At 43.9% G+C, this 288,358-nt stretch overlaps 3 protein-coding genes across 4 annotated transcripts; 1 reads left to right on the forward strand and 2 right to left on the reverse strand.

Moving 5' to 3' along the window:
• Window positions 1-1,643: 1,643 nt before the first annotated feature.
• Window positions 1,644-67,900, reverse strand: LOC138810645 (TBC1 domain family member 9). 2 transcript variants are annotated; one of them, XM_069997811.1, is made up of 21 exons: window positions 67,649-67,900; window positions 40,169-40,279; window positions 33,110-33,228; window positions 27,686-27,914; window positions 26,775-27,036; window positions 25,389-25,596; window positions 23,276-23,482; window positions 22,256-22,426; window positions 21,063-21,213; window positions 17,557-17,771; window positions 15,549-15,666; window positions 15,079-15,364; window positions 14,719-14,848; window positions 10,916-11,014; window positions 10,689-10,757; window positions 7,710-7,950; window positions 5,841-5,906; window positions 4,992-5,078; window positions 3,515-3,589; window positions 3,305-3,408; window positions 1,644-2,468 (listed from the first exon to the last, which is right to left on the reverse strand). In XM_069997811.1, the coding sequence occupies exons 1-21, from the start codon at window positions 67,776-67,778 to the stop codon at window positions 1,746-1,748; spliced, it is 3,801 nt and encodes a 1,266-aa protein (XP_069853912.1). In that variant the 5' UTR covers window positions 67,779-67,900; the 3' UTR covers window positions 1,644-1,745. The 2 variants fall into 2 exon arrangements, with proteins under 2 accessions (XP_069853912.1, XP_069853913.1); XM_069997812.1 differs by lacking the exon at window positions 67,649-67,900 and adding an exon at window positions 65,255-65,438.
• Window positions 67,901-97,989: 30,089 nt separating this feature from the next.
• On the reverse strand, window positions 97,990-237,910 carry LOC138810636 (RING finger protein 150-like). The gene is made up of 10 exons (XM_069997796.1): window positions 237,804-237,910; window positions 237,466-237,637; window positions 235,407-236,199; window positions 162,708-162,958; window positions 158,764-158,835; window positions 157,293-157,375; window positions 142,810-142,906; window positions 136,839-137,049; window positions 106,567-107,016; window positions 97,990-106,445 (listed from the first exon to the last, which is right to left on the reverse strand). The coding sequence occupies exons 1-9, from the start codon at window positions 237,908-237,910 to the stop codon at window positions 106,898-106,900; spliced, it is 1,905 nt and encodes a 634-aa protein (XP_069853897.1). The 3' UTR covers window positions 97,990-106,445; window positions 106,567-106,897.
• A 36,612-nt stretch (window positions 237,911-274,522) lies between these two features.
• Window positions 274,523-286,090, forward strand: LOC138810646 (zinc finger protein 330). The gene is made up of 10 exons (XM_069997814.1): window positions 274,523-274,719; window positions 276,254-276,375; window positions 278,347-278,366; window positions 278,464-278,534; window positions 280,139-280,218; window positions 281,316-281,442; window positions 282,134-282,238; window positions 283,291-283,337; window positions 284,278-284,395; window positions 285,369-286,090. Exons 2-10 carry the CDS (start codon window positions 276,256-276,258, stop codon window positions 285,650-285,652), a joined length of 972 nt encoding a protein of 323 aa, XP_069853915.1. The 5' UTR covers window positions 274,523-274,719; window positions 276,254-276,255; the 3' UTR covers window positions 285,653-286,090.
• Window positions 286,091-288,358: the final 2,268 nt, after the last annotated feature.

Here is a 288,358-nt window from a genome sequence, read left to right on the forward strand (position 1 = left end):
AGTCACAATGGTGATAAAACCTCCCCAGCAAAATTATTGTAGAAATGTGATTGCCTTAGACAGGAACTCAAGGACAAAGGTCAAAAGCCATATCTGAAGTACTTTATTTTGCTCACATTTATCCTACTTGAAGTTAACTCTACTTCGTTTGACAGTTTAAAAAAATCAACCCCTCGACAAAATAAAAAATTACAGCAGCAACAAAGTAAGAACACAATGGATAATAAAAGAATGTGGTGAAAGGAACATTCCAAACAAGCAAAACAAATGAGTGCTTGATTGTGACTTCAACAAGAAGGAAGAGAATGTCCAGTGTCTGCTCCAAACAAAACCACAGTAGTAATAATAATAATAATAATAAAGCCAAGTTCAAAGTGCAGGTGTGCTAGTTTTCATTTCCACATCCTTGGGGGAAGTAGACGGAACTATTCTTTTACATAAAGTGACAAGTTTTCTGTTGAAAACATCTTACTACGTTATCCTGCAGGATTTCTTTTCCATGTACAGGATCTTGACGTGGGTGGGTGGGAGGGAAGATGGTCTCACGTGGTACCTGCTGTGGTTTCTGGGCTCCATGGAGGGGGGAGTGGTAAAGGGGACTGTTTTACCCTTTGTGTATTGGCAGGGACTCACAAGCTGAAAATCCAGTTATCAGAAGCATCCCTATGTTTAGTCTTTTGGAAACAAAAGCTAAGCCTTATCCCAGCCCTCCACCCTCTTCCCGAACACCCTGAGAATCTCTAACTAAAGACCCCTTCACTTCCAGAGAATTCTGGTCTGCTGATATAAACCACCCGAGCCATTTGCTAATGCAAAATCCTAATGTTCAAACTGATCAATCTAAATTGATCACATATAAGCGTTATGCCAACATCACATCATGCTAAAACCACCGTTGCTTTTATAACAGCTTTGAACCCCAAATGTTGGCCCGCTCATCCTGAAAGGTACATGTATGGATTATGATTTCTGAATGGAGGACTTTGAGGAAATATATTTCAAAATCTTCAATAATAATTTTTAGGGTGTGTGTGTGTGTGTTTGCTGGTACTGGGGGTTTTGGACTCAAGGTGTTGAGCTCTTGCTTGGCTTTTTACTCAAGGGTGGTGCTCTGCCACTTGAGCCACAACTCTACTTTAAGCTTTTTGCTAGTTCATGGGAAGATAGGAGTCTCGCAGACTTTTTAGCTCAGGCTGGCTTTGAACCATGACCCTCAGATCTCAGCCTCCTGGGTCGTTAGGATGACAGGCATGAGCCACAAGCAACTGGTTCAATTTTTTTTTTTTTAATGTTTGCAAGTTTGGTAGAGGATTTGCCTGAGTGACGATGCCTTTTTCTTTCTAAGAACAGTTTTCTACTTGACACATTTGATTTCGCTTACAGCTCGCATTTAATTGAGAAGCCCAGATACACAGGCAACTGCTGCTTCAGTGAGAGTTAAACACGTCTGTCTTGAACCCATGGATACAGCTCAACAGAAGAGGAATAAGCTAGAATACACACATATCACTGACAGTCGACTTGGGGCGGGGGGAGGGGGTTCGTGGAATACGCTGTCCCCACATCCCCCAGCACTGAGGTGTTTCCATGTTGATCTCAACAGTTTTCAGAGTATTACATATATGAAAACACTAGGCTTTAAGCCAAGTACTAATAAATATTTAATTTAAAAGGAAAAAAAGAAACCCCGGCACAGAAGAACATAAAAAAGCCCCCTGGGCGCCCCCTCTCCCCGGGGGGCACGCTCAGCCCGACAGGGAGGAGATTTCGTAGTCACTGGCGGAGGGCAGCGGCTTGCCCATCAGCCGGATGTTCTTCGCGCTGGTGACCTTGGCCATCATGCACACGGGCTTGTCGAAGTACTTCACCAGCGCCGGCTCGGTCAGCAGGGAGGCCAGGAACTGCTCGAAGGTGATGGCCCAGTCCTGGTCCAGGCCGGTGCTGCCGGCCAGGGCCGGGGCGGCCTGGCCGCTGCGGACCAGCACCGTGTCCTCCCCGATGTCCTCGCAGTGCAGTTTGTCCTCCTCGTGCGAGCCGGCGCTGAGCACCGAGTAGGAGGACATGGAGCTGTCGTCCTTGGTGTCGTCGTCGGAGATGAGCATGGAGGAGCAGGCGCCATTGTCCCGGGGGGAGGAGTCCTCCAGCTTGATGTCCTCCATCTGCCCCCCCAGCGAGCGCTCCTCGCTGTCCGGGGCCAGCGTGGTTGGCAGGGGCTCCGTGGACTCCACCGCGAAGGGCTGGCCGGGCCCCTTCTTGGGGAAGAGCAGGCCGGGCATGGCCGGGGGGTAGGGGGGTGCGCCGCCCAGGCCCCCGGCCTCCTTGGCGGGCGGGGCGATGAAGAGCTTGCCCACCTCCCCGATCTCCAGCAGCAGGCTGGTGACGGCGGCCGTGGCGTGGTAGAGCTCCTGCTCGTGCGGGTCCTCGCTGAACAGGTTGTACATGGTCTTGCACAGCTCGATGAACTGGCCCTGCCAAGCGACACCAGCGTGACGGCGCAGGGGCCACCCCGGAACACCGACCCCACGCCCCCCACAAGCCCCCATGGAGGGAGTGGAGGCCGTGTCTCTAGTCTCTTGGTTGGGGTTTCCAACCTTTCCCCCCTTTAATTATTTGAAGACTTGAAACATTCGTGAAAATAGGAAGAACGGGAGAATAAATCTCATGACCACGTTCACCCTGAATCTCTTCCTTTCTTCTTTGCTTTTAGTCTGATTCCCCCCTGCCCCCACCCCATGATCAAAAGGAAATCCCATGCTCATTTCCTCCATCTACCCACTTTCACAGGCCTCCCATGTTCCTCTCTCCCGTGATGGAGCCCCTCTGCCCCCAGATGCAAGCAACACCTTCATGCCTCTCAGATGACCTTCATTCCCCTCAGATGACCTTCATTTCAATCAGGTGATTTCCTTACAGGAGTTACTTATAATTATGTAGGCTTTTAAAAAAAAACTCTCCCTCTTTCCTCTTCAGCTTTTTAAGGAAAACCCATGTCAGCTGCCTTTCTAGCCAGGCACAGTGATCGGAGCACCTGAGAGTACTTTTGGTGAGTGGCATAAGATGTCATAGATACTTAAAACTGAGTATTTTGTGACTCAAGTTTTCTCACAACTGGGCACACATCGAATTTTTAACAAATTTTTACTTAAAAGTAAATAATGTCTTTTTGATGCACAAAGAGAGATCCAAATAGATGAACGGAGAGTCCCTGAGTTACTCTGAGGAATATTTATCCTTCATTTATGAACAACAGCAAAAAATAGCTTCCAGGATAGAGCCCATGGGACCGGATGAGCATACTACTCACCTGGTTCAATTTGGGTAAATCTTTAGCGTTCTTCGACTTCGATTTAATTTCTGGGGTCCAGAGTCTCAGATAATTACGATTTTCTTGGGAGTTTGTTCTCTTCCCTAAAAGCCAAATGGCAAGAGGTGAGCGCCGGCAGGTGGAAGCATTCACGGGCTCAGCCGGCTCAGAGGGAATGGCGGGAGGGAGGCTCAGAGGGAATGGCGGTACCTTTGTCTGGCTTCAGACTCACTGCAACAAAGCCGTCATCCACACTGGGCTTGCTGCGACCACCTAGTCCAACCACTGGCAAAAGGCGTCAGGAGGAAAAGGGAACACGTTACTCCATGCATTGGTAGGAAAATCAGAAGAAGCTCTAGGCAGGGCAACCCGATTCAGCAAACAAAACACAAGCATACCCTGTTAAATCTGACTTTCAGACAAACTACACACATGCACCCATGCACGCACAGACAAGTATAGTCTGTTACATTTGAGTGTCAGATAAACTACATAGGTAGGTAGATATCATTTTGTTTTTGGTCAAAGTTTATCTCTACTATCTTATCTTTAACCAGCCAGACGCTGAAAGTAGAGTGTGGCCTAAGTGGAAGAGAGCCAGCCTTGCTGTGAGAGTGTGAAGCCCTGAGTTCAAGTTCCAGTGTGCACACGTGTGTACACACACACACACACACACACAAATTAAAGGGAGAAAGCCTTGTAGTCTTCAGATGTTGTAGAGCACGGCGTGTTCACCAGGCCAGCGTGCTCTCCTCCTGGCCCCTCTTCCAGCATTGTACAAAGAAGGAGGATTATTTTTGTCAAACCCTCAAAAAGAGGCCTTTCAGGAGTATTAAAATCTATGTTGACAGAATGGATGTGTTCACTGTAATGTTATATGCTATAAAGTTCTTCAAGATTCATAACTTAGCATTTCAAGAATCTGACTTGCTAATTGTCTTGCTATTGGTAAGTGCCCAGAGCCTTGGGCTAACTAGGCAAGGGTCTTAACAACTTGAGCCACGCCCCCTTGGCCCTTTTTGCTTTAGCCATCTTCCCAGTAGGGCCTCATGCCTCTTCCGGGGAGCACCTCACATCTTTTTGCCCAGGCCACCTGCATCAGAACCTTCCTACTATGCTTCCGGCTTCCCTGGGATGACTGCCGCAGTGTTATCAGGTGAGACGGGGTGTTGCTAGCATTTTTCCTGGGTGGACCTCCTCATCTGCTTCCTGAGTGGCGGGGTTCCAGATGTGAGCCACGTACATAAACCCCACATATGATCCTTAAAGAGCTCACTTATAACTAACTCCCTTTTCTTCTTCTTCACACCAGTTATTACAGGACACACGGGACTGCACAGGGCAGCGGAGCAACGTCCTCAGATTCCCCTGGAGTTTGTGAGCTCTAAGAGTGTGATCCAGAGTTCCATCGGCAACCCCAGCGGAAGCTAGTGTGCCAGACAGGGAGCCTTCCTTCTGTCCTGCAAACCAGCCCGGGCCATGTTAGCAGGGAACGACCCCCTACCGTTGTGCCACCAGGAAATTCCTCCCCTCGGGATGTGGAAAATGATTTAGGAAACCAAGGCAGTATCCAAAATAGCTAGAAAATTGGAAGGGTCAGCCATACTTGTGTGCTTGTTTGAGTAACCGACGGTGGAGGCGCTGGCTCCGGGGGAGACCTGGCCTGCCCAGCAGGGAAGTCACCTACCGTGAGTGCATTCTGGGGTGATGTCTTCAAAGAAGTACTGCGTGGCCTCAAAAGCAGAATCGGGCTCATCCGGATCTAAAGATGGCTCTGGAAAAGCAGGAAACAAGACTTCCATATCAATGAAACGGGGACTTAACTACGCGAGAAAGTGACCGGAAGAGGAAGACACAGTCAGAAATGCGTGCTGGCCACGCCAGAGTCCCCTGGTGGATATCAGCCTGAACCGAGTGGGGTCTCTCCTCCTCTTCTCCCCCGCTCCCTCTCTCCCCTCCATCCTCCTTTTGAACAACTCCACACCAAAGGGTCTCTTTTCTTTTTTCTTTCAATGCAGAGTTTCTGGAAACTTTTGGAATCATGCTTTGTAAGCCAGCTTTAGGGCCCGCATGCTGCAAAGACAACGTCCAAGTCTCCAGTTTGGCCATCTTGAAGTGCCGATCTCTCCTCACCTTTAGCACTGTTGTATTTGCTAGATCTAGCCCAGCCTTGCTTAAACCTAAGCTCAAACCCTCCCCGCGCTGCCCACTGGCTCCTCCAGGTGGAGACCAGCACCCCAAGACTCACACAGGGACTCCATCCGCCCTTCCTCTCCTAATTCCTGCAGCCCACACGTGACCAAATCATCCCCACGTCTCTCTAGCAGGTGCTGAGCTGTTGTCTCCCCACGCAACTCCTACCATAGAGAGGTGAGTGATCCGGGAGCACTCGGAGTCAGGCCCTCAGCCATACAACTATCCACACTCAACTTGTCCTTAGAGGTACAATCCCTGACCCGATCTGCCTACCCGCCAGCCAGAGAATTCAAGCCCCACCCTGGTTACGGCACTGTGCCCAGCTGCGCACTTTGCTTACCAGGCAGGACGTGCATTTTGTAGAGGAGTTTGAGTTTCTCGGTGAGGTCCCCATGACACGCAGCACCTAGGAGGACACAGGACATGTGACAGATGTGTCGCGAGTGTAGTTTGCTTTTTACCAATTACCAAGACATTGTCCTGCCTGGCCGTATTAGGGGTTCAGAGCTCGGTGGTGGAGAGGCTCAGCCAGCTACGCTCAGAGATTCCTCAATGCCATGGTGACTTAGCCTCTGTACCTCAGCGCCCCCACTGTAAGGTGAAATGATAATGGGAGGTTCTAGCATGATCTCAGCACCTGGGCCTCATGAGGCATGAGGAATACCGGTGTTAATACGTACCAAGTGCTTAGCTCGGAGCCAGGCACTTAAGATACTGAGTTCTTAAAGAGGAAGGTCATGTGGCTAGGCTCCTAGCCTACGTGAGAGTTCAGAATTAAAATCAAAGCACATTTTTGGAATCACATCAGGTTACTCTGGGCCTGGGTGCTGTCCCCGAGCTTTTGTGCTCATGGTTAGCACTCTACCATTTTGAGCCACGGCTCCACTTCTGGTTTCCTGGTGGTTAATGGGAGATGAGAGCCTCATAGACTTTCTTGTCTGGTGTGGCTTTGAATCATGATTCTCGGATCTCAGCTTCCCGAGAAGCTAGCATTACAGCCGTGAGCCACCAGTGCCTGACTGATTTTAATCTATTCTAACTTAGCCTCCATTACATGATCAGAGCGTCAGAAGAATCCTGTTATTTTTCCCCCCTTTAAATTCCATATTTATTCCTGAAATCTAAAAGTCCTTTGTAAGTATATATTCTCAGACTGCCTGATTAAAGATGAACCCAACTTGGAACAAGAAGAGAGAGTCACAAAGGTAGATTGGAAGGGGTAAGAGGGGGACATCTATATTGCTGAATTTTCCAACTTCCTGCCAGCCCTCATCTCTGATCTACGCCAGTGTTCTCGGACAGGGACCAGCTCTAAGCAGAGACATCCTCTCCCACTGAAAGCTCTTCTAGAAAGTCCAAGAAGTAAAATTCTGGGTTTACATGCATGTGTGCTTTCTGAGGAGAAAAGGTCTGTAGTAAGACTATTCCAGCTCTTAAAGAATCCGTGGCTTAGAAACGGCTGGGTGGCTCAGAGCTGCCTTCTATGTTGGATTCTTCAAAGGCAAACAGAACAGAACCAGCGCCTCCTCTAGGCCGGGGTGTTTGGTGGCTCATCCTTACAGAACGAGCTTTTCCAGAACCTTCTACATTCTCCTGTAACATAGTGGGTTTCTATCGTCTTCCCTTCTCTTATTCTGTCTGCCTTCTGTGTTAATTTCCAATCATTATATCTCTGGACAGGGTTCTAGAAGGAATCTCCCTTTAATATCTCAGAAGGGTAAGAAAAAAAGAGCAACTTTTGAGTCAGGCAGACAGACAGACAGACAGAATTCTTCGCCATCCTGGCTCCCACACAGACTCACTACGCCTCTCATTCAAGTCCACAGCAGAGTCTTAGTGACTGGCTCAAAATAATCGTCTGAGCAAGTGGCCACGACCCGGCGGCTTTCCCTTCAGCCCGTTTTACAGGGAGATGAAATAAGCAGGCGGCGTGGTGCTGCGGCATGAATGTCGGAGGTGTCTGCCAGCTCTACGTGGCCATCATCCCCGGGGAGGGGGAATTAGTGTTGGGGGGACCGGCGTCCGCACAGGGGTCTGAGGGAGCCGGATTATCTTTTCACCGAGTGAGAACGTGGCAGGAGCCCTCTATGAGGTGCAGGGGACCCCACAGAAATGGAGTGAGCAAACCTTGCCACCGGTGCAACCCCGAGGATCTGGGGGCGACTGCTCCCCACCCCTGGCCTGACTCATTGTGTAACAGGGCTCTTACTCAGGCCAGCCACAAACTCCCGGAAGTTAATGAGGGAATCCCCGTTCTCATCCAGTAACTGGAACAGACGGGAAGCCAGCACGTCTGAGTGAGCGCCGCAGGCCCAGGGGAAGAGCAGGGTGAACATGGCCTTGAACTGCTCCACGTCGATGCGGTACTGCTCCAAGTAGGGCAGGCTGGGGTCATGCCGGTCCAGTGCGTGGCTGCTCCCGCCCCAGTAGCAGCTGGTGAGGTGCTCTGCCTGCAAACCCACACACAGGACGGTTACCCCAGCTCCCCACGGCCCCATCCCCCAGAAGATCGCAGCACACAGCCTACATGCGTGTGCTCCTTTGACGTGTGTGTGCCGGTCCTGGGGCTTGAACTCAGGGCCTGTACTTTGTCCCTGAGCTTTTTATGCTCAAGGATAGTAGCTCTACCGCTTGAGCCACAGCGCCAGCTCCACCTTTTTGGTGGTTCATTGGAGCTAGGAGTCTCATGGACTTTCTTGCTGGGGCTGGCTCTGCACTGTGATTCTTAGATCTCAGCCTCCTGAGTTGCTAAGATTACAGGCCGGGGCCACTGGCATCAGGCCACCATCTTTCTGGTGGCTCATTGGAGGTAAGAATCTCACAAACTTTCCTGCCTGGGCTGGCTTCGAACCACAATCCTCAGATCTCAGCTTCTTGAGTTGCTGGGATTGCAGGTGCAATTACCAGCATCTTCCTACTTCACAAATCACTACACAGAGGAGCACAGGGAGCTGAGGTCAGCGGACAACCCCCCAGCCCATCCCTGGAGAGCAGCAGCCTCTTTACTCAGGAGTCATGTGACTGAGAGAGGCGCACACCCCGTCTCAGAAGCCTACAGAGACAGATGGAGAGGCAGAGAGGCCCGGATAGACGACCACCCCCACACAGGTATTTCCAGTATCTGTGGCAGGTGGGCAGAGCCCTGGCGAGCATGCAGCGTGGAAGTCAAATTCACACAGAGCAGGTAACTTCATAGGCTTTGCAGGTGTGGACACCTGTAGGTACTCTCTCTCTCTCTCTGTCTCTCTGTCTCTCTGTCTCTCTCTGTCTCTCTCTGTCTCTCTGTCTCTCTGTCTCTCTCTCTCTCTCTCTCTCTCTCTCTCTCTCACACACACACACACACACACGTGTGGATCTCAAGCTGCCACACAACAGAGATGTCCCAGAGGTGTGGAATGGAGGCTGGGCTGCTGTACTGCGCTCTGTGAGCACGGTGACCCTTCACACACAGCTAACGAGCCACAAAGCGGAGACTTGCGTCTGTTGGTCTCATCAGAAGGATGCAAGGCTCATACTGTATCTACCAATTTAATAAATACATGCTTTTGTCACACCTACCAGGAGAGAGAACTTAGCAGACACTAGTGAAACAGGAATATGGTCGTGGTGCCCTCTAGTGGCCGACAGGCCAAAAGCCTTGCCGCAGCCATCACTGCCACTGATGTCAGGCTTCAACCCTGACCTTGATGTTTCTTCCTGTTTGCCCTTACTATCTTTGCAGGGCTCCAAAGAGCCACATTCATTTCTGACAGGGAACTGCAGATTGTGGTGGAATTGGTGCTTGTATCAAAGGCAACTTTTAAATGGTTTTCCCCGACAGCTGCCAGCATTTTAACCTACAAGGTGGCTGACAGTTACAACAAGATATTCTTTTGCACAAAGAAACATACAGGAATTGTGTTACCAAAGTCCTCAGTTATAAAACAGACACTACAGAAACTTAACCAAGTTTGCTTTATTTCTAGTCTTCTCTATTCTTATACTAGCAACATGACCTTTTCTTTTCTTTTTGTGTGGATCCTGGGGCTGGCGCACAGGGTCTGAGTGCTGTCCTTGAGCTTCTTTTTGCTCAAGGACAGTGCTCTACCACTTGAGTTACAGCTCTACTTCTGGCTTTTTTGGGGGGGGGCAAGTAGTTTATTGAAGATAAAAGATTCTCATGGACTTGGCTTCCTGGGGTGGCTTTGAACTGTGATCCTCAGATCCTGAGCAGGTAGGGTTACAGGCATGAGACTCTGACGTCTGCATCATCTTAAGGGTCCTTTACAGCTTGTTATAGGAAATTAAAAGTTACAAGAAGCTGGGTACCAGTGGCTCACACCTGCAACCCTGGCTATTCAGGAGGCTGAGGTCTGAGGATCACAGCTCAAAGCCAGCCTGACTTTTCTGACAGAAAAGTCGATGAGACTCTTATCTCTAATTTAAAAAAAAAAGTCAGAAGGGCGCGCGCACACACACACACACACACACACACACACACACACACACACACACACACACACACACACACACACACACACACACACACACAGTCCCAAGAATTTCTGGAAGAATTTAAACTTGTCAACCATTGTTCTAATGAGCTTTACAAAGCAATAGCCACTTTTTTTCTTAAGTCCAAGAAAATAGCTACAATGTAGAGAGAAAGAGAGCTTAAATATTGACAACTTAGTGGTAAGAATTTGCTTATGTTCTGTGCTATGTACTGTGCTCTCCCTCTCTCTCTCTCCCTCTCCCTCTCTCTCTCTGTCTCTGTCTCTCTCTCGGTACTGAGGTTTGAATGTGGGACCTCAAGCTTGGTAGGCGAGCTTTTTATCTCCAGAGCCATGCCTCTAGCTCTATTATGCTCTATTTTCAAATAAGGGCTCACATTTTTTCCCAGAGGCTTGCCTTTGACCATAACCCTGCTACCCATAACTTCAATGAAGCTGGGATTACAGGAATGTAGCACCATGCTGGCCTTATACCACAATCCTCTCAGTCTCCCCCTGCTGACTGGCTGGGATTGTAGACATGCACCCTCATGCCTGGCCAAGGACTATAATTCTGCATTCCTACCTCTTACTAGTTACGCATGCAGGGATTCCTGCTCTCCCCGAGCAACCTCAAACAAAAACCAAGAACTCATCGACTAATGAATCAACACCTCCACTCCTTCGGGGAGACGTGGATTTACTCTGAAGCGCACCTTGAAGAGCGTGTAAAGTTCCTCCAGCTCGTCAATGGTGAAGGACGTTTCTGTCACAATGGTCCGTACCTACAGGAGGAGACCAATGAGCTGCACAACCTGCAGAGGCTCAGCATCCGGGGGGGGCCCGTCTCCCCGTCGCTGGGCTGGAGCAGGGCGGTGGGCGAGCAGGGCGGGAGGGGGAGCACGCGAAGCCCCGAGCTGACCGGAGGAAGGACTTTCCTCACCACGTTGCGCTTGGTGGTGTCCTCCAGGGTCTGGATCACTTTTAGCCGCTGCTTGAACCTCATCTGCTCGATCAAATCTGCCCGGATGGTTCCGAATTTCTGGAAGGAGCAAGGTTGGGACTTGGTGAGAGGAAAAGAAAAGTCTGCGAAAGCACCCAGCGCCGCGCGAGGACGCCGCTTGGCTGGCACCATCGGGGTGAGAGGTTCCTGGCACAGGAGGAAGGACGTCACATGACCACACGCTTCGTCTCACAGAATAAATAATCCGGAAGTCACCGTGTATCTCAGGGGCCGAGTGGAATTTCAAAGTCAAATATGGCTTCCTCCAGCCAATAGTTCATCAGGCAGGAGGAGGGTTACATTAGGCTGTTTGAGACAAAGAATAACAAGTTGGGTACTGGTGTCTCATGCTCAGGAGGCTGAGATTCACCTGTCATCCCAGCTACACAGGAGGTAAAGAAGAAACATTCCAGCCCAACTGCCCCCCACCCAATCCAAAAGCCAGACAGATGTGAAGGTGAACATATGTACCATCTACTTGGAAGGTGTAAATAGGTGGATCACAGTCCAAGGCCAGCCCTGGGCAAAAATGGGAGAGCTTGTCAGGAAAATAAAAAGTTACCAGCCTCTCCCTACTCACCCTTCTCAGACAACACCCATAGGGAACAGGTCCCTTGACCACAAAGAAACACCCAAGGCCACCACCTCTTGCCAAAGACAAAATCTGAGGGGCCCTCTGTGTGTGTGTGTGTGTGTGTGTGTGTGTGTGTGTGTGTGTGCATGTGTGTGGAGGAGGGATTCCTAGTCTAGACGTCACATTTGAAGGCTGACACTTAGTGGTTCTACTTCTGTGTAATTCTGACAGAAGTGCAAAGCTCCTCTCACAAGGCACACACAGAAGAAACCTGGAGCTTCATGAAGTGGGGTTCTCATCTCTCCATATGGTACCAGACCAAGCTCCATCGCCCTGGGAGGCCTGGGATGGACCAGAACTCCTCCCCCGTTCAGTCCCAGGGGTCGCCCTCCTGGAGCACAGGGAGACGGGTGGTGTGCGCCTTTGAACACGCAGGTGCCACACTTTGGCCTGGGCCAGGCTGCAAAGGCCTTGGGTTCCACCAGGTCAGTCCCCCTGAAGGGCAGTGAACCACAACCTCACTGCACATTTGCAATCTCAGGGGGAAATTAAAAAAAACAAAAAATCCTTAGACCTGGGCTTCCTGCCAGAGATTCAGATTTAATTGGTCTAAAATGGAGCCTGGGAATTCATTTTTTTTTTTAATACTTGGCTGTTTTTAGGATGCAGGCAGGGTGGAGACCACAAAGACCAGACGAGACCAGGTAAAGTAGCGCTACAGACAAGAGGCTGTCTTCCCTGGAAGGCAGAGGAAGGCCTTGCTGGTGTCTCCTGCCATGGAGGGCTTGGACAGGAAGCAGAGGAGAGCCGACCTCCATCTAGTCTCTCCCATGACAGATGGGCGAAGCTCCAGCCCCAGCCCAGGCTGGTCTGCCTGTGTCAAGAATAAAGCCGAGGCTGCATGTACAAAGCTGTATTACCTTGGCTCAGAATTCTCTTAACAAAAAAAAAGTTTCAAGAGATGTCTTTAGGAAAAGAATCCACAGATATCATTAACTACTTGCCTGCAATCTTACGGTTTTTGTTGTTGTTGTTACTGAAAGAAAATAAAATCACTGGCCATTTATGATAAGAGTTCTATCCAAATGTTTTTCAACATGCATAGAGATAATAAGCAGTGTTGAAGGCAGGGAGGCGAAGCTGACTTTCGTTTGCTTGTTCGTTCGTTTGTGTCTGGCTTTTGAGACTCAGTCTTGCTTTGTAGTTCAGAGGGGCTTGGGAATCGCAGCCCCGGCTCTTTCCAGTTCTCCTACTTCTACCTCCCAGGGACAGGGATTACAAACTCTGCCAACACGCTCAGCAGACCCGTGCTGCTTAATCTCTGAATATGGAAATAGAAACTTGGACAGTCTTTACAGAAACTGGACAGTGAGGACCACCAGCTTGGAGATCATGCATCAAATGCCCTTCTTCAATGGGGATGTGCTATGTGCATGCAAGGGTATCCCAGAGCTATACTGTAATAGAAATTTGAAAGAAACCAAATTAAATGGCCAAATAAAAATGGTACCAGTTAAATAGGCTTTGCTCACTCATTAAAAAGCATGCTACAAAAACATTTCCTAAAGTCATGCCTTTCAAATATTTAGTGTATTAGAGAATTTCTTGTGGTGTGGTTTAGAAGAAATACATGGTGTGTGACAGAGCAGTATTTAGTGAGATTTTTTTTTTAAGTGTATCCTGTAAAAGTAATACATAATTGATGAAAGTATTGTGAAATATTTGTAGGATGCAGTTCATTTTGTCTTTCAGATTTATCTAGAGTTTCTACAATGATTATAGATCATTTATATGACTCCTAGGTGGAAAGGAACCAAACAGGGTATCTCAATGAAAATTAAAAATGTAACCACTACTCTTTCCCCATGATGAGTTAAAGGCACACATTTCTGACTCTCTCTGTTGCTGTGTATGTGTGCAGCGTGTGCGTGTGTGTGTGTGTGTGTGTGTGTGTGTGTGTGTGTGTGTGTGTGTGTGTGTGTGTGTGTGTGTGTGTGTGGTCAGTACTGGGACATGAACTCAGGGCCTCTTGCCCTCATGTGGCTTTTTCACTTAAGGCTGATGCTCTACCAACTGAAGCCACACCTGTACTTGTAGCTTTTTGTAGTTTTATTAGACATAAGAATCTCACCGGTTAGCCAGGTGCTGGTGGCTCATGCTTGTAATCCTAGCTACTCAGGAGGCTGAGATCTGAGGATGGTCGTTTGAAGTTAGCCCTGGCAGAAAAGTCCCCGTGAGACTCCTAACTCCAAGTAAGCACTCAAAAATCAGAAGTGGTGCTGTGGTTCTAGTGGTAGAGCCCTAGCCTTGAGCACAAAGAGGTTCAGGGACAGTGCCTAGGCCCTGAGTTCAAGCCCCATAATTGATCAATTTAAAAAAAAAGAATGTCATGGGCTTTTCTGTGAACTTTATCCTCAAAGCTCAGTCCCCTTGATACTGGCTAGGATTACAGATGTGAGACACCAGTGCCTGGTGCTCTTTCAGCTCGAGAGCTACTTTCTGCCCTGCCCACTATCATGGCCACTATCATGGCCTCCAGAGTGCTGCTGAATCTCCAGTCTGAGAGCCCCCTACACCTGGAGAAAGTGTGACGGGCTTGGTAGCAAGCGCACGGTGATTTCTATAAGTCTACAGAGCTAAGTATCAAGAAGTAGGAAAGCAACAGGTGCCAGTGACTCATGACTGTGACTATAGCTCTGGGGAGGCTGAGATTGGGAGGATTAGAGTTAGAAGCCAGCCCAGGCATAAATGCTTACGAGACCTCTGCTCACTCGAGTTGGGCACAGCTACACAGAAAGCCTGAGCTGGTGGGGACCAGTTCTCACAATGTGAAAGGCAGCGGGTAAAACGATGCTTTGAGCATTTTTATCCCCTCCCCAACTTAGTCTCCAATGCAATAGTGTATGGAGGTGGGGCCTCTGGGGAGGGATTTAGATGCAGAGGGCTCTGACTTTGTGGAGTCTTTCTTCTGCTGCGTGAAGACATGGTCTTCCTCCCAAGGGCAACACGCAGGCATTCAGACGCCATCTTGGAGGGGGAAAGGCAGGAGTCTCCATCTGCTGGAGCCTTTAATCTCCCAACCATTAGAGGGCGGGCTAGCAAGGGCGGAGCGGCTGAACTCTCAGCAGCCTCAGGGAGCGGCACCACCCGGCCAGGGGGCCGGACCCACCTCGTAGGACGTCCCGATGAGTCTGAAGATGTCCACGGCGGGGTAGGGCTCCACGTCGTCGCTGAGCAGCGAGTGGAGGTGTGGGATGGGCGGCAGCGTGCTGTCCTTGTTGGTCACGCTGTCCAAGTACCTGAGGGGAGACGAACCGAACCGGGGGGATCACTGGAGATGGACCAGAGCTCCCCCCTGTCATTCTGCAAACGCTGCGCTTTAGAATGAAATCCCCTCGACTCGTGAGGACAAAGCAGTGAACCTGAGTCCTCAGGACGGAGGTTCCCATCGAGTCTGCGGGGACCGGCGCCCCGGAGGGGCGGGTGAGGAGGCCAGGGGGGGTCCTGCCAGGCGGGCGGGGCACCGTACCTTCCCAGCACCGTCATGGCCTCCCCATCATCCTTGCAACCCAACAGCTTGTCCACATTGGCGTCCAGCACCGCCAGGGCCAGCTGGAAGATCACTTTGATGCCTTCGTAGAAGAAGCAGTCCACCACCACCACGGCGCTCTCGAAGGGCATCACGCTGAGGAAGAGCGTGAGGAACCAGGACAAGGAGATGGTGGAGATGACGCCCAGGTCCTGCATGCAGTCGTACAGCTGCGGGACGTAGTCTCGCGCCAGCTCCTCGAAGACGCCCTGGTCCACCAGCGCACCTGCGGGCGCGCACAACCACACCGCCTCAGCCCCCGCCGCGGGCCCGAGGGCGGGACCACAGCCACCCCGTCTCCAATCTACTTCCTCTCTGCTCACTGTTCTCAGCCTCTGGGGGCCCCGTGGAGGCTGGAGGCTCCCATTCTAGAACCATCTTCCTGCCAAGACAGTCACCGCCCCGCCTACCTACGACTCTGGTGTTGTAGTAATCGGGCAGCATGCGCTCACACAAGGCCACCAGCAGCCAGAACGCTTCCTCCTCTTTGGCATAAAGCAGCAGCACGGAAGTGACGATGTTCATGGCCTAGGGGAACGAGGGAGAATTGAACTGCAGACCAGCGGCAACCTCGGAAGTCACTCCGTGGTTTTCGTCTGTGCTGGTGCCTTCGGGGCCGCGTGGCGCTGTCTGGGCCCCTGGGTTTGGTTTGGCTGATGACCCTTTAGAGCCATCGGCCACGACACGGCCTTGGCACCCACGCAGCTCTCAACATGCACAGGCAGAGCCCTGGCTTCAAAGAGCCTGCCCCACGGCTGCTTGGCCAAGCTCCCGCCCCGGTGCCACATCTCTCCATGGTCCTAATCCTTAACTCAGGGAGGTAACTATTTCCTTTACAACCTTCCAGGAATGCCTTCCATAACCAAGTACACAGGGCTCCAGGCTCTCTGCGGAGAACAAAGACGCTTTCAGAGCTGGAGGCCGCCCAGGAGCGCCCTCCAGGTAACAGCAGCCTGGGAAAGTAATGGCGATTTAAATTCTAAAGTAGCCTCACTTTATTAAAAGGTATTATCGAGTCCTTCAGAACTACTACTTAAAGAGTCCTCTTAATTAAAAAAGGAAGATCAAAAGATAAATATGAGTTCTGTTCTATTAGAAGGAGCTCTGTACTTGTCCTGATCTTCTAGAAAGCAGCAGTGGGCCCTTCAGATTTCTGCAATATCAGTTACAAAAAGAAAAAGAAAACAAGACCAAGCCAGGTCCCTTGGCCTCACAGAATCTTTCTTAAAAGCCTTAATACTTCTCTAAGAAAAATCATTATTAAAATTCCGATTAAGAAGGAGCCTGCTGATGCTAGTTTGTGATTAGGGTCACAGTCAAGTTCCTCAGGCTTTCAGTCAAGATAGGTGTTCCAAGGCTCCACGTGTGATAGGCTGGACTAGGGGGCAGGGGGGAGGGGACACGCAGGCAACAAACTCATGGGGCTTAATGCCGGCACCAGACAGAAAACAAAACGACACAAGGGTTAATCAATTGATCTGGGGGCATGGTTAGATTGAATACTATCAAAAAGATAGATAATAAGGTATCGAGAAGAGTGCGTGTACATGTGTGCATCACACATGTGTGTGAATATGTATATTTGTACATGTGTGCATGTGTATGGATGGGCATGTGTTTGTGTGTATGTGTGCATGTGTGTGTGGACATGCAGTGTGTTAAGTATATTATAGGTACGCATGTGTTTGTGTTTGTGTGTATGTGTGTACGCACATGCATAGATGTGCATGTGTTATAAGTGTATTGTGTGTGTGCATGTGTTTGTGTGCATGTGTGGACATTCATGTGTTATGTGTATATTATGTGTGTGCGTGTGTCTGTGTGTGTGCGTGCATGTGTGTGTGTGTATATAGGACTTAAGCTACCTTCAGCTTTTGTGGGAAGGTCAAGGAAGGTCTCTCTGATCATACGGAGTCTGAGGCTGTGCAGTTTTCCAAATTGCCAATAGAAGAACTGATTTTAGGTAGTATTGTTGAGGGACATTGCTTTGCCAGGCTGAGTTAAACATTTATTTTAATGTGTATTAAAATGTAACCTTGGCACAGAAACGCTGTGTGCTCAAGGACATCGCCGCTCAAGAGAACACAGAATAGGAATAGGAATCCAGCCCCTGTCCACAGAGGAAGGCCCTGTACTGGGCCTGTGGCCTCCAGCCCTGCCCTAAGTCAGTAATCGGGCAATGACAGGCCTGGAAAGGGAGCTGCACTCTGCTCTGTCATCGGCAGAGAAGTCTCAACCCAGGGAGAGGCTGCTTCTCAGGGGCCATCATGGTCTAGAGACGATGGCAAGCCACACAAGGGTATCAAAGGGCATCCTAGGGCTCTCTGGAGAGGCCTAGTCCACAATGCCCATGCCGCCGTCTAACAACATAGACTCCGATCTAATTTTCTTCACGCGTAAACTCTGCGTGCGGCTTACCTGACAATACCCTATGTTGGGGTTGCGGAAGGCGTACGCCGTGAGGACTCTCCTTAGAGCGGCTATCCCCATTTCATTCTGGAAGGCCGGGTGCTCGGGAAGCGAGCGGTGTAAGTCCCTCTCAATCTCCTCGGTGGCAAGGTTGTATTTCCCCATGGACTTTTCTACAAGGTCCTCATAGTATCCAGGGTGGGTGGCCTTCTCATTAATGGCACCTGAGAGGAACACAACAGATTCAACATTAACGGAGAAAAAAGTGGCAGCCAGGTTTGGTGAGGCCCTATGTCTAAAATACATTCAAACTTACAACTCAGTGACTAAAGCTAGCTAACAGTGAGCGGAGGTCTGAGGAGATATTCCTGTGCAGAAACACATGAAAACATTCTAAACATCAGTGCCTTTGAGGAAATTAAATCCAAAGCTACTTCACACCTGCCAGGATAAATCCAATAAAAGGGATAATAACACGATTTGGTGAAGGGAAGAGGGATTAAATCTCTTACTTCTTTGGTGGTGTAGCTGCTTCGAAAATCAGCCAGGAAGTATTACTAAAGGTTAAACATGGTAGAGCCAAAAACTCCACCCCATAGAAATGAACATATGTGTTCACCCCAAACTGTGTATGTGAAAGCTCCTGGCAGTGTGATAATCCTAGTACTCAAAAAGCAGAAACAACTTAAATGTTCAACTAGTACGTGGATAAACAAAAGCGTAAAGTATTCATACAATGGTGTAATTGCTGGCTATAAAATGAATGGATGTAGCCAGGCACTGATGGCTCACAACTGTAATCCTAGCTACTCAGGAGGCTGAGATCTGAGGATTGAGGTTTGAAGCCAGCCCAGGCAGAAAAGTCCCTGTGAGACTCTGATCTCCAATTGACTACCAGAAAACCGCAAGGGACACTATGGCTCAAAGTGGTAGAGTGATAGCCTTGAGCAAAGAGCTCAAGAAGAGCGCCTGGCCCAGAGTTCAAGCCCCAGGACTGACACAAAATATAAATAAGTAAAATGAATGGATGTGCTACAACAGAGTGAACGGTGAAGACCTCATTCTAAGTGAAAGAAGTTAGGCATGGGAATCATGCATCGTGTGATTTCACTGATACGTAGACAAATCTACAGAGAAAGTGGGTGAACAGTGGAGGAGAAAGAGCAAATGATGAGTAAGAAACATAACTGTTTGTGGTGCTGGCTGGCGACAATGTCTTAAAATTAATTGTGCCGAAACTGAAGTATTTTTTCTTCATTGTTGTTTTTGTTTTCTTTTCTTTTTGTCTTGTTTATCTGTCTTGGGGAGGGCAAGGGGGAGCACAGAAATGGGAGGGACAAAGGGTGAACAAACGCAGCAGTGGTACTCACAGCTGAAAGTGGGTGGGGGTGGGGGAGGAGCTGGGAGAGCGCGAGGGGAGGGGTGACGGTGGACAACATCCGAACCCCTCTGCGCATCACCTTTACAAGGATGATCAATGTTTCCAAAAGCTAATTGTGTTGATCACTGCATCGTTCCGTGAATCAACACTTTGGTGAACTGTGAGCTATTTTGAATACAGCTTTTATACAAAAGAATAAACAAAGGTGAGTGTCGTGCAGAATGGCAGGGTGGGCACTCGGGCTCCATCCTCTGGAAAGCCAAATGCCCCGCCCACGGGGCCGGCCCTGCGCTTGTCCCCAGCATTGATGGAGAACCAGCCTGACCAATCCTTGCCTGGCAGTCAGCACCAGACCGTTGGCTTTGGCTGGAGTCTCTCAGGGGTCTGCCACACTTCACCTCCGAGGGTACACTGAGTCCAGGCTGTAGAAGCAAGTGGGCTCCATTGTGGGCTCCCAACCAGGACCGAGGCTCTTCTGATGGACGAGCTGCTTTTGGTGTGAACCCCACTGCTGAGTAAATGGAAATGGGGCTCGGGCATCCGCCCAACAGAGGGCAGGGCGCAGCACGTGGGCTCGGGATGGCGCGCAGGCCCCCGCTGGGGAAGGGGCACTGGCTACCGCTGCGTGGGCCAGCCCTGGCAGCCGGGCGGTGGCGAGCCTCTGCGTCCCCGTCTCACTCTCATCCTGCCTGCAACCATGAATAACTTCTCCTTTGAGTCAGGAGGACGGAATGAACTTTTGCATTTACTGCCGGTGATGAGAATCTGGTTGTCAAGGTGACCGGCTCATCAAAGGAAGACAAGGGAAGACTTTGTAGACTAATGATCTGCCTGGGCTTGATTTGTAATTACAGATAATTTGACTCAGATTTGGGCTTCTAAATGAGGAGACTTGGCTGGTTGACTTGGGAAAATGAAAAACAGGATGAGTAAATGAAGAGAAATTAAATCAGGTCTACATGAAATAGGTAAAAACCATTATTTTTTTCAGATTTACCCCCCCCCAACATAATGAGATGTATAAAGATCTCATTACTGTCAACTTTACCATTTATATATACTTTTAGAAAAGAGCTGCCAAGGTTTTGTTTAAGGCTTCCTGATAAGCCTGGTAACTATTTTTCATCATTAATATCATTTTTAAGTAAAGGGATTTAAGAATGATTCCTGTGTTGGACTATTATTCACTTAAGCTTATTTAAAATGTTTACATTTTAGACCTCCAAGCAGGGCGTTCAGATGATTTATATGTTAAAGCCAAGCTGGCAATGTCCAGAGGGAAGCTGTGCTTTAGAGCATAAAAGGCCCTTGTGATACACTAGATGTTTTGGAATGGCCAAAAGTAGTGGTGGAATAGACTACAGGACTGAAATGCTATGATGGAAAATTCCAGAAATAAATAATTCAGACGTTTTAAATAACGATTACAGTATGTTGCTAGTAGTGTTTTACTATGAGTTATTGTTTGTTAGCCTCTTAGGATGTCTAATTTATAAGTTAAGCTCTATTGTAGTATTTATGAATGTTTAATAAAAACCTGCCAGGTACCAGTAGCTCATGCCTGTAATCCTAGCTACTCATTAGGCTGAGAGCTGTGGCTCATAGTTTGAGGCCAGCTCTGGGAAGGAAAGTCTGTAAGACCACTGACAAGCCAGATGTGGAACCATGGCTGAAGTAGTAGAGCTCTAGCCTTGAGTAAAAAAGCTAAAGGACAGTGCCTAGGTCTTGAGTTCAAGACCCAATGCTAGCATGCCTGCACCTGGAATCCTGACATATAAAGGGTTCAGTACTATCCGTGGTTTCAGGCACTTCATCTGAGGTGTAGGAATGGATCCACTAAGGTCAGGAGGAACTACTGTCCAAATGTTCAAGGGGTAACGGCATCTCCACCACTCCGGGGTTGACCAGAGACCTCAGACCAAAAAGCAACCATCGAGGACAAGGTTCTGTACCTCCATTTCCTCACATCTCCCCCGTCCAATGAAGACCGGCAATGGGCACTCAGTGAGGTCAACAATAAACTCCCCTGATGATAACGCACTGCGCTCTCTCTCTTACTCAGGCTCTGTCTGCAGAGCCTGGGACCCGCTGACCTTTGCTCCGAGTGTGTGGAGTGAAGGAAGCCGACTTATACCTGACAGCAGCAGCCACAGCTCCCCGCGCATGCTCTCTGGGATGCCCTTCAGCACCAGCTCCCGTGTTTTCTCTGTGCGGTACATGCAGATCCCCTGTCCATACTCTGCAAAGTGAATCTTCCAGGCCTGTTCTTTCAGAAACTCTTTGGCCTGCAAGACACAGTGAAACACAAGCAATGGGGACAGAAGGCCAGAACCACCTCCCTGGGGAAGGGAGAACAGGGCTCCGGACAGAATTCATGCGAACACAGAGTTCAGATTTCTCATGCTTATCGCCTGGGTCATGCAATGATGCTTACTGGAGATCAGACAGTCAAAGGCCAGTCAAATTTGTGGTTTATGTCCACAGCCCCAGGTAAGAGTGAAATAATGCTTCTGAAATGTGGGCTGAGAAATTCTGTCCTTACTAGTGGATTGATTTCTCAACTAGTTAAAACTTCAATAAAGACCAAGAAGTTACCCAAACCCCCTGTGTAACTCTTGTCCCCTTCCATAAAGTCATTCTAAAACCCAATAATCTACTTAGATAAAAATTACTTCCCCAAGCCCAGCCTGATGACTCACGCCTGTAATCCTAGCTACTCAGGAAGCTGAGATCTGAGGCTTGTGGTTCAAAGCCAGCCAGGGCTGCACAGTTTGTGAGATTCTTATCTCTAAGGAACCACCAGAAAACCAGAAGTGGCACTGTGGCTCCAAGTGGTAGAGTGCTAGCCTTGTGCAAAATAGGTCAGGAAGAGTACCCAAGCCCTGAGTTCAAGCCCCACGACCAACAAAATAAATAAATAAATAAACAAAATAAAATTACTTCCCTTTTTTAAGGAAATACATCTCCATCAGAAAAAACTTTTATAGCCATTCATGGATTTATTACTATTTAAATATTTTCAAAGCCGGGTACTGGAGACTCGGACTTACAATCCTCGCTACTCAGGAAGCTGAGAGCTGAGAATCGTGAGCTGAGATCTAAGGACCATGGCTAGCCTTGGCAGAAAAGTCCATGAGGCTCTTATCTCCATTTAACCAGCAAAAAAAAAAAGTCCAGAAGGAGAGATATGGCTCAAATGGTAAAGTGCCAGCCTTGAGCAGAAAAAGCCCCAGTTAGGTAACATAAATAAACAAATGAACAAATATTTGCACTCACATGGTTTTGTGCTACTATAGAAAACCTCAGGGAAGATCAAGAAGAACCCACCAGCTTGGGGTTGAACTCCTCAGGAGACCGGCGCCGGTACATGGTCATCAGCGTTTGTGTGGCTGTAGGGACGCTGTTGCCATTTAGGTTGAAAGGGCGCTCACCATCTGTGTCGGAGCTGGTGCTTCTCTGGGGGCTGGAGGACACGAGGCTGCGGGGCCGAGAGTACACCTGCGGGCACACAGGAGAGGCCGCCGTTTGGAAGAGTCTGGGCAACAGAACTCCACCCCTGGTGGCCAAGCACCATCCACAGCTCCCACTTGGTCTGGCAATGTGAAGGACCAGGAGAAGCACAGCTAGTTAGGAGCTGGAGACTATTGTCAGAGATGATTCGGCAGTGGTGTGGGCCACGGGCCCAGGTGACATTATTTTAATATTTAAAGTAGATTACTGTGGGTGCATTTCTGCAACAAAGTGGTTGGCTATTCGTCTCTGTGATTTGCGTATATGCAAAGCACGCCACTGCTGAATCAGGAACTCTTGGGACCGTCCAACTTCTCTAGTTTCTGCTGCCTTCAAAATGCTTGCCTACATGGACCAGGTGGCCCTTACGGGCCATCTTAAAGTATGCCATTTCGTGTCAGCGAGCTGTGCACCTTCTCAGTGCTCCCAGATTCCCGCATGCCCGTTCCAGGTTTGACTTAACAGGGACCTAATACGTATTTTATCATTGAAAACTCAACATTGCAGTGCTGGATCTGAAATTAGAGAGACGCTGCCAATGGCACTCTAGAGACCAGAGTCATCTGCTATATGGTCAGGACAAGTCATTTAATGATATCTTCAACTGTAAGACAGAGGCTTAGACCAGATGATCCCAAAGGTTCCCCTCACTCTATCATTTCAAATACAAACTCATTGAAATTTAAATGAGATTGTGTTGAGGTCCGGCTCTCCGGGCTTCAGGGGAATGGTTTATGCTCACTCAGCTGCAAAGCTTCACAAGCAAATCAAAGGACAAAGGGAAACGAACTCTCTGGGGAAGAGACTAAGACACGGTCACCACCGCCTTCCGCACACCTCGTCGTCGGAACTGTAGTAGCTTCCCACAAACTCTCTGTCCAAGTATATCCTGGACGTGGTCTGCTGCAGGAAATCTGAGATCCTCTGCACCAGGAAGTCTCTGTCTTTCAAGTTGGCGAAGAGGAAGGTCATCCTGTTCCTGGTGCTGATGGACAGCGGGCTGGGGAGCACACTGGAGCTGTCGGCCTTTTCCACGATGGTCACCTGAGACATGAGAGAGCCAGAGCGTGCGGGTCGGGAAGGAAGGGCCCAGGCGCAGCGCCGAGGGCGGACTCGGTGCTCTGGTCCCTCTGGGGGGACAGCCCGTATCTGACTCCGTTGGACAGAGACTCTTTGACTCTGTTCCCATAATATAAAACAGCTCACAACAAATCGAGCTCGACTTTGGGCCAGGAACTACCATTACCTTCTGGTCTTTTTCTCAATCAGTGGCTCTGTGCTGGGGGTGGCTCTGTCCCCAGTTTCAGTCCTGGAGAAATTCTGCAACGTCTGCATGTGTTTGGGGCTGTCACTATAACAGTCAAGGTGACAACCATGAAGCGGCTGAAGCCAGGAGGCTAGCTGTCCCAGAGGGCGCCGGACAGTCCCCAGCCAAAACCCCAGCCCCCAATATCGATAGTGCCCAGACCCGAAAACCCCCATAGGAGTTCTTTGCTTTTCGTTAATGTTTCATGGAGCCATAGAAGAGAAGACTCTGAGCTGCTATCTTACCCAGAAATAGAAAAATGATTCACGACGCTGGTTCCTTTAACTAAGCTTAATGTGAGCATGGCTTTCAAAATCCCACAATCTGTCCAGTATCTCACTTAGACTCCAGGGATTTTCCATCCAGAGTTTTCAAGGATCCGTTTTCCTGAGCAGACATGATGTGAGCCTGCAACCCTATCTGCACTAGCTCTGTGTGTGTGTGTGTGTGTGTGTGTGTGTGTGTGTGTGTGTGTGTGTGTGTGTGCGCGTGCGCACGTGCACGCGCACCAAATGAAGTCCATTGCAGTGGGAGTAAAGAAGAAAAGTAGCATCTGCTCTGAACTGGAGACAGATACGGATGGTTTATAAATAGGACTTTCATCAACGGAAGCAGCAAGGACCAATGCACTAAAACTATTTTTTTGCTTTCTCAAAGCAAGCATTACGCAGAACCTCCCACTCTCTGCTTGGTTGTCGCTCAGAGCCGGCACGCTACCATTTAAGCCACACTTCCAGCCCAGTTATTTTTATTGGTTACTTAGAGTTGGAGTCTTATAGATTTTTCTTTCTGCCAGGCTGGCCCTGAACTATGAGCTTCAGACCTCTGCCTCTTGACTGGCTGGGAGTACAGGCATGAACCACCAGCACCCAGTTTAACATGCTAAGTTCTGAAGACTGCTACATATTGGCCTTCTTCCCATTTATCTGAAAGATGACGGAATGGTCTCAGCCCTACCAGGAGAACACAGCGAGCAGACTGAGACTGGGAACCATCTGCCTCTCCATCCCCGAGGGCTCACTGAAGCAGACGCAGAGGCGGCGGGCAGCAGGGCCAGAAGGTTCTTCCTGAGTGGCTTGTCATGCCCTTTCCTCTTAGGTGCTGGGACACACAGTTCTCTCTCCAAAGCACTCAGCCCTGACCTTACGCCTCATAACTTCTGAGTACTAACACTGATAAGATGAAGAGGAGATGCTCCAAGTCTACAGTCATAGCTGTGAGGACAAACAAAAGGGCTGCTAGGGTTTATTGAGGAATCAATTCATTTCTGGGTAAAAACATGCCCAGTCCAGGCACAGATCATCTTAACTACTTGGGAGGCTGAGATCTGAGGATCACGGTTCAAAACCAATGTGGGCAGGAAAGTATGTGAGAATCTTATCTCCAATTAACCACCAGAAAACCAGAAGTGTAGTTGTAGCGGAAAGTAGTAGAGTACCAGCCTTGAGCAAAAAACAGCTCAAGGACCGCACCTAGTGCTCACACCCTGAGTTCAAGTCTCAGGATTGGAACAAAGAAACCAAACCAAACCAAACTAAACCAACAACAACCCCCTCCCCACCCCAAAAAACCCACACTCCTGATCCTCAAAGACAACTATTATGACTGGAACTCCACTACCGTCCATGGGGCTCCGAGACTCACCTCCCGGAGCGGGATGATAAGGCTGCACAGATTCTCCTCCTTGCTGGTGAAGCAGATGTAGTTTGTGGAGACGAACATCTGGCCCAGAATGTGCATTTTGTTAAACGGCGTCCAGAGGGTGCAGTCGGTGTGGCCGTCTAACTTCTCATCTTTGGGCAGCCGGAACAGGGCGCGGTACCGCTCACTCTTGGCCCGGGCATCCAGATCTCTGGAAGGCAGTGCTTATGATCTACCCACACAAGAAGAATACTGCGGTGCCTTCTACCCAGCCCACCATACCCTTCTCCATCTTTCTAGTCTCCTCTTTCTCCCCTGCTTAATTTACACTAGTGTTAACACCAACCTAAAAATCTGAAAGCACAGTGAGATGATTTTAATATATTTATGTCTGTTGTGTAGCTATTTTCCAATTAATATCTGCAACATGTATGATTCAAGACATTTCTGGTTAAAACACATTCCCAAAGCCGGGCACTGGTGGCTCACACCTATAATCCTCAGGAGGCTGAGATCTGAGGATTGTGGTCAAAGCAGGCCCACACAGGAAAGTCTGTGAGACTCTTATCTCCAATGAACCATCAGAAAACTGGAAGTGGCGCTGTGGCTCAAGTGGGAGAGCACTAGCCTTGAGCACAAAAGGAGCTCAGGGACAGCGTTCAGGCCCTGAATTCAAGCCCCATGAGTCACAATAAAACATTCCCAAGCCGGGTGCCAGTACCCCACCTGTAATTCTAGCACCCAGGAGGCTGAGGCCAGGAGGATCACGAGTTCAAGGCTAACCGGGGTGAGCAGAGAGGCTCTGCCTCAAAGCAAAGACAATGAGACAAGATGTACATACACACAGCGCATCTTGAGAAGACTAGACTCGGAACAAGGAAATGCATTATCTTCCTACGCACGCAATCAGTTCTAAAGAGGTTATTGCCTGTCCAGAGCCGCTCAGGGACCGAATGAGCAGGCAGCAGCCATGCCAGCCTGTCAGGTGTCACCTCCACCCTAAACAGATGACAAAAGTGCGTGAAGAGACCTGGAGCAGTCCACCGCTTAGACGACTCTGCTTTCCAGTAGCGTCTGGGTCTTCTGCGGACTTCAGTGCTTTTCCTGGGACTCTTCTTTTTCCCATTCACACCTCTCTTCACAGGCTTCACACAGCCCAGCCACGTGAGGGCTAGTCCCGGCTTCACTACTTATGAACCCATCACCGTCCTCACCAGCCTGCAACCACACATTGCAGGCTCCACAACACGTCGCCTTTTCTTATGATACCAACCTTCTATCTGTACCCAGGAAAGCTGGAGGCTGTTCAGATAAGCTTAGTGGGAATGCTCGCGTGGGTGGTGCCCTGCTCGTGGAAGGTGTGTAGGACGCCACGTCTCCGACACTCACCGTTTTAGCGCAGACACTTTCTTGGGAGACTTCTTCTTCAGCTTGGGCAGGGAGCGGTCCTGCTCAAAGCCCTCGTTGTCTAGGAGCTGCCTCATGGCTATGTTGGCAAGCTGCTCCATGAGCTTGAACGTCTCATTGATGTTGAGGAACACGGAGAAGAAGTGCTCGCTGGACCGGGTGCTCACCTTGATCACATCGGGCAGAAGCAGTGTGGCGTTCTTCTCCAGCTGTGTGATGTCCACCCACCGGACCACCAGCTTGGCTGAGCACAGGGAGAGGCTGGTGAGCACCTGGCTCCCAGAGACCTTTTAGATCCTTCCATCTCACCACCCAAGCCCCCAGTCCCAGCCAACTCCTCATGTGTCTGACCCCAGCTCTTCATTGGTTTCAAGAGCCAAAACTGCACTGCGTATTCAGTGATCAGAATGACTACAAGGCTACAGAGCTATTAAGTCAATTAAACCTTCAGTAAGTCTTTTCTCTTTTTCTTTTTGTTTAGATAATAGAGGCTTCAACTCAGGGTCTTATGCTCTCACTCAACTTTTTTGCTGGCACTCTACCACTTGAGTCACACCTCTACTTCCAGCTTTTTGGTGGTTAACTAGAGATCAGTGTCTCAACAGACTTGTCTGGTTTGACTAGCTTCAACCACAATCCTCAGGTCTCAGCCTCCTGAGTAGTGAGGATAATAGGCTTACTTTACCATCGGGAAAGCTGAATCTGAATAATCTTCCCTAGTGATCATTTTCTTTACAAATGCTGGACGAAATGCACTGGTTAAACAGTTAAAAAGTAGCAGGGACTCAGTTATACCTACAATGCATGGTTGATTGTTTTGATCTGGTTTAGGAATTTAGGGAAGGCCCAGGCAGACTTTACAAAGCCTCTCTTGGCAATTCTGGGTGGCTTACCTTCTCTTCCCATCAGGAAAGAATAGAAGCACAGGTGGTTAATGCTGAGATACATCCAGCCCTGCCGGGGGACCTTCCCCTTCCAGTAGCTGCAAGAGTAATAGTTGACAAGTTTCTCTTCTTCAGGCATCCCAAACAGCCGGTGGAATTTCACGATGGCTTCCTTAAACTTCTCCGTGTCATCGTCTTCCTTCACATCATTGATTTTGTTGTATTCTGCTATGATGCCCTAGTCAGGGATAAAATGCGATCACACAACTGTGTTAATAGGATCCGAGCTGTGCATATTGGAAAGAAAGCAATTATCTCTAAGGCCAGAAATTTGTAAATGACATGATGAATTCAGCCAGGCATGGGTGGCTCACACCTGTAATCCTAGCTACTCAGGAGGCTGAGAGCTGAAGATCTCAGTTCAAAGCCAGCCTGGGGCAAGGAAAGTCTGTGAAACTCTTATCTCCAATTGACCAACAGAAAACAGGAAGTGGTACTGTGGCTCAAAGAAGTACTGTAGAGTGCTTGCTTTGAGCTGAGGCGCTGAGGGACAGCACCCACGCCCAGAGTTCAAGCCCCACAACGGATTAAAAAAAAAAAATCCATGTGAGTTCTTACTTCTACCAGTCCAAGATTCTAGATCATGAATATTTTGGATCCAACCAACTCTGCCACCTTTGAACTACAGAGGACCATGGCCTGGGTGACGCCCTCTGAGCCTGTCATTTCTGAACTTTCCTACCTTTTGCCTGTGATCCTGCCACTTTGGAGGCTTAATATCTAGATGGAGAATTTTTTCTGTCTGAATACCAAGCCCCAACGTCTGTTTGAACTAATTCACACCTCCTTGTGAACCTTCTCCTAACCGTGCTCCTTTTCGCTGATTTTCCCCATTATGTCCTGAGACTATGTGCTGAATTTTCTCCCCCTGCCACACCTTCCTGTGTCACTGCCAGCAGTTGGGAAAATGAGGAGTGCCCTAACCCCCATCACGATTATTTGCTACTTAACACATAAAAATATGAACACCAGCTCTAAGGGCCCAGTGGAGTTGCTCTGTTCACACAAGCAGCCTTCATCCTACTCTCCTAGCCGGACACTCAGGCCTCTGCACGGCCCATCAATCATGGCAGCCACTTCCTGCTTGGCCTCCCATCAAGATTCTTTCCACACTCGGACCCTGTACAGCCCCTTTCTACAGCAGAGATCTGAGGACAGCATTCCCACTCAGCTCCCACAGACGAGCAGGGTCAAAGGAGCGCATGCCTCCTCTCCACGCAACCACATCAGCCTCTGCCTGCGACAATCAGCAGCCTCAATGAGCATCTGTACTTCCACGCTCTTATTTCTGTGCTGGTGGAAAATGTTGTGTATATGGCCTTCTACCCTCAAGCAAATTCCAGAAAATAGGACTCTGTGTGTGTGTGTGTGTGTGTGTGTGTGTGTGTATGCATGCGCGTGTGCATGTGCGCACACGTGTCTCAGTACTGGGGCTTGAACTCAGGTCTTCTTACTCCTCACGTGGATTTTTTTTCTCATGCTCTACTCCCTCGAGTCACGTCTCTGCTTCTGGCTTTCTTGCTGGCTAACTGGAGATGTGAGTCTCTTCAGAGCTGTCTGCCCAGGCTGACTTCAAATGGAGGTTCTCAGGTCTCAGCCTCCAGAGTAGCTGGGATTACAGACACGAGCCACGGGTGCCTGGCTCACGCTAGTGTCTTGAACATGTTTCAGTATCTAGCACCTAACAAGCATTCTCAGAGGGAAATTCGCCGTGCATCTAAAGGCCTGCGTTTCAGCTGGGGTCATGTGATTCAGAGTTGGGGATTTCCTTAAAAACCAACTGTTGACAGGGTTGGCAGTTCTCAGGAAGCTCAGTGGCAAGTTGTTGACTCCTGGTCTTCATGGCAAAGGATGGCAGTGCAGCTGTCCTGAGACACTGGGAGGCCCTGCCCTGGGAGACGTGAGATGAGGCCGCTGTCATCTGGTGATTTCCAACACCTCACCATGGAGGGGCTGGAGAGCCGCAGGGCCAGGCGACCAGCGCCGGGCCTGGGCAGTGCTCAGGAGGAGCCGACCAGCGTGGGGCCTGGGCAGTGCTCAGGAGGAGCAGCGCTGTGGTGGAGTGACGTCACAGACCAAACAAGCCGGGGAAATACCAGGGCCTCAGACCCCCCTGCAGGAGGCCCAGACACGTCGGTTCTGAAGGATCAAGGATCGAAAACTACTGTCTCAGTGCTATCTCAAAGATACCCCCAGCCTATGCAGCATCTCAGAACTGCTAGAGGAAGACAAATGCACACACACCCCTACAGACTCACTCACACACACATATGCACCCCCCCACACACACATATACAAATGGGAATACACAGAGGAACATGATGAAAGTCCACTAATATTCGGTAAGCAGTCTTAGTGGCCAGCAAACTCTGAAGAAGCCCCTGCCCGGGGCCGATACTGAGCCTCCATCCCCATGGCAGTAGCAGAGTTCTTACCGGGAGCCAAAGTAGGGAGAAGGTGAAGAATAATGTGTAACGACTCAATGATGCCCCCACCTTGGGTTTTAGTGGAAAAACATTGAAGTCCACACTCTTTGGTCAGACAAGCTACTAAATACCACATTTCCAGAATGCTCATTTAAAGGATAAAAGAAAGTGATCTTAAGCATGAGGAGGATATGGGTAGACACCAGTTGATATAAAACCACCTGGGCTCACGGACGAGGAGCGTGGGAACAGTGGCAGAGCCAGCCCAGGCCCTGAGTGCAGTGGAATAGTGAAGCAATATGGAGCTTGGTTGTTTGTTTTTTCTTCTAGTGAGACTGGAGTCTGAGTTCTGGGCTTGCTAGGCAGGCACTCAGCTGCTTAATCGACACTTCCAAGCCCTCGTTGTTCTGATTACTTTGAGGTCTTGCTTTTCGCTCTAGCTTGGGCCATGGGCCTCCTGCTGATGCTTCCTACATCACTGGGATAAAGGGTGTGTGCTGCCACACCCAGTTTTTCTGTCTAGCCAGGGTTCTGTGAACCCTTTTTGTCTGACTTGGCCTGGAACCACAATCCTCCCGATCTCTCCATTCCAGGGCAGTTGGGTTTACAGACATGGGCCACCACCCCAGCTCCAGGCCTCAGATTCAACCATCCACAGGCCGTCTAGTTTCAGCTTAAGGCTGATTAAAAGCCTCCACTGCCAACTTTCCCACCTGTAGGAAAAGTTCAGGTCCAGAACGCCAAATCTTATTAGCTTCTGCAATTCTCAGCCAGGAGGCAGGCTGATGCAACAAAGGGCGGAATGTCACCGTGCTCCGAGCTCCACAGGTTCTGCAGGACTCAGACTCTACAGGCAACGGTGCTCCTCAGCCATGGAGGAAGTAACGCAATCCAAATAAGTAGGCGGATAACATTCACTTCAATACCCACCAGGAGGTGGACTGGCAACTTATAAAGAGGAAAATTAACTCGGACAACATGAAAATACGTTCAGCTTCATCATCAGTCCAAGACAGAAAAGTGAAATAGTACGCCATTAAATTCTGAAGCCCTCTGAATATCGAGAACCTGAAAGAATGCCATGTATAACCACACAGGGATTCTGATGCACCCACAAGATCCATGAGAGCCCATTAGCTGTTTGTTGTCTTCTTGGTGGGGGCTCAGGGCTGCCTGCGTCTAACAGCAGCTAAACTGGAGGAAGAGATGAAACGCACAGTGGTTCAAGTCCAGCCTAGGAAAAAGTTCATGAGACCCTATCTCAAGAATCAAGCTGGGCATGGTACCTTATGCTTGTAATCCAAGCTAAAGGGAAGCCCTCCCTGGGCAAAAAGAACAAGATCTAATCTGCAGAAACCCAAAGGGCTGGAGGGGTGGCTCAAGTGGCAGAGCACTTAATGGAGAAGCCCTCAGTTCAAATCCTATTACTACGAAGGAAAAAACCCAAAAGGGAGGGTCATTAAAATATTTTGACTATTTAACCTATTAATATAGATTACATAACCTATCCCAAAGGGGATATATAACATGGGAAAAGTGATTTTGCACAAAAGTGGTCACTACTTTTGTTCGTGCCTAAGCCCTGCTCCGTGAGAGGCTTAGGTAACTTGTAGAAGAGAATAACGATAATTACAGAGTCATCCTCAGCTACTGAAATCACAACTAAAATCACACACTCGTATAGACAGTGCTGGCTGAGGCAGAAAAAAAGCAAAGTAACAAATTATATGTATTCAGGGGCCATTACTACAACCCATGTACAGAGACCTCTAGAAAGACGTATGGTATTTGAATTATGATTGCCTCAATAGTGAATGATTACATTTGTAATGTAGCACAGTTAATTAGAGCTCAAAACAAATAACCTTGTTGGTCTCTCCTAATTACCTGACAATCTATAAAGGCAGGAACTATTCATCTGTGCGTGAATGAAATACTTTCACCATAATTGCATTAATAGCAGTTCCTGCCTACTAACTGGCTTCAGGAGAATTAACCCAGACATGCTGGGTACAATACAAACAGCAAAAAAAAAAAAAAAAAAAAAAAGGTTCCTGGCCACTATTGTTCATTCACTCACTCACTCATTCATTCATTCATTTCACCCTTAAGCTTCAGATACTTCCTACAGATCTTCCTTTGTGACAGCAGCAGTTGAAGCAGAACGGTGAGAGTCAAGGAGAACACTCCACAAGCGCTGTCTGTGTCATCTGCTGCGTAACACTGTCTGGGGAAGTGGTTCCCTGTCAGTGTGACCGCCCGCCCCCCCCCCCATCCCCGCACAAGGGAATTATAAACCTTGGGACTGTCCACTTACATAGACACACGTGAGACCCTATAGGAAAGAATGACGTGGTGATGGGAAACCCATACCTGCGTATTTCCCCCAAAAAACGGAGCAGCAAGGACCAGCTGGGTAACAAGGGAGGCGATTTGCTCTGGGCCCTTAGAGAGGAATACGGCAGCAGAAATGCAAAAGGGAGAAACGCTTTTTTGTCTTCTGGAAGCAGGTTAATTTCTTCCATAGTTAAAAACTTAGCAGTGCTGAGAAGGAAAAGGACTCTTAAAGTGGACAGCCACCTCACAAGCCAGGCCAGACAGGCATAAGATGGACTGGGAACAAGCCATCATGTCCAGATGACCAGGTGCTCAGGAAACTGGGAGTACAGAATTGACACGGCGTTAGTTATGCTAAGGAACGCAACTGACAACTGTTGAGGGTTTTTGGTAGACTATCCCTATGCTTAGGAAATAGCGCTTTAGTATAGGGGAGGAAGTTTCTCTCCAGCAGAGTAAATGAACACAGAAATGAGGAGGTTGTTAACAGGCAGGTAAAGGGTGCACATGCCGGTCCCATACGGTTCTTGCTGTATAACGCTTCCGTGCACTGCGTCTATTGTAAACGGGAATCCTGTAAATGTGAGTTCTGTGAGTTCGAATACGCTACCTGTATTTTTCCCCTCACAAACGTCGTGATGTCATTCTCGTTTTCAAAGATGGAGAGCGTCTGCAGGAGGTTCTGCTCCAGCCATTCCCAGTGCTCCGTGATTTCCTTCCTGGACCCACCTGCAGGGAGGAGAAGCGTATCGTGAACGTCAGGTGTCATGGCGGGCTGTGTCAGCCATCAAGTGTCCTCACCAAAGACTGACATCACCAGAGAGACACTGAGTCACTGCAAAAGCTCCGGCTGTGTGCTGACACTCCTCCAGAGGAGACTCAGCAAGACGGGAAAGCCCAGGGAAACCCCACTGGTTCTGTTTGACTGAAGTGTGACTGCATTGAGAACTTCCAGGACCATAGTTCAGCCTGGAAGACGGCGACATGCCCGCGCTGTATGTATATGTATAGATGTAAAATAAACATGTGTATGCATGTGTGTGAAATATAATACTCTTCCCATTACAGAACATCACCATTTCATTCATCACCTTTTGGGCATCTCTTTAGATTTCCAAAGAAATCTTCCCATTACTTCCTCTAAGTGTCTTTTCTCTCTGTTCTTTGTCACCAATCATGCAAGGTTTCTCAGGATCTCACTCTGAGTCAAGAGGAAGAAAGGCAGGGGACATAGAGCATCTGCCTTGCTCACAGAACTGAAATCACACAGACGCCAGGTAAGCCTGAGGGGCGTCCCGAGAGGCGATCACAAGCAGGGCCAAGTTCACTTCCTCATATTTCAACCCTAAACACCAAAGCTCCCTGCAGAGGCTGGGGGCCTCAGACAGCAGCCATCTTGGCCCAACGTGCAAGGCCCGGGTTCCATCCCTGGCACTGCAACACACATGAACAGCATTTAAACAAGTGATGTCTGTCGCAGATACACAGCGGAGCTCTTGGCAGAGAGCGGCCCACGAAAACACTGAAGAACAGACTGACGCTCATCGAGGATATTTTCCACGGATCACTTGTTTGAGTCCTGGCCACTCATGTGTAAAAGCCACAGGAAGACCCTGTACCACAGTGCCACGGGGACATCTAGCCCTCAGAGCACCGGCAGCCCTCTTTCTGTCTCCCGCCAGCTGGCAGGATGACTTTTGACCTTTTGTTTAATCTCTCTCAAATTCTCTACACGTAAAGTGGACACAGAGCTGGGTGCACTGGCTTACACCTGTCACCCCAGCTACTTGTAAAGTGCACATTGGGAGGCATGGTGACACACACTTGCCGTCTTAGCTACCCAGGAGGCACAGGTAGAGGACTGTGGTCCAAGGCTGGTCCAGCGAAAAAGTGAGAGACCGTATGTGAAAAATAACTACAAGCAGGCAAGGACTGGTGGCATTAGCCGGCAGAGCACTCAGCGGGCAAGCGTGAGCCATGAGCTGGACCTCAGTACTGCCAAAATAATAAGAGGGGGAGGAGGAGAGGGAGGAGGAGAACCAGAAGAGGAAGAAATAAAATGGACACAAGTAAAAAGAAAAAAACCAGACCAATGTGACAAAAGGAAGGGTGTCTGCGAATATTTTGGAAGGTAGGAAATGCTCTTTGGAACAGGCATGGAATGAGTCACCTTGGAGAGTTTGACAGAGAACTTTGAAACATTCTTAAACGATACAAGTAAAACAGAAATTGGACATTTTTCTCTATAAAATTAAAAGGGGTGCCCTTCCTTGGCTGTAAGAGGTCACTTCCTCCCCGGGCTGGAGGACGGCGCAGACGCTGACAGCTCCGTCCAGAATGGGCACCGGCAGGTGTCTTCCCCCACCCGCGGCGCCATCTGCGCTGGCTGGCAGTGTCACAAAGCCTGAGCCTCAGGTCCCAGGCGCTCCTGCACCCTCTAGAATAAGTCCCCACCCTCTAGAATAAGTCCCCGCAGACCCTGGGCTTGAACTCAGGACCTTGAACCAGCGAGGCAAGCTGTCTCTCCACAGTAGCATCTTAATGTCTTAAACCATTAAACACTTTATGTTTGCAGTTCTGCTGACATGCATAAACCTCATGAATGCATGACAGCTGCCATAGGACTGAATACAGAGAGATAGGCTGCACAAGTTCGTAGCCTGGAAGCAGTGGACAGTGCCCTGTGGCCTAGGGGGTGGGCTGTATAGTAATGGACTATACCATGTAGGCTAGAAGGGTAAGCCCTACAGCAATGGACTGGACCATATAGCCTAGTGGTGTGGGCCCTTCAGCAGTGATCTGTGCCGTGTAGCCTAGTGCTACCCATACCATCTAGGTATGTGTAAGCACAGGTGTATGCTCACACGACAGAATTTCTGTATGCTCACACGACAGAATTTCCGAATACTCGTTGCATCCCCTCAGTAAGCGATGCCTGGCTGTGTTTGAAAACAGGAAAGGGAAGAGTGCCAGCCACAGGGACACTCATGGACTGCGATGCCAGGGAGGTGTAGCTGTTTGTTGATTAAATGCCTGTGAATACCATGTGTACACTGCAGATGTGTGTGTGTGTGTGTGTGTGTGTGTGCAGCACGTGCATGCACACCTGCATCCACTGAGGGTGGGCTGAGGTGGTAGTGCTGGATACTGCAGCTAGTGTCACAGGATCTAGGAGGGTAGAGGGCAGGGCACGCGGGGCCTTGTCAGGGCCAGCCATGACTCAGCCTCCACCAGGCACCTGTGTGATCGAGGTGGGCAGAGGCAGAGTAAGCGGCCAACGCTTTAGGGCCAAGGCCGCCTCTACCTGGACAGGGGAAGTGACTGACTCTCGAGGGCCCTTGGGCTTGAGACATTAAGCATACAGGAATGCTTTGACTCCATGTATCTACCTATATAAACTAATCCTAGGCCATAACTGAGGGGATAAGGGGATGCCCAGAGGTTGTGTTCAGAATCTTCGAGATGCAGAAGTGTCAGAGAATAAGAGCCCTTGATTTTTAATAACCACAGATTAAATGAATGATATTGTATACACAATAAAGTATTGTCTATTAAAACTGACATTAGAGGAATGAATTTTATTGATGTGGGAGGTACTTTCAATAAATTATTAAATATGTTTTTTATTTTCATTTGCTTCAAAATATAAAATGCAGCTGTAACTTACATATAGTCTATATAGCATATAGAAGCTATATATAATTATGTTTAAGTGCAAGTTTGGGAAGTATGTAATGTAATGAGTATCACACATACGAACATAGATATAATCTGATGATAGGAAATGGGTTTTCCATTTCTTACTCTTCTTTTTTTTTTTTTTTTTCCAGTCGTGGGGCCTGAACTCTGGGCCTGGGCGCTGTCCCTCAGCTCTTCAGCTCAAGGCTAGTGCTCTACCACTTGAGCCACAGCGCCACTTCCGGCTTTTTTCTTTTTGCTTATGTGGTGCTAAGGAATCGAACCCAGGGCCTCGAGCATGCAAGGCAAGCGCTCTACCACTGAGCCACCTTCCCAGCCCCATTTCTTACTCTTCTTACTTATTGATATATTCTAACTTTCACAATGAATGTTGTGTTTCTTTTATGCTGTTGAATTCCTCAGGTTGCTAGAATAATTCTTGAGGTTCACAGACCCAGAAAGAACAAGGAAAAATGCCCACCAACTTTCACATATATTTCTGTCTCCTGAAGAAGACAAGTAACTTACCCAGCATTTTCTGTGCACTGTAGGGGAACAGTAAGAGCAGACCAATTAGAAGTCTGTAATTATACAGTGGTTCTGATAGTTACTGACTGAAAGAATGGTTCATCATAAAACCAACACCGCTTCGCTTGAACAGCCTGGGATGGGACCAGAGCCTGGGAATGAATAGCTAGGATAGAATGTGAACTTGGAGAAATTCACTCTGCCTCCAGGCCCTACTAAAGTAAGAGACTGGTCAAGATGATGGTAGGTGTGTCTTCCAGCTTGAGAAGAGAATGGCCAGAGAGGCTAGATGAGATTATGGAATGGAAAAGAGAAGGAATAGCAAGTCAAGTCAAGGCACTGGTCAGGGCTGTGTTACCCTGGAGATGTCTATCAAGCAGTGAGGCCAGACTGTCCAGGACCAAGTGATTACCACAATGGCTGAAAACCACACAAGCCCCAAAGATTCTGCCTGCCTGGTGCCATGTGACCCAGATCTAAGGCAAATCGCTCAACTGGGACTTATAGCTAATATTCCTGCTGTCTACAGGGAATGTTTTACATCAACACTCAGATGATAATTACTGAATTAAAGCCTCTTTAATTTATATTCACTGACAATGTATCAGGTGTGTGATGCAGGATGAGTTTTTATAATCCTATGAATTCCACAGAGCAATGAGTTAGACTCACCTGTTTTGTTTTTTTTTTTACTAAAGTTCCTCTTTCAGCAAACATTTCTCAGAATTAACAAGCTTTCAACATAATTTCCTACAGAAAACTGACTTTATGGAAAAAATAACATTAACATTAGCAACAGAAAGGTCAACATATTGAAGAACTATTTTTTTATGGCAGTAGCTTCCGCGTTTAAAAATCTTTTCAGAAAGGGAGCTAGCAATTTAGATTTTAAACACAAATTGGAAATCATTAAGAATGAACAATTAATGGGTGACCGGGAGTATGTAATGGCTGTGACTTCCGCAGTCTCTTGTAAGGAAATTCTGGAGTTGTCTCTAGGAGTAATCAATGCTCACGAAAGCTAAAACCATTCTAAGTTTATTAGAATGAGATCATGCCGTTGAGCAGGCATTATTTATAGGAAAAATAAAAACACAACTCCTTGGGATATAGATCACACCATCCACAATTACAGTCTACTGTTAATCTTGGCTGGGTGGATACATGAAGAATATCCCAGCTTTGTAACTCTGGGTTTTACCCCACAAGAATATTTGTAGAAAGAACTGCTTGGCAGAATGGCAAAGCCCCCAGAAACGGACAGCACAATAAATGAGAAGCAATAAACAAGAAAGAGGCTGGTGATGAGGACGAAGAAATGTCAGAAAGGCACATACCATGCCATCAGCTGACCCAGGCGCCCAGGGGGCTAGAAAGCGAGACCTTGGACTCAGAGGAAGCAGTGGAACTGTGGGAGGTGAGTGAGAAGCGATGAGGGCACCAATCAAGCAAGCCAAGTGGTCAATCCTATCTCTCTAGGATTTCTCTCTCGCTCTTTTTTTTATTTGTCAAGGTGAGGTACAGGGGCTCACAGTACATAAGTAATGTAGTAAGTACATTTCTTTCTTTCTTCTTTTTACTTTTGTTGGTCATGGACAGCCTGGGAGCTGTCCCTGTGCTCTTCAGCTCAAGGCTAGCGCTCTACCGTGTTGAGACAGCACCACTTCCGGTTTTCTGGTGGCTAATTGGAGATAAGAATCTCTTGGGCTTTCTTGCCTGGCCTGGCTTTGAACCATGATCCTTAGCTCTCAGCCTCCTGAGTAGTCAGGATGACAGGCGTGAGCCACCGGAGCCCGGCTTGTAAGTACATTTCTTGTCAAACTTGTTACCCCTTCCCTCATTTTTCTCCTTACTTTCCCTTCTCCAGGATAATGGTCTTTGGTTTTGCTTCATTACTGACTGGCCATAGTGTCTGATTTCATACAATTCTAGACTAACCTGTCCATCTAGACTCACAGGTGTTCATCCTGCGTTATGATCTATTGCTATTCAGATGTGTTCCAATCAATCACCACCACAGACCATGTGACACTTCTCTCTCAACCCCCCCACCCCCACCCCTCTGCCCCTTGGAGAGTGAACCTGTAAGATGGCTGGAGTGCTACTTTCCGCGGGTTAGGACACATTGGTAAAGCCCTCTTCTTGACAGTGCCAGCTTCCCTGCTTATCATTCATCCCCTTCCTGCTGCCCAGTCCCCGACCGTCACTCTTGGTGATCCTAAAAGCCTAAAGCTACATCTTCTTCAACAGAAATATGGAAATGAAAAGAAATTCAGAATTGTTTCCCATGGGATTGCTTGCCTCTTAACCAGAATACTTTTAAAAGAGACACAGTTTACCATGCTAAATTTTCCAGTATTGCTAAGTCCTTGAGGGAATATAACTAGGTCACCTGAGCCTTCCAGAAGCCCGAAATCGCATCCAGCCACTTTCCTCATTAGCACCGAAGGCCTGCCTAGAATCCTGCACTCAGCCAGGAACTCTCCAGTGTCACAGACCCATACAATACACATGTGCAGTGGGCTGTAAATGACTGCATCCTTGTACCCTAGTGAGTCTCCAGTTCCTCAAGAGCAGGGAGCACATCTAACTGTCTTGCTGTCTTTGGATTCGAGCACCATGCTTCCATCAAACAGAGATCAGTGAAAAATGGAATGAAGTCAACTGAAAGAGTTTCCCCCCAAGGCCAAAAGCAGGGACAAGTTGAACAGTGAATCATAACACAGGACATGAAATAAATGTTTCTGAATCTATACTGGCATAAGTGATTGACTCCAGGGAGGAGAGACAAATCTAGCAAGCAGAAGAATTCCCAATACATCAGGAAGATAATCCATCCTGAAAGTAAGGAAGAAAGACACCCCATTCCCAAGGAAGAACCAGGGCCCTGTGGCTTTCTTCCAGAGAGTAGACTTCGAGAGGAGGAGGGGAAGTGACTTCACTTCCAGGCAATGCATGGGACCAGCTGTGGCCCATTGTGTTGCTAACAGGAAAATGTCACTGCATCTCTGTCATCTTCCTCATGAAACCCCTCACCAACCGGCTAATAAGGGAAACACCAGATGAAGCCAGGGGAGGAAGGGCCCACGATTCACCTGACCGGAGTCCTTGTAAACGGGCAAGGTCTTCCCAAACAAGGCAGCCTGGCAAACCCTTGCAGCCAAGGGGAGACTCAGATGGTTTGACAACAACCTGTAATGTGGTATACTGGAAGATTCTGGATAGAAAAATGGCACCAGTGAAGACCGAGGAAATGTGAAGAGATTCTGGACCTTCTTTCACAATAGTCCATTGGTACATATCCACGAATGTAATGCATATCCTGCACTAACAAACATACTGAGGGAACTGGGCAAGAGGTCTCTGAACATTCACTCCAATTTTCCTTTTTTTCTGTGATAATGGGGTTTGAACCCAGGGCCTAACACTTTAAGTTTACCCATCACGAAGTGCCAGAACTTACCACAGGCGATGGTCCAGTAGACCAGGGAGTCAGGAGTCTGGTACAGGATTCGGTAAGGCGCAACTCGGGCACTGGAGTCCAATACGACGTCAAGAGTACCCACCAGGAGGCCTGTTGATGTAGAGGGAAACAGGTAAAGATTCCCATAGTACTTTCCTGAACCCCCAGAGGTGAGGGCGTTGTACCCCTTCTGTTCCACCTCCCAACAGCTCTACCACCCCTGCCCCAGCCCTTCACAGTGCTTCTATCTCAGACAGCATGGCGTGTGTGCATGTGCGTGTGCGTGTGCGTGTGTGTGTGTGTGTGTGTGTGTGTGTGGCTATACTACTAGTTTCAGGAAGCTCTGAGAGAAACTGCACCAGAGAGAAAATGGAGGGTTTCAAAACTACATAATGCTAAGACAGTCACCAAATAATCCTGCATATGATGGTATTTATAAATCCCTGTTGATAAAAGTAAGTCCCAAGCACCGACAGGGTAGGGTTTCATGTACCCCATCTTAGGACTGATATGTATTATCATTATTTTCCTTTTAGACTACAAAATAAATTTAAGTGAACAATGTCACAGGAAGCAAGTAGGTACTTCTGATTCACTGTGCCAGCCTGATACCTAACGGGTAATTAATCTGCCCAGCTTTCATTAATTGTCCATTATGTGTAAGACACATCATGAAGCCCCTGGGCTTCGTCTTTCTCACAGGTAGAAGGCTGACCTCATTTGCGGAAGGCTCAGGCATCAGTGAGTGTAGTGGATGTCAGTAGGTTTCCCAAGGCCTGGTTAGCCTTGGATAAGGGAACCACTGAGGCTCCCATCCTCAAGAAGTCAGCTTCAGCCCACCAAATCTCCATGTCCTGACCCCAGCCTGCATCATCAGAGCACAAGTGAGCTCTAGTTACCTCTTGCAATGGTTAGTGACTGTGTCACAAATGGCAAAGAACCATTGTTGCAATGAAAGCCTGTTTCGCCTCCCTGGTTCATCTTCAATGCCAGCGCGACCTTGTTTCCCGAGGTTGCAGATGTGTGTGTGTGTGTGTGTGTGTGTGTGTGTGTGTGTGTGTGTGTGTGTGTGTGTGTGTGTGTGTGTGTGTGTGGTTCTTACTCTGTTTTGCACCTCAGGGTGGTGCCATTGGGAGTGGGGGGAATCTGAGGAGGCGGGGCCTAATGGGAAGTCCTTAGGTTATTGGGGGCATGCCCTTGTAGGGGATTGTGGGATCTCATCTCTCTTCTCTTCTTTGCATTGAGGGCGAGCAGTGCTATGAGGCACACCAACCAGAGACCCAGAGGGATGGGTCTGGCTGGTCATGGACCAGAAACTCTTAAGACTGTGAGCTGAACAAACCTTTTCTTTTATAAGCTGATTATGTCAGGTATTTTGTTACTTGAACAATTCCTACAAATTCAATGCCCATAATTAGTCTAGATCTTCACCGAACCCAGCTCAGCACCATGCTTAAACTCAGAAGGATCTTGGAAGGACTCAGACCAATTCAGTCATCTTAGGGTACAACTAGGTGTCCAAAGTCTTGGTTTTCTCAGTTGCAAAATGAACACTATGCCCGGTCATTGGACCGTTGCTTAGGGCTGAGGGAGCGGGCATGGCGGTGAGGCCGGCAACCTGATTAGAACCTGCAAAGCCTTGCCTTTCCTCCCACTTGCTTGTATTAGACTGTAGGCTTGTGAGGGTGGCTTTGAGTCACAATGATGTCAACGATGCTGGAGGAGGAGACTGCAGGCCATCGCTGCCCTGCAGCCACAGCCCCCAGGCACAGCCCTGCCCCGGGCAGGCTTTTCACCACGTTTTGTTGTGTTGGAAACCACAAGTTCTGCTGAAAATGTGAGCCACGAGGCCCTCCTTGCCCTCCCCTCTGAACCTCCCCTCCCAGCTCTCCCTCCCCCCCCCCCTCTTTCTCTAGTCTGGGTTTTGAACTCAAGAGCGCTGCCTCAGCCTCCTGAGTGCTGGGATTGCAAGGGTGGGCCACCTCACCCAGCTACATGCGTTATCTCTTGATGTGCCGTTTGGCAATCACAGACTGGAATTTGCACCTGCCATGGTGTTACCATACTGGGTGAGAGCGTGATAAGCACAATACTGCGGAAACATATTTCCTCCGGCTCTAGCACTCCTGGGTGTGTGAGAGAGAGCCATGTGTGGGCCAGTCAGTACGTGTTCAGAAATGCTTGGGTTCTGGGTCTAGCTCTGTCACGGCCAGTTGTGTGGAGTGGACAGGCCATTTCCCTTCTCAGTGCTTTGATTTTTCTCAGTCATGATCGCAATAGCACGTGTCTTCCTGAACTAGGCTTATTAATCAGCAGGCCTAAGTGAGGTAGACCACCACAGGGAAGTCCTAGTATTGTCCTTGGTTTTTGTGCAAGGGCAAAGCATCTATTTAGCTTACCTTTAAGCCACAGTGACCATTAGTTGACCTGAACATACCAGAACAAACAAACACATTTTTGCTAAAGTAGAAATGATTTCATTTTCCCTGGTCTATATGAAATATATTACAAATAAAGTGTATAGCAGTTACAGAGTTTTTCCAAGGTGACAAATTTCCACATAATGCCACGTGCATGTGAAATTTTTTTTGCTTGTTTTATTGTGACTCAGATTTTCAGTGAAGACATTTAATTACTTTGATTATCCACAGACAGAAGTGTATATTAATGGGAAAAGCAGAAAACAAATTTCCTCCTGCTAGAAATAAAATCCAAGTTCAGGAGAATGCAGACACATTCCTTAGGGAACATGAGTATTAGTAGTACTTCTTGCATCTTGGGTTAAAAGAAATAAAACGCCCACATGACTGCACATATCATCGAATGCTGGTTCTAGACACATGGATTTCAGTTGGTGTTAGGGAGCTGCATCCAGGATTAATCCATGTGGTTTCACAGGCCTCTCTAAAGGAATCATGACAGAGACTCCAAGGAGACTGAGGAAAGCAGTGGACAAAGAGGTCCTAGCTCTGTCATAGCCTCCAGAGCCTCAGTTTCTCCACCCTTTCTGGTTCACAAAACTTTTGTACCTCATGACACAGAAGACAGAAGGTCTCTGAAAAGATCCAACCCAATCCACATTAAAGTCCATCTCCATCATCATTATTCTAATTACTAATAGGCTGATCACTGTCCAGGTAAACACCAGGCAGGAAGTAAGGCTATATGTCTTAAAGATAATCAGTCCAAAACAGAGCTGGAGGTGTTGCTCAGTGGCACAGCACCTGTCTAGTGAGAGCAAGGGCCCTGAGTTCCAACCCCCAGTACCCTCTAAGAAAACTTCTGGGAAAGAGAAAATACTCCTGCTATATTGATCCTCTATCCACACTGAATACTAGAGGATGGAAAAATCTCCTAAAATCTTCCTAAATTCTAGAGAAAAAAAACAACCATTTTAAAGCAGCAATCAGGATTTTCTTAGAAGTCTTATTACTCACAGCCCTGGAAGAGTTGTCAAAACACCGAACCTTGTCCTCATTCTCCACACAAAGCGCTGTTTAAACAGCTGTTCTAGTCAGCTGTTTCTGGTGTTAAACAATCTTTGATCGCCTGAGAGAACGCAACCAAATTATGGCCCTCAAAATAACTCTTGTCTGCATCTATCTATTACATTCGCTCAGCAGCAGCAGCAGCAGCCTGCAAGGCTAAAATGCTGATTTCAAGGAGGCTCAGATAACACTGCAAAGCTAATCTCCCCACTTGGTGGGTCCTGGGTACTACAGGGCGTGTGGAGCCTGACTTGCCATCCCTACGGGGCACTGGCTGAGCCAGGGGCAGGCTGGAGCTCCGTGGTTGCAGGAAGAGCTCATCGGCCCTCTGAGGCAGGTGTGTGTCAGGAGACATGGGGACAAAGGAAGACGACTCGTGAAACCCAAGTCCATGCGCTGATCGCTTGCATGATGTCAGGTGTAGCTGGGCCCCTGGTCTCTCCCCTGTTCTTCAGGCACGGAGTCAGTGGGAGATGAGGTTGAAGGAGACAGTCCACGGCTGGCAGAGCCCAGTGCAGGGAAGATCTGAAGGGCCGTGTTGCAAGTACAGGGAGAAGAAAAGTAACCCTTGGCCTGGGTGTGGAGGGGAATAGAGCCGTCTGAGAACACTTTCCTTTGCCTAAGTAGCCTGTCTCCTCGCACTCCCTCAATCTCTTTAGGTAACTCCTTAGCCTCCCCTGAAAGGCTGCTATCTGCAGTCCAGCGACGATTCCGCCCCCTGGACTCCATGAGTTTCCTCTGACCCTCGAAGGGTGCTGCTTCATGGCGGGCAGGGAAAGCATGCAGCCAAGCCACGCTCAGGGGCCCACTGGTGGAAAAGGGCACGGGTGAGGGTCTGGCAGGGCCAAAAAGCACTGCTGGCTCTCTCCTCAGGATGATGCTTCTCCCCCTCCTTGCCAAGAATTGGTCTTCGCATGTTTCTAAGTCTCTGATCTGTTCCAAGTTCACACTTTTCTAAAATACACTGCATACCAAGTACTTAATGTCTACACACACACACATTCTGCATATAAAGTACTTAATGTCTACACACACACACACTCTGCATATAAAGTACTTAATGTATACACACACACACACACACACACACATACACTGCATACAAAGTACTTAATGTGTACACACACACACACACACATATTTATTTATTTTTTGGTTGGTTGTGGGACTTGAACTCTGTCCCTGAGCTCGTCAGTTCAAGGCTAGCACTCTACCACGTTGAGCCACAGCACCACTTCTGGTTTTCTGGTAGTTCATTGGAGATAAGAGTCTCACGGACTTTCCTGCTCAGGCTGGCTTTGAACCGTGCTCCTCAGACCTCAGCCTTCTGAGTAGCTAGGATGACAGACGTGAGCCACCAGCACCCAGCCACATATATTTTTAAAGACAAAAATACGAGCTCCCAATTTTTATGACTAGATTCAACAGAACAGCGCTGCAGATAGATGTGGAGATGCTGGGTCTCAAGGTGGCATGTTTTAAAGCCTATACTTTAAGTAGCACTGGGTGGGGAAGGGGGCTCCATGGCAGTGGTTTTCTCAACAGCCTAGTTATTAGAATCCTGTGGATTGATCCTTTTAAAGAGTCCACCCAATTCAATCTTACGACCTCTACTTTAAGGAAAACAATTATTTTCGCAGTGCACGGAAGTCAAAGTCAATGCAACTTTTCAACCGAAGGTGAGAATACATGAGCGCAGGAGTCAGGAGGCTCATGTGGTGCGTTTGTGGGGGCGGGGGGCCGGCTTCAGTGTTGTCAATGATGATGATGCTCGGATTGGGTGTGTGCCACCAGTGACACCTCCCCCCTCCCCCTCTTACAAGGCAGAGAGCAGCGCGGCAGCACGCAGAGACACAGAGCCTCTGTCCTGCAGCGTGGGGTCGCAGGTGGGCAGCACTCCTTCTTTCCAAGACCCCTCAAAGGGCAAGCACGGTGAGAGGCAAACCCAACTGTGACTTTCATAGTCTCTGCCTCAGGAGGTCAAGCACAGGTTGGTTTCTAAGGAAGGCTGAGATCTGGAGAGCGTTGGATCCGTTGGATCCGCAGGGCCTCTGTGAGACAGACAATTAGGTCCAGGCGGTTCCAATCTCCAGAGCACCTGAAAGGCCAACTCCTGCAGGAGCTGCTCCAATCCTCCAGGCAGGTCAAGCTCTTAAAGCCACACACGCCCCCCTCTCGTGCGGAAAGCAGCTGGGATGGGTTTTCCCTTCCCTTTGGGGAAGGACTTACTTAGAAGGACTTACTCAAGTACCTCTCTGCACTATACCTTGCTTGGTTCCTCAGTCAGGACCTGCTAATTCGCAGGGTCCAGTGCAACGTGAGAATCGGGTCCCTCCGTCTAAAACATCTTAAGAATTCCAGGATGGTTTCAACAGGACGTTAAAGCCAGCTTGGGACGCTTCTAAGCTCAGGTCCCTCCCTGCACACGGGCCTTGCACCAAGGAAGAGGCCCTGACCCCGGCTCTTGCTGGGATCGCCTCCCACAGAACATTTCTTCTGTCCTCAGACTTCCTCATTCTGCAAAGTACTCTGCTGTTCTCAGACTTCCTTCTGGGATTCAAGTCTGCCCAATGTAAACCAACAAGAACCTTAATGGAAAAATCTTGAGCCAACTGTGTGATCGGACTCCACAGCCCAAAGGAGGAGGCAGCTGCCGTTCCCCGCTGACATTTGCAGACAAAGTGGTCACCTTGTCTAGAGGCAGATCTGAGATCCAGGGCCAGCCACCATGAGACCAGAGAGACCGGAGACAGGAAGAGGGAGCTGAGGCGCTGGGGAGCCGTTCACCGCCAGGCAGCCTGCAGCCTGTTCTGTTCCCAAGAGCTGGGCCATCACCTGTGAGCCCTTCTCTCCAGTGTGCCATGCTGGAGACGTGGCGGCCTGCAAATCACTGTCAACTTTCTTCTCTCGTGAATCTAACAGCATAACTCAGTATAACTCTAGCCGGGTGGGGGTGATTCATGTCTGTAACTCTAGCTTCTCAGGAAGCTGATATCTGCGGACTGCAGTTAAAAGCCAGCCCAGGCAGGAAAGTCCATGAGACTCTTATCTCTAATTAACCACAAAAAAAGCTGGAAGTGAATCTGTGGTTCAAGTGGTAAAAAAGCCAGATAAGAGTGTAAGCCACTGAGTTCAAGCCCCAGTACTGGTACGCATGTGTACACACACACACACACACATACACACACCAATAACTACATAATAAACTCTTATGAAATAGAAATAATTATGAATTGGAGACTACATGTAGGTAATAGAGTATACATCTGAAGAAATTACAATACAGCTATATAATAAAGCCTTTAAAAATCACATCCTTTATGATAACTCATTGGCATGGTAAAATATAGCTAATGTGTTATTTTATAAAAGGCAGCAAAATGAATTTTTGTTTTGCATGACCCTAATTTGTCACAATAAAGTATAACTTCACCTCTGTTACAAATTTAATGCATATATTATTTTTAAAAATTACAACAAACGTTAAGGTCAGTGGGTGAGATGATCACCTTGCTTTATGCTGTCCTGTGCTTTCAAAAGTCTCTCAAGTGCACATCTAGTACTTGTATAATGAGAAAAACAAACATTTTGGATTTTCTTCCACGTTTATATGTTACTCAAACAAATATCATGACCTCAAGTGAAGTGGCAGTTACTATGCTTATAATAACTCTGGTCCTTATTAAAGATAACCATGAAGTAACCAAGAAATCTTGTTGATAAAACACAAGACCTAGGCATCAATATATACATGAGCAGGGGCCTTGATTTTAGAAAATTTTCGTGTGTGTGTGTGTGTGTGTGTGTGTGTGTGTGTGTGTGTGTGTGTGTGTGTGTGTGTGTGTGTGTGTGTGTGTGTGTGTGTGTGTGTGTGTGTGTGTGTGTGTGTGTGTGTGTACTGAGGACCTCCTGCTGTACCTCAGTTTTTTCCCACCCATGGCTGGTGCTCTATTGCTTGAGCCATTCTGGCTTTTTGCTAATTAACTAGCAGTAAGAGTCTCACAAACTTTTCTACGCAGGATACCTTTGGACTGAGGTCTTCTGAGTAACTAGGGTTGCACACATAAGCCACTGGTGCCCAGTACATTTTATAATCTCTAAGTTCATTTTAAACTCTGGTATACGAAGTCTATGGTTGCTCAAAATGGTGCAGATTCATAGACACAGCTCTGTATTGCTTAACTACTTGTAGACATTGGCTGTTTCAAAAATTTGCTCATTTCAACTCAAAAGCTATAAAAATTAAGAGAATCAAGTTAGTTTCGCCACCTCATCAATGAATGTTCATTCAATCCATAAGCTCTCTTGACATCTATAACTGAAGCAAACGTATAAATTAAGTGCTTATAGTGACTTAGGAGATACCTGGAAGGATTAGCTCTTAATACTGGCTAAATTTGGGGGAATTACATTTGATACAGGAGAAATCACAGACCTTTCTGATTATTAGAATTTCAAATTCAAAGTAATTATCATACTGCTGGGACTGTGTAAAACCTTGTGCTCATACTTATGCACAATCTTATGCATTCTACTAAAGCAATTTTTAAAAAGTGGGTTTAGAAAACAGTACAGTGGAAATCCTACCATAAAAGTTTATTAATGATCAAACTAACCAGTCATCTCCTGGTACTTTTTTACAAAGGCCACTGGCTCTGTAAGAATGGGTCACTCAGCACAATGGGAGATGAGGGCTACCTGGGAAGGTCAAAGGTAACATCGGGGCACAGTTTCCTTGGGCTGCCTTTGAGCACAGATTACAATTACGGAAATCAAGATAGTGAAAATGTAAGACAGGCCAGTCATGAAGCTTAAAGGGTTCAACACAGCCAGCAAGCTTATCAGACAGACAAAAGCAGACACCGAAGTAAACACAGAAAGAAGGTAAAGGCCGAGGAAGCCAGTCATCAGCAAGAAGGGAAAGGAAAGAGCAGATAGTGGACAGTGCCAACAAGCGGATCAGGTAGATAACGTCCCAGACAGCCAGAGTGCAAGAGTCGCTTCCGCCCTGTGGCCTTGCTTCTGGTCTGCCCTGCAGGCTGGGTTCCCAGTCAATGAACCTTGAGAACCAAATCCAAGAACCTGGACTCAAGACAGCTTGGGTCTCTGCTCCTTGTCATATGCAATGCTCGATCAAAGCGGTGATGAATTCCCTTGACTGGCTCTAGGTGGGCTGGGCATGTGCCTGTCCCCTTCCACACTATAGCTGGCCCAGGGTTCTAGAGCAAGGGACCAAGGCATGACTGCCGCACAGCCAGTATTCTAACACAGATGACAACAGTGGCTGCAGAAGGGTGGTGATTAAGACAATCGTGTGTGTGCTGGAGAGAGAGGCAGGGGGCGTGGCATGATGATGGGAGTCGGCTTCCTGCCCTCCCCAGAGGAATTCGGGCTCTGGCTCAGCCTCCAGTCCCCGACAAGGCTGAGGGATGCTTCACTGAGAGATGTCAGGTTGTGCTGGTAAGTGTTAAGGCATTAAGTGAGCGCCACCTGCATCAAAGGCCCAGAGAAAGCGCTAAAACGGAAACTGAGCAGAGAAGACCACAGAATAAATCCAGATTCCGGAACAAACAAGCAAACAGACAAACAAGAAAGCCCAGGTGCTTGGTCTTTGCAAAGCCAGATGGCAATGCCCGTATACACTCTTCCTTTGTGTCGAGTATAACATTATGTGTGTTCAGCATGGACCAATGACCTCATATGTAGGTGAGTCCCTTATGGAATATATTAGCTCTAATTGAGATTTCCTTAGAAGTAGTCCAAGGATGGCCTAGAAACAGCTTGTTAACTCTTTAAAAATATGTACAATAGATGGAAATTTCTTTCTATCTATCCCATCACCGGTAAAATCAAAAGCAACACACTAGATTGGGAAACATTTTTTGCAATATGATTTCACAATCATTTCCAAGAAACTTGCTTTGTTTTTTTCCTTAACTATAATCCTACCACCAACACAGAACAGTCTCATACTGGCATTACTCATGATACTCATGACCAGCATCTTTAATCAATGACAGACAAGCAACAAGGTAAGTTATTTCTTATATCACTGTTCTGTATATGAATTGGACATTTAAAGTAATGAAGTTGTGTTCTTTTTTTTTTTTTTTTTTTTTGCTGGTTGTGGGGGCTGAACTCTGGACCTGAGCACTGTCCCACAGTCCCACTTCTAGCTTTTTATGCTTATGTGGTACTGAAGAATCAAACCCAGGGCCTCATTTATGCAAGGCAGGCGCTCTACCACTGAGCCACCTTCCCAGCCCCGTTGTGTTCATTTTAATCCAGCTCCTTAAACTTTTACACACACACACACACACACACACACACACACACACACACACACACACACACACACACACACACAGAGTCATCCCTAAGTAGAGGACTTGTTCTAGGACTTTTCAAAGACACCAAAATCCACTGATGCTCACCTGTCTTATATCTAATTGTGCAACATTTGGATGCAAGCTACGTATATCTTTTTTAAAGAAGACAATCAACATGCTTTCTTTTCAACCAATATGGTCTTTGAACAAACATGAGTTTCACCATCTTCCTGGGTCACTGTGGCACTCTGGGTAAATGTTATATTCCCCAATCAGTATGTCCCTGAAGCAGACATTCAGACAAGATTCTGCCCACCTTTCCTTCCTGTCATTTGTATTGAGAGGGATGAGACAGACAGAAATAGACAGAGGTGTTCAAGGCCCCAATGGCTTATTTCTTGTTTGTAATTGCTGTTTGTTTAGAGGGTCCAGACTGGCTTTGAACTATGATCTTCCCCGAGGGCTGGGATTACAGGCACATACTACCATGCCCAGCTTGCTGTTTTTACATTTCATTTTAGATGCTGCATCAATATGTGCAGGCAAGCCTTCTACATGACAGCGACTTTGTGATAAAGAATTTATTTAAAAAAAAAAAGATTTCTTTACCCCCAGCACAAAGATAACGATAGTATAAAAAAAAAAAAAAGATAACGATAGTACCTTCCCAACAGGAGCTGTGGTAAGGATGAAAGATGATGTGCACACAACACATGGTGCTGGGCACCTGGCTCCTGATGAGTTCCATAAATGGTGCCATCTGTGGCTGCCAAGTGTGGCAAGGCGGCCCAGCATGGTGAGGGCACATGGGCGTACAACACACACAGTCCATGGCTCATCGGTGGAGAACGCTTTGGAAGGTGTGTGGCAGACATGGGCTGTGGCCAGCAGCACCCTGGGAAGTGTCTGGGTTTTACCAGCTGTGGTTTCTAGGCTAGGAGGTCACATGTGTGATGAATAGAAAGTCGTGTGATGAAGACAGGAGGGGAAACAGAGGCAGAGGACTGCTTCAAAATCGCCTTCAGAAACCCCTTCCTTTATAGCAGGAACTCACCACACCAGCCAAGTGAATATCCGCATCTCACAGATGACAGGAACGTGGAGCTGCCCATGCTGCCGGCCTGCCCCTACCGCGTCCCACACAAGGAGGGGAGGGACACCAGGCAGGAGGAGGTAAGCCAGCCCCACGAGGGCTGTGACTCTGGGAAGGGGCAAGCTCCCAGAGGAAGGCTTTGCATCGCACATGCTGGAGGAGGCCTGCTCACACTCACTGCTCCTCCATTGATCCGCAAGTTTCTAATGTCAGTGATAAGCTCCAGTCTCCATGGTTGGATATTTTTTCTCCCACGGGGAAGGTCGTGACCCTCGTACCTGGGACCACAGAACAGCTGTGGAGCCTGGGTCTAATCAGCCAGCAGAGCTCCTTTCCTATGTCCCTGAAGGTAGATGCTGCCCTCAACCAGCTAGTCTCTACAGGATGCCTCCAGACTTCACACGAGCACCGAGGAAGATGGTAGAAACCTCCAGAGTCTCTTGGGAGGAAGGGGGAATGGTCTGGAACACAGTTCTTATTTCTACTACAAGTTTTCTTTAATACTCATTGCCTTAGTTACAGAAAGGAGAACAAAAACCAAAATTAAAATATACTCTATATACTAAGCAAACAAATATTTAATTTGGCTCCTAAAACAACATTAAAATGTCAGCCGCAACCATAGCCATCCTGATCCTTTAAATGAATTTCTTTTTAAAGTTTTTATGCTAGTGCTGGGGCGTGAGCTCAGGGCCTAGGTGCTGTCCCTTAGCTTTTTTGCTCAAGGCTGGTGCTCCACCACTTGAGCCATAGCTCCACTTCTGGCTTTAGCTGGTTAATCACAGATAACAATCTCCAGGACTTTCCTGTCCTGGCTTTGAATCTTGACCCTCAGATCTCAGCCACCTGAGTAGCTAGGATTGCAGACATGAGCAATTAGGCACTGGGTTCATTTTCTTATTTGATCCTTACTATATTATCTCTGGACTCACATATTATCTCTGGAGGCTGGAAAAGGGTTTTGCAAGTTAGATCACAAATAAAGGGCTCATGCACCAAATACATAAACAGTTCTTGATGTTAAGAAAAAGTACAACCAACAAACACAAAGTGGGTGGGCAGAAAAATAACAGAGTTAACAAAAAAGGAAATATAAATAGCTGACACACATGAAAAAATGTTCAACATCACTTAAAAGAAAAATGCAAATTACAAATAACTGAGATGCCATTTTCTGTGTCAGAATGGCAAAAATCCAAGTGTGATAACACATGCTGTTTTGTAAGAATGGGAAACCAGACATTCCTCACACATTTGTGAGCCGGGAGCCTGGAAAAATTCACAGGGAAGGCCACGGGGAAAATCCATTTAAAAAATCCCTAATGCAAACATGCAACATCCCACAATTTCACTCAGGATTGATTCCATGTTCCATAACACTATCCAAATGACCTATCATACGCAGAGTCCCTTATCTTCTTTGTTTTGTGTTGGTACTGGGGCTCATCCTCAATGCTTCACATTCTTGCTTAGCTTTTTCACTCGAGGTTTTAGTTTTACTATTTGAACCGCGTCTCCAGTTTCAGCTTTGCTAGTTAATTAGAAATAAGACTCTCTCTGATTTGCCTGTCTGGGCTGGCTTCATCTGAGATCCTCAGATCTCAGCTTCTTGAGTAGATAGGATTTACAGGCATGAGTTCCTGGTGCCAGGAAGAGGTTATTTCTTGCAGCGTGACTGATAGTGTAAAAGTTTGGAAACCTCACAAACATCTGTTAACAGGGGAGAATTAAAGTGAATGAAGACAATGTCATATAACAGAAAACACACAGCCATAATAAAGCAAAATGGTAGCATTCTATGTTTTGATACGAGAAGATGTAATGTTCATTACAAATAAAACAACCATGATGCAGAAAAAAAATCTTTGTCGATAAAGGGTTGGGGTGGACTAGACCCACACTGCTTATCTGCTGTCATGTGCAGAAATCACCTGGGTGATGAAACACGTGTACAGAAGTGAACTAGAGTTGGGGATAAGTGAGTGGCTGGCTGAAAGAATTCAGGCGTTTTCCTCCTTAATCGATAGACATTCCACAACCTCATCTGATTTTGGAAGATTAGTAGGACTGGACTTGGTGATGGTTGGGTGAAAGGAATTTTGCTCCATATACCTTGTAATGTCTTTGGATGTTTGAACCAATTGACTGTACTATCACTCAGACTTTACAAAATGTGAGCCTAAAAGTTTGGCTACATTAGGCAAGCGCATGACAATGGAGCTACACTCTAGATCTTTAAAACCTTACAGTTATAACTCCAGCTGGGTGCTGGTGGCTCACACCTGTAATCCTAGCTACTCAGGAGGCTGAGATCCTGGATCCCAGTTCAAAGCCAGCACGAAAGTCCATGAGACCCCCTATCTCAATAAACCACACAGAAAACTGGAAGTGGCACTGTGGCTCATGTGGTAGAGCACTAGCCTTGAGCTGAAGAGCTGAGGGACAGCGTCCAAGCCCAGAGTTCAAGCCCCACGGCTGACAAAAAAAAAGTGACTGTCAAAGTGACTGTCTTTGTTGAAAATCATCAAATCCACCTCAAAAGTTGGGGCAGAGCTGTCAAGAACTGCTAAGGGTCATAATTTACATTTGAGCTACGAACCTTGGAGGTGGAAACATTCTCACCACCGCGTTTCCTAAAATGGTGTTAATTAGCAGCACACAAACACAAAAGCAACTTCTTTATGATCCAAGTTTCTATACAATGATCGAACCAAAACGTAATCAACAAGTGATATACAGCTAAACTAGAAAGCCAGTGTGAGTCTGACACAACCACATTAGTTTCTTGTGGAAGATGAAGTTGTGTTGCTGAGATTAAATGATCACCTGGATTAGGAATATTGTACGATGTAATTCATCCTGGAGTCCAAGTTTCCTGGGCTTCAGTACACTGCCTTTCGTTATGTGGAGCATTTACCCTACTAGTGCATTCTCTACTCAAATTCAGGAAATCCTTGTTCTATGTGCTGTAAAGTCATCTGCCATTCTTTGGGCCCTATATATCTTTTGCATTTCCAAGCTGCCCGTGCCATTTTCCAATGCTCATTACAAGCTCAATGGACCAGACACCACCATGAATCTATCTGTAGTGCCAAATCAAACACTCAAATTGGGTATCCAAAGGCAGTCAGCAGTCAGAAGGTAGCCATTGTGATAACCTAGAATAAACTTTGTGTTGCTATTTTGTTAGTAGTAGTAACATCCTAGGAAGTGGCACTGTGGCTCCAGTAATAGAGCACTAGCCTTGAGCACAAAGAGGCTCAGGGACAGCACTCAGGCCCTGAGTTCAAGCCTCTGGATGGCAAAAAAATAATCAGTACTATTAACATCTTAATAAAACTGAAAATACAAGGAACTTAGACTTGAAGCTGTGTACAGACCCTAGCTGTATATACTCACAGGTATACTCACAGGCTCTCCTATTTGCTGCTTCTGTGAAAGACTCCATGTCTTTAGCCTGTTGTTTAAGCCTCTGGGGGTCTGGCCCTATGTCTCCTGAGTTTACTTTCATCTCTAATTCTCTGTATCACTGCCCACGGTTGGGGGCAGCCCAGGCCCCTTTCCCTTGCCTGCTCCAGGACATAATCTCAAACCAACTACAAGGAGAATGTGGACCATCCTCATGACATAATCCCAAGTCAGCACAAATAACATCATGCACGGGGCTCATATACCTCAGTGCGCATTTCAAAGCCTCTTTTCACTAAATCTCAACAAAACCCAAGAAACTGGGTTCTTATTAAACATCTGTTCAGTCTTACCAAATTGAGTCTCTGCAGCATACATGTTTTGTATGCTCGGTGTCTTTCTGTGATTACCACCCAACATCTGTTTGATGGGTGAGAAAGTCAGTGAATGATGGGATGAATAAATGACGATGAATTATTAAAATTTAGAGCCTGTTAAAGTGATGCATGCTGGTAGACTTTGAACACTTGGTCTTTTTGCAGCATTTCTACCATCTCTCTTTAATTATGCTGAGCCAGGATTACCCTTTACTAATTAAAATCTTTCTCCACAGAAGATGTTCTTTAAAACCCTAGTTTAGGAGGAAACAAAGTGCTGAGTTTCCATGCATATTTATCTTGAAGCATTTGCAGGTGCAGTGTAGGGAGATATTTTGGTACCTGGCCAATTGCCAAGGCTAAAGTTAAAACAGGTTTCTGAAAGTGAATGAGGATGCAAGGTGGCGAACGCTGTTCCTCCAGTCAAGGAATACAACAAGTGCAAAGGTCACTGGTGTGTACTTCCCACGCGCTCGTCTGATACCATGTTCATCATCAGTCAGGAAGGTAGACCACAATCCAACACAAAGGGGAAAGAAGCAAGTTCTCTCTCAAGTTCAGACAATTTCCAATGGGAGAGACAACAGTCCTCACAAAGCTGTCAGCTCATCTCTGATAGCCTTCAGAAAGAGCAGAAGTCTACTTTCTGGAATGAAAATAAAACACAAAGAATGTAAACACATTTTCCCCCCACAGTATTCTGGGGCCCGTGGGAGCTCCTTGGGACTCTGTTTTACTTCCCTTTCTAGCCTTAATTCTTCTGGACTTCTGTCTGCCATGCAGTCTCCATTTGCCACAAGTGCATAATAAATGCTATTAATTGGTTATCCTCTCTCTCTCTCTCTCTCTCTCTGTCTCTCTCTCTCTCTCTCTCTCTCTCTCTTTAAGATTTCACATAACAGAATAAAGCCATTTCCCTGAATTTCAGAATGCAAGTAATGTGGGAAAGACATATACTAGTGAATCTGGTCTTTCAGAAATCTGATGCATGGTTTGCATAAATGTCCATAGTTCAAGGAGCTTTAACAAATGCCAAAAGATTGTGATGATATGCAAATGAGACGGCATTCAACCACAACTGCATTCCCCAAATTCCATCACAACAGCCAGGGGACCTCTGAAGGTACCAGGAAACTGCAGTCCAGTACGGCAGGCCACACCCTCCTTCCTCTTGGTTTGAAAAATGTAATTAAAAACAACAAAATAATGGGATTGTCACCCTTGGTAGAAATCTCTTTGAACAACAGTTCACTTGGATCTGAACAGGCACTCTGTTTCGAAGGGCTATCACAACCAATGCCCCCAGATATTTTGTGGGGGCCCCAAATGTCAACATATCCAGTACTATGTTTTCTCCACACAGAAGCCCAGAAAAACCATGCAGAAAAACGTTCTCGATCCACATGTCAGATTCCATTCCTTTGGTGAAGTATGTATGACTGGGGCCCTATCTGTGGGCGATGGTTTTAGAGATTTCAGACCAGGTCACTCAGCCCTGTTGGCTCTGGCCCTGTGATAAGGCTGCGCATCCTGGAGGGGCCACGGTACGGCCGCACATCATGGTGGGAACAATGGAGAGGGAATCATCTCACCTCATAGACTAGGAAGCAAAAGGTGAGAGAGAAAGCAGCCAGGATCCTTATATCATTTTCATGGGCAATCTCCCATTGGCCCAACTTCCTTCCACTTGGACCTATGTTTTAAAGATTCCACCACTTTCCACACTTCCCAGCACCACAGACATTTAAGACCAAGCCATTACAACCCATGTTGTTTCCTGCCTTCAATTTTTGATTCCCACTCTGATAAAGCACTGGAAAGTTTTTTTTCCCTAAGACTCCAGCCTTTTACATACTTAAGCCTTCATAGAAGCATCATGAGTAGCTTTTCCTATTCACCTCTTCCAACAACTAAGGCCTCTCCCCTAGCCTCTGGTCTTTTATTGGTAAATAGGAGACTAGGGGGACCTAGTCAGTAAAAGTCCTCTATTTCTAGTTGTTAGAATCAGAGCAAATCAGATGCTACCTAAAACTTCCAAAGACACCCTGACAAACAGAATCTAATAGCCCAGTGCCAGTGGCTCATGCCTGTAATTTGAACTCAGGAGGCTGAGATATTAAGATTGAAGTTTGAAGCCAACCTGTGCAGGAAAGTCCTTGAGACTCTTTTCTCTAATCAGCCACTAAAAAAGCCAGAAGTGGAACTGTGGCTCAAGTGGCAGAGTACTAGTCTTGAGCAGAAAAGCTCAGAAACAGATCAAGCTCCAAGGCCAGCATCTAAAACAAAACAAAACTAAGAATCTAATAGCAATGTCCACCTGTAAAATCAAGAGGACACATACCTGTGTGCACACCAATGCCACCATACGGCATGTATGACACCCAAACGTGCAATAATAAAGCACCACTGATGCACAGAAACCCCACAGGTAATGGATGCAAGTAATCAATACTCTCCACCCCAAATGGGACGCAAACAGACCTTCTTCCAATGGGAACAACCGGAGACCACCCCAAACATGCTTGGAGCTGCTGTTCTAAGCAATTCAACAATTTTTGCTCGCTTATTATCAATGAACTTGCATTTAATAACACCCACCATTTATCCAAAGATGACTAGCTACTGTCACACTCACACGACAGGCCATTTAACCTGGCCTGACTCTCCAGTTCCAGTTCCTGAACCTTCCAGTTCCCTGTATGGGGGGCAGTACGCAGGCCTTACAAGCGTTAAGACACCAGCACACACATGGCCACCTCACACAGTGGCTGCGTAGCTCCCCCTCTGCCACGGAGCGATCACGTGAGCACTGTTTATTGGAGCGGTGTGTGGGTCAAATGAGAGGGTACATGTATAATGTACTCAGCACGGTGCTGGGCTCTCAGGAAATGCCCAGCTAGTGATGCATACAATTAGGACGAGTAATTATTATGTGGAGTCTCACTGACAAAATTGGATTCACTACTCAGTAAAAAGAAAATCTGGAGCCATCAAAATGACTGATTCACAAAAGGGCAAATGTTTTCCAATCTGGTGCCTGTCTTGAACAATGAATATTTGGCTAAAATCCTCCACAGTAAAAGTTGAAACACACACACACACACACACACACACACACACACACACACACACACACACACACACACACACACACACACACACACACACACACACACACACACACACACACACACACACACACACACACACACACACACACACACACACACACACACCCCAATCCCAAAACATCAAAAGCCAGGCATGGTGGTACACATCTGTAATCCCAGAACTCTGGAGACTCAAAACCAGTTTGGGCTGCATGGTGAGACTATGTCTGTTTCAAGGAAATAATGATAGTAAAAACCAACCAAACAACAAGGAAACAAAAAGCTCACCAAATATTTGGAGAGTGCTTAATGTGTTCAGATTCATTGCTCATGTTATATTCATGTAAGTCCCAAGAAACACGTTTTTCTCACTTCATAACTATATGGGAAAACTGAAGCTGGCGGAGTTTGGTCTCAAAGCCAGATCTTCTCCACTCTCCACTCCTCTACTCTTCCTCTTCCCTCCACACTGCAGCTACTTGCTTTTCTTTCCTTGTCTTTTCTTTGTCCTAGTACTGGGGCTTGAACTCAGAGCCTCACACTTTTGCTTGGCTTTTTCACTCAAGGCTGGCTTTCTACCACTTGAGCCAGACCTCTATTTCCAATTTATTGGAGATAAGAGACTCACAGACTTGGCTGATTTTGAACCATGATCCTCAGATCTCCGCCTCGATCCTCAGACCTCGGCCTCCAGAGGAGCTAGGATTACAGGCATGAGCCACCGGTGCCCTCCTTCAGGCTTGTTTTCATCCTTATTTTACAGATAAGGAGACTGAGGCAGAGACACTCAATTCACTCACTCACACCAGTTTGGGATTAAAAAGATGGGTAGTGGTGAAATCTAGCCCGGGCTCTAGCTGGAGACTGAGCTTCCTGTGGCAAAACTCACACAACACCTTTTTCTGTGTATAAAGCTCTGGACAGCACGGGCTCAGGTCAGAGCCCTGAAACACAAGTCCACACTTGTTAACCGCTAGACTTCTGTCCCTTAGGACAGTTCTAGTAGAAAATACAAACTCAACAGCACGCATATATATATATATATATATATATATATATATATATAAATATATATATTTATATATATATATATATATATATTTATATATATATATAAATATATATATTTTATATATATATATATATAATATATATATATTTATATATATATATATATATAAATATATATATATATATTTATATATATATATATAAATAATGTATATTATGCAATGGACCGTGAGTTACTACAGAGAGTGGGTTTACAGGTGCAGGGTAGTGGTACCTTTAATCTTCCGCTGATTTCCGGGGAGCAAGTCTCCCGGGGCAGCTGTCAGTCCCCGTCACAGACCTGCCACCGTTGCAGATGTCTGCAAAGCTTATACAGTCCTGCCTTGATAGTCAGATACTCATGTAAGATCTCCCAAGAACTTCTGGGAAATCACGCCCCCTTTCTCAGCTAAAACATTGTTTCTGTTTAATCGCCAAGTACTGAGATGTTCAGTTCTCATCTCGGCAAGTTCTTCTTTGCTATCAGCAGAAATCACTATGCCCAGCCACACCCTTACCAACCAGCTGAAACCAGCTCACAAACAGAACTCACGTGGCCTGTCAGGAGAGGCAGCGGTCCGCCCACTCTTCACTGTTAGCAGGAAACCGGGTTTTCTGTGGCACGTGTGATTATTTGAATCAGGAATCGTTTAGGGCTAATTTCAGAGATACTGCGTGAATTGCATTCCTGATGATAGGATCCAGCCAACAGCGTACGGTTATTTGTAAATCATAATCACCTGGATCAGAATGGCCCTTCCCCTCTCCCCGTCCAGTACAACTGTTAGTGTAAACTGGCAGCTGCTTACAAACATCCCCAGGTTCCCAGGTTCCTGTCTACCTGGTGTTCTCCCTGTCATGGGAACCCAGTGGGTCTGTGTTTACCACCTGGATAAATAAGAATTCTTTTTTGAAACTCTTCATACTTAAAAATAATTCCAGATGAGGAGGAGCTTGGTTTTCAACAGAAGAGTGTGTACGATTCCCTCTCTGATCAACCAGCCAAAAAGCCAGATTGGAGGCATGGCTCAAGTGGTAGAGTATCAGTTTTGGGCAAGTAAGCCACTTGAGAGAATGAGGCCCTGAATTCACACTATAGTATGAGTACACACACACACACACACACAGCCACATCACATGCCTTAATCACAATCCAAGAAGTGGAGGAAGGAGGATAATGGTGTGTCTTGAGACCCCATGTGAAAAATAAAGAAAAGCAAGAAGAGCTGGGAGTCTGTGCCTAACAAATGTGAGGCCCTGAGTTCAAATCTTAGTACTGCCAGAAAAAAATTACAATCATTATTCATTGTGAATATCTATTAACTATAAAGCATGTCTCTATCAAGGATAGAAAAATAAAGGGTATCTTTCCACATACTTGGGAAAGGTCTTTTGTGTGCAATAAAAACAGTCCTAAGTGTTTAATTATTCGGAAAACTGACCTTTACAATAGAAGCAGCACCCTTCTCTCCTACAGTCTCTCCTTCCTCATTCCCTTTCCAAATGATTGTTTGATTTTTAAATGCCAGGAGTAATGAAATATCCTGGTTCTAATCCTTCCTTTATTTGGCTGGTGTCAGGTCCAGACTTGTCCAGGGAAAACAAATATTTTCAGTGAAATCTCTCAGATCCTTCAGGTTGGGGAAGCTTGCAAGTCTAACACCATTCGATCCCTGTTCGTTTCAACAAACAGGCATGATGAATGGTGTATACCACACCGTTCAACTCCACAGCACTCACTTCTCACGGCACCTGTTTGTACGCTTGCTTCTCTGGAGCCAGTGTCTGCCTGCTTGTGCCTGTCCAGGCTAGACGAACAGCCTCTAGATCACAGCCAGCAGCTTTCTCTCCACTTCCTGCTTTGATTGTCACAATGAAATCATGACGAAGGACATGGAGTGGAAAGGAACTGACATCTGGGGACAAGCCATGCTTTCCGTGTGGCCCTGTGTGTGATATAAAAATAATGCTCTTTTCTATTTCCAAAGAAAAGAATCCTTCTCTTTTTTTAGATTCATAAATAAAGCAATTGCCCTGGCAACTTACCATCCCAGATAGTTACTATAACCAACATTTTTAAAGCAATTGCCCTGGCAACTTACCATCCCAGATAGTTACTATAACCAACATTTTTTTCTCCCTTCCTCGTTCCTTTTCTCCCTCCTTCCTAAGGGCTGTCTGTCCCTGTATTTACACAATATTCATACAGGCCGCGTGCTGTCACCCAGCTGCTAGCTGCTTGGTGGGTTTGGGGCCCTGCCTCTGTCACTGTTGCTTTACATACAAGGACACATGATCAAAGAGAGTCCTGTCTGAGAACAGAGTCCCTCCTGCGAACACACCAGAGCTTCTTGCTTTCAAACCCTGCTAGCACCTTTCTTGACTCTCAAAATAAACCTGGGGGGGGAGGGTAGGAAGAACTCCCCACTTTCTGGAGGACACATTTTCTTTGAGAAGCAGTCTGAGCAGCACAGTCTGGGGGAGGGAGGTGAGTTGTGCCTGACTGGCTACTTTCATTCTAGAGAGATGGCAATGAAGACGGCCATCAGCACAAGTGATCAAACCACCGCACCACAACTTCAATCAACAGTGAAAGACCCACAGAGCACACGACCAGGCTCAGTCATAAATGATTTCAAGTAGGAGCACATGTTCTCCCCAACATTTCTTTTGTGTTTGCAGAATACGTCCAAGGTCCTTTCAAAGAAGATTGTCCTCTAGGAGACTGCCTACATTTATGATGCTTCTTGTAAGTGCCGTCCCCCATTAGCACAAGCATGGTAGGTCTAAAATGAAGAGTTAGTTGATATAAGTCAAGGAGAAAAAAAAAACCCTGGTCATCTATGAAATTCTAGGCTCATGTAAATTCAAAATGAGAGAAACAGAAAGAAAACTGCCTGTGGACGGGGGTGTTCAGAATGTTTCTCTAGTGGATGTGGCACCGCACAGGTCTCAGCAGAGCAGGGATCTCAGCAGATGTTAATCCTGCCTTGACCCCTCCCCCTCCCACTTTTAAAAGGAGATCGCACAGCAACAATGCTGCTTTGAAATTTAGCTTCAGATCGCATTGACAGTTTGAAAATGTACTACAAGGATGCGTCTAGAAATAAAGTATTTTACAATTTCCATTGGAGCAAGGCTATGTAAATGTCAGAAAATGAGATTAATGTGAGAGATTTAATGAATATGTGATTTCTTCTTTTGATGCTTCGGTTATGGTGTCCACACGAGTCTCTATTTTATTTTTCATTAAAATCCAGTTCCTAAGGCATGACAAAGATTTAAGAATTCATTTGTATGACTGAGTTTTCTTCATGAAGACATACTGGTTGGGGAATAGCACAGTGGCAGAGCACCTGCCTTGCCAACAGTACAAGGACCTGGTTCAATATCTAGCACCAAATAAAAAAGTTAATAATGGTAGCCAGCTGCAAGAGGCTCATGACTGCAGCTCTCTACAGCTCTCTGGAGGCTGAGGCAAAGGGACCGCTAGTTCCAGGACAACCTTGGCTACATAGAGAGGACCCTGTTGCAAGAAATAAAAAGGAAGTGGAGGTGTGGCTCAGGTGGTAGAGCACCAGCTGTGAGCAAAACAGCTAAGTGAAAGTTGAAGGTGCAAAATTCAAATCCTGGTACCTGTACATAAGTAAAGGAGGGAGGGAGGGAGGGAGGAAAGGAGGAAGGAAGGAAGGAAGGAAGGAAGGAAAGAAGGAAGGAAGGAAGGAAGGAAGGAAGGAAGGAAGAGAGGGAGGGAGGGAGGGAGGGAGGAAGGGAGAGAGGGAGGGAGGGAGGGAGGGAGGAAGGAAGGGAAGGAGGGAGGATGTTAAAGACAAACAAGCCACTAAAATAAACAAAGAGTTCACCTTTGTTTAAAGTATAAGCAGAGATCAGCCCTTACTTTCTCTCTCACCTTCACTCCAGCCAATTCCTGCCAGGCAAGTTTTAGAGAAATGGGACCGAGGAGAAGACCGGTCCATACATTGATCACCTCCTGAGATATTCACCTGGCTTTGTGCTCCTTGCATCCAAACATTGGAAAGAGTCACCTTCACCCACATGCAAATGTTTAATGGAGATCTGCACTGGAGAGCCAGGAGAAAGAGCAGATCTGAGGCGGTGTGGCTATGAGCTAAGCGGTGAATGGATACTGGCAGGTGTAAAGGTATAAGGAACCCAGTCTGAGCCAAAGCTGGATGCTGGTGGCTCACACCTATAATCCTAGTTCCTGGGGAGGCTGACATCTGAGAATCCCAATTCAAAGCCAGCCCAGGCAGTTAAACTGTGAGACATGTGCCTTCAGTTAACCACCCAAACCTAGAAACCAGAACTCAAGTAATACAGTGCTAGCCTTGAGCAAAAAAGCATAAGGGACATCCGCAGGCCCTGGGTCCACATCCTAGTACGGCACAAAAAATAAAATAAAATAGGAAAAGAAAAAAGACAACAAATAACAATATCGCTTTCTCCCTCTCTTCCCCACTCCCCCACTTCTGGGCGATCTTTAATTGTGTAGTTACCAAACACAAACTTTTCCTAGTTCTGGAATTCTCCATTGGGTATAAAAAGAAATTCCCAGCCAGGTCCATGTTCTAACTCAGATGAAACCACCCGCTCCCATGCTCACGGGTCTACAATCATGAGTTCATTCTACACTCGTAAATTCGACCCCCAGGTTGGGTCACTAGGTTAGTGATGGCCAGCAACAGAAATGTGTCTCTTCTCTCTTGCATCTCTGTGGAGTTCACACTCTAAACGCCATGGTATTCAAACACATTTCTAACATAACAACATTCTTTTCAAGTTGACATTTCAAAGTATGCTGAAATCTAACAGCATATGAAGAAAATCACACTTTGGATTTTGCACAAAATGCAAAAACAACTCCATCTTTGGTTGTGTCCTCTAACTATAAAGTTTCAAAAGATAATATAGAAGCAATCCTTAAAACCTTACAGTAGAGAAAAGACACTGCACAGGACAGTCAGACCCTGACATAGGGAAAACCAAATCTTATATAAAAGATTTGGGCCAGGCGCCAGTGGCTCACACCTAGAATCCTAGCTTCTCAGGAGGCTGAGATCTGAGGATCGTGGTTCAAAGCCAGCCTGGACAGGAAAGTTGGTGAGATTCTTATCTCTAATTGGCCACCAGAAAACTGGAAGTGGCACTGTGACTCAAAGTGCTAGAGCAATAGCCTTGAGCTAACGAGCTCAGGGATAGTGCTCAGGCCCAGAGTTCAAGCCCCACAACTGCCCCCCCTCAAATAGATTTGGATATTATTATTGTTGTTGTTGTTTTACATCTTCTCTTCTCAGTATGGGACTGAACAGGTGAGTGGGAGAATGAAGATCCTGCCACACATTTAACAAGGGACTCACCCAAAATACAAATCAACCTCACCTTGGATATTTCTATGATACCAGAGGCTAAACTTACAGATACTGACAACTCTGACAAAGGACATGGAGCAAGGCCAACTCCCATTTGCTTTGGTGGCTGTATTGGCACAACCACATCAGAAACCACTGGAGCTTAGGACCACAGCCACAGCACCCAGGATGCCCCAGATGGACAATCCAAAAGTTCACCAGGAAAGCAGAGGATCAACAGTCGGTCAGTACATTCCAGCATGCCCACAGATGATCTCTAGCACGAACGCAACGCTGTGCTAAAGAAGTCAGACAGCAAATGCACTCAATGATTCCATTTCATTCCTTCATCTAAAAAAGCAACAACACGTCAAAGCCAAGGTATTGTGTTGGGAGTATGTTCTTTGTGTGTGTGTGTGTGTGTGTGTGTGGGAAACACTGAAAGAAAAGCAAAGAAATGTTTACTGAATATCATCCAGGATAGTTTTTATCCTCTGAGGAACGTGTGTAGAAATTGGCTGAGTCCCCTGGGGCCTCGGGGAGTGGTAATATTGTATGATTTTTTTAAAAATCTGAGTGTGGGTTGCAAAGTGTTCATCTGTGATAATCATGGCAATCTGCACCTCATTTGATTCAACACACTTATCTGTGTGTATGAAATCTCAGTGAAAAGAGGTTAAACAAATCAAGGGCTTGACAACAGAATGCTCCATTGCTTCTGTACACAACATTGTTTCAAATCAAGAACAGCACGGCTTCTTTCTGCACTGTGCTCATTGTTTGGTACAGCTTCCGGCGTCCACACCCCACACCCAGCACCATGAAGACCATACACAGAGCTGGCCTCGGACAGGCATCTTACTTGTGGTCACCATCCTCTGCTGACTGGACACGGGTGGTCTTGGCCCACATATTGCACACTATTGAAAAATCCTGAGATCTTCCAGGCAATCTCCAACAACTGACACACAACACTTGCTCTTTCTTCTCTCTCATGGCCCGGCCTATCTATTTCTTCCTTTGCTTCTCAGTCATTTGTCACTTACTCAGGCCATGTTCCTGGGACCCCCAGGGCAAATCTGATCCCTATGCTGAGGCTCACAGCGAGTTTCTCCCCTGGCACTGGCCATTTCAGTGGCTGCACCTCCCAGATCCCTCCCTGGGAGGTGGGTCTTGAGGGACCACCTGACTAGGGCTCCCTGCCCACCTGACTAGGGCTCCCTGCCCACCTGGCTTCCTCTTGGGTTCTGTTGGTGGAAAAGTAATGGCAGAAGCTGGGAAGGCAGCAGAAGAGAAGCCAGAGAGCGCATGTCCAGCCCTTCCGCTGTGGAAACCCCAGAGGTGGCTGCTGCTTCCAGGCTCAGGCCCCTCCTCCTTGGCTCCACCTTTCTTGGATCCCAGTAACATCATGGTGATTTTCAGGTGTAGGTTAGTCTCATGGCTGTAACTTTCAGTACTCTGAGAATCCAGCCTCCGTCTTTCTAAGTGGTCTTTTCTCTAAACCTCCACATGCCCTAGGTAGGATTCTGGGTTTTGAGAGGACCCTAGAAAGCAGACGCTTGGTGCTCATTTATGTGACCGTTACATCCACATCTGTCCTCTGCTAGGCTTTACGACAGTGGCACTTTAAAAGTTACCAACAAATCTGTATTAATGAACTAGCAAGTTAGTGAGCAAAGAGATGAACTCTCACTAGACTTGGGATAAACTTAAACACAGCACAAGGCTTTCTAAAATGTTCCTGCCACATTGGACATGGTAGAAATCTATCAGACCAAATATTTTACCTCTGTTGGTTGAAAATAGCTTTTGTTGGTAGGAATATCTGCACTCACAGAGGTAATTCCAATTGTACTAGAAATAACAGGTGCAATCACTGTGATATAATTTTACCCATCTTACAAGTCATCAGTGACACGGATTCTAAGTGGGCTGTGAACAGTCAGAACTCTGAATCAAGAGGAAAATAGAAATGTGAGATAGGAAAAGGAGGCTTGGAAGCCCTGCTATCTCTGCCTCTTATTGCAGAGAGAGAGAGGAATGAATACTTAGTAGTTACTAGTATCAGAGGTTAACTACAACAGGATGTGTTGGTCACCATGACACTTTCCACTTTATACATTGTATTCAGTTTCAAGAAGGCCAAACTAGGTTGATCCCAATAGTGGAAATACAAGTTGCACTTTACAGCTAGACAATTTCTAAGAGAAAAGGAACAGGGAAATCCTCTAAAGATGTTTCCTTCTCTGGTAGAAGAGTATAAAAGAAAAAGTCAGCTAAATAACAGGTCACCCAATGCACTAAGAACACCTTTCTAACATGTCAGTCTATGCAGCGCTACATGACCCTTGATTTTTTAACCTGGAAAAGACTAGTTTGCACATACAATCACGAAGGAATGCAAGTCCACCCAGAGCGTTCACAGCGGGGGCTGGTGGAAACAGTTTGCCCAGCCGGGCACCCACCGCTCCTGGAGGCTGGCAGGGTTGAGTCTCGCCTCTGAAGAGGTCCAAAGCGCTCTCTCTCTCTCTCTCTTTTCCTGCCGCGTCTCTTCCTTAAGCTATTTCCGCTAACTTTTCTGCCTTCACAACTATTCCAGCTGTGTTCCTTTGAACGGACAGGGGCAAAGCCCCGGTCGGATTTCTCTCCTGCGGTGTGAGCCCGCGATCTGGTGGTGCAAGCTCGTTGGTTAATAAAGGAAGCCCTTTCCAATATGGTGCTCTGGAGACAAGGGTGTGATGGGTCTTCTTCAATCCGGAGTGACACAGGGCGTCTTGGCTACCGTTCAGTGATGAATGGAGACCCCCGGGGTGACCAGTTAACGTCGTTACACAGTCAAATCCTTTTCTTTACAGCCGGAACCAGACGGATACCTGGCGCGGCTTTAGGTCTAGCGCGGAGCCGCGGAGGATTCTTTTTTCCCCCCCTTATTCATTCCCTTTCCCGTCCTGACCGAGAAAGGAAATGACCGCACCGGGCTCCTCCTCGGCCCATTGCTTCCCTGGGAACAAAAGGCCTTCATGCCCAGCAAGGCGCGGAAGGGATCGAAGCCGCCCTCCCGGCTCCGCGGCCGGGCACAGCCGGGGAGGGCGCGCGGGGGGTCCGAGGGGACCGAGCCCCGCTCTGCCCCGCGCCCGTCTCCACGGAGCCCCGACCCCCGACCCCCGACCCCACGGCCAGACGCGGGCCGAGTGGGCGTGCGGGGTCCCCGGGGCCCCCGGGCCGGGCCCAGGCGGGGCCGCGCGCCGGTGCTCACCTGCCAGGCCGCCGCCGCCGCCGCCGTCGCCCGCGTGGCCCTTCCTCCGCTGCAGGATGAAGTAGGGGTTCGCCCGCTCGGTGACCCACAGCGCGTTGGCCAGCAGCACCTCCTCGGGGTTCACCCACATGGTCGCGGCCGCACAAAGGGGCCGCGGGGCCCGGTGGTCCCGCGCGCGCGCGCCTGGCGGGGCGCGCACCGCACCGCACCGCCGCGCACTTCCCGGCCGGGCGCACGCGCTCCGGGGCGGCCGCTTCACCGGGCGTCCCGGGCCGCCGCCGCGGAGCCCCGGAGGGCGGCGGGCGCGGGGGAGCGGGGCGCGGGCGCGGCCGGCAGCATCCTCCCCGCGGGACCGGCCTCGCCGCGCGCGCGCGCCAGCGATCAGCCCTGCGGCTCCGGCTCCGGCTCCGGCTCCGGCGGGGCCCGGCTCCCCGGGTCACCGCGCGCCGCGGCCCCGCGGCGAGGACGCCCCGGACACCCCGGGAGCGAGGCCGCCGCCGGCCCGCGCCAGCCTGGGGCGGTGGTGGGGGTGCTTACTCCCGACGCCCCCCTCGTCCCCGGAAGCCTGTGGGTCGAGGCGCCCGGACTCCGAGCCGCTGGGTGCCGGGTGGGAAGTGGACGCCGCCAAGGGTCGCGGATGTGTTTGTTTCCCGTGTCCCCGGGCCGGTCACGCGCCGCCCCTGCCGCGCCGCGCGGCCCCTCCCCGGCTCCGCTCCGCCGTGAGCCGCGGCCGGCCGAGCGCATTACATCATCGCCCGCCTCGACCGCGCGCGGGGCGGGAGCCGCGGCCGGGGGGGGGGGGGGGGTGCGGTCCGCGCCGCCGCCCGGCCTCCGTGGGGCGCTCGCGGCCGCGTGGAGCGCGGCGGAGCTCTAGGTGGCTTCTCCCGGGGTGGTCTTCACTCTCACCCGTGGACACAGCCCCCTGTGGACACAGCCCCCCGTGGGCACAGCCCCCCCGTGGGCACAGCCCCCCCGTGGGCACAGCCCCCCCGTGGACACAGCCCCTGGTAGACACAGCCCCCCGTGGGCACAGCCCCCCGTGGACACAGCCCCCCGTGGGCACAGCCCCTGGTAGACACAGCCCCTGGTAGACACAGCCCCCCGTGGGCACAGCCCCCCCGTGGACACAGCCCCCCGTGGGCACAGTCCCTCGTGGACACAGCCCCCCGTGGACACAGCCCCCCGTGGACACAGCCCCCCGTGGGCACAGCCCCCCGTGGACACAGCCCCCCGTGGGCACAGCCCCCCGTGGACACAGCCCCCCCATGGACACAGTCCCCCCGTGGACATCGTGCCCAGGAGAGACGACCATGCCGCTCATGCGGGCCAGGCCGCCACCGCCCCGAAAGGGCTCCCTTTAACCTCGCCACACGTGTTCTTCTATGAGCCTCGGTCTTATATGAGCCTCAGTCTTAATCTTGAGTCCAGGATGGTGTGAACCTGAGACCCTCCTGACTCATCCAGCCCATTTGCCTGTTTAGGAAACACTAGGCTTTGGGGGTATTTGCAGTCAGGCCACCTATTTAAGACAAACCAGGAAAACCACAGCACAGCGGCGTCTGTCATCAATTCTGCAAATAAACAACGAAGATATATAACTCTGGTATGTAAAATTGATGATCAGCACATGCACATAACTTCAGTATTTCTGAAGTGCTTCCACACTTCCAGGGGAAGGGACTGCTACACAACACGGCCACACTGTCATTTGGGGGTTCTTTTGTTTGTTTTTGTTGTTTGTTTTTTGTTGGTCGTGAGGCTTGAACTAGGGGCCTAGGCACTGTCCCTGAGCTCTTTGTTCAAGGCAAGCACACTACCACTTTGGGCCACAGGGTACTTCCAATCTTTTGGTGGTTAATTGGAGATGAGTCTCATGGACATTCCTGCGTGGGCTGGCTTTGAACCTTGATCCTCAGATCTCAGCCTCCTGAGTAGCTAGGATGACAGGTGTGAGCCACTGGTGCCTGGCCAATTTCAGGGCTCTTAACTGCTCACACTTGTGGCTTGGCACCAAATCCTCCACACTGGCTCTCCACAGTAAATTTAGCTCAACCTCTTTTGATCTGCTGATACCAAAATAGTGTTTTTTTGAGCAGTCCATGCATTTATTCATTCATTTATCCATTCATAAGGAAGGAAGGAAAAAGGAAGAAAGTAAGAAAGACAAAAAGAGTCATGTACCAGTGATTGAGGCTTCTAATTCTAGCTAATCATAAATCTAGAGGATCACAGTTCAAAGATAGCCTGGCATAAAAGTCCAAGCGACCCCATCTCTAAAATAACCAGCAAATATCCAGTCTAGTGGTATACCTTAAGTAGTAGAGCACCAGCAGAGCAAGCAAACCAGCCATTTGAATCTATTCAAAGGGTTCTCGTGGCCAGAGCCTGGGGTAGTGAATTGGTTTACTGCTTGCTGTTTGGGTCTGCTGAGGCCCGCTGGCTGGCAGTGTGTTTGTCTTTGGCAATTCTCATCTCGGGGATCCCTGGTTCAAGTATCCCCTAGTCCTCTCTCCGTGGGACTTGGCCCTCTTTTGGAAACGTTGGAGTCCTGCCTTATGCACCCTTCCCACCCCAATACTTCCTCGTGACCCAGTTCTAGAAGGAATAGAGTGCAGCCATGTCCCTCAACGGTTCCAGGAGCTCAGTGGCAGCAGAGAAACAAAGTGTGAGTACATCCCGGGGAGCCCTGTCCTCCCCCCGCACCTGCTAGCAAACACCAGGCTGGTCACTGCTCTGCTTCCTTGTCCAGCTTGGAAGCATGGCCACTTCACCAGGCTATTGGGAATTTCCCCCAGCTAGTGGCATTTCGGGGAGCCCATAGATATAGCAAGGAGTACTCACTCCTGTCTCCCTTTGAAGCGGATGAAACGCCCTGTGTTGAACTCCGAGATGCTCTGGAAACAAACACAAGAGAAAGAACGCAACAGTCTTTCTTTCCACATTGGGTCTTCTGTGTTCCTAGAAGAAACCGGGCTGTGTCACTGGGCAAAGCTGAATATGAAACGATTCCTTTCCAAATTAATTAGCTGTTATGAAAGAGGACACTTTAATGACTGGGGCAGAGTGAAGGCTCGGCTACAGTCAGTAGTGTGTCAGTGGACCTAGCATTGCGCGTGGCAATTCGTGGACGGTGACAACCATCCTTTCCACAGGCCTGCCACCCATGGGTCTGTCAGCACCTAAGAAGCAAGCATATACACAACTTCTGGATATCTAAACCGCAGTTAGGTTTCCAGATCTAGTGAGCACTGGGCTTCTCATTTTAAACACAAGAGTGTGAAAGCCCCGAAGAGCAAACAGACTGGACTAGGGGCACTTGGGCAGTGTTTCCTTCTTTCGGTCCATACTCTTCATCATATTCTTCCCAGAAATGCAAACAGATCCTGTAAATATAGTGCATCTGCAGTCATAACCTGTTGTGTTATGGATGTGAGACCCCCACTGATTGGCCAGACCTGGTCACGTGCCTGCGCCCTGGTCGGTGGTGGCGGAAGACTGGGGTCTGTGTAGGGGGAAATCCTTGGAGGAAAATCAGTGCACTACTAGAGTAACGGACAGGATGTGATGTCTTTATGAAAGAGATCTAGACAAGCTACTACTGACACCTTGTTTAGGTACTGCATCCTCTTGAGTATAATTGGATACTGCATAACTGTAACACGTTTTGCTTTATTTCCAGCAAGCAAACCTAGTGGATTGAACTCCTGTGATAAACAGATTCAGAGGTTGTTTACAGCAGGATCATTTGCTTCCAAGAGTTCAAGGCCAGCTTGTGCAACAGAGTAACCTGTCTCAAAGAATTATTATGGGAATTTGTATAGACTAGAACAGAAAGCCTTGGGAAGCTCAGTAGGTCCTTACCCCACCTATCTCCAGACCTTCTGTTTCTCTCCGTTTGTTCTTGTGTCTGTCTCCAGGGTCCAGCCTCTTTACAGCTTAGAGCTCAGCTTCTGTGCCCCTCTCATCTCAGAATGCGTATCACTGGGGTCTGTCTCCTGGCGGTGGCAGTCGAGCCATAGCAGCCACGATTAACTGTGAATTTTATCTGGAGAGTTCTTAAAGTTCCTGAGGTGAAGTGGTTCTCTCCGCAAGGAGCCAGGTGCTTCTCTGCGTGGTCAGGCCCACGGGGAATCTGGCCCTTGATACATTCTTGCTAAAGGCCCTTTTCTGCTAGGAAGTTGGCTATCCTGTGGCTATCCTTGTCCTTTACTTGGTCTTCAAATACTAAACCAACTGGACAATGCCCAACACTTCCCATATTTTATACAAGCCAATCAACCATAATTAAAGCAAGAAGTCTTCAATGTGCTTTACAGTTCTGGGTTCTGAGGATGGTAACCTAGCCGTCTCATTCCTCTTAGGTAGACAGTTGGTTTGTTTCACATTTATATAGTTCATTTTTACCAAGGACTCATTTATCCATTTTCTCTCTCATTATAAAAACAACAGAAGAATCTTTGGTTTCTATTTCCCACATAGAGAGTAGGAAATGTTTCTTTCTCCTTTTCTATTTCTCCCCATTTTAACCTAGTTATATGAAAATAAATCCTTGCTAAATCTTACACACACACACACACACACACACACACACACACACACACACACACACACACACACACACACACAGAGCCAGGCATGGTAGCTTATGGCTGAAATCCCAGCTACCCACACTCTTTCTTCAGGCACTGCCCACCGGCTTTTCTTTCACTGACTTGTTGTCTCAGCAATGTCTTTTACTTTTATTAAATTCAGACCCACATAGAAATTTCATCCTAACATTGAACTGGGGAAAATTTTGCTTTTTTTTGTCGCTGTAACTCACTAGGATGTGGAATGTGTTAAATTGCACTGATTTCTATGTCAATGAAAATTAGTTTGCTTTTTTTAAGCGGTGACTCAGTTAGATGGACGTTCTGTCCCTGAATGGAACTTTCGACAAGTAAACTTCTATCTTCCTTTATGCAGAGTCAATCTTCACTCACCCCCGAACCTCCAAGGGAAAGGCACACACTGGACCCCAAAACAATCATCCACCAAGTGCAGTCTGCTCTGTAGATCAGAGCCTTTGGAGTTTTAACCAGAAGCCCCAAGGAAGAAGCCTATTGAAAGCGGCACCCGGGCTCAGGCCTCTGATCCTATTTGGAAGGAAGAGATCTGGTTGAGGCCAGCCCTGGCAAAAAGAAGTTTGGGGGCCTCTATCTTGAAGTCATCGTGGAGTCCTCCCTAGTGACACGGAGAAGCACACGCGGGAAGATGGCAGTGCAGGTGGAGCCAGCACAAAGCGGGATTGAACCGCAGCGGTAGCCAGGGGTCGGGAGGTGTGGCTCAGGTGGAGAGCCGGCCCGCCAGCACGGCGCGCTGAGGTCAGTCCCTGGAGCACCACACAAATAAGGTCAACAAACAGACAATAAAAACTTGACATAGCATTTTGAGAGAAAGGAAAAAATAATTTTCAGATAGATCAAGAGAAAAAATTCTAGATGAAGATTGTTAAATCAGCAGTGCCCTGCTAGAGAACATATATGCATATGTAATTATATATAATTATATGTGATTGCATATATATATATATATATATATAAATTTTAAGTAGTTGTACAAGGGGTTTCAGTTCAGCGAGTCAGATTACACATACAGTGCATCTTGGTCAATGCCACACCTTCCTTCATTCTCCGCCATGTTTCCCGCTTCTATCCATACCCCCAAGTTGCGCAGGTTGACTTTTACATTGATTGCAATGACTGCATGTATCCACTCTTCTCCTCCCTACATTTTATCAAATAAAAGTCAATTCTAGGTAGGCATCGTTAGGCTGTAGTGAGATGTCTTGAAGCTTATGCCAGAACCAGAACCTGGAACAAATTACTTGTATTATAAAATCTAAGTGTGTGTATGTGTGTGTGTGTGTGAGTGTATGTGTGTGTGTGTGTTTTAAGCAAATAATGTTGGTTCCATAAAAGTCCAAAAATAAAAGTTTCTAAATTCACATAGGTGGTGTTTTTCTGTCCAGACAGAATTGTTTTCTTCATTTTAAATTGTTATAAAGGTGATGTACAGAGGGGTTACTGTTACATGAGTCAGGTAAAGAGTACATTTCTTTCTGGACAATGCCATCTTTTCCCTCGCTCTCCCCCAGCTTTTCCCTCCCATCCTCGCCCACAGGTTGTATATTCGCTTTCCACATCGTGTCTAGTGAGCGCCCCTGCTGGGTTTGTTCACCTTTGTTCCTCTACTTCTGTGCCTCCCCTTCATCCCGGAGACCGATAAACAAATGAGACAAAAAGAAAAGAAAAGAAAGCAAAAAACAGCAACAAAGAATAAACCACATGCTTCCATTTCCTGGAGGTCATTTTGATGACTATTATTTTGTATGATCAGATGCACAGAGGCATGGTGCCTTGTGTTCCCCTCCTAGCGTACCCTCCTTTGGTCCCACTGTGTCTAGACAGGAATTTTTACAGCCTCCTTTTATTCCACAACAATATTATGATTTTTTTGTCTTCACATACACACACACACACACACACACACACACACATGCACACACTCATTACTTATATTGGCTAGATACTAATTGCATGATATACCTCCTTTATTTAACTCATTTGCCAGGATGATTTACATCTTTACCACATCATAAAAAAATCTAAGATGAACATGGATAGCTACGTATCTTCATACATTTATTTATTTTCTGAGGTTGATGAAGACAAGTAGGAATTCTAGCGTAACTGGAACATATCTTCTTAATGCTTCTGATACACATTGTGTCGGATGATGTTCCAGAAAGTCATGCTAATTCTTTCCTCCAGGAACTAGAACAGCACTGATTTCCCCCCAAGGTCATCTAGTATAATTCATGAAAGTGTCCATCGCTGTTTTGAGGGTGCAACGCATTAATATAATTCTTCACTCTTATTACAGCTTAAGACTCTCCAAGTATCCAGTGATACTTTTAGGATTAAGGTCATTTTTGGAAGGCACATGATAGAAAGCATTTGTTGTTGTGGGAGTTAACTCAGCTCACCAAAGAATCCACACCTAAGCCTAGACCTTTCACCTCTTTGACGATGTCTTCTCAAGAGGGAGGTTTCTATGACTGAATTTCTTTCTGAGAGGAGCAAATTAACAATTTCATCATACTGTTACCTTGTAAAAATATTTTCTATAGCAAATTTTGAGAATTCAGACGTAGAAGGGAGATGTTTTTCAACATCTTGAAAGTACTGTCAAGTGTGATTCAAAGCGGCTGGGGATAGATAGCTCAGAGCAGAGTACTTGTAAGCACACACAACGCTCTGGGTTTGATCCTCAGCATGCAAAACAAAACCAAAAACTAACTTCATACCCCCACCCCCCTGGAAGGGACAGTCAGGTAAGAAAGGCTCTGAGAGGAAAACTGCAACCGAAGCAGAAAACTCCATTTTCAGCATGATAAGCATTTCCTGTTTTGTCTAAAAGATCAGATCAGATTTCTAATAAAGCTGAGAACTGAGAAATGCAAATACTGCTTCTCAAAGACGAGACTCCTTGTGTGGTTAGTGCTAAAATCTAGGGCAGGCTTTCTTCAAGAAACACAGGGCCTGGGTACTGTTCCTGAGCCTCTTTGTGCTCAAGGCTAGTGCTCTACCTCATGAGCCACAGCATCACTTTCAACTTTTTCTGACAAGAAGGTGTTAAGCCATGGTCGGATGGCCCCGTTATGTTGTGATGGATGATGAGCAGTGCACCTGCTGTGGGTCAGGGGGCCCGCAGATCTGCTCGCCTCCACGGCCTTTTTGCAAGAAGGACATCCTCAGAAGACAGCGGTAGAAGACAGAAGAAAGATGAGAGAATGGTGAAGAAGAGAACCATATGCTCTTTTCCTCCTGGAAAGACTCTGAGTTGCTAAAACATTTCAAAACATGTACCTAAAGTCCAGATAAACCAAAGATGCTGGAGTGATTTCCTCATGATTGTAAAGATGTCTCCATCACAGGGTAAGAAGAGGTCAAAGTCAGGCCATCCTCTTCCTCAGCACGTACAGTACAAGATTGCTCAAGGAGAAGGAAGCAGAAGGGTATTGTTGTCTTTCTAAAGATACAGCAGGTGATGGCCAGCCAGCTTCCTTCAGAGCCCAAACTTGAAGGATGGTAGTTAGAGCAAATGTAGGCCTTGCACAATGCAATGTTCAGTGTCTCACTGTGAGTGTGTGAGTAATCTCAGCACTGTTTGACACCAGGCAAATGATGCATCGTGACTAATGAGGGACACATTTCATCCTGGCAGCTTTAACTGAACAGAGCATGGCAAAGCCAAAGATAAGAGTCTAGTTTCTACCATTTTTTTAAGCCACATGCTTACATTCTATCCACCACATAAGCCTGACAAAGGCCGTATGAAGTGGAATGGAATGAGGCTCCTCTTTTCAAAGTTGATCATTATCTTAAATAAGGAAATGTTCCTGGGCCTTGGCTTGTTCCTCTGTGAGGGAAGGGAAGGGGAAGTGGGAGACAAGACAGACACGATTGAAGTGTTGATTCCATGCGAGTCTGTTCCCTGGCTCAGAGCTGTGGGAGGTATAGCGTTGGGGGGTTGAGCCCTATGGGGGGCCAGGTCAGATGCTCACTGCTGGGATTCTGAGCAGCCAGCAACTCTCCACAGACACTTACATTGCCTTGTCTGAGGCATTTTGCTCGCTTGCTCCTTTCTTCCTCCCTCCCTCCTTCCCTCCTTTCTTTCCTTCCTTCCTTCCTTTCATTCTTTCTGTCTGTCGTGGGGCTTGAACTCAGGACCTGAGTGCTGTCTCTGAGCATTTTCACTCAAGGCAAGCGCTCTACCACTTGAGCCACAGCTCCACTTCCAGTTTCCTGGGGGTTAATTGGAGACAAGAGCCTCACGACTTTTTTCCTGCCCAGGCTGGCTTTGAATCATGAGCCTCAGATCTCAGCCTCCTCAGTAGCTAGGATGACAGGCGTGAGCCACTGGCGCCTGGCTATTATTTCCTTTACTCTTCAAAATATCCTTATAAGTAAGGTATGTGTGTGCATTCTAGAGTAACACTAGCCCCTCCTTAGTGGTGTTACTTGAGAGAAATTGCCTCTCCTGACACTTCCCAGGTGGCATGCTTGGCAGGTAGGAAGAGTTCAGTCTACACCAGTGCCTGCTGGGACTCAGGAAGATGGCAAGTGTTCTAGCTGCCTGGTCGGGGTCCTCAGGGCAGGGGACATTTGCGGGGTCCTGAGACACTGATCTGCACTTACTAACTGTTCCGCATACAGAAGTGTCTGACGCTGGGTGTTTGGGGCTGTGCATGCTCCCGTCTGTCTGTCTGTCTGTCTGTTCCTCTTTCAGTTCTCCTTTGGTGAGGGTGGAGATAAACTGGAATAGGAAGGGCATGGCGCCTTTGTGATCTCTGTACAGAGACCAGAGACTGCCATCTGTGGGTAACCAGGACAGCTAACACACACCCACCAGTGCCTGATAAGGAACCGCCGTGACCTACAGCATATCCAACAGAAACGCATCTCTCACTTCTGTTTCTGGACTCCACCTCCATGCCCGGGAACTCTGACGCTCAGCGGCAGGACCCAGGCACTTCCGTGTTTAAATGCTTAGAGAGCTCTTTGACTACTTTGGGAAAATGGCAAAAAGTAGCGGGAAAAGATGAAACACTCATGAATGTAATGAAAAGTTGAAGTGTTTATGGATCCTAATAAAGTGAAGAGCTGCCTAAGCAAACGTGCTTAAGCTATTAATATTCTAATACCAATTTTTGTTGTATATGTATGTGTGTATATTTAAAACATACATATATTAATACATATATGAATGTACACCTAGAATATGTATATTATATAGTCTAAGCTGGCCTTGAATTCACAGTCCTTCTGCCTCAGCCTCCTGAGTCATGGATTACAGGTGTGTGGCCACTTAGCCTGCTATAATTTAATTATCAGGCCGCTAATGACTCATGAGAGCTAGGCAGTTATCTGGGACTTAGAGTTGGAATGTAAATAAATGCATTCTTGCCTCTCCTTATAAAATTCTATCCTTTCTAAGCCTCTTTAATCTTGAAGGGTTGTCTGTGCATGTTCAGCCACAAAGGGCCCTGGGATAGAGACCTCTTCTAGAACCAAATCAAATAACCATCAAGATACCATCTCTCTCCGGTGAGAATGGCCATCATCAACAATGCAGACTGAACTAACGCTGGCAGGAATGCAGGAGAAAAGAACCCTATTACACTGTCGGTGGGAAAGAAAACTGGTGCAACCACTATAAAAGTCACAGTATGTAGAATTCTCCAAAAGCAAAACACAGAACTTCCCTATGATCTAGCTCTACCACTCTTGGGCATCTATCCAGAGCATTACAAGTGAGGATACAGGAAAGACACTTGTCTAGCTATGTCCACTGTTGCAGTATTCACCATAGCCAAGTTATGGAAATAACCTAGATGCCCTACAGCAAACAAATACATGAAGAAAATGTGATGTGGTGTGCGTGTGTGTATGTGTGTATATGTATTCTTGAGAAATGTTTTCTGAAAAAAATCATAATCACCAAATAATAGCCCTCTGGGAACAAAACAGCTGGAGACAACACTCAATATCTATGCTTGGTTGTCTCCAGACCACTAATGATAGTAACTTGCTTTACCTTAGTGGCTCCTGCTCTAGGGCTGAACTTTTGCTCCTTCTGATGTAAATTTGGCCTGGTTACATAGAACCTTCTCCAAATGGATATCTTTAGACAGCCCACAAGGAAGCTCATCAATGCTAGTTGCTACTTCAAGGAGATATTAAAAATGCATAAGAACCACTAGGATGGAAATCATAGAGTGTTAGCACTAGGGCAGAACAGATGGAGTCTAATCGCTTGACCCCGCGGGGCTGCTTTTAGGGTGTACACTGGGGAAGCTCAGTCTGTAACAGCCCTGGGCTGTGCCGGAGTGGTGCACCTGCCCAGGGAACCATGGACCCTGCAGGCAATCATCTTGTGTGTTGGAACAGAGCTGAAAGGACTCTGGTCTAGAGCAGCAGCTGGCCCGAGAACTTCCCTTTTTTTTTTTTGTAGACTATCCATCCTACATCCCATTTTACTGCTTTTTGTTATCTAAGACAAACTATGTGTGATCTAACATAATTTCTGTATTACCTCACTTCACGACTCTCTTGATTATGTTCTATGAACACATACAAGCTGAAGTAACCAATTTGCTATTGCTAATTTGTGTTTTTTTAAGCATTTAAAAAGCAATGTAACTGAACATTTGTTGGCCCCTCTTCTAAGAGAGGGAGGGGCCCTGCCCCAGCCTTCCCAGGGCATCTTTTCCCCTTTGTTGTCTGCAAGTCAAAGATGAGACTTAGGCTGAGTACCACAATACAAAAAAAACTAAAACATCAAAAACATAGGAATCTGGCCCATGCATCAACTTCTCAGCCCCTCAGAATTGGGGAGATAATGATTATGGGGTAAAAGGGATGAGGGGTAGACTAATAAAAGAATAGCCTCACATTCCTATCTTTTCCTGGAGTAGGTGGATGTGTCCCAGAACTCAGACACTACCTTGTTTCATTCCTCTTATGAGCTTCTTGTCACTGTAGCCAACTAGTGTGCCACTTCATATGGAAATTAGATTACAATAAAATTTTAGGTTGTTTGGTAGACATCTTGGACCCAACTGGTTTGGGCGAGGCCAACTGAAGAAGAACTTCTGAACTTCTGTTCTGAAACTGAACTTTTGTTCTGAAAGACAAGTAAGAAAATACAGCAGGGTAGAAGTTCAGCTAGGTGATAGGCCAGTATGATGGGTGATTCTAACACCAGCCATGTAGCTAGCACCTTTGCTTTGGGTGTGTGTGGAGGGGAGGTTAGATTCATGTTTAATTTTGGATTTGTGGGACACACTCCGATGAATCTGATACAATCAGCCAATAGCAGGGTGAAGGATTCTGCATATTTTCTTTCTTAATTCCTTTAGGCTATGAGATTGATTTAGAGGCTTTCCAGTCTTCTTTTAAATTGTCTTATTTTTTAAAGGTCAAGCTTCCTGTTCCTCCTTTCCAAACTAAAATGAGTCTCTTTAATAATGAAAGATAAAGTCAAACAGGAACTGAATATTTCTGCCTTTTTTGTGACATTGACTTTATGTTGCCAAGGACAGCTTTCATTTGTCTGATACATAGGCAAAAGCAGGAAACAGATGTGTCATGTCCAGCGTTGATTTCTTTTGTCAGAACTAAAATAAAAAGTCCTAAATAATAAGTACTAAATAGAAAGTACTATGGGAGGGGGAAATCACCATCCATATATAATGCTACACATGAATTGCAAAGGACAGCAGAGCTCTTCCTCACATCATGGGAACTTTAATAAGTTCCTCTTGGCAGTGGTGGGTGTGTTTGACGATGTTGTAACTGGCTTTGTTCTATACGAACTACCTCTAAAATTAGAACCCTATCCCAGTGCAGAGAAGGGAAGATAAGCTGGCAGAGAAATTCTCAGTATAGAAAGAGACACATTATGAAAGGAAAGACTTTGTGTGGACATTATATTCTTCTGAAGAGATTTGAGGGGACAACTGTCCCCAGCTAGCACTTCCCAAGCCCTTTGATGGGCACTAGGGAGGGAAAATCTGCTGCTGTGAATTCATAGGCCCATCTTTAATGCTGCCCTAATGGTCCAGAGTAAGTGTACTGGTTGCCAAGTTGTGGGACCTCTGTAAGAGATTCTTCATTAGGCACAAACCCAGGGTGCGTGGCACCTTTGGAATGTCTAAGATACGAGGGTGGGGGTGTCTTCTTTCCTGCTCATGCTCACCATGTGCCTCCTCTAACAAACTGTACCTGTAAGAAGGTCTCTGTGTGGCAGTCCTAACCCCAGTACATCTGTACGTGACCTTATTTGGTGATAGATTAGGGTCTTTAGAGACATTCTGGACTTAAAGTATGGCTCTTCAGATGGACCTTAACCCATGTAACTGGCATCTTTGTAAACGGAGCAAAATTTAGGCAGAGATGATCGTAGATTGGAGGAAACATGAGGAGACCCCACAAACCAAGGTGAGCATCCGGAACACGCTGTTTCTCAGAGCTTGCTGGAGGAACGAAGCCTGTAGACATCTTGATTTTGAGCTTCCAGAATTGGGAGCCAGTTGCTATTTTTTTCAGATTATTATTTCTTATTTTTATATATATTTTTTATTGTGAAAATACTGTACAGAGGGGTTACAGTTACATGAGTAATGAGTCCATTTCCTATCGAGCATTGTTACCTCCTCCTTTGTTTTTCCCTACCATCCCTTCCCTCCCACCTCCTCAACTCCTCCCTCCCCTCCTCCCCCTGAAGTTTAAAGTTCATTTTCAGTTGTTTTGTTTTTTAAGTCATCGTACGGCAGCTCAGTATACCATAACACTCAGCAAAATGGAAACTAAGGATTGTGGCATCACCAATAAGATGCAAGCTTCCAGGAAAGAAGAGCAATCCTTCTAGATAATGGTCATCAAAATCACTATTTCAAGATCCAGACATGAATGTGTGAGTAATTGCTGGAAGAGGCTTGGACTTTGAGAATAAAACTCTCTAAGTGCCTGGTAGGAGAAGCAGCCAATGAGAGTAAGTCTTCCTTTATCAGGACAGAAAATGCACAAATTGGTTCAGCTTCAAGCAAGGGATGCAGGCTAGGATACGGTCCCAAAGCGGAAGTGGCTCGTTGGCCGCCTGAATACCTCTATTTTGTTTAAAGGGCAGCACACAGTCGGCTCCAGCGTCTTCCTGCTCATTTACATCCACCATCAGAAAGAGGAAGTGAAAACCCAGGTCCTGACCCTACGCTCCCCCATCTCCTACGTCTACTTCCTCCTTCTCCCCTGAAGAGCCAGGTGCTGTGCTATCCTCCCTACAAAGGCTGTTTGTCTAAGGTCTCCAGAGCTTTTGTAGGCTGTGGCCTTCTTATCTGTGTTAAGAGGAAACTTCCAGCCACTCCCTGTTTTTGAGACCCTGTCTCAAAAAAGTCCAACAATGGGAAAAAATGGGTTCCTCATCTGTGAAATGGGTACCCTGTTTACCCTGTCTGGAGCTATAATAATGTAACAATGCTAGATAGTCATGCTCTTTATTGTAATAAATTATATAGGAAAACATAACCTATTAAGTTCTCTTGCAATATGTAGTCTGGTCTTAAAAGTTAAAGTAAGTACTACCAAGTACCTTTGGTTGTGTTCTTATGTTTAAGCTTTAGTAAAAGTACAATTCACAGATAAAAGTATAGATAGATCAATAGATGTACAATGTGATGTTTTGAGATACCCTTACATGTTCATTGTGAAATAATTACCCATGCATGCACATATGTACACGCACATGCAGGCACACACAACTGTACTGGGCTTTGAACTCAGGCTTGCTAGCCAGATACTGTATCACACGAGCCACACCCCAGCCCTGCTTTGCTTTACTCTTCAGAAGGGGTCTTGACTGATTTTTGCCTGGGCTGATGCAGTCTAGCTGGAGTCACAGTGGGTGTGCTCACCACCACACCAGCCCCTTGATTGGGTGATTTTAATTACTTAAAATTGACTCACATTATTGAAGAAGCTGGGATTTCAGAATCTCCTAGGTTCCGTCAGCAAGCGGGAGCCCACGGGAGGATTACGGGCCAAGCCTAAAGCCTGTGTGTGGCAGGACGGTCTCTGGTTTGGGGGGAGGGGAGGCCAGTCTCTGTTCTCTTTCTACCTTCTGATGAATCAAGGTCGCTGGCTTCACTCCAAGGCCACAGATGTGAATGTGAAACACCCTGAAAACGCTAGGGAAACAACCAGAAAAGATCTGACTGATCTGTGGCCCGCCTAGATGGACACAAAAAAACTAACCGCCGTGGTGGGGGAAAGGAGAAAGGCGAAGACATTGCAGACAGGAGACTTCGCCACCTGCTAGGCTAAGACTAGAAGTTCCAGGGAAGACACCTCTTAGAATTGTCCACCCAGGGAGAGCAGAGAGCAAGCAGTTCCCTCTGTGGGAAAGCTGACAGGCAAGGCACGGGGCGGGACGTGCTCATCAAAGGGAGAGGCAGCAGGGCGAGGCACCCAGGGCTGTGGGTTCCACGAGGCCAGAACAGATGGGAGCATCCTGGTGCGAACAGAGGGCCTGGCTCCCTGGGGGCCACCTGCGCTGGCCAGGGCCAGCCGAGGGGGGTCAGCAGCTTCCCCACAGCCCCAGTCCTGGCTGGCAGCTGCTCTTTGAGTGGACTGCTGTCCCTCCCTTGGCTCTCCAAGCGGGGGACCAAGCCAGAGAAACTGCCTGGGTGGTCTGAGGCCTGTGGCCCTCAGGACCCCCAACTTTCTCTGGCCTATCCCCCCACGCCTCCACCCTTGTTCATTTCTCCTGCTCAGAAGCATCCTAGGAGTCACAGGACCACACGCCTCACTTCCCCAGGCCTCACCCAGGCACGGATGCCCGTGTGGCCACGGTGGTCCCCCCCAGGCTCCCGTGACAGAGTACCCCAGGCTGGGGACACACACACCAGAAGCTGGATGCCAGAGCCCGGGTTCCCCCTTGGCTGGCGCTGTCTCCTCTCGGCATGCGTGGCCAGCCCTCTGCTCACGTTTGGACCCCGTTTTCCCTTCTTGCAAGGACAGCAGGGATCATGCTGATGGCATCTTCATCTCAAGCAGGTCACGCTGGAGGTATGCATCTCCACCTGTGAACTTGGGATGGGCGGCTCTGGTCCCACAGTGGCCTGGAGTGCACCGCTCCAACATTTGCAAAGCGGAGACAAAGCAGCGATGAACGGACGTGTTGTACTCAGACCCGGGCATGCTCAGTGGAGACCCCTTTGCACAAGTACTTAATACAAACTAAACAGTCAAAACCAAATGACTATTCCCAAATGGTAATTTTTTGTCCATCCTCCGGAGTTGGAGACCAGACACAGGGCCTCATACCTGCCCGGCGAGCACTTCACACGGCTCTGCACCCACTAGCACCACCTCTCAATACATTATTTTGCCTTTGATACACTGTCTTGCTGTGTAGTCCAAGCTGACCTTGAACTCACCATGTACCTGCTTCAGTATCCCCAGTGCTGGACTTTGAAGGTGTGTACCACCCCTGGCTCCTATAGTTCCTTTAAAAATAAAACAGATTAATGTATGTAAGGCAATATTAAAGCAATTAGCAATGGCCACTTAATGGCTACTTTTTTAATGATGAACGTTTGAACAAAAATACTAAAATAGTTATTTGGCCATTTTAAAAACCTTTATTAAGGAATTAAACTCAGAGTTAACAAAGGAAAAAAAAGTCTGTTTCATCCACGTGGATGAACTTGGAGAACATTATGGTTAGTGAAATGAGCCAGGGATAGACAAACTAATACCACATGATCTCTCCTCTGTGTGGAAGTCTAAACCTGTTAAACCCAGTTTAAACCAGTTAAACCCAGAGAAGCAGAAGGACCCTGAAGATGGAGATTGGGGATTTGCTGAGGAGGAGTTGGTTAAAAGATACAAAGCTTCTCTGAGGAGGAATGAAAGTGGAAGAGATCTGTTGCTGTAGCACACAGGGACTTTGGTTAGTAACCATGCGGGGGATACACAGAGGACTCTGGAAGACTGCTCCCACCTTCCACATGCACAGCAGGGAACGTCTCTCCCTGGTTTATCCGGTTATACTGAATAAATACCATGCTGCTGGTTCTAGTCTTTACCCAGATGCATTCGAAAACACACAGCTGAGCTTGTTATTTCCCTTGAAAGACTGTCTTGCAGCTTTCCTTGGCCATTAGGAGACTGTAATGCAAGACAGTCAATCATTATGCCGGCCTAACGCACCCCCTGCAGTCTTCTCTTACGGGTTATGCAACCCCAGTCTGACCCTCTGCCTTCCAGGCATTTCCTGATGTGGTGACGGAGCCTGGGCGTTTTGTCCTGCTGGTCCCTCTGCCTAAACTAGCTAAGAAGATACACAAGAGCAGCGAGAAAGCAGAAGCAGCTTCCAGTGTCCAATATCATTGTGAAAAGGTCTGTCTGGGAGAGTGACCTGCGCCGAGGGAGAATATGGCACCCAAGGCTGGGAATCTATGGTGGGGAAAGAAACAAATGGCATGAAATACCACCTTTGCAAATCCAAACTTGGCCATGTGGGGCCAATTCACTTTTAGACAAAGGCTTTCCTCTCCTGGAACCACCAGCCAAAAGCAGACACGAAAACATCCAGTTGACAACACTGAGATTCTTCTAGAAGGCACAGCACGAGGCTCACTGGAGAGTGATTCGAATTGAAAAACAACCCATTGCTAAACCAAACCTACATCTCCACCACTGAGGGTTTCAAAGGCTACCAGGGTCACTGAGGAAGGCTAGACAGTGCTGGACGCTGCGCCGAGGGGCAGCGGGGTATCGGATGGCGCACAGGAGTCCTTGGGCTGCTCCTCAAGCTTCATTCGACCACACAGCAGGTGGTCCTCATAGACCTTCCCTTTGCTGAGGAACAGTGCCCGGGAAGTGAGCGAGGAATGGGGGTGAACATGTCATGAACCTGGGCGACAGCTACACCACAAACTCTCAGTGTCCTCTGGGTATCAAGACATGGGGGGACCGGGCAGGGCCATTGACAAGTGTCCCTCTTGTCACCTTAGCACCTCCTGCTTCCTGCTTTCTCTTTGGATCACAATTCTGTACTCTCAACTGCTTTCAAAACAACAACAACAAAAACTTGCTAGGCAGGCCCTGGTAGCTCACACTTGGAATCCTAGCTGCTCAGAAGACTGATCTCTGAGGATCAAAGTTCAGAGTCAGCCCCCACAGGAAAGTCCATGAGATTCTTATCTCCAATTAACCAGCAGAAAGCCAGAAGTAGAACGGTGGCTCAAGTGGCAGAGTGCCAGCTGAGAAATCCAAGGGACAGCACCAGGCTCTCAGTTCGGGACCCCCCCGTCTCCCTCCCCCACCCTTGCTTATAGTATTCAGAGAACTTGACCTGCCTGGACACTTTGGTTTGAAGAACTGAATAGATATTTTTGAGGGGGAAAGAAATGGAACTGGATTGAATCTGGCTCAGTGTATCTGCTTTTAGACATCAGAACACCATACTTGGGGTGAGTTTAGCAGCCAGAACATCTGGGCGCAAATCCTGCCGATAACATAGATCTTGCACAGGTGGTTGGCTTGTCCCAGTTTTGCTACAGACTGAGGTGAGCGCCAGGCCAGCGCTACCCACTGTTGCCACAGGCTCTGCTGACATCAGCGCATCCCGTGGGCTGCTGGCCGAATGTCCCACCTGTAGGACACAGCTCAAGAACGAGTGTCCAGAAATGTAGCAGCTACTCCCTTAGTGGGACCTCCACGGGGGAACCTGCCACCTCTTTAGAACAAGCCCGTGATACAACTGACCAGAGTGTGAGAGGGGCGTTGGGCCTGGGCTGAGGGAATGGAGTTTTTTATTGGAGTGTGGAGTCTGAGCGTCAGTGCCTTGTGCCAATTCTAGGACCTTGGATGGGAGAGAGGATCGAGCCCACACGGTCTTCTTGCATGGCTGACTCCCACTTTCTTAGCCCAGGGCAAGGCTTCTCTGAGACCTTTTTATCTATCTAACTATCCATCTATATTTGTGTACATGTATGTATATGTATCATCTTTTTTCATCACTATCACCATTACCATCATCATCATCTATCATCTCTTGGCTTATTAGAAAGTTTTCCTTCAAGCCTCCAGACCAGAGGTGATGGGTAAAGAGGTAATGCCTCTGCCTAGCAATTGTGAGGTTGTGAGTTCAACTCTAGTATCACTAAGCCTTGGTATTAGCTGATGAGCTTGTTATCACCCAGATTTCCAAGAAACTGTTTTTGCTATTGGTAGTATTTGTACCGTTCTTTGATATTCTTCAACTCACCAAGCACACTGACCTACACTTCCCTCAGGAAAGTACCGCCACACGTTATAGATGAGGAAACCATGACTGTCTGCCAATGAGACAAACTAGCCCATCTCAATCCAGGCTCTAAATAGACATCCTCTCTCTATAGAAGGATATTGCCCTACCACTAAGTGTCATTCACAGATCATTTATCAAGTAAAATGTATGCAGCACTTGTCAACTAAATGGATGAGCTGCACAAAAACCACTAAGTTCCCCTTTCTTTGATATAATTGAGAAAACAGACCAAAATGTAGCCAGCAGAGAAAAAGACACTGAGAGATCTCATGTTTTCAGTTTGGAGTATACATCTCAGATAGAAACTTGTAATCCATTACTGGGTATATTGTTTTCAACAATGCTAGGGATAGAGTCCCGAGATTCATACATGCTGGGCAAATGTGTTACCAATCCCAGCCTATGGATCACTCTTTTTTTCTCCTTTATGATTCTTTCTTAGCACACTATTTCTTATATAGAGCCCGGGCCACAGGGGTGATGCCTGTTATCCACAGCCTGTCTTCTTGGTCCCTGAAAGCTCAGCATGGTGCAGGGAACTCAGGAGGAAGGGCTAGGCCACCTATTGCTAGAGCACATGCCAGAACTGCTACACCTGCAAGCCATTGTCCCAAAACATCCCGCACATCTCATCAGAGCAGCCCTTATCCCTTGGTCCCCTCAAACTGTGTCTTTTAAAATCGTTTCCCATTTAGGACTCCATTAAACTAGGCGCTCCCCCGCTGACAGTATTAGGATGTGAGCACTGGTGGAGCATTCCTGTATTCCCAGCACTTTGGAGGCTGAGGCAGGAGGTCTAGAGTTTGAGGACAAACTGGGCTATTTAGAAAGTTCAAGTCCAGCCTGAATCTGTCTGAAAGATGAAAATAGCAGAGCCAGTCACATGATTTGAACGTCTTGTTTAGGCACCAAACAATCCCCTTGTTCTTATTTAACAGATTTTTTTTCTGGTTCTTTTCAGAATCTATTTCTTGAGAAACCTATTTCAGTTCCTTTTGTTAAAAAGCTCATATGATCAGCGTGGGTAAAGTGGTTGAAATTATGCCTCTCGGTCACTGATGGCTTCTGGACCTGGGCAACTTAACTTCTGCTTTGCTGTTCTTGGAGAGGAGTGACTGTCAGTTTGGCAATATACAGACCAGCAGCAAGCCACTGAGTAGAGGGGGAGAATTTCCTTCCAGTTAGGGTGGTACTAGAGATCATGCAAGACATCAGCTAAACCAGGCCAGGTGCAAGCTTCCTGATGTATGATGCCAGAATCCCCTGTGATACACTGGGATTAGCATCCTGAGTGGATCTTGAACTTGAAGGCCAGGCCACCTTCTCCTACTCTATTGAATATACTTTTCTATCCCTTTAGATCGCATCTCTTCTCCTTCTTCAATGCCTGTGATTTTTAGCTTTGGTTCCTTAATGGTGGTCAGAGATTTTTTTCCATGTTCCATTTGTATACCTCCTTCCCCCATTTCTTCATTTGTCTGTTCTAATTCATCTCTGTCTCCAATTCCATCCTCTGTACAGGAAAAACTTCCCAGAGTTTTTATTTGAATTTTGAACTTTTCATTTCCTAAATTTCAGTTTGATCTTCTTCAGAATTTCTGTATATTGAATTCCTCTTTCGTATTCTGCATTGTCTTCTGTATTTGGTTTGGCTGTTTATTACTTGTATTCTCATTGTGTTCCTTTTGCTGTTGCTTTATATCCTCTTTGAATTCATTCAGCTTTTTATACATGTCCTCTCGATTATTATTATAACCATGTTTTGAATTCTTTGGGCTTTCCTCTTCTTGGACATCCATTGTGTCTGTTTGGTTGGGGTTTTGATCGTTGGAGGTGTCATGCTACCTGTGTTTACATTCTTCTTGTGTTCCTGTGTTGGGATTTATGTACCAGACGCCCATTTGTTGGAGGCTTTCATCACTTGATGTGTTCACCATGCTCAGGATTGTGTAGTAGGGTTACAGCATACTTTCCCACCGTCAAACTGGGGAATGGATAGAGGCCACATTTTTCCCACATACTCATGACAGTAGGGCTGGTCTCTCAGCACCATTCAAGTAGAGAAGGATTTAGCTGGGGTCTTTTGTATTGCCTTGTGTTTGGAGTGGTGTTATGTGGGATTTGTGGGTGAGGTTGAATAAGGGTCAGTTGTCTCTTTCTGCACGGCTTCCATCTTGGAAGCTCCCTGTCTTTGCCTATGGGAAGCCAGTGCTGTTTGCACAGCGCTTGTTAGTCTTTGGGCTAGTCAAGTTTCTACTAGCTGCCTTGATCCCCGTGTTCGTATCCCCTGGGGAAGCAGATGGACTGCCTGTGGGACACTGCCTAATGAGCCTGGGGGAGGGGTTAAATAACTCACTGCAGGGCGGTGGGGAACTGAGGGACCCAGCTGCTCTGACTGCAGGTGTCCACCTTTCGGACCCTGCCCAGCAGCTGGTACGGTGTGAGGAGGCTGGGGTTGTCTTCGTGCGATCCCCAAGTCCCATGCTGCCTGACTGCAAGCCTCCAAGGTACTAGGTTTTCCTAGATGCTGAGCACTCTGCCAGCCACCGGTGGTGCTCTGATCCTCAGGCGATGGTTCTTGCTGTAGCCAGGGAGGACCCTCTGGTCCCTTGACTGTCAGAGCTTTTGTGGTGGGTTAGATTCTTTCCCTTGCTGGTGTCTAAGCCTCTTCTACTCCCGGACCACATCTTGGGCTATCTCCCGATGGTTCTCCAAGTCCTTTCCAGAGTGGCTTCAGGACTGTTTGTAAGGAGCTAATATAAACTGACCCCTCTGGCAGCAGCTCACCTCTGAGCTGTCTAGCAGTGGCTATCTGGTTTTCTGAAGTGTAATTCAGCCAATGGCTTCCCCATCTCTTGCTGGGACTCCTCTGCTTGCCTCTCCCTTTCTGTGTTGGCCTCAGACACTTGTCTACCATGGTGTGTGACCCAGAAATCCCTAACCTCAATGGCATTCTGACCTCCAAGCCTACCGGGCTATGGCTCAGTTACAAAGCCTAGCGAACAATCAATACAAGCAGCTCACAGTCAGCCAGCAGCAGCTAGATCCTTTGTTTTCTTCGGCCCTACAGGGATTGAAGTGCTGGGTGGGGCTGTGACTGCAGAGCTCCTCCCTCCCCTCTCTGATGGCAATCTGTTACCTGGGCCCTGGCTTCATGTCCTAGCCCTTCCTAGCCCTTCCTATCAGAGAGTACCGTTTGATGTCCAGGCCCTACCAGTGGTGGCTCCGTGGAAAAGCCGGCCTGGCTGCAGGCTGCCCGCCAGCAATCAATGTAAATCGATCAGTTTGTAATTGGAGCCCTCTGTCTGCAAGCAGAAGCCAGATCCTTTGTTTTCTGCTCTAACTGGGCGGGGGCTTCTCTAAGAGCTGGACATTAACTGGACGTCGGCTGGATAGTGGCTGGGTATCATAGATCCCACTGATCACAGACTTTTAATTGGTCTCCAAGTTCTCTGGCTATATCTCTGTGTTAGAGTCTGGCTGACTGCTGGCTGCTTTTGTACCCCTAACTTAATCTGATACCCCAGAACCACTGCCTGGACCAGGAGGTCCTTCTGCAACATGGCACCACAGGGCAGCTCTCCAAGATATGAGGAGCAAAAGGCTGTCCTGTCTGGTGCTGGCCTGTTACACTGGGCAAGTCACTGCCCGTCCAGGTCTCTGCCTTGGGGGTTGGCGCTGGCAGACGTGTGGACTAGGCTCACAGCTTGGTCAGCTGGTCCTTTTCAGAGGTTGCCTGGCTTGCGTCGTGGAGGAGGCGTTGGCTTCCTCTCCTTCTAGGAGAAACAGGCCTGCAGCTGCAAAGCATCCTCTGGGTTTCACTGCTTCCCCACTGATTTGCCTTTCTTCAGTGGTCCTGTGGTTCTGGACACTCTTCCTCAGGGTTGCTCTTCATCATCGAGATCCTCTCCTTCACAGAGTGGAGGGGAGGTGGCTTCTACCCCGCCCTCTCCAGGTCCCTTTTGGCATTTACAGTTTCGAGGGCTGGGTATAAATTGGTCCTGTCGGAGCTTTAGTGGATGGACGCTGAAGTGCTTCTCTTTAGCAGGGATTGCAATGGCATTGCATTTCCACATTAGTGTATGAGTCCATTGGTAATGTATAGAAAAGCAATGGATATATTGATCTTACCTCTTGTGACTTTGTTGAATTCACTTGTGAATTGTTTTTTTTTCCCCCTAGGAATTTTTTTCCCTTGGAACTTTCTATATTATATGTTGTTTGCAAATAGACAGGATTTAATTTATTCTTCTGCTCTCTCTGTGAAGAAATATTTTGAGTATTGGGAGTATGCATAAAGAAAAGGGTCAAAAGGCAAACTCAACACCAACAGGATTTATCTGGGCTGAACACTCGGGAAGGGCAGCTAAGTCTCTTTTCAGTCCGGCTGAAGAAAAAGGTGGTGCATGCTCCTTCCAACCAGGGCCTGCTATCAGGCAGAAACCGTGAAGCCAGGCGGGGCCGTGGAAGGGGGCAGATGGGGCGGGGTGGGAGAGCGTTCTTGTTTTGGGCGATCTGCCCTCGGGTCGGGGTTTCAAGGTCTCCGGGGCATCTGTGTCAGATGCGGCTGGCCACGTCACCAACAACAGGCTCTCTGGGCTCTCCTCTGTGGGCTCAGCAGGAACCCACTTCTCTCTGGTGGAGAGAAAAGCATTCTGCAGTCCGAGTGCCGAGATTCTGGCGCACATGGTGTAGATACATGAATAATTCATGGACACTGACATTCTGTCCTTCTGTCCTTGAGATTCCAAATGTTCCCTGTAGCATAAAGGCGATGCACACAGATGCAGTGGAGGTGTGCTTATAACAAACTTCAGAGACTTACATTTGAATTGGAATGGTCAATGTAAATTCAAGTGCACTTATATCATCATCATCATGGTTATTTTCCTCCTTACCAACTATCATCTTTCGGTTTTCTTTTTAAATGTTTATTGAAACTCTCAGTACTCCAGGCTGACATCAAACTTGTGATCTTCCTGCTTTAGCCTCCCAAGTGCTGGAATTACAGGAGTGCACCACTGTGCTTGGCTTTCTTTCTTTTTTAAATAAAAAACAACACAAAACATGCATGCATTATTGAAGAGGCCTAGAGACAAGAAGGGATCCAGTAGCCAGTGAGGACAGTGATTTCCCGGCTCAGGTCCTGACCTGCCACATCTCAGGTACATGCTCAATCCCACGTTTGGAGCAGGAAAAGCGATTCTGGAACATTCTGTTACAACACACAGTGAGGAATCTCAGGACAAGGCTCAGATGCTAAGTCAGGCACCGGCCCTGGCCAGAGGTGGCAGGGAAAGGGGGGGGGAAGGAGGGAGAGGAGCAGCGGGAACGCTGCATTGATGTCGCATGGAGCTGGCTTTGCTTCCATCTGACAGGACCTACGTCTGCACAGGAGAGACCCAGCCAGGGGCTGCAGTTTCCAGTCTATCCTGAACTCACTGCAGTTTGTTTTCTACATGAGGACAGAGAAGTGCTGCTTTGTTCTCCATTAGCATGGCGGCTGGGCAGATGGCTCCTTAGATTTTTCCCTCTAATGACATGGCTCATGATACATTATTATTGTTAATTACATGACAGGTTAACTCATATTCTTCTATATTGCTTTTTTCTGTGTTGTACGAGTAACATTTTGGTACTTTGCTTTCTATACCATTTTTCCCCACATCTCCTAGACAGCCTCATATTACTAGCGCTAACTCTTGTGTGGAAGTGTTTCATTCTTTCTGGATGAGAACAGTTCACGAATAGGTGCGGGCTAGCATACCTGGCAAGGACGCCTCCATTCCTTCAATTATTTATTCAACCAATATTTACTGAAAACCTGCTGTAAGCCCCATCCTATGTGATATACTGAGATGCACGGAGCACAAAAATGTAGATCCTATTCTCATGCCCTTTTTAATCTAGAGAGAACTGATGTTGGTCTAGCAATCAAATAAGAAAATTCCGAACAATCCATGTTGTTTAGTCCTATGGAGTGGGACTGTCATTAGAGGTATTGGGGGCAAATGCTTCGCAGTGTGTTCATGAGGCCTGAGTCTTCCAAGGGAAAGTTGTTACAATATCAAAAGATAGCTACAAAGAAGAAAGAGAAAACAGTGAAAGCAGTCCAGTAGAAGAAAGAGCTCATGCAAAGGCCCTGTCTGGGGTGGAAGAGAGCTCTGAGGTTAGAATCAGAAGATGCTAAGGATTGTGTTGTGCTGGATGTGGATCCTGTGGAAGAGTGATATGAGGAATTTCTCAGTGTGGGACTGGGAAAGCTCTAATCTGACTTAACAGAAGCGAGAGATCCTGAGCGCATTTTGCCTGCGTGTGTTTGTAGGAGTGCATAGTCTCCTGCTGCATTTACATAAAGGTTCAATGCGTGAGCCATATTGCTCACCTCACACAGCAACTCACAGTGATGTTCCAAGAGCGTTCTTTGACACCACTTTTCAGAAACACAAGTATGGCCTGGGTTACGGTACTTCTGCCTTCATCCCCTCTCCCTGCTTTGCACTGTGGGATTTACGGTTCTTACTCCATTCCTGAGGCCTGTGCAGTTCAATGCACCTTCTGAGAATTCCCTTCCCCGAACAGGTCTCCACCCCTGCCATATTGCGTGTCTGTTACCGGAAAATCGCTGGAGACCATTTTCGGATGGTTATTTTTGCTCCAAGGGATCCCACAGGCCGGTCAAAGTTGAATGCAGGCACCTGTGGGCGCGACTGCCAGGAAACCTTTTTGATTTGGTGGGCAGCAGCGCCCCCTAATGGGAGAGCCAGGGTTCTGGAAGGCTTGGTGCAGGAGAGTTCTGTGAGGTGCTCAGCCCCGGATAACTGCGGTAATGGTGGTGACTCTTCTTGGCTCTTGAATCCCTGACACCTAATTAACGAAAGTTAGGCCCCACGCTTGCATTTTCCACTCGCTGCATTCAAAAGTCGCTGTCGTTATGAATGCAAACCACAAATACAGTCTTAAAAATGGAACTGATGTCAAGAAATATTTTGGACTAATTTCCTGTTTCAAGAAGCGAACATTGAGCTGGTTGTGGTGCTGCATGCCTGTAATCCCAACACTTAGGAAACTGAGGCAGGCCGTCTGGGTGTCTTCAAAACAAAAACCCAGCCAAACCAGACCCAAACAACCAACCAATCAACAACAATAACAACAACAACAACAACAAACCAAAGAAGAAGGAGGAGGAGGAGAAGGAGGTAGAAAAAGAGAAAGAGAAGGGGGAAAAAGGAGGAGGAAGAGGGGGGGAAGGACTAAACTTTTCAGGCTGTTGAGTTCTCTGTTCTGTTCCTAACATTTTAGGAGAAGGACATTCTGTGAAAACATCAGAAAACCACGTCCATGTTTCAGTCAACTCAATGGATTCTTAAACTTAATAAAAGCATCTTTAAAATAAACATTTAAAAATAGTTACAGGGTCACAGGGCGCTATAAAGATAGTACTGGGAGTCACCCATTTGCCAATGTGTGACATGGTCATGACACATTTGTCACAATTAAGGAACTACAGTGACAAATTACCATCAGCTCCGGACCTTTCTCATTGCATTGTCTGTGGCTTTCCTTACTGTCCTTGGTCCTGGGATTTTCATCAGATCACATGACATGACCCTGCCTTGTCTTCCAGGGCTCTTTGTGCTCTGACACTTTGTTGTTCTACTTTGTTTTTGATGACCAGGGTGGCTTTCTTATTATATTTTTCATGTAAATCTTTTTATCTGTATTTTACAGGAGACAAAACTTGTCAGCTTTCCTTTCAGAAGATGAAAGGCAAAGTGATGCGGTGGTAAAGACCAGCTTGTGCTTTTTTGTTTGTTGGCTTTTGAGATGGGGTCTTGCTATGGAATCCAGGCTAACCTTGAACTCAGGATCCTCCTACCTCAGCCTCATGAGATGTACCACTGTGGCCATGTGCCACTGTGCCTGGCTCCAGAACAACTTTTAGGAGTCCTAGAGATGGGTGAGCCTTTGTCCTTCTCCATCTTTATCTAGGTTAGAAGAAGGCCTGCATGGAGGGGCACCAACAGCTCCTCTGGGAGGCCCGCTGGCCATTGCTTTCCTGGTGTTCTTTTTGTCCCAAGTCTTGATTCTGACACTGAGCTCCATCTCTGTTCAGGATAGCAACAGCACACATCTGTCCAGTGGGCTTGTGTATGTGCGGCCTTTGAGCTGGACTTTAATTTTTTTTAAACAAGTTTAAGTGTTTCTTTAAAAAAAATCAACTTAAGTGAGTAAAAGACATTATGCATGGTTCACAAAACCTAAACTCTTTGCCATCTTTACAGGACTGATCTTTCTAGACAAAGTCTATGGACCTGTACGACCGCCAGGGGTCCGTCCACGCACGCATACATGCAGGCTTCACTTCTCTGGGCCTGGCTTCCTCAGCCCTGGTCTGTATCCCTCCTTTCTTGTCATTTCGGGTGAGCAAGGGTGTCCCTGGTCTTTGCACTAGCTTAGCTGTTCCTCATACAGGAGGCGTGGGATGTGTTGCTTGTTCTTTTCAGTCGGGGTCATTTTTAGCTGGCTATGTTGTTCTCAGGGGGAGGCTGTGCAGCTGGATCATTCCCCACCGCACACGAGAAGGAAGCTCACCCTCTTCACATGCCTTCATGCAAGGCTTGGCGTATAAGGAGAGCAGACTCATTTGTGAGCCGATTTGGAGTGTGTGGTGCAATAACGAATCGTGTTTTGAAGGAGTGAGTCTAGAGAGTAATAACACACAGAGGGATCTCAGGCTGTGAGCTTTCTTGCATAGCTGAAAATAGATGGTATTCACGAGGGATTTGCTTTGTGTGGTGTGTAGTGTGCGCCCATCTAGCCTTGCTTCGATACTGTGATTGCATCCATCTTTTTCTCCCCCAAGTCGGCGTTGCTGCTGCCTGGTGACGCCACCGTTGTCTTCCTAGCCATTTGATAGATCACTACTCTCCATGTTTCTTCATTTCCATTCCTGAGTTTTTTGAGCAGACAGCAGCTGCTTCACCATGTATGGAAGCAGCATGGTGCTGCCCAGGCAACCCTGGCACGGGGTCAGAAGACCCATGTGCCAGCCGTAACGCTGCCCTCACGGACGCCTCCCTCTCCTCCTCTTCCTCCTCATTGCAAAGACAGGGAGCGAGGACAGGGGAGGAGCGGGAGCAGAAGCAGCGGGCACCTTGAATGTTCACGCTTGGGAAGGAGGTCCTGCGAATCAGCTGGGTGAGGGTCCTGCCACTTTACCTCCGCCTTCTGCAGTTAGACTTCCTGGTGCATTTGCTGGTGTGCACAGTGAGTGATACTCTCTTATCCTGAGGGCTGGGTCTACGGTGTCCTTACCTTCTGTGATTGGCTTCTCTGCTTTCTGGTTTATTAATAGGTAGGGAGGCCATTTCCACCCTCTGAAGCACGTTTGCATTGTCAGAGATCTGAGCCCCTTGGCTCCTGTTGGGCCTGGAAGCTCAGCCATGGCTGTGTTGTGCACACCTCGCCACCCAGGCAGTTTGGAGCCAATGAAAACTGGCTGTGGCTGCGCTGTCTCTTGACTTGAATATAAGATCCTCAAGAACAGAGAAAGTCGGGCTGTTGAAGGGGGGCGTGGAGGGGTGTTTGGGTTGGGATCCTGATAAGAGTGTTTGGATGTCCCAGAGGGTACAAGATATCTTCTACAACAGCGAGGTCTAAGAGCACTGTGTGTGTGTGTGGGGGGGGGGGGTTAACCCCATTATGCCAGCGCAGACAAGCTGGAACTCCACTGAGACTTAGGGTGGGACTTACTGGGAGGAAAGCTTTGATCACAATGGAAACCAGGAGGGGAGAGAAGACACGGTCACAGACAAAGGGCCCAATGCGTCCAATGCGTTCAAAGCGTGTATGAGACTTAGAAGAAAAGAGCTCTCCCCTACGGTTGGGCTTTTTCAATCATGGTTTTGTTTAGTCCCCTCCTTCCTTCCCCCCTCCCAATGTCCCCAAAGTGGAGATTAAGAGAATAAGAGTCCCCTGGCAAAGCTGAGCCTGCTGGCTTATGCATGGCTCGGAGGAGCTTTCCGCTCTCCATCCTCAGAGGGATGATCACTCCACGGACCCTGCAAAGGAAAGCCACAGGACGGAGCTCCTGGGTGGGACAGGAGAAGCGGGAGTTGGCCAGGCCACTGCCCAGGGCTCGCTGAGGGTTCTCCCCGCCCCTCGGCCTGTGACCTGTCCCAGGGACACACCCATCCCGCGTGAGCCAGGCCCCCTGTGGCTGCAAACCGCGTGACTGTGCAAACTGGATGACTCTTCCCCGAGACATCGAGGGTGCAGGGGGCAAACGTGACCAGACACTCACTTCTCAGGGGCACGGATGTGTGCACACGGGGGCACAGGTGTTCACACACAGGTGTTTGCACACCGGAGTGGTGCTGAGCCCCGGCGCTCACCGGTCAATCCCAGGGAGCTGTGGCCTTGCATCAGGACTTTTCCACACCTGATATGCATCATCTGAAGTCTGGTCTTACCTTAGTGACTTGTGGTTCGCGCATGCCCTGGTGGCGTGGGAAGGTGCTGGAAGGTGGGATGATGGCGTCTGGACCTCAGGGGATGGCGTCAGGCCCGTGGGTGTGGGTGATGCTGCTGACTGCGGGTCTCCCTCTCTCTGTGAGATGAAACGTGTCAGGATGGAACCATCGCCATGGTTAACGGCCCCCAGGAAACCCTTATCTTCCTCCCCTCAAATCTGGCCTCGCCCAGTGCTCAGTGGCTGCTCTTCACAGCTCTGCCAGCACAGCTCACGCGAGAGCTTTGTCAGTGTGGCGTGTGGCATCTGCAACTCCGGGCGGGAGCAGGGCTGGAAGGTTTTTGGCCATCGGCTGGACTTCCCCTGGCCTAGCCAACTGCCCGCTCCTCCAGGGAAGCGTGAGGGGTATCGGAGGGACCAAGGCCGGCCCCTTCCAATGGACAACCTCTCCCTCCTCCCACCCCGGAAACCCCATGTTTTAAGAATGCATCCTCTGCTAAATCCTTGCTAACCCAGAAGAATTCTGGTTTGACATCCTGCAGAAATGGACGGCCAGCTCCCAAATAATGCCAGCTCCCAAAGGACGCTAGCTCCCAAAGGACACTAGCTCCCAAAGGATGTGGCTTGCTCATCTGGGGCCCTGGAAACCCTCAGACGGGACAGGGCCACGGGCGCGAGGCGGCCCGTGACCCCCGCAGCGTGTCCAGCCACTCTAGCGCCATTCTTGTGCAGAACTGCTCACGGTCTTTGGGCCAGCTCGCCAGCACAGCAGCACGCCACGGAGCGCCCGTGGGACTTGACTTACCCAAGAGAAACAGAGCAGTCTCACTATCCGAATCTTCTGAACATGATCCTGATTTCCCAGAGCATGTCCACGTTGTAAGATTCCTACGGCCACCACCCCGGCTTCAGGGACAGTTACAGTGCCAAGGATGACGGACGGCAGAGACCGAGGCAAACATCCAGTTCCGTTTTTATTAGAAAAAACCAAAAACAACAAAAAAAAACCCCAAACAACCCAAAATGAACAAAACTTTGCAGTGAAATTCTGTAACTCACAATTCTTGTGGTACAACCTTTATAGCCGCAATATATTTTAAACCAGTAAGAACGCAATTGCGCGTATTTACATTTGTCTTCCATAGAATAAAAATAGTCATGTTGTACAACTGTTTCCAATGATCGCCCCAATGGTTCAGCGTTAGCCCAGCACGAGACAAACCGGAGACACTCTCCAAGCAGAGAACAGAACAAAGCAAAATAAAGTCTATGTCTCCTAATCGGAGACAAATTCCTTCGAAGACGGGCTCTTTCTTTCCTCCACATATCTCTGTATTGTAAGAGACATAAAGTGCTTTGTAGGAAGAGGAGGGGGGTGTCTGAAGTGAGGAGAAGGAAAGGCAGGGATGAAGCAGAACCTAAACCAAGCAAGACCACTTCAACGGATCCTACAATATGTGCATGGCTTCACACAGAACAAGGAGTCTGGGGGAAAATGGCTGTAGAATTCATGGCCACCTTAGTTCAGCAAGTCAGAGGTAACCCAAGTTCAAGGTCAAAGCTCCCCTCAAATCACAATGAAGTCAGAGAGCAAAGCAATCAAGAAAGCCCATTCTCTTGATCAAAGGAACAACAGATGCCAAACAATGCTCGAGATGGGGTCATCAGACATCCTCTAATTGAGCAGCAGTGTGGCCACAAAGTAAGCTGTGGACTGTGGTGTAATTGTCTCTACAGTGAAACCATCCAGCTCCCAGTAGGGAGCCCTTGGGTTTCCCTCCTGTCAACAGTGTGTGTGTGTGTGTGTGTGTGTGTGTGTGTGTGTGCACGCGCACGCGCATGCATGCACGCTGCATGTTAGTTTATGACTTTATATCTGATTTTGTCATAACTATAAAACCATTCTTGGAAGATTTTTTTTTTCAGTAAGAAAAAATGATATGCTACACAAAGGGATTCAGAGAAGCTGGATTTTTTCCCATCATGTTTTAAATGAGCAACTGTTAGTTGTGGTCTGCAGCCTACAAAACTGGGTGCCAAGCCCTCCTGGCTCAGGGAACTCTCCTCAGGACTAGAATAACCTTTTTACAAACCACAGACATTTTGAAGAACCAAACCTTTAAAAACCTTTTTCCTCCCAGAAGTGGATGGAATGTAACTTGTCACAAATACAAAACGACTTCAAGTTCTCTAAGTAAAAGGGATGCCCACTATAAAAATAACAGCCCCCCACCCATCCCTACGTCTCTTTCTACTTATAAAAGAGTACAGCCCTTTCTGGGCTCTCACGTGAAACAGGAAGTAAATATACTATGTACATGTACAAAACACACCAGTTCTTCATACAATTTACATTCATGTGGATGCAGTGCTTAGATGGAAGATTTTCCTTGCAGTTTCGAGGAAAGCGGCACGCGCTGGCATCTTCCCAGCCATGACAACCATGCGCTTCCACAGTGTGTCAATAGTGAGATTTTCTCTATGGACTCCTGGAACGTCTCAGAGTTTGGGACAGTAGAGCCTCTCTTGGTAAACAGAGAGCAGCTTTCTCAGCAATTGAAGAAATGGTATGATGAAAAGGCAGAAACAAGTGGAGGAAATAAGAAACCCGAGTCCCACGGACTTGCTGAATGAATAATGGCATTATTCCAGCAGAGGGCATACTACCCTCACAATAACAGCTTGAACGCAAGCGCCTGCGACACCAACACAAATGCAGAGGGCCAAGCCCGCCTACCCGTCCCTCAGCTGCTCTGCATCTAGGAGTACAGGCAACAGTTTGGTATTTTCTTCAAAGAGCAGGTTAGACTCTAATGAGCTACTTACACATGGAAATTCTTTGGCTACTTAAAATCTTCACATTCTCCAAGAACAATATTCTGAGTTCAACAAAGAGCTCACTTTGTCTGAAAGGGACAGGGGATGAGGCATTAGAACTTTAAAGATAATGTGGTACTAAGGCCACAGTTAGTTTATTTTAGATTTCTGGACTTAGTGAGGTCAGTCAACAGCCCATGGAAAATAAAGCTCCTCTTGCTTCATGATGACTGATCTTGTATTTGTGAGAACATTAGGAAAAGCTCAATCAGTCCATAGAAGAAATACATGTCCATTGGATGGCGACCAGTCTTTGGTTTATATAACATGTGTGGCTCTAGCATTTCCCTACCCTTTCCCCCTTTCTCCAAGGCTACCACACACAAAACACAAGTGCACAGACATTTTGCCAATGACCTTGGGTAACTTGGTTTACACTCCCTTTTCCATGGATTTTTTTTCTCTGGTTGTTTGCAAACCAGCCTACCTCTTAGGATATGTATATATGTTTTTTTTTTTTACCTTAACATTAACCATCAGTCAAGAAATATGGACACATATGGCTCTGTAGTAAGTGCAGTCATCAAAGTCATCCAGGATTAGAAAGTCTTTGATCTCAGAGATTCCTGAAAAAAAAAAGCCACTCTGTTATCAAGCACAGAAAAAGGGAGACACGTGCCAGGTACTGGTGGCTCATGCCTGTCATCCTAGCTACTCAGGAGGCTGAGATCTGAGGATCACTGTTTGAAGCCAGCCTGAGAAGAAAAGTTCCTATGAGACTCTTATCTCCAATTAATCACTCATAAGATGGAAGTAGAGCTGTGGCTTGAGCAAAATGAGCTCAGGGATAGCGCCTAGGCCCTGAGTTCAAGCCCCAGAGAAAGAAAGGAAAAGGGCAACAGGAGTGACATCAACAGTTTTCAGTAGAAACAGCAGGTTTTGCGATGAAAGGACTTGGTAATTTGGGATCTGGACTTACTTCATTAGTTCTGAGATGATAATCCAGAGCCCCTCCCACCCCAAACCCTCAAAATGGAAGGATGTGATATTGTTCTCTGAGTCTTTAAGCTTGACTATTTCTGCTACAAAGGCTCTGGGTTTGTGTGGTGAGGAGAAAAATGGAGAAAGGAAACGAGCCGGTGATGCCAGGAAACTCAAATTTGCTTCTCAGAGTTCATGAGCTCGTAAGCATCGAATTCCTTAAACACCTCTGGTTCCCGCAAGCCCCAGATTCTTTCTAAAGTTGGGGGATGGACATTTCCTCGGGGAAAATTTGCAAGCTCTGTTCATCATGGAAGCCTTCCAGCCCTTCTCTGTGCAGCTCTGTAACTGAGGGTCCTGCCTTGGTCCATTCTGATTTCCCATGCGCAGGAGCCACCATCATTGGCGGTGTGCAATCATCCCTGCAGGGCAAGGGCCTGGATGGGGTCGCTAAGGTCCCGGTGAGACGCAGGAAGCGGTGGAGCCCCGCTTTGGAGGACAGCAGTCTCTTTATGCCTCTCTGTCATAGCTAAGTGGTTCTGGTGGCATCCAAGGACCAAGCTCTCTAAGATGCTAAGATGCTGAGAGGCAGGAGTGGATTTCAGCTATCAAATACCCGGAGCACACAAGGCCTCTCTGGCTGTAGGCGCACTGTGAACTATGAAGGTCACAAAGTCTGTTGGTGCAAGATAATAGATCTAAAGAAACATTCTGGAATTGTGACTTGTCTGTATTGGTTTTAGACAAAGAACAAAAGGCAATAGCGCCAGGTGCTAGTAGCTCATGCCTGTAATCCTAGCTACTCAGGAGGCTGAGATCTGAGGACTGTGGTTCGAAGCCAGCCAGGGCAGGAAAGTCTGTGACACTCTTATCTCCAATAAACCACTCAGAAAAAGCCAGAAGTGGCACTGTGGCTCAAGTGGTAGAGACCTAGCCTTGAGCAAAAGGAGCTCTGGGACAGTGCCCAGGCCTTGAGTTCAAGCCCTGGTCTGGTTAAAAAAAAAAAAAAAGGCAAAAAGAAAAATCAAAAAGGTAATAGCTATAGGTGGCTTGCAATAAAATTAGGGACACAAGGGAAAACAATGAGGTTACAAGTTTAGGATGAAACTTAGGCTGTCTTTAGAGTACACAGGTTTCCTCATGTGATGCAAAAGTATAGATATTACCACAATCAAAAGAAGAAAAACACCCACGTCACAAACAACAGTCATCACCACATTGGTAGCGATTATATAGGTGGTCATTAATGTTTTGCTCTGACTGGAAGAAAATGAAGAAATAAGAATAAGGATGATGGGGAAAATGTGTGTGTGTTTGTGTATGTGTGTGCGTGTGTGCAAAGAGATAGACAAAGACATAGAGAGATATGAAGAAAAGGGAAAGAAATCCAAGAGAACACAAAAAAGCGACTGGAAATTGGTACGGTGGCCTTGGTACCACAGGAAGTGACTCTGTATTTCATCTTCCTAGAGTGTTTTGATTCAGGGGATTTCTTTGTTTTCAGCCAAGACCGTGTGTTCGGTGATAACTGTTATCGAATTCTTAGGCTCTGGAAGGTTTCCTGTCTAAACACAGACTGTAAAGCTCAGGTTCGACTGTCAGCGCTTTTGGTTCTGAAAGTATGTCAGCCACGGGGGTGTTCAGGTGTCAGCTAAGGTGACCGCTGGACACTGCCCGCATCCAGACTCATGAATATGTACAGTGACTCATGAATATGCATATGCGAGGAAAATGCTACACCAAACAAACATCCATGGAGGGCACACACCTCTAAGCCTAGCTATTCAGGAGGTTGAGAGTGTTTCAAGGCCAGTCTCGGCAGAAATGGGTTGAAGAGACTCTATTTAAGAAACGACTAGCAGAGGTGGATGCCTATCTACTCAGGAGGCTGAGATCTGAGGATCGCACTTCGAAGTCAGCCCAGGCAGGAAAGTCCATGAGACTCTTACCTTCAGTTAAACACAGAAAAAGCCAGAAGTGGCACTATGGCTCAAGTAGTAGAGTGCTAGCCTTGAGCAAAAAGGAGCTCAGGGACAGCACCCAGGCCCAGGGTTCAAGGCCCAGGGCTGGCAAAAGAAAACAAAAACAAAATACAATTAACCAGCATAAAACAGGTAGAGGTTTGGCTCAAGTGGCAGAGTGCTTGCCTAGCAAGTGTGAGGCTATGGGTTCAAATTCCTGCTGCTACCAAAATCAACCAATCAAACCATCAGTTAACCAACCAACTAAACAACAAAGAAAAACACCCTCTGTGGACAGAGACTGGTCTTCATAGCCAGGAGTGACCCCATGTCTTATGACAACACTGCTGTGTCTTTGTTGTTTTATCCACCGCTTCTCTGGCTGGATGACTAGCTGGATGAGAACTGAAATTCCAGGGTTAACAAACCCTAGGCAACAATCAGGATTCAAATGCTTCATTTATGGTCAGCTCTTTCTAAAAAGACTATCCACATGGAAGAAGCCATTCTAGGAAGTGACCTTCAATTCTGAATGAATGCAAGTCTCTTTCTTCTCTACATGCTTGGGGTGATTGTCGACACTGACTTGAGCATAAAGCTGGATGTTCACAAGCTCATAATTCACCACATTAAGGCTGGTCAGCCTCAGGCTCCAAAGATCCTTTTCCAATAAGGCCCCACACGCTTGTACTTGGAGCCCATAGGTAATTTCCCATCTGGCCTTCCAAATGTGTGAGTTGGGGCTGGCGCTATAGGGTTAGGGAGTCTGGGACTGGGCAAAGGCCTTCTACCAAGCCTGGGAAAGAGGAACAACTAGGCTTCAGGTAAAGTTGGATGGCATTGGTCTGCAATTCTTTGGCTTTGAAGGGCCATGTAGCAGCATAAGGTTCTCATGGAAGTGAGAAATATAATTTTGTTTCAGCACCAAATCAACATGTTTGATGTGAATTTAAAAAGTTGATAGAGAAGACACAATCAATGTTATTAGACATTAGTAGGTAGAAAGTACAAGCAGAATTTCTTTTTTTTAGAGGCTGCCTGACCTTTATTGATTACAAAACAAATGGCTCTCTGGGTGTTTTACAAGGCAGTTGGATGGTGTCTAGCTCTGTCTGGAGGTATTTGAGTGTTAATCTTTCTCTCCTATAAGGATCGGGGAGTCTCGCAAGAGTACTGGAGCCGTGCTAGCTCTGGGCTGACCAGTGGCTGGAGGGTGCTGGCGATGTGGCTAGCCCACACTGAGGTGTGGCATGAGAGTACAAGACAGCAGATTTAGAAAAAGACACAACGGATTGAGTAGACACACAGAATGGAAAACATTTCACTACCATGTTCTTACATTGGACACATGTTCCAACAGTAATATTGGGTTCATAAAAATAGATTATTAAAACTACTTCACCTGGTTTTTAATTTCTTAAAATGTGGGCAGTAGAAAAAATATTAGATGTATTGTATTTTTGTTGGACAGTGTTGGCCTAGACCCTGGTTTCAGGAAAGCACACCTCTGCGGATACACCAGGTGTACATGCTGAACTACACAGGGTCTGACACTCACATGTGGATCACCAGCTCGCTGGATCTTTGGGGAAAGTGGCAAGGAAGACTGTGAAGAAGGTCCTTCTACATTCATTTGAAAGGCTTAACTCTTCTTATTCTATCTGAACTGCCAGGGCCACAGGAAATACCTCCAATTCTCTTAGAGAATCTCACGGGTTTTGGGGGTTTGCAGCAGGTCCTCATTGGGGTCAGATCCACAGGCCCCAGCTGGGGGCCAGGACCTGTCACTATCTGCCCAGCATTCCCTGGGACAAGCAGGGGTGGGTGATTACACACGCTCTCAATCCCTGATTTACCCAGCTGCTGATGGGAGGAGGAAGCCCTTACCAACCAGGACCACAGGGCTGTTTTCTAGGAACGCAACACAGTTTACATTTCTTTTGCTCTTAATTTCTCAGTTAATACCAACATTAATTTTGGGGGCATAGCTGAGCTGTGGGTAGGCCAATGCTGATCAAGACAAAGAAATGCCTTTGAGATGAAGAATTCCAAGGTAAGAACTATAATTCGACACTATCCAGAGACTTCCCACTCTTCATAGTGGTTTCGAAGCAATGCAGAGCAAACCAATTACTCCTTGGATTTAAAACTAGAATCATTTTGATATTTGTTCTCAGCACCGTAAAAGTTCCACTTTCCCAAGGCTGTTATTACAGGTGACATGCTAAGGAACTCTGCCTCTCTCAGCTTGGAAGCCTGCTTGATAGATGACACGATCATCTGAAAGCAAAGATCCTGCGGACAAGTGCTCACCAGGGATCCAAAGGGAATTGGGTCAAACGCTTCCCTTTACAGCTGGGAAAGTGGAGGCCCGCACGGGGGTCTGACTCCTCTCAGACCTCCGTCTCTTGGTTTAGAGTTCTCCTCACCCCGCCTTGCCTAACTTCTTTTCCATAGAGACTGGAATTCATCCCAGGAGGTCCTGGGATCTTAGGGAGATGTGATCTTTTTGGAAAGTGGTGACAATTTCCCCTGCCTTGCTGTACACTGAGAAACCCTCAAATAGGAGATCTTTAAAGGTGGGAAAAGCAGAGGAAACTGTGTTCCTTCTTGACTGGCATTCATCCCACATCCCAGTAGGCAGTGAGGGTTTACAGCCCAACCAAACGCTATCTGAATGAGTGTCAGTGTCATGAGGTGGAAGAACACTCATCAAATATAAGAAAACAGCTCTGTGAGAAGAACTCATGGTCACAGTTCATCCAGGCAGCTGCCCGGCCACCTCCAGCTGCTTAGGAAGCGAAGGCAAATCTACCTCTGACTGTCCAGCATCACAGGCCACTGCCTTAGTCCTCTCCTCGCTGGGACAGATGGGATTATTACAAAATTGCCTGCGTTTCTGTCATAGTTACTGAAAAATAAAGATAAGAACCCGAAAACAGCTGCAAAGCACAGGCAGGTGCTAAGACTTCCTGGATAGCTCTTTGCCTGGCCTCAGTCAGTTGATGCAGCAAAGCGCCACACCGCTCTTTTGACTCACCCATCGCGCCTCATTCCTTCCTGGTGTCTGGACTTTCTCAAGGACCCTGAGAGGTGACCCTCGAAGGATTCCCCTATGTTCTTCAGTGGTCTGCTTGGGTTTATCAGAAGGAGTGGACATAAAGGGAGAGGGAGATGGGCTCATCTTTCCCACCGCCTCCTGCAGACCCCACCATGGAGAGGCGGGGCTGCTCTCCTGGTGGCATTCCCTTCCACGGGAAGAAGACACGGGGTTGGGTTTGTAGTCAGGATACGACTTACAAAATCTGGCAAGCCTGGCCTGGTGAGGTCAGAATTTTAGCCCAAGACTCTAACACGCAAAGAGCTGAAGTCTTCCACTCCAGCCCCCTTGGTGCGGTACCGTGGACTTGGCCAGATCCTGGCCGGTGGAAGCCGGGGTGGCCTGGCTGACAGTAGCGGGCAGTGGGCACCACAGACGTGGGACTTAGCGTTGGGACCTCTGGCTGCCAGGACTCTCCAGACTCCCTGAGGGCGGGTCTGGACTCTGCCGGGGAGCTGGCCGCACACCGTGTTGGGGTGTCAGGCTCTTCTGGAAGCCACATGCACCTCTCGTCGGCATGCTTCTCCACAGAGCTCCCCAATAGAGCTGCGGTGAATCAAAGGAAGGACAAAGGAGCTGGTGTCAATGACAACACAGTCTTTTAAAAGAAATTTCCAAGGAAATCACACACTCTTCCCACCCCCCACCCACAAAAAAACAATACAACCTGGAAGAATGGAAACAGAACGGAGAAACCCCGAAGGTTTCCTTCGGTCTCTGCTTTAGGAGCTTTGGATGAGTGTTTGTCTACAAGGGCATGGGAGGGGAAAACTCAGCTTTCAACTTCCACGTTGCTGCCCATACCATGGACTGTTGCCGAGCTGGGAACACTCAATCCTGATGAAGAGACTTTGGATATTGCTTTCATTACCATCCTTGAGCGGAGAGGCCCCGAGCGGCCCCGGGGCCTGGAGGGCTGTAGGCCTGGTCCATGCCTCGGAGCACTTGACCTTCCATGCCCTCAGGTCCTGCTGTCTTTGTTTTCTACATTCACCATTTCAGGATTTCACCTCTTCGCAGTCTTGGTCAGTGGAAAGTTCTACATCAGAGAGTCCCACCTCCATGGCCATGATGAGAGAGATGTCTGAATCGCTGCTCACAGCTGGCTCTTGCTCACCTGGAAGAAGAGAGCAAATTCACACAGTGTATTTCCCTGTAAATCCTTCTCATGGCATTCCCGTTAATGCCCAAGGGAGGGTGGCAGAAAAATTGGTTATGGTGTGTGTGAGCCACATCTCACTCTATATTTCAAGATAAATTCTAAATGTGCAAACATTAAATGTAAAGACCAAAAAATAACCCTAGCAGAGCTCAAAGAAAATACGTCATTGAGGTATATCTCTAAGTAGGAAAATATGTATTTGATATGAGGCCGAGGGAAAAAAATTAAGAGAGTCATAAGATGGGTAATTGTGTATAAAACCTATAGGAACATTAAATATTTAGAGTAATATTGCAAGACATATATCAGATTGAAGAGTTAGCAAAAAAAAAGTTAGGATTACAGTCGTAAGATATCAAATACTTGTCATTAAGAAAGATAGGCAAGTACTATCATTACAAGATTCATAGAAGACTACAATATAAATAGAAGGCAAACAAAGAAGAGATTCTTTTTGCCTTTGTAGCCTTCAGTCTTCAAAAAAGATAAAGAGTTCCTTGAGATAAGTATGTTGGTACCTTACATACAGAATTATGGACTTTCCTTTCTTCTTTGGAGACATAGTATTGTACATGTTTACAGGGCATACATGGAAAACCAATTTCTCATACACCAGGAGCAACAACCAGGCCACACTGATCAATACATGTATACCAGGAGCAATAATCACACCACACTAGTCAATACACATACATTAGGAGCAATAATCAGACCACACTAATCAATACACATGCATTAGGAGCAGTAATCAGATCACACCAATGACATTTTCACCCCAGCAACATCAATCATTCTTATGCATTGGGAATTTCATACTTTCATTTCTCCATTCATTTTGAAAATATCCTGGACTGTTTTAACCAGTAGTTACATCCTGCCTCCCCCCATCCTTCCTAGTCATTAGTGAATATTGTTCTGTTTTAATCTTCTGCAAGAGAGACATTAGAGCTGTGAAAGTTTTACCTAGTGATTTCATGTCCAGAATGTATTATAAAGAACTAATTAGAGATGCAGAAACAGTCATTTAAGCTGGGCATGGTGGCGTACTCCTGTAATTCCAGAGGTTAGAAAGCTGAGGTAGGAGGATCGTGAGTTTGAGGCCAGCCTGAACTACTTTGTAAGACTTTGTCTTAAAGAACAAATTCATTTGAGCATTATTTATAGCAACTAAACTTCACAAGAAACTTAAAATGTCCAACAACAGAGAGTATCTGTATAAATGATGTTACTTCTTACAGGACATTGAGGTGAATTTTCAAAGTATTTGTAGTTACACAAACAAATAATTTTTTTTTTTTTTGGTTGGTTGTGGAGCTTGAACTCTGGGCTTGGGTGCTGCTCTTCAGCTCAAGGCGCGCGCTCTACCACTTGAGCCACAGCACCACTTTCTGGTTTTCTAGTGGTATACTGGAGATAAGAGTCTCATGGACTTTCCTGCCCGGGTTGGCTTTGAACCATGATCCTCAGATCTCAGCCTCCTGAGTAGCTAGGATTACAGGCATGAGCCACCGGCCCTGGAACAAACAATGTTTTTTTTCTCTCTCTGTCTTTCTCTCTGCCTCTCTCTGTTTCTCTCTCTCTGTTTCTGTCTGTCTGTCTCTCTTTCTCTGGAATTGTTGAGGCTTGAACTCTGGGCCTGAGTGCTGTCTCTGAGCTCCATTTGCTCAAAGCTAGCACTCTACCACTTGAGATACAGCCCTACTTCTGGCTTTTTCTGAGACTTAATTGAGATAAGAGTCTCGAAGACTTTCCTGCCCAGGCTGGCTTCAAACCAAGATCCTCAGATATCAGCCTCCCGAGTAGCTAGGATTATAGGTGTGAGCCACTGGCACCTGGTTTACAAACAATATTTTCATATGGAAATATAGAATTATGAATTCATATTCGTTTTCTTAAAAAAGCCCTTTTCATCAAATTTTCCAAGTATTCTACAAAAAATATACATTATACATTCACCTATGTATATTTACTGGCTAGGTGTGGTGGCATACTCCTGTAACCCCAGCACTCACAAAGCTAAGGCAGGAGGGTAGAGTACTCAAGGCCCTTCTAGTCTACATACTGAGAACCTGTCTCAACAACACCAACCAAGCTATCAACCAACATCCAAACAAACCAACAACTCTCACCCCTCTCCCCTCAAAGTACTACACAAAACCCTACACATGGCAAAAGCAACCAATCAGCCCAACAAGATACAAGGCAATGGATACACAATGGATTCACTAGGGACAGGAGGGGGCGGGAAGGGGAAGGGCTATGCAGCCACAGGCTGCGTCTAGAATGTCTTATCCAATGCGATGTCTACACTCAATCGCAAAGCATGGTCTGTATGTTTCCCAGACGAGTAAGATGACGAACCTTTCAAGAAATGGTAACAGCATGCACAGATGGCTGCAGATACCCGCCTTGGGGAGGCAGGTATCAGATGATGAAGTGAGGCTGGGATGCAGAGACAAGCTAGGGAGTGTGGGTGGCCGGGAAGTGCTGACTGCAGAGAGACAGCCTTAAACTGCAAAGCTCTCGTACATTCTGTTACAAAGCATGCAATTAAAATTGTCTGAAAATGTCTAAGAAATAAAGAGGAACGACGGTTATAATACTCTCCCTCTGATAATCACTGATGTACGATATATACATACATATACACATACATATATATGCATATATGTGATATATATGTCCATATATGATATATATTCATATATGATATATATATGTATCGTTCAGGCACAGTTAAGGAAGATTTATGAGTTTCACGAAGAGTAATGAATTCCTAAGATATTTTGATGGGAAAAAAATAAAAAGAACTCATAAAGAGTTACGGCCTAAAGAACCAGAAATGGGGCGATTCACAAGGAAACACCAACATCAAGACTGAGCTCTGTTTCCAGGATCAATAAGTGTACAAAGTTCACAGGGATCCTTCATTTCAAGGACAGAATGTGACTGGAGCAGTTCTGGGAGGAAGTGTGAAACTGGATGTGTGACTATCTATCTATCTATCTATCTATCTATCTATCTATCTATCTATCTATCTATCTATCTATCTATATCTATTTCTGTTGGTATTATTAGTCTCATTTTACAGATGAGAAGTAATTGACATACTTTCTTCTCTTCATTTTCGTGCATTGTAAAGCCACTGGGAGATTTTAAACAGGGAGAAGTCTGATCTCCTTAATATTTTAAGAGATCACTCTGGCTGCAGCTGGCCAATAGGCAGAAGTTCAACAAGGACACGGTTACAGAATCACCCGTGAACGTGCTGGCTTCCTGAGACCACAGGAGTGGAGATGAGCAGAGAAACTGGAGAATGACTTGCAGTGATTACTCTGTAGCATGGACTACTTACTCATAGTGGCAACAAGAGAGTAGAAATCAGAGAATAACCGTGTTTCTGGATGGAGCCAAGAGGAGAGGACGAAGGGGAGAGTGTTCTGGAGACAGGTCTAGAGCTTAGTTTTGCACATGCTGTGAGTGTGAGGTGCTCGTGAGGCCTTCAGGGAGATGCCGAGGTGGCCGCTAGATGCAGGCGCCTGGAGCGCAGAGGAGAGGCCCCGGCCATCTGCACATTCCCAAGGGTTCTGCACAGAGAAGGTTTTCAAGCCATGGGGCCGGATGAGGCTCCTAGGGAGGACTGTGAAGTAAGAAGATAACAACAGCAGGAGATCTCCAAGCATCCAAAACCTAGAGCCAGAAACTCAAACTCGTGTTCTCAAACTCTGTTTGGCCCACAGTGTGTTTTCTTAAACATGCGAATTAGTTGCCAATATTTAAAAGTCAGTACATTTCAGATACAAACATATACTTGAAATTTACCCTGGAAGAAGGGAGAGCTGGCAGTGTTGTGCCTGGTGCCTGGAGGAAGGCGCTGGTGGGGATGGAGCGGCCTCCTTGGGAGAAGGCGCTCTGGGTCACCATCGTCATCGTCTATGATGTCACCTCCTAGCACCGTCATCATCTATGATGTCACCTCCTAGACCGCGCGGAAAGCGAAGCGTGACGCCTTACATTCAAGGGACTAACACGGAGGGTAGACAGAGCCGAGGACAGCAATCCTCACGAAAGACTCAAAAGGACCGGGTGTGGGGCTGGGGGAGGATGGGTAAAAGAAAAATCAGCAGAAGGTCATGCCACGCCTTTCCTTACTGTATCTTAAATACGCTCATGTGGCTTTTTCATCTCAGTTACAGGCCACCTATCCATATCCAAAGAAATGGGATACTGTTGAGTACTCCTGAATTATCGGGGGTCATTCAGAAGTTTGATCTGAAGACATCACATGTTCTAGGATCTCTGATCAGCTTCCAGAGAGCCTGACTGGATGGAGCTGGGTGACCCACTTTGATGACCCATAACTACCGCTGTAAACGTGTTTCCCCACTTAGTTCTGAGTAAAACCCATCATAGCCCATCTGTGGCTAACCAGCAAGTCACAGTGGTCGGATTTATTAATTCCATTTAATCCATAAATTATTAAGTTTTGGTTTCTCGCTTCCTTCTTTATGAAATACATACAACGATACCCAAGGGTCACAGGTTTCTCCTGGTGAGCAAGAGGATGATGTCTGGGGTTCTGCCGTGGCCTTGACTCGATCATCTCTCAACCCTGGGCCAGAAGACAGCCGAAGTCCTTCCCACCTTGGGGGAAGATCCGCTGAGTCCAGTGCTGGTACTGTGGTTGGTTCTGTCTCTAGCAAAGTCATACTAAACACAATCACCGTCGTCACAGAGTTGAGAGGTGGGGACATTGAAGGTGATCAGGTCTCAAGAGACTCCATTCTCATGAATGGCTCAATGCCATTATTATGGGAGTAGGTTTCTGATAAAAAGGATGCGTGACCTGATTTTCCTTTGCTGTCTGGGTCAGACCCATTGGCTGCTCACCAAGGTAGTGAGTTAAAAACAAAGTAGGCACCAGTGGCTCATGATAAGCTTACAGATAAGCCTGACTACCCAAGAGGCCAGCGCACTGTGAAAGTTGTATTAAATTAACCATAATAAAGCCAGCATGGCTCAACTGGCAGAACGCCAGCCTTGTGCAGAAGAAGTAATGTACAGCGCCTAAGCCCTGAGTTAAGACCCCAATACTGGTACGTGTACACACACACACACACACACACACACACACACACACACACACACACACGCGATAAAATATGAAATATCTGGATGTGGCTGCTCAGGCTTGGATTTCCCATCTCTAAATCTGTGAGCTGGTAGTATTTTTGTTTAGAATCCTCCCTGTCTCTGGGAATACGTTACAGCAGCAGGGAGTTAACGCTTGTCTGCCCACCTGGCTCACATTCATCAATTCATCACCCAGATGCACTGCATTGTCAACACTCCCATTTCCAAATCCAACCACAATCCATAAATAGGAACTGTGTGTGGAACTGAAACTAAGCTGAAGTTGCTCTCTGGTCAGGAAGGGCAATATGTTTTTATAGTTTTTTTAAAAAAATAATATCAATATCAATACCTGCAGCCATGCTAGGTATATTAAGTAGATTCTCTAATTTAATATTCGCAATTGATGTTTGATATAGAAAGCATTACTATTTCTGTCCTCTGATGATAAAATTCAAAGCTGGAAATGGTTAAAAATTCCTGTTTGCTGGGCGCTGGTGACTCATGCCTGTAATCCTGTCTACTCAGGTAGCTGAGAACTAAGGATCACGGTTCAAAGCCAGCCTGGTCAGGAAAGTCTGTGAGACTCTTATCTCCAATAAAGTACCAGAAAATTGGAAGTGGTGCAGTGGCTCAAGTGGTAGAACGCTCGCCTTGAGCTGAACCCATCTCTGTATGACTCATGAACATGACCACAGCCTACGCTGTACTGAGTTACAATCTTAAGCACGAGGTGTGTGTGTGTGTGTGTGTGTGTGTGTGTGTGTGTGTGTGTGTGTGTGTGTGTGTGTGTGTGTGTGTGTGTAGTGGGTTGGCATACATAAAATGACATGCACAACTTTGTGCTTAGCTTCATGTAGGCACTTTTTTTCTGGCATCTTTCATCAGATTCAAGATCTCACCAGTGGAAGTTAAGAGATTTTGCTTTGTTGGGTAGTGTGAGCAACAGAGAAGCTGAGTTTGTTTGGGCTTTTAAATGTATATTTTGGTTTGCATGCCTCTGCCTGAGATGTTCTATGAAATTATCATGGCAGTTTTCATATGAGCTTGCTACTTAATAGCTTCTTGATGGAAATTATTTGAAGTTACAGCAGAAGATTTTCTTTCCTAGAATGAGGTTTTGCATTTACTCCGCTGCCTGTCTTGTGAAAGAGATACAGAGCAGTAGCAGGCTGGAATACATCCTTCTCTGTCAGGAACTAACAAACATCGCCCTGGGAAGATCTTTCTGTTTTGAGAGGAAATAACATGGTGGCGATACAATCCCTGGGGTGTCCTGATTCTCCAGATGGCTTGCTGTGGTGCTCACACATTGGAAGTTATCTATTGCATAAATCCTTATTTTTTTTCTACGTAGTGAAAAGTAAGGTTTCAGAGAAAAATGATATTTTCTTTCCATAGTTACTGAGATCCATTTTCATGGTAAAAAGATATGATTTTCAGTCAGTCTTGTATCGTATATAATTTTTGTTTTCTTACGGTGCTGGGAGCAAACCAGGGGCCTTGTGCATGCTAGGTAAGCACTCTACCACTCAAATGCATCTCCAGCCCTTTAAATCCCATAGCATGAAAGCGCACCCTGGGGAGGTATTTCCTTTTCAGCTCCTCTCAGAATGTGGAGTTGGTTCCTTTGGCTGGAGCAGTGCCTATGGATTCTTTGCCATAATCTTAGCAAGAATATTACCTGGTCTTGAAATGCAGGATGTTTTCAATGAAGAAATGTGCTCCTTTGTGTGTTTTGGTTTAATAAAAATTTCTAATAAAAATAATAAATTACATCTGATTTGGTTTACATCTTCTTATTGATGAGTAGACTCTGTTGTGAGAATGGCAGGCCTCTGGGCTACTTTCCTGAGGAACTATGCCATAGAATGTTTAGTACTGTGGAGAATGCATTGGGTCCTTCCTGTTTGTGAGACAATGTGCTAAGCAATTAACAAGGCTACATCTGTTACACTCCTCTCAATCTGCTCCCCCCATGGTGTATGAGATAACCCCACTACCGCTTCACACTTACAAGTGATGTTGGCTTGTCACAGACAGTGGAAGGAAGGGAACGGTGACACCAGCCAGGGCTGTTGAGGACTGTGTTGTTCTCGTTCTGGAATGGCAGAACTCCTACATTTATATTTAGCCACGTTGTTCTCAGCTACCTGTGAGCCAGACATCTCAGGCTTATAATACCAATTCATCCACTCGGCCATGTGATTCCTAGAATGGCTCAGACATAGCTGGCAATTTTGCCTTTTAAACGTCTCTCCATAACTGTAAATATACACAATGAAACCCGATGAGAAAGACACTTTCTCATTCACATGTGAGGGGTTCAGATCACTGGTTTTGTTAAATGAGATCACATAGTTGCTTTGAGCTCTTTCCTACTGCTTTTCTGTCTCAGAAATACCCAGCAAGAGAAAGATCTTCTCCAATTTCCCCAACTCTTTACTGGCTCTTTTTGGCATTTCATTCATTAAGTCATATCTGTACTAAAAGAGTTTTCCATTCAAGTTCTGCACAGAAGACAACATTTGTCAATAGTGATGTTATGAACCACCTTAATGCCACTGGTAGAGAGCTTTAAGCCCTAGGAATAATATCAGGTAGATAAAAGACTCTTGATAAGTGTGAGCGTTACTGGAATAAAAAGGGAGTGAGAAGGAAGACGCTTCCAGATGGATTTGGACACATATTTGGAGATCATACATGGTCATCCTCCTCCAACCCCTCCTTTTTGGCAACTAGGCCGAATTATGTACAGACCTCATTTCACCATGAGTTTATGTCAGCTAGGATCGGGGAAGAGGGAGATAAGGGGAAATGGAGTTCCTCTCCAGAGACCCAGCATCACTAGCGGAACAACAGAGCAAACTCCAATGCATATGGATGGTTTCCTTTGGCTGCAGTTTACAACAGTAAGCTTTATGTCAGAAACAGCCCTTTGCCTTTTGCCCTTTGCTTGCCTTTCTTGTGTTCACTTCTGTTTCCCAGGGGGCCTAGAAACTACAGTTCCCAAGCTCTGCCAGGCGGCTTTCCTTTACATTCTGTCAAGGAGACAGAGAGGAAGGAGGAATGGGGAAGCTATTATGTTTCTGATTCATCGGATAGGTCCCTATGATTCCAGAATCAGATATGAGGGGGAGCTTGTCTGTGTCCTCTCAATTCACCGAAAGTCCTTGGGCAAATTCGTTTGAATCCTCTGATTAGTCATCTATCTCCATCTTTCTATGTGTTGGCTTCTGGATATTTAATTTGATCCCACGATTTGAATACACATTGCCCTAGTATGGTCCTGTTGGGATCTCAGAACTGCAAATACAAGCCATCTCTGTCAGTCATTGCAGTCTGGTTTCATACAGATAGTAGGCTAAAAATTCTGGAGGCTTCCCAAGTCCTTTCTCCTTCTTCACGTAATCATATTGAAGTTTGTGTTCAGCTGGTGACTACCGCCACAGCCTTCCAGATGATGTAGAGAGCTGGGATGTAGGAGCGCCCCCTAGTGTCTGTCCTTGAGGTCTGGGCTCAACTAAGTCATCTTGATTACCTTTGTTTTTTGTGGCTGCCAACCTGTCACTGGGTTATGATCATGGTGAAATTCAGGAGACAAAAACCAGTTGCAAAGGCTGTCCTCCACGAGTCAAAATACTGGACGCATCCCTGTATATCTTTTCCTTTCCCCCTGCTCACCACGAAGTTCTGAGCTGAGAGTTTTCTACCATGTCATTCTTTGAATGAGTTCCATGGATTGTTCTGTCTGGCTCCCCCATGTTTGGCTCTGTTTCATCATATTGCCTGGGTGCAGGAGCATCTTAACTGGTTTCTGCATTTCTTACAAAGGCAGTTGGTCCATAGATTCTTCTGAAGTTAGCTGGTACCTCCATGGTGGACAATGATGGTCTGGGGTTACCTAGTCTGCCATCTTGCTGATGATATCTCACAACTGTTTCTCAGCAGGGTTGTACAATCTTCACTTCTAACAGCAAGTGTAAAGATTTCAGTTCATCTCCACACTTGCCATCACTGGCCTTTTGAATGTCAGTCACTCTAGTTGGCATGTTGAAGTATCTGGTTGTGGAGTTGATGTGCATTTCCCTGATGACAAATGAAGTGAGGCTTCTTCTCCTGGTATTTTAGGCAGTGTGCAAATCTTTTTTGTAATGTACCAAAGTAAATTCTTTGCACTTTTTTCAATAAATACTATTTATTTATACTCTACATTTTTCTAGAAGAGATGTGTGTCGGTATGTGTGTGTCTGTATGTGTGTGTGTTGTGTTGTGTTGTATTTGTGTAGAGAAGGCAGCACAGAGTTTAAAAAGGAAGAATGATTAGCTGAAACAAGTACCTGTGATGCTTCCCCAGAGCATCAAGCTGGCCAGTCATCTGCAAATTTACGCATTTAAAAACTTGGTTGTATGAGTTAAAGGATTCCTTCTGTATTCTGATTACAAGTTTGTTGTCAGATATGCATATTGCCCATATCTTCCTTCAGTCTGCGATTTGACTTTTCATTTTCTTAAATATATACTTGAAAGAGCAAATAATTTAAATTTTGATGAAGTCATCAATGTGCCCATCTTTCTGTGGTTCTTGCTTGGGTTTAAGAATATATTTGCTTATCTGAAAGATGTAAACAATTATTATCATGCTTTCATCTAGAAGTTTTATAGCTTAGCTTTTACACTGGAATCTACAACCCATTTAAAGTCATTTTGTATGCATGCTGCAAAGGCAGAAGCTGAGGTATCTCCCTCCCATTTTTGTAATATAATTATTGTGTTGAGTTCTTTTATTCTGAGATACCTAGAGCATTCCCACTTTCCTGACTGATCTCATTTGACACATACAATAGACTTAGGAAGAGGCAGTACTTAGATTATAGTGGTATCTGAATGCTGGGCTGAAGTGGCACAAGTACTTGGAAGGTATTATGTTGGTGCTTAGGGAGCAATTGTTAAAGTGTATAGCTATAACTCAGTGGGAGGGCATTTCTCTAGCATGTGGGAGGCCCTGTGTGTTCACTCTCTGGCATCACAAAAGTCTCAGTTAGATAAAATGCTAAAAAATTAAGCATTAATACTCTTATTAGTCTGCAATGTGATTTGGCAAACAAGCACACAAACATGCACACACATATGCACATACACTCAGTCTATTGTTAACCATGTCTGGAACATGCTATACTGCCCAGGTGATTGTTATTGTATTTAACATATGTATAGAAATCCTGCTTTATTCTTTCCCCATTAGGCCTTCTTCCCTCACGAATGTGCTGGATGGAATGTCTTTTTTTTTCCTGGCTGTCATCCCGCTGTTTCTGTAATGTTCTATTTCCTCCGTGTTGGATGTAGGTCAGTGCATCCACATTCCATTAAGATCCCATCCACCACATGAAAGCCTTATTCCTGCATCTTGTGTGCGCTTCAGTCTGTTACATGATAGTCCGGCCCTAGAGCCAACAGAAATGAGAGACTGGGGCTCTGATGGAAACACAAGGTCGACTTTAAAGGTCAAGTCACAGAACATAACAAAACTGGTAATCCTTCCTTCGCTTAGGGACTGGTTGGAGAGGAAAAGACAGAAGCAGAAACAAACTATCTTACACAAGCCAAAGATTTTCAAAATAAGGAAATATTTGAGGCAGATGGTTTGTGAGATACATAGTTGTTAGGAAGCAAATGATTGGCTGTGTTTCTTAGTGCAGGAGACTAACACTGACCTGAGTACATTTGATCTTTATATACAGGCATCATTTTTTAAAAATCAACTTGTACCACTACTATATAAGGTTTGGAATTTGATTGTCATTTCTGATTGTTCTGAAGATTCTGTTGGGAAATCAACTGTCATTCTGGCAGGGGTTCACTTGTAAGTAACCTGCTTTTTCTGCTTTTAGTGTCTTCGTTTTCTTGCTTGATGTTTTACTCTCTTATGTCCTATAGAGGTCCTTTTCTGCTCTCATCTATTGGGTATTCTAAAAACAATGTGAAGCTGAATGGTTTCTCTTTTTCAAGACTTGAGAAGTTTTCTGATATTACTACTCTATTTAATATAGTTTGCACTTTTCTCTCTTCTCCATCCTCAATACTTACAATACATATGTTTGATCTTTTAATTAAGTCCTGAATTCTTACAAATTCATTTCATTTTTCTTTGAGCTTTTCCTTTTTTCTCCTTACTTTTCAAGATAAAAAATGAGATCTGTATTCCCTCTAATCTAATCTAAACTGCCAGTTTTTCAGAATTTTTATCTCTTCATTGAGATGCTTTCTCATGTCTTACATAAGGTTTGCCCAGACACATAACTGCCCTAGCCCCAACCATTGATTCAAAAGACTACTATGCCCGAATGCTATGTCAGAATTTAGTGCATCTTTTAAAGGTGCAAACACTTACAAGCAGGTTACTCTAATTATATCTTCTGGGAAAGGGAAGAAAGGTATTAAGAAATGCTACATAAGTGTAGGTAGGAAAATAGCAAGCTGTCTCCTTCACTAAGTAGTGATGCTTCCTGACATTCAAGTCTTGTTTGAGGATAAATCACTGGGTAAGCCCTTCTCCCTGGCCTGACTCCATGGTCACTCTCTAACTCTTTTCCTGGCCTTATTTTAGTTCTTAGTTATATCTTGATATCATAATCCATAATTTACCGACTTGTTTAATTGGATGTCCTTTCTGTGAGACCAGATGCAGGCTACACCCCAACTAATTCCTTAGCGCGGGGAGCAGGGTGTGAAGTACAAGGCTCTAATCAAAATGCATAGAATGAATTGTGTTATATTTAAGCCTGTCTTTACAGCAAAGCAAAATGAAAAGACAACTTAAAAAATCCCACATTAGTACTTTTGAGACCTTATGTATAGTTTCATACACCTCAACAAAACAATCACAACTATGATTTGATGAAAATCCCACAGTCAATACAAACTTAAGTACATTTCTTACAAATTTCCATGTTCAAAATGTGTACGTGTCTCTTTGAGCAGAGAGTAGATGAATCCATAAACAAGTCAGGCACTATTTTGTGTACCTTGATACTAACAAAAGCTTACAGTATCACCTCCTTTTCTCTCTCAATCTTTTTTTTTCAGAATTAATCATGCTTTATATTGAATAGCTATCAACTGCTAACCATCTTGTCCAGAAGAAGTGTGAGATGCAGGACAGGCTATGACCGATCCACACCTCCCATGCCACGGAACGCAGCAGCAACTCTTCTCTGTGGAGTGGGCTGGGGGTCTTTGGCAGCTTGTCTGCCTGCCCTCCAAGTGCCCTCTCACTGCAGATGGAGGTAGCCAGAAAACCACGTCCCAGATTTCAAGGCGTAGGGCTAGTGCGGCCTACCACAGTCTCTGCTTTTCTCTGAAAAGCACTTGTAACAGACACTCTTCCAGCTACCCAATGAATAGCGCTGCTTGATTTCAACATTCTAAGCATGGATATATTCCTCTCCAAATTAGAGCAAATTATAAATCTGATCTGTCTCTGTAGATTACAGTCCCAAGCCATTGGTTTGTTGAAAGTTAACACACTGAGGACGGACACTCGTACTGTTTTTACTTGGATGTACGTGGATTACATCATGGTGTGGAACCGGGGCAGGTCCACAGAACAGGCTACCGAATCTGGACCACCCAGCAGCACACTAGGGCTTCACTGATTTTGATGGGCCAAGAAGTTCTTATTCCAGTTCCTTCCAACAGCTACACCTCATCAGGTAGCTCCTAAGACCATTTCCAGCTTGAGAACATTTCTCCGGACCTCCCTGAGTGCAGGACCACCTGTGTAGAATTCTACCTGTCACTGGCAGCACTGATGTGTGAGCATGCCCGCGGCTCTGATTGGAGCTTGGTGATTCTGAAAATGAAGAGGTGGGAGATACCAAAAAGTACCATCTAGAGCGGCACTACCAGAACCGGGGCAGCACATCCACAGTACGCACGGGATGAGGAAAAGGACTCAGAACTAGAAGTTTCCTAGTATTATGGAAACTCGAAGACACAGGCACTTCATCAATATCTCTTCAAAAAGCCAAATTCCTTGAAAATAAGCCCATTGGGAATTTCTGGAATTCAAGATGGGGGTTAAGGTTTTATTATCTCCTCCACCAGCCAAAGAGGATCATTACTCTTTTCCTCCTTTTTGAACTAATGAGGGGTAAGTCCCTTGGGTAGACAAAGCCTTCAGTTGATCTGGGGAATGAGACTAATATTTCAGAAATGGCACTTGGCAAAGTAAGTCCTTTACTTCACACACATCTGTTCTACATCTATTGGAATCTAAATTCCTTCAGAGCAGGGGAAATTTCAACCCTGCTCAAAATAGATACTAATAAATATTGCAGCAAATCACTGACATCTCTAGCAAATGGCTTTGACGGATTAGTGGAACTAACTCCCAGACTAACTTCTTGGAGGTGTACTAAACATCTTCAGCATTTTATGACTTTCTTCTTTTCCTGTTTGCTCTACTATGTCTTGTAACTTTTCCCTAACAGCCATTTCTATAGGCAACCCCCATAGATTCTGAATTTTAATCATTTTTAAAAGTGTCATGCTGCTGCTATTTGTTATGACCAGTTACGTTTATCACAAGCCCCTCCTTTCTTTTCAACCCCACAAATATTTGCCCAGGATAGTTTCTGAATTGCTGGGATTATCATTCTGCTAGCATTTTCTAGGAGGATGCAATCAAAGTGCATTTGAGCTGATCATTTTTGAAAAATTTGCAGCCACAAGCATGACCTATGTCCCCAATAGCAGGTACACTATTATAAATGATCTTACTATGCAGCCTCTTTAAGTTTTTCTTCCCAGCTTTCAAATAGTTTGTATTATTTTGCCACAGAGCAATACCTGACTGAGACATTCTCTTTGATCTGGGGTACTTTTCTCAATAATGGTGAACATGATGCAGAATGGTTAAATATCCATAAGCCCCCACAAGGCATACAACCTGCTTGTCTGACGCCATAGTGCCTGTTGAATCCAGGGAAACTCCTGTGGAAGAAGACTCACCTCATCCACCAGGAACACCAGTGTGGAAAAATAAAGCCAGGACCCCTGAGGACTTGACTAACTAAATCCCGTTCATTAACCCACTGGAGTCTGGGGCTGAGGGTATCTTTGGTTTTCTTCCACTCCCTCTAAGAGAAAACACCCCAGAGATATGAGAATGAGAGCCGACTGAAAGAGCTGATTGGAGAGTGCTGTAGACATTCTTCCTTGGGAACTGACAGTTATTCCAGCATCAAAGGTGAGCATGCTTGTTTCCATTTTACAGTTGCGTTTTAGGAAGACGGGAGGATGCGCAGTGAGACAGGGAGACAACTGTAGCCATAGGAGGGGAGCATATCGTAAGCCTGGAGCTAGGTCAGTGGAGAGTCAAAGCCCCAGCGATACACCTTGATGACAAAAACACATCAGTGCGAAATTAGCTCTGCGTCGTGAGAGCTGGGTAAGTACCAGACTCCCGGCATGTAGTTTCCACCCTCCTCTTCTGCTTGGTAGTGGCCGACAACCAGATTCTATTTGGAAGGTCTTAGTTCCATGAGCCCATAGGAACTGTAACATGGAACCTTGGTGCCTTGTTTGGCATTTAGCAGTTAATTTTAAGACACTAAGACCTGCTACCTCAGTAAAATCATGTTGAAACCAATTTTAATTCATTCAATCATCTTCCATCCTGTTGGATCAAGAACTTACACTGGTACCGTGGATGCTTAAGAGTATTTTCTCTACAAAAGCACTTCCTCCTTATTCTAGTAGAGAACTCAGGAGTTACTCTTTAAGCTCAAAATGTAAATCAGTGCCTGTACTATACCCCGAGAGTCACACACATCAACAGCAGAAAAAAAGAGTGAGTAATTCAATAAAAAGACAGTGGTATCCTGTCCCTCATAGCCATTTTGGGTGTCAAATGTTCATCAATACCACAAATAAGTTATGACGAGACAAAAACCTACTTATATGTTACATGGATATTTCTTTGGGATTTGGATCCGTGTTTAGAGAATCCAGTGGTCAGTTTCATTGCACGCATGGGGGTATATAGAATAGATGGGGGTATACAGAATAGATGTTCCACAAAGAAGAATCTAACCAGCAACCAAACACATAGAATTGCATTCATGCTCATTTGGGAAATGCTAAAAGATGAGTCAATAATAAAGAGGTGAATGTTGGTAACTATGTTTGCAGACATGAGTGTTTGTTTCACATACACTCACAGATGTATATGCCTGTATAAGTACTGCTTTAGCTAAATAAGCATGCCTTATATGATATGGATATATGAATATATATGCATGCATGTTTTTCTGCATTCTTAGGTTTTCACACATGTGTACATGGGTGCTATGTATGTAAGGGTATCCTTATGTACACATTTCATCTCAACTTTTTTAACAAGAAGGATAGGTTTGGCATTCATTGTGTTTCTTTATTAGGTTTGATATCCCAATCATTTCCCAGCTAACTCCTCTTCTAACTATGGCAGTCTTAGTATGGTATTGTTTTTTCCTGAGAACATTCATTCCATTTCTTGTTTTCACAGTCAAGTTTAGTCTAGTCAATGTTTTTGTACTTGGGCATCTTTGATTAAGGCATATGCCTTTTTATTTATGGAAAGGAATAATTTGAGAAAAAGTTTCAGTGAAACTTTAGTCTATAAAGCTACTAATTACTCCGTCCTGCTGTGAACATTAGTTACCAGGGAGATACTAGCTGTGTATGTTGTTGGCTAATAGGCACACATGCTGTTTTACTGTATGATGTTTCCAGTATTTTAATTAAATGAGATCTAATAGGAAAACTCAAAACATTGATTTCTTCTGTGCCACCAATCAATGCACGTGAAGCCCTGAAACTGTGTCCACATTTGAGGCAGTCAAGTTCCAATGGATTTCTGAAGTCATGCTTTATCTCAAGAGGGCTGTGATGACTCCAGTCGGGCCGTGCATCACCAGCAAGGAATGAAGCCCCAACTTGTTGTGTCTTCCAATTTTCCCAAGTTGGAGTTTCAGGTTTGTATGTAAAACCTTCCCATGTTAAATACTGCCTCCTGCCTGAATTCTATCCAGTGCATTCTATGCATTCCTGAGGGGCAGTCATATGAGGCACCAGTTTACTGCTTGTGCCCAGAGCAATTCCTGGAATGCCCTAGATAGCTAACCCTAGTGATTCTGGATGATGAGCTGGCGCCCAGGGGTTGGCATGTGTGTTTATGTGCCTAGATGGACATGAATACACACACACGCGCGCGTGCGCGCGCACACACACACACACACACACACACACACACACACACACGGACACGTGGTTATAGGGAATCTTTACTCTCACTTTGGGCTTCAAATGAAGCTTTGAGAGTTAGGAAGGACAGTCTGCTTATCCTGATTTTCTCCAACCAGCGGGGAGGGTGTCCTAACTATGACAACCAGAGCAGGGTCCTGGACAGATATGAGGAAGATAGTTAGTCTAAATCACCTAAACACAGCATGTATTATTTCCTCCAGGAGTTTTCCTTGCAATTTTCTTATCCTGGAGGAGAAAATTTCGGAGAGGCCCACCAGAGAAGAAGCTGGGGAGACACAGCTATCACAGAAGAGGCTAGGGAGACACAGCTATCACAGAAGAAGCTGGGGAGACACAGCTATCACAGAAGAAGCTGGGTAGAGCAGCCACCAACCGGAGGGCCTGCTATGGGTCCCCCATGTACACACAGAGAATCTGCGGGTGCCCATTGGTGGATGTTTCCAAAAGTTTTGCTTTAACTTTTCCTGCAAGGTTCAACTTAGAACTAAAGAATAGTATCAAGACTCAATAGATCTGAGACTTGTAGTTTCAGTAATCTATAAAAATAAATCAGCCATCTGTAGGTTAGTATGCTCAAAATGCATGAAGGTTAATGCTAAGGCCCTGGTGTATTGAATACAGATCAGGGGCACCACTAATCCAAAATATGAAATCCAAAATACTGGAAATTCTGAAACATTTTGTTTTTATGCCACAGGGAAATTGCCACAGCTGATCTATGTGGCAAGTCAAAGTCAAAATGTAAACACACAAAAATGACATAAAAGTAGCTTTGGGAATATATGAGCCATAAAAGCATGTCATGTCTAAATGTGTCTTATCCTCAAGATAGCTCATCACAGATATGCGAGTAGCATTTCAAAATCTAAAAAAGAAATCAGGAATCCCTGATGTCTGAAATGAGTGTTACTGACCCGAATAACCACGCCAGAGCCACATATAGAAAGGGTGTTAATTATGACTTTCTAGAAATTGATTCGGGTAAGTTGCTGACTGATTGTGGAACTAACTAGTGATGATATGGATAACTTTTCCTCTAAGGTTAAACTTAGAACTATACGAAGAGTATCAAGACTCAGTAGATCTGAAACTTCTAGTTTCAGCAATCTGTAAAAAATAAAGGACAGTAAATGACTCTGTAAGGAGGGCATTATTTTTTATGAGATCACAGTCATAAAAGTTGTAGTTAATAACTCAGGGGCATTTCCATGGCCAATTAACAGAAAGGATACATGATGATAAGCAAGCATGCAGTTCTAGCATCAGAACTAATATAAGCTTGGTAACTGGATGAGAGTAAGATGACATCTGTGCTTAGCCCCACAGGAAGACGGTTTAAGATCTAGCTGAGAGCTATCAGGCCTTGGAAAGGTGTAGGTATTTATTTTTATTTTGTTTGCTGGTCCTGGAGCTTGAACTCAGGCCCTCAGCACTGCCCTTGAACCTGTCTGTGCTCAAGGCTAGCACTCTACCACTTGAGCCACAGCACCACTTCTGGTTTTTTCTGTGTATGTGGTACTAAGGAATGAAACCCAGGGCTTCATGCATGCTAGGCAAGCACTCTACCACTGAGCCACCTTCCTAGCTCCTAGGTATTTTTATATAAAGAAGTTTCAATTGTACCAATAGGACACTCAGGATGTGTCTGTCCTATATGAATTCTCACGGGGAGGTACAGAGGTGGGCTGGGGACTGAGGTATTTATGAGTTACTGAGTGCCAGGCATGAAGCCAGAATCTTTGCACAGAGCGAACCGGTGGGGTACGTTTTATTTCGACCATTTTGGTGCTGAGGAAAGGAGAGGCAGGGAGGTTAGAGAACTGGCCGCAGTTAGTATGTGTACAGGGCAGGATTTGAGCCCAGATACACCTGGTTCCAAACTCAGGAGGTTGACACAGCCCTCCATGATGTCCCAGCAGGGTCATCTTCTTTTACTATGGATGAATTTGAAGTAACAGGCGCTGTGCCTGTGTTGAACTACACCACCTCATGGAAGTCTGCAGTGGTTCTTGGGAATTTGGTTTCCTGATGTAACAGGGTTACCCGTAGAGATTGAGTACAGTTAGGCCTTGGAGCCTTTCTCCAAGACAGTGCCCTGGGCTGCTGTTTCTGCGTTTTATCTGCCTTTACTGCTTCTAATCCCATTTCTGCCGGGTAGTACAGTATCAATACTGATAAATAATTCACCATTAGTCCATTTCTACACAGCATTAGTCTCCCTCCTCCCCTGTGATCAGGCCCGTTCAGCATGGTGCTCCTCTGTACCTGGGGGACTGTCTATCAGGAAGCCCAGTCTGAACTGAATGGCATCCGATGACTGTTTGCTCATCTTGTTAGAAGACAAAATACAAGTGCCTATTACAATACAACTGGCTTGCCTTAAATTCATCATATTCATTCGGCCAACTCAGGCTCATTGAATGTACCTGGGAGTCATAAACTATGCTGGGTTTTAGAACATAAAGGCAAAAAGTCCTGCTCAAACCCTTTGAGGACCTATAAACTTAATGGAAAGACAGGCAATTTCTCAAGAAATTGTCACAGAGGTAATGGGAGAAGAAATAGGAGCTAGTGCGTGGGGTAGTGAAAAGATACCTCAGGGAGTACAGTCCGGAGACAAGTTTGAAGGACGGCAGGAAGAGGGAGAAGCATGAGGGGCGGGGCACAGGGCAGGGGGTCCGCAACCATAGCTGGCTTGGAAATGCTTCCCTGTAAAGTGTTCCATAGAAACAGTGCTAAATAAGGGACGGAGGCACAGAGGCTACATGCTTAACGAGTGTGTCAGGTTGGTGAGGCTGAGCGCTTTAACCCAGACATGACCAGAACACCTGGAGTGAATGACAAGCGGCATCTGTACAGCTGAGTACTCAGGATGCTGATGTGTGTGGTGTGGTGGATGCACAAAGTACAAGCAATGGTAAGCTGGTGAGTTACAGCAGTAACAGAGGATGCAGGAACTGGGCTTGGAAAGGCTCTTTTGACAGAGGATCACAGAGGGGAAAGAACACAGGGCAACCTTGCTATTGGCTCGAGGCTAGCTAGCAAGTGACTTCACGGTAAACGTAGCAGTCACCAACTTACAAAATACCGGTCTACTAATATGTCGCACACAATACAATGGCAGCCTGCTAAAAAATAATTAAATATTTTGCATATATAAGTATGCCATGCAGGAATATTAGTTTTTCTTTCTTCTTTTTTTAAAATACCCATCCTGGGGTTTAACTAAAAGGGCCTGAGTTCTTTTGCTCAAGGCTAACATCCTACCACTTGAGCCACAGTGCCACTTCTGGCTTTTTGTTTTTGTTTTTTGAGTAGTTTGTTGGAGATAAGAATCTCACAGACTTTCCTTCTCTGGGCAGGCTTCAAACCATAGTCCTTAGATCTCAGCCTCTTGAGTAGCTGGGATTACTGGCATGAACCACAAACATCAGGACATTAGTTTTAATTGTGATTAAATTTTAAAAAAAACTTCCATTTTTGCTGGAGATGTTAATACAAATGCTTATGGAATTAGTGAATTTTTTTTTTATTGTGTGTCAACTGACCTTTCCTATTTTTCCTTATTTTTGAATTCAATGTTTAAAATCAGAGTTTTTCAATCCTTGTTTTATACCAAGAGCATAGTTTAAATAGGACCAATAGTGCAATACTACTTTATCTTTTACTTTAGCTCTTAATTACTCATCTTTTAATCACTTTCACACTTCAATCATTCTAAGGGGATTTTAATTGTGATATATACACATATCTATGTGTGTATATACATACATATATCACAATTAAAATAAAAGTATATTTTCCAAGAATTCTTTCAAAGAGTTCTTTCTTCTCTGCAAACTCCCATTTCTCATGTCTCTTTTTTCATGGATGAGTTCCTCTCTCGTAATTGTATAGTAATACAAATTAGTGTACTAAGTTCTGCGTTCTAAATTTCCTCGTTTTTCTTGAAGTTGCTACTTTGGGTGGAGCTCCATAAGGAGCAAGGCAATGGTTAGGTGGTGCAGGATGGGCTAGGGACCTCGGGGCCCTTCACAGGGCTTCTACTCATCTTCTGAGCATCATCTCACCCAGCCCTTGATTCCAGGGCTCCCCGGAACTCTGTATTAAACTCTGCTTCTCACTGGCTTCTTCCTCAGGAAGCATTCAATTTCACCAACTGCCTCCACTGTTTCCAGTGAGTTTCTATGGCTCCTCATCTACACTGTGTGGACATATGGTCTGCCGTACTCACTCGGCTGTGTCCATGTAGTTATGCTTTCTTATTGGTTCTTTGGAGGAACTTGGGTTTGTTGCAGAGATAAACCCATGGGCCAGTCTGCCACATGCAGCCAGAAATCTTGAGAGGATTCTAGATAGTCCAGTTGACAAGAAGACCAGTGTTGATGCCCTTGAGTCTTATTCATTTCAAATGGCCCTGTTTTAGTTAGTTGTGGTTTTGTTTTTGTATTAACTCTTCAGTTTTAGTTTGGAACAACTAAGCCCTTCTGGCATTTCTTTCTAGAAACCAGCATAACCACACGGTCCAGTTTTGGAAAGACTTGCCTAGGGAAAGAAAGTTGATTGAACATTTCAGCTTTGGTTTTTCCATTTGGGATGGTGTTAGTGTTCGTTTCTAGAATGTTATGAAGTCAGACCTGGAAGTTATGGGTGAATTATTTTTTTGTGATCTTGTAAAGAAAGGCCAGTCAGTGAACTCAAGATACTTTTGATAGGAGAACACAAGTCTCTGCTCTGCTTTGCTCTGCTCTGCTCTCCTTCCCTCCCCTCCTTTCCCTTCCCCTCCTCTCTCCTCCTATCTTGCCTGCTCCTTCTCCCATCCCCTCTTTCTTGGTGCTTGGGAATCACCCCAGGGCCTGTACGCTGGGCAAGTGCTTTACCGCTGAGCTACTCTGCCCCCAGTGTTCAGATTTACTATTCCTGGTGCTTCAATGGAGGACTGACTTTAACTATAAAATTAAGTGTTCTTTGCAAAATATTTTTTCTGCTTCATATTTTGTAATTATAAAGAAAGAGAGAAATTTTTAGAAGTTTTTAGCATTCACCTTGCTCGCTAATTAAGTCTCTACTATCTGGAGCTTAAACATTTTGGTGACAAAGTAGTTCTAAAATGTGTTGGTGAGTTGGAGCTATTCTTGGGTGATTAAGAATGTTCTACTTTAAAGGCACTTGACTGATGATATGAACTGATTCACGTAAAGCACAGGCTGCTCTGACTGGGGTGAGGTACAAGAATGTTGCTCTTTGACTTGGATAAACAACTCTGAATGTAGTACTGTGCCTCATTTGTCCAAAAAAAACCAATTCCACATCATGTCTCTGTTGTTTTTAACCACCTCCCTGAGAAGAGGAAGTGAGAAAATATATGTGGTATTTACTGTAAAAATAAAAGCATCATAAATATGCAAAAATCCCAGATGTAGATATTGGAACTATATCCCACACGGTATAAACACATAAACAGAAATGCATAAAGACTTCTCCACACTCCAGAAGAAACCCAGTGCTTTTTCCCCCTAAGTAATGTGTGCATATCATTTAGTGAGAATATTAAAATGCAATAATGAAGACTTGTTTTATAATGTATACATGGAAACACATATACACAACCTGTTGTTGATTTTTGGGACATACCTTGTGTAGCCAGTCTGCCCTTGAGCTCCTGATATTCCTGCCTCAAGCATGCCAGTATTACAGATGTGAACTACCATGCTCATATTTTGACTTAAATTGCATGCCACTGTGGCTCTTATTAGAATCTATACTAAGGCTATATAAGAACCAGGCAAGTTCCACTTAAGAACATTTTGTGCAGAGGAGTACAAGGTCTACAGAGCATAGGGCTCCCAGATGGCGCACAGGCCACAGCTGTAGACCAAGGCCAAGTGCTGGTCTTCTAGTCACTTCCATGCACTGTCTCTTCCGCCAATCATTTCATTTGAAGATGGGAAGAGGCTGGACCTCACACTGACTCTCTGGAGTCTTTAAGCATGTGGGGTGAGAGGGAATTGTGGGCGTGGCTCCTTTGCATGTTGGCGTAGTGGCTCTGGAAGGGGTAATGCGTGAGCATGCAAGATCTTGAGCCTTTCCTAGTATGATGGGGACTCTAACTATAATCACAGAGTCAGCCGTCTGGAAAGGCTCTTAGAAATTACTTCGGCCACAAATGCTTAACAGAAAAGAGGGTTGGTGGCTTCCCAAGGCCAAACGAAGCCAAAAGCCCAAGTTTCCTGTGTCTGGCTTCTTGTGTTCCCTTGATAGACTCTGACCTCCAGTAGCTCTAGTGATATTCTGGTGCTGAACCACTGAATCTCACTCCTGAAATACTGCAACTTACTGAGCCTTCAGAATCTGATTCTTCAGAGCCAATCTTATGAAACACGGGAGGCACTTTCACATTTCCCAGCTGTTTCTGTTTCTTAGTCTCTGAATGGTAGAATTTCCCCATGATTCACTTTTGAATTGAAGTGCAAACAGAAACCTTATCTCATTTATACCCGATGCTCCTCAAACCGAGAAAGTGCTGGCCTACTGTCTGGGCTTCCATCCATCGGCTGCTGCCTGGTTTCTGAGCTCTGTGCACAGCATGGCGACGTCTGGTGAAGTCCAGGCCTGCTCCATGGGCCTGCCCGTGGTTCACACTGGAAATAGCTGCACTTATCCCAAGTAGGACAACCTTGTGAGGAGCCATTAAACTGGAGATGGTGCTGTCCATGAGTAACTCCAGAGCATCTGCGATTTCATCTGCTGGCAGAGTTGCTTCACTGCAGGAAGACACATTTCTTCTGGGTGGATGGTGTGTGTCATATCCAGGCTGAGTGCTCCAAGTGTCAATAAAAATCAATTCATTCTCTCCCAGGCCATATGTGACCGTGACGCTCCTCCGTCCTCTGTCAGAGGGGCTAGACACATGAGACAGGAAAACCTTGGCTGTCTGGAGGCATGTGATCACAGAAGCCCCCTCGGACTGTGGACTGGACAGCTGCCTCCTGGGTAAGCTTGACAGTAGAGTCCTGCTTACTGCAAGGATCTCTGCTCTTCACAACAGCTGTCCTCTGTGAAGCTGTGGTTGTGCTGGAGAGTTGGAGGGTTCAAGAACAAGGGGATAATGTTTCTCCAGGGACAGACACGTTGAGAGATGTGTCCTAAGCAACATCATAATCTGCGAATGCTTCATGCTGAGTAGAATTCCTCATGGAAGCCTCACCACTTCCAGAGGAGGAGATGACAGAGGGGTCTTACTTCTTCAATGGGCAGCTGATTCTTTCATTGGCCACAATGGACTATGCTCACGCATCAACACAGTCATCATCCCAAGGCTAAGGGGACTGTCACTGGCAGCGAGGGAGATATTCTCCTGGCTGGTTCCAGCTGGCGTATTTAAGCATAGTGAAGGGCAGCTACTTCGCCATTTTTGGCTTTAAGGCCAGTCAAATAAGCAGATGTGGCAACTTACTCTTACAGCTCCCTCATGAACACGGAAAAGCTTGATAGTTTTTTTTTTATATCAAATATCAAGGTTTACTAACAAACTCATCTCTCCCTGTAGACAAGGCCATATGTCATTAGAAAGAGAGGAATGTGGCCGGAATGACCCTGATGGCTAAGGTTACATGAAACCTGTCTGGCAACCTGTAGCCCATTCTCCTGATATGCTCAGATGACAGTGCCCAGGAGGAAAAGTAGATGTCCTTAGCCATGCACTCTCAACCCCTAGGCTGCAGGAGTTGATTAGCTTTTCTTTCTTTCCTTAGATGTGTTCATGTATTCTCAGTGATTATTCCCAACTCTTGGCCTGATAAATCCCTTGGGGAACTGGCAGGAAAGAGCTGGGACTGCTCCCCAGGAAGAAGACAGAGATCACAAGTGAACCAGTGATGCTGGGGCTAGCCAATGCGGGAGGTAGCACCACCCGTAAGGTGCTGCTGATTTAGCTGAAGCGCTAGGTGAGGGGGGACTGGCGGGCCCTGGGTTTTTAGGAGAGGAACCTGTGGGCCTGTGGGGAGACAGCTAAGCATTCATTCTCTTAAATATGCTCATTGTTGAGTGCATCCACATGCTTTGTAGTCACACAAAACCTGGAAATTGCTGTCCGTCAAATGCAGTAAATGTAGTCACGTATCCCAAACAGAAGTGTGATGTTCACATAGATTTTCTCTCTTTCCCTCAGCTGTTTTGACTCATGAAGACCAGCTTCCTTGGAAAAGTCCTGAATATATCTTTTTTTAATTTCCATGTTCAGGTTGGTGTCAGAGCAAGCCTCACAGCATTTAAAACTGTTGAATACAGCAGATACTCCAAATACTTGATCCATTGCTTCCCCAAAAACACAGGCTGTAGAAAATGGGAGTGAATCCACTTCTGGTCTTACTTTAAGTGAATGTGTGTTTAGCAGTGAAGAATCTCCAGAGGTTTCTACGGAGTTCCCTGAGTCAGAGAAAGTGGGTCATTTCAGAGACTAAACACAAGTCTCTGAATGAACTTTTTAAATGTTTTATTTTTCATTTTCCATAATTAGTTTGAAATGTGTGTCCCCGGGGAGTCCTGTGTGCCCAACACAAGGGCTGTTAGAGCTGACAAAAACAATGACTCCAGCCAGGCCACAGCAGGTATTTTTGTCAGCACACTTTGAAGAATACGAGCGTATGAGTACACATACCATTACCTATTTGTATAAACAAAAGTATTCTAACCCCAAAGAGTTTAATATCTCTAGCTTCTTTAAAAAAGGAAATTCAGTTTAGGCACTGACACCAGCTAAAACTATGATGTTCAGGCAAAGATCACAAAAGCACTCAGAAATGACTCCTTTCATGCTCGATAGGACTTTCCCTGCCTCAATTTCTCCTGAAGAGGTATCGATATCAAAGAAATAGGTGACCAATTCTCCTACTTCACCCACCCTTCTAGTCCACCACTCTCCTATTGAGATGGACAATGCATACAAAGGACACCTGTGCAGTGACCCCATGATCTGCAAAGATGAGAAAAGAGGAGAGCGGTAGAAGGCAGATGACTGGCTTGGAGCTTGTGTTTGGATAGAGTGCTGTCATGGTGAATCTCCTCCTGCAGCTGATGGGTTGGGAAAGGATATTTGTCAATCTCTAGGTCTATGAAGGATGCTCCTGAGGGGTTTGGAGGTGGGGGTCAATGTAGGTGGGACTCAGCCACACTGGACTCAAACTTTAGAAAGGCTTAAGCATTCTGTTTTAGCCAAGGGTGGACGTGGATTTCTCCTCTGTCTATAGAGGGTCCTGCTGGACTGGGAGAGGTGATCTGTGAGAGTCTCTATCATTGTGGCCAGGTAGGAGAGCAAGTTAGACAGGGGGTCAACATGGGTCTTATCTAAAATGAGCTCCTGTATGGGCAAGGGGATTGTAGGAGACTTTGGCTCAAAATGGACAGCTGGAGGCTTGCAGTTTGCAGAAGGACTTGTGTGTCAGCGACACACATCCTTCTCTACTGAGATGCTGGGAGTGGAAGGGAAAGAGCTCATCAGAACTCTTGTGCCAGTGTTTGAGGCTCGTCAGAAATATCAACTTGTTTGGTGTCTGTGTTTGGGACCTCAAGGGACTCTTAGAACTGTCAGTTACCTAAGAATAAACAGACAGCTCCTGGGCCCGCTGGAGTTTTCATCCAGGTGTGGGAACATCACACCCACTGATGCATTCTCAGTGTCAGTACAGCAAAATTAAGATGCATTTCGGCAATGTCACTAGCCATGTGTGTTCAATACGGTAGACGCACAACTCTTCCCTTGAGGACCAGAGTTGACAGAGCGTTGGCAGAAGACATTTCCCAGAGACTTGGACTACCTAGCCATTGAATTACTAGCCTCCATACTAATTCCTGTGATTTATTTTCCAATCTGGAAAGCTCAAAGACTAGACATGGCCACATGCATCTTGTCAGTTGCTTTTCAGAATGTCCTGTGGGCGGACTTGAGTCTATCTCTCTCTGCTTCCATCCCTTGCATCTACAGTGGTTTCTTTCCAATTAGAGATGGAAGGCAAATGGTAATGATCTTTAGGAAATACCACAGGACACTGGTAGGGAAAGAAGGAAATGGGTGGTGGATTCTACAATCTCCTTGAACAATAAAGGGAAGTTTCTAGGCCCCCCCCCCACGTGATGTGGAGTGGCACTGAAGGGCTGTGGGTTAATAAAGGCTCCCTTAGGGTCTTTCTCTACCTCCACTCAGGAGTCTCCAAAGACACAGGGCTATTTGTTTAGCTATGTTTTCCTTTGTTCCTAGGAAACTATTTTCCCTGTAGAAGCAAGCACAGTAATTTTCAGCCAAAGCTGGGGAGTCAGAGGCAAAGTATGTTTTGGCATGATTGGGCCTGCAGATAAAAGCTGCTGAGTGGCATGTGGGAATTCATGCACTCAGCCCTCCGCACTGACAGGGAGGAGAAAGACTGGGATCCTGATTGCCACACGAGGTTACAGAAGACAGGATGTCAGAAATGTTTAAGAACACATAAGCAAGAATGCCTCTTGGAAGAGCTTGGGTTTTCTTGGATTTGTAATTACTTTTCTTTTCCTTATGGAACTTTTTTTTTTTCTAATGTCAGATCTTCTCATCTTCCCTCTGAACACAATCTGTTCACATTCTCCCCCAAAAGTGCTGAAATGCCTTTGATGCGCATTGGACCTATAAGCATGCAAGCTCTACTCACCAGGAAAAGAGGGAGAGGGGTAGAAATGGGCAAGGACAAGGAGGAACGAGGCAAACTCTTCATCTTCCACTTAGGCTCCTGACTTTAGATACTGTTTATTCTCTCTGCCTCTTCATCCAACCCTTCCTTTGAAACTACCTGTTAGCTTGCTCCTGTTGTAAACTGAAGGTTTGGCTTCAGGCTTATTTATATTCAATAAGCTTTAACGGTTGCCTGCTATAACTTCAACACTAGCTGTATTTTATGTCCAAACAGCTCACAGGTGAGGAGTCAGATACAGACCGTAATTTTCTATTTCATTATTTTTGGCTGTTAACCCATGGCATACTTACATCAATTTCATTTGGGATGTTATTTAATCTACACTGAATTTAAAATGCTTTTAGGTCCTCTGCGATTTCCCAAGATGTATGAAATATGCGGTCACTTTTCAAAATGAGGAATCTAAGAGATGATACATTATCTCTTGAAAATCAAGTCATCATTCAATTGTAAGGATAATCATCCAACTTTTATTTTGTTCTTCTTACAGTCCTAAAAAATGCTCATGTCTTAAAGTTTTCTTTCTTTCTTTTTTTTGAACTGGTGATAAAAAATCATCAGTGTGACTACATGTCTCATGGTGTGAGGTAAGATTTTCAATATAGGGAAACATCATAAGACTGTCCTCTTCTTAAAAAGGGAACTTACCATTTGACTTGGGTCACACATTTTTATCCTCTGCTCACAATTTTCTCATGGTCAAAATTAGAAGTTTATACCGGCAATAATAATAATAATCCTTAAGTTTCTCCTATTTAAATTATTGAGATACTACATCTGTGTTCTCCAATATGGTAACCACCGGTTACATGGTTACTGGGCACTTGGAAAGTGGCAAGTCTAAACTAAAATATTCTGTAAGCGTAAAATGTGTTCTACATCTTGAAGATAGGACACCAAAAAGGAATATAAGATATTTTGGATCTCTTAGATTAAGTAAAGTATGTTATTAAAATGATCTTTACGCATGTGTTTTTTAAATTTTGTACTGTGGCATATATTTGCCTGGTATTGCATTATTATTAGCCTCAATGTAGACCTGTCGTCAACAGGCATCAGGAGTTTAACTATCTAGTGAGCAATGTTTCCATCTTGAGGTCCTTACACCTCTAAAAGTCACTTCCTCTTTAGGTTACCTTCTTTGAAGTCTTCTAGAGAGCATTTGAACTCTATAGGACTATCTCAGCTCTGTCAGAAAAGATGGTGAGGAAATAGGCCATAATGTTAAAAAGAGACTAAGTTTAAATAATGGTATTCTGGTTCTTTTCCTTCCTTCCTTCCTTCCTTCCTTCTTTCCTTCCTTCCTTTTCTCCTTCCTTCCTTCCTTCCTTCCTTCTTTCCTTCCTTCCTTTTCTCCTTCCTTCCTTCTCTCCCTCCCCTTCCTTCCTTCCCTCCCTCCCCTGCCTTCCCTCCCTCCCCCTGCCTTCCCTCCTTTCCTTCCTTCCTTCCTTCCTTCCTTCCTTCCTTCCTTCCTTCTTTCCTTCCTTCCTTCCTCCCTTCCCTCCCTTTTCTTTCTGTCTTTCTTTCTTTTTCCTTCTTCCTTCTTCCCTTCCTATCTTTCAAGAATTAATATTGAAATGCTTATCTTTACTTTTTAGCATAATTTTTAGATCTATAAAAATCACAAAGACAAAAAATGAGACGCTGACTTAAAAGGCAACATCCCAAGATGTTTCATTCTGCTTCTTTATATTTCTCATTCTTCCATACTGAATAGGTTACTTCTATCAAGAGAAAGAAATGCACTCTGTTTAAAAATTACATTATCCACCTACTCTTTTAACTTTAAACCTCAGTTAATTTGCATGCTGATTTTTCTTAGAACTCCTGAAGCTTTTATCTCTTACTCGATTAAATTAAATAGTAGGTACTTTAGCTTTGACCTTCAATCTTCATGCTCACACAGATATTTAAATTTTTTTTTGATAACTGCCATCACACAGAACAGGGTTCAGTGGCAGTCTGTGCGGGAGATGCGAGGAAGAATGGTCACATCCAAATGAAACTTAAATGTGTTAAGTCGGATAGGATGGGACACACCTGTAGTCTCGGCTACTTGCTAGGCTAGGGCAGGAGCATTGCTAGAACACAGGCATTCAGGCCAGCAGCAAGACCTTGTCTCTTAAATAAAAATAATAGAGGTCCGTTTCCATGTGGATCGCACAGCAACGTGTACACACGCCAGACAAGCTCTCCTAGCCACAGGTACTCCTGGGAGGCTAGAGCGAACACACATGTGCAGGACACACACACACAAAGAGGAGGGGGAAATAGTCTACGTGTCCACCGGAGCGTCTCCTGCTGTCGCTTCTTTGCCAGGCTCCCTCTCCCACCTGCTGGAGGGTGGGGAAGGGCAGGGAGAATATCCAGGGCTGTGGTGAATGTCCAGGTGTCCCCAGAGGCCCGAGTGTGGACACCCAGAGCCTGTCTGCCGTCTGTCCTGCTGACTCTGGAATGATCTGGCTTCTAAGAGCCGGGCGGCTATGACTGGTATGCCTGGCCATGATCTACTCATGTGATTTGCGTTGGCTGCCTGGGGAAGGGTTTCCTCTTCCAGCTCCCACAAGGCCAGAGCCCTAGGGCCATGGCTCTGTCAGGCACCACAGAACTTACTGTTAGTCGTAAAGATGACTTCACCTTCTTGGGGCGTGGGGTCTGTGTCCTGGACCACCTGCAAGGCTCCCACGGTCCGCACAGCAGGGTCCAAAGTGACTGAGCTTTCGTTCACGGTGGTATCGCTGGCCCCTGTGATCTGATTGGTCGGCGGTCCTCCCAGTGAGCCCTCAAAGTCGGTGGGCAGGTCGTCCATGCAGTCCGCATTGGGCTGAGGGCAGAGGAGAGCCTGTTCTCAGAGCATGCCACTCATTTACACATGAAATGTCTCTACACTATGTTGTCCCAAAAGAAAATTAACTTTTCTACTGTTTTCTTCTCCAGCTATTTTATTATTTAAGTCTATAATATAGTTCATTCACATGAAAAAAAATCTTAACATTCACATGAAAAGATCTTCCCAAAATCTCCTAACAAAGGCTCCTGTTAGAGAAAGCTCTGCAGATTTAATTGGAGAAGCAGCAAGATTTCCATGCTTAAATACTTTGGAGAAACAAGGGATATTTATTTTTGAGGGAATTTCCTTTCATGCAGTGTTTACCACATAGGATAGAGTTGACATCTTAGTAACTATCCCCAGGGACTCACCGCTGTTTACAAATACACTGGTGGGAGAAAAGTTGGAGGAGAGAGGAATCTGACTCACTGTGAAGTGCTCATTAAAGATACACATATACAAACAAACATACACAAAACACTGTGCAAGGATGCTTAAAAAAAATAAGCCAGCTGCATGTCTGGTAGCTTATGCCTATAATTCTAGCAACTCAGGAGGCTGAGATCTGAGAATGGCAATTCAAAGCTAGCTGGGACAGGAAAGTCCAAAAAGCTGGAAGTAGAGCTGTGATACAAGTAGAAGAGCAAGAACCCTTGAGCAAGCAAACTCAGGGGCAAAGCCCAGGTGTTGCGTTCAAGCCCCACGAACAGCACCCTCTTCCAAAAGAAATACAAGAAAAAGTAGGCTACAGCCTAACTTCAGAAAAAGACTCCTATGTATTTGACATCTTAAACTTCAAAATCAGGACCATGAAAATAAGGTGAGATCACCTCATTCATTCCGTCACTGCCTTTCTCCCTGAGCTGGCTGCCTGCTCTCCGGCCAAGGTCAAAGCAGCAGAGCTAGCTCCACTGAGCTGGGCAGGAGTTGCAGCCAGAGTTGAACTCCTCTAACTACTGGGACGACTGAGAAAAATATTACTCACTGAACTGTTCATTCTTTGATCTTCTGTTTAAGCAATGTGAATGCATTTTTCTCTCTCTCTCCTACATGAGATTTTAGTTGTGCTGTCTATGTGAATTCATGAAGACTCATTTTAAAATACAGAAGAAAGGTACATGAAGAATGGGCGTGATTTTGTTTTGTACTTTGGGCTGAACTTCAGCTCGATGCGTGGTAATGGTATATGCAGAACACATGGCTGGATGGAGGGAAGAGAATTCTGGGTGGACCCTGGAATTGGCATCACATGCTATATTCAGAATTCATTAAGACCCCTGGACTCCTGGGGAGCACAAAGCAGGAGACGGGGTGCAGTGCCGTCCCCTGGTTCTACTTCCCCGCGGCTGGGTCCCTCAGCGGTGGACGCCACACGGGGCCTCCACTGTCGGGCGGAAGGCCCGCAGAGTGAGTGCGGACCGTTCTTCTCTCTGTCTTTTGCCTCTGTCTCTTCTGGAAGGGTACCAATCCTCTAAAACTCAATTTGTCAAAATTCACTTCGCAGAATGACCCACTCGCGAAATCTACTATCGTGAGGGATTTGGACATTTGGACATGAACTCTCTCTCTCCATTACCAGGCTTTCTCTCTCCTCCTAGTCTTTTCTCGCTTTATTTCAATCACAATTTTTCTTTTACCAGAATGTTTTTAAAGAGAAAAGAAAGCGACAAAACAAGCATGGGCGCCCTCCTTTCCTTCCCCTCCGGAGTTCTTACACGCTCCCAGCTGTGACAGGGCAGATGCCTGGCCCGCCGCAGCCTATCTCTGCGACCTCACCTTCACCCTCTGGAAATGGAGCTGTGCGTCCCTCTCTTCAGTGTCGCCTGTCCCCATCACCACTCCTTTCCCATCCCCAAGGTCTCCAACTGACTCCAGGCGGATTCCTAGGCCCCCTCATTCCAGCTCAATGTTACATTTTAGCCAGTGTTGCTTCCCAAGCAGCCACTGCCAGTCCTGCAGCACCTCTCCTATTCCGTGTGGCTGAGGATCATGTATTTGCTTCGTCTCCTGGCCATGAGCATTGTGAAGAGAAGCAATCACATGGTATGGATCATGAAGTGTTCTGCTCACGACAACTATGTGTTCAGGAAACGTTGATTTGAACGTTTTATCTGAGTCTCTGATTCCTGCCCTGAAAATGTGGGCACATATGTATCTGATTAAGATGAGTGACAAGAAGACTTGAGAAAATACCTTAAGGGCTGTGACGTTCCATGCAAAATGTAAGATACACTATGGAAAGATGTTCACTAAGGAAAACTGACAGTTACATCCACTCTAGGTGGCTCATCCAACAGAACATTTTGAAATGAAACCCAGTTACATATTTCTAGGAAAAGTCACAATTGGAATTAAAAAAAAAGACATCAAATTCTGTTTGCAAACAAATCCCATGAAGGTACAGAAATTCAGCACAGCATTGGGCAATGAAAATAGATTGACAGTGGAGAACTGTGGAAATATCAGGTACACAGGCTTTTCTAGAAGGGAGCCGTCAACCTACTTTTATCAGGACAGTGTTGGTGGGAAAAGGGGGCTGCTGGTATATTACAGTAGCTTAGGAGATCCACTAACCTGGGCTGATGTACAAAAACAGCTCTGGACCTGGCTGGGTAGAAGGTAGGATCAAAGCACTGTACTGTAGGGCCAAGGGATAAAATGCTTTCAATAGGCAAGAACTCCCAACACTTCCAGTTTAGTGTGATAGTTCTTTGAGCAAAATATACTGGGGACAGACACCTGCTGTGGGGGGCACTTCTTGATCCGTGAGCTGTGCTCTCATTCTTTAGCTCCTTGCAGAGAAATCACTAATAAAAAGAAGTGACTCCAGCTCTTCACGCTTGACATACACCTATTTGTCTTACACCATGGGCAGGTACACGGATTCTTGGTTGAAAACAACCAAATCAAAAAATGCAAACAAAAATAATATAACAGTACTGCCTGGATTGGAATGACCTAGTGGGTGATGGTTACAGCCAAGGTGTCTGTGAGTCAAGGCTATTATTCCAAGGAGAATCAGTGTAAATTGTAAAGTCTGAGTCTGGGATTGAAAGCCTTTGAGACTTGGAGTGCTATTATTTCACAGACATTTATTGAATACTTAAGTCCATGAAAAGGACACAGAAATGAAGGAATCAACAGACACCACTTATCAGAGAGCGACGGGTCTTTTCAGTGTTCTTTAAATAAAAAGAAATGGTGAGCCAAGAGGGGTCATGCAAACCTACAGTCCTAGCCCTCTGGAGCCTACAGCAGGAGGATTATGAGTTTGAGACCAGCCTGGGGTACATGGCAAGTTCAAGGCCATCCTGGGATATATAGCAAGACCCTGTCTTTAAAAACGCTAACATCATTTCTTTAAGCTCAATTGAACACTGTGGTAGAAGAAGCCTTTTCTAATTAAGAGAGCCTGTAGATGACACGCAGGGTTTTAATGAAGGCACAGAAACTACCTCATTAGCATAGAAAGGAACAAGCCCCAGATTCCGCCAGAGCTGTGACTTTGCCATTCTCTAGGACAAAACAGAAGAGGCCTCTGTGGCGGGCGGGTGGGGAAATGCCTGGGCTTCCTGCGCTATCCCCTGCTACTTGCGCTTTATTTTTCACGGAGGATGTGCTGTTCGGCGGGTTGAGCTTGGCTGACGGTTATGTTCAAAACCCTTGGAAAAATCCAAAAGATAAGACCAACGTTTTTTTTCCTCCAAATTAAGTAAAATCCTGCCCTACTTGGTAGGCACTAGAGTATGGCCAGAATGTTCAACTGCACAATCTCAGTACATTTGAGAACAATCCCAACAACTACCGAGGAATTCTATTTTAGCAGCCATTCATAGTTGTATTTGTAACTTTTCTGCAAGTAGCCCCTGGAGAAATGATAGCTACCTCAAGGGGAAAAGTTTGGAGTCAGAAACTGTTTAGTCCAAAATTTAAGTGCCATGAAGTTGTTTGGTTTCATTATCCTGACCGAAGATCCAGGCTGACACATAGGCTTTGAGCCACAGGAACTAGGTCACAATGTACAATCCGGCTTCCTTTAATTATGAAGATGGTGAAGGGCTTAGAGAGCAAAGACACACATACATACCCCACATTTACTGGCTCCCTTAAAATAGTCAGTTATACTCAGAAGTACACAGAACACAAAGATAGAAGTCTTTGTTTTTTTCCCCGCGTGTGTATGTGTGTGTGTGTGTGTGTGTGTAATACAGGTTTACTCAGGACCTCATGCTTGCTAGGCAGGGTCTCTGCTTCACTTCTAGCTCCCTTCTGCATTGATTATTTTTGAGGTAGAGTCTCACTTTATGCACACACTAGCCTGGGCTGTGATGCTATTGTAATAGCATTGTGTTTCCCCTGTGTTGCTGAGGATGATGGATGAGCCTTACTGTGTACAGCCACTGTCTTCTTCATCGTGGGGCAACAGGTGTGTGCCACCACGCCCAGCTATGGTATCTCTCAAACTTTTTGCCCTAGCTGGAATCAAGATCAGCTACCTTTCAAGTAACCAGGATTACAGGCCTGAACCACCATGCTTGGTGTGAAGTTTGATTTTTTTTCGTCACCAGTGTCTGGTAGAAAGGCTAGTCTCTCTTAACCTTTCACATTGGCTCTAGTGGATTTTTACTGTGAGTACACTATGCATTTACATCTCTGGCCTGAACATGTAAGACATTGTCTTTCAAGGTAGTTTAGTCATGTAGGTTTGATTTGTGTGTGGTGGATCAATCCTATAAACGGGCATATGGTTGGCACAAAGGCAGCTGGCCCAGGACTGGAAAAGCAGCCAGGGCCTGGCCTCATCATCATCAGCTCTGCCATCTGCGACAGTCACTCTGATATTTTTAAGTGGGCTTTTGGCATTAAAGAAACCTCCAATACATGATCTGATCCTCCTCTTCAGTGTCAGCTAGGGGCAGGTCATGTTCCCTTTAGTCTCTGCCATTGGCTATGAGGAGAGAGCATGGACTGACTGCGGGGAAGGGAGGGGGGCTGCTTTCTGGAATTTGCTTGTGTGGTTTCCCTCCCATCTCTGTGCGCAGTGCTTGGACTCGGGGGCCTGGCCTGCTCCCTGCCCTCCTCTGCTAGGAGTGGCTGAGTCTCACCGCCACCGCCACTGGGCTTCAGAGATATGGCTCTGGGAAAGCCTTTCCCCGGAGCACGTAGCCAGCTTGCCGAGCTCTCTGCCCTGGGGAGGAGATTAAATGTGGAACTGCAGACTCGCCTCTATGGGAGAGCTAGAATCAACAGTTCTGGCTTAACTTGCCGGTTCCATCCAGGTCCCTGCAGAGATGTGGTTCTGAGCTCACTTCTCAGCCACTGTCCTTGCTTCCCAGTGCTGGGGGTGGGGAAACAGTCATTTCCCTGTCACAGCCAGAAGCCCATGAGGCCAGATGAGCAACGTGCACGCACAGCTCCTCGAGGACTGAGCAGGGTGGCCGCCCAAGCGGCAGCCAATGGGCGACTGCTCGTCCTATCTCCTGGTGTCCCAGTCCCCGCAGACGAGGTCCCTGGGAGCTGCCTGCTGCCACCCTGACTCACGCACAAACACAATGACACGGCCAAGGATCTGGGTGTCCTAGGTTGAGAAAGAGCAAGAGGAGGAATGTTTCTTGAGTTCTCTGGAGGTTTCACTGGATACAGCCACTGCTGTGTGGCTGGATGGACACAGAAAATCCAGCTAAGAGTTGGCCCCTGTTTTGGTGTAATGCAGAAAGACAGACATTACGATGGTGTCAGCTGTGTTGTGCTTACCGGGATCCCTAGGGCTTTAAGAATGTTCATCTTGCACATGGGGCAGGTGCGATGGTCTAGAAGCCAGGGGTCAACACAGGACTTGTGGAAAAGATGCCTGCAATGAGAACCATAGAGCGCTGGTAAGTGCAGACTCTGCCTAAGTCCCCTGCAGCCCAGCTACTTGTCCAGGGTCACGGAACTGCTCAGTGGCAGGGTCAAGATGTGAGCCCCTGCCACCTAGGTCCTGGGCTGAAGTGTGTTCCACTATCAATTGTGATGAGCCAGCCCCACATCTGTCTGGATTCCCAGGATTTGCAGCTCACGCTCTCTAGAAGACAGAGAAATGCCGAAGGGGAGAGATTTCTCTCATTCTCAACCAGAAGAATGTTTAATGGCAACATCGCAAGTGGGAAAATTTGTACAAGGCCCGGAGGGAGGATTTGATGGAGGCTCTTTTTCAAAAATCTCCAATTCCTTTTGCTACAAAATCTGAAGACAGCTACCAAGCAAAGGCTGAGTTCTATTTGTATTTTGGGTACTAGTATAAAAGGGCAGAGGGGTACCTGGAGCATTTCATAGCACAAAGGACACCTGACGTCGCTCTGGCTCTCAACGCCGTAGCCAGTGAGGAGGGCGGCGTGGAGTCGGCACGTGGGAGCAGGCCTGTCTTTAGCAAAGTGCTCACCTGCACTGCCAAGGTCAAGTGCCACGTGTTCTGAGCCTTCATCTCGCATGGGGGAGCAGCAAGGTGGATCCCCAACCCACTCGCTACGCCAGTCAGAAATTTCTCTTCTTACTCAGAGACTTTAGATCCTGGGCAGAACCATCCAGAATTTCCCCATGGGGTGAGGGTACAAAGAGAGAGTACTTCCTGTGTTCTCATGAGGGCTTCCTCAGAACATTCCATCCATTCCTGACTCTCTGCTCCTCAGGGCACGAGTCTCAGATATTTCTACCTGCTCTCCACTTTTCATCCTTGTTCTCACCGTTCTGAAAAGCTCATGTGCTTTGTGCTAGGGGGTTCTGGGCTCAACTGTTTAAAAAGAACCTCCTGACTTGGGGAAGAGTTCGGTTAAACTGAAATTCAGAAGAATTCACACGCCAAGGATGGGCCGAGACATGAATGGGATCAGACCTGACTGGGGCTTACAAAAAGGAAGAGCGAGCAAGCAGGCTATGGGATTGTGTTTCCAGGTGATTGTTCCAGAAGCCCTGCAAGTTTACTGCTTGGCGATGGTGGCCTGGCTCCTTACCTTGGGTTAGGGGAACAGGAAAGGCAGACATTAATCAAATACAATATAAACAGATAACCGAGTGAAGACAGTGGCCTGACGGAAGAACAAAGAATGTGTGTGTGTTGGGGACTCATGACCGGGGTGCACACGGGAGCTCAGGTTTTGCAGGGGGAAGGACAAGGCTGAGACGTGTGGACTCTGTGGAAATGGCCCTCACAAAGGGGAGAGGGATAAGAGGAAGAACATTCTGGGCCGAATGAGCAGTTCCTGCAGAGCGACCATACAGCGGCCCTGAGCTGGGCCCTTGGAGGCCACCCCAGTCCCGGTGCAGCGGTGAGCAGGAGGGTGACAAGCAGAAAGGGTGCTGTTAGAATACCGGCCTTCCTAGGGTCACACTGTACTCTCCAGAAACAGGTTCCGCACACAAACTTGCTCACCAGTGGGTGACGTTCCTAGGACAAGTCAAGTATTCTGGTCCCTTTGATGGTACCCAGGAGGCAGGTGGCTCATGTGTGATTTTTGCACGTCATGGATGGGAGCCATGATGCTGGCAGGACCAACCGTTACCTATGTTAAGACTTAGACAAATCTCCTAATGTCCTCCCGTCCCAGCATGCCCTGCACAATGGGGACATATCGACTCAAGCAGAGAAGGCTTTCCTGGAACTTCGATCCACAGCAGCTGCCCACTGTCCTCAAACACCCCCACAGTTCTGTCGTACCTGCCTGACCTCTGTGCGTTTCCCTGGGTCTACTCAGCATAGGCACCACTCATCTAGTCCTTGGTATGCAAGTGTAGATTATGCCTGTGATTGGTGAGCTTTGAGCAAAGGAGATTATGCTTAATAACCTAAGTACGTCTTATCCAATCATTTGAAAGGTTTCCAGAGTAATGATGAGGTTTCCCTGTGAAGAAATTCCACCTTGTGACTGTAGCATCCACTCATGGGTTACGGACCATAGACCTGCCCTGAAGACCTACAACCTGCCAGCCCTGACATGTAGCCCTCCTCTACATAGCTCTCTGTCTATCTCCCTCTGACTCCCCTTCTCTAGAGAACCCAACCTCCTTCAATAGGCATGTGAGCTCAATGAGAACAAAACCATTCCTGGCTGCATCCCTGAACTGCGATAGTTCCTGGCCACAGCGGATGCTCAAGACACATTGGCTGGGTGATGGGGACACCTCCTCCGCTTCTCCACCCAGTCACCAGCTCTGATTCACTCGTGCTGCCTCAGCCGCCGTCCCGTTCAGCCTCATTATCTTCCGCTGTCTGTTACTGCGGTAGCATCTACACCCCTCTCCGCTCTGCCAGGCCTTTTCCTGTTCTCCTCATCCCACTCATCGTCGCCAGATTTATCTTCCTAAAATAGCGCCCTAGTTACGTCACCCTCTTGTTCCATCCTGTTCTGTACTAGGAACTGGGTACGGAGATGAAGACAAGGTCCCGCCCTTCAAGGCAGCAGCAAAGCCTCCAGTGACTGCTCGCTGACAAGCAGGCCAAGACCCCTGAAATGCACACTGCGGGACGCGCTGCTTCCGGACTTTCGAATCTTAGGACTTTCCTAAGCTTCTGTCACTCATTGATGAAATTCTATCTTAGGAATAGAGGCAGGTACACATCCTGCTGTACCCGGTGTTCACGACTGTAATCCCAGAAATCGTGAGGACTGTGAATCCCAGACCAGCCTATGCTTGAATGCACTGTCTCAAAAAATAAAACTTAACGCCTCCCTTGCCAAATCCTGGGGGATTAGCTAACTTGTAAATTTAATTAACCTTATTACTACGGCTCCTGCATCTTGATATTAGACATCGCAAGATTACTACAACTGCTACTCTTTGATAAAAACCTTCCCAACAATGAAAGCAAATAATTGCAAACTAAAAAAAAAAACAACCTTAGAGAACTAAAAGTAAAAAAGTGCTGAACTGATGTATAGAGCAATCATGTTTATTATTAAGATTCACTTTTCTAGCACCATATTTCTTGTGCGAACCATGAAATATTGAAACAGTATTCTTATAACTGTGACCACAGAGCATTTTTTTCTGTCTTGAATGGAAAGAAAAATAGCAGTGGTGGGCAGACTAAAATATAGGGCAGGAATCTGGAATTTAAGTACACCAACAATTAAGGAAACATCTTAAAGGCAAAGTCAGTCAGAGCTCTTCTCAGTTGTGGAGCTGACACCAGCATTCCATATTTCAACAAACAGCATGAGAAAGGCAGTATAGGGAAGTTCTAGGACAAGCATGTCTACCTCTTAAAGACCCTGGCAAATTGGAACTAAAGCAGAAGGGGAACAAAACTGGTTTCATTCCTACTTACCAAAGCAAAGCAAACATTCTACAGTAAAAGCTTCCAACACTTTCAAGAAGAGAAGTTCCATGCTGCTGCTGAGGTGATTATGGCTAATCAGGTCTCATATTTCATTTAGGAGTAAGGACAAACCAAGATAAAAATGTTTCCACATGTGTGGACTCCTGCTTGCTGTGGTTCTTTTACCCAAAGGTATGAAAAGCTCCTGCGATGTACATTTCTTCCCCTGTCTTTTCCATCTTGCTCATTTTTGCAGGCGTGTTCAACACTACCGTCCTGGAATTGGGATTGGTTGCTGTTGTTGTGGTATCAGTGAGTGTTTCACTCTCCTTTGTGAAGTGCTGCTTAGAAAGGATGACTTGCTCAGGTACCAAAACACCAGGCAGCATCGGCGACTTAAAAAAGATAATAAGTGCTTCTGCCAAAATGTCCCTTCTGAGGGGTAAATACTACTGCCAGTATCCACTACTTACTTTACTCTATCCCTACTGTATGCCAGGACCAAAAAGCAGGACCAAAGCAGGACCGTCTGGTGAGTTAAAATCATTTTCATTTCATGAGGAGGAAGCTATTGCTCATTAAAGTAAGCACCTGGTAGGCTGTATGGACAGGACTTAAGCCTAGTCCCAGCCTGGACCTAACGTCAGTGCCCAGTTCTATGCTCTTTCTCTGTCCCTTCCCCCGTGGTCATGGGGAAGAGGGGGCAGTTGGGAAGTAGTCTCACTTTTGTTTCTTCCAATGACTTTCTTCAAGCCCTAAACCTCTCTAGACCTTATCTTATTGGTAGGATGAGGATAATAATAATACTGTTTGTTCATCTGGTAGACCCAGCATGTGGGAAGACCATGTGTTTCCTAGTTGTAACTGTGGTCATGTGATTAATTCTGGACAATAAGCTTTGCGGCTGTAGGAATTAAATATGTGTCATACAGGGCTGGGTAAAAGCTCACTGAGTAACAGTGACTTTAGCTATTTTAAGTCATGTAGTTCAACACATAAATGAGAAGTCAGAAATAAACAAAACTGCCATGGATCTAGGGAAGGGAACTGTCACTCTGTGAGGAAATTAATAAATTAGGGCATACAATGAGGCCTTTGTGCAGCCTAAAGGATGGGGAAAACCATGAAATATGGAGGAGGAGAGGAACTTTGAAAAGTTGAGCTAGAGAAACGAATTCCAAGGAAGAGGAATTTACATGAGTCAAGGTAAAGAAGCAGCATCTTAGGTGTACGGAGTTCAGTTGCATTGAAATGTAGATGATTTTAAATGTCAGAACAGAAGAACATGGAAGCTGGGAGCTGGTGCTCACACCTGTAATCCTAGCTACCCAGGAGGCTGAGATCTGAGGATTGTGGTTCGAAGCCAGGCCAGGCAGGAAAGTATGTGAGACTCTTATCTCCAATGAACCACCAGAAAACTGGAAGTGGTGCTGCAGCTGAAGTGGGAGAACACTTGCCTGAGTTGAAGAGCTCAGGGAGAGTGCCCAGGCCCAGAGTTCAAGCCCCCGACTGACAAAATAATAATAATAATAATAATAATAATAATAATGATAAATTTAAATGTCAGAACAGAAGGACATGAAAAAAGAAAGGCCCAGTACTAACTGTATTCTGATCACTGTTCCAAAGTTATCACTTGGTTTTAAGATGCTAATCTGATAGCAGTTTCATACAACAGAGCTAATAAACAAAAAAGGATGGTTGAGAGAGGGAAGGAGGGTAGGAAGAAAAAGAGAGAAGAAGAGAGGAAGAGAAAAGAAGAACAAAGAGGAGAAGGAGGAAGCAAAGGAAGAGGAGGAAGAATGAGCAAAGTAAGCCAGAGTTAGAGAGCCTTGAGGGTGTCAAAGACAAATTTCTTGTTAGGCAAATCCATCTCTGGAGAGCCGACTTTCAGCCAAGTTCTCAGGCAGAGGAGCAGTGCAGAGCTGAGGGCGGGGGAGGGAAGGGAAGTGTCCAACCATAGCCAGTGGCCGTGGAAAGATCACTGGCTCTGAGATCTGAGCCAGCTCGGCTTTGAGCTTGTGGCCTATCTTTTTGCATTAAGGCTTTGATGTAGTAAAACCCAGGGGCTATAGTGGTGTTTTCTCTATTATGAGATACAATTACATATACTTATGCAAAAGTACTTTGTAAATTATAGAACTTTTTCAGCGGTAAAACATTGTAAGAACCAAGCATTTGTTTCACTCATCCAGCTCTCCAGTGTATGGGGTATAAATGGATGAAAGAATCCAGCAACCCAACTAAATCCCCCAAACAAAACAACCACTTCCTCCCCTAGTACTAACCATTCCTCTTGCTACTAAACTCAGTGTCCTTGGTTCCTTTTAAAACTAGAGTGGGAGACATTGACTTTGGGGGTGCATGTTAACCAAGGGGTTGCGGTGCCTTGCTCCCTAGGATTCTGGTGTTGCAGGCTCTGAGCTCAGCACCTGACCCTGTTCTAATTATATCATTTGGCTGGGGCAGCAAAGCCTGGTGGCCTTCATCTGTGTGTCCAGCTGATGGATAGGACCGGGGAACAGGACACGGAAGTCAGAATGCCATATTTAACAAGGTTATTACAGTGCAAGACCGTTCCTTACTCACGCAGCATTTGCTCTGTTGAAAAGACAACAGAAGTACACACATCAGACACCATCTGCCAGATTCCCTCCTCCTTCCTGTGTCCTTCCTTTAATTCCTTGATTAAATGATGTAATAATGGTAGTACACATACATCAACAGGTGAAGTAATCAATGGAAACACCATCAGCTAAACTTTGAATATAAAAAATGAAGTTATTTTGACTAATCTGTATAGGGAATTAAATTCTATGAAATCTCTTCTTTGGTACTTTCATGGCTTTTCCATTAAGTGAAGTTATACTGTACAATAGACCATGTAAATCTCAAGTAAACCTGGTGACTTCTTTTGTGGGGGCATAGTTTGGTGCATACCACCTGGGTGAAAGGCACAGAACTCTCACCCCAGAAAGCTCTCTCCTGTTCCTCTTTCAGCTGGCTTCTTTTGCACACAATAACGTTTTGTCAATTCATCTGTACCTTGAGATACATTAGGATCTATCAGTAGCTGTTTCTTTTATTGACAAGTAGAATTTCATCTACAGATTTTTTTTTTAAAGTCAAGCATGTGGGTTGTTTCGATTTGATAGCTATTGTGGAGAAATCTGTGATGGGCATTTGGGGGCAAGTCTTCCTGTGGACACCAGCATGTTCTTTTCTCTTGGGAATATATCCAAGACCAGGATTTCTGTACACAGAGCATCACGAATGTCACTTTAATAGCAACTATCAAGTTTCCAAGGTGTTGTGCAATTCAACCCCCCACTACAATTCATGAATGTTTTGTCAGTAAGACTCCATTTCTGGAAGAATCGTTTTTAAAATATTCTTTATGAATAACAAGACCATAGAGTGGCATGCTTTCAGGTAAGTTGGAAGAACATAGTTAACTTGACCAGTTATTTGATTTCTTAATAGGAAAGGATTAAACTAAGAAGAAAGAGATAAAAAACACGTGGATGAAAATTCAAAAACTTTAGAAAACAACTCAACACTAAGTCAAACAGTGTTGAAAAAAAACAAATGAAATCATGCAGTGAGAAAAGCACTATTTAACAAAAACTATAAAACCAAAGTGGTAAATGTAGTTAATTCTAGGTGGCATTTCTCCATTTTAATATACCCCAAATTAGCAAACATGTTCCAATCAGTGACAACTTACATTAAAAATAGTATTTTACATGAAGATCTTGTGTTTGAGAATAGTAATATCTTAGAGAAAGCAAAGATACAGGAGTTTAAATCACCCTAATAGTTGTCTACCGGACAAAAAAAATCTTTAAAAATATACTACTTCCTGCTTCCTGGATGATATGAATATAAATCCTTTCCCTACTGCTAGCAAGCTGTCAGTCATAATCTCCTTTCAGAAAAGCAAGCAAGTCAAGATCCCTCAAAATAGTGAGGGAATCTTAGTAAACCAATGAGTTCACTTTTAGAAGTGTGTCTTAGGGAAAAAAAATTAAGAAGACAAAACTCCCCAAATAAAAATCCAAGGTCATAATCTTATAATGGTTAAAAACTACAAGTGAATTCAACAATGAAGAATTGGAGGAGGTTAAATCAACTTAAATAAAGAACTCTATGTTGGGGCACTGTGGCTAGCACCTGTAATCCTAGTGACTCAAGAGACTGAGATCTCAGCATCATGGTTCAAAGCCAGCACAAGCATAACATCCATGAGAGTCTCATCTCCAGTTAAGCACCAGAAAAGCTACAAGGAGAGCTGTGGCTCTAATGGTAAGAATGCTAGCCTTGAGCACAAAAGCTCAGGGACGGTGTCCAGGCCTGGAGATAAAGCACTAGGATTAGGATAAAAAAAACCCAATTATTTATGTAAGTACTAAATTATTTTTAATAATTTCCAAAATTATTATAGGAAATTGCTTATTCTTTACTGTTAACTGAGAAAGTGGGACCAAAATATTGATATCTTGACTCTACTATATTTAGAAACATAATGCATTGTTAACAAATATTCATTACAAATTAAATATAGCAATAATTCTTTCTGAATCATGAGCTGATTTGCTTTTGTTAACTTTATATTTTCAAAATTTTTCCAAAATAGTAAAAGAACCTTAAAAGTTATTTTTTTAAAAGTACCGCATCCTGAGTTTAAGCCCCAGGACTGACAAAAAAAGTACCACATCTATAAATAAACATTTAAACATAGAATGGTCTATAACATAATTCCTATAACATGAATGAAAGAATAAGTCAAAGGTGAAGAATACAACTGATAACCATCCTTCTCATCAAAAAGAGGATCTTAGAAAAAGGCTGTTCCCAATCAAGCAGGGTAAAAGTCAGGTGAGGCCATGTCTGCCCAGCTAGAAAGGCTTTCCTTGTTTGTACTTCACGAGGTATAGGTCTCATAATCGGAATCCTGATCACACTACAGCATTTAACAAAGATCTTTCACTTCTAAAGACGTTAAGCTTTTCTCTCCTCACAGGCATTCAGTCCATTTAACTCATCTTAAATCAAAGTGCTCTCTGGGTTTATAGGTCTTAAGGGGATAGTGTCTATTTTTTAGTACTTTTGATTATATTCAAAGATGTGCATTGTTACCTCGGGTTATTATTTTTCTACGATCAGGTGTTAGCTGTCAGGGAGTATGGCCAAGCACTAGCTCCTCCCTGCGGAGAGAAGTTCATAAACGAGCTTCTGAGTCCAGCTTTGGTGTTGCTTTTTGTTTTTGGTTGGTATTGAGCTTGAACTCTGGGCCTGGGTGCTGTCCCTCAGCTCTTCAGCTCAGGGCTAGTGTTCTACCATTTGAGCCACAGCACCACTTCTGACTTTTTCTGCTTATGTGGTGCTGAGGAATTGAACCCAGGGCCTCAGGTATGCGAGGCAAGCGCTCTACCACTGAGCCACCTTCCCAGCCCCTGGTGTTGACTTTTTTGTCACTAAGGAATCGTGACATACAAATCTCAAGGAAATTTTGGGACAGGACAGGGTGGTGATAATCTGCTAAGGTGGGCTTGGTGGAAGTATCCAGTAAAGACGAGGAGAGGCTCTGGGAAATACCGAATAGTCTACCAAGGCATTGGCTGGACACAAGTCACTGTTGGACAGGTACGTTTGCTGCAAGCTCCGAGTTCTCTCTCATATGAGCTCTGGAAATCTTACTAATTCCATCTGGAGAAGGCTGGGTCTTTGACGGGTAAGTCACTCAGAGCCTTAGGACGCCTGCTTGTTGAGAAAGCTTTGCATATGGCTCCACTGCTGCTCCCCACGCAGCGTCCACTAGGTGTCTCCAGAGCTGCTTCTCCGGGAGGGGAGATGGTGTCCGGTCCTCTGGGATGGGAGTTAGAGGTCTGATAACACCTAGGCAACTTCAACAACGCTACTGTTCAGAGTCCCGTCAGGACCCACTGTTTACAAACTCTAAGGAAATACACACACAAAAGAGTGAGTGCCAGTGATCTGTGAACCAAGTAAATGTTGGGGAGATCACACCCAAAGAATAGCTTGAGCCTTAGAGAATTTTATTTGTGATCCAGCTCTGATCATAACGAGTCATCAGGACACAAGACTTCTACTAGCCACATACGCAAATGGCAGCACTGAGATGGGCAAACTTCTCTTCTTCCACAGTGGGTAGGATGGTGCGCTGTGAACAGCCACCCCCACCAGTGGGGTCTGAAGAAGTACACTCCTGGAGGACCAGACACTTCCCTGTTTTAACTCAGGGAAAAATTCCAGTCACATCATGCAAAGACCCTTCAAGTGAAGCGTCTGCACAGTGTACCACCCCAGGGGCCTTTGGTTGAGTTATTTGAGTAAGAGCATCATCAGCACTGGCCACAGCTTCAGCGTCCAAGGGAGCCATGAAGAATCTAGTACCATTTCTATCAAATTCTTATAATGATCTTTGAAAGAATGGGATGTCAAAAAGGGCATGAGAAATAAAAGGAAGGAAGGACACAACAAAGCATTCGTATAAAGGAAGGAAATACATGTTGGCAGTAGTTACTTCAAAGAAGGAGTTAGGAGCTAGTTCAACATTTCACCAATTTTCCACAGCATATAAAGGACCAATGAAACTATGAAACAGGAAGGTATTGTTTTTGTCTGTGAAGCATTTTCTCAATTCCTTGTGCCTGGTACTAGTTCTGCTAATTTAAAAAAATATGTTATTATTACTGTTTCATGTTTCATTCTCTACTCTGACTCTGTATTATAACTCCTGCCTTTCCTATTCAATTATTCTCTGTAGAGAACGTGGAACATACCATTTGTCCTTTCGTTTCTGGTACCACCCACTATTTCTGGTACAAAATTCCTATAACATACCTGTTGTTGCCAGGCACAGACAACAGACTCACACCTGTAATCCTAGCTACTCAGGATGCTGCAATCTGAGGTTCATGGTTAGAAGCCAGCCTGTGTAGAAAAGTCCTCGTGAGACTCTTATCTCTAAATAATCACTCAAAAACTAAAAGAGAAGCTTTGGCTCACAGTGGAAGAGTGCTAGCCTTGAGCAAAAGAGCTCAAGGACAGGACCCAGGCCCTGAGTTCAAGCCCCATGACCGACTAAAACACATATCTGTTGTTCAAAAAGAAGCATCCCATTACTAACAATTTTATCAACAGTAGACTAGTAGATAATTCTAAAGTTTTTCTCAATTAGGGAGACTTCACCACATCAAAGAAAAAGACAGAAGAAACTAATATTTCCACAATTAGTAATAGGGCTGTAGTGATATGAAAAAAAATTATGGGCACTAGGTAGAAAAGAATACATATATTATTTTGCCTTTAAGCTTATCAAATATGGAGCCAGCTACCAGTGGCTCACACCTGTAATTCCAGCTATCTAGGAGGCTGAGATCTTAGTTCAAGTCCCAGTAGTAGCATATATGTGTGCGCACACACACACACACACACACACACACACACACACACACACACACACACACACACACACACACACACACACACACACACACACACACACACACACACACACACACACACACACACACACACACACACACACACACACACACACGACGTTATGTCCCTTTGGCCTGCCCAAAGAATTCACCTTCTTTCTGAATTTGAAATCAGGCACTCAGACAGAAGGGAGTGAGCGCTCATTGAGGCACAAAAATGCCCCCAAAAGATGAAAGCCATGGAAAAAACTCCAGGCCCAACTTATTCTCCAGACAAAAGAAGACAGTCAGCTTCAGTAACACAGCTTTTGATGGCTAAAATGTATAATCACATACACTAGCGCAAGATATAAAAATCCCTCCTGAAAACACAGTCTAGTGCATTTTTTTTTAGCATCTCTATGATGCAGCAAAACCAACAATTCTTGGAAAATGTCTTAGTGGTACATTAGGATCAAGGCCAAACCACGGAAGTCAGACCTGCCCATGCTACGTGAATTGGGTGCCTACGTGCTGTACGTGCCATGCCAGATCTCTTGCAGTGTGTGCACAGAGCCCGGCCCAATCTGAGAGAACCTCATCTTCTGATGCAATAGAAGGCCCAGGAAAAGGAAGAATGGGGGGGGGGGTGTAGAAATGCAGGGTGTATATGTACATGAATCACCTTCAATAACCACCATGTCAAGACAAGAGGGTTCGTACTACATGATACCAGTTTATCATCATATGTGCAGGGATTTCTGACAAAGACTAACAACAGAACTTTTTTGAAGAGTCATGGTACAAATGAATACACATCTGGGTCATCTGGAGTGATTTCTAAATGATAAGAGAGGAGAAGGTCAGGGGCTGTAAGGCCACAGAACAAAGTATTAAAGGAGGAGATGCAAAGAATTCTTGGGTGAGTAAGCCTGGAAACAATTGGAAAAAGAGTCTAGGATGTTCATAGAAGCAAAAGTTTAATAATACACTAGAAGAAATTATCCAGCAAAAGCAAACACCACCGCATTTGTTGGATAACATCCATTAGTGCAAACTATCTGGGAGAAACAGCAACAGGCAAAGAAATACCCTGATTTTAATCTCATCCAGGAAAAGAAATGCATGGAGAACTCAGAGAGTATGTATAGGGGGCTAGTATGCGATCAAACAGTAATTGATTATAACCCGGTAAGTTGATTATGATCTGGTTTCAGTAATGCCTGATGTATTTTGCTACTTACAGCAGGATCCAAAATAAGGAAATAAAAATAGCTGGACAGGAATGAGCCAAGAATTCATTAATCATGTGAGAAAAGAGGAGCCTGAGCCATGCTGTACTAGCTTGGATAAGTGCTCGTGTTGATAAAATTAAAGTTCTGAAAGTTTTCTTTCTCATGGTCATTGTTAGAGTTTTATTCTTCTAAAATAGTATACTGTGAAAGGAGTTAGGTCCAATATAAAAATGTGAGGATTGCTAAAGCTATGTAATTTGTCATAATTAAAATTGAAATGGGGTCACTTTGCAGACTAGGGCATGGTAAGTTACACTGTGGCACAACTCTGGCATGGCTATTGTGCAACTTCCAGCATTCTTTGTGGTCATATGGAATTAATTCATTACAGTGCCTTCAATGAATGAATGATTTCATACTGCATGGGTTGTAGGGGTAAAGTATTGTTTTCTTGGCTGTACTAGGGTTTGAACTCATGGTCTTACAAAACAGCCTTATCTTTCCTTTAGTTATTTTTCTGGATAGGGTCTTCTGTTCTTTGCCTGAGGATAATCTTGGACTGAGATTCTCCTGTTTATGTTTTATAGGTAGTTGATGGACAAGTACCACCACTAGTTTATTTGTTGAGATGGGGTCTCACTAACTTTTTGCCTGGGCTAGACTCAACATAACAGTTTTCCTGCTCTCTGCCTCTCAAGTAACTTGATTATAGACATGGGCCACAGTATCCAGCCACAAACATACATATATACATATATATATGTATGTATATATCTGCATATATATACACATATACATAACTATCTAGACAGATAGATTTTTCTTGGTTGCATTTGGAAAATTTTCTAGATTCTCAAGAGAAACAACTACTTCACTGCTATTGGATGTGGCTATTTTTTTCTTATTAGTGAAAGCCTCATAAGACTCTAAATTATCTCTTAGTAGGAAAGTAAAGGGAAACATATGACTTGCTTATGACCACAAGGCTTTATAGATCTTGATGAAAACACTGCAGTGTTGAAGGCAGTGGTCCACAGGCTTTCCGTGCTTTGCCAACGTTTCTAGAAGTCATTGCTAAACAGTCAGTGTAATGTCTAGAAAGAAAGTTCACAGAATGGCTGCACACACAGACTCTACCAACACTCCACGGACCATACCTAAAGTCCTGTCTTAGAGACAGTCAGCTACCTATAAACTAAGGAGAGTGGACCATACTATTTACTATCCCCATTTTCCTCAGGATCAATTTGCCTAGGAGAATTTCAAGGAAGATCTGTCCTCTTTCCTGTTTGAGTGTTCAGTTCTTTGTTATTCTTATTTTTGTCATTTGGAGATTATTAAACTGCCCCTAAAGGCACATGTTATTCCTTTTGTATGTCTAATAAAGATCTGAAATTTACATTAGTTTAAGGAACCAGTGGATTTCTTTTCTATTTTTAGTCATCCTTGTTTCTGCTTCATTTACTTTTGAATTTTCTAAGAATTGCTACAGCCAATCTTTCTCTTGAAGAACTTCTCATCAAAACACAGTTTTATTTTATTTTTAGGATCCTTGCACAGATGTAAAAATACTAGAAGGGATCTGAGTGGAGGATAGCTTTTATGTAATTTGAAAATACTTGGCTTAATGGAAGTGTTCATATTTATTGAATTTCAACAATTTAAAAAGAATCCAGGCAGCTTTAACCGTGAATTTCAGTCAGGAAGAAGACTTAGGGTTATATGACAACTGTTTAGGAGTTTTCCCAACAGTACGTACTGATGTTTTGGTTTAGATTCCAGAATTTGGCAAGGGGAGAAGGTGACTATCACATTCTCCTTCTATTAGTAATAAAAAAGAAGGAAGTTATGAGACATGGAATCTGCCTTTGGCTTCCTACTTATTCCTGTCCATATACTGAATGCTGAGCTCTTTGTTCACAAAACAGAGAGTATATTGTTTTGTAACACAGCATGAGTGAGTGCTACTTTAATCAGAACCAAAACTGATCAGAACATCTTGGCAAGCTATTCTTCAAGAAAACTCACACCTGGACACCATCATTGTATTCTTTCTCAAGAGGTTTGTTTGCTACTTGCTTTGATGTAGAATGGATTAGAAAAAATATTTCTAATTTCCAGAGACAGACATTTACAAGATTCCACAAAAAGCGGTGGTGTTCTGCATGCTTGCAACACGATCGTCAAAAGGCTAGACCAGCAAGGTAGGGGCCCTCTGCACACATGCCCAGGCACACAGCCTGGCACCCCGGGACTCACCGGCAGGGCAGGATTCTGACCACATCGTTGGGCTTGTACCCTTCAATGCACACAGCGCAGTTGTCAAAATCGGACTCAGTTTCCTGAAAGGGAAGCAGCCGGATGAGCCTGACGTGAGCTTTGGTCCTCGGGTCAACAGCTACAGAAAATGAAGCAGAGCTGGTCTGCAGCAGGAGCTTTCAACAGGTCTCCTGCCAATTTTCTTAATCAATAATTTACTATCGGCTTGGTTTCCTTTTGAGCGCCATGTTTTCTTTCTGGATTCCACTTCAGCACTCCTGTGAGCGAAACCATCTTGTCGTGTAGAATTCCCAACAGTGCTACCAATCACAATGAGATATGACATACCAAAACCCCAAGGGTCAGAAACAACGTTTATGGAGAAGCACCTGAATGACATTTAATCCACCTATTCCTTTTGAATCTAAGGTATAAAAAGAAATGTAAAGAGAAACAAAAAAGTCCTAATTTTTCTAAGTATACATATATGCTTTCAGATCTTTTTATTTATTACTCACAGAACGGTCCTTGCACTTTTGCTATTCTTTTTTTCTTTTCTTTTTTTTTACGTGGGGAAAAATAATGACCAAAATGTTAATTCTAAATTTGGTAATTCTTTCAGATAAATTTTGTCTCATTAAATCCAACGTGTTTTCATATGGGTAAACAAACAAACCAATGACAGCACATCATCTGTGAGAAAGATCGGTGATTCATGCTGGAGACACGTCATAAACAGGGGTTGGGAATGCTCTAAGGAGCCCTAAACCCACATGCTGTTCCAAACTCATTCCTCTAAGCTTCTCTGGGGGCTCAGCGGCCTCGAAGGGCTGCGGGCTGGGACCACATTGCCTTTTTAGTCTTCCTCAAGACTGGCAGTTGTCTTTGGTTTTATGTTACCATCCTGCAGGGAGAGAGGCTGTTGCTATGACTTTGGAGTTCTATACTAAGCTCAGAGGGAGAAAAATGTCCTTCCTGCATTTAAACCTCAGACTTAAGTGGAGAACATAGCCCAGCACAGAAACCCGTCTTTTCTGCAAGGATTCCTGGAAATACTTTATTGGGTCACAATGCTAGAGGTAACTGTTTTGCTTTCACCTGTGTGACACTGGGTTGAGGTAATGAAATTGTTTGAATATTGGCTTTTGTTTCCTTGTCTTTTTGTTTGTTTGTTTTCTTTTTGGCATTGGCTGCTAGAAAGCTGGAAGCTAAATTTGAGGCCTGTTTCTCTTATACTGATGCATTTGTGCATCAATCCCATCCTGGCTTTGTCTATGGTATTGCGTGCTTGCTTTTCTGTTGCTTTAAGTAATATGTTAGAGAATACATATACATAGCAAATATTTATAGGCAAACTTTTACATGCAATTATTTTTCCTATATTTCCTTCTTTCCTACCCCTTCTTTGAATACCTTTTCATTAAAAAGAAATTCTTTTTATTTGTTTTGATTGAAAGGAAGAGGCCATTACCTTGTCACCTTTCTTGATGGTTCTGACTTGGAGCTTGCTGATGGCTTTCTTTGCTGCATCTCCAAGTCGGCGCTGAAAAACCAAGAGCTACTTGTTAGTAATAAAGACGTGCCATTCTGGACTGCATTTCTGATGTCACTTGGCAAAGCAAGGCAGCTGTCTCTGGCATCATGCACGTGTGGCATGAACATTAAGGACCTTGGCCGGCAGGGATGGGGCAGAGTGATACCAGCTCTCCTGGGTCTATGCAGGAGCTCAGTCATCGGGTTCTTTACTGCGCCAAGGACATAGGAAAAGGAAATTTACAGGCCTTGCTCAAACTGAAATCTTGCATAAAGCCTAAATGGAGAATGTTGGCATCGGAACCTGAGGTCTATCACAAGAGAAAATCTCTCCCTGGTGATTCTCAGAAATGTGGAGTACAGAATGGCTGAAGAAGGCTGAAGTCGGCTGTAAGCAGACCTAGACCCTGTAGCTGAGAGTTAGCCTTCTATCCCAGGTGAAGATTCTTCCTCCCTTCTCTCTGGATGTTCTCTAACCAACACAGATTCAATCCTTTTGCTTGTTTGCTTGTTTGTTTTTCCATTAAACAAATGGCAGGAGTTGGGTATCTTGGTACTTTCATTTTTTTCAATGGATTTGATCTGAACAAGTACAATAAAAATATTTGCCAGTAACTGGTCTCTTAACAATAGTGAAGGTGAATTGTTTTAAGGTAACTAAACCAGAACCATACATTAAAATAGTACAAGGGTGGTGAACAATAACAGGTCTTCGTTGAACCCAAGACACATAAATTAGTGACCGTGTAAATATTTAAGAAACTGAAAAAATACACTTTCCTCTTCATGTCCTGTGTTAGCAATACAGTGAAAGTGGTCAAAACAAAAAATGATGAGACCAAAAGAAATGAGGAACACAAAGACACAAAACACAGTATGGGGTCTTAAAAAATGACATCCTAAAATACAGAGGCTGGTGGGTGAATTCTTTGGGCCAAAGGAGACTCAAGAGCCTCACAAGCAAAGTGTCTCCCTGAGTTCTTTCTCCTACCCTGAAATGAGTCGTGGGGACTGGAATTTCCCTTCTCCAGGGCAAGCCATGAGAATTTGAACCCTCATTCCCAAACGAGCTGTGAAACCTCAAAAGACCACTCCCCCTTCTCCCTTGAAGACCCTCATCTCAAAAGGGGCCTGCCCTACATCCAGACTGAAGGAATGCTTCCCAGAGAACCCAAACCAATATAACGCAAACAGGCCTTGCCTCTCTACCCAGTCTATCACTAGATCACTGTGCAACCACGCTTCTACACGGAATCCAAGAATAAAGGCAGTTTTCTCCTGGGTCTTTGGAGGCTTCCGTGCCATGTGAAACTGTGACTAAATAAATCCAGTGTGTTTTTCTCCTGTTAATCTCTTGTGTCATCAGATTGGTTGGCCGTGACCATTCTGACGGGGGAGGACATGTTCCTGCCAAATGACACCACCAGAACCGAGTTTGCATACGTGGCATCTCAGCTGATCAGATAACTATAGCTGACCCCTCTTTTCCCCGCAAAACTATTGTTTTAAATTGTGCTAATCACCATCACCCCCATCACCAAGGAGAAAATAATGAAGTGTTCTGAGTTCTAGGTGCAGGAAGGACGCTGGCAAACTAAGCGGCATGCAGTCTAGTGGCTCTGAGTGACTCCCGCCTTATCCTCACTTGTTCTCCTCCATGAAAAGGATTCTCCCAGACCCAGCCCAAGGGTTGGAAATCACGCCTCAGCCTGTGACGGAGAGCTAGGCTGTGTGGATGGCGCTGATGATGCTGTGCACGTGCCCCGGGTTGAATCCCAGCGCTGTTCTGTGTGAGCGGTGGCGCAGAGGAAGGCGATGCGTCAGCTCACTGCTCACGTTATAGATGTGACCTTCCCCTGTGTCTTCTGTCAGCCTGGGAGCTCAGCCTGTTCTTCTAGAGCAGTTTCAGGGGTAATTTTAGTTCTTATTCTTTACGAGATAGACACTTTTCTGCCTACTCTGTGTTGGTGGCTGACACTTGCCATACTCCTTTCTCTCTCCCTGTAAAGTTCAAGTTTGTCTGAAATCCCACTACCTCTTCTGTTCCAAAATAACGTGAGCACCTATGTGTGCAACAAGAAACAAAAGGAACATGAGTTATGCATGTGCAGAGTAGAAGGCGGGCTTCCTGGATGGGGAAGACTTCACGAAAGTGTTCTGGAAGGTCATGTACAATATATTTTGTACATTCAGAGTTTTGTTCTATACACTAAAATAAGTTCTCCGAGACTTAATTCTAAAAATGTAGTGGAAAAAGATGTGAAAATGTAGACAATCTTATTACACAAATCTTGAAAGGAACATCAGAAGACTGATAAATTTAGCTACACAAAACCCAAAAATGTTTTCATGCTCACATGCACCATAAAATTAAAAACAACAATAAGCTGGAAGAAAAGATAACTGCATTCTATATTGTAAAGAGGGCTAATCATCATGATGAGAAAGAAAATAACTGACAACTTTACTGAAAAGCAACCAACTGGTATGAACAGATATTTCACAGGGACACATCACCTTTCCTACCGGGCCTAAGAATATGTTTAACATTTCTTCCAATGAAAAATGTGATACTGTTTCTGAGTTAGCAAATCACAGCATAAAAGCTAAAACACATTCTTTTGAGAATATGGGAAACTAATTTCTAGATACTGATGGGTTAAAGTACAAATTGTTTCCACAGTTCCTGGCAGATAATTTTGCATCTCTCTTAGAGTTTAAAATACATATTCCTGTGCCTTAGAAATTGCACTTCCAGGATTTACAATACACTTTCAAATACTCTACATATCATGTGAAAATGTTTTTTTTTAGGAGACAACATGTCTGGCCAGGTGCTGGTGGCTCACATGTGTAATCCTCACTACTCAGTAGGCTGAGATCTGAGGATAGTGATTTGAAGCCAGCTGAGGCAGGAAAGGCCATGAGACTCTTGTCTCCAATTAACTGCCTAAAAAGGGGAAGTGGAGGTGATGTGGCTCTAAATGGTAGAGTGCTGGCCTTGAGAAAAAATATAACAAAACAAAACCCTCGAGGACAGTACCCAGGCCCTAGGTTCCAGCACCATGACCGACAAGAAAAATAAAAAATAAAAAATAAAAGACATGTCTGTTAATAGGAAGTGGTTAAATAAATGTCACATACACAAGCAACAGAATGCTATGTCGTCTTTAGCCATGAGAAGGCAGCATCTTGGTTTGGAGGCTAAGATGAAGTGAGAGAAAAGAGTAAAGAGTTAAACATGCCTTCATTTTGTTTAGATAACACACAAACGTGTATACGCACACAGAAGTATGTGCATTTACATGTGCGGAAAATATTCCCAGAATAGGAAAAAAAAAATCCTCGGAGTAGCACGTGAGCAGCTGTGGCAAATACATGGAAAGGAATAGCTTTTTCATCATATTCAATTTTAGACAAAAGTAACCGCTTTAAAAATAGCCTTATTTTGAAAAATCTCTATTTCTCCTGCTGTGCTGGAAGAGAATAATTACGGCTCTTTCAAATTATGTTGGTGCTATCAGCATGCTCTAGGTTCATGTCCCTTTTCCCTTCATTATTCTTGGCCTAATTAAATAAATGTCCCCCCGAAAGCAGTAAACATGAGGGATCGATAATGCCATTGTACACACCACATCTGGTCAGACATCAACGTACAGATATTTAAGAGACATCTGAAAAAAACTATTCCCCGGCCAGCTGTGTTTTTTGTCAAGTGGAAATAGCAGGTAGTTTTGACTTTGTTTTGACACATTTTCTGTGATTTTTTTTCAGTTTATACAGTGACATGCATTGCTTTTGCAATAACTTTTAAAGGTTATGATATATATATATATATATATATATATATATATATATTATTTAAAACACTTTGCTACTCACCTGGCTCCTGTCCCTTGCATTTGCGTATCGAAACCTCTGGATATAGTAAAAGACCAGCCATGCGAGGGAAATGATCATCAGGACAATGAAGGAGATGGAGACAAACACAACCGAAGTGCGGCTCACGTATTTCTGCAAGTTCCGGGTCCCGATGGTGATGTACATGGTCACCGTGACATTCCTTTCCAGCAGGCTCACTAGCTCCTTCCCCTTTGGCTCGGGGATCATTATGGCCACAATGTCTTCCACACCTGTGGCAAGAGGGCTCATCGTAAAAAGTGTCCGGGCTCACAAAGGATGACACTGCTTCTGAGAATCCTAGGCCAGGCTGAGAACATCAGATCCCATTTTCCTTCAGCTACCTTAGGAAGCTTTTCTCTTGTCCACACCAAAACACCAAAATGGGATTCATGACCTTGGCACCAGTAAGGCCAGGATGAAGCTACTCTTCCATATCACTATGTGCTGAGCCTGGCTTACCCCACAAAGAACCAAGTGCTCAGCTACATGTTGTAGTCTTCGGGTCCTCCAGGAGGGCAAAGGGTAAAACACCTATTATTACGCTACCTGCCTGGTTCTCTCTCTCTTCCTCCCTCCAGGCTCACAGATCCTGTGAACATTCAGTCACAGAGTTCCAAATACCATTGTCAAGGCAATTTTCTCTGATGGTGGATACCCAAGCAACCAAAAAAGACAGGCTGGGGCTGGGAAGGTGGCTCAATGGTAGAGCGCTTGCCTTGCATGCATGAAGCCCTGGGTTTGATCCTCAGCACCATATAAGCAGAAAAAGCCAGAGGTGGTGCTGTGGTTCAAGTGGTAGAGTGCTTGCCTTGAGCTGAAGAGCTGAGGGACAGCATCCAGGCCCAGAGTTCAGGCTTCAGGCCCCACAAAAAAAGAAAGAAAGAAAAAGACTTTCTGAAAGATCTCTGGTATGACTAGCCAAGCTAAAATAATGCTCTTGGAGCTACTTTCTGCTTATTTTACCTAATTTAAGGGAAACAGTTTTGTGACCCCATACTAAGCAAAGGGAAGATGTAGGGTAGATAATTCCAGGGCTGTTTTACCTCCCCTTTCTCACATATTCCCACTACGCTGCCTCGTTCACCACACAATTTAAAACCAGCAGCACGTTTCTTAAAGTCTGAGTTATGGGGATTTGTACACCATTCACAGGGTAGCCTCTGGGTAAGGAGTCCTAAGGTCTCTACTTGGGGTCCTTTTGTAAGAACGTGACACTTGAAGCAACCGAACCTGTTACCAGCCTGCTACGCAGGAGACAATGCTAGGTTCTTTATGGGTGTCCAGGGGTCAGCTCAGATCAAACCCACAAGAGAAGACGTGAAACAGTAAGGGCATGCAGCCCCACACCCGTGTGGAAATAACCCGCCATTTGAAGGGACCACAGTTTGAAGGGAGATGATCTGAAACTGGCACTTTGCAGACACAGAATAAAATGAAACCCAGCGACAGTTGTTTACAGTTGGCTTCCGCTCGTCCTGCAGTTGGTCAGCCCATGTTTGCTCAGGGTGCTGCAAGTGTTTCAGAAGCTACGGGGGGCTTCCCTTTACTTTGGTCTCTATTCAGGTTTTCAGTCTTATAGTCTTGGTAGTGTTTCACTGTGGCTAACTACTTCCAAAGCTAACCACATTAGCACTCTTTATTTCTCATTATGAAATACTTTTCTATCATTAAACAAGCCCGCTATATACAAAAGTGGCTGTGTAATACATCTTGTGTGTATTTTGAGATTTCCTACATTGGTCCCACTTAAAATCATAAAGTCAGTGACTGTTTGGGTTGTTTTGTTTTGGAGAAATACTTAAATTGATGGCTCAAATTCCAACTTTATCGAATCCTGCCGCTCCTTTTCCTTTTGTGTTTACTTTGGCCAGCGGCTCATGTGGTCTGGGGTTTTGCAAGGGATTAAGGCTGCTGGCAGGTTTAGATTCTACAGAAACATGATCTCCTTTGTACACTGGACTAGTCTAGCCTGGGGAAGTTCACCCCAGTGCTGCAGCTATTTAGGTAATGAGAGAATTGTAAGCTCTCATTTCATTTAGTGCCTATGCATATTCATTAGACACAGTCATTGAAAGCTCTAGAATTAGATTGTTTTTGTGGGCAGTATTTTGGGGGCCATTATGAGGATTCTTATTCTTAGACATGCATAATTTTATTATTTATTTCAGTAGACAAATCCCATTAATATATTCCTTAATAGCTCCCAATTTGGGTACTTGTATTTAAATGTTTATCTCCATGCAAGAACATAGAAGCACTCATTTAAAATAGCTTGTTGAATTTCTGCATTTAAATCTCAAACAAATCCAAGTGATTTCATAACAACATTTTATATATATATATATATATATATATATATATATATATACCTATATATATATATATATATATATATATATCTTACAATGGATTGGAAGAAGAGAGATTAGAATGATGCACACATATGTGTGTATAGCTATATATATATATATAGAGAGAGAGAGATCTCTCTCTATATATATTGTTATATATGCACACAGACATTTATGATAGGCAAAAATAACATAACAAAATTGAGATTTGTTTTTTGAAATGAAAATGTCAGGCCTATCTTGTACCTTGTTTATTTTTTGTGAGTTTGACCTCTGTCCCATCTTCTGCTGAACCGGGTCCAGGCTCTTGAGTCTTGGAGCTTTTAGCCTGTTTCCTGTCTGGTAGCTGAAATTGCTTCCTCACCATTTCCCCAGTCCTCACTCTATAGTTTTGCTACCACGCACATACACTTGACAAACCACAGAGTCTAAGAGTTAAGAGTGGGTCTCTACAATTGGACAGCATATTTAAAACCTCTGTTGACATTAAAAAAAAAACAGGCAATCGAATTTTGATCTCCAGAAACCTTTAAATTGCTCAGTTTCTGTTATCAGGGACTTGAGAAAACACTTCCTCTGTAGAGAAAAGAACAATTAACTATCCTAAAACACTTTTTAAAAAAACTTAAATGCTTAGATTTGAGATGTCTGTAGCACTTTGTTTTGGAGGTACTAGGGATTGAACTCAGGACCCTGTGCTGGCGAAGCAGGCACTCTACCACTTGAGCCATACACCCAGTCCCATCTGTAACACTGTTGAGCCTCTAATATATATTTGTTGAAGAAGAAAAACCCAGGAGTGGGGTGATTCTGTTCATCTCAACCTCAACCTTGTTCATTTTAATACTTATAATTAGGTTTTAGTTCTGGTGATGGAAAGGTAGATACAATTGTAGACCTGGGAGCAGGTCTAGAAAAAGCAGGTCCCAGAAAAAGTGGGAGCATCTCTAGATTTCAGTGCTTCCTTTAGCCATGGAGCACCTTCTTTGGTTCTATTTCACCTTGTCTTTGCAGGTAAGTAAGAAATCAGAACAAAAGTTCACAGAGACAAAGAATGTTTAAGAACCAGGAAAACCTCTACGTGTAAATTCAAGCCAGGTTGTTCAAACACTGCATTAAAAAAAAAAAAAAACACTTGCAAAACCAGAAGAGTCGTAGATATTACGCAGAGCCTGTAAGCCCATCCTTCCCTATGCATCTTGGTCAGTGTGTGGCCAGCCTTTTCTGAATTCATGGGATCAGAACTCAATTTCAGTCTTCTGCATTCCTCCCCCGCCCCCATCCCTGTTTGTGATTGTCTTGCTGTTGGCTCTTTAGGATATAGGTGATTTCAAGAAAAACTTTTGTTCCATTTGTAGATTATTTTGTATATATGCACTTGAAAGCGACTGAAATTTAAATATTTGTCAGCTCTGGATTATCATGGACTCTCAAGTAATGTGTGAAATAATTATAAAAACTGTAAAGTACCATGTAAATGCGAAGTGTTATTACTTCTTTCTGCCTCAAGATATGTATTTTTGAATACGCATGACCAGTGCCACCTCTTCTCTACTCTTCCTTTCTTAAGATCCACTGTTATTCAGCTCACTGGACTATCTGGAAGTCGGGGTACACCTTATCATGCAGAGGCCTTTTACGTGGGAATCCAGTGATGGGAAAATTGAACTCCCCAAGTCTATTTCCAACTGTCTTTTTACATGTTGGAGACAACAGCAAAACCATACTGCGGGCGCTACACATCCCACAGTATTCCACATGCTTAAAATATTAATTGGCCGGGTGCCGGTGGCTCACGCCTGTAATCCTAGTAACTCAGGAGCCTGAGATCTGAGGATTGCAGTTCAAAGTCAGCCTGGGGAAGGAAAGTCCTTGAGACTCTTATCCCCAATTAACCACCAGAAAACCAGAAGTGGTGCTGTGGCTCAAGTGGTAGAGTGCTAGCTTTGAGCTGAAGAGCTGAGGGACAGCACCCAGGCCCAGAGTTCAAGCCCCACTACTGACAAAAAAAAAAAATAATTAATTGGCAGTTTTATATGGCATTAAAAAACAAACAAACAGGGTACTTCCCTGTAGCCTATTGGATGTGCCTTCAGCAAAGACCATCACCAGCTGCAGTGATTTAATCTTATCATAGGTAGTGAGGGCTTAGCTGTTTCTGAGGTGGCCCCAGGTCTGGATGTGGTTGTCTCTTTGGTTCCCAGAATTATTCTGTTCTTCACCACTAACCATGCAGCTCACTATGGCAGGAAAATAGGATTGTGAGATTTTTTTTTTCCACAAGGTCATGTAGGTGCAATTGGAATTGCAGATCAGGGCTTTATTATGATTGTTGTCATGGAGATAGTTTTTTTGGCTGATGTTCATCCAAAGAAAATACCAATGTTGAACTGACCACAGGAGACACTGATTTTGGATTTGGACAGATATGAAGACCCGCCTCAGATCACAGTATTGCTTTTCTACAAGCCAGTCAGAGGGTGCCTGCCAAACCCAGTCTGTACAGTGTGGAAAGGAGGAAGCTAAGACCTGAGAAGCTATCCAAGACAGAAGCAGGGGAGCAGTGGACCCACAAACAGGCTTCAAAAACCACTTAAAATTATGCCAAGATGCATTATTCTCATAAACGGATTTGGTGAATGGTAAGCCCCTTGTGTAGTTATACAGAGGGAGACTAGATGCTCAAGGATCATAAAAGTATAATTTTAAAAAATGATGGAAGTAAGTACCAGTGGCTCACCCCTGGAATCCCAGCCACTCTGGAGGCTGAGAGGTGAAGCCATCCTGGGCAGGAAGTATGTGAGAGTCTTACCATATATATACATATATATATCACATATATGTGTGCTTAATAATAAGGCAAAAGGCAGCTGCATATTTGGGTTGCTGAGCAGCTGATAAGTCATCTTTCTGAATTTAATCCAAGTACATTCATTCTGACTGAAATTTTAGAAAAATATTTTTATGAAAATATTACTAACATTTTTGTTAAAAGTCAGAGGTGGAATTGTGGCTGAGGTGGGAGAATGCTCAGGGATAACATCCGGGCTCTGAGTTCAAGCCTCAGACACAGCACGAACACACACACACACACACACACACACACACACACACACACACACACACACACACACACACACACACACACACACACACACACACACACACACACACACACACACACACACACACGCGCGCGCGATGGAAATGGATTCTTCACAGATAAATAATAATCTTCTAAATGCAAGTTGTCATGTATACAATCTAACAATCTAAGCTTCCTGGAAAAGATTAAACAATCATTTAAATATTCAAATCAAATAATTCTAACCTTTGGTCATTTATCCTGTGCACTATAACGACTAATATATAAACTGAAGCAGCAAATCATCATCCTTTTACTTAGCTTTTTGTTTTTTCCAAAACCCTATGAAACACAAATCTTAAGGCTATGAATTACTTACAGTCTAGTCCTAGTCTTTCATTTTAGAAAGATTCCAACCAGTGACAGGTCACCGGCCTCAGGAATTAGGAGACTTTTCAGTCTTTTCAGGGAGGAACCTTCACAAGACATGCCCTGAAATCCTGACCCTGTTACATGTGCATCATTCGACTGTACAACTAACTTTTCTTTTACCTGCCGTTAGCATCTATTTGAATGATCTAAGTTGTAGGTAGACCATTTTAGACAACCCTGGTATTTTATTTTTTCCCCCGATGGTACAGGGAATGTACTCAAGGCTTCGGGCTCTGCAACTGAGCTACAACCTCAGCCTTAGACAGACATGTTAACCAAGTGCAATTTTAATATTCCATGGATCCACTTGTGCATGTTCTCAGCACACTGCACCCTGGGGTCTTCTCTAAGACCTCTCAGGATTTCCATATGCTGTCCACATGGCGCACGCAGGAACCTGCTGTCTGCTGGTCATCGTTTTCCTTAGCTTGCTCCAAAATTGCTGCTTGTTTTCTCTTTCGTAAGAAATCTCAAAATAAAATGAAATGATGAGCTTTTTCTTTTTACCACAGTGACAGCTTTCATTTAAAAAATTACTTGCAAGTATACATTCCTGGAATTACAGAATCATACTAGTTCATTAGGACCAGAAAACTTTCCTCAGGAGAAATACAAAACTCTGAATGCCAAGATTTCAATATTAAACAGGATTCTAATTAAGGCAAAAGGCAGTTGCATATTTGGGTTGCTGAGCAACTGATAAGTCATCTTTCCACATCTGAGCCAAGTACGTTCATTCTCACTGAAATTTTAGAACAATAATTTATATGGAAATAATACTAACAGATAAAATTAGAGAGCAGAGAAAAGCATCATTTCCCTCCCAGTATCATGATATAATAATGTACACCAAATACAGAAAGACTAGAATTATGTTAACAATCAGCCTCAGATAAATCTTCATGGGGTCACTCAATAACTGAAAGGCTTAAAATAACACAAAATGTCTTTTGAAAAAATATACAATATAATAAACCTGTGATTGTTCTAGAGGAAATGTCTTCATTGATAATCTCTCTCTGTCTCTCTGTCTCTCTCCCTCCCTCCCTGCCCCCCTCCAGTGCTTATTTAACACCCCTCATATACTGAAGCCAGAGACTAATATCAGAAGGTGACTTTACAATACTGGCCACACAACAAAATTCACATTTAAGAAGCACCAAGCTAGGTCTGAGGGTGAGAAGAATTAGGCAATGTTAAAAACCAGGAAGGGTTTTACATATTCCCTGAATATTGTTGGCACTGCTGGCTGAAGTCATTCATATGCTAGGCTCACAAGAGCCTAGCACTAGCTAGTATTTTCTACTCAAAGTTGTCACCCCTGGCTTCACTGGGACTATCTGGGTGGGGGTTTGTATTCAATCAATCTACAACTGTTAATGGAAAGCCAGGCACCATTTGATGCTAAGAATGGCCAAAACAGGGTTAAAATCCTAGCCATTTCCCTTCACAGCTGTGTGACTTGAGCCCAATGTGTCTGCTTCTTGCCTCTTCAGGGGAGTAATTACTGCTCTGGCTACTTCTAAAGGATGGGAGGATACAGGATAGATGCAGAAACTCATTCTTATCCAGTGAAATGTTGCAGAAGTTTCGAATGGACAGTCTAGTGTGAAAAATGATGTACATGCAAGAAATCTTTGAAGAGCTCAGCAGTATATGGCAGCAGCATAGGGACGTCTGCAGTCTGTTTGATTTCCCGACAGCAAGTAGCAGAGTTCATGATGTGGTACAGACTAGGGATAGAAGGAGGCAGAGCACCAGCAGGGAAAACACCACAGAACTGGGGGTAAAAATGCAGAGGAGTGGGAGAACGTTCTGGAAAATGACATTTGTGAGCCAATCCATGGAAAATTTGCACATTTTCCTACTTTGGGGAAACTGCCAACTTTCAGCTTCACGCACAAACTTCTCTTACAATCCACAGGGGGACCATGTGAATTCCATCAACACAGAAAGGCACGGGGCTTTGCTCTCAGCATGCCACGTGTAGGAACTTACCCAACAAGATATTCAGTAAGTGTGAAACAATACTAATGTAGATATTCACTGCAGTCAACTTCTTATGTTTTAAGTGTAACTCAATAAATTGAGAAATACAATGCAACAGGCCATCAGTCTCAGACTGGTGGGGAAATGGCAGCCAATTCATCATGGAACGCTTCACAGATTTTGTAATGCACCAACCAGATGCATCGTTAGCTCCATATGCAGTGATACTGATTCACTGTCTTCTGATTCACTTTGTTAATAAATGGTGTCAGTTATTAGCCAAACCAGCTGGGGTGTTTTGTCATGGCAGCTGGATGCAAAGGAATGCAGGCGCCATTCTAGACTCTTGTGCAGGGCTGTCCTCCAGCCAGGGCAACCCTCCTCCCGCCCCCTCCCCCGCTGCCTGGCTCACAGAGAACCTCCGAAACCCTACCCAGGAGCCACGATCACACCACTGAGCCAAACCCACGGTGAGCCTGGGGAGCCCAGGGTCCCAGCGTCTCAGCTGTCAGCCCTGACCATCAGCCTCTGCCCCATTTACTTCAAGAATCTCTTGGTGCCTGCTAGCTATCTACCTAGAATTATAATACTGCCTCGTGTGTTATCTGAAATCTTTTCATGGCTTGATAAATCCTGATTCAGGTTTAGGAAATAGCTGCCTAGAAAAAGCGGTTGATTCCGTTGCAGATTATTATGTAGTAAAAGTAGCATCGAAGGGTTATAATTTTGTGCATTAGAAACACTTAATTTTCTGCGAACAAAGGAGCATGTGACGTGGCCTGTACTAGCTTGGCTCACTTACGCCAGGTCAGGTTATTCGATTGCTATCATGGACAGCCCCACCAACAGCCTCTCATTCTAAGAACAGGCCTATGATGTCAGCCCTTAATCCATCTGCCTCACCCACCTCCTTCCTCTCCTCAGCCTCTTAAGCTTTGCCACACGGAATGATTAAGAGCTTAGGTCCAGCATGGTTATGTAAACACTCACTATTTCTGTCTTATAAAAGCACTTCCCTTGTGAGTTTCTCCATACCCTCCTCAGATTGGAGAAAGCGTCTCCTCACTGAGCGAGCTTGCGCTGGACATGGTACAGTTAGGCCTAATCCTAGGGACAAATTGCAGGTCTGCTGCAGGCAGACAAGACTATCATTCCAACAGGTAACTGCAGTCATGCAGCGGAGGTGAGCTTGGAGACACGGCTGGGCAAATGCAGGCTCTCCTTGTAGCCCCAGACCTGCTGCTCTGGACACCCCACTTGTCCTCACTGAGCTACCATTTTCTCAACAATCAACTCTGCCTTCATGACCTCAACAGTGTCTTCTCGTTGTTCTATGACTTTTAAATGTTTTAAGGAGATCTTTCTACATTCCAAAAGGGAAAGAAACTGTATCTATAATATTCATGATGTACAGCATCCTGTGACACACACAGTAGGTTAGGTTCAGCACCGGGTGACACGCATAGTAGGTTAGGTTTAGCACTGTGCAACACACAGTAGATTAGATTTACCATCTTCACTCTGAAATACTGTGATTTACTTGGGAGAGTTGACATCACTTTCTGCCTAATAGATATTTCTTGAGCATGCACAAAATTACTTATCACTTATTGTGTGAAGACATGATAGACAAACAAACATTTAAAGACTAATTTGAGAACCCTGGTGAAAACAGGCCTTGAAATGTTTGTAGGGAGCAAATACACATAATACGCAATAGTTCTATATGGACAGGCTTTAAGATAAATTTCCACCACACAGAAAGTAAGTACCACAGGGTACAACTCTTTAGGAGAGACGGAAGATGTACTTAGTGATGCCTCTCCACCGATCCACAGCTCTTGAAAACCACCAGGGAAATCTGTCTGCTGAAGTCCTCTGGTGGGCCTGAGATGGGGAGTGGTGTCAACCAGCCCATGGTACACTTTACCATAGTGAAATCTCAACTATTTTGAATGGCCAGACTAGTTTTCTTTCTAATAGCACTTCTTTTGGTATTTGCCTTTCATTGGACCTCTGTTTTCAGAGGCTAGAGTAAGGATTAAAGGAGGAATGATGTATAACACCTTTACTCACTTTTGTGCATTTCTCTTTTGATTGGCCAGTTTGGCAGTCAGTCCTGCACTCGCCTATAGACCAACTAACCCCTCCCTCTGTGTGACAGTAATAAGAATCACCCAACCCAAGAAAGCAACACCTGGGAACACGGAACAAAGGAAGGGAATGCAACTAAAACCTAGACGAATGTCACCTTCATTTCTGTTTAATTCTCTTAGTAGTACATGATTGCAATGGACGCATTAGCTTAGGCAGTGGATGGTTGCTTAAGGTGACATTTGGGAATCTGGCTCTGCAAACACCTTTACCTATTTCCCAAGACAAGGAGGTCATGTGGGGCTCAGAGCTCTGCTACTGATGCTTACTTGTACTTAAAAATTATTCTGAAATGGAGCTGGGAAGGTGGCTTAGTGGTAGAGTTCTTGCCTAGCATGCACGAAGCTCTGGGTTCGATTCCTCAATAGCACATCAACAGAAAAACCTGGAAGTGGTGCTGTGGCTCAAGTGATACGGTGCTAGCCTTGAGCAAATAAAGCTCAGGGACAGTGCCCAGGCCCTGAGTTTAAGTCCCAGGACGGGGGAAAAAACAAATTATACTGAAATAATTTATTTTTCCTAACCATTAAGAATATTTGGAAAATTAATGTTTTTAGCTGCAATTTCCCAAAAAATATATGTGTGGTGTATATATTCAGTTTGATAACATATTGAAAACAGTTTTAGTCTAAAATATAAATACTTATACAAAAAATAAAAGAAAGCTATAGCTGTCTGAGAAAGGTAATCCCTAGCAGGGAAAAATAGTTCTTACTTCCAAAGGGCATTTCAAAGTTTCCAGCCTTCGCTCGTTTTGTATTTTATGATTCTGGTTTTCAAAGTAATATAATGATTCCCTAAATTTAGAAAGGAACTGAGGTAATAATAAATTGCCATCCTTTCTTTTTATAGTCTAGTTCTAGTGATTCATACATTCACACACCTGAAGTACAGAAAGAGCTGGAAAGCAACAGCTCTCACCCTTATTTTAATATGACAGATTTATTGAGCATTCACATTTATTTATATGTAAAATAGTGAGAATTTTTCTAAATGCAAGCTGAGAAAATGACTCTTCCTTGGAAAATGAAAGGCCTTAGATAAGTATTTGGTTTTGCCCTATTAACTGTGTAACTGGCCTAATTAGTAAGTATCTCTGAGACTCAACTTCTCTCTCTGTAGGTAAGTGGACTGTTTAGATAATCGATAAAGTCTAAGCCAGGTCTAAAACTCATCTTGTTTTATGATTCAGTTGATATTTGGTAACCTTAAATATCTCAATAAACTTGGAAGCTCACGTGGCATTCTACTCACATTTTCTTTTCTTACATTTATATGTAAAACTGGAAAGCCTGGAGAAGTAGTACTTATCTGTAATTCCACAACTGGGAAGGCAGAATGAGGAGCATCATAATTGGAGGCCAACCTGGGCTACATAGATCTCCATGGAGTGAGATTCTGTCCCACCCCACCACCACCACAAAACAGAACAAATCCCCACAGAGCAAGCAAACAAAGGTCACATCCCAAAGACAGGATGGCTCCCGTTCTTTGTTGTAAATAGCACCAACCCAAAAGAACTGTGCCTCATTGCATCCTGCCCCCTCCTCACCTCCTCTCCTTCCCAGGACTCATGTGCCATACGTGTGTTATTGAGCTCCAAGATAATGCTCATCATTGCTCTTTCTTTCTAGAAGTCAGAAAGCAAAATGCACAGTAAGACTCAGCTGGGAACAGTCAGCTGCCAGCAGGTTGATGTTACAGGTTTCAGAAGAATTAGTATTCAATTTAATCTTGGCTCATTGTAAATCCTATCCCCTTTCCAATACCTCAACTACCTCTGAGTGATCAAGTTACAAAACCAGGAATTCACTGAATTATTAATGGAAATAGCTTTCTATTATCTAGCTATCTTATTAAAACACTAAAAAAAAAGGTTATAAGGCTTACATAAGGAATTTCCTTAGATTTGAGAGGATAAAAAATTAAACAGTTTTCCATTGCTAATGTTACAGTCTTAGGTCACATAACTTGTGTACTTTCATATTGGATCAATTATAAATTGTAATATACAATACCAAATGGCTATATTTTTTGTAGGTATTTAGTAGGTTTGGTGTTTTGGTTCTTGCTTCAGGTGTTGAGTATTCAGATAGTGTGTTTGTGTGTGTGTGTGTCTGTGTGTGTGTGTGTATGTCTGTGTGTGTGTGTCTGTGTGTGTGTGTGTCTGTGTGTCTGTGTGTGTGTCTGTCTGTGTGTGTGTGTGTGTGTGTATGTGTGTCTGTGTAACAGTAGTAACAGGAATAAGCTGACACCCATTACAACCTGCCTATTTCACGTTTCCCTACCTTCTGTGTCTTGTTGGACCCATGGAGACAAAGAACCACCATCTCCATTCCTATCAGAAAATAGTAGGAGTCCCTTACTGAAGACTTCTTAACAGTGAAGAATGAGGAAGGAAGAATTGTCCCCTATATGGTATGTGAACCTAAGAATACTTGCATTTGTCTAAGTGAAGGACAGGAAGGCTCTAAGTTAAAACCCTGAGCAAGGAAGTTGTGACTGGAAATGGAAAAATGTATTCCAGTCTGCTCCACCCAAATTCTACCAGGGCTCAGCCACCCTGGCTAGATCCCAGATGCACTGGAAGGTGATGCAGGCTCTCCTATCAAGAGACAGATGTACTTTGTAGATCTCAGTTTTAGAATTTCAGCATGTTAGATTTCAGTATACATTTTAAAATTCTATAATTGGCACTTGACCTGTGTTTTAGATTTGTCCTCTTTTCATAGTGCCTAAGCCATTTTGCTAATTGGGTTCACTTTTAAAAAATTGATTTGTAGAAGTTAATTTATGTATGCCTTTTTATTGAATATATGTAGTAAAAGTATCTTCTTCTAATAGATGATTGTCTTTCCACTTTCTTAATGGATTCTTTTAATAAGCATACATTGCCAAGTTAAGATGACTTCATTAATCTTTCCAGAGTCTGTGCTGTTTATTTCCAAGTAAAGTCATCTTCACAGAACATTACAAAGATAGCCACCTTGGCGTTTCTCCAAAAGATTGCTTTAGTTTTCACTTCTGAAATTCTAATTTCTCTTACATTCATTGTTTATATAGCAAAGGGTGAGTTTAGAAATCTTTATCTTCCTCATGGATAGCTGATGGACTTGTCAGAATTCATTTAAAATAGCATCCTCTCTGCTCTGCACTTCAGTGGAGAGAGTTCACACTAAGTGGTCCCCTGGTGTGATCTGGACTCTCAGCTGTGCTATTGTTCTATTTGTCTTTCCCAGCATGAATCACATGCTGCCGAAATTACTGGAATTTATTACAAGTGTTGATGTCCATACTCTAAGCCAGTCTACACTGATCTCTTTATTCAGTATTGGCTATAACTCTTAAGCTTTTTTGCATTTTCATAAAAATTTAACATTAGCCTTTCAATGTCCACATAGATATGTGCTGCATGAAAGTTCATGACCTGGGTGGCTTTCATTGAGATTCATTGTGTTTCCTATCAATTTTGGAAGGATACTCATCATTAATTAGCTGAGAAAACGAAACTATAGTCACTAAATAGTGGAATTTCTTTCTTTTTCAAATGGTGGCATTTATAAAAGAAAATACTAATAAAAGCAGATAAGAACATGAGACAACTGGAAAGTATATATGGGCGCAGTGATACGAACGATGGAAAGTTATCTGACCAGGCTAAATGTAGCTTATACATCATTCAATGACTTCACCCCAACCTTTCATGCTGCTCATGTCCTTCTCCATGCATGATACTTTTCCTTCTGCAGGGATTTGGCTTAGAGCACCAGCCCCACCGCAGTGCCCACACTGCAGTGCACCTCTCCCCCAACCTAAGTCACTGTGTTCACATGGACCCAGAGTTCATCGGGCCGACCAGTCATTTGTTCTGTTCACCCACATCCTGTGAGGACAGATGATACATACCTGTGGGAATGGTGATTTAGTAAGAAATATTACCAATTAGTCACTAGTACTTTCCTATCCATCACCTATTTGTTTTCAAATTCTTCCTAGCTCCTACTGCATTTCCTGCATGAAATTTTCTCCAGATGAAAGAGAAGGAAATCTTATTCTCATAGACACCCAGGTTCTTTCTTTCCCTTCCCCCCTCTTCCTCTCTCTCTCTAATTTCATCTTCACGTAATTGTCTGTGTTCACATTCACCACCTTTCACTGGGGCTGTGGGCTGTGCTGTTCCTGCATGTCTGCCATTGTATCTGCCCCACACACTGCAAGCATTCCACAGGCAGAAATCTCTGCTCGCTTCCTCTCGGCTCCCTGCCTGGTGCTCTCCTCCTGAATGTTCAATAATGCTGGTTCATTTTTTAACTGAATCCGGAAGGAGACCGCAGGATGTCTGTGAGTGAAGTTACCTGATTGGGTTGCTTTCCAAGAAGCCTGCCCCATGAATGGCTCTTAAACAAATGCCCAAATTCAACACAGCAGTCTCCTTTCATGCACAAATTTTCCTTCCTGTCGTTTTAGTCACCAGGTCCACTACATCCAAAAATAGTAAGTGGAAAATTCTAGAAATAAATGACTCTAATATTTCGTTGCATGTATGGTTGTCACTATTCTATTAGTGCGTATAATTGTTAGTCTTGGTATTTTCACAATAAAAAAACTGTTAGTCTCAGTGTGCCTAATTTATATATTAAACTTCATCATAGAGAGGTATAGGAAAAAATGTGATACACAATGGGTCCAGACTTCCCATGACTCTAAGCAAGGGTCTTAGAATAGACATGGCTCTCTGGGTAAGAAAACAGCTAAAGAAAGCTGCTTACAGAAGTGACAGCAAGGTGATGAACAATTGTACTAAGACTCAGGAAAGTGGCTTAAATCAGGATGTGAAAATACTTGGGCTGTCTGGAATAAGTGGTCAGGGATGATTGGCCTTCATTAATAAAATCTGAAGTTGAAGGAGATTTTTCAAATATGATTTTAAAAGCAGTAATTCTCTTGGGGCATATTAAGTTGCTTAAATTTTTAACATCGGAGAATTGGAGCTTTATATTGTGGTTCGAAAGTCCTTGATTTTTTTTTTATCCCAGAGATTTGATTTATTCACGTTGAATCTAAAGACAACCTGTGTCAAAGGATTGCATTTGTTTTGCATTGAGTCCTGTCCGTCAGATCATCTATGTTCAGGTTTCCAGAGAGGACTATAAACAGGGGATCCATATCCTAGTTGGGAATACGTGCAAATTACACATTAGGGAAGCAAACTAAGTTCTATCCTCTCCTTCATAGAGAGACAGAGCCCTCAGGCTGCTTAGAGTTGCAGCCTGGTTTCTGGGGGAACTTCCCAACTGGGATAGTGAGGTTCTACCCACTGAAGCATCTATCACTGAAGCAGCCTCTGATGGAGGTTCACCAGAACCCCCACCTCTGCCCCACAGAGCTGCCCTTTGGGTCTTGGGGAGTCACAGAGACAGGACGGGTCACCTCTACTGGGTGGCCCCAGGGAGGACGGCTGTCTGGGCTCTGGCACCACAAGTTCTGAGGTCCGCAGGAGGAGCAGTGTGTCTTGAAGGCCAAACAAGGTTTTACGAAGTACAGCGTCTCCTGACTAGGCCAATGAATAGCACAGAGGTTACTTGATGGCTTTTGTTTTAATATGCACAACCATGGCACATTTTTATCTCCAGGTATTTAAAAATACCTTCTTTATAATGAGCCAAAGTCAGGGTACTCCAGAGCACAGATATTTCAGTATTAAATGAAATGCTGGAACTATTCTCCTAACAAAGGAAAGCTGGAGCTTTGAAGGCTTTTGATGCGATACTGAGAGAAAAATAGTTGCTGGAAGGCGTGCAACTGTACTTGATTTTACATTTTTTTCCTATCATAATTCAGAAAGCCATGCATCTCACCCTGAAAAATTCAAAAGAACAAAAAGAAAACCTCATTTTCCTGAAAACCTTGCCTGAGGGTCTAGAGTGTCTGCGTGGGCAGTGGGCTGCCACTGAGGAGAGTTCCCCCACACGCCCTTTTCTGGCTGAGTGAGTGGTCTGGCTCACTGCTGGCTTTGAAGTCAAGTTGATGTGAGGCTCATTTCGGCTCAGTCATGTTATTGCGATGTGGCCTGGACTTGGGGAACTCCACCAAGTCCTTAAATCTGCATGGATTAAAAAGAATAATTTATGTCCAAGCACCTGGCACAGTACCACCATGTCCAATAGACACCTATCATCTCCTCCCTTCCCTCTGCTTCTCGCCTCTGTGTTTAACTTGCATTGTAAAATCCTAACCAAAGTGGATCAACCACAGTAAGTGTGACCGAAGGCGACTTCCATTCACTGGATGATTACAGAACTCCATGCCAGGATACACAACACCAAGACTCGGATTCACATGCACAAAAATCTCCTTAGAGGGAAAGGAATTTTGGACACATGTCAAGGGATGTACCTAGTGGTTGTGAAGAACAAAGAACCCTTTTGATATGAACTTGAGCTTCAAGACTTCATCATCTTCTAAGGCTGTATTTCTGGTTAACCTCATTCCTTTTGAGTACAGCTACTCCTTAAAAACCTCTTTCTTTCATTAATCACTGCCATTCGTATTGAAGTCATTGTGAAATAAAGAGTCTTTTCTTTCAGAAAGCCTCAGTTCAAATCCCAATGCGCGGGGCCTGTAGGGAGCTTCTGCTGATGGAGGTCAGTTGTGTTCTGAGAGAGCTGCCATAGCGGCCGACAAGCCGGGCCCAGCGGAGGCTGTACACCACACGGGGCTACTTCCAAAAGCTTGCAAAACAGTTGCAAGTAGTTAGTGTTCTTAGTGTTCCTCTCCCTAAATGTGACTGTTAGTTAATGTAGGGTAAAGAAATTAGCTCCTCCCAGGTTGTACTATTAAGAGAGAGAGAGAGAGAGAGAGAGAGAGAGAGAGAGAGAGAGAGAGAGAGAGAGAGAGAGAGAGAGAGAGAGAGAGAGAGAGAGTGTGTGTGTACACCAACTCAGGAGAATGGGAAGCCCCTCATGGGAGACATCCCGAAAGTCCGCTGTGCTCTACCTCTTCCTCCCATTTTGCTCCTTGTAAAAGATCATCTTTTACTCTCTGTACTTCACCTTGTAGGATGGTCTATAATTGCAGTCATTAACGATTCAAGATTGCCTTCTTTCACTCCCACTGAATATTCACCCATGCCCTTTCTGCCTCGAGAGCTCGTTTCTTATTAACGCCAAATAATATTCCATTGTCTGAGGTTGTTGAGGTCGACTTCATCCACGGGGCTCTCCATGGCATACTTGGTGGACACAGAATGGTAGACTGTTATAAAGACTTGATCTTTAACCGCGAGGTGATTTTCTTCTTGCTCACAGCAGCGTCACCTCTCAGAGACTGCTGCCAGCACCAGCCGCCTGAGGACAGTCGTAAGGACCCTGTCAGGCGGGTGTGATAATCATTCTTATGATGCTTGCTTTGCATCTGACGCGGCGTCCAATCAGGATCAAGAACGCTTTCCGGGTCTCATGAACGTCCCCATCTCTCTGTTACAGAGCCTGTCTTCGTGTGAAACAACGGTATTTCGCAAAGCGCTAAAGTGACTTCTTAGTTGAGCTGTTTCAAGGATCAGCAGCAGCAGCACTCTTTCTACTGCCAAGCCCCCAGCATATGTTGAAAAACTAAACTGAGATTTAAATGTCTGCCGTCTGGAAATGCATATTGAAAACCTTTCTGTATATCCCAGTGTGCTAAGAGCAAATGTCTCTATCCCAGTGTGCTAAGAGCAAATGTCTCTCTCGTGTATCTTTAATGCTAACCAATTCAAGAGTTTTTCTGAATAACAGGCTATTCAATTCTAGGTAGTTGTAGCAGCAAGGAGACTACTTTGGTCTTCTCTCAAGTTTCTAAGGAAAACGACTTCAAACATAAATGCAATAGTTTATCATTTTATCACGGCTTTAAATTCTGACTGTAAGTCCAAATTAGACTGTCACACGCCTTGAATCTCAATGTGAAAGCTGTTGCTATCCTGTCCACTGCTGGACAGCTGTGCCCTTAGCTCCTTAGGAATCATGGTGTCTCTGGTCTTCATGGCTGAGTGTTCATCCGCAAAGCTCTTTCTTCATCGTTCCTTGGCCATTGGAATTTTTCTTTTCTGGTTGGCTCTCATTTTATGTTATTGATCAATGAGTAAAAAAATATTCCTTAAAAAATCTTTCATGTGTTCTTTCTTTCTTTCTTTCTTTCTTTCTTTCTTTCTTTCTTTCTTTCTTTCTTTCTTTCTTTCTTTCCTTTCTTTTTCTTTCCTTCCTTCTCTTTCTCTTTCTTTCTTTCTTTCTTTCTTTCTTTCTTTCTTTCTTTCTTTCTTTCTTTCTTTCTTTCTTTCTTTCTTTCTTTCCTTCCTTCTTTCCTTCCTTCCTTCTTTCCTTCCTTCCTTCTCTTTCTTTCTTTCCACACCCTGAGGTATACTTTCATAGACCATCTGGTCAGCAGGAAAATCTGAAGATGTTTTCTTCTCCTCCCTCTTTCTGTCTTCGCCCCCTGCCCCTTAGTGCACATTTTTGTCATTTATATGCAGAGGGAATGCCACTCCACATCCTTAGGGAAGGTACAGGTGTAGCTCCCTGCAGGCAGGCCAAGTCTGAGGGGTGAGAGTGTACTGGAACGAATCTCAATCTAAGCAGCAAGCCTAGTGCCTGATAGGATGGGTCACCTGGGAATTTTTCAAACTCTCCCAGGAGTACCTAAGTGGCATGGCTCTAGGAAACTCCTTTGTTTGACCTGTTGGTTATGCCGCTTCCTACCGACCGGGGACCTAAAGGTGAAGGGACTCTTTCCTTCAATCTTCCTAAGCGGTCCAGAGAACAGGGCAAAATGAGGAACTACCTATGGCTGCCATACATTTCCTGTCCCAGCTCGTCTGCCGGTGACAGTCAGGCAATGCTGGAGCGTGTGTGCTGCGTGGCATGTTTTCTTCAGCAGCTCTCCATGCTTAGACACTTTCCCTTCATGTGAAAACAAACAAACACTATAGGAAAAGAAGAGCAGAGCTGGGTAGTAGAGTGGTTAAAAACAGATTCTCTTTAGAACTCTCACTCTCTCATTTTAGAGCTTGGCTTACAGCATGAGGAAACGGGGCTGTAGAGCAAGGCAGCGGCCTGGGGTCCGTGGAGAACGTCAGGCTGAGGGTAGCCAGGCCAACTTAGCGGGAGCCTCGCTAACACTGGACCATGCAGAACAAACACAGAATTCTAAAAAGCTAATGTAGCTGGAAAACAGCAGGGAGAACCCAAATCGAGTTACACAAAGACCAGTTTTGCAAGCTGTTTTAAACCTAAAAGAAAACACTTCCTCGTCTTCTGTTTGACTGAACATTCAAGGAAAGCATTTCTGTTTGCTCACTGATCTTTCTGTGTCACACCAGAAACTGAAGTGGGGACAAGTGGGAGCCAGTGGCTCAAACTTGGAGTCGCAGTACCTAGGAGGTGGCTGAGGTCTGAGGATCTTGGTTTGAAGCCAGCTTGGGTGGGAAAATCTGGGAGATTCTTATCCCCAATCACCACCAAAATTACAAAAACAAACACAATAACAACAAGATGGAAGTAGAACTGTGGCTCAAGTGGTAGAGCAGCAGCCTTGAGCAAAACAGCTAAGGGATAGCGCCTGAGCACTGAAATTGAGCACCAGGACTGGCACTGGCACATATGCACACACACGCACGCACACGGTATTGATATTGAGAGGGTCAGAGGTAACAGAGGGAAAGCTCTTGCTCACTAAATCTGCCTTTCCACTTTGCTATTGGGACATTTTGTCTCTTTGTCCCTTGGACCATTAATAGAGGTATCTAACAATCCCTTCCCTACAGACTAGAATACTAAATATACAGATTAAATTTTTAAAAAGACACACAAGTTACAGACAATCCCACTTCAAAGACAGCTGTGCTTCGCACTTCCAGATGCTTTAATCACTTGGTCCACATGTCCCTGTCCTCAAGGAGAAACAGATGTGTCCCAGCATTACAGGTAGAAACCAATACCGGAAAGGCGGCTGTGAGGAACTACCCCATGTGGAAGCTGAGCATGAGCGGAAGGAGAAGGAAATAAACGTGGGCACTGTGGGAGGCTCAAAGGGAAAGCAAGAGATTGCTACTTGCCCTTGCAGCCAGTGACCAAGAGAGTGCTAGCAGAGTGCTGGGTCTGCGTGCTGCAAAGACAGCTGCAGACCCGTCCAGCAAATGGGCAAAGATACCAGGGCCAGCTTCAGGAAACAAGTGGCAACGGACAAGAGGGCTGTTTCTTTACCCAGACAAAAATGGTCCCTGGGGACAACCAGCTGGCGTAGGACTTGGAATCAAATTGTAAGATCCTTTGGCACTAGAGTTTGTGTCTGTAGGCTGGTAGGCTAACAGCTTTCAGGGAGCCTCAGACCGGTTAGCTTATGTTCCTCTTTCATGAGTTTACTCCCCATCCCCCACACTCCCACGTAGAAACAGAACATACGGACTTTGTTAGAGGGTGCTTGTGGAATGTAGAGTGACAAAGGCAAAAGCTGGCAAGGCACATGCAGAAATGTCACACTGCTGGTTTCCCGGTGAGGTGATGACTTCACAAACTCTGCACAGCTGACTTGGCCAGTTGCAGTTCATTTCTCAACCCAAAGGCAAAATACCATCGAGTGAACAAGCAAGTTCAAAAGTACTGGGACAAAACACACGCTGTCTATCTGCCAGCACCTTCTTGGTCTTTTCACATACTTGAGTATGAATGAATCAGATGACTTGGGGAAGTAGATGGACTAAAATTCTTGGGAAAAGCCAATAGCAAAGTAAGAAAGTTGATTAGGTTTTATCACTCTTTCCTAATGCTTTTTGGGTGTATATTATTATGTAAAAATGTTCCTACATGTCTTAAAACATGACCAAAATTTTCTGGAAGATTACTAAAGATGTGTAGTTTATTCTGTGAAGTAATTGCCAAAAGCATTTAGCTAACTTCCTACCCTGCAGGCATCTGGATTCTACTCTGTCATGTCTCACTTCCATAGATGTAAGATTATGAATGTGAAATGTTTGTAGATATTATGAAATTCATCACATGCTAACTTTTGGAACAGCAAGAGATAAGTCAAGGTTACTAACTGCTTTCTTTCATCCATTTGCTCGACCATGATGCACCCTAGTGCTGCTCAACAGACACAGGGGAGTCACAGACTAAACTGGAAAATTTCTGGGAGCCATGTGAAAAAGAAGGTGGAGAGGCTGGAGGTATAGCTCCAATGGTAGAACAGTAGCCTCGCAGGTGCAAGGCCCTGAGTTCAAATCCCAGTACTACCCCAAAAGATATGCAATTAATTTGAAAATATCTTGGACAGGGCTGGGAAGGTAGCTAGCTCAGTGGTAGAGTGCTTGCCTTGCATGCATGAGGCCCTGGGTTCGATTCCTCAGCACCACATAAGCAAAAAGAAAAAAAGCTGGAAGTGGCGCTGTGGTTCAAGTGGTAGAGCGCTAGCCTTGAGCTGAAGAGCTGAGGGACAGCGCCCAGGCCCAGAGTTCAGGCCCCACGACCGGACCCCCCCCCAAAAAAAAGAAAAGAAAATATCTTGGACAATGTATATAATGCATTCAAAATTTCAGAGACCGGTTGTGAAAATCATTGTCTCCAAAACCCATGTGCATTTTACACCATCAATAGGTCTCTGTGCTCAGACGCTGGGCGTGTAGAGCTAGTGGCTCCCATGTCATGCAGCGGATGTCTAGATAGAACAATCACACACCACCTTGTACTCTCCTGCTTTGTTGTCTCTGTCTCTCTGCCAGAATCCTACTCTACTTCATCTAAATTCACTCTTCCACTTAATATGCAGTAAATCTGAGATTATGGGAATACGGTAGAATAATGAGTTGAAATACTCCTTTTATAAAACCTTACAAAATGCTAGCTAACATACAGCAGAGATCCACATATCTGGTCACTAGGAACACAGCATAATGTTTCACAAAGGTATTTTCTCATGTAGTAGATTTTGTCGATAGTATGTGCATTAATGACTTTCTGAATAATATGCAGTGGAACCCAGGTTTGAGAAACAGGTTCCAATCTTGAAAGTCATCAAAGGAATGGGGAAGATGTAAAGTTGGAAACACACGCAGCAGTCAGACCGGCGCTTGGATTATTCAAACTCCAGCGACATGAAATCCTGCATCTGTCTGGGGTGAGGGGCAGGCTGGGAGATGCTGGATGCCCCTTGGTTTCAGATGTGGCCATGTGAGGCTCAGATGCCGTGGCCGTTGCTCCCTCCACTAAATCTGAATGGTCCCTTGCAATGACTCTTCCAGGGGCCCAGCCTTCCCACAGCTGAAGACAGGCAAAAGCCAACTTCAACCTTGTTAGCTGCTCCTGCAAACATTCCTCCTTAGCGAGTCTTCCAGCTTTGAGGAGAAGACTCACCGACAATGCCGGACATTAAGACTCCCTGGACGTTGAGAGTGTGGGTCACGGAGAGGTTTCTGTTGGTTCTAGAACCAGCTTGGTTCAAGAGGAATCTGGCATACTTAGTAAGTCATGTTAAGTGTCAAAACGGTCTAGAATGCATGATTATATTTAGAATGTTGGTCCGAAGTGTTATGTAGATAATAGCTATGTCTGTGCTAATACATATCATTTGCTTTTTGAATGGCATTGCTCAATCACACAAACACTAGTTGTATATGTGTATGTGAAAGAGAGATAAGGAAAAAGAGATAGGATGAAGCTATGTACATATGACCATACAAGATGATGTTAAGCAAAATGAACCCCAAGATAGGGACACAGATATCTTTTTTCTTGCTTGCTATTGTTCCTAACATATTTATAATGTACCATGTGATTTTTTTTGTTTCTTTGTATGTTCCTCCCCCCATGGTGTAACCCCTGTTTTCACTGTATTTGATTCCGGTGCCCTGCATCTTATATATACACTTGTCTAATTCGAGGAGGGGAAGGGAAAAAACAAAGGGCTTAAACAGGGATACAGGTTAACCCATTGTAACAATGAGATGTACAAGACACTATGGTGAAAATGAACTTTACAACTCTGGCTGGGGGGTTGTGGAGGTGGGAGGGAAGGGATGGTAGGGCAAAAACAAAGAAGAGGCAACAATGCTCTCTAGCAAATGGACTCATTACTTTGCTCATGTAACTGTAACCCCTCTGTACAGTATTTTTACAATAAAAAACATACAAAAAGAGATAGGATGAGAAGGAAAGAGAGAAAGAGGGAAGGAAAGAGAAAGAGAGAGGTTGATTCACTGTGTTCTGCTCTAGATCTTCCTCTATCTGGTTCCCATCACATCTGCAGCAGTGGTTGGGTATCTGGAGTCTCCACTTGTTTTCTCTTCTTGGCATACAATTAGACCCCAAACCCCAGTCTCCCTTGCAATCAGACATGGCCAGGTGGTCAAGATGCTCCATTTTTCGGTGTGGCCTATGAAGGTCTATCTAGTTGCATCCTCCCTCTCTTTTCCTACATGCTGAATGCTCGTGGGCATCCAGGGCAGCTTCTAGGGCTGTGCAGTAAGGAAGGCACGGTCCCCATCATCCTTGGCCCCTGAGTGGCCGCTGGCTCAGAGCAGTCCTCTCCTCTCATCACCCGTGGATTACAGGATTTATTTCCATTTATCGAGCTAGTCTATTTTCACAGACATCTGCATTAGACACTGATTTTCCATCGTCTGTACTCTGACATTTTAAAATACCATTAGTTAATGATCTTGAAACATTTTTTTTTCCTAACCTGGCTTGATCAAGATGCATAGAGTAAGCCCGACAGGAAGTTAAAGCTAGAATATGACAGATGATGGGTTCCAGGGCTGAGGTTTTCTGCTACTGAGATAAACACTATTGAAATCTCACTTCTCAGCCGGCACACACAGGGCTGGAACAAGCTGGAACCAAAACCCTCTGTAGAATTAATCATATTACTGCATGGGGCACTAGACAACTGGTTCTTTCAGATGTTACTCATGTCATGTGGGGGGGAAAAAGACTGATGGGCTCACATTTGACATTCATTAAGAGATAGTGGCTGGAATTAGCCAGAATCCTTGGTGATTAATCTTTGCTATGCATGGCTGTAAATGAGGCTCAGTGACTCAGCTGGCTCTCTCTCTCTCTCTCTCTCTCTCTCTCTCTCTCTCTCTCTCTCTCTCTCTCTCTCTCTCTCTCTCTCTCTCTCTTTCTACGGCCCCTGCTGAAAGATCTCTGGGCATGGTTCATAAACCATTTGCTTAGTCATTTAACTAGAGTGCTTGCTTTTGCCAGCAGCTTGACAGTTTTAAAAAAAAAAGAGTAAAATCCTGTTCCCCACTGGAAAAACTTGGCATTTGGCCATAATCATTATAAGCAGTGTTCTTAGGAAATTCCAGCTTTATGGCTTGCTGGACAAATGGAGTATGAATTTTTCTGTCAGTTAAAGGACACTAAAAACAACAACAACAAATTAAAACAGTAAAAAAGGAGGAAGCGCCATGCAGAACTGTGCTCTTTAGCATCCTCTTTTATAATTAAATATAGATTTAACTTTGCAATTCACTTTCAAGTACCAACTGTTGGTTATTTGAGGCTCTGAATAGTAGTCTTGGTGTTGGGAAAATTGTAAAAATGAAATGCTTCTTAAATGTAAAACACGATATTACTCCCCAGGGCATTCTTGACATTTCGATGTATTTCATGGTTTCCATTAGTAAAAATATTATTTCGCATAAAAAAGAAAACTATGCCAGTGAAATTCATGCCCTAAAAGGCAGCCAAGTATTTACTGGGCTCTCTTTGATATAATGACATTAATTTAAGATGCAGAAATCTGCACTTGAAAATAACAACTATATTTCCCCAAACCCACAGCATTTCTTAAAATACACTAAATAATCATTAATGATCCTATTTTATTTTAGTACTCAGGAAATATTGGATCCTAAGAATTTGATGGCCTGGATATGAATTCTAATGGAGAAGCTGAATCTATATAACTCATGAACACATTGATATTTCCTGAGACAGAAGATTCTATACACACCACAGAATGTACATCTTTCCTAGAAAAATAAGTACAAACATTTTCCCTCTTTCCTACACTGGGTTGCTAAGTATGTCATTTCCTGGATCCTGTATAGAAACAGACTCTCGCCATGCAACACTGGGAAACTTCCAGACCCTTCTACTTACTACTACTGTACTACTCTTACTATAACTAGTATCGCCAAGTCCCCTGGGAAACCGAACATTTCCCCCTTCACACACTCAGAATCTCCTTGTACTAGGCTAGTCCCGGTTCAACTTTGGGACCATTTAAATCATAATACCTTTAACACATTATACAGGGATCAATAACCAATATGGATCATGCTAATACTGGAGCTCCAGTTTGCCTTGCCATCATTATTGGTTTAATGGAATTGGGAAGATGTTAATCACTGAAAGTACCTTGCTGATCATACTTACAGAGAAGAAGCAATTACTGCTTAGGCCTCGGCAGACCAACTAAAGAACATTCCTACTTAAATTATGACATTAAATGTGTAAGGAAGCCCCACCCGTCGGTTTCAGTAATTACTGGAGAAAAGCAAACCGGGATCACAAGACATCACTTCACACTAACTAGCATGGCTCTGACAAACAAAAAACAAACACACACACAAAGTGGAAACTAACAAGGGCTGGGGAAGGTGTGAAGAAAGTGGGACCTTTGTGCAATGCTGGTGAAAATGTAAACCGGCACAAACACGGTGGAAATCGGTTTGGAGATTCCTCAGAATACTGAGGCTGAGAAGAGCTAAAGACAGGGCCTGGAAGAGGTTACGGGAAGTCTTGGCTTCATAGTAACATTGTTCAAAACAGCGAGGGTGTACACTTATGAAGTGTCTACTGATGGATAGAAGTCTTTCCACTCTCTCATAAGTATGGAAACAGAGTTAGTATGCAGAAGAGGTATCTGAAGAACAAAAATGAATTTGGAATGCTACTCCCGCTTCAGGGAGCAGCCTCAGCTGGGAGAACACAGCCCAAGAAGGGCATGACCCTCATTATTTGCCGCATGCACCATGTCCTCAGCATCGCTGAGCTCCACCACAAGCCCATGAATCTAAGCCCAATATGGAGTCCACTCACCATAAAGTGTATAGGGTATCGGGTGGAATGGAATGGAATCTTCAGAGCCAAACTTTACCATCATTATCAAAACAACACATTCCATTGCTTTCAAGATACTTTCACAGTGTCCTTGCCATGCAAGGAGGATAGTTTAGTATCCAGAATAGTGCAAACCACTCTGAAGGCCCCCTGTCTACAGGCACAGGATAAAGAAAGCTATACAATACATAATGGCACTCCAAGGAGGAGCTGCATGTCAGAGACTGTGTTTTAAATGGCATCTTAAACGGCGAAAGTACTGTTTGTAGATCGAGAAAGAATGTGAAATTGAGGAGCTCAAGGAGAAAGTAGGGAGGCATAAACAAAGTATCATAAACAAAGCTGTGACATGTACTCATTATCTTGCCCATGTAATTGTAACCCCTCTGTACAGTATTTTCACAATAAAAAATAAATAAAAATTAAAAAAAAAGAAAGTATGTAAATGTCAAGTTTTTTTGTGGTGATTGCTAAAGATACCAATGGCCAAAAAGAAAAAAAAAAAACAAAAAACCCTTAACAACAAGAACAATTAAAGTGGTCCTGTCTATGCTAGTCATATTTTATTTTAAATTTTGTATATAGGGCTGTACTTGTTCCGTTCATCGCTGTACTCACGTTTCTGGTATATAATGAGAACTGGAACATTGTGTTGAATGAATAACCTAAAGATGAATGACCTAAATGAATAACCCAAAGACACTTGAGGGCCAGATCATAACTACTACAAATTTCTAGACTTTGAATGTGAATTTCTCTCTCTCTCTGTATAATAAATTTTAGATAGATATATCTGCACACACATATATATCTATAGATAAATAGATGCAGATATATAGATAAGTAGTTGTACTACAGTTCTCTACAGCTTTTCTTAATTCAAGTCTCCATTCAGAATTTGCATGTTTTTTACATGTACTAGAGTTTGAACTCAGGGTCTCAGCTTGCTTGCTTAATGGTGCTCTACCACTTCATCCATGCCTCCAGCTTAGCTTTTGCTAGTTATTTTGGTGATGGAGTCACCAAGACTTTTCTGTCCAGGCTGGTTTCAAACCACAGTCCTCCAGGTCTCAGCGAAGTCTCATCCACTAGTCCCCAGAATTTGGATTTTTATTTATTTTTTTGGTAGACAAGAGTGTGTTTTTGAAGGTTTTCACAACTACTTAAAGACATAAAATTATATATAAAATTAAACAAGTTTTCATAAAAGATTGTCTTGCATTTGGGAACTAACACGCAATAATGCTAAGGTTAAAAAAATTATGCTAAGTTTATGTCAAAACATCAACAGTTTGCCTGAAAGGAAAATCCCTTGTTGGTTGGTGAGTCTGCACAGTGAATTGACCACAACTTTATATTCTTGATTTGTTAAGGAAAATCTCAATTTAATATAATTGTGATAATTGCTGCTATATTAATTTATCTAAAAAATATTGGTACTAGTACCTCAAATAGCATTCAGTTAAATTAATGAAGAAATCATTCAAAACAATACCCCAACAATGAACAGCACAGCATAGTTCAAAATAAATGTAACCTGTCTATCTTACTCCAAAAGATCCTTAACCAAAAACTGCTGGAAGTCATAGACTACTGGTTTGAGTTTTCCAACAAACGCACGTTTATCCTCTGAGTTCCAGGTTTTCACTGCCCATGACCTTGAAACTCTGACCCACTACTTTATACAAATTCATCAGCAGTGTCACTGTATTTTCTTGTATGTGAGTCTTCATTATAGAAGAAAGACAAAGGATTGTTGATTATTGAAGAACTTTTAGGCTGATTGGCTGCCCCTATTTGCTTTAAAGAGACATACATAGAATTTTATTTCTTTTTCCTTTCCTTTTCTCTTCTTTTCCTTTCTTCATCTTCCTTCCTTCCTCCCTCCCTTCCTTTCCCTCTCTTTCTTTCTTCCTTTTCTTCTTTTCATTCTCCTCCCCTCCCTTCCCCTCCTCTCCTCTCTTCTCCTCTCCTCTCCCTTTTTTTGGCTGTGTGTGCTGGTACTGGGGCTTAAATTCAGAACCTGAGCACTGTCCTTGAGCTTTTTCTCACAAGGCTGGCCTTCTATCATATGAGCCACACCTCTATTTCTGGCTTTTTGTTGGTTAATTGGGACTAAAAGTCTCTTGGATTTGTCAGTCCTGGGCTGGCTTTGAACCTTCAGCTTAATATCTCAGCCTCCTGAATAGCTAGAATTACAGGTGTGAGCCACTTTCCCCTCTACTATTTCTTCTTAAACATGTAATATTTCACTTAAGGTGCTTTTTTTCTCTCTCTTTTTAAAGTAGGATCACTTTTGTTCAGCATCTCTCTACGAAATGGCCTTTAAGGTTTTGAGAAAACATAAAATATAGCACAAAGTAAACTTGTATTATCGCTCATATCCCCAGTGTAAACTCCCCTTCTTTAATTCAATTACTGTAATTTATAAGACCTTAAGAAAAAGCCTTGAGAAACCTTGTTTTAATGTGAGGGTAAGCTTGGAACCAGAGGGATAAATTTCATTTAGAAAAAATCAAAAGCAGACAGAATCTGACTTAATCTGATGAGAACAGGAAAATTGCATTTTCTTCTGAAGGGAACAAAATAGCTCAAGAAGACTTGGAATTTCCAAATTGCTTTGAAGGAGTTTTAGTCCCAGTTTCCCAATAAAAAATATAATTTATTTTGAATTTTTTTACATCATGTAAACAGAAGCCTGAATCATTTTTGCAATAAACTGTTGGATCTAAAAAATCATCTTTCCCAAGATAGAAAGCTAAAGAGATGTATGCCAAGGATTAAATTATTTCCAGCTGTAAAAGTAAACTCCATTTTTCCTGAGAGAGTTGATAGTAGCCTAATTCCTGTCATTCATATAATATTAAAAGAAAGACAATCAATGGGAGATTAGCAATGCCATCAGTTATTGAAGCTCTGAGGATTAGACCTGCAGACCTAGCTGTGGCTAGACAGTATATAAGTCACCATGTGTTAGCCTTATTGTAGAAGAAGGTACACTTTAAAACAGCTAACATGAGCACACATACTACACTATAACTATCCATTAAAAGCTAAAGTATAGTTTATGAAATTTGAATTATATATAAAATAATGCATAGGAAGGAAGGCAGGGCGAATGGGTATAAAGACTTTTTCTTATCTAAGTAAGTGTCACAGAAATATCTTATTACTATTAGAGAAGCAAGATAAATTTCAGTTGCCAGCTGACAATCTAGTTTGGTAAATGACACCCACACAAGATGACTTAAAAGAGAAGTGTACACACACAACCAAATTTTAGGGCCCTGTAGTCCTTTCGATGTGCAGAGATCAGGCAGCAAAGCAACATGCTGTGGCACAGACCAAGAATAAAAGACAATCACTGGGATAAACATCATAAAAGAGAAAAGCATGCACTGTGACTGCTGCCAAAAGTAAACAGAAAAGGAAATACCGGAACATGTAAATGGAACACTAAAATTCAATTTCTATTGGAGATAGTGATACTGTCCCCTCAGAGATAATTTGCGCCATTTTCTGATATTCACACACCCATTCTCATTCCTTCTCCCCTCCTGCAATGGTGGTGGTGAATGTCATAGTTTCTTTACACTTGTGTTAAGTGTCTTTATTATCACCCTCACAGAATTTAGTAAAGTCCAACCTTGCCTTCAAAATACTTTTCCTGGAATACCGATCAAACATTAACTATCTTGGGGAAAACATAGTAAAGATATGTGATAAGCTGTTCATAGATTTAAAATTTGTCTCAGTGATCAAGTCCTTTCTGGGAAATTCTATGACTTGTTTATATTGAAAAATACAATCTGATTATCAGTATGAAGGAAAATATTCAAATATTTCTTAGTGGTAGTAAGCCAACACAGACCTGTCTGTCAGGAAAACTAGAAATCTTCCCAAGAGATAGACAATTAACAAAGAGTAGAGTGTGTTTTCTAAAACAGAAAATATGATGTGTTTGAGAACAGGGCTGGGACACAGACACTTGACTTCTGAACCTTCCTTCCTTCCTTCCTTCTTTCCTTCCTTCCTTCCTTCCCTCCTTCCTTCCTTTCTCCTTTCTCTCCTTCTTTATTTTCCTCCCCTCCCCTCCCCTTCTCTTCCTTCTCTCTTTCCTTCTTGTTTTGATACAGCAATGTCTTACTTTGTAGCACAGCTGGCTTCAATCTTGTAATTCTCCTTAGTCTGTCTCCCAAGTCCATCTTTCTGATGAAGCCAACATGCCAGTCTATACACAGATGATGGCAAAGAAAGGTTTCTGGAGGTGTTCATACAGTAATTATGTCATTAATTCTTTAAGCAATAATTCATAAAACATTCAGTCCTACAAAAATGATTGAGCAAATACAGTTGTTCCAAAAGGCTCAGTAAAATTAGAAATAGATACTTGATAAGAAATGCACTCATTACCTTGCTCATGTAATTGTAACCCCCTGTACAGTATTTTCACAATAAAAAACTTATAAAAAAAAGCTTAAGATTAAAATCATTAAAGAGCCAGAAACAATTTCAAACAAACAAACAAAAAGAATGCCCAAACTTGGCATATTCTATCTATTCATAGGATGCAGAGTTTAAACATCTTTTCCACAAAACTTCTTTGTAGGGAGACTAAAATTGTGTAACTGTTTTCTTGCTGTAAATATATCCTTGGTATTTAGTCTAGCTTTATGTTTCTATTCTCCCATGTTATTATTAGTCTGACTTATACTCTCCCAATATTCTCCAGATTCTTATTCTGGTCAGAACTCTCTGTTTGGGGGTCTAGGATGTAAACATGTGTAAATCAGGTCCCTTGTCCCGAGCAATTTTACTGATAAAGTAACCTCCACAGCCTTATTAACCAATTTTTATTCATGAACACACTCTCATGAGTTACTCCCATCAGTTTTAGAGAATATCAATAAAATGTTCTTCATCAGTCCAAGTCTCTACATGAATGTTCAAGTTGAAATAAATAATACATACAAAGGAGCATGAGTTAATAGGAAAGTTGAAGGGAAGGGTCTGGTTATATAGGGGAAATACAGGTCAAAAATCAGAATATTTTGCAATTACAGAAATGCTGAAATTGTGATTTAAAGATAGGATTCTGTACAGCAGATAAAAAGTTATCAAATATGCACTTGCTCTGAATGATACCCTATAACTTTGTTTTGCTTTCCTACAACCTTGATCGGGGCTAGGAGAACAACATTCCTACAGAACGTTAAAACCTTCTTTTTCCTACCTAAATAGATACCAACACTCCTTCTTCTTTTCTACCAGACACATCATGATTGGATGATAGGCCATTCTTCAATTGCCAGAGCTTGGGACCAGTTATGTAAACTTGTTATGGGTGTTCTAGACATACAAAACCGCAAGTCTGGGAAGCAACTGCTTGCCAGGGGCTCTGCTTCCATACAACTGTTATTTAGCAACACCTACCCGGACCCAGATGGAAATTCACATTCATGGAGTCACGGGCTCTATGTTTTGGAAGCAGGGGCCTGAAGGAATCTCCCAGTACTGATTCTTAGCTTCAGAATATCCCTGTGGCTCTGTCCCATGACCATTTATTTTAATTTCTCTCTCTCTTTTTCTGCCAGCTGAAGAAGAGAAGAATCAAAAGGCAATTCATCATGCCATTTCCTCCACATTTATCCCACTGACTACAGAGCTACTGCCAGACGGAGGCTCAGGCGGCTTTGCGATTCCTGAGCCTGTAAGAGGATGGATTCTACTTGTTTTTCTAGAAAAAAAGGATATCAGAATAAAAGAAGATACCAGGCATGTTTTACTTTCTTTGTAGCACATATTTAGATCAAATCATTTTCTTTGTCTTTCAAGGTTTAACATTTGCCCTAAACATCAATAAAAGAAATTCCTTGCTACCAAAAGGGGGAAAAATTGCTTAAACTTTGTTTTGAAAACTAGTGTAGATCTTCTGAGCCTCACGGGAAGGCTGTGTGCATGTGTCTGTGTGTGCGTGTGCGTGCACGTGTGTGTTTCTATGCATTAACATTCCACAGCTTGCCTACATCTGAAAAACGTTAGAAATAACCGTGCAAGAGTTTGACTCTGCTTACATGCATTAAAATGTCACAGGATTCTAATCAAATGTGTCAAATGCCTTTGCCCTTTCCTGCTGCGAGAAAGCTGGCCAGCCCTGTACCCCACAGTCCTCTACCAACACGATTCACGTGTGGCAGAGAAAGTCAGAGAGGCTGGCCCAGAGGAAGAACTGCATGTCCCCAGAACTCATCAAAGACAGGCACACAAACGGATGGCAAGTCATAGGATAAACTTTTCATCAAAAAGTAAATAAACTCAAGTCATACATCAGAGGGTATAGTTAGAAACCATTTCACTTTGAGAACTCTCTCTCTCTCTCTCTCTCTCTCTCTCTCTCTCTCTCTCTCTCTCTCTCTCTCTCTTCTCTCTCCCTCAGAAATCCAATTAAATTAGAGAAAAGGAGTGCAACAACTTCTATATCTGCTAGATCATGTTTCTGAATCACAGGCACATAATTTGCTAGGCCTCCCAACGAAGACCATGTGCTCAGTGGCTGACCCTGACAAAATCCCAGCCATGTCTGTTCAGAATATGCTTTTGTTCCTTTCCTCCTTTTTATGTGCTGGTCTTCAGGAAGGAGAATGGAGAGGGCTAGAATAAGAAATGAACAAGAGGAAGGGTAGGAGAAGGAAGTCTAGTCAGTTGTCTTGGATATTTTAGGGAAATTTATTTTTTTTCTTTTTTTTGAGTTGCTTCCGTTTCTGACACACTATGCACAAACCCTTCCCATTCTTATTAATTTTTATTATCATATTAATTTTTTGTATTATCCTTTTCAATGAAACATATCCATTTTAACTTCATATCCTTGAACTGCTAGATTTTACAAGTAATTTTCCCCCATAGCAATCAATACTGCAAATTTCATTGAAACAATCAAAAGTCCCCCAATAGTCCAGATTTCATAATGTCAAGAAATGCCCCATTGTCAAATAGCACAAAAGATATAGGCCACTTAAACTAACTCTGGCATTCTAGGGTCTGTTTCCCCTCCAGCAGAACAACTTCTACTCAGCTCTAACATATTGCAGTCAAACTTCATTATTTTTCAAGAAAAGCCCAAACTCGGATACTTTGATGATCTCTCTCAAGCTATGAAACACTGAAATCATTTTTCTCCTCCTATCCCATCGAGTTCAGTCACTGTTTTTACTATCCAATGACTCCCTTTGGGATCCTGGCTTGCCCCTTCTGACATTTCCTATGCTTGCTTGGCCTCTCTATTCCTCAGTGTCTAAAAACAAATTAATAATGACACCCAATTAAAACGTGATTAGGAAAAAAAAATTTACTGCTCATCACAAAGTGAATGTTTCAAAGGAAAAAAGGTGCCATGTTTTGTAATTGGTTTTCCACCTAAAATAGGTATTTTGTAGTTGCCTACTTGAAAGCGCTGATGTTTCTGAGTGAGATTGACAGTGTTTCCTGACACACAATGGATGCAGATGGTACTGGGCCAAGAGGTGAGGGACACAAGAGAGCTTTCCACCTTGGTCTGCTCAGCAATGACTATACCAAAACACCCAAGATAATTAGGAGAAGAAATGTTTCCTAGTTCTGGAGGCTCCAGGCAAACTTCTGGTGGGTCCTTGACTTCAGGCCCTCAACACTGGCTGCAGACGGCATGCGTGGCCAGAGAGGAAGGGCTGGATCTCCTGATGGCATCCCAGTGACCTAAGGACCTTTCCTATCTCCACATCTCCCCACAGCAACACCCCAGGAGCCAACGTTTTCACACACGGACCTGTGTGTGTGCGACACTCAACAGCTAAACTGGGGTGGCACTTTCACCACTAAAATGACAACAAAGAGTCACTGTCACTAAACCAATCCTAGGATATACACCCAAATTCAAACAGGCTGAGCCGAATATGATCAAAATCATGAATAACACCGGGACCCCTACGATGAGGGATGGATGTGTGAGCGTGCGCTGTCAGTGAGGCAGGGTGCGGGGTGTGGGTGGAGGAAGGGTTCACAAGAGGACAAGACACCGTATCGAATGTCTTGCATGGAAACAGGGTGATGTGGTTGCAGGTGAAGGAAGAGGGATGGGCGAGGCAGGGAAGGAGGTCCTCAGAGCAGGCAAAGCGTGTGTGCTGGTCCCCTGGCTGGGGCAGGCCTCTGGCCTGGGCTTGGGGGTAAAGGGAAATCAGCTACCAGGCACAAACATGGAGCCTGTGAATGGTGATAAAGATGAAAGAGAAAGCAGGAGAAGCAACCAGCTCCATTTCCTCGCTGGAACTCCCTCTTCAAAGTGGCCCCTTTTTCCCTGCTTCAAAAGGATATTTCAAACCTCACCCTAGAACCTGGCCCTGAAGGCCTGTCCCAGGCAGGGGAGTGTGATCTGACTATGAGACAATCACAATGCCCTATATTTACCCATACCTGTTCCTCTTACTGCTTTCAGAAATCCCATATTTGCCATAAAAGCCATGAAAAACAGTAAAGGGAAATGTTTCAAACATTGCCTTTAATTTCCAAAGTGAATACAATTCTTTACATTTCTGTATCCTGTCTGATCTGTGTCCAAGTAGATTCATCGAGTAATAATCATTACCTATTTTGCTCACTTAGCATATAGAAAAAATACACACCACCCAGATTTCTTTCTTTCTTTTTTTCTTTTTTTTTCCGGGTCCAGTTGTGGGGCCTGAGCTCTGGGCCTGGGCACTGTCCCTAAGCTCTTCAGCTCAAGGCTAGTGCTCTACCACTTGAGCCACAGTGCCACTTCTGGATTTTTTTCTTTTTGCTGGGGAATCAAACCCAGGGCCTCAGGCATGCAAGGCAAGCGCTCTACCACTGAGCAACCTTCCCAGCCCCAGACCACCCAGGTTTCTATGGCTATACTTACGACTTAAATGTCTGCAAAATAGCCAAGATGATGCTTCATGCTTTAATAAAATATCAGACCTGGAAGTAACTTTTTGTCACAGAAAATGCTCCTATATTCATTATTCACTCAATAGTCCTTATTTCTATTTTAAATGCTGTTGAACTAATTCCTCAGGATAGATTCTAACTAGTGAGAAGAGACCAAAATAGGAGGGCATCTTAAAATTTCTCTGCAATCTGTATTTATTAAGCTGTGCACGAACAAATCATAACCCTCTTACAAAGGAATCAAGGAAGCATGGGTGCAAGCCCGCAGGTATTTTGTCTGAATGTGATTTGTAGCAAGCTACACTTCAGCTCTAAAAATGACTCTTGACTTCATAAGGGTCTGGGCACATTAGAAATGGACTTTAGTAGAGTAATACTGACTATCAAGAGCCCGCCCCCCTTCCCCTCTTAATACCTCTGATAAGGTTAATGTGCTGGTGGTAATGATAGGAGCGGCAGCCCTCTCTTTTGGGACAAACTGCCCAGGAGAAAAGTGGTAGTAGATCTGCAGGCCTGAAAATGTGATAAAGAAGAACAATCCAATACCCAGAAATGTGAGCAAGGCACCGCTCTGAACTGCATTAGGTACTAATGCAATAAAGGATGAGGCAAAGTGCACATATAAAATTGAAACGATAAATCACACTCACGACTGGGAACACTTCCAAAGCAAACGTGGTAACGAAGAATAAAATTGAGTATTTTGCAACACACGTTACTTTATAATACATACTAAGAAAAAAAAAAGAGGGAGCATGATGTCACCATTCCTCACAAAGAGCCCCACGGAAGTAAAGCAAGTCTAGCTCTAGATTTTAGTTCTATGGTTTGTAATAAAAGAGGGTTGCAAGGAGTAGTGGCAGGTGTTGATGAAGATGGAAATCCTGGCCTGTAATTGCAAAGTCTGCTTCAAATGCCAGCAACATGAAACGAAGTCTGAAACTTTGGTGGGGGGGAGGAGTGTTTGCTAATCTGATTAAGATAGAGGAATGGATTCTGAATGCTTTATAATGTCACCTGGCCCTTTGGGGCAAGCAAACATAGTCATTTATCAGCAGGTGTCCATGTTCCTTGTGCCAGACACACAGAGATCATTGTGGAAACAAATGAACACAAAATAAGAGCAAGCTGGGCTCTGTTGTTTTTGCCCATCCACTTCATCAGCTTTGTTGACCAGTAGCTTCTCTAGATCTGCCCCCCCCATTCCTAAGGAATACTCAACGTAATGAGCATTGTGTTTGCCTGCTTGCAGGCATGGTGGGAAACCAGCTCCATGATGAAACACAACCAGCTGTAGCTTGGGATGTGGTTTCTTAAAGTTTTATCTCAAACTACTTCCAAGGGAAGTATAATGCGATATTGTTCTACTTCTTCTAAATTGTGAAGCTGTAAATGTTTTAAAGGCCTTCCAAAACATAAAACAGCTAGCAGTAAAAAGGTTTATTGCATTGCCGAGCTCACAGGATAAGAGAAATTGAAGCAGAGAAAAAAAATAAAACTAATACTTGGGAGCCTGACAGAGATGTTTACCTGAAAGCAAATGCTGTTATCAGTGTCATCAAGGGACGTCCAGACATGAGCATGAGGTAGTACCCAGGAGGAAGGGGTCAGGACAGATTCCAGGTTTAAGCCAGAGATGGGGGATACACTAAAGTGGCTTAAACCAGCCAGTCCAAGAGACAAACAGGAATATCCTCAACAGACATTCTAGTGATTGACAGCTTGACATGAGCTACATTGGTATTCTATCATGAGTGAGCGGTAGGCAAAATGGCCAGCCAGAATCTCCCACAGGGATTTTGTGAAGCAAGAATTAGTACATCCTTAGGTTCCACCACATCTAATTTTCCCTTTGGGCATTCGTTTTGGGATGCTTGCACTTAGAACAGGGCTTGGCATATGACAGGCATTCCCTGGCAGTCATGCTTATTTCACAAAAGTTACACTTACGTGATTATAAATTATACCCCGATTAAAGTTACACACTTAAAACTACATGCACAATGACATGCAATATGTAATTCTTAAATAATTTAGACATGATTTTAAAAAGCTATAGTCCCCAACAGTCTCTGTGGTATTTCCCAATACTGTGGTTCATGTGGTACTCACATGAACTCACTCAGCCTTTTATTACTTAAATGATCTGTTTGCCCTTAAATATGTACCACCAGTATTCTTATAAAAATAAAATTTCATCAAAAGCCATAAAAGTTAAGCCACCTATCATTTTAGCCTGGCTTTCCCCAAACACAAAAATGTTGAAAAATATTTCATTTCCTTGTGTGACTAAGCTACTTAATAAACAGACCCAGCTGTCTGAAAGACTCTTTAAAACCTCACTCTTTGAAAAACATTGTTCTTAAAATAAGATAACGTCAATTCTTGGGCCAGCATGTGTTTGCTCATACCAACAGGACATTTTCCAAATTCCTGATTGGCTTTATTGAAAATGTACACTGGTGTTGTAGCGCGGTGCTTGCCATTAGAACCTTAGCAACAAACACAACAAAATGGTAAAATATTGGCTGAGGTAAAAGTGGTAGTTACTTTTTATTTTCTAATTTTTTCCCCCAGTGTTGGGGTTTGAACTCATGGCCTTGCACATGGCTAGGAGACTGTTCTACCACGGGACCATATCCCCAGCCATGTAGTTTAACTCTACAAACTAATATACCATGACTTCTAACATTGTTTCCGAGGGTGAAAAGGGAAAGCCAGAATACCTTGTCCAATTATGTGCTCTGAGATCCAAAGTGGGCTACTCAATTTCAAAATCATACAAGGTTGGCGATCTCAAACATTCGGGTTCTCAGGCAGGTATTTCTACTCAGACTCTGGTGTCAGAACCAGCTGGCCAAGGTGGCCTGAAGGATAGCCATGGGACAGATGGCACAGAGAGATCACTGAAACAGCATTCTATTGGATTTAGAATGCAGTTCTGATTCATCTGTCAGATTTCTGGTCCTAATTCTGGAGGGTTGACCATCCAGGAACATGCTAAGAAACGCTGCTCAGTATCCAGTTTCGTTTTTTGAAACTCCATAAAGTGATTCTCATTAAAGCAATTCAGCATCATGCTCTACTTGCTTTTTGTGATTAGTTTTTAATAACAGCAAGGAATCTGTGCAAACCAGTTGGCTTGCTGAATACACCTGTGTGTTCCTTTGAAGTGGCGTAAGTACTCAACAACCTTGCAGGGGAGTCGCGAGGAGCACCGTCTCTCCTCTGGGGGGCTTTCATGTGGGTTTGCCCACTGCACCCCAGGGGAACATGGCTTCCTGAGGACCCCTCAGCTCTTTCACAGGAGTGGAACAGGAAGTTCCTTTGTTTGGTGCCTTAAATCTGGTATCTGCTCTCTTTGGCTTCTCACTTTAGGTTTGCTGCGTAGGTAAAGATGGACAGTTCTGATGTCCTTCCCAACCAGCAGACCTCAGAGCTCACCCTGCCTTGCTGCTGGGGGAAAACCCAGCTCAGAGTGATCTTCTCCAAATTGTACACAACAGCACTGTGCCTTGACAGAATGGCAACCATAGGAAGCGGCAAGCATGCAAGACAACGAAACAAGGGCTGAAGACACACAAAAATGCACTTCCCAATGGAAGTGTGTGTTTAATCTGCCATCCTTTGATCTACTCCAGACGCCCTTCAGTGATTGGGGTTTTGAATAACTTCCATGGTCTTAAATACACCACACACGAAAAGAAGTGCTTCCTGTCTACAATCAGTGGTCAGGTAGAGTGTTCACTCGCTGATTTGTGTTTGTGAACACAAAAACATAAATAAAAACCTAATAGAATCTGTGCTTTCATCAGAAGTTTATTGACCCAATTTTTGTATATTTCTCTTTATAATTCATCCCAGTTTCTGTTCTCTATGTTTTTCAGTAACTTATCCTTAAAAAAATAGTTTTCTATTGAATAGTCTCCATTTGTTACGCATTAACAATTATGTAGCTACTTGGGAGGCAGAGAAAGGAGGATCTCAGTTCAAGGCAAATATGTACAAAAAGTTAATGAGATCCTATTTCAAAAAACAAGCTAGATGTGGTGGAACATGTCAGTAACTCCAGATATGTGGAAGAGGTAGAAGAATGATGTGCTGAGGCTTCCCAGGCAAAAGCACAAGCCTCTATCTGGGGAAAAAAAGACTTAAACAATTCTGTATAGAAAGCTAAGGTAATGCACCTGAAAGTTATATGATAGCAACAGAAATAATTCTTGAAAACAATAACAACAGGGGATGTACAATTTAAGTCCAAGACGATACACAATAAACTGAAGGTGGGGAGAAGTGAATATAATGCAAAAAAAGTGGGAAATTGCCTTTATAATTACTGAAAAAGCAATCTGACTTGCCTTTGGGAAAACAGAGTTACAGCACATCAACTACGCCAATAAATTCTCTCTCTCTCTCTCTCTTTTTGTTTTGCTCAGTCGTGGGGCTTGAACTACGGGCCTGGGCACTGTCCCTGAGCTCTTCAGCTCAAGGTAAACACTCTACTACTTGAGCCACAGCACCACTTCTGGTTTTCTGCTGGTTAATTGGAGATAAGAGTCTCATGGATTTTCTTGCTCAGGCTGGCTTTGAACCATGATCCTCAGATCTCAGCCTCCTGAGTAGCTAGGATTACAGGTGTGAGCCACCAGCACCTGGCCCAATAAATTCTTATAATTGCTTCAAATGTAGTACAGCAATGTGAATCTTACTCTGCCTAGAGGTCATGGTGGTAATGACATGTGAAAAGATTTAAGAATATGACCACAAAAGGATTTAGGACTCAGGACTCAGGATTTTCATTGATGGTACATGAAAACAGGAAAATTATAACCATACATGCTCATACACACATTGTACCCATAGTAATATAAGATATGAAGATAAAATAAGAAAAACAAATTTCTTAAATATATGAAACTGATGACTTTTTCAAGACTTTCTACAACATTGTTTTTTTGTAGTATAAAAGAGACATACAAACTAGGCACTGGTGGCTCACGCCTGTAATCCTAGCTACTCAAGAAGCTGAGATCTAAGGATCTCGGTTCAAAGCCAGCCTGGGCAGGAAAGTCTGTGAGACTCTTATCTCCAATTAACCACCAGAAAACCAGAAGTGGCGCTGTAGCTCAAATGGTAGAATGCTCACCTTGAGCTGAAGAGTTGAGGGACAGTGCCCAGGCCCAGAGTTCAAGCCCCAGAACTGACAAAAAAAAAAGACACACACACACATATATATATATTATATATATACATATATTAATGTACATATATATGGATATATAACACACATATACATGGAAGTCATAGCAAATTTGGAAGGTATCTGTGTGCAAACAACAGCTGGGGAAATGTCACTTCTAATATTACCCTGAGTGACAGCACCTTTGAACAACATGGCATCAATCCAGCTAGTGCTGTCCCATGCATTCTGTAGAGCTGGGATTCTACTCGACAGACTTGCTGTTTTGTTGGGTAATTTTGTTTCTACAGCTTCAGAAAAACAATTTTAGTGACAATTTTAGTATTCACAAGCTTATACATGCATTATATCAAGTGAATCATTAGTAAATTACTCATAAAATTACTCAGTAAAACACATAAATAAAACAACATTGAAAACTAATAGAATTGCTTCCCAAGAAGATACGGAATTTAAATTCCACTGAAGCATTCACATTTCCCTTAATCGACACCTCCTCTGTTCCTACAGCATCTTAACTTCTAATAAACGAACACAGACTTAAGTGTTGCTGTACTAAAGGCATTATTTCCTTATGCTAGAGTCTCAAATTTGCAGGATAAATTATATAAATCCTTTTATGGCTCTTTATAAAAGAAAATTGCTTTTCTATAAGAAAAACAGTTGGTGGTTGGGATGAACATTGTTTTACTCTTCAAGAAGACCTAAAAGAAACGGTGTTAGATGTTTAATAACCCAAGTGGTTCTTTGCATTACACTACTGCAGAAGCTAAAATGCTAAATCTAGCAACAGGCATTTGCAACTCTCATAAGCTGAATATATAAATGTATGTGTGTGTTCATACCTGTGCTCTGTATGTTTGTGCACTTATGTTGATTAGGGGAGTTATAAATACAAAAGAAAATAACAGGCTGGGAAGGTGGCTCAGTGGTAGAGCTCTTGCCTTGCAAAAGAAAGCTAACAAATAGTCATACTCTATCTAGTGGCAGGTTTTGGCTTTCAGTCTTTCTGACTGAACCACTCATGATGAAAATCAACTGGTGTCTCCATAAACAATTGCACCAAGTTAGCCCACTGATGAATCCAAACAAGCTTCTTTTCTCATTCTTCCATTCTACTTTTAAAGCCCTATTTAATAAACATAAAACACATATTGAACCCAGGCTGTGTATCACTCACTATTCTAAGCACTTGGTATAGCTCAATCCTATGAATTAAGTACTCTTATTTCCATTACTTTACACCTTACAAATTAAACAACCAAGCTGGCAAGAGGCAGACATGAGACTTCAGCCTTTGTATACTAATAATAAAACCCATATTATGCTGTCCACAATATGATGGGCATTAGGACAATTAATCTTAACCATCACCGGCTATGTATATTTCTGTTTTGGGCCACAGATTGTGAACACTATGAGTTGAAGGTTATAGCTAGAAGACTGTACACTGGCTTTCCTTTGTTAAGATGAAAAGCCAACTAACTGAGCATCAGTGCTGCATACCTGTAATCCTAGCTACTTGGGTCAGCTCAGGCAGAACAGCTCACAAGACCCCTTCTCAACCCACAGCTGGACAAAATGCAGTGTGCCTTTCTTTCCAAGCTGCAGACTGGGAGGAGTATGAACCCAGGCCAGCCCCACAGAAAAGTCTTAAAGACTCCATTTCCACAGAAGGGAAACTGGAGCGGTGGAGCATGCCTGTGATCCAAGCAACACCATGAAGCCGCAACTAGGAAGACCATAACTCAGACACACGCCACAGAGGCCGTTGCTTATCTCCCCAAACAACCATTGAACAACAGGGCTGAAAGAATGGCTCAGTTCAAACCCTACTACTGTCAAAACCAAGCCAAACCAAGTAAAAATGTAACTACATGCATGTACTTACATTCACATTAAAGACCCAAGGACATTAAAACAACAACAACAACAACAAAGGAATAGAGACAGGGAAAAGAAATGAATATCAACAAAAGGAGAGGTAGAATACTACCAGCGTTATTTGTTCAACTAAAGAGGATTGAATTAAAAGCAAGGCAGCCAGTCTGACACTGTGATGTGGTTTTAAGGCTTTAAGTTTAATAGTTTGGCAAATCTTAACTTCTATGCATATCAAAAAGTTTAAAGTCTCTACAACCACTTGGTTCTCCAGTTTCAGAGATGAATCCTTGTGACCTGAATGACTCTAAGGAGAGGTCACACATCCTACTCCTGCATGAGGTCACGGATACCTGATGTTTCTGATCCTTCTCAAACAGGAAAGAAAAAACATGTTTGAAACACTTAGAAATCATTAGAAACAGAAATCACTTCTAGAATTCAACACAGGAGGGAAAGTTCCCTTGCAAACAGTTAATGTCTTCTCAAGTTTTTCCTATCATCAGTTAAGATAGGGCTCTTCATGAAAGGCAGATTTTAAAAGGCAGTAACTTTGGGTCTATGTGAGCTAAGAAATTCATTACAGTTCACTCTCTGAAGATTGATTGGAATGTGCAACTGAATAATAATGACACTCTCGGCTCATCTATCTCTCTGACATCAATGTCCTCAAGATTCCCGGAGTGGGCCACTGTCCTGTCCTCCCTTGATCTCCCAAACGTCTGCTCCTGAACCTGTCTGGGCTCCCTCTGTCCACACGAAGCTTGGGCGCTTACATGTGACCCTTCAAACACAGGTGGTGTGGCATTAGCATATCCATCTCTATTCTGATGTTAAAATAAGCTGGAATCTTAGATCTTTATTCAGCAACCCCAGAAAAGGCTCCTTTGCAGAAGCTGTTGGTGTTGAGATCAAAGGCTGTGATATTCTTTCTGCCTGGGTAGTTTCATCTCCTCTGGCCTTCTGTCCCCAGTGCTTTCTAACCCTTCTCCCTCAAAGCCTGGTGGATTCCTGTGGTCCAGAGGTGTTCATGTGGCGAAGGAGGCACCGCAGCTCGGCTGCTCAGCACCATCGCTTGTCCAAGCATCGCTTGTTCTTGTGCAAAGAATTAACCTATTCTCTAGTCATTTTAATACCCTACAACTGTACTGTAAACTTCAGAAGCATAGCTCCATCTTCTGTAAGATTATATCTTTTTAGAATGCTAGTGATGTTTGTTTTTTTACAGTCAGGATACGAAAAGACATCCATGGTATTGTGAGAAATGAGCAGTAAACAGCAGTTTACATGGTAATACCTTTCTCAATAAAAGATACCAGTGGCACCTTATCATAACGTTCCAGTTAGTTTACACCACTGAAATCTTTTAAACACAAACCCAGAGATATCTTGACACTAAACCAGTTACCTATAATAATTTATGACATTAAAAATTTTAAATCCAATACACATTTGATCAAAGTTGCTGTGCCAAACGTATAGCATCAGAGGGAAGTATGATGCAATGCTACTTTATGAACCTCAAATATGCTTGAAATAGTGGTTCTCTCCTTCCAAAGTAAATTTGCCCTCAAATAAAAAGACATAAAACTCATCTATGTAAGGATTACAACTTTTGTTATCGTCTTCTCAAACTGAATGAGAACAGGAACCACAGCACACAGAGGACTGCTACCCAGTAGGCAGTGAGTCCCAAATGCATGAGATGCCAGAGACAAAAGGTTCTGTGCTGTTAGCTGACATGGTTTGTCGGTGGCCCAAGGATGGGGACAGAGAGAAGACCTGTGATGTGCAGGCTGGGGGAAGGAGGGAGAGGGGGAAGGAGGGTCCCAGAAGAGCACGTGCGTGTGGTAGAACCATCTTGCATCTTGCTTGTAATTATGACACACCATTTGTCAAGACTCAGTGAGCGGCTGAATGAATGAAATACCTCCATTGTTTAGTTTTCAAGTTGAGGAGGAGACTCCAGGTCTCTTTTCCTTAAATTTCCTCTCTGTGGATAGGGGACCAGCCAGGCCGCTGGCGGCCAGCATTCTGTCCTTACTGCAGAGATTTTGCTCAAGTTGTTCTGCAGACAGACTGGAGGTTCATCCTTGCAGCCCTGGGCTTGTGTCAGGGGTGGGCTGGCCTGGGGCTTGGTCCCGCCGCCTTGGTCACCGAGGTGATGTCCATTCTCCAAACTGTGCAGTCTTCAATATTTCTTGCAGTAGCTTTAAAACAAAGCCACTAAAAACCCCAGCAGCAGTTGCTCACATGAATCCCTGAACTTTTATCAGGAAAAGAAATTAATCTTGGGGGGTTTTGTTTGTTTTCTTTTCTGAAAGCCTAAGCGTGGCCTAAGGAACAGAACCATCTGCTCTCAAAATGATTCTTTAAAGAAAATCTCATCATGCTTTGAATGGAGAGGAAGAGGGGCTGGGAAGGTGGCTCAGTGGTAGAGCGCTTACCTTGCATGCCTGAGGCCCTGGGTTTGATTCCTCAGCCCCACATAAGAAAAAAGCCAGAAGTGGTGCTGTGGCTCAAGTGGTAGAGCACTAGCCTTGAGCTGAAGAGCTGAGGGACAGTGTTCAAGCCCCACCAAAAAAACCGGACCAAAAAAAAAATTGTGAAATGGAGAGGAAGAAATGACTTCTCTGGGAATGTAGCCTTTCCAGCAGAGACCCCATGGAGCCTGATGCCATTCTCTGGTCTGGTGTGGCAAGCGGAGGGGTGTGACAGGATTTTGTCCTAAGCCAACAGGGACTTCAGGAAACACAGGTGCCTGGAGTCCTTTCCCGCTGCTCTTCTCTGAAGAGGGAGGAGGTGGGGTGTTGGGGAGAGGGGGGTTACACTGGCTGTGTTTCTCTGCTGCACAAGCAAAACAAGGTTTCACCTATTTTACATTAATTTGCTGCTAGATTTGTTCCAGAACTGGAGGAGACGGTGGCAATTTATAAAAGAAAATTAAGATTAAAGATAGATTCATTAAAAGACTATTTCCATTTCAAATGCAAAATATCTCAGCAGAACATGGCGATGGCTCTGGGTAGGAGAGTTCTAAGAGCGATTTGTTTCATTACATTTTTCTGCTCTGATTTGTGCTCTAATTATCTATTGTTAATAGGAATGATTCGCTGTCCAAGGTGACAAGGAAGAGGTTAAATCTTTTGGCTGAGAATGTTGGCTTTCTGTTCTCTTTGACTCTAGCTCAAAGGCCGACTCTAGTTAACAAAGCCCATCAGATTCTCAAGGGTTAAATTAAATGCTATTTTATTCTGAACAATATTAGGCCAGAAAAACCCATAAGAAAACCCCTACGCTGCTTTGATTTCCCTTCAGTCCTCCTCCCAACCCCATTTTTATTTCTATTTCCATTCTTTGAGGAGACTATAGTGGTGAACTGGTGACTTCAAATTCCAATTCCACCTTTTATTGGCCATGTGATCTTGGGTTAGCTTCTTAACTTCTAGGAAGTTCATACAATCAAGAGATTTGTTCTATTCTCCTCCAAACCATCAAAATCATGGATGTTCAAGTCTCTTAGATGAATTGTTCCAGTATTTGTTGGGGCTGGGAAGGTGGCTCAGTGATAGAGTGCTTGCTTTGCATTTGTGTATAATCTCCACAATATCTTCCTGTTTGCTTTACTAATACCCACCCCGAGGTAAATGCAGGCATAGTTGCTAAGCTATATCATTTAGGGAATCAAGACGAGAAAATGGAGGCAGGTACATAGAAGGAAGGTCAAGTACTCAACCACAGTATATGCAGGAATTACAGAAACTGAATGCTCTAAGTTCCTTTCCAGCCCTGAGACTTTAATGATGAGGTGACATGGAGACAAATAGACTAAGAGGCTTATATGAACTAAGCCACCAACACACAAAGGAAACTGTAAAAGAAACTCCAGATATGGGGAAGGCAGCACTACCAAGGATTCTACTATGTCACACACACACACACACACACACACACACACACACACACACATTCGTAAATGCACACTCTCACACATACATACATACACTTACACAAAGTCATATACATACATTCACATACACATATATACTTACACACATACATTCTCTCACTATATATATATATATTTACACACACTCACATATACTCATACTCACATATGCACGCATTCTCATACATACATGCACACAGACACACATACACACGGAGTATTCAAGGCCGACCTGTTTGACTGCAATCTCAGTAACTGTACTAAGCTGTTTTTCATTACACTGACTGCACACTGTTATACATTACAATGCTAATGTGACCGTAAAAGTTCCCAGATCCAATATTTGATTTTGCTGGAATGGAGCAAAAGAGACATAAACAAAATGTCTTAACAAAATCTGCATTTATCATTTTTCTTCTTCCAGCCCTTAGTGTTAGCGGTACCTGAAATGTATTTTCTTTGCCTCATTTATTAAGAACCATATCGTAGAGTTATGAAGTACCTGATGATTTATGACTGTATTCAGAGATACAGACTGCTTTATTATTTTTCCTACAATACATCATGCAGTAGGCAGGGTACATCTACTTTCTAAACTAAAACATTGGGCTGAGGATCTACAGTGAGTCAGTGGTAGTGGGGGGTTTCTAATCCCAAATTCCACCATCTTCTTACTATCTTGCACTGTGTTTTTATTGATTTATTACTTCTTGATTGATTTGGCAGTCAGATTGGGGTCATAAACCTGCTAAGCAAGCACTCTACCACTGAGTCACATCTCTAGCCTTTTTTCCGGGCCCAACATTAGACTGTAATCTTCCCATCTCTGCCTTCTACCTCTCTAGGATTACAGGCATGACCCATGACATCAAGGTCCAGTTTATAGCTGAGATGATGTCTCGCTAAAATGTTTGTGGTTTTTGTTTTTGTCCAGGGTTCAGCTGTGATCCTCTGATTGCCACCTCCTGAGATCCTGTTTTTAAAGGGAAAAACAGTTGTTTTTGTCCCAGGTATGCATATTGTACATAGAGAACTAGAAATGGGTTGGGGTACTCACTCAATAGACATTTGCCCACAGACTCTTAGTGTACAGGATCTTCAAAGGAAACTTCAAACACATGCAAAATGACACCTCAGGTCTGAGATGCAGGAAGAAATAATGAGCCAACCAATGGTAACATATGTGAAAACTCCAGATAAAGATGATCTACATAAATCAAGTGTCTCTGATGGATGCAAGATGTGCGTGGTCAAAAGTTCTCTAAAAACCTTGCAGGTGGGCTTGGGCAAGGCAGAAACAGGACAGTCCCAGGCAGAGGAAATGGACCAGCTACTGGTCTAGGAAGGGCACAGAAGCCACTCTTCACCCAGACCGGTCCCTCCTGGAGCCAAAGATTCATGCAAAGCCAAAAGGAAAAGGAAAACATGGCACTGGCAACTCTAATGCCTCCCAAGGGAATTAGCAGTAGAATGTGCTGGCCCATCATGCAAAAGAATATGTTCTCCATGCTTGAAAATGGCTGCGCCTCAAAAATATAATAACTCTCCGGGAAAATTTCCACACAAAATTATGATTTCACCTACATCAGATTAACCTGCTGAGTTGAATAAAATTTGTATATGCAGGTTATAAAGAGTTGGGATATATACACATACTTTTATATACTATATAAAACAAGTAAAACAAAATCAAGTGCATATGTCTATATTGTTTCCCCTTGGCTGGCATACTCATGGATGCAACAGTAAAACAAAGGACTGACTTCAAAACTCAAAGAAAGTGGTTGGCTTTAGAGTAGGGGGTTACACTCTGGCATGGATGCCAGGGCTACCAATAGGTGCCATTAATTAATCATCTAGTTAGTAGACCAAGTGCTGGGAATGTTTTAATTTGTACATGATTCTTTAAACTCCATATGTGTGTTATATATATCCTGTACAAAGATAATATATTGTGTAATTTTTTAAATGTCTGTGAAGAGATACATATAACAGTTTTTTGTTTTTGTTTTTGCTGTTGTGGGGCTTGAACTCAGGGCCTGGGTGCTGTCCCTGAGCCCCTTTGTGCTCAAGGCTAGCGCTCTACCACTTGAACAACAGTACTACTTCTGGTTTTTGTTGTTGTTGTTGTTGTTGTTGTTGTTGTTTTTGAGTGGTTAATTGGAGGTAAGAGTCTCATGGGGACTTTTCTGCCTACGCTGGCGTTGAAGTGGCTTTGAACCTCAGATTTCAGCTTCTTGAGTGCTAAGATTACAGTCATGAGCCACCAAAGCCCAGTATTGTTTATTTCTTATCAAATATATTTCCCTTTCTGTTTGGTTTCATATCATAAAGAAGACTGTACACTGGCTTATAAATATACATATATCTATATATGTATATTTAAAGAACACTATATATAGACACATATTTTTAAAACACTAAGCAGAATTTTTAGTTTCTAAAACAATATGTGATGCCCATTTTGGGAAGATGTTTTTCTGCTACATGTTAAAAATACTTCAAATGAGTGAGTTGTCAGGCTTACCCAACTTTCATTTTGTTAAATTGGATAAATCCAGAAATAACCAGACTATGGATAATAATACAGGAAAGAGAGATTCATGTTTACTTCATTCAAATAATCCTTTCATTTTTATAAAAATTCTGGACAAAGTAACAATCTGCATAGTCCATTACACATACAAGGGCCCTGGAAGTCCAAAGCAGCCAGCCAAAGAAATTCTTCTCGAAAATAACTTGGCTGAAATTTCCAGAAACTTCAAGAACCATGGGTGTTTTATTTCTTCTAACCTGAAATAACTTCCAAATTTCTTTGTTTGATTACAATGACTGATAAAGAAAATGAGGAGATTTTTTTTAAATGTGGGTCTTAGTGTTCTTTAATGTTCTTTAATGTTCTTTCCAGGTCTAAAAATCTTTCAGGCTTCACTTAAATAATAGCTCAGGTGTCAGGAAGAGAGAAACGATGGTGCACTTTCCAGGCAACATCAGGACAGAAATTGTTTGTCTAAGCAGACCATAATCTGCAGAACTGGAATGTTTGGGAATCTCTTCCTTCTCCCCAAATCTAGTGTGAGTTTCACCACACCAGAGATGTTCTTGTATGTATTTCAGTCCTGACAGAGCCTAACTGAGGGCCAGCAATCCAAGGAAGGGACTGATAGCTCTTTGTTGGGTACGTTTGCTTGCTTGCAGCTCAGAAAATTAATTTCTTTCAGCCATCCATTCATGCATTTTGCACACTTTTATGTATGCCAATCTTGAGCTGATAGTGAGATAACAAATATGATTAAGATGCTTTTATACCTTTTAGGAGGTTAAGTCTAGACCACAGCGTAACTCATGAACATAATGTTGAGAAGCAGATGGCAGACACAAGAGTACATTCTGTACCATTCTGTTTATGGAAAGCTCATAGAGCTGGTCAATGTAATCTATGGAATTTAAATTAGGGCTGGTGCTTGGCCCTGCGATAGTTAGTGACCAGATGGGGCCAGAAGTAGAGTTCATGACATTAGTGTTTTGTTTCTTAATCGGGGGCATCACTAATTTTGAAAGTCCGTATGATTTGATTATACATGTGCACAGTACATTTTAATGAAAAGGTCAGCTCTTTAAAAAGAACATTTTTTAAACGAGTTTGTAGCTTACATACATAGATTCAAGAGCAGGCTCCACCTTTCCTGCCCTTGTTCTGTCTCTCTTCCAGGGAGTCTCTGTGGAGCCCCAAGCTTAAACCAATTTCCCACTCAGGATGCCATGTCACTTTCCCTTAAGGATCTTTATTTCTGTAGGCATCACGAGACTTCCTATCACCCGCCACAGAGGCCTGGATATATCAGTTACTCTGACTGATAAAGCATTCAAGCCAGTCTTGAACTCTATCCACCAGCCTCTCCCTGGGCTTTTGCCCATACTCTCGAACCAGTTCTATTACCTGGCATAATAAGCCATGGAGATCTGTGAGACTCTGCCCTAGGTGATAGCAATAAACCTGTTCTACAGCTGGCTTTGATGCATTCAAAAAAAATCCCACTGTCCCTTCATTCTAACTGCAAAGGTAATAGGAAATGTGCAGGACAGAAAGAGGCAAGTACTAGTAATGACTGGGTGCATTGTTTTATTACTTGTTCTTTACAACATCCTAGTATCTTGTAAGTCTGCGCAAGCCATTCTCACTGGGGCTCATGGAATTCTGGAATGCAGAGGAATGACTAAGTTTGGCATGATGGCTACATGCTAAAAGAATGCTAAACCAACTCAACCTCAATGGACATCTTTGAGTTATTACAAAGCTTTGTCTTTTAAAAGCATCTTTGTAAAAATTTCACTCGCAGTGACTCTGGTTAGGATCCATCCCTAGATGGTTATTTTCTGGGTCAAAAGTATACACACAACGAAGTATTGTGAGGGTACCTGCTATCACATGTGAAGAACAACACTGTGCTAATGTGTAACACTGTATCTCACTGCTTTAATGTTGTCGTGTGCTAACACCTCTGAAATCAGACTTTGTGCAATGTAGAGAGCTTTGTGGCCACAGCCAGCCAGGTGACACTTGTCATGTGGTTGTCACAGCTTGTGCCACCTTGAAACGCTCCAGCCAGAAAACCACTTAACAACCACCCCAGGAGGAACTGGAGCTGTGACTATCCTGTGGTAACATCTTCATACCTCATTTAGGATCATGAAAATGTCAGCATTGAATCTCACAGAATAGGTGTCGGTGGCCTAGAAATAAAGAAGAAACAGGCGGCTGGCTGAGCAGAGCTCTGATGAGAAGCTCTGTTCTCACAGCTGCCGAAGAAGCAGCAGGTGACCTCAGGGCACAGACACAGAGGCCACCACTGAAAAGCGATTCAGAAGTGCCAGATTCTCCGAAAACGTTTAGAGAAGGTCAGCTTGCGTTGCTTATACTTTCTTCCTGCATACTTTTAGGAATGGTCAATAGTCAAAGCCTCTATCTAAGTGTAGAGAGAGCCTACATAGGTGTGGGACACGGGGTTAAATACTGTCAAAGTACCTTCTGTACTTTGACAAAACCACAAGAGGCCACGATTCAGCACAATTAACATGTACACTGCAAAAAGAAATGAGCTCTATGGAACTATGAAATGGATTTTAAGCACCTAAAGACAGTGCGCTATTTCATTTTAATTGACAACACTTTTTTTTAGCAGATTAAATAGCAACGGCTGGCTTGGAACCAAGATCATCAGATCTCAGCCTGCTGAGTGGCTGGGATTACAGGCGTGAGCTACCTGCCACCATACCCAAGTCCAGGGCAGCTGCTGCACAGGAGGCATCGCTGTATACTCCGAGTGCTGGCCCAGGCTTTTCCACTCACTGAAATGTCACTTTGAACCTCAGTTTCCTTGTCTCTCAGATGAGAGAAGTGCAGGTTTATCAATACCTAATCTGTTTGGGTCCACCATGTACAGTGCAGTGCTGCCCACTTAAGCACGAGTGACAAGTCCAGGTGTGTGTCTGTCCAAAGCCGCTGACCTTACGCATGTCCTGCACGCTTCCTCCTACTAGTGGAGAGCAGCCTGGACCCCAGTTCCCTTCCTCACAGGACTAGGCAGACATGAAAGTCAAGATTAGAAACATTAAAGGCGATGACTGGGCTTCTGACCCATTCTCCTCGGCCAACACTGAATGCTCCTAGAAGGACGTCTATTCTTTCACTTTTAAACGATCACAAGTATGGAGTGCTTTTAGCTTCCTTCAGAAATCTGTTCTGTAATTACTTGACTCATCCCCCAACCCCATAAGTGGCTGTTTGAGATTTTCTCCTGTGTCCCCAACATCATTTTGGTCTCTCCTTTATAGCTATACTAAGAATGAATCCTAATTACTTATTCCTTATAATTTCGGTATGTTTCATATGAGCCACACTTTATATTGGCTGGTTTGACAAAGACAAAAATGTGATTTTCCAAAGAGCTGGAGCTAGGATTAGTCTAAAAGCAGGACATGTCTTTGACCGGGGCAGAAGAGAGAGGCTAACAATGTTCCACAGCTTCTAGAGCTTCAGGGAGAAAACCACTCAGACTGGGGAAGAAAGCAGGAGAGGAACATGACTTAAGGAAAAGCAAGAGAGACACTCCAGGGAAGGCGGTTTGGTCAAGATTTAACTCTGCACGGAATAAAGACTAAAACTCTGTTGACCAGTTGTTAAACTCTCTCTAAATCATCACAGAGAATTCACTTCAATACTATCTCTCCCACCCAAAAAAAATTTTTTTTTAAATGAAGGCAAGTGGGCTGGCAAGCAGAGTTTTGAAAAGGCGGTAAAAGGTGAGCAGAGATCATTTTGACTTTAGAGGTAGTAACTGTTTCAAAGGAGTAGATGGAAAAATCAGAGACCAGAGACACCAGAGTGACAGGACGGATGACAAAGAACAGGATTGCCACCCACATTGCCAAAGCTAAAAAAAAAAATCTTGAGAGAAAAATTATGTATCTTAAATGCAATATTAAGCAATACAGTATCTGATATTACCTGTCAGGTTTTCAGTAAAAACTTTCTGCATTAGAACAAGACTTCAAGAGTGCGTGACTGCACGTGTGCACGTGTGCACGTGTGCACGTGTGCACGTGTGTGTGTGTGTGTGTGTGTGTGTGTGTGTGTGTGTGTGTGTGTGTGTGTGTGTGTGTGTGTGTGTGTGTGTGTGTGTGTGTGTGTGTGTGTGTGTGTGTGTGTGTGTGTGTGTTCAGAGGTATGCAAGCACCTGTATCGGGAACCCAACTAGATTTAGTTTAATGACAACTGAATGTGGAATCATCAAGGTCTTGTGAGAACCATGAAGATATGAGCCCTCTGGAAAGTTTTTATTTTTTAAATATAGAGGTGCTGGGAGATGTGGTGCCTGAATCTAATTCCAGTTATTTGGTAGGTGGAGATGAGAAGATTGTGGTCCAAGGATGGTCCGTGTAAAAAATATGAGAGACCCCATCTGAAAACAAATTCAAAGCAAAAGGACTGAGATTACAGCTCAAGTGGTAGAGCACTTGCCCAGCAAGCAAAATCTCTTGAGTTCAATCCCCAGTATCCACCCTCCTCGGAAGTCACAAAGAAGTAGTTGAACTTTTGCATGCTCTAGGGAAAAAAAAAACAAAACAAAACTAGCATCAATGTAATCTAAACCCCAAAGGACTATGAACAGCTAACTGATACCTGAATTTTACTCCTTTGCCTAAATGATGTTTATGTAACTCAGTGTTGATTTGTGTTCCAGTCTTTATAAATTTATCAACATGATTCATACTTGGAAAACTTCTTAAGAGAAGCAGTAATTTCCCAGAAAGAAATTCCAAGTCTTTCTTGGAAGAATGAAACGAGAGATTTTTATCTCTGCTTGGAGATGAAACTCTGGAATAGATTCTAAGTTTTGTTGTTTGTTTTTTTCACTAATAGAAAAGAACAATAGTCTTTCTTGTACCATATCCCGAAATGACAACAAAACAAAATATCTCATCATAGTTACTGTATATCTATTATTGATAAGCAATGGCATCGGGAATGTTCAGGCATTTTCTCTGTTGGCAGCTCCAATATAATGCAAAGTCAATACTGAAAGATAATTCAATTGGGCCATTCCCTGTTATGATACTTCCTCAGCCTCCGCAATATCTAACCTGGGATTTACCAGTGAAGAAAATCCCATGCTTGGGTAGTAAATGTACTTATGATCAGCCTTGCTTGCACATTCACAGAAGATGTACAAATAAAGCACACTTGAGTCTTTTATATACCACTTCTGCCAGGGATATTAGCAATATTGATTGGAATTTCACTGCATACTTACCCTTTCTAAAAAACTGCAATGGCAAAAGGCACAGAATATTAGGAATCGGGGGGAAAGCAATAATCCATATACTGAATACTCACTGCCGGATCAATCTGTTCCTTTCCTATAGGTCATTAACAAGTTCGCCTTTCGGTATAAATACCCAGTTTGCCACCTTCCATCTTTCTTAACACAACACAGAAGCAGCAGCATCATTGCAATCCACCTATTAATAGAGAAGTTGATGAAGTCACATTCACCCCCAGACATTTGAAATCTCAGGTAAGAAGTAGCATTCAGGAACAAGGGCAGCCCTACCCATAAACCACTGTGTCCCTGGCTGGCCTGTTCTTCATCACTGAGGCCTGCTGGGAATTCATGAGGAAGGAACACCGCTGTGGACAAGATTCCTGCAGACATCCCACAGTGACTACACTTGGTTTTACTGAGCAGCTGTTCTGAGCAACGTAAATAACGAAGCAACTGAAAGTAAAAACTGAACAACTAAGAATCACTGACTTGGGTTCCATTAAGGATGCATAGAGGCTCTTTACTGGGCATGACTGAGAGAGAGTCCGGCGCAGACAGGGTGGCCACAGGTCCCACGGCCTTTCCTTCTCTCCCACACTCATTCTCTCAGATACATTCAAAATAAAGACGCCAATGGAAAACCCTTCCTCTCCCGGAACACGGTGCAGCCCGACTCCTTGGCTGGGTAGGTTTTGTCAACCGCATTCCTATGGCTCTAACTGGAAGAGGAAAGCTTTTTACTGTCACGGGCTTTGGGTGTGTGATGTATGCTTGCATGGATGTTTACATGGCTAGGAAAAAAGGTCCTGTTTGTTGAATTTTGAGTCCTGCCCGTGGTCACCTTGGTAGAACCAGAGCGAATAATTTTGTGAGCTTTATATGGCCCACAGGGTGGATGCTGCTTACTCCTGCTAGACAATGCATAGCCCATCTGCTACACCTTTCCCCAGGTAAACTCACACCCTTCACTCCAAGAAAATGCCTGTGCCATCATGAAAGACCCCCTGAACATTATCTGTGAGTTGCAAAAGCTCTCCTTATTAGCTGACCAGTCCAGCCTAAACTAGGATAATAAAGAAGAACCAGAAGACAAAACTTGAACTAGCTTCTATTAGCAAACCTTCTGGCAGCAGTAATAATTATCCTGCTAGCTAGCCACTGGGTGGCAAGGGAGATGTTGCACGATCATGACAACATTCTTTTTTTTTTTGTGAAAATACTGTACAGAGGGGTTACAATTACATGGGCAAGATAATGAGTACATTTCTTACCAAGCATTGTAGCCTCCTCCTTTGTTTCCCCTTCCCATCCCTTCGCAGCCTCTTCCCCCAACCCTCCCCCCCCCCCACCATCAAAGTTGTAAAGTTTGTTTTCGACATGACAACTTGTACATCTCATTGTTGCAACGGGTCCACCTGTATCCTTATTTAAACGACTTGTTTTTCCCCTTCCCCTCCACAAATTATATCGACATCAAATACAGTGAAAGCAGGGGTTATACTGTGGGGGAGGGACATACAAAGCAACAAAGAAATAATCTTATAATTGCGTTAGAAACAAATGCATGAAAGAAAAAAACATTTAAATACATATCTTAGGGTTCATTTTCCTAACATCACCTTATCTGACCTTTCTGCTTGACTCATACATATACTAGATATTGCAAATAAGGGAAACCATGGAACCTATGTTTCTTTGGGCTTGGCTTACTTCACTTAATATAATTTTTTCCAAGTCTTTCCATTTCCTAACAAATGGGGCAATGTCATTCTTTCTGATGGAGGCATAGAATTCCATTGTGTGTATATACCACATTTTCTTGATCCATTGAGGGGCATCTGGGTTGGTTCCATATCTTAGCTATGGTAAATAATGCTGCAATAAACATAGTTGTGCTGGTAGCTTTAGTGTGGTCTTGTTTGTAAATTGGGTAAATGCCCAAAAGTGGGATTGCTGGGTCATAGGGGAGCTCTATGTGGAGTCTTTTGAGGAACCTCCATACTGCTTTCCAAAGTGGTTGAACAAGTTTACACTCCCACCAACAATGAAGTAAGGTTCCCTTCTGTCCACATCCCCTCCAGCATCTGTTGTTATTAGAGTCCTTGATTTTTGCCATTCTAACTGGGGTGAGGTGGTATCTTAATGTTGTTTTGATTTGCATTTCTTTTATGGCTAGGGAGGTTGAGCATTTCTTCATGTGTCTATTGGCCATCCTTCTTTCTTCTTCAGAGAATGACAACATTCCTTTACAGAATAGAGAAAACATCCATCCCTGGGTAGTAGTCACCTAAATCCACAGCTTTCATATCACATACATGCGTGTATGTAATAAAACAAAAGCCACAAGGCACTAGCAACCCATATTACCTGTGTTGAATTGCAATCTTTTTCTTCGCTTCATTTGTTTCAAGTGTTATATAAGCCTCTACATTTTTTTGAGCTGTAATTAGAAAAACAGCCATTACAAAAGGTCAATAAGACAGGTGGCAACGCAATTGATTTAATCTACTTGTAGGAAATCTGGACACCTCGAGAGCATGTTTGAGACATGAGGTTCTGTTCCTGAAGCTATTAGGATTATTTTGTTTGCACAAAACTCTAAGCATAAAGGTCTAGGGAACACCTACTTAATTTCTATTAAAGGAAAAAGCAGTCTGCTTTAACTCTGAGTCAGGATGAATTAATTGACCAGAAGCACAGTGCTTAGTTCGGAAATCCTTCATGGAGTGGCTGTATAAAGGCAGCCCAGCTGGGCGCTGGTGGCTCACGCCTGTAATCCTAGCTACTCAGGAGGCTGAGATCTGAGGATCACGGTTCAAAGCCAGCCCGGGCAGGAGAGACCATGAGACTTCTATCTCCAATAAATCACCAGAAAACCGGAAGTGGTGCTGTAGCTCAAGTGGTAGAGTGCTCGCCTTGAGCTGAAGAGCTGAGGGACAGCGCCCAGGCCCAGAGTTCAAGCCCCACGACCGACAAAAAAAAAAAAAAAAAAGGCAGCCCAAAGGTAAAGAGGTTTGAGGGAGTCGGGGAAAGGAGTGACAGTCACGGTTTCTTGGTTTGTGTGGATTCCCCCCTCCCCCCACCCTCCCCCCTCCCCCCCACCCCTCACCCCCCCAACCCCCGAGCCCAATGAGAACTTCAGTCGTGGCTGCTTGGAGACATGATGAATTTGGAGATGCCTACAATTGTAGGTCAGAGGTCAGCAGCAAAATTCCAAGGTTTCTGCCAATGTGTGTTACATGAGCATGGGGCATAATCAATGGCTGGGAGCCACATTCTCAAGGGCTTTCGGCAGCATGTTAGCACAGAAACCTGTTTCTTTTTATCCATCTTGAGTCCTGCTCAACAATGTTAAGTGGCGGGTGGGGAGGGGCAGTCAGAACAAAGTAGCAGCCAACAGCAGAGGAGCTACAAAATGCAAATGAATGCATTCTGTGAGGAAAGCCATCTCTTCATGAAGAGATTGCAAAGCTCCAATGACTACATTGCACCTTTGGATATGTTTATGCAATTATATTAAGTGAGTTAAACCAGGCCCAAAGAAATATAGGTCCCATGGTTTCCCTTATTTGCAGTAACTAGTATAAGTCAAGGACAAGCAGAAAAGGTCAAAAGCTATGGACATATGACCAGATAAGATGATTCTAAGCAAAATGAGCCCCAAGATAGAGACACCAGCATTTTTATCTTTCTTGCTGTTGTTTTTAATGTATATATAATGTCCTATGTGATTTTTTTTGTTTCTTTTGTATGTTCTTTCCCCATGGTATAACCCCTGTTATCACTGTATTTGATTCTGGTGCCCTGCATCTTGTAGATACATTTTTCTAATTTGGGGAGGGGAAGGGAAATAACAAAATGCTGAAATAAGGATAGAGGTTGACCCATTGTAACAATGAGATGTACAAGACACTATGTTGAACATGGGAAGGGATGGTAGGGAAAAAACAAAGGAGGAGGTAACAATGCTAGGTAGGAAATGTACTCATTACCTTACTCATGTAAATGTAAGCCCCCTGTACAGTATCTTTACAATAAAAAATACCAAAAATAAAGAATGCTACATTCAAGATTGGGCAAAAGACTGCCTCCCTTCCCAGAAGCCTACCACACACCAGCTATGAACAACAGTTCATCTAGTTCCCATTACCTGTTTCCAGATCCAATGGTTGCAGTCATCACAAGAGCCCAAATGGACAACTTTCCTTTGCCAATAAAAAAAGAACTGATAGGCCAGTATATCACTCAAAGAGTTAAGATTCCAAAGTACCAAGTTTGTAAAAGTTGAAGTCAGGCCTGAATAGAAACTAAGTGATGGATCAGCCTCTGTCTGTCTCTGTCTCTCTGTTTCTGTCTCTGTCTATCTGTCTGTCTGTCTCTCTAACACACACACACACACACACACACACACACACACACACAAACAAACATATACTACTGTTGAAGGTACCAGGTATTGTTCATCTTCGCCATGATTCGATCTGGCATCCAAATATTAATATGAACAGATTCTGTACTCATTTTCATAAACTCACCTGCACTCAGATGGCTGAAAATGGTTAAATTAAATTTAGAGTCTCCTAAATCCATATATTCCACACAAACATTATTCAAGTTTTTCCTAAAGGTTAAACACCAGAATTCACAATGACAGGACCAAATTCATATTTCTAGATAAGGAGGAATAAAGACTTTGGTGGACTAAAAGATTTGATTTAAACTCCGGATTTGTGAGTTAAAGAATGTCTCTAAACTTGTCTACTTAACTGACAGTATTTTCCCTTAGAAAAATCAACAGAAAACTTGCAAATCCAAGGGCCAGCATGATAATTAGAGAAAGAACCTTTCTATTGTCTACTCCAAGTCTAGCCATGTGCCAAATAACAACATTGTAGTCAATAACAGACTGTATATACAACAGTGGTCCCATAAGATTATAATGGAGCTAAAAATATTCCTATTGCCTGGCAACAGTGTAGCCTTCAAAACACAACACATGAATTACACGTTTGTGGTGACACTTGTACAAACAAACCCACTGCATTGCCAAGTCATATAAAAGCATCACAATGAAAGTATGTCTAATACATGATAGCGATAATAAACAACTGTTACTGGCTAATATACTTACTATAGTTTTACTATTATTTTAGAATGTGCTCCTTCTAATTCTAGAAAACGAAAGAATGAACTGGTTTCTCAGGAAGGATTTCAGAAGACTGTTATAATCATGGAAATCTCCATGACATCACCATTGAACATCATGAAGACACACTGGCTTCATGTATGTACATCCAGGAAGACCTCACAATGGGATATGTGGTAGTATTGACCTCATGTTCCTGTGTGTCATCTTTTTTTCCTTCCTTCTTTCCTTCCTTCCTGCCTTCCATCCTCCTCCTCCCTCCCTCCTTTCCTTCCTTCCTTCCCCTTCCCCTCCTCCTCCTCCTCCTCCTCTTCCCCCTCCTCTTCCCACTAGTCCTCTTCCCCCTCGTCCTCTTCCTCCTCTCCTTCTTCTTCTTTTTGTGCTGAACCCAGGGCATGAACTCAGGACCTGAGTGCTGTGCCTGAGCTTTTTCACTCAAGGCTAGTGCTCTATCTCTTGAACCATAGCTCCACCTCTGATTTTCCAGTGGTTAATTGAAGACAGGAGTTTCACAGACTTTTTTGCCTGGGCCGGCTCTGAACTGTGACCCTCAGATTTCAGCCTCCTGAGTAGCTAGGGTTACAGGCATGAGTCACTAGTGCCCGGCTGTGTATTCTTTTTTAACCAAAAAAGTCTTAAAAGTTAAAAATAATTACCCAGAGAAAAGCTTACTGAAGAAGGATAGAAAGACTATTTTTATAGCTGCACAATGTATTTATGTTTTAAGGTACACTTACTATAAAAGAGTTAAAGATTCATGACACAGTTTATAAAGGAGAAGGGGGCACAGTAAGCTAAGGTTAATTTGCTATCAGAGAATATTCACTTTTCATGAGTTCAGTGCGGCCGATGTGGCCTGGGTTTATAAAGTCTGGGGCTGTTGTTGGCGGTCGCTGGCCTCTCAGGCTGTCACTGTCCCTCACTGACTCACACAGTGAGTGGCAGCTCTGGGGTCTACAGGATACATTCATGCTAAGGGCTCTCTATGGGCTGAACTCAACTCATCTAAATGACAGGACTACTGACAAATGACAGCATGCTTTGCTTTTGAATACAGTGGTACTCATGTGACAGTGATTATACAGGTGCATGGCTGTCAGTTCAGCTATATCATCTGTTCATCAAACTCCCATGCCCCATGGACTTGCAAGGATAGGGCATTCTAGGTACATCCTCTTTTCCAGATGAATAACTCACAAGAAAACCGGAAAAAATCACGTCATTTTAATAAGCTAACCATGCACCTATTCAAACAGGGCATATATTTATTTCTTCTGCTAAAGCACTAAAATGTCACTCTCCCATGCCAAAGCAAAAGCAGAGAATATGGCAGGGCTGTTCTTTCAGATCTTCTGGTTGTCTTGAAAAATCCCAGTGCACCAACTACAATTCAATTACGGTGTGCACAGTTCGTATTTTATGAGCTTGCTCCAGCTCCTCCTCCCACAGATAACCCCACAGGGAGATGCTGTTGTCCCCTCTTTGGCATAACATTCAAGGAGGAATAGTGTGAAAGCACTCTCTCCAAAAATAGCTCACTTCTCTGTAGCACCCTTGTCTGCTGCCAACCCTGAGGTGGAAAACAGTCTTCTTCATAGCTCTTCTAAATCACAAGGGGGAGATTCTCTTATAATCTGTGTGGAACCAGTATGCTTTCGACGATCATCTTACATTTTCTAATTAGTACTGTGCTCTATTTCAATGAATTGCATACCTCTCCATTGTAAGGGACACAGGGCTTCTAGATTGTGTACTAGTGCATTATCAACATTGTACAGCTGTATATTTAATAATAATCTAGTAGAACTCCCCGTAATTCTCACAATGAACTTAGAGAAATATTGCATGATGCTTCTTGCAACTGATACCAGGTACATCAACGTTGTGGTATGTTTTCTCTACATGTGTACAGAAACCAGAAGTTACATCCAAATAAGCAATACAAGGACTGATAAAGTAAACAAAATGAGTTATTGAGGAATCACAAGTACAAGAAAGTCTTATTTAAAATCAAGGATGTAGCCATTTAATGAGCAAATAAAAGTGCTCAGTGGCTATACACAAATCAGGCGTTACCCAAGTCCCATTAAATTTCTAAACTACATGCTTTCAATACATGTGCATGCTTTTTATTCTCACAATGATAGTAATGATATCACTCCGATTTTTATCATGAAAAAATATTTCTCAAGTTGTTTTGCACATGTGAATAGCAATCTACAATTTTAGGGAAACCACTGCAGGAGAATATAATGAGAATGATTTATGTATAAAACTAAAATTAACATTTACAGGTACAAATTTGCATAAACTGCATTAGCAGGCAGGATCCTGACTCAATTCTCTAGGAACACCATTATTTTTATTAACAAAAATAAATCATTCCAGAACTATCCTTTAAGCAAAAACATATAGACAGAGACTATAATACATCAAAGACTGCAGAAGGGATGAATTTGACTTGTGTAATAATTAAATCCACAATAATTTACATGTTACTCAATTAGAAATATTTCTTGTTCTACAAAAGAATTGCATTGTGCAAATATACAATAAATTTAATACTAAGTTACCTGATTTTTGTGGGAAACTATTTCTAGGCAGTTGATTAGCTTTGAGGAAATGTCTTTCTTTCCTCACATAATTAACAGAAATTAAAAAATTTAAAGCTACATACCTCATGATCTAGTTGAAACATACATAGCTCTGGTCTACAAATCCCAGTTTTGTGTTTGCTATAAGTTTATGACTTGGAGCAAGCTTGCTAGGTAGGACCCCAGCATACCACCTTGAGCATTTGAGTACTCAGAATGAACAATTCTTTGCCTTGTAATCATGTATTCTATCCAGCATAGATTTGCTGAGTTCGTTGCTCCAATGGATAATGGATTATTTGTATTAAGGATACAAATTTCCATCAGGAATGGGGTCACTCAGGGGAAGGTAAGATTGAGTGAAAAGAAGAGCTGTGGGAATGGCCATTTTGTCCCTCACTGATGAACTCTGTGGTTGCTAGGATGGCCAGTCTGTGTCCATTGTCAGTGAGCAATATGGCTATTAGAATGCCCAGTGTATCCCTCATAGGGGGGCTGCTGACAGCTGGGCTCCCCACTTCTCATCAGTCATCTCGCTCAAGAGCTACACAGGCTCTGGGCCTTAAAAAGTCAGTGCCAGGATTGCTACAGGGCCCCGAGCTCATGCATGATCTGCATGGAAGCATGATCTGCATTTGACCCTGTCAGTGGGCTGCTTAGATAGCAGTCATAGTCAGGTGGAGGGGCATAGGTCATACCCATCTGCTGGTCTGTGAACCCAGGACCCTGAGCCCAACACCGTGGCAACTGAACTGACACTGTTTGGATGATTCAAGAATCCTTCTATCTTGGGTTTTTCTTGGTCTGGAGAATTTTCACTGCAAACGTCATGTTTACAAATGACATAGCACTGAGAGAGTATCACATTCAAGCTTCCTGCTCTCTAGGGTAATGTGTACATCGAACCAGAAAGTCCTATTCTTCAAAAATGATGGAAGGACCTTGTGACTGAGACTCACCCAGAAGCAGGTGACCAAGGAATGAATGCTCAATGACACTAACGCCCCAGTCACTTTCCCTTCTTTAGCAATATGGTGGCCACCGAACTGTGGAGCAATTCGGTACTATTGTTCCTTCACAGTGCAATGCTCCAGTTCAGTTACCCAATAAATCAGTAAGGGCCAATGTTCCAGCGGTGTGTTTTTCTGTTTTCGTTTTCATTGTTCCAGTGATAAATGTGAACTGCAAACAGGAAACACAACAGAATGTGTTTTCATGAATAAATGAACTCCAATTGTTCTACCGTAATAGTGACAGCATGGCTTGCTCCAGTATTTTCACCTATTCACAAATTTCACTTTAATATCATAATACCACTTGTTCCAGATTTCACAAACTATCCTATAGTAATTATGTGCCAATCTTTCAAAGACTACATGCAAAAACTGTAGGGCAGGTTCATAGCTATGCTGTGGTTCAAAAGGAATTCTAATGTATTTCCCTAAAGAAAACTGCCTTTTCCCCCACCCCTCTTGCCTATAATACAATGTGTTTTCCACACTATGACTAAATAAACATAAACATAGAAGACCTTGTGTGAGATATGCAAATAGTCTATAGACTATCTCATGGAAAGAGAGGAAGTTGGATAGCAGGAAGCCAAGTTGATAAGAACCACTTGGCTCTATTAAAAACTAGACTCTCTAATTTAAAAGAATCTAGTTTTAATTGGGTGAAGAGGTTTTAAAGACATTCCAAAAGGTCAAGGGGATGAGGAGAGACAAGGACTTTTTAATGGGTAACACTTCGATTGTGAAAGAGCATCACCATGTGCTTTCTTGAGCAGAGCCCTGTGATTGGGTGGATTGGGGGAGAGGGGCACTTCTTCCCTGAGGTGGGCCTTGTATATACAGCAAGGTGAGACTTAAAGGTGTTGGTGGCTTCTCCTAAACACTCCCTTTCAGAGCTAGGTATCTCTCAGCAGGTGATGGGCATCAGCATGGGCAGCCATTAATCATAACAATTAGCTAATGTCACCAAGCACAGTCGCCCACTCAAGAAACCTGTGCTGTTTATCAATGAAGGTTTCTGTCACCAGCACATGTTGCTGGCTGGGATACAGATTAAAATGGACCAGAATAAAAGCCAGATGTTAGCTGGATGTGAGAGAGGCCATACAGGCCAGAGATCACAATCAGTGCTGGTGGTACAAAGTGATGGGATTCAGATTAAGTCTCTTTTCAGTCATTACAGCGTATGCCTACTAACTGCTCAGGACTTCCTCTTTACTGCACTACATAGCATAGGAACTTCCCACAGCTCGATAGACGAAGCATGCGTTTCATCTTACGGGAGAGGAATTCGGGCGTGGGTCCGAAGCTCCCAGATCCCTGTGTTCATCAAGGGCTGTGTATGTTGGTGGCTCCTTGTCTACAGTCCTTCACCTCTGAGAATGTTGGAATCTGGTCCCCACCAGTCAAATGACCTGAGGCTTCTGTGTTCAGCCCTCTGTTGCTCCATGTCTCTCCAGGCATATGACCATATCAGGGCAATAGTGTCCCAGAGCCTTCTATTACCTTATTCTGCCTCTTAAACTGAGTAAGGCCAACCTCACTGAGTAAAACTGGGTACTTCCTGTTTGATAAAGACAACATGGTACGCCACTCTCTTAAGACTGAAAGACAAGGGCAAGGTGGGCACTGGTGGCTCATGCCTGTCATCCTAGCTATTCAGGAGGTTATGATCTGAGGATGTGGGTTGAAGCCAGCCTGGGCAGGCAAGTCTGAGAGACTCTTATCACCAATTAGCCACCGGGGAAGTGGGACTTCCCTGCCTCCACCATGGAGATAAGATGGCGTCAGTTAAACCCAATATCCTATTATACACCACCACGTAGCCAAGATGGCGCCAGTCAGATTCAGCATCCCTACTTCCTAAGGAAGAACCAAGTGATAAAAGCTCATGAGAGAGAATAGCAGGGAGTAGGTGGAGGGAGGATATCGTGTGATATTGACGAGCTACAGTTTGTGGGAAGAAGAATTTCTGTGGAGTGATGATCCCTACCAGTCATGTGCTGTGTGTCTCAGAAAGATAGGAAACAAGATTTTGAATGATTTCATCAGAAAGAAATGATGGCTTCTTGAGGAGATACGTTTAACCTAATTTCTATTTTATTAAATATATATATATATATGTGTGTGTGTGTGGAAACATCATGTGTTTTGTGTTACTCTAATAAGCAAGTAAACACACTCAAGTGGTTATAAACTGACCACAGATGTTACCTGGAGAGAGGTGGGAATAAAATAGAAGTTAAATTTGCACAGACTCCCTGTATTTGGAGGAAGGAGGTTGAACTACCTGAGTGTATTCCCTGTTAAAAATTCACTATCCCTATTTTTAAAATTCCCTATTAATTAAAGAATTCCCTATCCCTATTAAAAATGTTTTCAGATACATGTTTTTTTTTGTAAGAATACTGAGTAACAATAAGAAAGAACTTGAGGGGACTTTCAATACATCCAGGGTAGTAGCTATCAACCCAGTCTCCACACTCCAGCCTTCAGGAAAGCACAGCCTTCCTCTTTCTACCTCCCAGGCTGCTTACTCTCTGCAGGAAGACCAATGTGAAATCAGGGTGGAGAATCACTCGTCTAAACCAAGATCCCCTCCAGGAGCCTCTCCTGGCTCACCAGTAGAGAGGAGGAAGTGACCTGCCAACAGATCTCAACAGAAACCCGCGCTTCCCAACTGCAGCTGCAGTTTGCATCTAACGTCCTCCAGACATCAGGATGTGGGAGGAGGGGGTCACCAGCCATAATCCTGACAGTTCTCAAGCCCAGGAGTCCTGGCTTCTGACTCTCCACATTCTATGGCTTGCATTAGCTGCCAAACTAGTCTAGCTTGCATCAGAGTGATCCTGAAGAGTTGAGACAGAGCCCTCACTAGCAAAAGGGGCGGCCTTGTCTCTAGGAACCGGCAGACAGATGGATCCTCTCCATCAAAGGAGCACCACAAGAGTGAGTGAGTGGTGAGCAGGCACACAAAGACTTCTCTAATAGGCTATGAAACAAAACATACACTCCCAAAGAACTGCTCCGCAGCTACACCATTAACCTTTGACTCACCCCATGTTCTCAAACGTGACCTAAGAAGGTCATCACGAGTATGAATTCATGTTTATCTATAAAAGAATGTTTACTGCAGTGTTGTTTACATAAAAGAAAAAATATCATGGGAACGTTATGAAAACTTCAAAATGTACCATTAATTTTTAAAAAGCTACAGAAATACACATACATACAATACAGCCCCAATTTAGTAACAGTACATATTTCACATAGTGAAATGAGAAAATACACAGAGTAAGTTAGTTTGTGAATGGCTTTTGATTACCTTCATCTTCCTTTTCAAATGTTCTGTATTTTCAAATTAATCTAGATGCCATATGCATTTCATTTAAAAGGAGAACATTTCTAAAAACTGTATATAGTGAGCTACAAGACAATAAACACAACTGTATTTGATTACAAAGTTTGAGACTTTTTAAAGAAGTTCTTCAATGGACTACCAGTTTATCTTTTTTTGCATGACTTGAACCAGGCAACAACTTCCTCCACATTCTATGAAACAGAATCACACATTTGTAATGGAGACTCAAATAAAAACTCATCCACTTCATTTATAGAGGCCACAAACTCAGAAAGGGAACGTCAGATAAGTTTAATCTTCTATGAAATTAGAGATGAGCATGCCCATGGAGCCCATCTTTCCAAGTTCTTTAATAATATTTAGTAAGTACTTCTCACATGCCAGGACTCCTGTCAGCTTGAAGAACTTACTCATGAGAGGAAACATGCCTAAAACCTCTGCGCTTGTGGGACTTCATCCTGGAGGGAGGAGCCACAGAAGATACTAAAGGAGAAGGTACTCAGGGGAGGAGGAGATGGTGGGGGGGAAGCTGTTGGCAGGAGCATGGGTGTGGAGTGCCTTGTTGTGAAGTCATGACATAGAGGCGCTGAAGAAGCCACTGGCTCTGTGGACCTCTGGGAGGAAGAACATCCTGGTAAATGGAGGAAAATCATCCCTTCTCTTTCACTGTCCTTTGGGCATTTGCAATTACATTTCTGATATAGATTTAGTCACTTCAGGGCTATGCAATAGTCAGATTAATAGCTTCTAGAGAAAGTGGAGACTGGGGATGGGGTGGTGAATTAAGAGGTAAAATCGGCATGTATGTGTGTGTGTCTACTGACAATGCTCACCCAAACCCTCAAGTCTTTTTCTTGTTGTTAGTGTATAAGTTAGTGCATAAGTGGGTAAACATCATGCTGGACTGGTTAAGAAACCAAACCTCTTCAGAAAACCTTACCTAATATGTATGCTCATTATACCTCTCTCCCCAGAAAGGATAGAAATGAGCCATATATTTAGTTCCAAATTATTTCTGTAGTCTGTTTAAAAGTCATATTGGAATATAATGTAAAAATAGACCTAACAAACGATGCATGCCGAATGTTCTTCTCCCATCACCATGCATCAAAAATAGGCCAAGCTATAGTAACCAAAGCAGCTCAGGATTCCCCACAAACATGGAGACCAATGGAATGGAATCGAAAAGCTGAAATAAACACCCACAGCCACAGCCATCTGATTCTTGACAAACGTGCCACGCACTTAGGAGAAAAGATGGTCTCTTCAACAAACGGTGTTGGGAAAGCTAGAACTCCATATATGGAAGACTGAAAGTGGATGCTCATCTTTCAACTTGTACAAAATTGAAATCAAAACAGGCCAAATATCTTAAGGTACAACCTGAAACTTTGAGACTACTATAGGATAACAGGGAAATCTTGGAAGATACAAATACAGACGGTGAGTAGTTGTTGAGTCGGACTCTAATAGCTCAGGAAATATGAGCAAGAACTAACAAACAGGGCTGCATTAAAGCTTCTGCACACCAAAAGAAATGATGATCAGAATAAACAGACAACCCACAGAGCAAGAGAAAGTCTCTACCACCTAGTCAACAGACACAAAATTAACACCCAGGATATTCAAAGAGCCCAAAACATAAAACAGCAAAAGAACCACTAATCCTATTAGTAAATGGACAGATGAATTGACCATACAATTCTCTGCAGTAGAAATACAAATGACTAATAAATACGTGAAGAAATTTGCAATGCTTCAGCCATAAAGGAAATGAAAAGTTAAAATGACACTGGGATTCAATCTCTCCTCCCTCAGAATGATTAACATCAAGAAAATAACAAATGTGGGTGAGCATCGTGGGAAGAAAGAACCAATAGCAGTATTTATGGGAAGGTAAATTACTATAGGCACTACAGACATTAGAAAGGAGATTCCTTAAAGGACTAAAAACAGAACTACCATCCGATCCTGCTGAGCCATTCCTGGCCTTGAGCTTGCCAGACAAGCACTCCACCACTTGAGCTAGGTTTAGCAAGTGAAACATCTATAAAGATTCAGTCCCACTGCAGGAATATCATCTAAACATACAATGATAGCTCTTATTAATGGAGGCTGGAATTCTGGCTGCTGGGTAGCTGTTTGTCCACAGAGAGTCAGGTGAAAAGTTAGGGTTTCGTGGAAAATAAACAAGTACACACATACGTGCACACTGGAGAGAGGAAAGTGAAACTGCTTGGCATGAAAGATGAAGAGCAAACATCCGTGACAGTTGCTTTGTGTGTCTCAGGAGAACAATGAAGTGGAAACTGAGGCTGTTAAGAAATGTTTGGTTTTGTTTTTTTTTTTAATAATGTAATAATAGATGGCTTAAAAAGTGTTGGGGGAAGGAAGGGACCTATAATTTCAGAGTCTGCAGACTTAGGTGAAAAGATCACAAGTTAGAAACCAGCCTGGGAAGTAGAGATCCTGCCTCAAAAACAAAAGGTGGGGACATAGGTCAAATGGTAGGATGTTTGTTCTCTCAGCAAGCCCAGAGCCCTGAGTTCAATCTCTACTGATGAAAAAAAGAAGCCAAGGACTTTGGCCAACTGGAGGGCCTGCTGCTTCTACAAGCAGGCAGCAGGCAGGCAGGCAGGCAGCAGGCAGGGAGGGAGGGAGGCAGGGAGGGAGGGAGGCAGGGAGGCCCACTGGAGCAGGATTTTCTTATCAACATAAGTCTAAAATTTGACCTACAGTAGATATGTTCAGTTTTTTTTAACACAAAGGAATACATATTAGAATTCCAACATTTCTTAGAGACTAATGAATCCAAACTTCGTATTTTATAAAGGTGAAGACAGGCTAAGAAACAAGGTTGGCTCAATGCTCAGCAGTTATGGGCATACATAAGAGACTCACAGATACCATTATACCTCATCTTACAACTAAGAAGACTTCATTCTCTGAAGGGTTGAATGGGTTGCTTAAAGATACCAGCTGGATGCTGATGGCTCATACCTCTAATCCTAAATACTCAGGAGTCTAAGATCTGAGGATCTTAGATCGAAGCCAGCCCTGCAGGAAAGTCTGTGAGACTATTATCTCCAATAAAAACTACCAAAAAGCCAGAAGAAGAGCAATAGTTCAAGGCCCTGAGTTCAAGTGCTATTACCAGCACAAAAATAGATAGATAGATAGATAGATAGATAGATAGATAGATAGATAGATAGATAGATACACAGTGAGCTGGTACCAGAGCCAGGACATAGAGCCAAGTGGTTTTTCTAGAGGCTATATTTCCTGTAGAAATTTCTAATACCTCAGTTTCCTCAGATGACACCCGAATGTTAGCTGCTGCACATTCTGGATAGCTGCTTTCTCTGGTCCCTGGTCGATCTTGTATTAAGATGTGATCCTTCCTATTTCTTTAAGGAACATACAAATTTCTGGTCTACTCTCCCAGACCAGAAGTCATCTTGGTGTAAAATGCACAAGTAGTAGCTGACATGGGGGGGAGGACAAATGAATTGATAGACAACGAATAGTATGTCAAAGAATAATTGTCAGGCACCAGGGAAATGCACATTTGGATGAGCAAACTAAAAAACACAACCCATAACAAATGTGTATGAGGATATGGAGAAAGCCTCACATACTGCTGGTATAAATATGAAACCACTCTGTACTTTGGTCCTCAAAAGGTTAACCTGGAAATTCATATTTAGAATATATACCGGAGAAACATCCACACTAAAAATCTGTACAAAAATTTCCTAACAGTATTATTCATAAAAACCCCAAAGTGGAGATAACCTAAATATCTATCAGTTGATTAATGAATAAAATGTGACACATCCATACAATGGAACATTATTTGCCAGTTAAAAAGAATTGGTGATGACACATGCTACAGCCTCAATAGACTTTGTATGATTCTACTCAGATGAGTGGAATCTTCCTTCTATTTAAAGATGGAAGATTCCAGAATGCCTATCTATGACTGAGTGCGGGGTGAATAGTGAGGAGTAACTGCTATTGGCACAAGTTTTTTCCAGAATTAGCAAGATTTAACTCAGGATACTGAAGCACTCTGACTGTACCTTAAGTAAGTGAATTGCAGAGTATGCAAATTATACACTAATGAAACTGTTATGCTGAGCAAAACAAAGTCAGTCCTTGCAAATTACTGGTCTATCACTGGTGAATCTGCATCATTGAGAATTAAAAACCATAGGTTTAGAAGGAGCAGAAACTCCAGAATCACTCATGCAGAATAAAAGATTAAAAACCAGAAGGAAAGGGGTGGATCAGAGGTAGAATACTATCTAGCATAGGTGAGGACCTGGATTAGAGTTCCAGATTTCCAGAAGTAAGGTGGGTGCAGAATCATTTCAGTGTCAGGATACTGAGTGTGCATGTGTCTGTCCTCCTACCCCTACCCCCTACCCCCACCTACAATAAGATCTCTGCATCACTCAAAACCTAGCCCCTTCTCACTGGGACACCATCTATTCCCAAGGCACTGTCTAGATGGGAGAAAAGATAACATGTCAGCCTTGGCATGACCCCAAAGATCTTCTTGGAAACTGAATTTAAAATTCATAACTACAGGATCCCTGGTAGATCAGATTCCAAAGGCACAGAGCAAGAAGAGTGGAGAGCAGCTCACATGTACTTTCCTGAAGAATGTAGACTCATGTTTTAACTACAAAAAGTAAAGCCTTCAAGTTCTGGAACAAGTGTAAGACATTGACAGAATAGTACTGGCCCTGCCTGTGACTCAGGAAGAAGAATTTCAGAGTCAGTGACGGGTTTGCAACACCCCCATCCACATATGTCCTTCATGATGAGCAGTTCAAGGCAGTCTTTGACTAATATGGGGAAATGTTTAAAACAACAACAACAATGTTTTCTAGCTATTAATAGGTACGGCGTTAACATACTTTTGGAGTCAGAGACCTATTGGATATTAGGCAATTTCCCTTACATATTTTTGGCCTTTAACTCTTACTAAACCTTGTACTCTCGCAATGTCTTCATGGAGCGTCATCTTTGTGGAAAATCAGCTTTGCTTTCTTTAAAAACAAGCCCCCAATTGATCCAAGCTGCTGGCAGTTCTGGAAAACCTCTTTTACACAGTGGTAAGCAATGCCTCTTAGTTCATGAGCAAAGAAGCTAAACTGAAGACCTCTTGCTTAAAGAATTCCGCAGTCAGCGAACCACCTTGGAGTTTCTGAATCCATGAAAATCTGCACAGCTCCCTCCCCATCCTCTGACTGCAGTTTTTCTATATGAAAGGTTAATGTAAAGATACTTTACACCACTTACTGCCCGCTCTACGTCTCCATAGCGCACATTCGTGGATATCAAGTTCAACCAGTATGCCTCCTACTCAAGATCAGAATACAGTATTTTCCCCTAGAAAAGTGTTGGGCTCCAGGAAACAGGTCAAATACTTCTAAAGTACTGCCCTCTAACTTTTTAAAGACTTCCACCTGCCTCTTCCCTTCATCAGTGAACACGCAGCACTCTTTGGGCCTGCGATTTCTCAGCCTCAAACAATTTTCCTCCTTACCTGTTTGTGTTAGGGTTAAGGAGATCCTGGACCAGAACAGCTGGTGTTGCTTCCTAGAGGCAAATCCACTATTTCCCTAACAAGCGGCACGAACTCTCTTACAATAGAAACCTGTCTCCTAGGACAACATTGCCAAAGCTTAGCGCTCTATGTCAGTAACCTGTTTATTATGTTCTGGCTTTAAGTAAAGTCATGCTTTGACTCATCTCAGGAACTTGGGAGCCCAGGCACCCCACATTTCTCCACGACTCAAGGAGCCTCGGCTGCGAACTCTGTCAGCTCTGGCTGACAAACCTGGAGGATCACAGCTTGGAGGCTGCTGTGGTTTCTGCCCCGGGGACCCTGCTCCTGTGCTGCTACCTCGTTGAATTCTGGGGGCGCGGCAGTGGATCTCCAGTCTTTGCACTTGAGATCCCTGAGAGCAGAGAAACCACTCATCCTGGCCAGAAAGAAGACAACCATACTGAGCACAGTCAGATCCTCTCCCGCCGGGCACGGATAAAGCGCGCGCTGGAAGAGAGTGGTGTGGAGTTTGGAGGCCCGGGCACCGGGGTTTTGCAGCCGGCCGGCCGGCTCCGTGGAGGCCCCCGTGGAGCACCCCGCTTTTCATGTTATTAATGACGTCCGTTAACCCAGCAGGAGTGGGAGGGGGGGACGGCATGGGAACGTGGACTGGCAGGTAACCTGTTAGCAGGGGACCCTCCCCCGAGTCCGGATACCCAGACAGAGGCCCGAGTCGGGGGTTTGGGCACGCGGGAGGGGCGCGCGCGCACGCGCGGGGAGCTAAGTCATAGGATCTCCCCGTCCCAAGCAGGTGCCAGAGCAAGACGGAGGGAGGGGGATGGAGGTGGGTCCTGCCTGTACCTGGGGGGGGGGGGGTCCCCAGCCCGGTGACTCCGGTCCTCTCCTTCCCCCCACCTCCGCGCTCACCCCCAGCCCCCAGGGGATGCCAAGCAAAACTTAGTTGGGTCGGAGTACCCAGACCCGCGGAGACGCAGCACCTAGCCCAGGGGACTCGGTGGGGGCGGGGAGGGGGGAGCTCGCGCGCCCGGGGCCCCCCCGGACCCCCCCCCCGCCCCGCCCCGCGCGCGGCTCACCTGCGTGGGGCATGGTGATGGTGTCGTTGGCGCTGGAGCCCACGTTGAAGATGACCACGGCCGAGGCGTTCTGCAGGAAGGCGGTGCGGATCTTGTCCCGGTAGGTGCAGTTGCCACGGGGGATGAGCGCGATCCAGGGCCGGCCGTGCGCGGGCGCGGCGAAGGCGGTGGCGGGGTCGCAGGCCAGGCGCTCGTGCGCCGCGCGCGCCATGACCACCTCCCCGCGGGCGTCGCGCTTGGGCGAGTGCTCGCCATAGCGCCCGCACTCGGTGCGCTCCGAGCGCAGCTCCGCGCCGCCCGCCCCGGCCCCCGCCCCGGGTCCCGGCCCGGGCTCGGCGTAGGTGATGTTCACGAAGGCCGTGTACCACTCCTCCTTCTCGGCCACCGTGAAGTCCAGGCACAGCAGATGCACGAAACAAAAGGAAAGCAGCCATGTTGAGAGAGCCAGGCTGCGGCACGCCTGCACGAGAGACATGGCCACCTGTCTCCGCCGGCCGCCCTCGCCGGCCACGCGCGTCCGTCCGGCTCCGGAACCCCGTCCCCGCAACCCCGGGCCGGCCGGCCCCGCGCGCGGGCGCGGGCGCGGGGCTGCGCTCCACTCCCGCCGGGCCCGAGGGGCCGCCGCCGGGGACCCGACTCCCGGCGGGCGGACGGCGCCGGCCCGGTCCGCGTCCCCCGCTCCGCGCTCAGCGCTGGCGCGGCGGCTGCATCCCGCTCCCCGCGAGAGCCGGGGGCTGGGAGGCCGGGGGCGCCCCGTCCCGGGCGTGCGGAGCCCCGCGCCCGGCGGCCCCCGCTCTCATAGGGGAGGCGGCGTCCCGGGAGCGGGCCCTCGGGCCGCGGTCGGCGGCTCGCAGTCCCCGGGTGCTGCCCAGGTTGCCCGGCCGCCTCCGCCGCCTCCGCCTCCCGCCCGGGTTCCCGCGGCGGCCGGCCTCCGGGCCTGGCGGAGCCGGGACACACTTGTGTCGGAGGGGACGGCGCTCGGGGAGCGAGAGGAGAGCGCGGCCCGCGGGCGTGCGTGTCGGTGTGTGTGAGTGTGCGCGCGCGCGTGTGCGAGGAGGAGCTTCGTGTGATGTCAAAGCTCCCGGGCTCCGCGCGCCGGGCGCCCCGCGCCTCGCGGGCCGCAGCGACCCCTGCCGGGCCTCGCGCGTATTCCCAACCTGTTGGGGGCGCAAAAGGAAAACGGCTCCTGGGGGACCCCAGGAGGACAACTTCCCGCGCCTTTCGACACCGCACAGTATCTCAGACTTGCTCCTGAAGGTTCCCGCCTCACGAGGGAAGGCGCGTCGGTTTGCTATTGCACGACGTGTCCGTTCAGGAGCACCATGCGTCTCCACCCGTGCCTCCCCCTCGCAGGCTGCTGGGTCCTTCCAGAGCCACTCCCGGGACACGGTTTAGGACCAAGCTTCAGGTGGACAACTGTGCCCAGGCAGTGTCGGAGCTGGTACCCCGTGCGCAGCGCCCCCAGCACCTTGCCCGGGTGCTGGGCTTAGTCACCCCAGCATGGCCTGTGTCCGGGCAGGGAAGCCCAGCTTCCCTTCCACCCGGAAGCAAGTGGTCGTTTGCTTGCTTTTACATGCTTGAACTCGGGGCCTGGGTGCAAAGATAGCTCTCTACCACTTCAGCCACAGCTCCACTTCTAGCTTTTTGGGTGGCTAACTGGAGATCAGAGTCTCATGGACTTTCTTGCCCGGGGTGGTCTTCGAACCCCTCCTATCCTCAGATCTCAGCTTCCTGAGGAACTAGGCCTACTAGCGTGAGTGGCCGGCGCCTGGCCGGCATTTGTTTTCTTATGCATGGTGTGTCTGACTCTGTAAGGCAAGACGCTGGGTGAGATCGTTTTCCACCGTTTGTTGTGGTCCCATGACCGCTTCTAGGGTGCACCGTGTCAACCCACAGGGGAGGTCTGTTTGGATTACTGTGTAAAGCCGGTTCTCCAGTTGTGCCCAGAGTTGCAGCGAGGACACAGTCACCCTCCAGCAGGGTTCTGGAATCTGGGACACGGCCTACAGTCCTTACAGATTGAACATGTAGCCTCCATGGCTTCCTTGACCTGAAATACCTGGAAAACAGTGTCCAAAAATGCACCAGTGACTTTCAGACAGCCAGAGCATTCATAGTCATGATAATAAATCTCCCATTTACGCGGGACCTTGCTAAGTAAGCGTGCAGCGCTCTGTTGCTGAGTGTCCACCAGCCATCTTCTTACAGACAGCAGTACAAACGGCCGGCAGCTAGGGGAAAGAGCCCAGCTGCACCCAGATTAGAACAGGCACAAGAACTACTTGGAAGAACCTATCTCTGCAGCATTGCGTGTGCTGGATTTGTATGTGTTCCTAGCTTATCCACTTTAGAAAATAGGCTTCTAGGCAATTGGGACAGTGCTTTTTATAGCCTAACGCCAAGGAGGCACAAGTGGCACTGCCAGGCTGCTGGTCTCCAAACCTCCAGGGTCTGAGGAAGGAAACTGCTGTCTGCAAAGCCTTCAGTAGATTCTGCTCAACCATGCTGACGCACACTGTGGATCCTTTCACCTCTTTATCTCTTAGCAACTTTTATCTAGCTCCAAGACTTGGGGAATGTCAGTTAAGAGTATATGACTTGCTGACATTTCATGCCTATAATCCTAGCTACTCAGAGGAGGCTAAGAGCTGAGGATTATGGTTCAAAGCCAGCCTAGGCGGAAAGTGAGATTCTTATCTCCAGTTAAACACCAGAAAATCTGGAAGTGGAGCTGTGACTCAAGTGATAGAGTGCTAGGCTTGAGCAAAACTGCTGAGGGACAGCACCCAAGCCCTGAGCCCTAAGATCAGTGTTCGTGTATGTGCGCATCCCACACACACACCCCCAAAACAACACGTATATGATGCTGACTCTGACAGTCATAGGTTCAATGCACAGATTGAACTATGCAACTTGGGGGTAGAGATAGGATGGGGAAAGATGGGAGTGGAGGAAGGGGTGATATCGATCAAGACACATTGTACTCATAACCTGACTTTGGGAATTGAAATCCCTTTGTACAACTATTTAGTGAAAACAAATGAACGTATTTGTTTAAAAAGAGAGGGGTGACTGCCTCTTCCCTTTCCTTCCCGTGGGAAAAAAAATGTTTAAATTGGGGCTGAGGTGATACAAGGCTGGGAGGCAGCATCGTGTCTAGGAGACTGGTATTTCATAGGACTTTGAGACAAATAAGTACAATATTAAGTAAAATGGTAGCCACATTTTTTTCTGTTGGAGGTGGAATTTATAAAGATGAAAAGAAAGTTTTTTTGTTTGTTTGTTTTTTTTTTTGTCGGTCGTGGGGCTTGAACTCTGGGCCTGGGCGTTGTCCAGGTCGTGGGCCTGAGCTCTTCAGCTCAAGGCGAGCGCTCTACCACTTGAGCTACAGCGCCACTTCCGGTTTTCTGGTGGTTTATTGGAGATAGGAGTCTCACGGTCTTTCTTGCCCGGGCTGGCTTTGAACCGCGATCCTCAGATCTCAGCCTCCTGAGTAGCTAGGATTACAGGCATGAGCCACCAGTGCCTGGCGAAAAGAAAGCTATTTTAAGAAAACCCAAGGCATTGAATTAGATTAAAAGTGAGTATGAAATCCCATTTTTAAAAAAAAGCATGTAACATAGGATACACTGGATACACTTTCAAAACAGAAAAGAGAGACACCACCACAATCCCACAGAGAGCACTGGATACTGAATTGTGATGTCATAACCCATCTAGTATCAGGGCTCAGACAGCATGGATTTAAATTTTCCATTCTTTCCAAAATTTGAAAGTGTGTCTCAACATTCTTTTTTAGGTTAAAAAAGACCTAAGTCACCAGGTGCTGGTAGCACACATGTATAATCCTAGCTGCTCAGGAGGCTGAAATCTGAGGCTCTGCAGTTCAAAGCCAGCCTGGGCAGAAAAGGCCATGAGATTCTTAATCTTCAATAAACTAGTCAGAAAAAAAACCCAGAAGTGGAGCTGTGACTCAAGTGGTAGAGCACTAGCTTTAAGCACAAAGAAGCTTGGAGACAGCACCCAGGCCCTGGGTTCAAGTCCCAGGACCAGCAAAAAAAAAATCTAAGTTCTCAGAATTCTTTTATAACCAAGATTCCATAATAACCTGTAAAAAATTACAAAAGTAAATAAGAAATATGAAAACTACATGTGCATGTGTGAGTGGCATGTGCATATATGTATATATATATATATATATATACATATATGCTGTAATATATATATATATGTATATATGCTGTAATTCTCCCTTTCAGAGATGAGAAGTACAGAGTTTATCAAATAGCCAGATTTCTATGTGCCATCTCTGTTAAAAGGAACCATGGCTGAGTCTTGGGCTAGACATGAGAAAGGATTCTGGAATCCTGGTATGGTTGTACTCAAAGCATGATGGGAAATGTCAAAATGACACAGGAGCCATGGCTCAAATCCAAGGACAATTTCAGTATCAAAATAAGTAATGATAGTTACTGGCTGATTACATGAGAGATGAATCTGTACTAATATAAATAAGTGATGTAATAAATACGTAGGGAAGAATTCTGATCATCCCTAGTGACAGAAATACCACCCAATAGGGGGGACAAGAGAAAGTCACCCTTGGAGAATTTATTGTTTTGTTCAGACAAGAGTCCTCAATGAAAAGTAAGGTGGGGGGGAGGGGGTATTTGTTAAGCAAGATGTTAATCTCGTCTTGAAATATCTTTTGAAAAATATGTATTGATTACAAGGGGGAAGATGGTGAACTTATTGCAGATACATGGAAGACACCAAGTTGACTGGTGATGGTGGTGAACATCACCACGCCACATGGGATGAGCAGGCCTTGTGTTTCTCAGAGAAATCCACTGATTTCACAGCACCACTTCTGTCACATCCCTGCTGGCCATACATGGCCTGAGCAGGCACACAAGGAGACCCCATATAAATGCAGGGGCAGAGACAGCCTACAGGATGGAGGGTGTATACTCTCTCCCAGTCTCAAGCCCGTAAAAAACAAAGAGGGATAAAACTCACTGCTGCAAGTTGAAAAGACCCCAGAGACATGACAGCAAATGATCCTGAATATTGGCTCCTGGACTGGAAAGCAAAAGCAAACAGTTGGCAGAAATCAAATGAGTTCTGTAGACTGTATGGGCTATCTTATCAGTGGTGATTTCCTTCTGTGGATGTTTGCACTGTAGTTTTGTGGAGGAATGTTCTTGTGTGGCTTGGCGAGTGATAGATGCATGCTGAAGTATTTACTAGAACTGAGATGACTCTGCAGCTTTTAAATGGATCAGAAAAAAGACTAATGACAAAAATCTTGGTGTCCATTGGCCATATTCTCCAAGAATCCAGAATGCAGATGACGATATTTTTTAAATCAAAATTCACTTCTTGGGATGAAGGCATTAAAAAGTTTCTAACATATTCTCCTCAAGCACAGCTAATTTTTCCAGTAATTTCAATAACCACTTGTTAGATCCTCCTATATATAATACCTGAGATAAACAATACCGTATTTGTTCATTAAGCAATATTGAGCATTTAAATCCATTAGGCAGTGTCCCAGGTACTGCGTATACAGTCAAAAGCACAAGACCCTGGAAAACAAAGTCAAAGGGTAGAATGTGTAGCTCGAGCAATCAAAGGTGCTGAGTTCAATATCCAGGAGTGCCAGAAGGAAAAAGAAGAAGAAGGAAGAGGAGGAGAAAGAAGAGAAGGAAGAAGAGGAGGAAAAAGAGAAGAAGGAAGAGGAGGAAGAGGAAGAACAACAAGAAGAAAGCATCAGCATCTGGTAAGGTGAAGTTGTCATTCATTCATTTTCTAGGATGGAGCAGATTGCAAAGGGAATTTGTTCAAGTAAGGATCAAGAGGCTGGAGTGAGTTCAGCTCAACGTGCCTACAGCTATCCAAAATGGTACTTGTTTCATTTTGCCTCATCATACAGTCTTGGAAAGGAAATTGCTAGATCAATGCACGTGAAAAGAGTTTTCAAGTTATTGACACACTATGCAGGCTGCCAAATTGCTTTCTCAAAGGTTGGCCTTACCAGGCCCCAAGTGAAGTGAACTCTCTGAATCAGTGCTTGGAGCTTCTAGTGAAGACAGCTTACTGCTGAGTGCTGGAATGTGGGGGAACTCTCTCCACCAACCACGCCACCCTGTCCTGACAGGATTAGAACATCTCCAGGAAGCTCTTTGGTAGAAGGAGAGGATCTTATTTCCTGAAAGGTAAGGGCAGACTTGACTTGAATACAGCAATGGTTGTGTCTTAAGTGAGAAACAGGGGGAGAGGGGGAGAGAGACGGGGGGGGGGAGAGAGAGAGAGAGAGAGAAAGAGAGAGAGAGAGAGAGAATGTGTGTGTGTGCACAAATGCACTAGTACTGAGGCTTAAACTCAGGGCCTGGTGCTGTCCCTTTAACGTTTTGCTCCAGGTTGAAACTCTACCACTTGAGCTAACACCTTCACTTTTGGCTTTTGCTGGTTAATTGGGGCTAAGAGTCTCACAAATCAGGAAACATGAATTTCAGGGAGGGAAGGAGGAACTTGCCTGAAGTCTTGCGGCTAGTAAGTCTGACTCCAGGCTCTGGTGTGAAGGACCTGGCTTTGCTTTGGCTTTCTCTCCATCTTTCCTTTAACTTGATTCTGATTTGGATTTTCACTTCTTTTGCTTCTGGCTAGTTCCTCTCTTGACTTTGGCTCTGGGCCGTCCCTCATGGTCTCCTTTGGTTGCCATGCAGGGTGGACTACTTTGCTTCTCAGAAGCCATGGGCTTTATAAGGAGAATGTATGCCCTTTGAGACTCCAAGTAAACCTTCAAACATCTACTGGAAATAAGGCAAATGGAAATGGAAGGCTATTGAAATTTTTTGGGAGAAAATGCATGCAACTGATGATATTGGTTTCTTGGGTCTTTTTTCTTCTAAATTTGTAAAATTTTGAAACAATGGGCTAAGGTTCTAAAATAACTTTCTTGCTCTCTCTTTCTCTCTCTGTTCCTCTGAATTATCAATCAAATGGCTTCTTCCCTCAATCTTTGATACAATTTTGACATTTAATTTGGGCTTCTTTGCTCTTCTCATTAACCTAAACAATGTTACGTTATAAAAACATGTTTAAGAGGCTAGATATGGGAAATTCTCTTAGACAAAGTGGTGTGAGAGTTGAGCCAAGACCAGTAGAAAGCTCTTCACCATAATACATCTGCTTGCTTGTTTGTTTGCTTGTTTGCTTGCTTGCTTTCTCTCTCTTTCTTCCTTATTTTTTATAGTTGTTCACTTTTTATTGTTTCAGATCATTTTTTGAGTGAGTTTTCTTTTCCTATTCTTCTTAAGATTATCTTGTCTCTTTCACCAGAAGCTGGGATGGGGGAGGATGCAGCGATAAATCAAGACACTCAAAGTATTCCACACTGAGCAATGGTGACAGCTGTTCGGCACAAGCATCTTCGAATTATATGGTGTCAAACTTACCAGAGGAGAGGGGGTCCGTGTTCTCTCCAGTGTTTCCCACCTGGGCCTTCTAAAGGATGTTTTCATCACCATTTCCCTTTCACTACACACCTATTCCCACCGGGCTAGTAACCAGTCCTAGAGGCAATGGAGAGACACAGCATGAGGATTGAAAAGCACAGGTGTCTGACTTTTAATCCGGCCCTGTGCCTAATTTGCTATTTAGGTCAAGACTGCAGCGTGACTAATCTCTCATTTTGGCATGCTGTACTATGGGTATTAATTCCTAAACATCTACTGAGCCACAATCACAGAGCCAGTCACAAGACTAGAGCATTAATATGTTTCCATGGCCTGACTCTCTCTCTCTACATAATAAGGTCACCGGAAAGGAACAACACTTGTTTATTATGTCTCACAAGCCAGAACCGATGCTACAAACACTTAGTAAAAAGGCGAGGCCAGACCCTCCTGGCATAGTTTCTATTCTGAAAAACAGAGGCCCTGAAATGTATGCTGTCCTCCACCCTCTAACTCCTGTGCACACGCTTCCATGCCTGCTTTTCTTCGCACTGTGACTGTCATTGTTGTGGCATGACCAAAACTAAGGACAGTTTCCTTCATCTATTATGACTTGGGCTGATTCCCGTAGGAATTCCAGAAAAGGATCTGGAAAGCATATTTGGAATTTCTTTTGGCGAGACTAGTCTCCTAACACCATTCGCATAAGAACAAGGTTATGAGCAACACACTCTGGCCAACGAACTCACTCAGCTCCACCTTGAAGACCACTGGGGGAACAGAAGTGGGGGGGGCAGCTCCTCTTAATCATATCGTAGAAGTGGCACTACTGAGGATTGATTTGACTTGACATTTGTGATATAAACTTACCAGTGACATCTCCCGAAAATCCTCTTGGATTTCTCTGGCAGTTACTCACACCCTTGTGGGTATTCACGCCTCTTGTGAGCACTTCCTAGTACTGCTGCTTTGCTTACAATAGCAGGTCACTTTTTATTTAGCAAAGAAAGCCTTAGCTGAGAGGTGGCTCACACCTGTAATCCTTGCTACTCAGGAGGCTGAGATCTGAAGATCATGGTTTGAAGCCAGCCAAGGCAGAAAGATTCCCATGAGACAGTTGACATTAAAAACCAGTCTATTTCCCCCCAATGTATTCTTCTTTATTCTTTAGGGAAAGTATCTCCCAGCCTAGAGAGGCCAACACTCCTATCTTAAGCTTCTTAAGCTCTCTTGCATTAGACATCACTTCTAACTGGAATATTTCTCAACAACACACAAACCTTTTCTGCAAATACCAAAAGCCATTTCTTGGCCCTGCCGCTGCTACCTTGTTTTTTCTCCATTTTTGCAGTAAGACTTTTCAAAAGTGTTGGGTATCATCATAGACATTCTATGCTCCCCACTCCCAACTTGTGCTGGCTTCTACTCTGCTATGGCTTGGATGTATCCCCCCACGTTTTCTGATTACTCTCTACATTCATGTAATAATAGTTGATGTTGGACCTTTGAGAAGAAATTAAGGTAAGATGAGGTTGCATGGAGGGGTGTTCCCCCAGCATTGGTGCTTTTATAAGGAGAAGAGACCCAAACTAGCACACATGCTTGTGTCTTTTGATGTGGTGCCCTTTGCCATGTAATCATGCAGTAAGAAGGCCTTCACCACAGGCAAGCAGGTGCTAGGACTGTGCGCTCAGACTTTCTAGGCTCCGGACTCATGCTCCAAACAAACTTCTGTTCTTTCAAAACTACCCCATGTCGGGCATTTTCTTATAGCACCAATAAACAGAGAGAGCCATGTCCGGATTATTCTATTGAGATTCCTCTGGCAAACAGTGATGATCGCCAAATTGCCTCTCCTTATAAATCCTCAAAGCAGCACTCACTTCTGCTGGATTCTTTTCTCTTGATTTCCTCAAAACTACTTTATTTTGACTCTTCAGCCTAGCACGTAAATGTTGGCGTACCTTAGGGCTCTGTACTTAGGGTTGCTAGGGACCCTTTTTGAGCTTTTGTATCCTTCTTTAGGTGATCTATCTCAGTGTTAGTTATCTAACTCACCTTTAGGTTGATGACTTCTGAATTTTTTTTTGCCGAGCCACCCCTCCCCTACTTATCTGGTTGCCGGATTTGCATATTTATATTGATGACATACGTGCATCACAAACTTAACATGTCACATGCTGAAGTTTCTTTCCATGTCAATCTTTATAATAGAGTAAATGGAGCCATAGCCATATAGGTTCTCAAATTAGGAGCCCCTCTTCACTCTGTCCTGTCTTTACCAGTTCTTGTTTTCCCCCTAGCGAATCCATCCTTTAGTTCTACTAATTTGACCTTCATAAGAAATCTCAAACCAGCCTTCCTGTTCATTGCTCTGTTCTGCCTTGGTCTGGTCCATCAGGCCTCCCTGAGGAGGAAGACATCAGCCTTCTAACGGGACCGCACAAGGGTTTTCCTGTCCAAGAGTCTCCACATAGCAATTACAATGAGCTTCTTAAAAAATAAACCCTCAACCCCTTTAAGTGAGTCCATGCAAGACCTAATTTTCTGGTGTCTACCAGTCTTTATGCTCCTAAAAGCACTAATGCACCTCCAATAGTGAATGGATCTCATCAGTTACAAAATCTGACTGGGTCTAGATCACAATACAACTCGGGTCATTTAAGACAGTTACTTCGCATTTGTCTTGTGCTCATTCCAGAAATACAATTAACACATGCTGACAAAATGGTGCTTAATAGAAAATAGGCCAAGAAAAAGTCTGAGAAGAGAAAATGTAATTAATTGAAAGGAATAGGAAGAAAAAGATGACCAGTAAAAGAATGTATTAATTACTGTTCTTGAGTGTTGGGTTTAGTCAGAATTTCCTAATTAGGCATAAAATAAAACATTGATTTAAGTAGTGTTTTTTGGTTAGTTTAACAAAACAATGAAGATAAATTTACTCTTTAATATATATGATTTCCTTTTTAAAGATTTCAAGATACTTACAACACTTGTCATTACTGTTGTAGAATAATAAGCAATGCCTCTAACTATGCTTTTGCAACAAGCACAATCACCTTCCAATAGGAATTTCTATACAGGCCTTTTATACAATTCAAAGGAGATAATGTTATAGTGATATTTCTGTGGCTGGTATAAGGGGGCAACAATAAGAGTAGTTATAAGATAGACTACATACCACTTGTGAAAAATACATAACAGAATGACCTCTTGAGCAAGTGTTCAGTAAATATTAACTGTTACTGCTACCACACACTGTCACTTCTACAAATATATCTACTTCCCACACATTAAACAAGGACCTGAAAAGTGAAATGATGTAGAATGGGAACTACTTCTCTGCTATTAAAGCAAATAGTTGGCAAGGACCTGCTGCTAGATTCCAATCAGAGGAAATTGTGTGTGTGTGTGTGTGTGTGTGTGTGTGTGTGTGTGTGTGTGTGTGTGTGTGTGTTTATAAATCATGTTAATGCAAGTTCTGTGTGTCTATCTCTGTCTTGCTATAAGTGAGATCTAGAGACTCTTTAAAACTATGAAGTGAGATACAGGCATATGTTACCAGACCAAGAGCACACACAGTCTGGGTACTTTTCAGATGTAGTCCCTTCACCCTCAATTCTCACCTGACAGCCCCATATTCACTGGTGGTGATATTGTAGTGGACCAGATCTTAAGATTTAGCATACATGAGCATTCCTACCCTGCCTGTGTGTTAAAATCATCCATGAGAGGGGTTGTTTTGTTTTTTGGTTTTTCTTGTGTCATAGCTACCAAGATCTGGATTCCATTGGCCAGGATAGGATTCAACACATGTCATTGTAAAAGCAACTCTGGAACTTCTAACATGTGGCTAGAATGAGAATCATATGGCTAATTTGTTTAAAAGTTAAAAATGGGATTTTTTGAAATATTAATATACATCTACAATGCCTAAATTCTATAGTAGTCCATGCTCATAAATGACTAAGTAATTTCCTGATTTTTACTTATGCATGTAGATACATTATATCTGTTTTTAATAGCAAATAGAGCTGTGGAAATTTGTTACAAAATATCATTTAAGTGACGAGGAAAGGCAGCATTGGCTGATGAAGAAATAAATGCAAATTGAGTTAGAACTATTAAAACTAAAGATTAAATATAAGGAAATAAGCAAATTGCAGAAACTGCCTAGTTAAATAAGAGGCAGAAAATAAAGAAATATAAGACTATTCCAGAGGAATTCCACAGGCCTAAAACATAGCCAGGATAATAGACAGGAGTGAACATATATGTGTATATCAACCCTTACGTGTGTGTTCATATGAATAATATTTAATTATAGATACAGAATAACTTTGAGAGAGACATGTTCTATGTCCTACCTGAACACTTGCTTTATTTGCCATGGGAACACTAAATTGAATCATCTTTAGGATCAGATATTATGCAGAACAAAAACAAATCTCATTTATATAAAACACAAAAGACAGAAACCATATCAATTACACCACTGCTCTACACCCTCAGCGTAGAAGTCTCTCGTGGGTCAAGGCCTACTTGCATAACTGTATCTCATGGAAGATCCTGTGCTCAGGTTCTGCTGTGGTTCAGGTTCCTGACTTTATATCTTGGGGACAATTCAAGGAGTCAAGTTATGTCTCGGGCTATCATTCTATCAGAGCACACACAGTATCGAATGCAGTGTGCTCCGTAGTGCCTGGAGTTCCCATGTGTTCGGGATCCCATTGCCTCTGGGCTACGGCCCGCTTTTCATTGGTCCCCTTTATGATGTCAGGAGAAAGAATTTAACTGTACTTGATTTGTTACATCCGAAGAAATAACTAGACTGGTTCCATGTTCACAGGACTCAGCACAACAAGATGCTTTCAGAAAACATGCACACACACACACACACACACACACACACACACACACACACACACAAATGATTCTACTAGTTTTTCTTAATTACTGAGAGAGGCACACATGTTTAATGAACTAGAAATAGGGCTAGTCTTATTGACTAAACCACACTTAAAAAGCTCACATTACATTATGAATACAAATAATAATAATGGAGCCTTTGATCCCAATTTTCCTGAGGAGAAAAAAATATCTGCAGGAGAAACATTTCTGATACTGAACCTTTTTCTGATGTTTATTCTCCATCTTAAAAAAAAAGAATATTCATACGGATACTATTAATGGCTTAATTTAAGAAACATTTCTTCTGCCATCCAAAAATAATTGTATTCCTTGAAACAAGGGAGCTGAATCATTCTTATGGCATAAGTTAGGCCATTTTATAATCTATGGATCAGGCTGCCCTCTGGGACCAATTAGAAATGCATCAGTGATCAGCAATATGGTCCACAGAAACACTTACTGAGGCAGAAGTCAATAAAAGCCCACAGCTGTGAAGAAACAGCTATGCTGTTTCCTAAGTTTCCATCAAGCATTACCTTTGGAGCACCTTAGATACAGAAATGAATCGAGTCTTTAAATTACTTTTGCTATAACTTGATTTGCAAATAAATTTAGCTTCTTTGTTGTAGAAGAACTATACAAATAATCTCATGGTGGATATATTTAATAATGGCATTATACAAGTAATTAAAGTCAATGCTGGGCTATACTAATGTCTTTTGCTTTCTTGCTTGCTTTCTTTTTAAAAAAAAAAAAGAGATTACACAAATGAAACACCAAAATCGAGTACATGGAAGGGGTGGGCTGGGCTTGAGGGAAAAGAAGCAAACAAATGAAGAGGAGAAGAGGGGAAGAATGCAGCCAAGAATTCAATATATATCCAACAAAATTAAGAAGAGTTCGAAAGGTGTGGGTAGGGGAGGGATGTACATATGACCAGATAAGATGATGAGTGACAATGTTGAAAGGAGTGACATTGATCAAGATATATCTTACCATAAACTACTTTGTTAAATGGCAACTCCTGTGTATCACTACTTAAAGATAATAAGAACTATTACACGACAAATTTTACATGCTTATTTATTACATGTGATTCTGTGAAATGGACTACTTCGCTAAGTGATGGTACTCAGAACTTAGAATATCAGAATTAAGAGAAAACTTATATATCACACAATGTAACATTTTACTTTAGAATAGTTCCTGACATGGTTTTTATTACTTTTTATTCTGTTGTTTGTTTCCTGCTTGCCAGATTTTCTGTTTTGATTTTAAGGACAAAGAAATTATGTTTCTAATCGTTATAGCATTTGTACTTACAAAAAACATGGAAATCCCCTGAGGAGGGCAAATATGTTTCCATGAAACAATAAGATTCCTTACAGAATGTCTCTACTATGCCAGCTTCAAATTTCATTCAGATGGAAAACTTGCTTTAATTGATTTAAAAGATAGCTATTGTTGGGAAATATGTCTTGGAAAAATTCATGATATATATCTTTCATATGGTTATTTTGTTTCTTTTTTGCAAAATTTTCACTAACATCTAAAATATCTGGACCTTAGTGTTACTAATAAATACTATCATTTATTCAGTTTTAACAATGGCTTCTTTTGCAATCTGGTATTTCTTCTCAAGAACTTGAGAAGTTCCACTGCGAATCATTAAAAATACATGAGAAGGCTGAGCTGTAAGTTTATGTTAGGGAATTATGCTATCTGGGTTGTTCAGGGGACAGGACATGGCTATGGTGATGTTTGCTCGAGAACTCAGTTCTATCACATATCTGGAGGGTGGATTTAATGCCCACAGTACCATATATCTGAAAGGTGGATTTAATGCCCACAGTGTGGAATTTTGCAGACAAGAAGAAACCCTGAACCTTCATTTTTCAGGTATTACATTTGAGATAAATTCAGCTAGATAATTACTTTGGGGAGAGAGTAATCAGCCCTCCTGAACCAGTGACTATGGAATAGCTGAACGTTTTACTTTTGCCCTATGACATGTCTTTGTTGCTTTAATGTAATCGACTGCAATGAGCAAAGCACCACCCATTGGTTATTTTGTCTGTATTCTTTAATTTTACTTTTCATTTTCATGGAAGAGTTGAATTTATTCAGAGGCTTACTGTACCCCTCATTTTACTTAGACCAGATATCAGCTCACTATGAGATGTTCCCAAATATAAAGATAAATTCTGTATCCTCTCACCCTAGTTTTAGGACTCATTCTTATCCTACCTCACAAGATGTTTGGCATATATTAACTACTTCTGGGATAAAAATGGGGGAAATTAAACTTTTTTTGTTTTTGTTAGATAAACTTCACTTCCAAATTCACCATATGTGGGACATTTTGTGAGGACAAGAATATATTAAAGCAGTATGAAAGCAACTATAGGTAGTGTTTGTGAATAACCCAATGCCTATTTGCAGAAAACACACATCTTCATTATATGTTCTGCTCACAATATACATAATTATGTTCATTTTTCCCCTGTCTAAATCTGAGAACATTTTTTTCAAGACTTCCATGTGCTGGGGCATGTAGTCACTAAAGATGTCAAATAACTTCATGGAAAAGTTGGTGGAGAGGGGAGTTAATGGAGTATTAGTGGCTGAGTTTAATTTACATATCGAAGCCCTGACCACTAGTATGAAAGAATGCAGCTAAAGTGGGCAGAGTCTTTAACAAAGCAGTGAGGTTAAAGCCAGGGAATTAGGGTGGGATCCAATCCAGTGTGTCCAATGTCTCCATAAGAACAGGAAAGATGGACACACTCCAGTGGTCTTCACAAAAAGCCCCAGGAGGACGTGAGAAGACAAACCAAGGGGAGGGGCTTCAGAAGACACACACTCCAATGACATTGCAATGATGGACTTGTGGCCTCCAGAATTTCTAGAAAATAGTCCCATTACATGAAGCCACCTTGTCTATGGTGCTTTGTTATAGCAGCCTCCATGAAGTAATACACACAGCAAAGCAATAATGGTAAGAAAAAAAATCTCCAGGTGATCCTTTAGCTGTCTTAATGCAAAGAAGATAATGAGCAACTAGATGATTTAGTAGGTTTAGGTGGTCCAAGGGGTGCTTGATTTCCAATACCTATTCTGTGATTTCCTTCTCCACAAGGTTGTGAGACCTCACAGGGCAGAGATGATGTCTAATTTTTCTTTGTACTCCTGTATCCTTGAACATAGCGAGTGCTCATACACAGAGATAAACCAATAGTCAATCAGAGAAGTATGCAACAATGTATACCCAGTGTGGTACCATATATGGTAAAGAGCAGGCTCTGGTCTAAGATTGCTGAAGTTAAAAACTCCAGAGATACCGGTTATGAGTTGTCTCCATTGGGGAACTTTTCTTCCTATCTCTGGGCTCAATTTCTCCCCAGTAAAACATGTAATTATTCTCTCTACCTCCTCAGTTTGCTTTGACTATCAGAGGAGTACATGCATATAAAATATTTAGACTGGCACTAAGAACTTAAAAGGCAGTCAGTAAGTCCTTGCTATGAAATGAGCTATTTCAACAATGTCCACAAAGTATGTGACAGGAAAATCTCTGCTTCATGGTTGATATAAGGCAGAAAGTGTGTGTCCAGTTGATAATGCTATCAGGCCTTGGCTCAACTCCAACGTCCATTCTTCCCATATAAGGTAGCCAAATACTCCCACCCTGGGGACAGAAACTGGCTTTTATAAAGCTGAAGAGGAACTATGGAGGTCTGCATAATAAAAAGAGAGGTCATTCTGTCCTTCCTCAGATTGCTCAATAATGTCATGTGTTTCATAGGGCTATTACAGCAAACAAGTCTCACTATTTACCAGGTTCGAACTGTCCATCTGTAGGCTAAATCTGGGAGATCTGAGGGAGAGCTGGGAAGAGTCATGGAGCACACACATTCAAAAACAAGAAGACAAAATTTCTGCTTTGGCTGCTCTCCTTGAAATCTTGATGTGTATTGAGAGAGAGAGAGAGAGAGAAAGACAGACAGACAGACAGACAGACACAGACACAGACACAGACACAGACACAGACACAGAGAAAATTAGCATATATGCCCACATAACCATGTCTAAAAACTTAAATGCAGACCATAGCCTTTAGTGCGAAGGGGGAATAAATTAGCAGTTGAATTTGATGCCCACAAAGCCTGTCATGACAGGGCCAGTTCTCAGTAAGGCATGAAGGATGAAAGTTTGGAACTTGGCGAAGATGATGGACAGAGGGCCAACCTTGTTCATCAACAATCTATGCTTCTAGTATAGCATTTCACTTAATTCTATCAACAATCCTAAAGGTGGGTGGAACTAACTACCATTATGCCTGACACAGAGCGACAAGAGAGATAAACTGTGTGCTTACTCCCTAAAGCTAAATACTGAGTGATGATATACTTCACCAAGCTCATATATTACCACTTCCCCCTCCTCCTCCTTATAGATTCCTCTATGGCTTGAGCTCTTTTTGTTCCATGTATGGTACACATTACATTTAATTATTTCTACAGATCATTAAAAGAAACTTACACAGGTGCAGGCATTTCCAACCATAGAGCTCTCAAAGAAGGGGAACACCTTGTATTGTAAAAGTAAAGATGCCTTGAGCAGCAAGTAACAGAATTCCCAACTAGAACAGTCTAAAAGCCAGTGGACTCAGTGCCCCACATAGCAAGACTTCCAGAGGCCAACCATTCTACGGCAGACTGAGTCCAATGCAATGCCGATGGCAGGCAGGCAGGAGCTTCCCATCCCCTCTCTCTGCCCCTCTCAAGGTGTCCTCAGTGTCTCCTCTCTTGCTCATAACCAGCCTCAGAAGATTCAAGTGTCACATGCAGAGGTGACACTACACTGAAAAAGAGGAGTGACCTTGACTCCTACAAACTCTTTATAAGTGCAGCTCCCAGGAAAAATTCCACTCCCATTTGTCTGAGTTGAGTCCTAATTTGCCCTGGCCAAATTCAGTCACTGAGAAGAGAAGAAAAGTTACAGTTGATGGGAGGCTGGACCTCAGAACCGGAATGAGTAATGGAGAAGTGGGAAGGGAGAGGCTGAATGCCAGAACCAAACTAGGCCCCAGCCAGGCCTGGAAAATTTGGGAGGAAATGGTAAGTAACAGGGTGAGTCTTGGTGGAAGGTGAATTCCCTAGACCCTTCAAGCTGATTTCATTTTTTAGCTTTCAGAAGGCAATCTGTTCTTTTACTCCTGTGCTTGAACTCTTGGATCACTCATTCCTATATTTAAAAATATCTCTTGTAAAAACCCCAAGGAAGGAACTACACATAATAGTAACATACTATCTCTTACTTGCAATGAGCACTATAGGATAGAAAGGTCTGCGTACAACATCACAGTCACTCTTTTGGCTCTGTGAGATGGTGGAGGCTTGGATAACAAACCGCCTTGTCTGGATAAGTAGCTTTGACACTACTGTGTTTCCTGTGGCTCAGCACTCAGCATCTAAACTGCTCAACTCCTAATGCTAGGAACGGTGCACCAGCAAAAACACTCTTCCTATGCATCTCTTGATACTCAGATGAACATTTAATGCCTGGGAAAGTGTGTACATCATTTCTCTAATCAGTTTCAGAAGCCATTGAGGAAATATGAAGCACAGTATCAAGCCAGCCACTGGAGGTCACTGTGATTTCACAAAAGGAGGACTTTGTATGCCTGATCTGTTTTAAAATTCCAAGTGAGATGATGTTAATATGTGTTACATAATATGCACAGATTTTCCCAAGGCTTTAGGAATTAGCACTGTAGAACGCTTATCTTTAGTGTATTAAGCATTAACATTTATAAACATGGGGTTGAACTGATGTTGCCAGCTCTTCCCATGACATTTCCCTTTTATACTACTTCCTCTTTTTTACAGTGAATGAATGGTAGGATTATTTGCACAACAGACAACATTATTTCCTCAAAGTTGTCTTTTCCTCCTTGCTATATTCCCAAAGAAGCGCCATCAGTATTTCCTGTGGATATATCAGGTGTTCAGGACCCAAAATCTCTGTTCCCCTGGACTATTGTCCAATTAATTCCCTCACAGCAATGTTTTGCCATTAGGTCTTCATTCCTTTTGCTCCAGAAAGTTGGTCCCCAACCTGACATTATTCAAAATATATTATGAAATATATTCAAGAGAGAAGGGCTCCTCAGTCAAGTTGGTTTGGAAGCCCTGAAAACTACAGCCCACATCTGGAGCTATAAAATTTCTTAGCATTACAAATAGGTAGTTGCTCAACATCCAAGAGTTGCTATTACTTTGAGTAGCAAACTATCCAAATCTCTTGGCCAAAAAGTCAAACAACTTCTGCAAAGGGCCAGCTAAGAAAATATTTTAGGCTTTATGGGTCATCTGGGACCTCTGCTGTAATGCTTCAAATCTCCCACTGAAGCTCCCCAAAGCAGCTAGACAATGGGAAATCCATTAGGGGTGACTGTGCTCCACAAAACTTTGCATACGGACAATGATATTTGAATGAATTTCATAGAATTTTTGCATGCCAGGAAGCATTATTCTTCTTTTGATTTTTTTCCCTTCCCAACCACTTAGAAATCTAAAACCTCACAGCCATAAGAGTTTCAAATATAGTTCCTAGTCTGTGCTCAAAACAGCAACGGGCCAAGAGATGGTGGCTCACACCTGTAATCCTAGCTACTCAAGAGGCTGAGATCTGCAGATCGCAGTTCCAAGTCAGCCTGGGCAGAAAAGAGTGTGGGACTCTTACCTCCAATTAATCACCAAAAAACTGGAAGTGGTACTGTGGCTCAAAGTGGTAGAGTTCAAACCTTGAGGGAAAAAGCTCAGGGACAGCTCCCAGGCCTTGAGCTCAAGCCCCACTGTAGACATAAATAAAGCAATGGGTCAGATTTGGGTAACAGTTGCTGACCTTTGCTTTACAACCCAAGCTGCCCAGGGTCACCTTTAAAAAATTTTTTTTCCATGTAGCATCTGTTAAGACTGAGTGGAATAGGGGGATATCATTTGGACAACAAGCTTACAAATCATGTTTTCAGTCCCAACAGCCTGTTGGCTGATCTCATATTTATACAGAGTAAGAGGACTCTGAGTGATCAAGGTCACGATGTGTGGGAAGGCTTACCTGGGCTGTAGACAGTCCTTCCTCTGACCATCCATGCTTCTTTGTTAGAACGCCTCTGCTGCAATTATATGTAGAGAAGTTTCATGAAGCCCTTATTTGAAAATCCTTCAAGATATTGGTATTCCAACTGCTGTTCCAACCAGATTGGCTTTTTAACTTACTGATTATATGTCAGCCAGCCCCCAACCTCTGTGTCTCTGTCTAACATTGGGTTTGGACATTTTTTTAAGGTCATAGAAAATGTATGGTTTTGTGCTCTGTACTTGACTGCATCTCATTTCTCTTTCTCAGTCTTCGTCCCTGTGAGATATGAAGTGTGTCTAACAGGATTGTTATGGAAACTAAAGTTCATAGAGGCCAAACACACGGCCCTCCTATGTCCTAGCTTCTTACTGTTAAACTCTAGCCCACTCTTGTGTTCTTCACATCCATCATGAGCCTTTTTTAAGGAATTAAATAATTCTCAACTTCTTCTGTGCCAAATTAAAAAATACACTGTAGAATATTAATACAACATATAATGAATTGAAAGGCATAAATCATTTGACCTTGACTTCCTGATATTTTTTTCTTCCTTCCTTGTCTATATTTTGGTGTTTTGGAAGGTAAGTACAAACACAAAGGTTTTATCTACGTTCAAACTGTGTACACACACACACACACATTTCACTTATAAATATCCTGTACATCTACAATTCCGCAGTCTGTCCTGCTTTATTCTTTATGGTAGTGTTTCCCGGAAGTCACAGAACTGACGCTGGATAACAGAGAAGGATGTTTGGGACCATCACTTCCCCACATTGTAGTTTCCCACTGTTTGTAATTTTCTGCCGTTTGTATCTAGAACTTAGGTATCTAGAACTGCTAATGGAACTCGTGAAATGTATGTCCTTTCCGAGCCAAGGCTAGTAGAAGCTGCTACGCTTCCTCCATCTTTATCTTCCCATTAGGAGCTGACCACAGATATCACACCAAAGCCTCCAGGTATAGGCTACCAATGAATGTGTGGCTTGTTTTCAGCCTTTCAAGTCCAAGCAATGCTTGCCAAGATCAGGATATTCCTGAATATCAGGAATATCAGGATATTCCTTCCTTGGATTCTCTCTGGACAGATAAAATTCTAGTCTTTGCTAAGAAGGTAATTAATAGTGCTCTGGACATTGGCACTGAAAGTAGAAAAGACAAAATTATTAAGACTCCACCCTTCCATACTTTTAAAAATTGTGTCTAGAGGTTTAATAGAAGGGAAAAGGAGAATGTGCAGGTTGTCTTACAAGGATCTGATCACAAATTATTCCACTGTATTCCGCTGTATTCCACTGTGGAATAGAGTACCGTCCCAGGAAGAGGGGTTTTGTAGTTTGTTTTTAATGATTCTGAGGGGGTTGGGGGGGGGGAGGAGGCAAATCACTGACGGCGTATAACCTTCTAGAATGACATTCAAGATTTTTTCAGGTACAAGCAGGTCAAAGTAACCTTCAAAGGTGAATAGAAAACAAGTAGCCACCTTGTATTCAGGAGTGTCAACATAGCCCCTGGGGGTATAGCTCTATGGCAGATTTAGGAAACCCACAGTTTCTCCACACTCTAAATGTGACTTCACCTCTTTCTCCCTCTCTGTTTTAGTTCCTGATTTATTAACTTGACATTTCAGACAGAGTCAAACATCACTGGCTATTTTTCTTAACTCCTCAGCGACTTTCATCTCTCACCACCTGGAAACACTGTGACACTCCTGCAGCATTCCTTGGTTACATAAATGTTCCTACAGCTGTAACCTGGAAGCTTAGTCCCAGAGCACCAGCATCAAGATTACCTGGCACATCACGATCAGGTCCCACCCCAGCCCTCCAGCTAGCCAAGTCTTCTGTGTTTGTTTTGGCAGCCACCAGTCAGAATCTTACCATACTGTAAATTGAGGAAAGGAAAGAGAAAGTCTGAAAGCTATCAGAGATAATCTGGCAAAGGCAAATCAATTGCTACAAGATTAAGTATGGAGAAGAGGCCTTCCCACTTGGTGGAAGGAAGTGACTGAAGGAATTAGAAATTTGCTACAGGGGAGATGTTGTTGATAATGTGTTGAACTTTATTCCAACTGTCATACTTGTGTATCCACAGCAATCTAAAAGTACGTAACTTTGTATATGCGGTCTTTGCAAGGAATAACTGTAATTTTTCACAAGTAGCCTAAAAATATTGTTGACTTATGGAAGAATAATTTTGGGATAACAAAATTATCAAAAAGTAATTATTTCTTTGATATTTTAATGGTTATAATTTGGTAAGGAATCAGAATAATTCATCTAGGAAGGAGAAAAAAAAAGTGTATCTTGAGTAGGAAAAAAGCCACAAAATCATAATAAAAAGTTAATGTTTCATTTTAAAGAAGAACATCTGGTTTGGGAATAATTCTTCATTGATTGATCTATTCAAATCTGAAGTTAAGGTAAGCTATTAATTTTACCCCTAATCATTTATATCTGTATTCACTTTTGCCTTTTAGCTCTCATCTGTCTTGGTATGATGTTTACCATGTGTATTTTTTGACATTTACAAAAGTAGTTCTAGTTCTAGCCCCTTTTATAAAATTGATTTAGTCTATGATCACCAAGTCATTTAAGCATTTTTCTTATCTCTATGATTTGAAAGATCTCTACCTCCTGGTATTTTATAACTCTACAATTCCCATGTGTGCCACAGCCTAGAAATGCCAACATGAAAAAAATACAGAAAATGCATGAAGTTGCTCAGAAATGCCAACCCAACATTACTACTTATCTTGCATTAAACTAAACATGATTTTGGATTTGAGGATGGTTCAGTGCTCCTATAATTAAGCTAATGTTAGAGAACTATGGAATCACCAGTCTGCAAATGAAAAGAAATGGAGAGGTGAATCTAATTTAAGAGTTAATGAGCCCTATCAGGCTTCATGGTGTTTAACAATATATTCCATTATTATAAATATTTGTAACAGTGATAGGTCAGATGGCATATAACATATCGACGACTTTGCTCTGGGCCAAGTTAGTCTGTACTTTTGCAGTTATTTTGAGGAACTTCATCATCATATAGATGACATTTACTTTATGTGTGGGGGACACATGTAGTTTTTTTTATTGTGATACGAATTACCACATAATGCTTGAATGGCTAAAGGTTGCCTCTAGATGATCAGAGCTGTCAAAATCCATTTTTATACAACATAAGAGTGAAGAAACAAAAGGCAACTCATTTTAATTTACCCTTGTTGTAGCTTGTAATTGTGAGATAACTCTTTGTCCACTTAGGAAATAAAAATCTGTTAGAGCTTTTTTTCTGTCCCTACAAAAGAACATCTATCGGTAAAGCAGTCAGAATGACTGATTAGTTTTCCTAAGAAGGGTTATAGCTTTCATTTTCATTTCTTAAATTGTACATCCATTAGAGTGAGAGCTGTGGGTAGATTTTCATTTCATTCGGAGGTGCTAAAGCAGTCAACAAACAAATCTTATTTTGGAATGGCCAAAGGAAGCAAGAAGCATATCACCTCCATGTCAGATGGTTTTATAGTAATCCAGAGTACAGTCAAGCTTTGCTCCTGGAAGACTGTGATGGAATGCTACAGGAGAGCAGTCTGGCCAGGCAGACTTCCTCCACCTGGCTGGATATGTTTGCTTCTGAACTAGGAGGCACCGAGGCCGATTTGAATCCATAATATTTCTTCATTCATCAAATGTTTGAATTAGGTTAGAAGCTGAGAACACTGAGTTAAAAGGTAATCCTTTTTTTCTCTCTCTCAGGAAAGCCACAGACTTCTGGAGGAGGCAAAATACAAAAGTGTAATTTCAATACAGTCATGGGAAAGTGGTGAATATATCACAGCAGAGAAGCAAGGAGAAACAGCTTTCCTTGTAAAAATATATGGGCTCCTTTGAGAATTAATTGCACTGGGATAGAAAGCTGAATTTAGGAAAACCAAGAGATTCGTCTTACTTTGAAAGAAAATGTTATTGAGGACACAGTTTGCAAGAGAAAGGCTAACTTGTACCAGCTCATTGCCTTGAGATAGTCCATTAACTGTGGTGTTTACGTGGACTTTATATCACTCTGAAATGTCTGAGGGAGACAGCTTAAAGGAAAAATGATTTGGTGTGGCTCATGGTGTCTGAGGTTTCAGCCCTTGGCTGGCTGGCTGGTCCATGGCTTTGAGGCCGAGTCCAGGCAGGATATTACGCATGGGACACAGGAAGCTCCTCCCTCATGGCGGCCTGGAAGTAGAGCAGGACAAGACAGAGACCTCAGGAACATGCCCCCATGACCCACCCCATGAAGTTTCCATCCTTTTCCAATAATGTGGGTGAAGGCATGGTCACCTGTGGAGCCACAAGGATGAGGTACAACCTTTCCGAGATAGGCTGAGGAAAAGAAGAGAGGTCACTGAGGCCATCCCTTGAGGGAGATCCTGGGAGCCCAGCTCCTTCCTGCCTCTCTCTTTGCTTCTCACCTGTCATGAGCTGAAGAGCTTTGCTTCACTCACTCTCCGCCATGTTGCATTGGGCCACAGGCCCAAAGGCAATGGAGTCAAATGACTGGACTGGCATTGCTAACCCCTTTCCTCCTTGTAAGTTAATTTATTTTAGGCGTTTTGTTACAGTGTCAGAAAGTTGATCAGCATGCAACTGCTTCGTAGTGTCAAGTTTAATATTTTTCATGTTGAATTATGTAGAAATATTCCTGCCAAGTCGAGTGTGAGTGGAGTATGGATCACCACAACCCAGCCTGATGCGTATTCATTGACCAACACCAAGTTGGTTCTTCATGTCTGAGCTCAATGCCACTTTCTCTAGGAAACCCTGGCCCATAAATCTAAATTAGGATCCTTAAACTTTCTCCCTTTGGGCCCTTTTCTTGTCCTTCAGGGAAGTATATAACAAGAATAAATGTAGCTATAGGGATATGATAGAGTTGTTATATATTAGGATCTCTTGTTAAAAGTTCACTCTCTCTAGGGGCTGGGAATGGGGACTAGTGGTAGAGTGCTTGCCTAGCATGCATGAATCCATGGGTTCAATCCCTCAGTACCACATAAACAGAAAAAGCCAGAAGTGGCGCTATGGCTCAAGTGGTAAAGTGCTAGCCTTGAGTAAAAGAAGCTCAGGGACATTACCCAGGTCCTAGGTTCAAGCCCCAGGACTGGCAAAAAAAAAAAAAAAGAGTTTGCCTTCTCTGTTTGGCTTATACCTTATTAGAGCAAGATTATAGCTGGATAGTATGGCACTAGATTGATTGATAGATTGCCAATCAAGATTTCCTGAGTGAGTAAATCTATATATGTTTCCTCCTCACTTTCTCATATGGGAATATGTGAGATTATATATATCTGCACTTTTGTTGTTGTTGTTTGGTTTTGTTTTCATGAGATAGGATCTCATTTTGAGCTTGCCTCATTTCCAATCAACCTATTTGATGTGTTTTCTTTTCAAGTTTAGATGAAACTTTTTGTAGTTCATCCTTTATTTCCAAGGGGATTTGATATTTGAAAGTGTTTAAGAGTGATTTCTTTTGTCCATGGTCTATCCTTCTTAAAAATTTATTTTCTCATAAATATTTTCCTTATACTGCTGACACAGTGACTCATCACAGCTGCTTAAGTCCACTCGAATTTTAGGAAAGGTCAATTCCACCCTCCGCTCCCCCCTCTCCAATCGTGTTGGGGCTTCACAGAGATTTATTTTTGTTTCTAGGTAGCCACATGCAGTAATTGTGTCTTGTTAACCTCTAGACATTAATAGCTATTGAGTCCGTAGCTGTTACACAATCTATGTGCAGTACAAAGCCCCAGGGGAAAGAGAGACAGATTAATTAGTGGTAATTACCTCTGAGTCAAAAATGTCCTTTCAGCTATGACAAGATACAATGACATTCCTGACATGTCAGAAGCTGGGGCTCCACTTTCCACACACATAAGCTCTGACATTCTCTTTCCTGGGAAACAAAAGAAAACAAAACAAGAAATCTTTCTTGGCATGACTGTCACCTCTGGTTACCATCCAATTAGTCTTTTATCTCTGCAGTCACAAGCAGCGCAGATAATGGTGTACCCAGTCAAGATGCAGGTGGCCTCCCTGCGCATGGATGCTTGTTTACACAGAAGCAGATGATTTTCCTCACATCGCAAGAAGCCTGGAAGCTGATGGGTTGTTGATGCTGAATTGGTGGCTGACCGATGGTGCAATGTCCCTGTGATTCCCATGTGCTATTGGAAGACAGATGCAACTTCTGCAACCTCTACTCAGGTACCATGTTCAAAGGCAGGTGGTGGAGGGGGCAAGCAGGAGACTCATAACTGCTTCACCTCCCTCTCCCTAAATGGGAAGCAAGAAGGGATTCCCAGGATTCCCAGCTTCCTGTACCTCACCGCACAGCAGTCAAGCTAGCTCTGGGAGGGAGCGAAATGATCCACCAGTTCTGTAGTTATCCATCTGTAGGTGTCAGAAAGGGGAGAAGGGCATTGGGGATGTTTTCAAAATAGCTACAAAAAATCCTCAATATAGAAGCAAAACTTCATCACCAGGGCTACTTCCCCCACAGACTTCAAGATATTTCTTCTCTGCTTGATGCCATCCCCAGCTTTTTCACTTTCCTAGAAAGGGACAATTTGGCACAAAATCAGCAAGTTGAACACACACACACACACACACACACACACACACACACACACACACACACACACAAACATTATAGACTAAGCATATCAATAGAACGTGCACTTTTCACTCTTTTCAAAGGATTGCACCTTTCTTTTTCTTTTCAAACATCTATCACTCCCGCCTCATGAAGATATTGCATTACATTCTCAGGTATTGTACTTCCTAGAGTAATAAAGGCAAAAGTTTATATCAGGTTGTAGTACATTTATTTTACGTCTGTACCTGATGCTTTCCTTCACTGGCTAGAGCTCTACCAACTGAATCATGTCTCCAACCCTATACATCTTTATTTATGCACGATAAGGAAGATGTGGTAATTTCATGATTTGGGATATTCAAAAGAAGCATTGCAGTGCACTCTCCTTTATTATTTTTGAAAAGGTATCTGAGAAGGCAACAGCTTTTTGAAAACACACAGTTTAGCCAGGCACTGGTGGCTCACACCTGTCATCCTAGCTACTCAGGAGGCTGAGATCTGAGGATCTCGGTTCAAAGCCAGCCCAGGCAGGAAAGCCCATGAGACTCTTATCTCCAATTAACCACCAGAAAAACTGGAAGTAGTGCTGTGGCTCAAGTGGTAGAGTGCTTGCCTTGAGCTGAAGAGCTGAGGGACAGTGCCCAGGCCCAGAGTTCAAGCCCCGCGACTGACAAAAAAGAAAAAAAAAGAAAGAAAAGGAAATACACAGTTGGTATGTGCTGTCAGGATTATAGTATGGTAGGAAGGCCTCTCTCTACCACAATGTTGTGGATTTATTTGTCAACTCCTAGCAAAGATCTGTTGTCACTTTTCTACCTGTGGTATCTGAAGTCACTGGCTGCCTTGTAAGGCCTCGAATTTCATTTCACCAACGAGAAGAAAGTAATATGGACAAATGTTCTCAGTAATTGTTGATTATGTCATGCTGCAAAGTTAACCTTTCACATAAAAGGAAGAAAATAGACTATCTAGATTCCTGTAATTGTGCGTAGGTAAAAATAAAATGATTGACTTGAACTATTTAAGTGTTTTTGCCTGTACATAATTAGTAATAAATGCATTCTTCAAGGTGAGCCTTTTTTTTTCTGAAATTCATTTATTTGATAGTCTTGATTTGACCTCTTTGAAAATACCCCGCAGCTCTGCTCTTTGTCTCTTTGATTGTATGTGGGTAATTACACATAGAAATTCTCCCCAACTCTTTCAGTAATACTCTCTTTTGCATACAAATTCTCTCTGATTTTTTTCCTGTTATCAGATGTCCATGCTCTCTAATCTATAAATATGAGTACTATGCTCATCCAGGGTTAGGTATTTAAATAAAACATATAGCAAGGTTAATCTGACACACATTTAATGATGTGCAAAATTGTTACTGGGCTGCTTGGTAATTAGGAATAAATGATAAGCTATTCATGTTGTAGTAATGGAAAATATATGAATAGAGATAAGGCCAGTTTGTAATAGTAAGTATAAGAGAGAAGTCAGAAATAGGGAGTATGAGAATAGTGTTATGGACTCATGCTGTGTCACTATTAAATGGAGATTGAATGTGCCCTGTTTTCTTCTTGCTGCAACATTTCTGGCTGAAGGAATGGCACCTGGCCCCTCAGGGTCTTTCTGAGTGAATTGACTAGCATGTCAATCTTCACTCTTAAACACTAACTTGTAAGTTTCCTGTGTGGATCATTTTGAGAAGAAAATTCATTCCAAGACTAGGGTATCAGATAACTACTGATAGGAGAAGCGGGATAGGAAAAGTGTCACCCACATAATTTAGTATACAGGTGTACATTAACATGGGTTAATAGGTACCTCCATACTGCTTTCCAAAGTGGTTGAACAAGTTTACATTCCCACCAACAATGGAGTAAGGTTCCTTTCTGTCCACATCCCCTCCAGCATCTGTTGTTGTTAGAGTTCTTGATTTTTGCTGTTCTAACTGGAGTGAGGTGATATCTCAATGTTGTTTTGATTTGCATTTCTTTTATGGCTAGGGATGTTGAACATTTCTTCATGTGTCTATTGGCCATCCTTCTTTCTTCTTCAGAGAAGCTTCTCTTTAAGTCTTTTGCCCACTTATTTATTGGGCAGTTGTTTCTTTGAGGATTTGTTGTTGGGTGGTTTAATTTTTTGAGTTCCAAGTAGAACTCCCCTATGACCCAGCAATCCCACTTTTGGGCATTTACCCTAATGTTTACAAAAAAGACCACACTAAAGCTACCAGCACAACTATGTTTATTGCAGCATTATTTACCATAGCTAAGATATGGAACCAACCCAGATGCCCCTCAGTAGATGAATGGATCAAGAAAATGTGGTATATATACACAATGGAATTCTATGCCTCCATCAGAAAGAATGACATTTTCCCATTTGTTAGGAAATGGAAAGGCTTGGAAAAAATTATATTAAGTGAAGTAAGTCAGGCCCAAAGAAACATAGGTCCCATGGTTTCCCTTATTTGCAATATCTAGTATAGGTATGAGTCAAGCGGAAGAGGTCAGATAATGTGATGTTAGGAAAACGAACCCTTAAATATGTATTTTAATGTTTTCGTTTCTTTCATGCATGTGTCCCTAACGCATTTATAAGATTATTTCTTTGTTGCTTTGTATGTCCCTCCCCCACAGTGTAACCCCTGCTTTCACTATATTTGATGTCATGTGGAGGAGATGGGGACAAACAAGTCCTTTAAGGATTCAGGTGGATCTGTTGCAACAATGAGAAGTACAAAATGTCATGTCAAAACCAGCTTTACAATGTCGGTGTGTGTGTGGGGGGTATGATTGGGTGGGGGGGAGGGGGGAGGCTGGGAAGGGAGGTGAAGGGTAAACAAAGGAGGAGGCTGCAATGCTTGGTAAGAAATGTATGCATTATCCTGCCCATGTAATTGTAACCCCTCTGTACAGTATGTTCTCAAATAAAATAAAATAAAATATTAAAAAAAAAAAACATGGGTTAATAGGTTAGGAGACCATCCCACACATGGGTATATAGAGGAGATAAACTATCATTGTATAATGAATTCATATTGATGAGCCTTTTGCCAGTAACAAAGAGGAAAAACTTACTAAATTAATGTCATTCCATGCATTGTCACTTGGCATTGAGTCCGTTTGAAGAGAAGCTCCCCCAGGAACACATCAGCACCCTGTACTGGTCGCCATCTTGCTTTCCAGGGTGTCAGTCTCCATGAAGAGCTAAGGTTTTTGTGTGCTCTGTGATCAACGGCAGAGGGGTTCTTCAATCCATGGAGTCATCTCCAGTCCTTCACTGGTCTTAGCACCCATGCTGCTGATGTCTGGGGGATGGATGGATGTCAGTTTGTATTGATTTCAGCCCCAATTTAGATAGATGGAGTTCATCTCCTGCCTCTCTTCCCTCAGCTCTCTTCCTTCTCTAAAGACCTTGCATGCTGGGCGAGACAAAATGTCATTTTCTCCTGCTTTCTGTTCTTCCGGCCATTCTCTTACCATTTCTCCCAGGTCAGGATGAGGGCTACCTAAATCCATAGCCCTAGTAGAAGGTGGGATATGCTCCTATAGCCCAAAGCTAAGAAGTCTACGTGAGAAGGCATGTCCAAAATATTGTACCCAATTTATAATCCCCATAATAAAATGTCCCTAACATTGGAGTATATTTTCCCTTACTTAAGGGTTAATTGTGTCTTCTCACAGGGAAAGAGCTGAATCTTTGCCTTGTACTTACTTTCTCTTTTCAAAGGTAATGTTAGTGTGTACATAAAAACAAAAATGATACATATTTACAGGGTACCGTGTGATGTTTTGATGCATCACACATTGTGTAATGAATGTATTTTCTGCTTTATTCTTAGGTCTTCTATGGGTGGCTATGTAAACCTAAGAACTGATCATTCACTATATTCAGAATAGACTTTGGACTTTGGACCTCAACAAAGCCTGTGGTTTCCTAACATGGTTATGTGGAGACCCTGACCAGGAACAGCTAAGTTACGTAGAGGTAAGTTTCAAGAGAGTTTGCTTATCTAGTGATGAAATTTACCCTCTGTTTAAGGAGCATATGAGACTCTACCTCCCATTTCCAATTTATATTCCTCTTCTCTTTGACTCAGGAAGTGAAAGACTGATAGCCAAGTTGATGTCCTTGAGCTCAAAATGACTTCATGCTTCATCTTTGCAGATCTCCCCAGCCAACTTTCACTTGATTTGTTTGCTGTGGATAAACCTGAATTTGTAGTCCAGTCTCTATTTCTAAAATGTAATTTTTTGGGTAAGATTTGATTTTTAAAACTTTGCCTCAGTTGTTGAACAAGCCTCCTCTCTTGCAGGACTCAGGTCTTGCTTCCTTCTCTGTTCGTGTCTTCACGCTGCTACGTGTCTGAAGTTTCTCTACAAATTGTTTCTTTGTCTTCTTGAAACTGTGATGGTTCAACTCTCTAGTTCTGCCCTGGCTGTTTGCCACGTATCAGCAGTGCTGAACCCCTAGAGGTCCCTAAAGATCTCGGCTGGACTCCCTTGTGCCACATTGTAGATGGTAGATTGTTTCACTCAGACACAGAAGGAAAGTGTGCCATATTTAATTACTCACAAGTGTCCTCTTTTTCCTCATAAACCTTAACTTCATTGGCTCCAAACACTTGGGTGGGCCTTTTAGACAATGCTCAACTTCTGCAGGTAAAAATGCACCTCTATTTCCAAACTGGTTTTGTCCAAGAAGACATCTGTGTGCAAGGAGGGAGTGGAGCTGAAATGCTTAGATTCATATAGTGGTTCGTGGAGGGTAAGTATAATACTAATAAATAAAATACACAAAATATAGCACAGAGCTGTAAGCATGCATTCATATTTTCATCTATCTCTCTGTCCATCCACACAATGATTTGTTTATAAAGCATGTTTAAAAGCTCTTGGCCAGGCATTCTCCATCACTCTGGCAATTCCACGAGTGTGTTCCTAGGGCCCAAAGCTGGTATGCCCCAGAATTTTCAGTGTCTCGATCCAATCACTTTTCCTGTTTCCTTTCCCCACCCTGGGATGTTGAGTGACTTAAATAAATGGTGGACACTTCTGTTTGGCTCTTGGTTCCGTTGTCTCTTTTTCCTTCCTTGTCTCAGGTTGTTTTATCTGTCAACACACCTGTGCCCTCTCATGGGCCCAGTCCATTCCAGATCTTCCTAGCTTCTCTGCTTCCAGCATCTAAACATCTCCTGGATTTGTAAGTGATGATTCAAATTCTGTTCCTTCTGTCATGCCTTTGTGGTTATTTGTGAGATACTTAACTACAGACCGGGAGCTTACATATGAAAGTGCTCAGGATGGGAGGGCAACTTGAGGAACTAGTCTAAGAGTTCATGATCTTCGCCTGGTTACACGAAAGGCACACCACCTCAGCATGCATTCTGGAACTGCACTGCCTGGATTCAAATCCTATCTCCTCCACTGTTCCACCCTGTGCCTCAGCTCCCAGTTTTGCTACACGAAGACAATGGTGGCATATACTCATGGAAGACAAGTGCGGATTTCCAAAAGGAAAGTAAAAACTGGAGGTAATGCATCTTTTTCTGCTCCTATTCTCCTTTCTAAACAGATTCATGCGTTGCACACGTACACATCACTGTTACACACACATTCTCCTCATAAAACTGAAAAGAGGAGAGGTTGCTTCCCAGGCCACCAGGAAGAGTATCCATTTCTCTCCTGGGACCCATGATGTGGCTGGTCTGCCCCTTTAAATGAACCAGGCATGCCCTGAGGAGGCCTGAGCTGGTGATTGCATAAAAGGTTCTGAAGGGCGCCAAGCCCTATTCCTGGAATAATTCCATGTCCTTTTCCATCTGTCATTAATGCTAATCCTCCATCTTGCCAGGCCTAGATAATCTTCTCTGATATTAATTTATGTGGCTTTCTCCCTGTGTCTTTTCTTCTTCAATGCCCATGATAAACTTTCTCTCTCTCTGTCCTGTCCTTGTTCAAGCTGACCTTTGATTTGGGCTGTCTGGCTTCAATGAGTGCTGGAACGGGGGAAAGTTGGGGAGTGTGGTTAGAAGGGCATGCACACATTTGAGCCTGAAAAATGTTGTGACTTTCTTTGCTAAGAAACACAGGACAATAAGAGGGGCCATATAGTTGGCAGAAAGATTTAAGTATATTTATGGAGACAGAATAGTTTAGAAGAAGTACAAGGGTGGGAGGAGGAGTATTTTCTGCAGTTTGAAAATTGATGGTATTGAATTGTGAGGTTTGCAGTCTGACTGGTTAATAGGTATTATGCTTTTCCCTGACAAAATCCCAAAGGTGAGACTATAACCAAGCGTTATGAGTTTGTATCTTGGTAAATGTAAAAGTCAACAGAAAAGTGGCCAAGACACAAGAGTGGAGTGTTGTTTATTACTTATGGCAGATAAAGAGAACATAGGATATATTTCCAAAGCAATGCTTTGGGGATTAAGTTTCCACACTGGAATTTTGGCCAGAAATCCCTGGAAATTCATACATTGTAACCCTAACCGCAATGTGATAGTATTAAGAAATGGAGTGATCAGGTCATGAAGGTGGAGTCCCTAAATGGTATTAGTACCCCTGTAGAAGAGTGCTCTTCACCCCCTGTACCACACTAGAACACAGCAGGAAGATGTAAGAGTGCTCCTCACTACAGTCCAGCCATGCAGACAATCCCAGCAGGCTTCATGTTCTGTGTTCACACGTTCAGCACCTTCAAAAGAAGTTCAAAAGCTATGTACATATGACCATATGCTAAGCAAAAGAACCCCAAGCTAGGGACACAAGAGGTTTTATCTTTGTTGCTGTTGTTTTAATGTACCTCTAATATATACTATGTGATTTTTTTGGTTTCTTTTGTATGTTTTTCCCCCATGGAATAACTCCTGTTGTCACTGTATTTGATGTCGGTGCCCTACATCTTGTATATACATTTTTCTAATTTGGGGAGGGGAAGGGAAATTACAGAATGCTGAAATAAGGATACAGGTTGACCCATTGTAACAATGAGATGTACAAGACACTATGTTGAAAACAAACTTTACAACTTTGGGGGGAGAGAGGGAGATGAAGTAGGGGAGGTGAGGAGAGAAGGGATGGCAGGGGAAAAACAACAGAGGGGTAACAATGCTTGATAGGAAATGTACTCTTTCTCTTACTCATGTAACTGTCACTCCTCTGTACAGCATCTTTACAATAAAAATAGATATTAAAAAAACTGCGAAATAAAATTCTGCTTTGTGTAAATTACTCCACCTAAGCGATGTTGTTACGGCATCCCAGAAAAGAGAATTACTTTGTGTTTGTTTCCCTCTCAGACTCTCAGGGAAAACCCTGGTGGATGGCCAGGGCTCTCCTTTGGCTCACGCTCCATCTCACTGTTGCCAGAAAATCAAGTTCTAGATGAGTTGAGGCCAGGGGAGCAAGGTTACCTTTGAACAAAGAGATTGGAAACTTCCCATCTTGGGCTGAAAAAAGAGAGCACAGCCAGGTCAGCTAAAATATCTCGATCATTCTTGTCTTAAAACAACCAGAGTTTGGTCAAAAGCCTAGCAATTTGTGGACAGATACTCTTAAATATATTTCCTTCTGTATTTTAACAGAGGTATGGATTTAAAGTAAGACAAGTTAAAAATATATATAGTTATTTTCCAGATTAGTTTTTTAATAGGCGAGGAAGTTATACTCTTATTTTAAAATAGCCTATGTTTTACTGGTCCATTAGAAAGAATAACATTGTATCATTTGTAAAGAAATGAAAAGATTTGGAAAAATTATGTTAAGTCAAGCCCAGAGACAACTATTGCATGTTTTCCCTCATACTCGGAAGACAGAATTAGCTTATAAACTTATTAGTAAATACATTGGGTAGTATGCAAGTATATGCCCATGTATTAGCTAAAATGTGATAGATTTTGTTTGTTTTTTTTTTAACTGTATTTTTTTTTGTCTTTTCTTTTTTGGTACCGGGGATCGAACCCAGGACGTTGCACTTGCTAGGCAAGCGCTTTGCCACTGAGCTACATCCCAGCCCTAAAATGTGATAGATTTTATGGAGAACTCAAATAGTGTAATTCCTTAGAAAGGCAAAGGCAAAGTTCAAGAAACTAACATCAGAAGATGAATACTCAGAAGGGGTGGAGTGGGCTCAAGGGGAGAAGGGAAGACAAATGAAGAGGCAGAATGCAGTAAACAATTCATTGTTTATCCTACAAAATTCAGAAGAGTGAGGGGACATGTGAGTTGGGAGGGATAGGATGACATTGATGGAGATGTGTGGTATATAGGGCTATGTTGAAGGGCAATTCCTTTGTACAACCCCTTAAAGATAATGAAAATATTATTGAATACTTTGAAGACTTTTATAATATTGGATGAAACTACTTTGAAAACCAAGATGCAAATTACCTAAGACAATTATTCTCATCAACTTTTATCTTCACAAGAAAGAGCTCTGAAAGTTATTAGGTATATATTGATGGGAAAATAATTTCAAGAGTATTTAGGGCTCAGGTTACTACCCAAATCAACAAACAATATTTATGTTTATAACTGCAAATTATTTCGTGAAATTGAATACTGGTTGTGCAGAAGACCATGGCAAATCCTTTAAGCAAGAGAATGCATTCTGGCCTGCATTTAAATGTAGAATTCTTACTGTGCATGTGGAAATTCAGGAAGATTTATTTTCCATTTCATGATGTATGTTTTGATTATGAGAACACAATTGGATCTGTCTTCAGGAGTATTTTTGTTCTATAAAACAGGATTATAATGCATTTGTGCAGACAAAATAGGTGATTATAATGACTGTGGCCTTGGCAAATTCTGTGTGATAGGGACATAAAGTGATCTAGTCACCATTTTATCCTTTTTCAGCTCTTTGTAGACAGTTACCACCATAATCCACTCACCCTGCTTAAAATGGCCACATTTACTGTTGCATCTCTAGTACTTAATATAAGCTTACATATACACGTGTCCCTGTACACAGACAGACAGGAAGTGTGGATATGCTGGACTCTCTCTCCTCCTGGTTCTATGTGCTTTGCCTCCTCAGGTGTAGGGTAATTTTTAAAGGAAAACGTCTGAGGCCAGAGGCAGACTAGAAGAAGCTCCTGGGACTCACAGGGCCAATCTAGATGGACATCTTTTCCAAATATGACGACTGGGATAAAATTCCCAATAAATGATCAATTTATCATATGGTAGAAAAGTCATTATTTATGCTCTCTGGCACAGCTTATATGTATTAAGTTGGTCCTCAGTCTTCGGTAGAATATCTGCCAGTGCTTTTTTGAGTCAGAAGTGTGAACATTTTAATTTAAACATGACCGGAAGTTAAAAGACTATTTATTATTTTAAATGACCTTGTCATATAAGTGGAACAGAGAAATATTGTGGATTGTTAAATTTTGGCAAGGTCATCTGATATATTCCTATAAATGTTCCCCAAAGGTCTTTTTCATTTGGGATAAACATTCCTAAAATAAAATAAGTTTATGTCAAATAAATATTGACATGCTTTTTAAAGGTCATTTGACACAGGCTAGAATATTAACAGGAGGCTGAGTTTGATGTATGTGTTTTCACCAAAAAGTGGCATTGAAATTCACCAAAATTATTTTTACACAATAAATCCCAAAGAGTAAGAAATCGTAGCAATGCATTTTGAGGCCCTGTAGCTCCTGAAGTCCCCTGTCAGGAAAATAACTCAGGCTACTCACATGCAATGATTGTAAAAAATCGTTTCCATAAACCATTTACATAAATAATTAGAAACCCAAGGTCCTGTAGTGAAGAAATAGATTTTTTTCAACCTAAATTCTCTGAGATCTTTTATTTTTCCTTTTATGAAGTTTGCTTCATCATTGGCAAAGGAAACAAAAGAAGATCTAGAGAGGCAAAATTAGCAGTGAAAAAATAGTTTTCTATTATCAAAGTAAATGATGGATTGACAGAGCCAGAAGCAAAGGTCCAGTCATTTGTTTTCTAATGTATATTGCAGTTTCACATGTTTGTGGAAAAGGGTATATATGAGGATGAGAAACTGTTCTTCCAGGATGCCAAACAGCAGAGAACAAATCTCATCGTACTGTAAAGCCAGACGTCCAGTTTGCTTATCTAAAGTGACGTGGCTCTCTCTGGCTTCATGTCCTTCAAAATAATTTCATTACCTCTAGGTCTTGAAGAGAAACACCAAGTTTTCTATTTCAGAACAAACTTTGGTTGAGATTCAATTTTAGAAATGACTACATCTTTCAATTTTGGCCATTTGTGCCTATCTGGGTTGGAAGGGAGGCCTCTCAGTTAACACTGGTAATTGTTTGATGGAAGAAGTGGGTCTGGCATCTTCATTTTTAAGACTAAAGTAACTATAGTACTAGCCCCACTTCTTCCAGAGCCACTCATGGGGTTTCTCTCTAAAGTCCCTGTGGGGGTGGCATTGTTGTTCTCCTTATACTGTCAGTTGCTGCCTTCCTCCTACTAAATACATCTCCCCAGCCAAAGTACCACCATTAAAAAGATTACACGAGTCACGGGAAGGTTATAAAAGTTTCAAATGAGGATGTCAGATTAAAAGAATATAGGTATGTTAATCCCAATAATTCATAATTTTATAAATCGTTAGGCAGAATTCACTATAAGTTACACTCAGATGTATGAATGCATACAATCTGTAATGAATATATTCATTCTGGGAATTATAGGAAACCACACCCATCTCAGTTCTCCGGGGCATGGAGATCAGTGAGTTTTTTAACTTCACCTCTGCAAAGCCATATGCTAGAGAAATAATGGCTTTTGTGTCTATGCTACTTTCTAAATCTCACATGACTATGCTTCCCTGGTGGAATCCAATCCAGAGCCCTGACCCTAAACACCACAAAAGGAGGAAAATGGTCCTGACTATTGTTATACCTTGATATGCTATCATTTCCATTGTGTCATGCACACATGCAGAACAGGAAGCAAGGGTCCTCCGGGTTATTGTGCTACTTGAATCACAGCCACCTGACTGCCGATGAGGACCTCCTCACTGGTAGTAGGTGTTTGATGGATCTTGGCACACGAACTAGGATGATATTCTAACAGAAGGCAAAATTTAAGTGGGGTGATATGTCAAGCTTGTAAGAAGTAGTGGGAAATGGTACTTTAGCACAATGGTACTGACTTCTGCTAAGTGAAATTATTTCTTTGAAAAGGACAAAAAAGGAGAGAATAGTTAATTGGCAATTAAAACCTAACAATAAAATGGAGAAGGCCTTTTTGGTAGCAAATAAACAGACATTTATCTGCAGTGGGAAGATAGAAAAGTGAGGAACAGGAGGCCTACAAGTTAATCATAAGTGTGGCAGAGCTCCAAATACCATCTAGAATGGCTATGCAAAGCTCAGGGTGCTCAATCAGAGAGAAACAGATTCTGTCCTAATGGGCTAGATTGTGATGGAATAGGGATGCTGAATCATGGTGGTTGATAGGGTATTGTGTTTAACTGGTGCCATTTTGTCTTCATGGTGGAGGCAGGCAAGTCCTACCTCCAAGGTGCTGGGCATGCCTGAATTCCTAGAGATGGGGAGGGGGGTGGACTTGAACAATAGGTTACTGGACCTGCCAGTGGTTCGTCTCTGGTCACCATGGTGTTCCACTTCAGCTCTCTACTGGAGCTGATCTGGTTTGTTGGTATTGTTTTTCTGCTTTTTCTCTCCTCTCCTGCTCTCATGGCTCACTTTTCTGACAGTGTTAAGTGTATTTGCATGTCTTTGGGACGAGTCTGCCTGCATTCACCAGCTTTCCAAAAAAGACTCTCAATTTGACCTTTCAAAATGTAGTTTCTCAACTTTCTTGCCATATAACTTGATTTAGATTTCCATATTCTCCTGAACTTTTTGAACCTAAAATGGTTCAAAATTCCTGATGAGGGCCTAGTGGCTTTCCTTGCTTAGAAACTATGCCAAACGTTTCCTCCTTTTCATAAAACCTATGTCTCCCTCTGGGCCTGTTCTTAGCTTCTGTCTGGGTCATTAGGTCTAGAACTAGGATTACGTTACAATATTGCCTGGCACCAATATTTAACTGAATGGCAAAGGCTCTAGTGCAACAGGTAAGAGGTCCACTCAGGGGGTTAAAGAGATAAATAATATGATGAACCCAGGACCAAAGTGGATGAGCTGCAAATACAAGCTCTGTTCAATTAGTATAGAACCAAGGCTAGATATGATCAGGAGACTTGAAAGCAGTGCTCACATAAGGAGGTACGATTCCTGACCAGTTTCTGGGGCAGAGCCGGTTTTTGGATTTGGAAACTATGAACTGAGAAGAGCCAAGATTCATGGAGGCAGGCACATAAATATCATAGATGTGCCCATGCTAACCCTTCCTCCACGTGTTCTCCGTTCTTCGCAAATCCCCTATACCATGGAAAAAGGAGACTGAGATACTTTTCTATGGAATGATAGTTATAGCAATCTACCTGTTCTCTCTTCAGCACTGTATTTAAAAAAAAATTGAAAAACTAAAATTGCCTTATTCTTCTATGAATTTTAGGAGAACATGCTTATCTTTTCACGGGACTCCTATTTGAATCGACATTGAATAGATTTCCCAGTGATAATATGGACATGCATATACACATGTGTGTGGGGGGGGGCAGGCCTGGGGCTTGAATTCAGGACCTGGCTGCTGTCCCTCAGCTTCTTGCTCAAGGCTACCGCTCTACCACTTCTGACTTTCTGCCGGTTAATAGACGGAGATGAGCCTCACGGCGTTGCTGCCCGGGCTGGCTTGGCACTGTGATGCTCAGACCCCAGCCTCTTGGGCAGCCTCCTCCCTCTCTTCCCCCATCTCTCTTGCGCGTCTCCCTTCCGGGAACCCAAGCCACGCCCCCACGAGTGGGCGTGTCCAAGGCGGGGCCTCTGGTCCTGGCGTGCGGAAGAACGCTGCTGACGCAAGCGGATATCCGGTTCTCCCACCGTGCCCACACGCAGGCTTCGTCCTCCGCCCGGAGTCCCAGCCGCTGCTTCCCCCCCGCCCGGGGGTTGTGGCCGGGGAGTTGGATCCACTGCGATCTCGGGGACCCGGGACCACGCCGTTCCTGCACCTCGGCGTGGGGAGGAGGCCGGGCCAGCCCGCGAGGCCGCGCAGCGCCCGCCCGCAGCGCGCGAGGTAGGAGACCCGCGCCGCGGCTCCCGGGCCCGTCCCGAGCCCGCGGGCCTCCGCCTCCTGCCCCGGGCGGGCCTCCCTCTCCGCCCTGGGCCCCCGGCCCCCCTCCCCTCCCCTCCCCCCCCCTCCCACCCCTCCCCTCCCCACCCCACCCCACCCCGGATCCTCCCCGCCTGGTGGCCCGAGCCCGCGGTCTCCCCTGGCTACGGGGACCCCGTCCTGAGGTTGGACTGTGCCCGGGGCGGGATCGGGGAACAGGGATCGCACAGGTGGCGAAACCGGCTGAGGGGCCCGGGTGTTCAGGCTCAGCTCGCTCCGTAGATCCGGAAGACGCCGGTAGGGACGCAGACCGCCCGCCAGAGTCCTCACACCGACCCCCCCCCCCCGCCCCCGGACGGGACTGCGCACCCCGGCCGGCCGGGCTGGAGTGCTGCCCTGGCCCGGATGGACTCTGGTGTTGACTGGGCCCTCCGTATTTCAGAGTCGATGCCATCCGGCCTGCTGCTTGGTTTCCAATCGTCCATTCAGTTCAGAAAACTTCGGTTTCGAACTTTTCCCTCAGTGTAGTTCTTCACCCCAGTTTCATAAGTACTTCGATTACCCACGGGAAGCGTGTATTCTCCGGCTTAAATGGGAGCTTTGTTAAAAGAATAACGTATGGAGGGAGAAGAGCAATGCTACAAGCGTTGAAGTTCTTTAAATCTCTTCAGAGAACAGTTGGACTTTGTAGTCATTGGTGGCAGTTGACTTGATTATTGAATTTATCTAGATATTCCAAAGAAAAAAATAGACTTATTATATCTTAAAAGCATTAGGTTACCTGAATATAGAGCTTAAAAAAAACCCAAAAAGGTATTTTGGCCAGATGTGGCTGCCTGAGACTGAGAATAGGAAGGTTCAGGCCCAGGCCTACTAAGACTGCAGTGAAACCTGTTTCAAAAGAGGCAGACAAGAAGATTTAAATTGGGTAAAAAATGAACATTTTAATGACTTAGTATTAGTGATATATGTCCACTGCTTTTTATTTTGCAAGTTCAGAATACTTAACTAGAGAAACTTTTTGTTTTAGTGGGGAAACAAAACTACTTTGGCTTTTGGTAGTGCAAATAAATGCCTTATTTTAAACACCTTTGCTTTATTTGGAATAGTGTGTCTGATGTTTCATTAAGAAATGCTTGTAGCCAGGTGCTAGTGGTTCATGCCTGAATTCCTAGTTACTCAGGGGGCTAACATCTGAAGATTGAGTGGAAGCCAGCCATGAAACCCTTATTTTCACTTAACCACTGAAAGACTGGAAATGGAGCTATGGGTCAAGTGGTAGAGTACCAGATCTGAGCAAAGAAAAAAAAAGCTAAGGGACGGCATCCAGATCTTGAGTTTAAGCCGCAGTATGGCAGCCAAAGTGGGAGAAAAAGAGCTTGTAAACTGTCAGTGACAAGTTAAAAATTTTAGGAGAATATGAACATTTTGAGGAATGCTTTTGTTATATTATTTCTAGTTTGTTGGAATAGTAAATGTTTTCTGTTCTCTTGTTTAGAAATGCCTAAGAAAAAGACTGGAGCGAGGAAAAAGGCTGAAAACCGTCGAGAACGAGAAAAACAGCTAAGAGCCTCCAGAAGCACTGTGGATTTGGCCAAACATCCATGCAATGCTTCCATGGTAAGAGCTTTTCTCTATTTTTTTTTTTTTTTTTTTACAAACATACCAGCTAGCAGTTAAAAGCATTTTATCTGATAAAAATTGAAATGAATATACACCCCTGCATTTATTTCATTGCTGAATCTCGAACCACATTGTTTTCAGTGTTAATTTGTTCTTTTCTAAACTCCTCAACTTTTTGACTTCTCTTTTGGCTTCCTGTTCTATTATTGTAATGGTCTGTGCTGAATAGATTAGTCTTGATAATTGTTGAGTTGTTTGAGCAGTGGAAGTTGTAAAAAAGCAAAGGATGATTTTCTCTGTTAGCCATGTTTGTCTTATTGCTTTCTCCTGGCTTCCACACTTGCCTATATTCTGGTTCCATTACCCCTTCCCTTTTTCATTTTCCATGAGACATGAGATGTTTTATGTGCCTTGAGTTAGCAAACATTTCTTGTACATCTACTATCTGTCTGCCAGGTACTATCTTAGCTACTGTTAGAGACACATGGATGGAAGAAGTGGCCCGTCTTTCCATAAGCATATGCAGCTCAATTCTGTTGTTGGGGTTCATAGATGCATGACGTGTTCCATCGTTTTGTAAGCTTATTTAGTTTTGGTCTGTTACGTAACAAAATGGAAGGAAATGCCTAGTAATAAATGACAGAAACCCAACTTAAATAACCTTAGGAAGAAACAAGTTCGTTTCAATGGTTAATGGAGTAGCTACAAAAGGGAAGGATATAGCTCACACTCAAGAGACAGTTGGAACCTGGGACAACTTGGGGCTCCAGTTTTTGCTTTTGTTTCTTTTGGCTTATTCTGGTTTTTTTTTTCCCCCCCAGTTGTCTTTGTTTGGCATCATAGTTAACTGGTAGCTTACATGAGTCACATTACATATTAGTAAGGTAAAGAGGAAAAAACTCGGTAGATTGTCAGTTTCCATCCCAGGACTAATGTTTATGAGGGTAAGGAAACAGGATTACATGGCCCGGAAGGGAAAGTGGGTACTCCTTTCTGAGTCCCATTCCAGAGAAGATGCTTGACAGACAGCAACTGGCATATGTAAACCTGTGTAATAAGAGTAGATTTTGATGAAAATTTGAGTGAAGGAGTAAGAAGTAGTAAAGTTGAATGTGTGTTCATTTACAGAGGAGGTAGGATCATTACCAACATGTCCAACAAGTAGAGCTCAAGGAAAAATATTAGGATAAATAAGGGTATGGAGAAGAGAGAGGCAGAGACATATTTGACCAACGGTGAATTGAGTTTATACAGAGAATAGGCCAGTAAGATTTGAAAAGTGGTCATGGATGTGAGTATGGAGAACTGTTAAAGCCATGCTTAAATGTTAAAATTATGGAGTAGATGGAATTGTGTGTTCTTGTGTTGCTTGTATCTTGTTCCGTCATGTTGGTTTCTTAAAAACAACAGGAAGGGGGTAATAATGCTCAACAAGAAATGTACTCACTACCTTCCTCATGTAACTGTAACCCCTCTCTACAGTATCTTTACAATAAAATAAAATTTAAACAACAACCACAAACCAATGAAAAGCCAGGCAGTGTGACTCAAACCTATAATCCTAGTTACGCTGACATCTGAATTGAGGTTTGGAACCAGCCCAGGCAGACAAATCCAGACAAATCCTTAAACTCTTACCAGGTGATAGAATATAGGATACTAGTTGTGAATGAAAAAGTGGAATGAGAGTACAAGGTGCTTTGCGTTCAGCCCCAGTACTGGCAAAAACAAAAGCAAACAGAAATGATGCCATTTCTTCCTCTGTTTTGGACTACTCAAAAGAAAAACTGTGTTGTGTACCTGTGCTATTGAGAGTGCGAAGATGCTTGTACATGTGGGTGGAGTTGGAGGGCCCCGGGTCCTGCCACTTAAATTACAACATGGTAAGCAACATAGTCTTTATAAAGTAGGTAAATTTACAATTTTCAAGAGCAGAAAATAACTATTGTATGCTTTTATATTTTACAGGAATGTGACAAGTGTCAGAGGTAAAATTTACTTTCTTTTCTATCTACATGTAATGAAAGTCTCCCTTATCCTTTATTTGAAATTGACCATATTTAAACTTTTGTTTCATATCACAAGGCGACAGAAGAACAGAGCATTTTGCTACTTTTGTAATTCTGTCCAGAAACTACCAATTTGTGCACAGTGTGGTAAGTATACAACTAAGAGGGCGTGTCTTTGTTTGTATCAGATATTTGACAGCTAATGAGTTTGAACCTATGAGTCTGTTACTGTTACGTTTATCATTAATAAAATAATCTGTAAAATGTTACTTGGCTTTCTAAAAGCATCAAGTCTTAGTTTTGACTCTTTGATACATTGCTGGAAAATAACTTTAAAAATATATGTTAGAAACCAATTTTAGGAATGTATGAGTTACAACAGATTTTGAACATTAAAAATACCACATTTTAGACTACACATGTGGTTATCTTGAATTTTCAGTTGTGCCATTTTAGTCTTGGCAGGTTTTACTTTTCTAAATTTTGACTCCTGCTGTATGTACTACTCACAGTCCATTAGACTGACCACTGAGAATAATTTTATTATACCTTATTGTGACATTTTGACCAGATTTTTTTGTGTGTATCATATGATGCTTGAATTTCCATATGTATTTCCAAGTGCCTGAACTGAGTTCTTAAGCTTGTAGCTAGTTTCCAGGTTTTATTTGATAGACACTTTACAGGTAGCGTTAACATGTTAATTGTTTTGAGGATTTTTCTTTTTTCTTTTTCTTTTTTTTTTTTTGTGTGGGGGAGGTATATACATTTAAGGAATGCTAGAGACTTTAAAGCCTCTTGCTCCTTCCTGGGAGATTACTACATTTGTATTTATGCTGAAAGTTCTGAAGACTTGCCCTAATAAAACCTGAGTTCATTGACTTCAGATTTATCTCTCAAACTTTTGTCTGGACAAATAGCCCCTTTTTGAGATGGTATTGTAGATGGAACATTTTGGAAAGTGGCTTTTTTTTTTTGGCTGGGGGGGGGGCGCTGGGGACAGTCCTGAAGTTTGAACTAAAGGCCATGGACTTTCCTGCTCAGATTGGTTTTGAAGTGCAATCCGCAGATCTCAGGCTCTTGAGTAGCTGGGATTACTATAGGTGTGAGAACTGCTGGTACCTGGTGAAAAGTAATTTTTTTATACATGATTAGATGTGATAAATTTTTTATTGCAGTATTAGCTTTTGAAGAAGATATATTTTTAGTTCTGTAGTTACTGAAAAGAAAAGTAGCTGAGATGGAATCTCCACTGCTGGTTTGTACTCCTCATTTTGTAAAGGACAGGTGAATGTAGAGTGAGAACATAGGCGTTGTGGAACATTAGTAAAGTCTTGTGTCTCTGGGCTTGGGTTTGTAGTGCTATATGTAGATACATTTTCCATGTACTGATTTACTGAAAATTTTTGAGTTTTTAAACAGTTGAAGTGATCTTTGGATTTCCAAGCGTAAAATACAATTTCTGATTTTAGTATGAATATGAATTTGCATATACATCTACTTAGTATATCCTGCTTTTTTTTTTTTTAGATATTAGTATGTTTCTAATCTCAGAAGATCTGACTCAGATCACTGAGATCTGTTGCATCCATTTTTTGTGGATCTTATTTTTAGCTGTATAAGCAGTACAAGGTATTGATTTCATTCCCTTTCAAAAAAGTTCCCCAGGAATTGGGCGGGATCAAAAGAGGAGTTATTAAATACTTTCACGTACTACTTCTCGCACTAATAATGCAAATTTCTTTGTCTAGGAAAAACAAAATGCATGATGAAGTCCTCTGACTGCGTCATAAAGCATGCTGGTATATACAGCACTGGCCTTGCCATGGTGGTAAGCTGCTTGTCTATGTTTCTTAGACTAGTAACTTTCCAGGAAAAGAAAGTCATTTCACCAGTGGTTAGGTTTTTCTAAACAGCAGTGCATTGTATCTCGCTTCAGTGTCAGTCATCTCAGTGGTACCTTTCTAATGTGTCTTAACCAAACACCTTAGATGTTACTTGTTTCTTATTTATAAAGGAATGACCATCTATTCCCTTTAGATTTGCCCTGTCTCAATATTTAAATGCCATTGTGTTATTGAAAGATGCATTTATATTGTCTTACCTTGAACTAGGACTGAAGAATCTCACACTAGTTCCATATATATTGCTTAATTTTTTATTGCACAAGGTAATATTTCAATGATATAGGAGAAAAGTGCTTTAAGAGAAAAAAAGAACAGTAGAATTTAAGTATTTTCTTTGGTATTCTAGAAAGACTGATTATTTTATAAACTATACAAATATTTAGACATATAAAACATTTAGAAGGATTTTTTAAAATTAGGATTTTTATCAGTATTTAAAATTTTAGTTCAGTTTCAGGAACTGCTGTAGATGAATGTAAACTGCGGGCTCCAGATCTCACTTGAATTAGGATTGATTTCTAAGGCAACTCTTACAGCTCATTCGCTTCATTTAATAACCTTAGGGTAAGCGTGTAGAGTTTCCTTTGCTTATTTTTCTTTTGATTTGTAGCTGATTGTTTTTTTCTTTTTTGTGTGTGGAGGGGGATTTTGAACTTGAACTCTATATTGTTAGACAAGAATTTTATTGTTTGAGTCACACTCTTGCCCTTTTAGCTTTAGTTTATCTTTCAGATATGAGTTAATCTTTCCTGAACTGGTTGCACCAACTCCTAAGTAGCTGGGATTACAAATATGAGCCAATATGCCTGAGTATAGCTAAGTCTTACATATTCTGGAAGTTTTCGAAACTGCCTTTATTTTTGGCTTAGAGTAAATGGTACAGATTTTTAAAATAAGACTGACCATTCTCATTGATTGTAGATAAACTGCTTAATGTAAATAATTGTGATGGTTGCGGTTAGTTGCACAATGGTTGCAGTGGGTCAAGTGACAGTGATCAAGAGTTGTTCCTTGGTTTCAGGGTGCAATATGTGACTTCTGTGAAGCCTGGGTTTGCCATGGCAGAAAATGTCTTAGTACTCATGCCTGTGCCTGCCCGCTGACTGATGCGGAATGTGTCGAGTGTGAGCGAGGTGTGTGGGACCACGGTGAGTGATTAAATGTAAGCACGCAAAAATGTGAGCTGCATAGTGGTGAAGATTGACCTGTAAGCATTCTTAATCCTATGTACTATTTTGTAGGATTCTCTTAGTTTGACTTACCAGCAGTGTTTTGATGAGCAGTTGAGTTGTCATAGTGAATGCTGGTATTGGTCATCTAAGCAGGTAAAGAGAGAAGTTTTTGGGGAGTAAGGTAGTTTGAGACTATGGTAGAAATAGCCGGGGAGAGCTAGTGCATCTGGCTCATGCCTGTAATCCTAGCTGCTCAGGAGGCTGAGATCTGAGGATCATGGTTCAAAGCCAGCCCAGGCAGGAAAGTGAGACTTATCTCCAACTAAACACCAGAAAACCAGAAGTGGTGCTGTTTCTGAAAGTGGTATAGTACTAGCCTTGAGCAAAGAACAGCTCAGGGATAGTGCCCTGCCCCACAGATCAATCAAGCCCCAGACTGGAAAAGAAAAGAAAAATAGGGGGGGGGGGAGGAATGGAAGCCCAATGTTCCATGGTTCAGTGAGAAGCACTTAACAGTTTCATTCTAGCTCTTACTAGAATAAAAATGACTGTAGCTTTGCTATGTCTCTGAAATCACTTGCCCTCTCTGTAGACAGTTCTATAGATAAGGATTTTTAAATTGGAGTTGTATCATATTTTATTTGTGGGTTTTGTTTTTATCCTATAGGAGGTAGAATATTTAGCTGTTCTTTTTGTCGTAACTTTCTCTGTGAAGATGATCAATTTGAGCACCAGGCCAGCTGCCAAGTTTTAGAGGCAGAAACATTTAAATGTAAGTTGTTTCTTTTAATATTAAATATTCTTGGGCTGGGAAGGTGGCTCAGTGGTCGAGTGCTTGCCATCCATGCGTGAGGTCCTCAGCACCACATAAGCAGAAAAAGCCAGAAGTGGCGCTGTGGCTCAAGTGGTAGAGCGCTAGCCTTAAGCTGAAGAGCTGAGGGACAGCACCCAGGCAGAGTTCAGGCCCCACGACCAACAAAATAAAATAAGTATTCTTTATACTAAGATTCCAAATAGTATAAATGTTAAACTTAAGATTAAAAATCTATTTTTTAAAACAATGCTGCTCTTAGAAATTTTAACTCATAAATCTAGACAAACAGAATACACAGTCCTGAGCTTTTCAAGGGATGCCCTGGCATGTTGGTGGACTGAGTTCTTCCTTTTAGGGCTTTGCCAGGCATTGTAGTGCGTACCGCATTCCATGCTCCCCTTAAAGTTAACATCACAAGCAAACCTCACCCTTCTCTTTCAGTTCCTAAATACCCTCAAGCGAGTGAGGCCACCTCTGCTTTGTTCCTACTTAGAAATACCTCTGGTACAAGTATTTCTAAAAGTACAAGTACTTTGCCTTCATCCTGGAGATTCTGTCTTTGAATTTGTAGCGAGTGCCAGTCCTCATCTGTATGTTTCCTGTGTACACAGTTGTCATGTATTTCCTAGTTGAAACTAGTATTACTGATTGGGCTCATGATACCATGTTTAGAGATCATTTCCTTCTCAAAAGAAAGAAATCGAAATACAAATTCACACAAAGGCCTGTGGTACCTGGCACTTGGCCATCATTACATTACTATTTACCATCACTGGAAAACTCCAAAGCCCCAGATACCTCCTCCTTTCAGCCTGGTGCTTGTTCTAGTATATGTAATCATTAAATTATTGGGGGCTTGGGAGCTTTGTGTTTTTATAGCATTTAAGTCCAAAAGGTAGGAGGTGATGAGGCTATGATTCCATTGAGAGCAGTTAGTGGTTCAGTGAAAGACCAAAGAAGAAGATGAGAACTGAGCAGTCAGGATTTTAAGAGGAACCTGTTTTCCACAGGTGTTTCATGCAATCGGCTTGGTCAGCATTCATGTCTCCGTTGTAAGGTATGTTTGTTTTATTTACTTGTTTATGTATTCGGCATGGAATGATTTTACACTTCCTTCTGTTGAGATTTTGTTTTGAATCCTTATACTTTTCACCAGGCTTTGGCTTACTTATTTATAAAGGATGGATTGAGACGGGGTCTTAGCATGTAGCTCAGGCTGGCCTCCTGCCCCTGTCTGCAAAGTGTTGGGGTGACAGGCATGTACCACCAAGTCTGGCTAACTTTTGTTGCTGAAATTGTAGAATTGAAATTGAGAACGCACAGCAACTTTCCACTGGCCATCCATTACAGAGGACATTCTGACCAAAATGTAGGAGATACCTGCTTAGGAGAGTTTGGATACAGTGAAGCTTCTATAATGTTTCCTCAGGCTGTCTCCAGATAGCCTCTGCTGGTCATACGTCAAAGGCCAAAGATGCAGCCTTGGGAACATTTCTGTGGTCCTTATATTCCTAACCCATCTCTTACTTGTCTCAGCTGTCAGCTTTCAGTTTGTTGGAAGTGTTAATGCTCTCAAGCCATTTCTTTGCCTGGAACTCTTCAGTCTTTGCTTACCCTATGCAGGCCAAGCCCCTTTAGTTCTCAGCTAAGACTTAGGAGTCCCTTGTCTGTGTGGTGTCTCATTTTCATTTCTCTGTCAGTGGCCAGAGCCCAGACAGCCTCTCCCTCTCTTCTTGGCTCTGAGGATAAATAGGCTGCACACCGTCATATGACCTGTGGGCGGTGAATTCTCACATGTGTACACATGAACCAGCGTACCTCACCTGTTTCTCCATAAATAGTGTACCTCTCTGCTTTGTATTAGGAGTCCTGGCAAAATCCATTCCTCTTAAGAAATTGAAATCAGAAAAAGAAATGGAAGTTTCCTTGCAATATTGTATGGTATCCTTTTGTGTCTTTTAAGAGATTTATATATTTATTTTACTTTTCCTTAATAGGCTTGTTTCTGTGATGAACATACAAGGAGCAAGGTGTTTAAACAAGAAAAAGGGAAACAACCTCCTTGTCCTAAATGTGGACATGAAACTCAGGAGACCAAGGATCTTAGCATGTCAAGTAAGGTTACTGTTAGGTTACTAGGGGAATGATGCTTACTCAGTCCAAGTTCATTTTTTGTCCTCTTTCTCTTTTATTACCTCTACCTCAGTTTGAAAAGATTTGTTCTCATAAGCACGTCGGATTTTATAGCCTAAGAATATATGTGTTAGAGTGAAGTATAACAGTATTTACTGTGATATTTGGTTCTTGCCTTATTTGTTGATGATGAATGTTGAAATTTAAGGTGAGAGTAATTTTTCTGTCGTTATTGAGGCTTCCTAATTAAAAGGGCTGAATAGCTGTTGCCGGGGGTGGTAGTCTTCACCTCTTGGAGGTTGAGTTCATCCCATAGCTCTCTGTAGGCGTGTGTGGTCCATGAGCTTTTAATGCAGCCTTTCTCTGCAGAAATGAGACTGCAATAGTCATACTTCCAGTAGTACTCTCATTTGCTAAAGGGAGCTTTGCCTCTTTCCTGGACATACTTACATCATACATGTAATTCTGTATAGCTCTGATAATACTTTTAACAACCAAAAATGAAGTTATATAGTTAGAAAAAATACTTTGCTAATCAGCTCTAAAATTTTAGTCATCACTAGGGCAGAAGGAATGAAGACTTGTGTTATTTTGGACACTTGTTAAAAAGTTAAGAAAATTATAATGATAAGAAATCAGCTATTTTGTGTGATTCATGTGATTCAAAGATGAGGTTTTAATTTGCCAGGTTGAGGGCATTTGATTTTTAATATGACTATTGTCTTTGGAGATATTTCCTGGACTAATTTTGTTTTTCTAACTTTGTAGACTTAATGAAACAACATTGTAATCTTTGTTGTTTATTTTGGTGTAGTACACATTTATTATGTAAAAAAATTCAGAAAATTAGACCAACCTTTAAGAATCATAAGCTTAGGTGATTTTCATGGCTACATAGGAAAAATTAAGTGTGTATACACTAGAACTGACACACGTGCACGTCTGTCTTTTGTAGCACGCTCTCTGAAATTTGGCAGGCAGACGGGAGGTGAGGAAGGAGATGGAGCTTCTGGGTATGATGCTTATTGGAAGAACCTCTCCTCTGATAACTACGGTGCTCCTGGCTTTCACGATGAGGAGGAGGAGGAGGAAGAAGAGGATGAAGCAGAGGATGACGAAGAGGAGGAAGATGAAGGCGGGAAGGATTCAGATGTCGAATCATCAGACCTGTTTTCTAATTTGAATTTAGGAAGGACCTATGCCAGTGGCTACGCTCACTACGAGGAGCAGGAGAACTAGGAGAGTAGCTCGTCACTGGCAGTTGTGGATGTGAGAAAGGAGCAGGGATGTAGGCTGATGAATCATGTGTGGATGTTTAAAATTAGGCTTTGGGCATGAGTGGAAACACACTAGGCCCAGGAGTGGGTGTAGCATTTTTATAGTGACTGAGAATCACACTTTTAATGTAAGAAAATGAATTTCAAATGTAAGTGATTTGTTGTTGCAGGCAAATGAAGTATCATGGATTGATTATTGCTGATTTCAATAAGCTAATAGGTTCCACCAAGTACTTGCATAGACACCAGAATAAAGAATAGAAAGGTAATATATTTATTTGAAGTTAAATTACTGCTTTTATTTTTAAAAAAAATCACTGCTTATAGATTTCTTGTGTCTGATTTTATAAATTGTAATGGGAAAACTTGATTTCTGTATCTTTCCCTTTTTTCTGTCCACAGAATAAATACATTATATTCTAAAGTTTCATTAAATATTCCTGTTATCTTAGGAATCAGGTATGCTTTAGCAGTTAGTACACTTCTTCTTTACAGTGTACATCCTGATAGTTAATGCCTACACCTGGGTGACCTCGCTGTTGATCAGGTCAGGGGTACCAGAAACAGTGTTGTACTTGTTGCTTTACCCAGGAAACCCCATTTCTTTTTGAGTAAATCTAATATTTCACTTTCATACTTTTATAACCTAATTTTTTCACAGTGTTTTCAGCTTGTTTGGGGAAGTATTCCAGTATTTTTCTGTGAACTTTTTTTTCCTAATAGGAAACTGGGTAGCTGGGATGATTTACATGGTGTTTATACGCAGTGTAGACTCCATCACTGGTGGTAGTTGGAGAACCGATAGTTCTTGGAGGACTTGGATTACTATGGATGGGGATAGTGTAGATAGTGCTAAGAGGAAAGCAGACCCAACTGGCTTGCGGGTATAAGGAGAGATTGTAGATAATTATCTCTGCTATTCTTATTCTAGAAAAACAAGGACAGCGGTAGGCAATAATAAGACTAAAATGGAAGCCAGGTGTGCAAGCCAGAGCACCTAGTTACATGTTTAGAAGCTTTTTGTGTTTTGGCAGTGGAACCACTGAGAAAACAGGAAAACCTGAGTTAATAGTCCAATGAAGTCAGTTATATTATGCTAAGCTCAGGACACTGGAGTGCCTGAGACCCTGACAGCCATCAGTGAATGCTGATGAAGGTTTTTAATTTCCCATACTTCTGTACTTTGAGAGCCTACACTCATAGGCCATTGGCCACTCTTTCCATTCCTAAGAGTGAGTACTCCCCACATTTCTGAGCTGGGTTACAATACAGAGGCTGTTTCTAGCAACTCCCCATTTGGTACTTGCTCTGTTTCTGGACCACTATTGTCTAGGCTTAAAACTGGGTTTAACTAACAGTAGTTGAGGAACTCACGAGTTTTAGACCAAGGAAACACCATATAAGAACTAGATGAAATAATTCAATATTCTTTGTGAAGAGCTGGAGGAGTGTACCTGAGATGAAGCGGTGCTTTAAGAGGATCAGAAGATTCAAGCAGCGTTTGATGGCAGCCCCCAGAGAGTCCTGGGATTGCAGAATAGGAATCACAGGGTTTGACATCCTGTGGTCCCTGGAGGTGGTATGAATTCGTTTCCAGGATGGCTTCTGCATAGAGTGGAAAAGCAGTGGCCTGTTTGGTGTCAGGATTGCTGTGACTTGGTGCAGCAAGATTTAAAGGTTGGGGGAGGTGGTTATGCTAGTGGATAGGCTACTCAGCTGGATTATGTTCCCTGAGAAAGTTCAGTATTTGTAGTCTTTATTCCAGGGACCAGCAGGCAAGATGAGAACTTAAAGCTTGACAGAGATGAGTCATTCTCCTCACCGAAGCTGGTCAGGTTGCATTTACATGGTGAGTACTAGGAGAAATATGAGTGGAGTGCAGACAGTTCACTCAAGCTTTCTCTGAGCTCCATTACTTGAAACCGTAAGTGAATGGACATGACAAATATCCCCATCCTTTAAAGGCCACCACACCTAGACCGTTTGGGAAAGTGGATCTAATCAGATCTGATCAGTGGATCTAAGCTGACTAGTAGAGATGAAAGCCCTCCAGTGGTTTCAGGTTTCAAGACCTGCTTTGAATAATCATACACAACGATGGGTGATTTGGTTGGCCCAGCTATGAAAAATACTAATGAATATCCCTATGCAAAATCTAGTTGCTGACACTTAAGAGCCTGGGGAGTGTGTGTGTGTGTGTATATATAGTAAACTGACACTTAAGAACCTGGGGAGTGGAGATATATATATATATATATATATATATATATATAAAATTTATATATATATAATATACATATAATAAATATAAATATATATATATATTTTCCTCCTTTGCAATTTTGTTCATGGTTTTGAAAACTCAGCTAGAATGCTGTAGTGATACTTTCAAGGGCAACTCTTATAAGTCACCTACCAGCTTCTGCTCATGCAGAATCTATCAGTCCATTTCAGAAAGCGAATAGACATGTAGCATGCACACCTGTGTTTTCCAGAATGACCCTGGTTACTTAGGTACCTAATAGGAACAATTCAAAGGATGAAACGTAATATATTAAGCTCTAATCACATGTCATAGAATCAGACATACTAGATGACAAATCAGACATACTGGATTTTCTTAGTAAGAAATTGGAGTCACAATACAGTTTACTTAGAGGCAAGGGAA

Source organism: Dipodomys merriami, unplaced genomic scaffold, assembly GCF_024711535.1.
Source record: "Dipodomys merriami isolate MVZ:Mamm:240054 unplaced genomic scaffold, mDipMer1.0.p SCAF_502, whole genome shotgun sequence".
Lineage (NCBI taxonomy): Eukaryota > Metazoa > Chordata > Mammalia > Rodentia > Heteromyidae > Dipodomys > Dipodomys merriami.

What these genes read in the sequence shown, in the direction of transcription:
- LOC138810645 (XM_069997811.1), bottom strand. Translation starts at nt 67,778, where the DNA reads ATGTGGGTGAACCCCGAGGAGGTGCTGCTGGCCAACGCGCTGTGGGTC. An exon ending in TTATCATCCCGCTCCGGGAG is followed by an intron (nt 23,483 to 25,388) that starts GTGAGTCTCGGA and finishes CTCATGTCTCAG; the next exon opens with GTGACCATCGTGGAAAAGGC. An exon ending in GGAGTTTGTGGCTGGCCTGA is followed by an intron (nt 5,907 to 7,709) that starts GTAAGAGCCCTG and finishes GTGTCCTCCTAG; the next exon opens with GTGCTGCGTGTCATGGGGAC.
- LOC138810636 (XM_069997796.1), bottom strand. Translation starts at nt 237,910, where the DNA reads ATGGTTGAGCAGAATCTACTGAAGGCTTTGCAGACAGCAGTTTCCTTC. An exon ending in GTCAGAATCCTGCCCTGCCG is followed by an intron (nt 142,907 to 157,292) that starts GTGAGTCCCGGG and finishes TTCTCATTGCAG; the next exon opens with GCATCTTTTCCACAAGTCCT. An exon ending in AGTCATCTTTACGACTAACA is followed by an intron (nt 107,017 to 136,838) that starts GTAAGTTCTGTG and finishes CTCTTCTTCCAG; the next exon opens with GTGAGCAAGAGCCAGCTGTG.
- LOC138810646 (XM_069997814.1), top strand. Translation starts at nt 276,256, where the DNA reads ATGCCTAAGAAAAAGACTGGAGCGAGGAAAAAGGCTGAAAACCGTCGA. An exon ending in GCACTGGCCTTGCCATGGTG is followed by an intron (nt 280,219 to 281,315) that starts GTAAGCTGCTTG and finishes CCTTGGTTTCAG; the next exon opens with GGTGCAATATGTGACTTCTG. An exon ending in ATTCATGTCTCCGTTGTAAG is followed by an intron (nt 283,338 to 284,277) that starts GTATGTTTGTTT and finishes TTTCCTTAATAG; the next exon opens with GCTTGTTTCTGTGATGAACA.